At 49.2% G+C, this 243,793-nt stretch overlaps 3 protein-coding genes across 5 annotated transcripts; 2 read left to right on the top strand and 1 right to left on the bottom strand.

Annotated features, from left to right (window-relative positions):
- Positions 1–1,077: 1,077 nt before the first annotated feature.
- LHPP (phospholysine phosphohistidine inorganic pyrophosphate phosphatase) lies at positions 1,078–144,841 on the bottom strand. 3 transcript variants are annotated; one of them, XM_077126342.1, is made up of 7 exons: positions 144,703–144,841; positions 113,703–113,890; positions 109,835–109,988; positions 103,108–103,171; positions 102,189–102,281; positions 85,411–85,502; positions 1,078–1,754 (listed from the first exon to the last, which is right to left on the bottom strand). In XM_077126342.1, the coding sequence occupies exons 1-7, from the start codon at positions 144,825–144,827 to the stop codon at positions 1,658–1,660; spliced, it is 813 nt and encodes a 270-aa protein (XP_076982457.1). In that variant the 5' UTR covers positions 144,828–144,841; the 3' UTR covers positions 1,078–1,657. The 3 variants fall into 3 exon arrangements, with proteins under 3 accessions (XP_076982457.1, XP_076982458.1, XP_076982459.1); XM_077126343.1 differs by lacking the exon at positions 1,078–1,754 and adding an exon at positions 19,291–20,141; XM_077126344.1 differs by lacking the exons at positions 1,078–1,754; positions 85,411–85,502 and adding an exon at positions 92,171–92,359.
- A 24,828-nt stretch (positions 144,842–169,669) lies between these two features.
- NKX1-2 (NK1 homeobox 2) lies at positions 169,670–172,188 on the top strand. The gene is made up of 2 exons (XM_077124436.1): positions 169,670–169,880; positions 171,455–172,188. Exons 1-2 carry the CDS (start codon positions 169,670–169,672, stop codon positions 172,186–172,188), a joined length of 945 nt encoding a protein of 314 aa, XP_076980551.1.
- A 14,545-nt stretch (positions 172,189–186,733) lies between these two features.
- Positions 186,734–208,810, top strand: OAT (ornithine aminotransferase). The gene is made up of 11 exons (XM_077126339.1): positions 186,734–186,832; positions 192,717–192,806; positions 195,064–195,291; positions 199,191–199,415; positions 199,511–199,606; positions 202,549–202,676; positions 203,213–203,335; positions 204,133–204,261; positions 205,050–205,163; positions 206,673–206,817; positions 208,003–208,810. Exons 3-11 carry the CDS (start codon positions 195,093–195,095, stop codon positions 208,161–208,163), a joined length of 1,320 nt encoding a protein of 439 aa, XP_076982454.1. The 5' UTR covers positions 186,734–186,832; positions 192,717–192,806; positions 195,064–195,092; the 3' UTR covers positions 208,164–208,810.
- Positions 208,811–243,793: the final 34,983 nt, after the last annotated feature.

Raw genomic sequence — 243,793 nt, 5'->3', positions numbered from 1 at the left:
AACAAAATACAATAAAACAAGAAAATGTTTAAAGATGTTTCCCTTTCTTCCTTCCTTCCTTCCTTCTATCCTTCCTTCCTTCTCTCTGTCTTTAAAAATAAATAAATAAATAAATAAATAATAGGGGGAACAAAGGTTAAAATCTATTGAGTAGATGGAAATACTGTGGTCAATAAGAGGGAGGGGTAAGGGGTATGGTGAGTGTGAGCTTTTTCTTTTCATCTGTTTTTTGGAGTGATAAAATGTTCTACAAAATGATCATGGTGATGAATATACACTATGTGATGATACTGTGAGCCATGCACGGAATGTTTGCATGTTAAGAATGTTCAAGTTTGTACGTTGTTTTGGTTTGATAACAAAAAATAAATTAAAGAAAAAAATGAATGACAGGCTAAACAGGAACCCGCAAAGTCAACTGCACAGGGCGTGTAAGGCCACCGAGGCACTCGGCAGTGAGCCACTCCACAAGCCGGACTTAGGGGATGCCACCAAGGAATGAGCGGCCGGTATGTTTCCAGCTGCTGGGCTGGACATGCACCTCAGGCCGACGACAGCAGCCGGGGTGGGCGGTGGCCTCCGAATCCTAAGTGTCACGGGGGCTGCCTGTCCCTGGGACCCAGGTCTCAGAGTCCAGGGCCAATTCCTAGAAATCCGATGGTGGAGGGCCCAGGACCTCCTTTATGAAGTCATGTCCCAGGATTGACCAGTGGCTTCTGAATTACTTGGGGAGAAAGGGGACAATCCCATTAGCACTCAGTGGGCTGACAGTGAAACCAGAAATGTGGGTTGTGAGTGAGGGGCTCACAGGGGCTGCAGGGACGGCTGTGGCTCCCGCGGTCTGAACCCACTGCTGAACTCCCATCTACACGGCCACCACCGGGCCACAGGGCCACTCCCTGCCCTCCCTGGGCTTCAGTTTCCCCATCTGTTAAACATGGGCTAGAGCCAGAGAGGCGTCTCAGGGTCCCTCTGATAAGGGGTTCAAGCACATGGCAGGATGGGACGGGGTGCCTGAGCCCCTGCTCACCACGGCTCCCACCCAGCCCCTCCTGGGAGTAAGGCCGAGGCGACCACTGTGCATAGGCAGAGTTTATTGTAGCTCTAGCTTCCTCCTGGTCCATAGGGCCTGCCATGCACATAAGGCGTGCGGTGCTGGGGGCTACTTCAGCTGGGCATTCAATGGGCAGTGGGCATGGGGGTGCTGGGTGGTGGACATGGGGCCTGGCCTGGCTCTGCTCTGTGCTCATAAGGACTGGGTTTTCTGCAGCCTCAGCTGACTTGGATAATGGGGCGGTGGGCATATGTCCCCGAATCCTGCTGGGTGGCATTTGTAGCATCGAAAGGACCTAGTGGAAACTCTCATTGAGAATGAATGAATCTGGGGGTTCAGAACATTCTCAGAGGATGTTGCTTCTCTGGAAGAGCCTGGGTTATCCCACCTCCCCCAGATTTTGCAGTGGCCAGGCAGGGGGCAGACCATGGGGGTAGGGGGCCTATGCCCATCCAGGACACTTGAGGGCCATGGCTGGTGAGGAGGCAGGGAGGCAGCCGGTGGGCTGTCTGGGCAGGGCCTTGGGTGGGCTGGGCCCCGGGAAAGGGGTGGGGGAGGGAAGGCGGGGGAGGGAAGGCAGGGGCGGGGCCTCCCACAGCGCCGTCACTGGTCCGCGTGCAGCAGCAGCAGGTCCACGGCCTCTGCGAGGTTGTCCACGTACCCATCAGCCTTCACTTCAGGATGCTGCTCGTCACTGGGTCTGGGGAGGGCGGCAGGCTCGTTAGACATGGCCCGTGTCGACCCCTCTGACATGTTCTAGTGGCTGCGGCGATGCCCCCTCCCAGCACCAGCACAGGCCTGGCCTTGCCCTCGCGTCACCTCCAGGTCGGAGGTCAGAGCCACCCAGTCAGCAGCCCAGCCTGTGGCCACTGGCCCCCTCCCTCCTGGCTGCTGTCTCCACCTGGACACCTCCCGTCCCACCTGGGATGGGAGCCTTAGCCTGCGGGAGGGGCTGGGAGGGCCACCTCACCCGGGGCACCCAAGGGGCACACCCTCCCCACCTGGCACTTGGTGGGTGTCCCAGTGCAATGGTGCCAGGGCATGAGAGACGGGACTCCTTCCTGCCCCAAAACTCGGCGGTCCTGTCCTTTGCTCCCACATCCAGGGGGAAGAGCCCTGGTGTTCTCCAAGGCCATTTCCTCCCTGGGCTCCTTGCAAAGTCCCCTCCTGGCTGGAACTTGGGGACATGGACTCTACCCAAAGCCTTCTGTCATTCACTTACCACACATTTCCTGAGGTCTGCCCGGAGCTGCGAGCAAGGCAGTGAGAGCACGGGTGGGCGCAGAAGCTGCGGCGGGGCTTCAGGGGGAATAGCCCCAAAGCAACACGGCACCAGTGTCCTCCAGTGGAGAACGGAAGGCCGACGGCGGCACATTCACGCGTCAGGGGACGGGCAGCGACATTCCCAGAGGGCCCCGCTGCTTCTCGTGCAGCATGTGGGCCTCGCCAGCAGCATGAGGGGTGAGGAGCCCCCTCGAGGGGACGCACCGGGGCACCCCATGCGGACGGAGCTTGAGAACGGCAGAGGCGGGGGGCAGCGATGCGGCCAGGGGGTGGCCACAGGCCAGGCAGTGACCTAGACCTGGGGCTGGGCCCGGGGGAGGCACGGGGGCGGGCACGGGGTACGACGCCACCGTGTTCACAGAAGGTCATGCCCTTGATGGCACAGGTGCCGCAGCTCACACTGTTCGGTGACAGCTGCCAGCCCGGAGCTCTGCAAACTGTGGACCCAGGACCCGCCTGCCTGCAGCTTGTCTCCTCCAGCCTGGAGCCAGGGCTCTGCACATGGGAGCTCCCTGGGAAACGGTCTCTGCAGACGTGATCCAGTGAAGCTGGGGGTGTATTGGGTTAGGGTGGGGGCCCTACATCCAACAATTGGGGTTCTTAAAAGAACCCTGCCGACACCTGATTCAGCCTTCTGGCCTCCGGACATTTCTATTGTTTTAAACCACCCAGTGTGCGGTGCTTTGATAGGGCAGCCCTAGATCTAAGACAGAAGGCTCTCCGGGGACAGAGGGGTGGCCCGGGGGGACACGGGCCACAGGTGGAGGGGTACCTGCCCTGGTGCTGAGCTGCCTCGCCCTCCCCCCTTGCACCTTCCCACCGGTCCCCCAACTTCGCTCTCCCCAACAGTGAAGCCATGCAGCCACCCGGAGCTCAACACAAATTCTCCCAACAACCCCCACCTCGTCCTGGGGCAGCTCTCCCCAGGACTCACCCCCCACCCGGACACCTACACCCAGGCCCTGTCCAGGTTTACTGTGAGCCAAACGCGAGCGACCCCAAGGAGCAAAAGGATTGCCCACCGTAAAAGAAGGTGCTTGGTACTGAGAGTCGAGCAGCCCCACCCCCTCCGCTTATGCTCCCTACAGAACGGCGCCCAGGGCTAATTATGTTTAATTGCAAATCATTTACATTCAAGAACCCATTAAGAGAAAGGGCTGCATTAGCAGCCGGCCAGCGTGTGCCGACAGACAGCCGGAAGTCGTGGACTTTCATGTCTTAATCATGCGAAGCTGCCGTGAGCTGCAGCTGGGGGGGGGGGGGAGTGGGGGACAGCAGCCTTCCGGGGCCTGCCTGCCCAGGAGCCCCCCCAAAAGCTGAGCTTGGCCCAGCTGACGGGGTGGGGAGATGGGGGGTGGGCAGCGACCTGGGGCCCCGAAGATGCCAAGCTGTGCCAACGAAACCAATCATATGAGCGATGTGGGCCTTTCAGCAGAGAGGGAGGTGAGCTGAGGGGCCACCTGCCCAGGCAGCGCAGAGGAGGCTGACTGGGGGTGAGAGGAGAGATGGGGAGGGGGAAGTGGGGGGAGAGACCAAGGGAAATAGAGACATGGGGTGGGGGGTGGGGGTGCGGTGGGGGAAATCAAGTCGCACTCAGGGCAAGGGAGAGGCAGATGGACGAGGGGGCGGCAAGTGGCAGCACCTGCCTCCGTGGTCCCCAGCCCCGGCCTGCCCTGCAGCAAAGCGGGGCACCTCCCTACCCCACCCACCCACCCCACACCCTGTGGACTCAGCTGGGGCTGGGGGCAGGGCTGGGACTCCCCATGGGGGGCAGTGCACCTCCCCTTGGCCTGGGCAGGTGGGGGCCCGGGGCAGGTCTCTCCACCCTTCAGAGCCTCCGTTTCCTCATCGGCGGTGGAGACAGGACCTGGCACTCAGGGACCCCTGGGAATTCATTGGGGTGTGGCCGAAAATGCTCCTGGTGCCACACCTGCCCCTGGGGAGCCTCAAGCCATTGCTGACCTCGGCCTCTCCCCCGGCCTGACCTTCGCCCTCTGACCTCCCAGGGTCGCAGCCCACTTCCACATTCACGGCGACCAGTACTGGGAAGGGAAGAAAATGGTGAGGGCTCTGAGGGCATTTTGGAGGGATCTGCAGGGCTCAGGGAAGCTTCCAGAAATAGGGACTCTAGGGTGGGAGCCACAGCCGACCTGGGCTGCTCTCCATCTGTCTGCCTCCCGAGGGCAGCACTGAAACCAGGGGCCTGGCAGGGCCCTCAAGTGGCGTAGCATCTCCCTGCAGGGTCTCGTCTCAAAGATGGAGGCGGAGCCAGATATCGCCACCTGTTCTGCAAAGGGCACTGGGGACACTATCCCTGGGAGGGCTTGAGGACCCACATGGGGCACCCCTTACCGCCTGCACAGTGGCCTGCAGGGTAGACATGGAGGAGCAAGTGAGGTGCAGAGCTGCGGCAGGAGCAGGAGGGGCTTCCACCTACCCCCACCTGCTGGGCCCCTTCCAGAGGGTATAGGGGTCTCCTGCCTAAGCCTGTTCCCTTCCCTTGGCTGCTCCTTACTCCAGCCCAGTTTCCACCTCTCTCTTCTGCAGTCTGAGCAATTTCCTAAAGTGCTCACCTACTCTCCCCTTTCCCCTGCGGAAACTGCTGTGGCTCCCAATTGCCCACGACTGGGCTCTGTTCCTCAGCAAAGCAGACAAATCTGCCTGACCGGGCCCCACCCAGTTCCCAGCCCACCATTCTCAAACCTTCCCTGCTCTTCCCCACCTCTGTGCCTCTGTTCATGTTCTGCCCTGGAATGCTCGCCAAATCTGCAAACTCCTACACATCCTTCAAGACCCCACTCATTGTTTCCATCTCTGGCTCTGCTCCTTCCCATAGGATGAGTTGCTTTCTCTTCTAGACCTAGAACTTGTACCACCTCCCCTGTGCCATGGTGGGAGGGTTCCCCTGCCCATGCCTTTGCTCTAGGCCTCCTGGAGGGCGGGACCAGGTCTCTTGCCCTAAGTGTCTGCCACACGGGCCTGGACGAGAGCGGGCACCCCAGAAGTGTCCACTGAGTAAATGAACAAAGGGCCCACCCTGGCATTCGTTTTCCTTCCTGTCATGCTCAGCAAGCTAAGGAGAGAAGGCCAAGTGGGGGCAGAGGGCAAGGCTCTTCTGTGCACTGCAGCCTGGAAACTTTACTGGGGCCAGAGAGAACATCACCTTGCCAGTCCCTCCTCCTGGTGTGCAGAGGCCCAAGCCTCGTCTCTGGGGAGGAATGGTCAAGGGGCCAGCACCACCTGGGCCATCCCAGAAGGTAGCCTGCCCATCCCTCCCTCCCCCAGCCTCAATCTACCCCAGAGGGCAGCAGCTGCCCCTGCGACCCTGGGCGCGATAGCTGTGGAAGGCTGACCGCACCCGGGTGGCCACTTGGGATCAGGGCCCTGGGCACTGGGAGGTGACACCAGGGGCAGGTGAATGCCAACTCCCGCCCGTGCTGAAGAAAATGACAGAGGGAGGCGATTCATGGGCCCGGATGTGGGGAAAGGGCAGCTTTCCATCTGCACCCAGAAGCCAAGGCCCCTGGGGCCTGAGCAGTCATTTCTAAAGAAGAGGGGCCAGAGCGTGGACTCCTGCAAATGCCAGCAATACCTGGGAATGGGTGCTGCACCCACCCACGTGTCCGCAGGTCACTGAAGGCCGACAGCCTGCCCGCCGCTGGCCGTGGCTCTGGTCCCTGGCCTGTGTCCACCAGGCTTCCCGCGGTCCCCGCGCTGGCCCCATGGACGCCCGAGCCAGGCGGACGCGCTGACCTGAGCCCGGCCGTGGCAGGTGCTGCATGCGTCAGGGCCCGGCAGGAGGCCGGAGCTGGGTCCAGCCCTCACCTGGGGGGCCCTGGGTGCTGGGTGGGGAGGGTACGCCCAGACTGGGGCAGACACCCCCAGGTAGTCCTGGCTGGTGAGGGGCCAGGAACCGCCGCTGACGAAGAAGTCCAGGGGCGGAGCTCGGGCCTGGGTCCAGCCAAGAGTCCCTGAGGCGGGGGGGTAGCCGGGCGGCGCACGAGGGGACGCTGGCCTGGTCCCTGCCAGCAGGGCGATCACCACGGAAGGCCTTCCCCACCCGCCCGGGGGTTCCCGGGCTCCAGCCCAGAGCCTTGGGCCCCTTCACTCCCGCCGCCTGGGCCCTCAGCGGAAGGCCTGCTGCCCGCCAGCCTGGAACCGCGGAGCCGGGCCTGGGGCCCTGCTGCCCAGGTTCCTTCCGACCCTGACAGGCGGGCAGGACCCATGGGGAGGGGGATGCTGACCTGCTCCTGTGTCCTCCTCAGGTCCGGGGGCCACATCCTGGGTGCCTGCACCATGAGCCCTGAGCCTGGGGTCCAGGGCCCCTGTCCACCCCTGCCCCGGCTCACACTTGCAGGGCCCTCTTGGCCATCTGCGAGCCAGTCCCTTGGGGAAATAAATCCATCAAGACCCAGGCCCTAAGGGGTTCTCTTCCCAGGCCCCGAGACCCCGGCTTGCTGGCCATGGAAATGGAGCCAGGACACACCTGCAGCCAGCACCTCCCTGGGTCCCAGAGCCTGGCAGTGGCGGTGGCTGTGGATGAAAGAGCAGCAGCTGGGGGGCTCTCGAGCAGAGCTTGCAGGAGAGGTGGGGCCTGCCCCAAAGCTCCCTTTCCTGGCAGCTCAGCTGAGGGCAGGAGCGGGCTAGGTCAGGTGCCCAGGCCTCATGCATCCATATGTCCATCTGTTCATCCCTAACTTGTGGGGGACAGATAACACCCCAGGATCTAGAACCCCACCCCCAGCTGTCCAGCCTCCGGAAAAGGAGACACTGGGCTGTACTAGTCCTAGGGACTCTGATCCCTGATGGGTAAACCGAAGCAGGGGAGGGGACTTCGCTAAGGTCTCACACACTCCCAGGAGACACAGGGTCTGCCTGCAGCCCCAGACCCAGAGCTCCCCACGACGAGCAGCCAAGGTCCCAGGATGCAGGGTGAGCTCGTCCGGCTCGGGGCCTGGGTGAGCCATAGCCCCTGCACCCTGTCTCCAGGCAGCAGGGACAACAGCGAGCCGGCCACCACCCCGGCTCTGTGCCCAGGCACAGGCACTCGGCACAGCAGCCCCGAGGGCTGGGTGCCTTGATGCTACCGCCTTCCAGAGATGGAAACAGACCCAGGACGGGGACTGTTCACAGCCTGTCAGCTGGAACTGGGCTTTAACCCCGAACTTCCACACTAATCTAAATCCAGCTTGTTTAGCGACTCCTTTCTCGGCCCAGGGACTCCCTTCTGCATCTGGGAGGATGGCAGCGGGTTCTAAGGGGTGGGGCCCTCACCCCAGTCACCCCAGGACAGAGACGGGCCATGAGGAGTGTGTGCAGCGCCGACCGTGAGAAGAGAGCCCAGTGCTCCCCCCGGGGCTGCATTTGCTCCTCCATACGCACAGCTGACCCTCTGGGCGCAGCCTCACCTGAAGTCCTTCTTATCTGTGCCCTTGTGGTCGCTGGGCACCAGGGGTCCCAGCCTGAGCCGGGGCGCATTCCTGCCAGGAAGTGGGGCAGTGCGGGTTTGGGCGGAGCTGGGATTCCCGGGCTGGAGGCAGCAGGGGAGGGACTCCACAGGGGACCCTGGCACCAACCGGCCACAGAGAGGAAACGTGGCCTGTTTACACCTCGTCCAAGCTGTGGCACCTTGTAACCCAGCTCCCACCCTGCAGCGCCGGCTGCTTCTCGTGCAGTTCTCACTGCCCCCGAGAGGTGCGGACTCGCTCAAAGTGGGCTGGCGGACTCGTGGCTGCCCCCCTGCATGTTGGCAGTCTCCAGAGAGTCTCATGCTGACAAAGGGGTCCCTGGACCCCCTGGAGGGTGGGGTAACTGCTGGGCCCCTGCAGTCTGGGCAGTCTGGGCCCAATTCACAAACATAGTAAGGTTGTGGTACAAACCAGCAGCCCCTGGACATGTCAGTGTTTTCCTAAAACGGAAGCTGGATATCTAGGATATCTAGCATCCTTTGAAATTCTGGCAGATCCAGGACCAGGGACTGGCAATCCACAGGTAACAGCGGGCTTATGAGGTATGGTGGCTGCCATTTGAATAGGGCAAGAGGCTTCCTGTTTGCCACACTCCCCACCGTTCTCTACTGTATCTCTGTTGTTACAACTGGCCCATTTCACTCCACTGCATTACCAACTGCCTCTTTAGGTATCTGAATTTGCTGCCCTGTCCTAGAGCTTTGACTCTCTGGGGCTCATTCCCCAAGCAACAGGTTGCCTCCTCCAGGAAGTCTTCCCTGAAGTCCATCTCCCTCTCCAACCAGACCCAGTCCTCACCTTGGGTAGGAGGAGTTCTGTGCCCCATGGCACCTGTGCTGACCTCATCAGACCTCAGGTCACTCGAGTGCACCTGCCTGGTTACCCGTCCAATGTCCTCTCCAGATGGTGAACCCTCTCCTGAAGGAAGGGATATCCCCTTGGTGGCCTCAAGTACCCAGTCTAGGGCCTTGGAACTTGGAAAAAGAAACCGCCAGCCATTGGCCTGAACAGGCAAGCAGGTAGACTCCAGCCTTCTGGCCCTTTAGGGCCGTGCCCATGGCATCTGGGTCCCTGTGAGCCCGGCCGCCTGTGGGCAGGAGTCATCCCGAGCCGAGTCATGCCGTGACGGGCAGCAGGGCCCTGCTTGCTCCAGGCAGGCGGCCAGGGCTCAGGGCCGTGGCGGGGAACCTGGCCTTGCTCTTGCTCCTGCCTCGAGCCCCGGCTCCAGCACACGGGACCACACACACTCAGAACTTCTCAACCTCCTCAGGAGGGACCCCCTGCCCGATTCCCCCAACCTCAGCCTGGGCTCCAGCGACAGACAATCTGTTTCCAGAGAACCATCTGCCAGGATAAAAGTGCCTCTTCCCCCAGATCCAGACCACTGGAAGTATGTAACGGCCCACGCCCACCCCACACCCAAGAACCTGGTGGGGCCAGCCCACCCAGAACCCCCGCGGATTGGGATGGCCTTAATGGAGCTAGAAAGATTCCCCTCCCAGGGTTATGGGGAACAGTGTGCCCCATTTGCCCTCCCCCCAGCCACTGGTGCCCTCTAATCTATTTCTATGAATGAATGAGTGAATGAATGAATGAATGGATGAATACCCTTGCCCTGAAAGGCCTCTGGGACATATGCCCGGGGAATCCCCAGGGTCCCCCAGTTAGGACCCTCTAGAATGGGGGCCTTGCAGTGTTGCAGGATAAGCACCCCCCAAATGGGAATCCATCCCGGGGGCACAGCACTCTCCTTGAAGACCAGGGGCAGCTTGCCGTGTGGCCTGGCACCCCAGGGCACCCCCTCACTGGCCCGAGCCTCCAACCCCATCCCCTAATGCAAGCCCTGCCTGTGCAGTCAGCCATCACTCCCCAGACCCACACACGTCCACACCACAGGGCAGTTTCTCTTCTTCCCTGAAAGTATCTCGTGCCTGGCCTCGAGGGTCAGGCCTCCCCAATTACAATCCATGTGGGACTTCAGTCTCCCAAACTGGGCCAGGGAGCAGAGAGGTGGGCTGGGGGTGGCTCCCCTGCTATACTGACCCACAGGCTCTGGCCAGCTGAGCAGCACAGAGGGCACCCAGTTTTGGGGTGACACCCAGGAATTTGGATTGGGATGGCCTTAAGTGCTTGGGTAAAAACTTAACCACTCTGAGGAGGGCTAGGGGTACAAATGAAATCAGAAAGAAAGATAGATGATAAAGACTGAGATAGTATAATCTAGGAATGCCTAGAGTATATAATGATAGTGACTAAATGTACAAATTTAAAAATGTTTTTGCATGAGGAAGAACAAAGGATTGTCAATACTGCAGGGTGTTGAAAATAGACGGTAATTACTATTTTAAAACTTTAACTTATGTATGAGACTAAAGCAAAAAATGTTATTTGGTACAAAATTTATATTTTGACTAATGCATTTCCTAATATAACTTATGTGGACAGCTTATTTGAACACCATAGTACATGGAACCTTGAGTAGGGCATGAGATTTTGTAGGTTTGTCTAGAGTGATGCCCCAATAAACTCCAGAGTGATTTGAACAGTGAATAAAAAGTATTAGCAAAGTCCCCTTGGCAGAATGGTGAGAAAGGGGGAAAATTCAACTTCCCCAAGTGGAGAATTCTTGATATTCTCACAAGCAGTGGGGACAACCAAAGCAACAGGCTGAGCCCCCAATTTTGGGGTTTGGGGGTTGCTCATATGAAACTTAACCCTGCAAAGGATAGGCTGAGCCTACTTAAAATTAGGCCTAAGAGTCACCCCCAAGAGAACCTCTTTTGTTGCTCAGATGTGGCCTCTCTCTCTCAGCCACCATGACAAGCAAACTCATTGCCCTCCCCCACTCTACATGGGACATAACTCCCAGGGGTGTGGACCTTCCTGGCAATGTGGGACAGAAATCCTAGAATGGGCTGGGACTCAGCACCAAGGGATTGAGAAAACCTTCTCAACCAAAAGGGGGAAGAGAGAAATGAGACCAAATAAAGTGTCAATGGCTGAGAGATTCCAAACAGAGTGGAGAGGTTATCCTGGAGGTTATTCTTAGGGATTATATAGATATCACCTTTTCAATTAAGGTGGAATGGAGAGGCTGGAGGGAGCTGCCTGAAAATGTAGAGCTGTGTTCCTGTAGTCATGTTTCTTGAATATGATTATACAATGATAGAGCTTTTGCAATGTGACTGCGTGATCGTGAAAACCTTGTGTCTGATGCTCCTTTTATCTACCTTATCAACAGATAAGTAAAACCTATGGATTAAAATAAATAATAGGGGGGACAAATGTTAAAATAAATTTAGTAGATTGAAATGCTAGTGATCAATGAAAAGGAGGGGTAAGAGGTATGGTATGTATGAATTTTTTCCTGTTTTCTTTTTATTTCTTGTTCTGAATTGATGCAAATGTTCTAAGAAATGATCATGATGACGAATATGCAACTATGTGATGATATTGTGAGTTATTGATTGTATATCAATAATGGAATGATCACATGGTCAGAATGTTTGTGTTTGTATGTTGGTATGTTTAATAAATATAATTTTTTAAAAAAAGTGAGAAGACAACCAGCTCAATGGGAGAAAATATTTGAAAACCACATATTTGATTAGGGTTTAATATCTAGATTATATAAATAAATACTATAATAACTCAAGAATAAAAAGACAAATAGCTCAATTTAAAAATGGGCAGAAACTTGAATAGAAGTTTCTCTAAAGAGGACATACAACTGGCTAAAAAGCACATGAAAAGATGCTCAACATTGCCAGCTACTAGGGAAATCCAAATGAAAACTATACCCACTAGAATGGCTACTATTAAGAAAAAAAAAAAAACAGAAAATTGCAAGTGTTGTAGAGGACTCATCCATTGCTGGTAAGAATATAAAATGGTGCAGCCACGGTGGAAGACAGCTTGGTGGTTTCTCAAAAAGTTACGTATAGAATTACCATATGATCCGGCAATCCCACTACTAGGCACATACCCAGCAGAACTGAAAGCAGGGTTTTAAGTAGATATTTGCATACCAAGGTTCATAATGACATTATTCACAATTGTCAAAAGGCAGTAGCAACTCAGGACTTCATCAGCTGTTAAATGGCTGGAGAAAATATGGTACACACATCCAATGGAAAAGTGTTCACCATTATGAAGGAGTGAAGTTCTGATTCATGCGACAACATGGATTAATCTTGAAGGTATCATGATGAGTGAAATAAGCCAAACACAAAATGACAAATGTTGTATGATCTCACTGATATAAACTAATTACAATAATAAAACTCATAGAGTTAGAAGCTGGAATACAGGTTACCAGGGGCAGGGTTGGGGGTAGGGAATGGGGAGTTAACACTCAAATTGCACAGAATTTCTATTTGGGTTGATAGTAAAGTTTTGAAAATGGATGGTGGTGTTGGTAGCACAACACTGTAAATACAATTAACAACATGAATTATACATGTGAATGTGGTAAAAAGGGGACATTTTAAGTCATATATGAATTACTGGAATAAAAATTTAAAAAGAAAAAAAAAAACAAAACTTTACCATTCTGGCCTCTATTTTCTCATCTGTAGAATGAAGCTAGAAAGATTCCCCTCCCAGGGCTATGGAAAAGTTTCAGTGAGATGATACAGCTGCCGAGGGTGTGGCCCACAGCAGATGCCTAATCAGCAGTGGACAGATGGACATACAGACACTCCATTAGAGTGCATGGACAGACAGGGCAGCTATTCAATCTGCTTAGACCCATAAATGTGGCAGGCACCTGACCAGGGCAGGACAGACGGATGCTGTGGGCCCAACTGGCGCCCGATTAGGGTGAGTGGACACACACGGCGGGTACGCGATCGGGGCGGACGGATGGACATGGTGAGTGTCTGACTGCGGGTAGACAAATGGACATCTCTTGGGAGTGCTCCTGGCAGGGGGGGAGGGTCAGAGTCCACCCGGGGGTCCCTGCAGGAACCCGGTGGCTGCACACTCCTCGACTCTGCCTGGGACAGCCACATCCCTCCACAGCAGTCACCTGCCCAGCTGTGCCAGGGGACAGACAAATGATCCACCCAGGCTTTTCCCGAGCCAGAGAAGGTGCAGCTGCCGTGGACACTGACCGAGCCTGCCCTTGGCGCTCACCTCCCAGGCCGGTGGCCCTCTGTCAGTGACGCTATTTATAACTGCACCATCATTGCCGGGGACCTGCCTGGCTGCTTTCCACGTGTCAGCGCATCTGATTTTCACTGTGACCTAACGAGGTAGGTGCCACCAAACCCCATATTGTAGTGGACAAAACAGAGGCTCCGAGGGGCCGGTGGCTGGTCCAGGAGGTCTGCTGGTCTCCCCAGCCTGGGCCCGGAAGCCACTGTCACACTGTCCCAGCTCCTACGGGGGGCCAGGCCGGATGTGCAGGGGGGGCTGGGTGCGCAGGGGCGGGGAGGGGAGCTTGCCCCAAAGGCTCGCCTTTGCAGGGTGACAGGCCTGCAGGGAGGGAGCTGGCCTTCAGGCCGAGGCGCCTCTGACAGCTGTTCATAATATTTTGATAAAAACAAGTTGAACACCTGGCCTGTGTTTAGATTAAAAACAGCGGGCCCAGGCTATGGCAATTTGTCTTCAACGGCCGATTCCCCCGAGAGGTCTGAGAATGTCCCTAGGGTGGGGTGCCCACTTCCAGGCCTCCCCAGGAAATGCACCCCCCAAGCCGTCTCCGCGGCCAGCCCACACAGGCTGCACACACCAGCTCTCAGTTCTCCCTGCCGTGGCCCCGGAGAGAAGGAGAGTGTGGCTATGAGGGGCTGCCCCTCCCCGAGTCCCCCACGCTCAGGGTGCCCCTCGCCGCTCCTGAGGGAGCTGGAGCCTCTCTGTCCCATTTACTTGAAGGCTTTTGGTCACCCCCATTGTCACAGGCAGGTCCTGGGCAGGCCAAGGGGGTTGACTGCAGCCAGGGTGTCTCACTGGCACTTCCTTTCGCGTCCTAGGAGATGGCATCACTACTGCCACCACAATAGGCGTAGAAACCGAAGCTCAGGATGGGCAAGAAATATCCCCAAGGCCACCCAGCTCAAAGGGGCAGAGTCGGGCTCCCACCCGGAACCTCTGCCCCATCTGCTTGTTTGGAAGCTGGGGCCTCTGCACCGCCGGGCCCCAGAGGACCCCCAGTGCCAGCTGGAGCCATGAGCCAGGCTGCTGTTCCTGGTGCTGCTTAGGGTGCAATCCCTGGAGCTTTCATTCCACGGAACGTGTGGCCTGGGCTTAGGAACTCCGTGGCCTTCCCAGGGAGTCTCACGGGACTTGTGGTTCGGAGGTGTGCACCTGGTTGTGCGCCTTCCACTCCCAGAGGGTTGAAACAGGGGCTCCACAAGCAGGGGTCCAGAGGGCCGCTGGGCACGTGAGACGGTGCTCAGCCGTCGTTGGCGTCCTCAAAAGTGATATGCAAATTAAGAGCACAGCGTGACACCCTACGCCCGCCAGGGAGGCCGGGGGAGCCTGACAACGGCGTGTGCGGCGAGGACGTGGCGCGCGGGAAGGTCCGGCCACTGGCGGTGGGAACAGAATGTGCGGGTCTCCCGGGACAATGCTGGGCAGATACGGCCCCCGGGCCCAGCAGGATTGCTCCTGGGCTTACGCCCAAGAAAAGTGGGGCCACGTCCCCCAAAACACAGGGCCGAGAACATTCCTCTCAGCTCAACTGGAAACAGCCCAAGCGTCCACTGACAGTAGAACGAAACCAGTAAATCCTCGCCTCGTCACGGGATGAGAAACCGCACGACAGTGGGAAAGAACAGGTGCTTGACACGCACCGCACGGATGACAAGAGCACTCGCCCTTGTTCAGAGACGTCCCTTCATAAAATCAGATTTTGGCGTATCCATTCATAAAATCAGGGGCTGCACCAGCCGACCCCCCTCGCCCCCCCCCCCCCATCTGTGGGTGAACATCCCACCTCTGAGGCCGTCGGGAGGCCGAGGCCGAGGCGGGCTTGGCCCAGCAGGGGGAGGTGGGCACGCTGCAGGCTGCGTGGGGCAGGCACGCTGGCCAAGGGCCTTGGAGCCGAGTGGAATTTCAGAGCCTGGGTTTCATGAACCCCATTCAGGGTTTTACTGTCCGGTTGCAATCCTGCCTATGACAGGTCTCTGAGGGTGCCTCCAAGGGGGGTGCGGAACAGTCGCCCCCTCTCCGTGGCAGGCGGCCGTGCGCCCTCCTCACGCACCCAGCTGGCCCCGGGCAGCCCGAGGACCCTCTCCTGTGGACCCCGGCCTGAGCTGGAGAAGTCACTCCTAAGGCAGGTGTGCTGGCAAAGGAGAAGAGACAGACCCAGCCCCACTAGATGCGATGGTGACGGGAACGCTACGTCCGGAGCACCCCGAGGGAACGGCCTGGCACCAGCCCTGTCCGGACACTTCCAGCGCGAATGGGTAGCGGAAGGAGCCCCAGCCCCGCTGACGACCCGGCGCCGTCTGGGAGACCAGGAGGGACGTCCCCTGGCAGCACGTCCTCTAGTCACACTCAGTGTTGGCTGCCCCGCGCCTAAAGGGAGGCACCGATGCCATCCCAGCCACCAGGCAGGGGCCACCGAGGACCCCGGGGCAGAGGGCACAGCCGAGGCCGCTACGCTCACACACATGGGCTCTGGACTTGTGCTGCCTGCGTTCAAATCCCGCCTGAGCAAGCGACTACCCCTTTGCAAGGCTCAGTGCTGTGGGGACCAGATGAAATAATGTCTAAAGTCCCCAGATGGTGGCTGGCTCACGGTCAAGGCTGGTTCGATGCCAACCAGTGGCACCCAGATGAGACGTGGGGGTCTGAGAGGCGAGGGGCCTGGGCAGTGTGTAAAGGCTCAAACCACCCCAAGTGGCACCAGGAAACCTTGCAAGGAAGGGCTGAGGCACTCATTTGGAACCGACACGCTGGTGGTCCCTGCACCGGGGGGCTGGCTGGCAGCAGCCTTCCCGCCTGCCCTCGCACGGCAGCGATTCTGGGGCCCCAGCCGGCCTTTTGGTTTATCATCAGACCCTCTGCGGGGCGCAGACATGCTCCCCACCGCTGTCCTCCCTATGGTGTAGCTGACCACATTCCTGTGGAGGGGAAGTTGGCTGGAGATGGTGAGGTCCATAAAAAGAACCACATTCTTTAACCCCATTCCTGGAAATCTTTCCTGAAGGCTCAAGTCTCAAGAGCCCTCATGCAGATTGAATAAATGTTCGCTGAATAGAAGGAAATAAGCTCCAGGTCATTGCAGAGACATTCACAACAGCATAATTCGTGATGGAAACAGATGGCCTACATGCCCAGCAGTCAGGGAAGTGTTAAATCTACGATGGCACATCCACTCCATAAAACATTATGCAACTGTGAACACTGATCAGAGCGAAAGGGTTTAGGAAATAATATTGGGGGAAAAGTAGAAGATGAAAGTTCTATGTGCACATGACCAGAGCTGCAGAGTAGGTAGGAAACTAGAGGAAATAAAATAGCCACCCAAGAGTGGCGACTTTTTTTCTTTTAAGTTCCCCTAGAAGCTGCAGGAATGCCATCTTCATGATGTAAATGAAAAGAAAATAATTATAAAAGCACAGTTTCTATTTAGCCTTGCCACTGTGCCACAGGTAGTGTCAACAAGGCCTAAGAGTGAAGGCCAGCCCTGCCAGTTGCAAACAAGGAGCACAGTGGCCCCTCCTGGGCCTAGTGGCTCACCAGTCATTGGGATGACAGTCCAGGCCAGCCCTGGCCCTCCGGCCAAATACCAGGCTGGGCAGGGCAAATGCCACCAGCTCTGCAGACCGTATCGGTTAATTACAGAGTGAGGATCCACCCACATCAGCCGTAGGACCCCCCAAAGTCAAGCACACACCACCCCAAAATTGCCAGGGCCAGTCTCTCTCTGCCCAGCCCTCCCCTGTGGGCAGCTGGCCAATGGGTACTAACTGCTGGCTCCTGCCCCTTCCCCACTGCAGGACGCATACAACCAGAAGGAAAGATAAAGGAGCCCAAACCCCAGAGCTGGAGGACTTTTACTGGTTCACGTGCAAGACCTCATTTATCAGATGAGAAAACTGAGGCCCAGGGAAGGGCGGACACTTTCCCAAGGCCGGCCAGTGGGGCGGCAGCTGTTTGGGGTTAGGGGGCTTGCTGAGGGCTGGGCCTGGGCTGGGCAAACGGGCTGCCTGCCTGTATCCCCAGGCTCCTTGTCCCAGGACGCTCCCTCTTCAGCCTGCCCTGCGACACGGGGGCTGGGGGTGGGCAGTCCTCACCAGTTTCCCCACTCAGATGGGGAAGCGGAGGCAGAGAAGCAGAGGGTCCAGGGAGAAGTAGTGAGGCAGGCTGCCCCGCCCCTCACCCTGACCCAGCACCTCCCACCTGGGCTCCCTTCTCAGGAACTGCCATTGGGCAACACCTCGTAAATCACAGATGTGCCCCATGAGGGGTTCATTCATCCCGGTGCCCCACACTGGGCCGACTATGGGCGCAGGGACCCCCTGCCAGCTGCCCTGGCTCCTGGAGGGCTGCTTGGCTGGGACCATTCCTGGATAGCCTCTTTCTTCCACTTTCACCTCCAGGGCAGCAGGACGCGGTGCTCCCCAGGCCTACCCAACACTACTTCGATTTTCCTTGGACCTGTGGTCTGCAGCCACCCAAACAAGCCTGCCCTGTGGCCTCCGGGGGCCATGCAGGCAGCAGGAAGCCCTGACTGCAGGCCCAGTAGGCTGGTGTCTGTCTGTCCGCTGGCCTGGCGTGTGTCCGCTGACCTCGCCACCACCTGGGCAGGGGCTTGCCCGGCTCAGGTGCACTTGCTCACCGATCCTCCAGGGGGTGCCAGAGAGCTGCCCCACTCACCTCTTTTTGCAGATGGGGAAACTGAGGACCCCCGACTGAGGACCCTCGTTGTGGGGATGAGGAGAGGTGCCTTGTCTCCTTGTCTCTCCTCATCCCCAATAAGCCTTGGGTCCACCCTGCTCCGCTGCCCTTCACGTGGGCCACACGCACTTATTTGATGCCTCCTGGGGGCCCTGCAGCCCTCCTCACGCAGACAACTTGAGGGACATCCTGCAGTAAGGAAGAGGCGCCTGCTATGCACTGGCTTCTGCCAGGTCCAGCCTCAGTTTCCAGCCTTGTAAAATGCGGGCCCAGGGCCAGCTGGGCCTCGAGTTGCACGTGGATTCTAGATGGAGGCTCCCGGCCTGCCCTGCTGGGGGTCGGGGCTTTCCTGGGAGCAAAGGGGCGGCTGGGGGTGGGGGTGTCTCAGGCTGCCCTCAAGCCCCACCCCTGCCTTGTGACATGGGGCCCCCAGCTCTCCTCCTCTTCAGAGACCCCACCCTGGGCTGTGGGGGTCTTGGTGGTCCCAGGCAGTGGTGGCTGAACTCACGTCCTTCCAAGACCAGACGACTGTCCCTGCAGAGGGCAGGACTTTGTTTCTCTCCAGAACCTCGCTGGCCCCCATCCCTGCCGCCTCTTATTGGCTGGACTTACGGATGCCTGCTGTCAGTAGGCCTGGGGCGTCCGGGCCCTCTGGGCCCATCTCCCCCTTTATGAACAGGCTCAGCCCCCAAAACGCAGTGACCCCAAGCCCTCCGCCCTCTCCTTAGGCTAACGCTCTGTCCACTGCCGGCTGGTCTGGGGCCCCCGCTGTGCTCCTTGTCCACTCATGGTTCTGGCGGAAAAGGTCACAAAAGCGTGGCGGCCTCAGGCCTCAGCCTGGGCGAGGGCCTTCTCTACAGGGTGGGGTCCCGTTTCGGGTGGCGGAGCCGGGCGGCAGCGCCCATGGTGTCTGCAGAGCCCAGGCCACGTGGCCCTGCCCTTTCCCGGCTGGCACAGCATTCAGGTCTCGCCTTGTTTCCCAGGAAGGGAAGCGCGTGCAGAAATGGCATCGCCACCCGCGGGTGGCCGAGCGGGAAGCGCTGAGGCAGGCCTCGAGCTCACGTCCCCTTCCTCGTCCTCCGCAGCCCCCCCTCACCACATGGGCCTGGGGAGCCCTGGGCGGTGGGCCGGGTGCCACCCTGCTCCTGAGCACAGTGGGGAAGGAGGCACTGAGTGGCTGCCTCTGGCAGGCCTGGGGCCACCCCCTCCGCCAATGCCCAGCTCAGACCTCGACTCGGAGCCCCGGGTTTGGGGGGTCCTCTCGGCCCGCGTGGCCCCTGTGAGCATGAAGAGGGCTCCCAGCTGTGCTCCTTTGTCCCCTCGGCCTGAGTCCAGAGCCTGCCGGCAACCCCGCCCCCCCTTCCTGGGCCCCCGGTTTCTCCTTCTGCTTTGGTTTCATGCTTTTGTGTATAAACAAACAGATGTAAATCAACCAACTAGAACACCAAGGCACAAAGAGGACTGTGGATAGGGACATGCAGGGAAAGCCCCTGCAGAAGGTTCCAGCACGTCCCCTCAGGCCACGCAGGCACCCTGACGCTCCCTGGCAGCTGGCGGCGGCCCCCCCCCAACCACCTTCCACAGACCTCAGCCCACGCGCGTCCTGGGCCCCATGCCAGAAATCCTTTTATTCTATATTCTCCCACTTCTACTTCATGTGCATTTGGAAGGAGAGATTGAGAGAGAGAAAATGCTATTTGAATGAATGAATGAACTGTTGACACTGTTCTCTGGAAAGAAAGATGGATGAAAAATCTGCAATGCCAGTCAGTCGCACATAGATTTTTCCGAGGGGGTGGGAGAGAACTTTCCTGAAAGGACTTGGCTTTGAAACATTAAGTCAAACAACTGGAATTGGCAGGGGGACAGCTCTGGAGCAGGGCGAGCCTGAAGGACTGCCGGCCCAGTGCACCGTTCCAGGGCGGGGAATAATGAGCTCATTCAGAGCTCCTGCATGCGGGGGTCCTCTAATCCAGAGGGGTGGTGCCACTGAGACCCTCGGGCCTGAACTGAGACCCAGATCCCAACTCAGCAGAGGTGGCCAACGCTGCAAAACGAGGCCTGGGAACCAAGTGAACAGTGTGTCGGGAGACGGGCAGAAGGACTCGCTCCTTCCTCACTAACAAAGCAAGGAAGTGTCAGAGAAAGGAAACCGCCAGGCCAAGCCTCGATTGGCAATTAAAGCTGCAGAGAGGCTCTGTCCACCCCTCTGAGGCCGATGCACATTCGCACTTAGATCAGGGGTCCAGCGTCTCTGTGCCCTTGGCAAGGGGGTTGGGCCGGGCCCAGCGTGCCCCACCACAGCTTCTCTGCTTGCTCTCCTGTCGTGGGCTCGAGACTGCGAGCTGCGTCGAAGCCACTTTGCATGGCTGAGCCCCCATCACCCGATTCAAGCCAGGTTCCAATTTTCGTTGACTGGACGTTCTGGAGTCGAGTCTTGGATGACGGGCACAGATTGATGCAGTCTTTGACAGCTTCTGTGCCTGGAGCAGATAAAAAGTTAGCATCTGCAATGCATCGCTCTGAGCCACCAAAGGGCCTTGCAGCTCAGAGGTGCTTTATAGAGGAGAAGGTGCCAGCCCCACCCAACCCAGCTAATGCCAGGAACACCTGGGCCTTCCCGCGGACAGATGGGCCCAAAGGCGGTGTGTGCGGCTCGCGCCAGGGGAACGTGGGTCGGTGGGGACCCGGACACGGCCCGAGGGGAAGCTCTGGTCCTTGAAGGTGACCGCCCCGCCTTCTCTCAATGGGTTCCCCGCAGGAGGCACCACGGCACCCTGCAGTGCCCAAGCTGACTGCACCCTGGGGCGGGGCCTGGTTTATGGACACTTGCATGGTTATAAATAACCAGGCTTCCCTGGCAGCACAGCTGGGCAAGAGGCGTCTGATCCGCCATAACCTTTGGCTCTTCCTCCCTCGGCTCCAGGTCCCACGCGGGCACTGTCCCTGTCCCTCCCCAGGCCCGCGTGGCCTCTGTGCCCCCACGCTGCTGTCATGGCAGGGCCTGATGAGCTAGAGCCAGCCAATATGGATCTTTTCTGTGTGTGTGCAGACTTTTATAAAAACTTGTAGTTTTGTTTTTTTTTTAAATTAAAAAGTAGAGATGGCTGCCCCAGAGAGCAGTACTAAAGGCCGGCAGGGGCCCCTGGAGGCAGCTAGGACCCAGGTGACAGGGCTGTGCCTGTGGCCACCCCTGGCCAGGACTGTGCCTGTTCGATGGCCCACGTGCCTGTTCGATGGGCCTTGTTTTCTCCCCGTTGGCTCTCTGCACACTGAGCACCTGAGTGTGGACTCCCTGGGGGGCGGCGGGAGCGGGGGGTGGGGACGAGACGCACCCTCAAGCTCACGGGTCCACGGGAGGGTGGCGCTGCCGCCGTGGGACTGCATCCTGCATCACACTCAGTCCCTGCTCGGGCGGCTGGGGTCCCTGCGACTTCAGGGGCTTGGTGTCCTCCCTGGCCCCTGGGAGGAACGCGATGACTCAGCAAATAGTTCTAAGCTATTTTTTTTTTAAGTCCAGGGTGTGTCCAGCCACACTTGAGAATAAACAGCCAGAGTGGAAGGCGAGGGCAGCAGAGACGGGGGGGACAGGGGACAGAGGTGACAGAACAGGGGCAGGCAGAGCAGAACACAAACCATAACAAAAATTATTGATGAATCGGATTATCTGCCAACATGAAATTTTAACTCGATAACTCACCACAAACCAGGTGAAGAGATGAATCACAGAAAGGGAGTAGGTATTTGTAATTCGTGCAGCTGATAAAGTCGTTTCAAGAATGCATAAAGAATGATTACAAATCAGTAAGAAAATGACAAGCAATGTACAAAGGATGTGAAGAGAGAATCCACCAAAAGGATCCTTGCATAGTCACCAAACATTCAAAATAGTGTCCAAATCTCACCAACAACAGAGGAAATGTGGATTATATTAAAACAAAATGTAGTTCAGTGGTAGAATTCTCACCTGCCATGCGGGAGACCCAAGTTTGATTCCTAGTCCATGCACTTCCCAAAAAATAACAAAAAGCAAAACAAACAAAAAAACCCCAGCAAAACAAACAAAAATTCAACAAATGGTGCTGCAATAATGGGATACTTACATGGAAAAATAATGAAATGTAACCCCACAATACAGCATACACACACACAAAAAAATGCCATTACCCAACCCTCAGATTAGAAGTTTTAAAAATCTCACAATACCAAGAACTGGCAAAGATGTGGACAAATGGGATTCTCTTCCTCTGCTGGTGGGGCTAGAAATGCACCACGTCCAGCCCCCGCCCCCAGCCAGGGGAAATCAGGAAGGCCAAAGTTCCAGGTTTGCTCTGAGTCTCACTGGCCTTCCCTGGTGATAGGAGCCACCCGAAGCCTCTGCTAAATGAAAGAATAAATTCCAGGGCCCAAAACTCAGACCTGTGTGGAGAGACCTGGTAATAGGTATATTTAATAAGCCCTACTAGGTAAAGCTTATTATCTGGCAAGTTTGGGGGAAAGTGTCCTAAGTAAAACCACACATTTTCACAAGGAGACACACCCAACACCATCACTGCAGCATGAAAAAATTTGGAAAGAACTTTAAATGTCCATCAGCAGGAGACTGGAATGCAAATGGTGGGGCCGACATAGGTTGAAATACTCCAGCATAATGTCGGCCTCCCTTCTGGCCAAGTCTGAGAGGCTGGCAACCCACAAATTTCCAAAGAAATAGGCTCAGTATATGCTTTTCCTTTGTTGGCGCCATGTTGCACAAAGACAGTTGCGGGAACCTGGAAGAGGTTTGGGGCTGTGATTTAAATACCTTTCCAAGGAGTTGCCTAGTTTAATAAAAAAGCATGAATGGCTGGAGCTGGCCAGTTCTGATGGTGGGGGGTAGGGTGGGGGCTGCCCAGAGCAGAAGAGCCTTCTGCAAAGAACACTCCATACTGTTCTATGAGCTGCTCCCCCAAAGAAGGCTTCTGTGCTCACACTTATTTGGAGAGTTACAACGCGTATTAACTTCTGCCTGGGAAGTCCTGCCTTCAAGACATTTCAGCGCAGACCCAGTTCCAGCTACTGCGGGTGTGGAGGCGGGAGGGACCCAGGCCTCCAGGACACACATGCTTCACCTCTGGAACCTTCAGCACATGCCTAATGCCGCCCAGCATTTCCCGAACTTACCTGCCCATGGTACCTTCCCATGGTACCCCCTTCCTGAGAACCCCCCTGGCCCTCAATCACGGCCTCTAAGCACTCTGACCCTGGGTGGTGCCAAAGAGAGACCAGCACTCAATGACACAAAGAGTTATTTTTACCGAAGATCAAACCCAAGGTGTGTGACCCACTTGTGAATGCCCAGTGGGTGCTGGGCTGCGCAGGGCAGTGGGGCTTGGAGGAGAGGGAAGCAGAGACCCTGCCCTCCACTAGCGTTAGATGTGGGTGAGAAGTGTGAGTACCCTGTGGACAGTGGCCAGGTCCATGCCCCTGCTGGGTCCGTGCCACCAGGGCACCCGGCCTGCAGCAGTTTCACTGTGTTGGGGGGACACAAGAGGACCTCCAGACCTCCCACCTCTGCCCAGGTGGGCTCCCCAGTCCCGGTGCCCATCCAGGCTGAGCCTGGTTTCCCCAGTGGGGACATTGTCTGTGTCCTGCCTCCCACTGGTCCATGAGGTCCTGGAGGACAGGAGCTCTGTCATGGCTACTTCTGCACCCCTGTGCCTATCCCAGTGCCACCCAAAAGAACCCCTGCAGAATAAATGGATGGAAGAAAGGAGAAATGCATGGGGTCCCAGAAACATTTGGGCTCTGGAGTGGGACTCCCAGGTCCATGCCTGCTGCACCCTTGCTGTCTGAAGCCCATGCCATGCCTGCACCCCAAGGGTTCACGGGCATGTAGGGACCAGCAGGGCCACTTCCGAAGGTGGTCCTGGGGCGTGTGTGGTGGAATGGGGGCAGCCCGCAGCCCTAAGCCCTACATGAAAACAGCAGCCCCCGCTGGGAGTTACTCTTCTTTGTTCTATTCTCCACCTCCACAGCCCTGGGAAATGGGGGAAGGGAGGCTCTGCAAAAACCTGCTGGGGATGATGGCATCTAGGCGGGGCTTGGAAGGGCAGTGGAGCTAGGACACATGACCCTGGGAGGAAGACCACACAGGCATGTATGTGCCCTGGTGTGTGTGCTCCAGGTGTGTGCATGCCCCAGTGTTTGTGTGCTCCAAGGCATGTGTGTGCTCCAGTTGTGGCAATGCTCCAGGCACATGTGTGCCTCAGGTGTATGTGCCCCAGGTATCCATGCCCCCGGGTATGTGTGTGCCCCAGGCATGTGTGTGGTGGGCCATGTCTCATGCCTCAGAGACAGGCCTCAGGGCTGGTGGCCATTAGGTCAGGCCTCCAGGCCCCTGTGCCAGGGCGCTGCACTGAGACACTGGGGATCGGGTCTGCCCGGCTTCTGGGGAGAGTGGCTGAGACAGAGGCCAAGGGGTTGATCCGCCAACTCTTGAAGGCATCAATTTCCTGCCACAGGCTTTCACTAGGTGCCCACTATGTGCCGGTACTGGGGACACAGTGACCAAGATGGCGTGGCTCCTGCCTCAGGGCTGCACAGGTGTGTCTGGGAGACCCGCCTCAAACGGATGGCCACGAAGTGAAGTCATCAGTCGTTGGTCCTGGGCACAGAGCAGGGCCACTGCCCCAAGGAGAGGATGGTGTGTGTGTGTGTGCAGTGTGCATGTGAGAGTGTGAACATGTGTGTGTGGGAGTACGTGTGTAAGTGCCTGTGGGCATGCACGTGTATGCCTGTGTGTACACGTGCGTGAGACCATGCACATGTGTGCATGCCTGAGTGTATATGGAAGTGGGAATGCGTGTGGGGGCACAGGTGTGTGCGAGCACACACGTGTGGAGGGAAGAGCGGGTTGCCGTCTCAGCCCTGCTCAGGGCTGGTGCTCCCCCAGGGGACCCTGAAAACTGGAGCTGGGTCTCTGGACAGCGTCAGGAGTGACAGTTTATGAACCTAATTAACTTTTTCTTTGGATCAATAAAATCTCAGCGTGAGCGCATTCCAGGGGCAGGTTCCGCTTTAATGGGAAGGTTAGACAGGGGACAAGGCCACATGGGTGGGCTGCAGTGGGGAGGCCCCCATGCCAGGGGGTGGTGGGTGGGCTTGGGGCGGGTCCTGTCTCTGACTGGCTGGAGCCTGGGTGCCACCTAGGTCCCAGGACGCAGAACGGAGGTCAGGAGGCTGTGCCCAGGACCGGGGTCAGGCGGGGCAGCCACGGCCTGGCAGGACATGCACCTGCCTCGCTCCGGCTTCTCCTTCTCTAAAGTGGGACGACAATGACGCCTTCTTCCCAGGTCTCAGGGATAGGAGGATGAACCGCATCAGCACAACGCTTGGCACAGGGATGGTCGCTGGGCAGTTATGGTTCTTACTGAAACTCAAAGCCCCGTCCCTGTTTTCTTGCTTTTCTGCAGCTGCTGGGTGGGCAGGACATGGTCCCTGGGAGCTCAGGGTGACAAGTCCCCAGGCGCACCACGGGGACTGTCCACCGAGGAAGGAGGCGGCGGGTGGCGGGGTGGCAGGGCAAGGCATGCGGCTGAGGGCGGAAAGAGCCTGATGGGTGCACAAGCTGTGGGGGCCAGGAGCCCCTCCACCGTGTCCCCCCACCCTAGCATGCCCCCGCCTTTCCACGCGGCCTCACCTCTCACACCAGCGCTTCATGTTGGGCGGAGTTCTTAAGGGTTTTCTTTAAATATATTTCTGGGGACACTGTGTTTTTACTCTTGTCCTGCAGTTATTTTACACGCGCGTGCCCTGTGGGCAGTAGAGGCTCCGCATGAAGTCACCCCTGGCAGGTCATAATCCTGGCTGCCCAGAGGGCAAGGCGGTTAAGCACACAACCCTGGGCCTTCGGACAGCACCGGCGATGGATCAGGCGGACCCGCGGCTCCTTAGGCTGCCCCTTGGCTCCACGGAGTGCTGCCGGCCACCCCGCTGGGTGACACCCAGGGCCGTACCTCCCCGCGGGCCAGGGGGCCTCCTGCAGCTGCCCTCACCCCAAGCGCCTCAGCCGGGCACCCCTGCCTGGACCCAGAGCCCCTCGCCTGCCATCCAGAGCCTGCTGGGCTGGGCACACCGGGTACACCAGGCACACCGGGCACACACCAGGCACACACTGGGCACACTGGGCACACACTGGGCATACCGCATATACCAGGCACACCATGCATACCAGATATACCAGGCACACCGGACACATACCAGGCACACTGGGCACACCAGACACACACCGGGCACATTGGGCACACAACTGGCACAACATACACCAGGCACACTGGGCACACCGGGCACACCCTTGGCAACAGAGCCGGCACGCGCTCTCTGGAGGAGTCTCGCGCACTCACCCTCGCACGTGATGGCTTGGGGGGTGGGGGTGTGGAGGAGGGAGCCCCTGGCCCTCCCAGGGCCCAAGCCTGGGTGTGAGAGCAGAGCAGACGGTGCCATGAAGTTGGAGGGGGTGGGCGATGTGGGGGCGGTGCTGGGGAAGCTGGGGCAGTGGTGGGTGGGCACAGGAGGGGGCGAGAGGTGAGGGGGGCGCGGGAACGGGCAGCTGGGGCCAGCCCCTCCTCCACCATTCACCCACCAAACGCCCAATGCGATTTCACCCTGACCCTGGCTGGAGGTAGCAGAGAACAAGCAGAGGGGACCCCTGCCTCAGGAAGCAGGCACCGTGGGGAGAGCAGTGAGGGATGGGCAGAGCGAACGGTCACAGGATGTGCGTTCTAGGAGGAAGGGAAGGCAGGGCCCAGCGGAGAGAGCACTGGGGACGGCAGGTGGAAGGAGGGGCACCGGGCAGAGCCAAGGGAGGGGCTAACCCTCAGTCCCCAGGGGGAGGGGCAGCAAGAGCAAAGGTCCTGGGGCAGCACCTTGAGGCCAGGGAGGCTGAGGTGGGCGGAGGGAGGGGAGCATGGCGGGGAGGAGCAGAGGGGGCAGAGGTCATGTGGGGCTTAGAAGAAGGTGTGACGGGCAGCTTGGTGCCAAGCGTGGCGAGGTTTTGAAAGTCTTGGGCAAAGGGGTGTTGTGATGCCACTGAAATTTTGAAAGGACTGCTCTGGCGGCTCTGTTGAGAACGGACTGGCATGGGGCGAGGGGGCATCAGGGAGATCCCTGGAGCTGCAGCGGCAGAGCAGGTGGCAGCAGAGAGCAGCGTCGGAGCTGGGGTGGACCTGGAGGGGGAGCTGATGGGATCCAACGATGGAATATGGGGCGCGTGTGGGTGATGGGGGGCGGGGGAAGGTAGAGAGTGAGTGAGGGAGTGTCGGGGCAGCCCCCAAGACCTTCCTGTGACCTGAGCAGAGGGTGGACGGACAGTGGTGCGGGCAGGGGCGGCGGCGCCTGGGGTGAGGGCAGGTCTGCAGGGTGGGGGGGTGGGGGGCAGGAATCAAGGGCACTTTTATTTTTTTCCGTTTCGGGATCATTTTAAATGAGGAAAGAGTACAGCGTTCTAATAGACACTTACCAGCTTCCCCTAGTGATCAAAACTCCAAACTTCACAACCATGGTACAATACTCCGACTGGAAATCAGAACCTCCCTCGTCCCCAGGCCCCTTCCACACTGCATCCGGCACCCTTCCCTGCTCCCTCGGTCTGAGGCCTCGGGCGCCCCTGGGCGCTGGGGAGGGGCCTCAGGGCTCAGGGCCGAGTGGATGGGCAGGGGCCCTCCCCATAGGACTGGGGTGCGCTTGGGGCGAGACACGAGGTGCTCACCCTTCTCGGCGCGCCTCTCGGGGTGCGGGCCCTGGACCTGGTTGAGGTTATGGGACGGCTCTGCTGGTCACGGGGGTGGGGGGACAATTTGAGGCTGGACAACAACCCCGTTTCCGCTCGAACTTCTGAAGGGAGCGAGCAGCTGGCTGAGCAGCTGGCTAAGCCCGGGGTGTGCGTGGGGCCACCAGGGCAGACATGAGCCCTGGAGGCCAGGAAGGGAGGCACCCAACCCCGAGGCTGACCCAGACGGAGGACGCCCCGGAAGCGTTCAGTTCTGGGGTGAGAGCACAGGGTCCCCACCTCAGCACCTTGGTGCAGATCCATCCCTCCGCCCACCACTTCCTCCCGCAGGCCGGCACCGGACTCAAACGCTGTTCCTTGGACCACAGGGGGAGGGGTCTGTACCCTGCCCCCCACCCCCACCCATCGGTCTTTGGTAGTGGGCGTGGTCCAGGGGTAGAACCTGGCCTTCCGCGGAGCCCGCCCCCCCTCCGCCCAAAGAGGGCCCCAGGATTGCAGGACCAAGGATAAGCCCCCCGTGTGTGAGGGCAGCACCGGGGCTGGGGTGGACGGGTCCACACACACGTGCCAGCCCCACTGCTGGCGAGCCTCAGCCCACGGCGCGGCCACAGGTCGGATGTCAGAGACGACTACCTTCTGGGTGGCAAGAAAGGTTTTGGCAGGTGGGTCTCATCTGCTTGTCCTGAGGGCTCCACGCGTATGCACACACACACAGGCACACACGCACACACATGCACACTTTATCCGGCAGGAGATGGCGCTCACAGGTTGTCAGGAGGAACAGTAGGGGTCTCACGCCCCTGTGCCAGGTGTGACCATGGACACAGCTCTGCGCTGCCTGGTGTCCCCGTGGTGAGGCGCGAGCCCTGTCGGCAAAGCAGAGGCAGGACAGCAGCTTTGGGGCGTTCCCTGGGGAGTGCCCTGTGTGCCTGGGGGACGAGGCTGGTTGCCGGTACCCAGGCCTCCAACTTGGACGTGGGCTTCTTCAAGACTTAGAGTCTGGGGTGCAGGAAACCACAGTTGGGGAGTGGGGTGAGGAAGCCGCCAGGCTCCCTCCTGCCTCCGGGTGAGCCCCCCTGCTGGGCTGGCACAGGGGATCCAGAGCCCCATGATTCCACGAGCTCCCCCCTCGCCCAGCTCAGCAGTGGCCGGGGCTGGTGGCCACACGACCTTCGTCCACTCCACAGGAGGAGACAACTGCCCCGGCTTTCTGGGAAGCGGGGGCGGGGGCAGGGGGTCTCAGAATTGAAGCTATGAATTCCCTTTCACTCAACAAGTCTGTTTCAGGAAGTTTATTGGAAAGCAATAATCAAACAAATAGACAAAAATTTCTGTTTGTGCTGAGATCCCATAAAACCCCAGACAAGAATTCTGCCACTGAACCACCGTCGCACTGCCCAATATAAAAGTTTTACACCCCGAAGAGCTCAGGATGGCAAATATCAAACAGTACCAGGTCATCTCTGAGGAGTGTGATTATGAGCAGAAGTCCACTTTCTAGTCGACACATTCTTCATTTTTCGAAAAAGATTTTCTGGAGATTTTTCTGCATCGTTTTCTACACTCTGTCCTAGCAACCAGCACCTCCTGTCGGGCCACCCTGCGTCCACCCTGGCCTCCTGTGATCGCCTTGGCCAGGGGGGCCTTTAAAAGCCAGACGACAAATGGCGCTGCCCCTCGCCTGGGACCTCGCGAGGCCCCGGCCCCTCTCCCCACCCGGTGCCCAGCTCCCTTCTGCCCCCGCACCCCCGGCCCCCACCCCCGCCTCCTCTGGGCTGTCCCCCAACGCCCGGCATGTGTCGACACGAGGGTCTTTGCAGGGCTGCACCCCCACAAGGAAGTCGGCCCCCGTGTCCTCCAAGCCTCTGATGAAGCTGCACCACCTCGGCGAGGCCCCCAGAAGCCCCCGAGTCCCACTCACAGAGCCCCCTCCCTCAGCGGATGCCACGCGCCTTCCCACCCGCAGCACGGTCGCTGCTTTCCTGTCCTTGCGGTCTCCCTCGGCTCCTTCAAGTCCCAGCCCCCCACCTCTGAAGCTGTGTTGGAAACTGGGTCACTGCAGGCGGAGTCGGCGCACACGAGGCCATCCTGCAGCAGGGTGTGCCCCGGATCCGGCACGCTGGTGACCTTCTAAGAGGGGGAGAGGGACCCAGATAGACGGACCGACACAGAAAAGACGGCCGGGCAACCTCGGGGGCAGGGACGGAGCTACGCCACAAGCCAAGGAACACCAGGTCCGGCCAGAAGCCAGCAGAGAGGTCGGGAAGGGATCATTTCCCCACATGTTCGGGGGGCAGCGCGGCCCTGCCCAGTCGTTGTTCTCAGAAGTCCCTCCAGAATGGTGAGAGAATAACCCTCTGTGCTTTACGCCTCCCGGTTCACGATGCTTTGTTACGGCAGCCCTAGAAGCTAAGGCACTGATACTAGTTTCTTCCTTGTCAGCTGTAAAGCAGAGATAAAAGCGGTCAAACAACACTCCAGGCTGGAGGTCAGAACGTGGCTGCCTCTAAAGGAAGGGTGTTCTAGTTTGCTAACTGCCGGAACGCAACATACCAGACACAGAATGGCTTTTAAAAAGGGGAATTTAATAAGATGCTAGTTTACAGTTTTAAGTCCGAGAAAATGTCCCAATTAAAACACGTCACTAGACTACATGGGACATGAAATCCAGGGGGAAAGTCCCTGGCAATGTGAGAGAGGACTCCCAGGGATGAATCCACACCTGGCACTGTGGGATCAACAATTCCATCCTGACCAAAAGGGGGAAAAGAAGTGTAATAAAGTATCAGTGGCTGAGAGAGTTCAAATAGAGTCGAGAGGCTACTCTGGAGGTTGCTCTTATGCAAGCTTCAGTTAGACATCGCTACCTATCATAACCTCCAACCCCCAACCAGGACCATTCCAGCCAATCCTAAAGAACACTTAGGGCAATATATAAGATTTCAAAAGGGTTCCGTGCACTAGAGTAACTTTCCAGAAACCTACAACCTCCAGATGGCTCCCTGGTCCAGATAAGTCCTGAAACCTAGCCCAGCCTCTCCAGAACATCAGATAGTTCCATCTCCCTACCCCATATTAGTGACAAACCCCTTCAATATTAAAAATTCAGAATTGCTATAGCCCAAACAACACTAAAGAGAGGTATGGAAAGATCAAAGGTGATGGTGGAATTATACATAGAAAATAGACTTAACAAATGAATATGAATGCTGAATCTTTAAAATGGTATCTCTTTTAGTCTCCAGTATTTTAGAGCAGCTAGAAGTAAGAACCTAAAATTGTGAAAGTGTAACCCATGTCAAAGTCTGAAATATGTTCTACAACTAATTATGGTGCTGTGCTTGGAAATTTATAGCTTTTTTTGTATATATGTTATTTTTCACAAAAAAAGAAGGAAAAAAAGTTGATTGTGACGAGAAAAAAATATTTAAGCCCTCTAGCCTCCTATATTCTGGAGCAACTAGAAGGAAAAATCTGAGAGGATCGTATAGTAGCCCATGACAAACTATGGGATCTGTCCTGTAACCACTCGTTGAAGAGTGCTTTGAAAACTATTGCTTTTTTATTTCTTTGCTTTGTATATATGTTATACTATACAATAAAAAACGTTAGAAAACAACAACAAAAAACTAACACTGTGTGTGAGGAGGTATAGGGGAACTTTACTTTCTACATGATGTTTCTGTAAATCTACAACTGCTCTAATAAAAAATTTAAAAATTAAAAACAAACAAAAGCCCCCGGGGCTGTTTTCAGGCTCCAGCGTGGTGGGCGGGGCTGAAGGGCGTGGGGGCAGCGGGGCATACTGACCCGGGCAAGTGGTCTTGGGGCTCCAACACCCACGGCAGGGGCCTCAACTGCAGCGACACGCATGCTGCTTGTGGCGAGTGGTGAAGCAGGGCTTGGAAGATCCCGAGGACGGTGGGCAGAGCCCCCCGGTGGGGTCAGCAGCCTCTGTCTCCCAGCATAGTGCCCCCCCAGGAGTCAAGCAATTGAGGAGGGACCCCAGGGCCCAATAATGGCTTCCAGGCCCCGGACACGGGCAGGCCCCGGGCACTTGTGGGGTATATGATGCCATGTCCCTCTGCGTGACCTGGGGGTGCATTTGCCAGCCCGGCCAGGCTGGGGTGTCACCAGGTTCAGCCACACCCGTCCCTGGGTCTCTCCTGCTGAGATGCCCACAGAGGGCACAGCAGCTGCTTACCACGACATGGCAGGGCCAATGCCCGCCAGACCCACTTCCCCTGGGCCCTCTGCGAGCTGCAGGGGAATCTCTCCAGCTCTGGCTCTTCCATGTCGTCAGGCTTCTGAGCCTGCTTTTCTGCTCACACACAGCAAGGAGCCTGAGGCAGAGGCATCCTGCAGCCAGCTCCCAGCAGGGACCCGGGCCGGAGTGAGCTGGCAGCCACACTGTCACAGCGATCTTTGCCAACTTCCTCAGCTGCCTCCCGGCGACCTTGAGCAAGGGCAGACCTCGGCACGTCTCCGGCTGCACATGGGGACAATAGGCGGGCATGTCTTCCCTGCCCAGCAGAACCGGATGTGCCAAGAACTGGTTTCAGAAAAGGACCTTGGAATCCCCGGAGGATGGTGACCACACAGGAAGTGAGGCAGGGGCCATGCCACCTCCTGGTCAGCCCCCTGAGAACTGTCCCCTTCCTAATGCAGTCCCCAAAGGACACTGGGTCAGATATGTACCCTAGGCTGGACGGTCACCAACTTAAAAATAGTACCCTAAGACTACATGCAAAATCCAGAAATCCAGTTTGACTGGTTCTCCTCCGCTATTTAGATAGAAACCTGCTTCAGTAGAGGAATGTCAAGAAGTGAATTCTAGGGCTGCTGATGCGCACAGGGAGCCCTGCGATTGGACTCCTGAGCAACAACCAGTGACGGACGGCAAGGAAGACTGGTTCTTATTTCTGCAAGTTGTTAAAAGTGAGCAAGCAAGCAAATCAAATCCTCTATCTCAACCCAAAAGTATTTCCAAGGGGAAGATGTGCCCTCTCAGGCTTGTTTCTCAGCCTGCTGCAAGCAGCTGCAGGTGGGGTGGCTGGACAAGGGAAGCCCCTCCATCTCAGGTGGGATTCACTTGTTGCCAGTCTTCACATTTGGAAATGTCAGAGCACAGATGCATTGCAAATGCACGAAGCTCAACACAGATCACGGGCTGGGTGAGGAAATGGGCTGGGTAGTGACATGGGCCCGTGATAGCCACTGCTCCTCCTGCCTGGGCACTGAATTACAGTTGATTGTTGCACAGGTGTGTCTGGCCCCTACCAGCCATCTGCCCTGGAATGTGTGTGTCAGGGAACTGGATGCAAAGCTACCCTCAGCAAAGTGGTCAAAAGCTGATTTCAGCCGCCCTGGCAACTCAAACCCTGGAACACAGAGCCACTGTCAAATGACTTGCCAGGAACTTGGTGGACCCTATAAGTTCCCAAAGCACAGGCGTTTTACTTTGCTCCTATGGGTTCTTTTTCAAATACTGTGTTGGTTTCCCAGCTGCTAAAACTAGTACCATACAATGGGTTGTGTTAAAGAACAGAAATTTGTTGGCTTAGTGTTTTGAAGTTCGTAGAAGTCCAAAATCAAGGCATCAGCAAGGAGATGCTTTCTCTGCAAAGGCTGTGGCATTCTGGGGCTGGCTGCCGGAGATCCTTCGTCCTTGGCTTTTCTGTCACATGGCAGTACACACGGCAATGTCTTCTCCTTTCTCCTCCAGGCTCCACTGACTTTGGCTTCTCTCCATGACTCTCTCTCTCCCTCTCTATCTGACTTTTACTCTGCTTATTAAGGACTCCAGTATTCTGGATTAAAGCTCAACCTGATTCAGTGGGCTACCCCTTGGCTGAAGTAACATCTTCAAGACATCCTATTTACAGTGGGTCCATACCCACCAAAATATGGACCAAGACAAAGAACATGTCCAAACTGGGGTACACAATTCAGTCCTCCATAGTCCACCCGCTATAGCCCTAAAGACATGTTCTTCCCACATGGAAAATACATTCATTCTAGCACAACACCCCTAAAGACTTAAGTCATTTTAGAACAATGCTAACTAAAGTCTCATCAAAATTAGGCACGGGCATGGCCCATCCTGGGGCAAAATTTCTCTGCCTGCTGGACATATCAAGCCTAGAGAACAAGCTATATGCTTCAAAAATATCTTGGTGAGACAGGCATAGGATAAACATTCCATTCCAGGAGGGAAGAACTGGAAGGAGAACAGGGGTCATGGGTTCCACGTAATTCTGAAACCCAGCAGGGCAAACTCCATTAGATTTCAAGGGCTGAGAGTCACTGTGAACTAAGCTTTGTTCTCTGGGCCTGCTGAAGTGCAGCCTGACCCCTTTCAAGTGCCTGCACAGCTGCCAGGTGCTCCACGAATGCTAGGGCACAGGCCCACCTTCTCTGAGCACAGGGATGGTGGCCAGGCCTTCCATGAAAGCTGGGGCACAGGCCCCTCCCTAACTGAGCATTGGCCCCACCATCTCTGCACCAGGGCACAGGTCTCACCATCTCTGCATTCTGGGGTGGCAGCACTCTCCCTGAATATTGGGGCCCAAGGCCCACCCCTCTAAGCGCTGGAGTAGATGGTCTGCCCCCTGCACAGGGGTGGACCGACCCTTTCCACATATGGGTAGGTCCACTCTCTTGGCGATCTTTTCAGTCTAGACCTTTACTTCTGTGGTTCTGCTCTTGAAGTCATTCTTCCTTCAATTTGCCCCTTCTCTGTCCCTTTCAGTCCAGGCTGGCAGTGGTTCTGCTCATAAAAACTTTGCAGAAAACTTGTCTGTTCTGTGTACAGTCCACGAGATTCCAAACTATCACACAAAAGAACTTTCCACAGATCTGTCCTAGATAATTGCATTTTCACTGAAATGGCTCATTGGATCCCTGTTCAGCTGTGCCCTCTTTAGCAAAGAGTTGTTCCATTAAACCCTCACATGGAGCCCTGTCCTCACGTCCTGAAAGCTCAAGGAGATCCCTGATAGAGCCACTGCTGGCCCTTGTCTCAGAGCACACTATCTTGATATTCTGAGAACTTTCAAAACCACCAATTTCAGTTTCTTCTGTGCTTAAGAGTTTAATTCTCAGCTTATCCCTTTCCTCTCTCATTTTACCATAAGCTCTTAGGAGAAACCAGATTGCACCTTCTCAGCTAATTATCCAAGTTCATCACTGTCAAGTTCTGCCTTCTATCCCACATTAGAGTACAATTTTGCCAGGTCCCCTGCCACTATGTAACAAGGGTGTCCTTTCCTCCAGTTTCCAGTAACACGTCCATCATTTTCTTCCAAGACCTCATTGGAAGTACCTTTAATGTCCATATTCCTACCGCCCATCCCTTCAGAGCAATCTAGGCCTTTTCTATTTAGCACCTCACATTCCCCTAGCCTCTACCCATCTTCCAAAACTTCTTCCACATTTTTAGGTACTTGTTACAGCAAACATTGTCTTAGTTTCCCAGCTGCTAAAATGAGTACTGTACAATGGGTTGTCTTAAACATTGGGAATTCATTGGCTCACAGTTTTGAGGCTAGGTGAAGTGCAAAATGAGGTGCTGGCAAGGGAATGCTTTCTCCCAGCAGACTGTGGCATTCTGGAGCTGGGTGCTGGAGATTCCCGGTCTTTGGTTTTCCATGGCAGTGCACATGGTGGAGTCTCCTCCTTTCTCCCCCAGGTTCTGTTGACATCTGGCTTCTTCCTGTGGCTTCATCTCTCTCTGGCTGGCTCTGCTGATAAAGGACTCCAGAATTCCAGATTAAAGCTCAAACTGAGGCCAGCCTTAATGGAGAGAACACCTTCCAAGGCTCCTAATTACAACGGCTCCACACCACCAGGATGTGAACCAAGACCAAGAATATATCCACACTGGGGTACACAATTCAACTCGCCTCAAAAATATAAGTTTTTCCATGATAAGATAATATAATCATATGACACATTTGGAATTTAGAGATAAGAAGAAAACACTACCCACAATTCCACAGCACAGTGCGCTGTCCCACCCCAGTGCCAGCACCCTGTGCTGCATCTGCCATCACCGGGGAAGCAGGGGCTTGTGTCCCTGCCACCCACCCAGAGTAGGGGTTCAGCAAACATCACAGGAAGAGCGGAAGGAGAAGAAAGCACCTGTGTTCAGACAGACAGACCAATGACAGGTCCATTTCAACCCGTAATGGAACCTCAGTGGGCATCTGGGCGTGTTGCCATCTAGTCTCTTTCACCCACAAAACGGGTTCACACCAGGGCTGTAAGCACACCTGGGCGTTAAAGCTTATCACCAGCTCTGTCCTTTCAGATCATATCATAAGTATTTAGCTGATGGCTACATGCAAAGGTTTCCCCCCTCCTCTGCCCTCATTGCACTGTTTCTTTCACCAACTTTTTATTGTGAGATAATTGTTGATTCACATGCAGTTGTAAGAAATCTACAAAGTGTACCTTTTACCCAAGTTCCGGAAACGATAGCGCAACATCACAATGAAGGTATCAAAATTGATGCAGTCAAAATACAGACCATGCCCATCCCGTGAGTGACTCTTCACAGCCACACCCACTTCCCTCTCGACCCTCTCCTTCCTTATCCTCTGGCAGCCATTAAGCTGTTCTCCAATTTCTATAATTTTGTCATTTCAAAAACTTTCTACAAAGGAAATCATACCATATGTAATCTTCTGGAATTGGCTTTTTTTCACTCAGCAGAATTTCTGGAGACCCATTCAAATCATTGCATATATCAAGAGTTTGTTTCTTAAGATGCTCAACTTTCCTGGCTATTAGGGAAATGCAAACCAAAACCACAATGAGATATCATCTCACACCCACCAGAATGGCCATTATCAATAACACAGAAAACAACAAGTGCTGGAGAGGATGTGGAGAAAGAGGCACACTTATCCACTGTTGGTGGGAATTTCAAATGGTACAACTGCTGTGGAAGGTAGTTTGGTGGTTCCTCAGGAAGCTAAGTATAGAATTGCCACATGACCCAGCAATACCATTGCTAGGTATCTACTCAGAGAACACGAGAGCAAGGACACAAACAGACATTTGCACACCAATGTTTATAGCAGCATTATTTACAATTGCCAAGAGATGTAAACAGCCAAAATGTCCATCGACAAGAGAAGAGTGGCTAAACAAGCTGTGATATATACGTACAATAGAATATTATGCAGCTGTAAGACAGAATAAAGTTATGAAGCACGTAACAACATGGATGTACCTTAAGGACATTATGTTGAGTGAGATTACCTAGAAACAAAAGGACAAATACTGTATGGTTTCACGGATATGAACTAACATTAATGAGTGAACTTGGAGAATTTCAGTTAAGAACAGAGGTCCTCAGGAGATAGAAATAGGGTAGATATTGGGTAATTGGAACCGAAAGGATTCAGATTATGCAATGGGACTGATTGTAAAAATTCAGAAATGGATAGCACAATACTGCTTAACTGTAATACAATAATGTTAGAACACTGAATGAAGCTGAATGTGAAAATGATAGAGGGAGGAGGCCCGGGGGCACAAACGAAATCAGAAGGAAAGATGGACGGAAGACTGAGAAGGTATAATCTAGGAATGCCTAACTGTATAATGATAGTGACTAAACGTACAAATTGAAAAATATTTTTGCATGCAGAAGAACAAAGGAATGTCAATACTGTAGGGTGTTGGAAATAGATGGTAATCAATATTTTAAAACTTTAACTTATGTGTGAGACTAAACCAAAAATGTTTATTTGGAACAAAATTTATATTTTGACCAGTGCATTTCCTAATATAAACTATGTGGACACCATAAGTACATGGAACCTTGAGTAGGGTATGAGATTTTGTAGGTTTTCCAGAGTGATTTGAACAGTGAATAAAAAAAGTATTTGCAAAGTCCTCTTGGGGGAATGGTAAAAAAAAAGGGGGAAAATTCAACTTCCCCAAGTGGAGAATTCTTGATATTCTCACAAGCAGTGGGGACAACCACAGCAATAGGCTGAGCCTCCAATCTTGGGGTTTGTTCATAAGAAACTTAACCCTGCAAAGGATAGGCTAAGCCTACTTAAAATTAGGCCTAAGAGTCACCCCCAAGAGAACCTCTTTTGTTGCTCAGATGTGGCCTTTCTCTAGCCAACATGACAAGCAAACTCACTACCCTCCCCCTCTCTACCAGGGATATGACTCCTAGGGGTGTGGATCTTCCTGGCAACGTGGGACAGAAATCCTAGAATGAGCTGGAATTCGGCATCAAGGGATTGAGAAAACCTTCTCGAACCAAAAGGGGGAAGAGAGAAATGAGACCAAATAAAGTGTCAATGGCTGAGAGATTCGAGAGGTTATCCTGGAGGTTATCCTTACTCATTAAATAGCTATCACCTTTTTAGTTAAGGTGTAATGGAGAGGCCGGAGGGAACTGCCTGAAACTGTACAGCTGTGTTCCAGTAGCCATGTTTCTTGAAGATGATTGTATAATGATATTGCTTTCACAGTGTGACTGTGTAATTGTGAAAACCTTGTGTCTGATGCTCCTTTAATCTACCTTATTGACAGATGAGTAGAATATATGGATTAAAAATAAATAATAGGGGGAACAAATCTTAAAATAAATTTAGTAGATTGAAATGCTACTGATCAATGAAAGGGAGGGGTAAGGAATATGGTATGTATGAATTTTTTTCTGTTTTCTTTTTATTTCTTTTTCTGAATCGATGCAAATGTTTCAAGAAATGATCATGATGATGAATATGCAACTTTGTGATGATATTGTGAATTACTGATTATATATGTAGAATGGAATGATCATATGGTAAGAATGTTTGTGCTTGTATGTTGTTATAGATAAAATAAATTTTAAAAATAATTAAAAAATAAAAGAGTTTGTTTCTTTTCATGGCTGGCTTGTATTCCAGCATATGGAAACACGGTGTGTTGAGCCATTTACCTGCTGAAGGACATTTGGGTTGTTTCCAGTTTGGGTTATTAAGAATAAAGCTGCTGCCTCTTTTGTTGCTCAGGTGTGGCCTCTCTCTCCAGCCAACACAACAAGCAAACTCACCACCCTCCCCCTGTCTACATGGGACATGACTCCCAGGGGTGTGGACCTTCCTGGCAATGTGGGACAGAAATACTAGAATGAGCTGAGACTCAGCATCAAGGGATTGAGAAAAACCCTAGAATGAGCTGAGACTTAGCAGCAAGGGATTGAGAAAACCTTCTGGACCAAAAGGGGGAAGAGTGAAATGAGACAAAGTGGCAACGGCTGAGAGATTCCAAAGGGAGTCCAGAGATTATCCTGGAGGTTATTCTTACGCATTGAGTAGATATCACCTTGTTATTCAAGATGTAATGGAGAGGCTGGAGGGAACTGCCTGAAAATGTAGAGCTGTGTTCCAGTAGCCATGTTTCTTGATGATGACTGAATAATGATACAGCTTTCACAATGTGACTGTGTGATTGTGAAAACCTTGTGTCTGATGCTCCTTTTATCTACCTTGTCAACAAATGAGTAGAACATATGGAATAAAAATAAATAATAGGGGAACAAATGCTAAAATAAATTTAGTTTGAAATGCTACTGATCAATGAAAGTGAGGGGTAGGTAAATTTTTTTTTTCTTTTCTGTTTTTATTTCTTTTTTCTATTGTCTTTTTATTTCTTTTTCTGAATTGATGCAAATGTTCTAAGAAATGATGAATATGCAACTAAGTGGTGATATTGTGAATTACTGATTATATATGTTGATGTTTTATTTGGTTTGTTAAATTTTTTTTAATCAATAAATAAATTAAAAAAAGAAAGTCATGAGTAATCAGGAAAAAAAAAAAGAATAAAGCTGCTATGGACATTCATGGGCAGGTTTTGTGTGAATTGCCCATAGCGCAATTGCTGAGTTGCATATTTAATTTTCTAAGAAATTGTCAAACTGTTTTCCAGAGTGGCTGCACCATTTTACATTTCCACCAGCAAAGCCTAAGTGAGTAGGATTCTCAGAATCCTTATTAGCACTTTGTGTTGCAACTATTTTTATTTTAGCCATTCTGATAGGTAGGTAGTGATAACTTGTTTTGGTTTTAATTTGCATTTCCTTGATGACTAATGTTGAACATCATTTCATGTGCTTATTTGCTGCCTGTATAACCTCTTTAGCAAAACATTCATTTACTTTGCCTGTTTTCTAATTGGATTGCTGGTTGTTTTTTCTGTTGAGTTTAAGGGTTCTTTAATGTTTTAGATACTAATTTTTGCCGGACATGCAGATTGCACATGTTTTCTCCCAATCTGTAACTTGTCTTTTCATCCTCTTAACAGGCTCTTTCACAAAGCAAAAGGTTTACATTTTGAAGAGAACCAATTTATCAATTTTTCCTTTTATGAGTCATGCTTTTGTTGTCAAGGCTAAGAACTCTTTTTCTAGCCCTAATCCCTCCATATTTCTCTGATGTATTTTTCTAAAAATTTTATAGTTTTATGATTTACATTTAAGTCCATGGTCCATTTTAAGTTAATTTATGTATAAGGTACGAGTTTTAGGTCGAGGTTTTATATATATGCCTGTGGATGGACAATTTGTCCAAAATAATTTGTTGCAAAAGGCTATCTCTCCTCCATTGCATTGCTTTGCACCTGTATTGAAAACCAGCTTGGTAGTTCTCTATTCTGCTCCATCCTATCACTACTACACTGTCTTAGTTATGCTAACTGTATCATAAATCTTGAAATCAGGTAGACTGCTACCTCCCCCTTTATTCTTCTTTTTCAGTTATTTTAGCTATTCTAGTTATTTTTAATTTCCATACAAATTTAAGAATAAGTCTATCAATATATACATAAAATTTTGCTGGGATTTTGATAGGAATCAAATTACACCTGTTTATTAACTTATGGAGAACTGATATCTTTACTATGTAGAGTCTTCCAGTCCATGAACATGGTATAGTTCTCTCCATTTACTTATATCTTCTTTGCTTTCTTTCGTTAGCGATTTGTAGTTTCCAACATACAATTCCTGTATAGGTTTTCTTAGATTTCCACCAAAGTATTTCATATCTTTGGAGTGATTATGAATGGTGCCGTATTTTAAATTTTGGTATACACAGGTTCATTGCTAGTATCTTTATAGATATTATAAAGATCTACATTACACTGATCTTTATATGTTGATGTATTCTGAGACCTTGTGGAACTCATTTATTAGTTCTAGGAGGGCTTTTTGTGGTTTCCTTGGGATTTTTTATATAGACAATCATGTCATTTGCAAATAGGGACAGTTTTCTTTCTTTGTAAGCTTTTAATTTCCTTTTCTTGCCTTATTGCACTGGCTAGTACTTTCAGTACCATACAGAATAAGAGTAGTGAGAGGGAACATCTTTGCTTTATTCTCAATCTTAGGGGGAAAGCATGCCAGTCTTTTGTCATTAATACAATGCTAGAAGTAGGTTTTTTTGTAGATGTTATTTATGAAGTTGAAAAGACTCCCGTTTAGTCCTAGTTTTCTGAGTTTTTATTATGACTGGGTGTTGAATTTTGTCCAATGCTTTTCCTGTAACAAATGATATGATCATGAGATTTTTCTTATTTAGTTTGTTAATATGGTGGAATACATTGAATGATTTTCAAATATTGAACCAGCCTCTCATCTCTAGAATAAACTCAAATTGGTCATGGTTATAATTGTTTTTATATACTGCTGAATTCTATTTTCTAATATTCTGTTAAGGAGTTTTACATTTATATTCATGAGGCATATTGGTGTGTAGCTTTGTTTTTTTGGTATTTTATTTGTCTGGTTTTAGTATTAGGGTAATACTAACTTCATGAAACAAGTTGGGAAATGTTCCCTCCTATTCTATTTTCTGGAAGAAATTGTGTAGACTTGCTATTAATCAATATGGTATTGATAAAACCATCTGGGCCTGTTCTTTTTTTCAGGAATTTTAAAAGTATAAATTTAAGTTCCTTAATAGTTATAGGGCTATTCAAATGATCTATTTTACACTGTGTGAATTGTAGTCATACGGGCTTTTTGAGGAATTGGTTCATTTCATCCTAATTGTCAATGTGCACAAAACTGCTTATAATATTACCTTAGCATCTTTTTGATGTCTACAGAATCTCTGGTGATGTTTCCTGTTTTATTCCTGATGTTAATCATTGGTGTCTTCTTCCTTTTTCTCTTTGTTAGTTTTTTGAGAGGTTTTTCATTTTTGGTGAAATTTTCTAAGAATCAGCTTTTAAGTAAAAAAAAAAAAACTTCTCTCCAAGATTATCAATTAATTATATACCCCTATCCTTTACTGTGGACACCCCTTTGCAACATGAGGAAGTCAGAACAGGCATTGCCGAAAGATCCCTATAGATTAGAAGAGGGATTAATGGAGAAGGAAGAGGTATAACCAAGAAAACGGGATTTAACAGATGATTACAGCTGATAAATCACGATATTGATGCTCCTTCTGGCCTTCGGTGTTTTGGAGTAGCTAGAAGGAGGGATCTGAGATGGGGGAAAGTTAGCCCATGACAAACTCTGGGCTCTGCTCTGTAACTACTTGTTAAAGCATGCTTTGAAAATGATTGCTTTTTCCTTTCTCTGCTTTGTATGTATGTTTTATTTTACAATAAAAATGCTTTAAAAAATAATAGGCTTTATCTTTTAGAACAGTTTTAGTTTTACAGAAAAATGGAACAGATGGTACTGAGTTCCATATTACCCCCACCCACCACTCCCTGCCCACAACTTCCCCTAATATTAACATCTTGCATTAGTATGGTACATTTTCTACAATTAATGAACCAAAACTGATGCATGATTATTAACAAAAGTCTATACCTTATCCTGATTTCCCTAGTTTTCACTGATGTCCTTTCTCTGATCCAGGATCCCATCCTGAAAACACTTAGTCATCACACTCCTTAGACTTCTCCAGTTTCTCAGCCTGTCTTTGTTCTTGATGACCTTGACAGTTTGGAGGAAGACTGGTCAGGTGTTTTGTAGGATGCCCCTCTGATGGAATTTAGTTGGATAGTTTTCTCATGATTAGACTGGGGTTGTGCCTTAAGGGGAGGAAGACCACAGAGGTCAAGTGCCCTTCTCATCACACCTTACCATGGGCAGACACTACCAACGTGATTTATAACTGTTGATGCTGACCTTGATCATCTGGCTTAAGTACTGTCAGGTTTCCCCATTCTAAAGTCATTCTCTTTTCTCCCTTTCTGTACTGTGCTCTTTGGAAGGAAGTCACTGCATAGAGCCCACACTTACGTCATGGGGAGCTCTATTCTCCTTTCTTTAGGGTAGATTATCTACGTAACTTATTTGGAATTCTTTTGCATCCATTTATGTCTTCTTCCCCACTTTATTAATTTATTCAATCATTCATTTATACCAGTATGGGTATTTTTTTTTATATACTTTGGGTTATAATACAATACTTCTTTCTTTATTTTATTGCTCAAATGATTCCAGCTTTGGTTACTGGGAACTCTTTCAGTTCGCTCCTGCCATTGGAGGAATTTTTTTAAGCATTTTTTTACTTTCTGGCACTAGGAGTGACCTGCATATTTCCTGTCCCTGTCTTGGAATCATCTGTTTCTCCAAGAAGCTCTGAAAGAACTAGATTTTTGTTCCATTGATTTTCTCTATTAAATTTCTGTTTTCAATTTCATTGACTTTTGCCCTTATCTTTACTCTTTTCTTTCTTATGTTTGCTTTGGGTTTGTTTTGTTCCTCTTTTTTTCTGGGTTCTTGAGGTGGGAACTTCAATTGTGGATTTGGGACATCTCCTCTTTTTAAAAAATGTAACCATTTAGTGCTATAAATTTCCCTCTTACTACTGTTTTAGCTGCATCTCATAATTTCTGATATGTTGTATTTTCATTTCAATTCAGTTCAGTGTGCTTCTTTTCTTTTACTTGAGACTTCCCCTTTTTGACTCATGGATTATTTACAAGTGTGCCGTTTAGTTTCCAAATGTTTGGAGAATTTCCATTATATATTTCTGTTATTGCTTTCTAGTTGGATTCCATAGTAGTCAGAGAACATACATTATATGATTTCAAGTCTTTTAAATTTGTCGAGGTGTGTTTTATGGTTTAATCTATGGCCTATCTTGGTATATTTTCTGTGAGCATTTGAAAGAATATATATTCTACTGCTGTTAGTGGCACTTTCTATAAATGTGGATTAGATTCTGTTGGTTGATGTTGTCGTGTTCTTCTATATCCTAACTGATTCTCTGTCTCACTGCAGAAAGGGGGGGGTGTTGAAGTGTCCAAATATAGTTGTAGATTTGTCAATTTCTCCTTTCAGTTCTATTGGTTTTTGCTTCACATATTTTGCATCTCTGTTGTGTGGTGCATAGACACTTAGGATTGCTATGTCTTCTTGGTGGAATGACCATTTTATTTTTATGCGATATTCTTCTCTGTCCCTGGTTATTTTCTTTGTGCTGAAGTTTGCTTTATCAGACATTAATATTGAATTCCTACTTTCTTTTGATTAACATTTGCATGATATATCTTTTCTGTCCTACTTTCAACCTATCTGTATGTTCTAGTTGCAAGCTGCCGGAATGCAACACACCAGAGATGGATTGGCTTTTAATAAAAGGGGATTTATTTCATTAGTTCTTCAGAGGAAAGGCAGCTAACTTTCAACTGAGGTTCTTTCTTATGTGGGAAGGCACAGGGTGATCTCTGCTGGCCTTCTCTCCAGGCCCCTGGGTTCCAACAACTTTCCCCGATGTGATTTCTTTCTGCATCTCCAAAGGCCTGGGCTGAGCGAGTGCTGAGATGAGGTATGCTGAGCTGCTTGGGCTGCGCTACGTTGAGTCTCTCATTTAAGCACCGGCCAATTAAATCGAACATCATTCATTACAGCAGGCACGCCTCTTAGCTGGCTGCAGATGTAATGAGCAACAGATGAGGTTCCCGTACCATTGGCTCATGTCCACAGAACTAGGTACCTTCGCCTGGCCAAGTTAACAACTGAATCTAACCACCACACCATATCATTGTATTTGAAGTGATTTTCTTTATTTAACATACTTATGTTAGGACTTAAATTTGCCATTTCACTTTTTCTTTCCTGTCTCTTATATTTTTCTCATCTCTAGTCTCCCTGTTTTCTTTTCCTGACTTTCTGTGAGTTTCTTGAACTTTCTTTAGAACTCTTTTTAATTTATCTATAGTGTTCTTTTTTATTAATTAACAGAAAAAAAGAAATTAACCCAACATTTAGAAATCATACCATTCTACATATGCAATCAGTAATTCTTAACATCATCACATAGATGCATGATCATCGTTTCTTAGTACATTTGCATCGGTTTAGAAGAACTAGCAACACAACAGAAAAAGATATAGAATGTTAATATAGAGAAAAGAAATAAAAGTAATAATAATAGTAAAAAAAAACAAACAAACAAAACAAACAAAAAAAACTATAGCTCAGATGCAGCTTCATTCAGTGTTTTAACATGATTACTTTACAATTAGGTATTATTGTGCTGTCCATTTTTGAGTTTTTGTATCTAGTCCTGTTGCACAGTCTGTATCCCTTCAGCTTCAATTACCCATTATCTTACCCTGTTTCTAACTCCTGCTGGACTCTGTTACCAATGACATATTCCAAGTTTATTCTTGAATGTCGGTTCACATCAGTGGGACCATACAGTATTTGTCCTTTAGTTTTTGGCTGGACTCACTCAGCATAATATTCTCTAGGTCCATCCATGTTATTACATGCTTCATAAGTTTATCTTGTCTTAAAGCTGCATAATATTCCATCGTATGTATATACCACAGTTTGTTTAGCCATTCTTCTGTTGATGGACATTTTGGCTGTTTCCATCTCTTTGCAATTGTAAATAACGCTGCTATAAACATTGGTGTGCAAATGTCCGTTTGTGTCTTTGCGCTTAAGTCCTTTGAGTAGATACCTAGCAATGGTATTGCTGGGTCGTATGGCAATTCTATATTCAGCTTTTTGAGGAACCGCCAAATTGCCTTCCACAGTGGTTGCACCATTTGACATTCCCACCAACAGTGGATAAGTGTGCCTCTTTCTCCGCATCCTCTCCAGCACTTGTCATTTTCTGTTTTGTTGATAATGGCCATTCTGGTGGGTGTGAGATGATATCTCATTGTGGTTTTGATTTGCATTTCTCTAATGGCCAGGGACATTGAGCATCTCTTCATGTACCTTTTGGCCATTTGTATTTCCTCTTCTGGTAGGTGTCTGTTCAAGTCTTTTTCCCATCTATAGTGTTTTGAGTGTATTGTTTTGTATGGATAATTCAGTGGGTGTTGTAGGCATTACCTCGTGTATGTGTGTGTGTGCGTATAACTTATTAAAGTCTATTCTTGTCATCATTTTATCAGTTATCTTTAGGTCCCTTTGCACTCCTCATTTATAATATAATAATTTTAAATATGTCTTCTACATAACTTTAGAACCACATTAGACAGTGTTATAATTTTTACAAAACTCAAAAAGAGAAGGAAAATGTTTTGTCATATTTTTACTCTTTTCCAGGGAGCAGCCAAGCATGAGATACCCTCCCCCACCCCCCACCATGACCAGGCCAGCACCCTTTCCCTGGTCAGCCCCATCCTCACCTGCAGGCTTGTGATAGCTGCACGACATGGTCTAAAGCATGGGCATGAAACACCGTCAGAAGGGGCATGTTGTCTTGGCTAATTTTGTCCTTTATTGTCTGGGAGGAAAACCAGGCCAACAAGGAGGATATTTGTAGATTTCCTTCTGCTACAGCTTTAGCTAAGACTCAACAATCTGGTCTTTTCCTTTCCTTGTAGCTGATATGTAAAACACAGATGAGTCTATTTCAAAACTAACAAGTACAAAATTGTACATAAAACACAATCCCAATCATATTTTAAAAATGATTAAAAAAAAAGAGGGCCTGAAGGAAATAGGCCAAAATGATAATCACTATTGCTGATGGATTATGAAGCAAGTTTTCTAGCTGCTGCTTCCGTATTTTTATAGTTTCCGAATTATCCATGTGAACCTACTAAGTTTATAAAACTAAAAATGAAATTTTAAAAAGACAATTTGAACTAGTAACTGTATTAAGCTGTTACTGGCTGCATGTCGCATCTGGACCTGAGCTTATTCCTTAAGACCAAACGCTGTGGTCAAGACAGGCCATGTGGCCATCAAGGACACAGACTTGGGAAGTGGGAATTCCCTGGCCTCTCCCTGACCGTGTGTCTGCACAGCCTCAAGGCTTAGCTGCATTGGTGGCATCGTAGGAGCAATACCATTGCAGGGCATTGCTTTGCAGCTCTGAAGAAGCAGTGACCCTCAAGGAACCCCTTTCCAGGGGCTTCTGAGTTAGTGATAAGCGGCTTGCAACAGTTGTCCCCAGACAGGGCCACCAAAGGATCATAAGTGGGGCCAAAACAGCACTTTCAAGAATCAATCCATGGGCCGCAGCTTACCCCAGACTTGCTGGTTCCAGGACTGAGACCAAAGAACCCACTCATTATCCTGCAGGAATTAAGTCCACAGCTGGGGTGGCTTCCATCCCAGGGCAGAAGAGGGCCACAGGTGGCATCATCTACAGCAGTTACACCTTCACCCCACCACCCAGATCCCCTTTGGGCCTTTAGTGAGTGGCCTCCATTTCAAGCAAGGGGCTCCAGTTCTGGCTTCCCTGGTAGGGCACAGACCCCAGGAGAGCCAGCCAGCCTGGGCTGGGAGCCCGAGACCCACAGCCAAGCAAGTGCAGGAAAGTGGATGCCACACCCAAGCCGGCTGGTCTACATCACAGACAGGTGCTCTCAGAGCCCACCCAGAACTCCTCCAGTGGGCAGGGAGTGCTGCCAAAGAGCCCAAAGGGCAGTAAAAGAGTAACACTTCCAAAATGAAGAGCAAATCCAGAAACATCCTAAGTTACTCTTTTCCAGGAAGGAGCCAAGATAAGACGCCCCCTCTACCACCAGGCCGGCATTCCCCTGTTGGCTCCATCCTCATCTGCAAGCTTGTTACACACTGCACGATGTGCTCTATAAGTGCGGACCCCCAATGCCACCAGAAGGTTCACTCTTAGTCTTAGCTAATTTTGCCCTTCAGATGGCACCACCTTGCCAGAAGCCACATCTCTTTGACCCCTGGGGGTTCCTGGCAGCAGTGCTCTCTGCCGCTTCCTTTTTGCGCGTCTCCTTTTCTTTGCCCTCCGGAAACGATCATCAACTTCCTCTCTTGGAGATGGAGACCACGGTGGGACCCTGTGCTCAGTAACTTCTGTAGAGAAGCCACTGCTGGCTGTCAGGAGAGTCGAGCCAGGCCTGCCCAGTGGGGCTGTCCAGCCCCGGAAGCCAGCTCGTCTTTATTTATAACTTCTCTTACTTCCAGCGTTAAGGCCCCACAACTCCAACCGAAAAGGTCGAGAGAAAAATTAAAGCCTTGACATTTTTTCCCAAACATCCTCCCAAACAGTACTTGGCAAGGGGCCTTGGTTTTGCTGAGAGCATGAGAAGGCCTGCGGCCACAGATCCCATCTACTTTGTTTGGTGAGACAGCTGTGCTTGGCTCCACTCGGCACTTGGGATTATAAAGGAAAACAGACCGTGTAAACAGGGACCGAGAGCTCCACCGACCTGAAAGTGGGACTTGGGCCGTTTTGTCAAATGCTGGATGGGCATCGGGTGCAGAGGTGGGGGAGGCGTGGCTGGCCGGCTGGCCAGGAGCCAGCCCGGGGCCTCTGCCCCAATCACTCCATCTTTTCTTGGCTGCCTTTCCAGAAGGTTCTGTTTCTTAACCAGATAGACACAAGCCAAGCACATCCACCCATGGGAGAGACGAGCAGAGTGGCTTGAGCACAGCTCCCAGAGTCAAACCGCCAAGGATGACCCACCCGCCTCTCACATGGGGGCCTTCATTCAGCAAGTGGCTTCTGCTTCCTACCAGCATCGTCCTGCCTGGAAATGGGGTGGCGATGACCCGCAGACCTCGCTGAGCAATTGCTTGCCAACACATGGCCAGCACAAAGCATGGTGCCCACTCAGAGCCCCGTGAGAATGGAATCAGTGGGGACATGCTTTGGGGATGAGAAGGCCCAGCAGCCGTGGAGGGTATCTGTGCAGGGAGGACAGAGGAAGCCTTCCAGCTGTTTCCCAATGCAGAGCTCAGATTCCAGAAGTGTCACCAGGATCCCTTCCCCCAAGAAGGCCCTTGAGAACAGATCCCAGGAGCGGATGGGCCTGTTTTCTGGGCCCCGTGCCCAGCAGCTGCGATTGGGCCTCTAGGCAGCTGATGCAGCCACCAGTTGTAGGGTGAAAATTCAGGCCACCAAGCTGCTCCCATCTCATGGCCTCGGGACCCCTGGAGTGTCATCGAGGGCTGTCAGGCTGCCTGCCTCTCCCTGAAGCACCAGGCAGATGGGACAAGTAAGACAGGGTCCTGGGTGGGTCAGAGAAGAAGCAGGTACGAGACAAAAGGTTCCATGCGACCAGCCAGGGCTTAGGAAGTGCTGGGAAGGGGGTGGAGGCCACGCCCCTGGCCGCGGGCCTATCACTGGGGCCTCAGTGCTTCCCTTCCCTTCTGCCTCCCCTTTCCCTTACCTGCCCTAAAGCAACTGATCAGAGGATCTCGCTCACCACCTGCCTAGCCAAGGGGCTCCACCACTCATCCCAAGACCACCATGCGGGACCCTCTGTACCCCGATCACCCACACTCTGCTCCTATGCAGCTGCCCTGCCTCCAGGGAGCTCTGCTCCCCCCCGCACCCTCACCTACCACCACTGTGGGGTCTGAATGACACTGAATGCGACAACAGCCAACCCAGAGAGGGAGCCCACCAGCAGTGCAACGGCAGCCCCCAGTCTCATCCCAAGACCTGCTCCCCTAATTCTTCTCCAGGGAACAGATGTTTCAAATGGATGGTGATTTACAGCAATTATTTATCTGCATGTTCTTGTCTCTCTAATAAAGCAAAGAAAGAAAGCTATTTTTTGACTTGCATTACTAAAGCAACAGACAGAGCTAAAATGCAAGACTCTCAAAGCACAGCCAGGGGGCCATGGAACATTCTTCAGGGGTCATGGCTTGTCCCGGCCATGAGGGCACAATCTATTCATTCAACAGGCACTTGCAGAGCACCTTCCGAGCAGCAGCTCTGCAGGGCCCAGATCTGTGGGCCATCCTCTCATGCCTTCAGCTCAAAGACCAGGTCTGGAGCGCTTTCAAGGCCAGGCCCTGGGCTGGCCCTGGGGATGGAAAGAAGCACAAGCCATGGTCTCAGCGTTTGGGCACTCCCCAACCAGTGTGGAAAGGGACCTGTCAAGAGAGCAGTAGTGCAGGCATGAGTGGGATACCTGGAAGGGCACATGAGGGAGCCTAACTTTCCCCAGTGGCACCAAGGAAGGCTTCCTGGAGGAGGCTCTACTCAAAGGAAGAGTCAGAATACAAAATGGGAGGTGGGGGAAGCATTCCAGGCAGAGGCTACTTGCTTTTAGGGTTTTGGGGAAGAGACAGGACAATGAGAACAGAATTTTGGTGGGGGCAATTCTAGAAGTATCTCGAAAGTCAGGCACAAGAGTTCAGACTTTGATCTTTGGAAACAGTTCAGCAGATACAGGATGGTGTCTGCAAAGGTGCTTAGAACCTGCTCTGAGACCCTCACTGCAGCCTCAACTTATGACGAAACCAAGGCTGCTGGGGTGGACCAAGCTCCGCACAGCTCCTTACCCCTGTCTTGGAGCCTTTGAGCCTTCCTCCTTCAGTCTGATGGGGCCCCATTGGCTTAGGAGGCCTGGGACCAGGCGGCCAGGTCACCCCTGCACCCTACTGCACACACCGAGAGCACAGACGTGAAGCAGTGGGTGGGCTCCACATTTGAGCAGAGACTTCAAAGACCCTTAACACAGGCTCAGTTAAGACATAGCTGGGGTCGTGGCCTCTGCCATTCCCCAGACAGGCTTTCTCAAGCAAGTCATTTTACTGCCTGTGCCTCAGTTTCCTCATTCCTTCCCTCAGCTGCAGAATGGCTCTGGCTTTCCCTCTCCCTGCCACAGATCCTGGGGCACACAGGACCCAGCTGCTTCTAATCAGGGATTCAATCAGGGCTCGGGGGCCCAGGAAGGGAGGCGGGTCCCAGCTGGTGGGGAATCGAGTTATTCCAACATTTCATCCTGTGCTTCCTTTTTATTGCCTGGCTTTTCCCATCAGCGAAAGCTGCACGTGACCCTGCATCAGTGACCATTCAAATGCAACTCCCTGCACACTGACTGCTACTTTTGAACTGTGATAACTGAGACTTTCCTTACAAAGTAACTAACCACATTCGGCCTCCACCCAGCCTAAAGTGGCTTCCTTTTTATTGGGTGTCCTGAGCTCCTGGGAGTGAGACTCCCCGGCAAAGGACATTAACTGAATCCTACATCCAAGCTGAGTGTTAGGGTGCCTGGCGCCCACCGACCCTCATTTAAAGGGCACGAGGACCTGCAAGGAGGTCCCACGTTATCCTCGCCAGCAGACGGAAAGCCACGTTTGCACAGCCGAGGACTCTCCAGGGTCACGCTGCTGGGAGTGCGGCCGCGCGTGGGGACTGGAACCGCGCCATGCTCCAATGACCTCTCCCCGGGCAGCCCCACAGCCCAGCAGTGGGACGAAAACCGCTACTCGGCCAGGCTCCGTATACACCCAGATCCCCGGCCTCAGATGCCAACGTCCTCAGCTCTGGTGTCTGAATGGGTTAGAGAACAAAAAAGAAGCATCTTCTCCGGAGAATAAATAAGTCCCAGACTCTGCTGAAATGATGAAGTGCAGATTTGTCACTAAAAGAAAAGCTGTTTTTTTAAAAAAAATACATTAAAGAATAAGAAAGGACTCAAATATGAAAAAACAACAGCCAATGAACAGGAAAAAGAAACCTTTTAGTCTCATTAGTAATCAAAGAAGATAATTTTTTTTTACCTATCAATGGGGTCAATTTTAACAACGGAAATACGCGCAGCCTTTGTTGTTGAGGGGGTAAAGAAACAGCACCACCTATACTGCACTGGGAGGGGAGCTCCCTTTGGAGGGAGGATTTTGCAAAAGCATAAAACCTGAGAATCTTGCAGATCCCTTGACCTAGCGATTCCACGTGCAAGAATCTACCTCAATGCAAAAAATTACGAGGAGGTGCGAGACTAGACAGCCCTGTTTACAATAATGAACTGGGAATAAAGAACTGGGTTCCGTGGCGGCCATCCAATGGGCTAGATTGCAGTGTGCACACTGAAGGGCCAGGAAGTTCATGCGGGAAAGTTCTAGAACAGAGCGAGCACCCATCCTCATTCTTTTTTTTTTTTTGGTATGCTGTACGGCAGGGGTCACATCTCATTCTTTTTCTATGTGAGTATCCCGATATGACAGCACCATTTGTGGAATTTTTGCTTGTTTGCTTGCTTGTTTTTTGGGGAAGTTCATAGGCTGGGCTGGCCTCATTTTTTTAGCAGAGCAGAAACTGCAAATGTGCAAATCCATGCATAGGTGTGAAGGTGGGCCCCCAGATGTGTCAGCGGTGGGACGGTAGGTGGCCTCTTTTCTTCCCTTCTGTCTGTTTCTCGTAACTTTTCAGTCCGTGGCCATAAGTGCAGATTTGGGAGCCAGACTGCCTCAACTTCAATCCTGCGTCTGCCCCCAAGAGGCTGTGTGGAGCTGGGGGTCCAATGGGAATGGGCGTGCCAGAGCGCAGCCCACACCGGGTTCCACGGCCAGGGTTGGCAGGGTCCCACCATGTCCAGCTGTGAGGGAGGGGGCGGGGCGTGCTGTGGCATCCACACCTGGGACTCGGCACGAGGGTTCAGTGAGGTGGCCTGTGCAGAGACGGGTCCAGAACTGGGGCTCCTGGCCAGTGGTTTTGTTATCAATCCAAAAAAAAATGCAAATCATCACATTGCATTCAAAAAATAATAATGATGAGGCTAATGGCCATGATAGAGTGATTTTCCTGCCTTTAAACAACTAGGAAAATGGACGAAGTGTATGAAATGATGAAATTGAGGACCTGGACGACAGGAAATGCAGGACACAGTCCCGGGGAAAAGGGAAACCGGGCGGCTTCTTTGTGCAGGGAGAGGGGACCCAGAGCTGCCCCGAGCTCTCGAGTCTGCAGTACAGAGGGACAGAGGACGTGGCCCCGTGGGGGTCGGCCCAGCTGGGGGACATGCCGTCCCCAGGCAAGGCGCTGACATAGGACCCCAGCAGGCTGCCCTGTAAGGCTTCCCTGCAGGACCCGTCCATCCTCACACAGTCCTTGCATCTGGGCAGGGGTCTCCGGGGCCAGGCGGCCTCATGTCCCGCAGGAGGGTGACCTCCCGCAGTCTTCGGGGCCTCCTCCCTCGAGTGGGTTCCAGTCCAGAGCCCAGCCTGGGACCCATCCACCTTGCTCCTAGGACCCCACTGCCACCTTCCTGTTCACCAAATCTGGCCATGCCCACCCCTCGCGCCCCAGGCCCAGCCAGGAATAGAGGGGGCTCCCTTGGGAGGCTGAGGGCACAGCGGTTGTTGGGTGGCTGAGTCCAAATGCCGGCCCAGCCACCCCCTAGCATGAGGCACCTAGAACAGCCTCTCGAGCCTCAGTTTCCTCACCTGCTGCAAGGGGCTGTCGGAGTTGAATGTTTAGCATCGGTATACTCTGGGTGCTCCATAAATGATATTATTGTCATTTTCTCCCCTGACATGTACTGTTCCACCTGGCTCCCCCTGAGAAATCCCTGGGAGGTGGAGGGATTAAAGAACCTTCTTCTATCTGGAAATCCCTGCAAATTTGCAGTTCTTGGAAAGAGATAAAGGTGTGAAGAATGATGGGGAGGGAGAGAGAGGTGCTGGGACCTGGCCAGGTACCCCAGGCTCAGGAATCAGTGCTGCGGCTGGAGGCTGGGGACAGGAGAAACCAGCCCCAGTAACAGCACCATCCACAACTGACAATCCTCTGCCCCCACGAGCTCTGCCCCCACTTTTCCTTTCCTCCACCTGCCCACCTGCTGCAGATCCCACCTGCCCCTGGCAGGAGCTCTGGTTTCTCTAGGATTCCCAGGAATGAGAACGATGATGAGAACAGCAGTACACGGCTGATAGTGTACCAGGCAGGGGATGCTGGCACTTGATCCCCATTCTAGAAAGAGTCTTACAGAGGTGAACTAATTTGCCTTGGGTAGGGTCAGATCAGTGATGAGCAGAAGGGGCAGAATCTGAACCCAGGCAGCCCAGGCTAATAACCACCTGCCTCACCCCTCCCAAAGCATGGCTGAGTCCTGTTCCACCTACTCGGAATCCCTCACAAGGATCCGCGTGGTGCTGGTGCTGTTTAAAGGACACCTGGTTTCCAGAGGGGACTCCTGCAAGGACAGCAGGAGGTTCCTGTCCCCATCCCTCCCAGGGCATTTAAAGGACAGATCCCAGGTGGATTAGCCTGCAGTGATCCCATCACAGATGCTGCCTGCTGGGGCTGCCGCTTACACCCTCCTCAGCGGGACAGGCGGGTGGGGTGGGGTGAGGTGGGGTGGGGGGGCTGTGCGAGGACCGTGCAGCTCCCAAGGATGACAATACTACCTGGACCGGTGCCACTGACATACGGGAGAACAGCAGTTCTGGCCCTATTGTGCAGCCAATCAGTCTTCTCCTGGCATTGGGGAGGGGGGTTGGGAGAGGAGAGAGGCCTGGAACATTCTGTATTAAAGAGAGCTCCTCTCTCCATGTACAGAATAGATGGCTGTGTGGAGGCCACAGCTGACCACAGGGCCTCTGGATTTCCTAGGCTGGCCCCCCTCTGCTCCTGCCCAGACGCGGCCACCGGGAACCGGGGTGCCTCCGCAGCCCCTTCACGTCCTCTCCCCTTGTCACCTGAACCTCTTCCCCTACACTCACCAGGCCCAAAGGCTCCCTGGTTAGATGACCCCAGAGGGCCCACAGGGACAGAGCCACCAGCTGGCCAGCCAGGCCTCCTCCCTGGGGCAGTGGGGAGGGCACAGGTGTAACCTAGCTACAGGTGCAGGGGGCGGGGCAGGAGGCAAGCGTCCCCAGGCTAGGGGAGAAAGCACCTGATGTCCCTGAAGAACCCCAGCTTGGTTCTGGCCTCTAGTTCAATGTGGAAATTTCTTGCTCTTTTTCTCCAACACATCCTTTGTCAGGCAGGTTCTACTGCGCCAGACAATAAGCCGAGCCCTAGGGACAGCCGAGTCACAGGCTCTGGCTTTGCGTGACTTCTACCGTTCCTGAACTCAGTGCCCATCTTGGAGTGACAGTGACCCTGCCTCGTGAGGGAGGCGCGTGTGTGCCTGGGGCTGAGGAGGTCCCAGATCTGCAGAATACAGGAACCCGAGCAGCCCAGGAGCTGACAGCTGCCTGTCGCTGAGCCGGGCACTCATTATCAGCTCGGAAGGCCAGCTTAAAGGATACTCCAGTAATTGCAAGGTTTTTGTAAATGTTAATTACGGTTGCCTTAATTAGCTCTGAACCCACTGATCTATGGATTATATTAGGTTTATAAGTGTAATGACCTCAACAGGCATATGGATTACAGTTGTGCTCCAGGTAAACCCCAAACGTAGAGCATATAAATTAGCAAGAGGGTCCTGATAATTCCTAATTCTTCAGGGTCCGGCGATTGAAATGCCCGCACTTCCAGGGCCTTCAAACAGGGGCTTGTCCTCGGCACTCAGAGGGGCGTGCGGGGTTTGGAGGGAGGGGTCCGCACAGCCTCTGCCCTCCCCAACCCGCCTGGCCCTATTCAGAAGGGGCAGCAGCGGCTGCAGGATCAAAAGCTCTGCCCAGCCAGGAGCTCCTGGCAATGGCAGCCCCGAGGCCCCTTCTCTTCCCTCAAGGACATCAGCACACTCAGCAGCCCCTTAATTATGACTCTGCCCTACAAGGCAGAGATTATTTTTCCCTCCTAATCTCCGGAGAGGGCTGCGGGTCCAGGAGGGAGGGATAGAGGGCAGGAGGGAGGGCAAAGAGGGTGGGCTAGGGGCAGTGGGCAGGAGGGAGGGTGCGGAGGGTGGGGGAGGGGCAGAGGGCAGGAGAGAGGGTGCAGAGGGTGGGGGAGGGGCAGAGGGCAGGATGGAGGGCACAGAGGATGGGGGAGGGGCAGCAGGCAGGAGAGAGGGTGCAGAGGGTGGGGGAGGTGCAGAGGGCAGCAGGGAGGGCAAAGAGGGTTGGGGAGGGGCAGAGGGCGGGGGAGGGGCAGAGGGCAGGAGGGAGGGTACAGAGGTGGGGGAGGCACAGAGGGCAGGAGGGAGGGTACAGAGGGCGGGTGAGGGGCAGAGGGCAGGAGGGAGGTGTAGAGGGTGGGGGAGGGGTAGAGGGCAGTGAGGAACCCGCGGACCCTTCTTCTGACCAGCAGGGGTTGGAGAGCCGGGATTCCCCAAGGGGGACAAGTGAGGAAACAGAGAGAAGGGTAAGGAGGGGCCAGAAGCACCAGGGAAGGATGTCAGGAAGCACCCGTATGTGTGTGTGTGTATGGGGGGGGCGCTTCTCCTAGAAGTGTCAGGTGTGCCTTCCAGGGGGTCAGACACTGAGACACTGGGACACTGATGGGGACGATGAAGATGGCAGCAGGAAACATTCTGGGAGACACAGGATGACCTGGGAAGTGGCAACTCCCCATACCATATTTTACAGGGGTGGGGAGGTGCCAGAGACGGGGGGTCACTTACCCAAGAGCACTAGGTTACCAAGGGGTGCTCCAGGGGCTTGCTCCATGCTGTGGGGCTCAGAGCCCGGGCTCCAGACCCCCATCTCAACCACCCCCTCTGAGAGTCTCAGCCCCGGGGGCCGGCAGTGCCCCCAGCTGCCCTGCCCTTCCTCTCCCCGCTGCACTGCTGCCTGGCTGTCCTCCACCTGAGCAGCCATGGCGGGAGGGGGCACCTGGGGGCACGCACGTGTGCCAGGCAGGAGGAGAAGGGGCGGCCCTCGGCACCACAAACTGGCGTGGCTGTGCCTCACCTTGGGGGCTGTTGAACCAGAACAGTGAACACACACACACATATGCACAGCCCTCCTCCCATCACACACGTCCTTAGAAAAAGCAAAGCAGGTGCATAACCTGGCACATGAGTGGGGGTGGGGTGGGCAGGCAAGGTATGTTGGGGTCACTCCTGAATGCCAGAAGAAGGGGTGTGCCTTGTGTTTGTGGGGGGGGAGTGGGCAGATATTGAGCCTCAAGCAATGGAAAGGGCTCAACAACCAATGACTGGGTCACCAGGAGGAGGGGCATGGGACCCACTGAGCCACCAGCAGGCTGTGCCTCCTTGGCTAGGAATGAGCTTCTGCTGTGAGTTGAACTGTATCCCCAAAAGCTAAGCTCAGGTCCCAGGCCCTGGTACTGATGATTGTGACCTGGTCTGGGAACAGAGTCTTTGCAGAGACATTAGCAAGGCTATAGTGGATTAGGGTGGGTCCTGAACTCAGAGACTGGTGTTCCTACAAGGACAGAAAGCAGGCAGAGGCCTTAAGAAAGCAGATGGAGGGTGGAGCAATGCGGTCACAAGCTAAGGGATGCCTGGAGCCCCCAGGAGCTGGAAGAGGCCAGGAAGGAGCCTCCCAAAGGCCCTGGGAGGGATGTGGCCCTTGATTCCAGACTCCCGGCCGCCAGAACTAGGAGACAACACATTTATGCGGTGTTAGGTACCCCAGTGTGTGGTACTTTGTTATGGTCCCTGCAGGAAACTAATCCAGGCCCCATCACCAGAGACACCCAAGTCCAGCTTGCAGAGGAGAGGGGTCCCCAAAGGGCCTCTTGGATCAAACACGTGCTGGAAGGTACACCCTCCAGGACCCCCAGACCCTGCAGACCAAGGCCAGGACAACAGGGAGTCCCAGGCCCCGCAGGCCGAGGTCAGGACAGACGGGCCCCACGCCCCGCAGGCCGAGGTCAGGACAGACGGGCCCCACGCCCCGCAGGCCGAGGTCAGGACAGACGGGCCCCACGCCCCGCAGGCCGAGGTCAGGACAGCCGGGCACACACGCCTCCTCATGGCCACCACTGACAGGCACCAGGTCATCTGACTGACTGCTCGTGCAGCCAACACAAGGGTCGTCATCCCCACTTACAGACAAGGAAGGAAAGGCTCGGTGTCTGCCACCTACCCCTAAGAGTCCAGCTGGACCGTTACGGAGCCGGAATTCAAACCCAGGTCTGATTGCAGGGGCCCGTCCAGGGCTGCCTGGCCCTAGCAGAGCCCTCCACGACAGAAGGCCTGGATCCCGCGAGTCACACAGACTGGCCAGCGTGCGAGTCCCATATGCTGTGCTCAAATTAGTGGGAGTACAAAACGGATTCTTCTGGGATGTGTTAAGGTTTTAAAATAAGACTGGAGCTAAAAACAAAACATTAAAAAAAAAATGGGGCAAGCTTTTTTTCTGGAATGAGGGCTTAGAAATTACCGTCCCTTAAACTTCTGAGTTGAGTAGATAAGATTCATTCACCAAAGGGCTTTTAAACTCACGATGCATTGACAGATTGCTGGAAACAAACGTCTTTGGTGGGAAAACCATTTAGATAAGATTTTCATATTAGACTCCTTAGTTTCCATTCAGGTCAAAACACAATAATTACCATTGCTTTGCAAATGTTAAAAGAAGTCGTGCATTTAAAAATGGCATATATTTATTCCACAATGGACATTTCTGCTGAGACGGCTCTCCCCCTGCAGTATTTCATTCCAGGTCAGCGAGGCTTCAAGGCCACCAAGACCACGATTCCACCCTGGCCTGTGAGGTGGCGGAGCAGAAAGGGCCAGCCTCCGCATCCAGGACCCGGGCTTCAACCGAGGCTCGGCCGGACAAGCCCCTTGGTGGGCAGGTCTCCTGATGTTCATGGACCTCGGCCCCCATGCACCACTCAAGCTCCAGATGCAAGTACTAAATGCCCGCCCTGTACTTCCATTGCTCTGCAGATGCATATGTTTGAGATTAATAAAAAGACACATACTTCAAGGGGGTGCAGGGGTACTTCAGTGGTAGAATTCTCTCCTGCCATGTGGGAGACCTGGGTTCAATTCCTGATCCATGCAGTTCCCAAACAAACAAATAAACAAAAAGCAAACAAAAATAAATTTAACAAATAGTGCTGCAATAACGGGATACTCACATGGAAAAAGGATGAAATGTGACCCTGCTACATAGCATACACACACAAAAAAAGATACATACTTCAATCCAACCATGCCTCTCCAGCTCCACAGCTATATCCTAGTCCAGGAAACAACGTTTTTTGCTAAGACGTGAGCTGGCCTCCGGGCTGGTCCTTGGCTTGTCCCTTGTTCCCTAACGCAGTGGGGCTCAAGCCCTCCGATGGCCCCAGCCCTCACAGAGTTGAAGGCACATTCCCAACCCCACATCGTCCAGACCCATGCACTTCCCACCAGTCAGTGCTCTCCCCGACACTGGCCCTCTCTGCCCCTTGAGCACACTGTACCTGTTCTCCTTCTCTCTGCTTCTGAGTGATGGCTCCTCCCATCATTCAGGTCCCCACACAAATGTCATCTCCTCCAAGAGGCCCTCCCCAGCAGCCTAACTAAAACAGCCGCTCCCCACTCTCCCTGCTTTTCCAGGCCAGTCTCAGCCGCATGCTACACCACATGGGCTGCAAAATCTCACAGGACTTCTAGTACTGGTGAGGGCAGAGGTGGGAACTCAGCACTGTCCCATCCTGTGCTACAATCACCTGAGGCTCTCCAATCTATGTTGACAGCTGAATGGCAAATGTCGACCAGTTGTTGGTTTAAAAGCAGGAAAGTGCACCCCAGGTGGGACAAGGCCTCACTGGGGCCCATGATGCCTGCTGCCGGGGAGCCCTTTGGACGCCAGGGTGTGAGCACCCCTCCTCCCTGCCCAGGAGTTCTTTCCTCTGAGAGGAGACTGCGAACCCAGAACCCCACCAGGAGCCAGGACTGCTGTGCACAGGGGATTCCACACTGCCACGCCAGGAGCCAGCTCAGGGCCGTGGGGGCGCAAGGAGGGGCTTCTCACCCACCAAGGGCTCCAGGGAGACCCAGGAGGGCAAATTCATCCTAGGGCCTGGAGGGCAGAGGCTAGCCCCCCTCTGCATGCTCAAACCTCCTGGGGCACAGAGGAGAGGGTGAGCCATGGACTTTTCAGAAAAAGACAGCTCCATGAATAGAATCTAAATTACATAAGAAATTGGAAAGTTTTAAAACAAGAAGATAAGCTTAAGAAAGCACACACACGCACACACACACACACACACACATATACATATATACACATTTGTTCGTAGCGGACAATTGTGTGAATATGTCCGCAGGGGCCTGGCGGTGCGCACGGGGCCTCCTCGGCGAGGACACGTGCGGCCGTCATGGGGCGCAGCTGTTCACAAGCAGGAGTTGGGGTGCTCTCTATGGGCTTGGCGGGGCGGCCAGGATGCACAGTGAAGTGAGAGAAGCAAGCTGTGAAGAAAACAGCGTGATCCGTTTTTAAGAACAAACAAGACACCCTCACCTTATGTGCGTGTGTATGCGTGTGTGTGCGTGTGTGTGTGCACGTGCAGAACGGGAGGCACAGCTGATTGTTAACACAGACTATTCTGGGATGGGGGAGGGATGGGGGAGGGATGGGGGAGGGATGGGGGAGGAGGGAGAGTCAGCAGAGAAAACACAGAAAGCCTGCAGTGAAACAGCACACGCTATGCGCGGTGTGACGTGAGGTGGAAATGGACAACGAACGCAAAAGTCTAACTTGAATATATCTAAAAACTGAACAGGCCCCTAGCTCACGCCCACCAAATTCGGACAGTGAGTTGATTAGAAGATGGGATGGTGGCCATTTTTTTCTCGGATCTCTGCTGTTTTTTTTCCAACTATGGGTTTGACATTAAAGGAATATAAAACAACTTTCCACGAAGACTTGTTTTTCGACTCTTGCTGCTCTCCTGAGGGGGCACGTGCCCCTGCCCACGGGGGGCTCACCCTGGGCGAGAGAGAGACAAACGAGGACCCAGGAGCCCCAGAACGCACATTACTAGGGAGATGTCATGGTGTTGTGGGACACAGGAGGACACGGCTAGGGGGGTTTCAGCAGCCCAGCGGGGCTCCCAGGAAGGAAACAGAATTTTAAGCAGGGGGAATGGTCCTGAGCCGAGGCAGGGGGCCAGTCACGGAGAAAACCCAGCAGCCATGTAGTCTACCTGGGGGGAGGACATTTGGGGACAGTGATGGTAAAGATGTGGCCGGGAGGGGGCAGTGCCAGGGGACACGAAGGCCCGAGCTCCCCAGCATGAACGTGGGAACAAGAGACCCCCAAGGCCCTCTGGCTGGGGACGCGCCGTCGGAGCTGCATTTGAGGTCCTCTGACTCTCGGGCAAGAGGGATTGGGGGGTGCAGCCAGGAGCTGCTGAGCTTGGGGCGTGGGGGAGTTGGGCATAGGGAGGGGGTGGTGGAGGGGAGGCTGAGCTGGATGCAGGACGGAGGACAAACACAGCTGGGGTGGGACAAAGGGGACGAGGCACTCAGCGCAACTAGGGAGCCCCGCGCGGCAAGGGTGGAGAAGCGGGATCCTGGAGGAGACACAGGAGACCGGGAAGGCCCGGGGTGTGGAGTGGGCACGGCCGTCTTCCCAGTGGCACCCCCAGGGCCCCAACCGCGCGAAGGTCCGCCCAGGCTGGAAATGCCAGCATCCCGTCTGCCTCTCAGCGCCCGGGACAAAAACGTGCTGGGATAGAACTCAGGCAGAGAGCACGGGTCCGAACCAGCCCCACCACCGGGAAACGGGCCCCACCTCTCAGAGCAGCCGGCTCCTTGGCTACAAAATGGGGAGAGCGTGACCCCCTGGGGCTGCTCCTCGCAGGGCAGGGCCCGCAGCCCGAGTCGCCCGTCCCAGGCTAAGGGCCCAGGACAAGGAAGCGGATCCTGGAGCTCATCGTGGTCATGAGCAAAGCCCCAAGGCCAGGGGCGGGACAGCCTCGACGTGCGAGCTGTGAGACCTTGGACCTGTCACTCCACGCTCTGGGTGCTTCATCTGTGGAATGGGGGTGAAGCCATCATCGCACTCTCAGGGGGGTTCTGAGCTCTCAATGAGGTGATACCCAGAGAAGCGCCCAGAGGGGCACCTGCCCAGGGACGGTTCACTCCGCACCAGCTGCTGTCACCATCACCATCACCATCACCACCACCATCACCATCACCACCACCATCACCATCGCCATCGCCATCGCCATCACCGTCGCCGTCGCCGTCACCACCGCCACCGCCACCGCCATCACCATCACCATCACCATCACCATCACCATCGCCATCACCGTCACCATCACCGTCACTGTAAAGGCCCAGGGCATGGGGACAGGCTGCCCGGGAACTCCAAGTTCACCGTTTCTGGGGGACAGAGGGCAAGAGGGGACTGGAGGAAGCTGGGGTTTGGTGAGCAGAGACCAGCCACGAGAAGTCTCCCAGACAGTGGAGCAAAGGATGAATGCTTCTAGGGAGGGGCACGGCATGGCAGATTTGGACATCTGGAAGGCTAGCCTGCCTGCTGGTTTGAAGGCTGCAGTGGGGTCATGCAGGCAGAAAGGCTGTCTTCCTGGCTACCAGAACCCCAATTTTGTTTGAGGCAGTAATGGACCCATTCCTGGGCAGAAAATCATCCCTGGCTGGCTAAGGTAGTTCCCTCCCCAGACGCCTGGGCATATGAGGCAATTCCACAGCTGTCACTGGAAGTCTGCTAGGGTGGGGGGAGGGCGCTTCTGGGAGAGTTCTGCGTCCATTTTAAAGGGGCCCTCGTGGGATGAAGGCTCACTGGCTCTGTTTTGAAGGTGACTGTGACACTGGGTCCATGGCAGCCATCTTGTGACCATGAGGTGACAAACAGGAGAATGAAGCAACTATCTGCTAAGCAGAGAGGGATTTAGCGTAAAGCCAATGGAGCTTCAGTTTCAGTGCCCTCAATGGCAGGGGCATGTTCCAACGCCCCATATTTATTTCACATAAATATCCCTTTTTAAATTAGAGTAAAATTCACATAACATCAAATTCACTACTTTTAACATTTTAAGGTGCTAAAATGGCTTTTAGAACATCAGTACACGTACAATGCGGATTTACTACATCTAGAACATTCACAGCGTTCAGGGGCTTTTAGCACATTAGCACATTAAATGCATTCGCAGTGTGGTGCAGCCATCACAACCATTTAATGTCAGGACATTTTCATCACCCAAAAAGAAACCTTGTGCCCTTTAAGCAGTCATTCCACCCCTCCACCTCTCAGCCACTCGAAATCACTGATCCACCTTCTGTCTCTACAGATTTGCCTATTCTGGACATTTCACATACATGAAATTGTACAATATGTCACTTTGTGTGTCTGGCATCTTTCATGTAGCATCGCACTTTCGAGTTTCAATCACATTGTAGTGTATATTAATCCTTCATTCCTTTTTATGGCCGGATAATATTCCATTGCGTGTGCATACCATATTCTGTTTATCCATTCATCATTTGATGAATGTTTGGGGTTGTTCCCCCTTTTCTGACTCTTAGGAATAAAGCTGAACATTTGCATATAAGTTTTTTTTCCTCAAAATTTTAAAACCTACTTTTGTATTCATTAAACCTAGAGTCGTATTCCTTTTCTTAAAATGCTCCCTCCGCATCCAAACTGTCTAAACTCCAGACTTGAGAAAACCTGGATTTACCCTGATACTGAGGCTGGTATATCAAAAGGCCTTTGGTGGCTAGCGGGTCCTACCCAGCACAGAGGATCTCTGAACAACTCCTTAGCATAAAATAAAGGCCCCGATGTCGAAGCCGCTGCTAGCTGAGCATTCAGGCTGCAGCCAAACGCAGCCCGAAGGGGGCAGGACTTTGTTTCGGGAATCCAGACCCGAGGCAGTGAGAAGGGAATGAAGCAGCTCGCTTCCACGTCTTGAGAGGGGAGATGCTATGATCTGCCAGCTGCAGGGTACAGGGATTTAGGACGGCCCCAGGTTTCTCTTGGTAAGCTACAAGTACATGAAATCATTCACTTATTCCTTAGTGAAAATATTAGCTAACATTTACCAGTGTGTCCCAGGACCTGGCCCGGAGCAGCCTGCAGTAAATACGGAGGCAGCTGACTCCATCAGACCCATCACCCCGCCTGTCAGCTGCCATGCCAGGTCCCGATGGGGATGGCGGTCCAGCGGTGGGCTCCCCTCAACAGACACGCTGCAGGCCACTCTGCGGAACCACCCCCGCCCCCAGCAGACCCCGTGCCCCTCCTCCTGCCTCCTGCCTCCCACCTCCCAGAGTCTCGCACAGCGGGTGGGGACTTTCCAACAGCCTGGTGGAGGGAGTGGGGAAGAGAGCTGTTCAGCAACCCCCATTCCAACACCCTGAAAGAGGGACATTGTCAGTACCACATCACCAGCTGTGACTGTCATCATCTGTAACTGGACTTAAGGGATTCCTAAGACAGTGGGGGCAGAGAGAACCCCTGTTAGTGACTGTGGCAAACTCCCCTTCAGCCCTCAAAACCCCGCTCTGGTGCCCCCCTTCCACCCTTTGGGCCAGTTCTGCATCCTGTGGGTGCGTGCCCTATGCCAACGAGCCACGGGAGGAGAAGCTTTCTGTCTGTACGTCTACTCTTCCCACCCAGGGCTGAGGGTCTGCAAAGCCAGGGCTTAGTGTCCTTCACACTGGGCCCTCGGGAGCGTTTGCAGAGTGACCCGATAACCTCGCCTTTCAGAGGGGCATTCTGCCCGCCTCGGACACCACGAGGCCACTGTGCTGCCAGGCCAGCTGCCCAGCAGAAGCCTGGTCACAGTCAGGTGGCGGCAAAGATGAGCGTGCAGAGAACAGGCAGCTGGTCTCTGCCGTTAGAGGTCCTCAGGGAAAGGGGCGGCCGGGGAGGCCCAGGGGACTTCTGGGAGCTGCTTCTTGACCTGGAGCTGCTTACACGCTGGCTGTTCTGTAATAAAGATGTGCCACGCTGTCACGTAAGTGCTGTACACTCTGCTGTGCGTGTGCTATGTTTCCATAATCAGTTAGAAGTAAAAGGAAGCTGAGCACAGGACAGGGAGGGTATTGGCGGGGTCCTCTGGCCTGTACCCCACCCAGGGGCTACCGCAGCCTGGGCCATGGAAGCAACTCCCCACTCCCTGGTCCTCAGGACTGACACCGCATGTCACTCCTCCTGGGCACTCTGAGGTTACATTAGGGCTGTGCCTGCCACAGGGGGCCAGGGGAGGGTGAGGAGAGGCACGCGCTCACGCTCGCCCCACATCCAGGCCCTGGGGAATCACCTGCCTCCCCCCACCCAGAGAAGGATGCAAGGCAGAGCCCTCTCGCCTGGGCTCTGAGTGTCCCCATCACTGCCCACCCACCAGAGCATCCTTCCTGCAGAGCCCCCGGGCCCTTGCTGCACCCCCAGTCTGGGCCCGTAGGTTCCCCCAGAGCCATGGGGTGTGTATGTTGGGGAGCCCAGTACCTCCAACCCCATGTGGTTCCTGAGAGCCAGCGAAGCCCATCCATTCCCAGACGGGAAGATGCAGCCTTAGTCCCTATCGTTGGCGGGAGATGAGGGAGGGGTGCCGGCTCAGCCTTCTCTCTCTAACTAGTGCCTGCAGAGAGGGTGCCTCTTGCTCCTGGGCAGGCGCCACCCTGGGGTGGCCTTGTGGGGGGCATCCCCTATGTTGGGGGGTACTCTGGGAGGGGCCAGCAGTGTCCCGTGACTGGACGCTGGTCAGATGTGGTGAGTGATTCTTTTGGGATGATCTTAACTCCAAAAACCGTGCTTTGTAAATCACTGCATTTACTCTGCCCTTTTTGTTTATAGGCAGAACAAATTCCAACAGTGGATCCCTCTAGAAAGTGGGATTCTGGGTTTTCTTCTTGTTTCTTTCCCGTATTTTCCACACAGGGTGTCTATTTCTCGCATGATTAGAAAAAAATACATTGATTAAAAAAAAAATACTTGGGAATATTTTTATTTGGTTTTGTTTTTGTTTTTCATTTAAAACTTCTGTGCATCCTTGAGTTAATAAATTATTGAGACATCATCATGATTAATGTTTTTTTCCTGTATCATCCTCTTTAGGCCCCACTCTAATACCTTGAAAGGGGTTGAATGAATTCAGATTGAGCCAAAACAGCAAGTTATTTTGTAAAGACAATGACACTCGGAATCTATTTTTCACTTTTCTTCTGGCAACATGTCAGGAAGTCGGGTGCATTTTTGTCAATACTCATTAAAAGAACGTAATTATTTCTGTTTATGACTTTAGTAGAAATGAACCGTTTTCATCAAAGTCCTGTATATTAAGTTATCGATTTCTACTTTATCATAGCGTATTCTTGGTTTACTATCCACAGAGCAATTAATAGAATATTCAAAATAATGTGTAGTTTGGAAATAGTCTTCTGTATAAAAGCTATATGCAATGTTCACGGGGAAAAAAAAACTTTGTAACGGGAGTTAATTTTTTAACATTATCCAGATGTTTTAGGTTGCGTGCTTGAAAGCTCTCTAATGTATTCTATGATCACAATTGTTAGTAAATGGGAGCTGAACTGTATCAAGCAGAAAAATGATTTTCTAAAAGGGCATCCTCTAGATGATGTTACATCTTCTAAATAACGTGGGCGAAATTACTATTTTCTTTGTCCTCTCTCCTCCTGGGTATCTTTTTGTCTCCATTTTACTGCTTTTTACATAGTGGTTGTTGAAAGTGGATTAAACTTTCTAAGTTAAACCTTGTTTTAAATGGGATTGGTTCTGTTTGGAGAAATCACCTGGCAAATCTTAGAAAAAATACATGAATTTTTTAAAGAGAGAGAAAAACATTGTGGGCTCTGTTGAAACGTAAAATCTGGAATTTAATGGAGATCTTAGGGGTAAAACATATTTTCTCTGTGTCCCGGATGTGACCGCGACAGCCTGGTTCCCTCGCGGTGGCCCTGCAATCTAGATGTTCCGTCTCTCGAGACAGGCCAGGAGCTCAGGGAGGACACCACTCCGGGGCCCTGAGACCCTGGCCCTCGCTGGCTCCTGTCCCCACCTTGTGCTCCCGGGCACCTCTGAGCCCCCAGGGAGAGGTGTCCTGGCTGCCATGGCCCCTGGCCCGGCTTTGTCCCCACCAGAATCACAAACATGGGAAGGGGTGCAGAGCTCCTGAGCCCAGGATCTGGAAACCCTCGCAGGAGGCCATGTGGCGGGGCCTCGGGGCCGCGGGGCTGTGGGGATGGGCCCTGGCTGCCCTCAGTGGGAGTCTGAGCTCCCACCCTCTGGCCACGTGTCCTGCCCCCTGATGGGGAGTGAACTGCCCACCCAGGTGGGAGCTTTCAAACACGACTGGGTTCCCCGACCCTGGGGAGTGTGGAACTGTGCCCCTAGGGCTGGAGGAGACGCTCACCCCGTCCACATGAGGGGCGCCTGCCAAGGCCTGCCTGTGGGCCCCCACGCCGAGGCGGGCATGGGTGACGGAGGGGACCACACAGGCTTGGCCCCCAGGACATGGTGATGTGATGGGAAGACAGACGTTCAACGCAGAGCTACTGTCGTCTAGTTGCGGCAAGAGCAGGGGACAGGCAGATGCGGCAGGAGAGCTCCCGAGACGGTGCAGGTAAACGAGGCCGGGCCGGCCCTGAGTCAGGGAGAGCGGGCAGGCTACCACCCAGACACTATCGGTGAGGATGCCTGGGCAGGTGGGCTGCACAGAGACCCCCTGGGGACAGGGTCTGGGCAGGAACCAGGAAGCTGCCAGGATAGGCGGCATTCAGGGCAGCAGATGCGTGGAGGGAGACATGGAGGGGGATGCCGGGAGAGATGGGGAGGGGGATGCCGGGAGAGATGGGCAGGGGAGCCCCAGGGAGGCAGAGGGCCTGAGTGTACCCTCCCTTGGGTCCCTGGCCTGAGGAGGCAGGAGAACCGCAGCCCGAGGCCAGAGCAGGACAGGGCTGATGTGGAGGGACAGCTGCTCTCCAAGCCCAACAGACCTTGGGGGTGGGAGCCCCAGGAGAGCCCAGCACCTCCACCCCTCCTGCCCCAGTGAGCCCTGCTCAAGGCTCCAGAGCGCATGAGGGGTGTGGGGAGGCATCACGTCTGAGCACACGGCGGGACACGGACTGCCGGGGCTCCAATCCCACTTGCCAGCTGGGTGACCTCAGGTGGGTCACCCAGCCTCCCCGTGCCTCAGTTTCCCCACCTGTAAGATGGGAGCACTATTAGTGCCTACGTCTTTGGGCCATTGTGAACATATTTATAAGCACACAAGAGCTTGGTAAAAACTTAGCAATAAATAAGTGGATGAGTCGACATCACCCAGGGGCCGGACTCCCCAGAACGCCCTCCCTGGGGTCCCGGTCTTTGGTTCTGTGGAAGCCACGGTGCCCACCTCAGCCGTGGAAAGCACCTGCACGTGGGCAGTGGCATGAGCACTGCCCGGCCCTGGAATGCCTCGGGCGCCATCAGATGTAACTGTGGCAGACAAAGTGCCAGGAGAAGGTCACGTGTGCAGACAAGCTACAGTGTGGCCTCTGGGAATGCAGCCACCTGGGATTTTCAGGGTGCAGCAAGGCGAGCCCCTGGGGCTTCCGGCTCCAGGAGTCTGGGCCTCCTCACTTGTCCTCCTCGCCATCCTCCTGGACTCCCCGTGTCTCTTCCGGGCAGGGACTGAGGCAGGACAAGCTGCCCCACCCGTGAGAAGGCAATGGCCTGTGTCTGGCCTGGCGTCTCTGGGGCAGTGCCGCCTTTAGTCCAGGAACGTGGGGTGCAGGGACCTGTCTGGGCTCACCCGCTGCCCCGTTGCAACCCACCCTGGCCTCGCAATGCAAAGTGCTGCCGATTGTACGCGCAGCCTGCCCGGCCCACCGCCTGTTCTGGAAGCCCTCAGTCAGGTCCCCCGAGCCTCAGTAGCCCCCTGAGGTACCCCAGCAACTCGCTGGCCCCATCGGTGACCCGAGGCAGGTCTGTGGGCAGGCACAAGCTCAGAGTCTCCATTCACTTTTCGAGCTGCTCTGGGGACACTAATGGCCCTGGTGGACTCCCAGGGAGAGGACCCCCACCTCCTGTGGCTGGAGGCTTGTCGGGGAGCACTGGGCTTCAGAAATTCCATCGCACGGGTCCATTCTGAGCCAAGGGTAATGTTGCTGCAAGCTGGACACCCTGTCCTGGCTCTTTGCACAGTAAAGCCTTCCCCAAAGCGGACCCTGGAAAACATTCAACTTCAATCTAAACCTCCCTTTGCAGTTCTGTGGGCTGGCGGGGCAGGCTCGACTCAGGGCAGGACACCCGGAGCACGCCAGGTCCTCTCTGCCATCGTGTCTCCCAGTAAACTCCTCCTTCCCGGGTCTCACCTGGCGAACCCCGCCTGCTGACGGGGCACGCATGGCAGGGTCTCACTTGGAGGGAATGCCTTCCTCCATTAAAAAATATTAAAATAATTTAACAGATTTCCATAGGCCTTACTTTTTTTTTTTCTGATTTAAGAAAAGAATAAGGACATTTTCTTTGACCCTAAACATTACTTTCCCACAGCCCCTGGCGTATGGGCAGGAATGGGCATGGAGGTACCAATCCCATTTTAAAGATGGGGAAACTGAGGCCTGCAGAGGCTTGAGCAGGGCGTGATCTCAGGCTGCGTAGCTCGGAGCTGGGCTCTTGCTCATGCTGTCCCATCACCCCCAACCTTACCAAGTCACTCTGGGGAATTCAGGAGGCAGACAAGCCCCAGGGGACACTCGGGGGCCCCTCAGGACTTCCAAAGGTCACCCCACACTTCTTCAGATCATCCAATTCCCCAGAAGGGGCCCCAAATAACCACGCCACACTTGAAGTCCATCTGCCCAAGCTGAGGCTACCTTATTCCCTGATCCCAAGAGGCCTTGATAAAAATAGTTCAATCCCTACCACATTTTGAGAAAGTGCCTTGAAATGTCATGGGAGGCAACGCAAACTTCTCAGGAAGTGCTTCCTTCCTGATGTTACATCTCTGCTGCATCAGCGAGCTGACAGTAAGATCCTGGACTGCTTTGCAAAGCCCAGGCCCTAGGTGTCACCCTACTACCAAACAGCTATGGGACCTAGGCATCAGAACACTTTCCTGAAAAATGAGAGAGAGAAAGAAGGGCCCAGAAAATTCCTAAGGGTTCTTCAGGCTGTGTGAATAACTGGCAACATAACCTCATCATCACTGGACTTTTCTAGATTCACGTGACCAAAATACTTGGCAAATTCTGGCAGGCAGCTATGCCGTTCAGGGGTCCCACCTGATTGCAGAGTCTTTCTTTGGCCCGGAAAGGGAGGCCTGTCCTCTTTCCTAGAGTTGGTTGAAGAGTGCGGGCCAGATGCCCTGCCACGTCGGGCCTCTCCTTTGCACCCACATAATATCCCAACAGGGTGAGAAGCGAAGGATCCAGCAGACAGAAAAGGGGAAGGCAGTGGTAGAGGCAGGAACTGGTCAGCTGTAAGAAAGCAGAAGACTTGCTGACCCTAAGAAAAGTGCCGGCTGGCAAGACTGCACAGCGAAGTCCTCAGAGTGCCCCTGCGTGGTGGGAGATGGGGAGGCCATGGTCGGTGCCACCTGGGAAGGGCAGCCGGGATGGCAGAACCTCCAACCAGGGCTCGGTCAGAGCACAGGGGTCCCGGGCACTGCCAAGTGCTAAAGAGGACTTCTCGTCCTCACACACACCTCTGCCCACCCGCAAAGCCCATGCACACTCACGGCTTTGTTTACACGATGCCATCGAGTCACTCACACCAGGCTGGAAGCTCCACACTACTGGGGAATGTCAGCTCTGCTCCCACCCAAGGAAATGGGGAGCCTGGCTCCTTGCTCTGGGGCCTCAGTTTTCCCAGTGCAGTGGGTGAAATAAGGCCTGATGGATATGCCCTGGGCCTGCCTGGCCAGTGTCTCTAACGGGCACTGCCTCTAGGCAGCCTCTCTTGGTGGAGCTGTGAAGGGCTTCTGGAAGCTCTGGGATCAGGCCTCTGCTGGGCCTAGGAGGGCACAGGGATGCAGAGGTGGCTCCGCTGGTGCCAATGGCTCCAACAGGGCCCAGCCTGCCTTCCTTGCCTGATTGCATAACCTGCTCCCGGGCTGGGCACGCCCTGCTGCCCACTCCCTGCGGCCCGTTTCACGCAGTCGCCTGAGCCTCCAGCCAGGGCTCCCTCCCAGCACCCAAGAGCCTGCTGTGAGGGCAGGGCTCTGATGCCCGAAATATCTTCCCGTGCCCCCACCATACTCCAGGACAGCTGCATTCCCAGGACCTCTCCCAGCAGGCAGCAGACAGGGAGGGCAGGTGGGGAAACTGAGTTTGGTGAAGTGAGCTGAGGCTGCGAGAGGAGCTCCGTCTGAGCTCATGGGTCCCACAGGCCGAGGTTATCGGATGCCTCTGGCGCTCAGGTTCCTCACTTAACAGAGACGACCCTATTTCCTTACGGGCTTGTGCCTGGCACCCTGTAACTTCTAGGTTATTCTAAAAAGATGGCAAGCACTCTTCTTATTAGAGAAGCAGAGAGCTACCTTCCCCGTGGCTCCCACCATCCCAGGGTCTGGCGTACCAGCAACCTTGCTGGGCCCGTCCGGATCCCACTGGGCTGGAGCTGTGGGGCAGGACTTGTTTTCAAACAGTTCAGGTTCCCAAACGTCTTCTGCCAAACGGGGCCTGATTCTGCTGCAGCCTCCAGAGGCGCCGTCAGAGCGGCACTGGAGCTCTCCCTCCCCGCAGCCTCACAGAACCCTGGGGAGCTTTTTACATTGGGCCTGGGCCGTGCAGCAGAGACCTGGGGGGCCCTGGGCAGGCGTTCTCGGGCCTGCAGAGGGAGGGGCTGGGGACACAGGGCAGCCAGTGCGCTCACAAGCTTCCATCCGGGTTGGCCGCGGAGGGCCTGGATAGAATTTATTTTAAACTGTTTTGTGTGGAAACACTGAGGCTTCCTCTTTGCTGGCTGGTGCCAGGCAGGTTAACCCCTTCCTCTCCCTCCAGGCAACTCCTGCAGGAACAAAACCAAGAATTCCTTCCACTGGCTCCCCACCCCCACTCCTACCAGTGCCCAGAAATGCAGCTCTGTGATCCAGGCCTCTAGGCGGAACACTTGGGAACAAGCCCAAAAAACAGGCCAGAGCCCATTCACTAAAGGTGGGATGAGGCAGAGTGAGGGTAGAAGGCCTGAGGCAGGGGACCCGGTGCCTGCCCCACCCCCAGTGCATAGGCCTCCTGCCTCAGTTTCCTCATCTGCAAAATAGGGTGAAGGAGGAGGGGTCAGTGCTTCTCAAACTTGAAAAACTATTTTTAAAGCAGTAGAACCTTATGACCCCTGCCCAGTGGAGCTATTCTGGGAACCCCAATGCAGATGAGAAATTTCTCTGGCTGAAATTGCTCAGTCCCCCTGTTTCCTCTGAGCAGGAGGACTGGAGTGTCTCAGCCCTGGGCTCTGACTCCTCCTGGCCCCTGGCTTCTGCCCCAGCACTACTCTGCAGCCTGAACACCCTGAAGCCAGCTTAATTTTAAAAAGCCACTGGCCTGACTTTAAACTACAGAAACAAAAGGGACAGAGCAAAACGCTGGCCCATGACAGTGGTTAAGAGTGCAGATAATGGAGCCCAACTCCCAACCGCCAGGTACTGTCTCTGACACTTATCTGCTGTGTGACCTCAGGCAAATTACTTGACTTCTCTGATAAAGGACAATATATTAATCATCTGATAGGGTAGTTGTGAGGGCTAAACCGGTTAGTGGAATAGACCCTGGCAGAGTAGGTGTTGTGTCCACTCCCTGTCACAGTAGGGTTTTTCCAAACCTCAGGAGGGAAGAGCCAGCACATTTGCAGGGGGAGGATACCTTGGCACAGAGAGCAAGCCCCTGGTCACACAGCTGAGCCGGGTACACACTGGGCAGCAGGGTCCCAGAGGCTGTACTACCTGGCCGTGAGGACTGGACAGAATATGTTTCTACACGGAATCTTCCAGATGGAGTCCATGGCACAGAAAAAAATACCCGGATGCCACGAAAATCTTTATTTTGAACAAGTTGCAGGAGGGACCTCGTTGCTCCTTCATATGGTCAGAACAGTGAGGTTCGTCCGGCCCATCCAAGTCAAAGCCACAGCCACCAGCAACGCCAGTCTGCAGAGCTCTGCCACCCCCGCCACCAGGTCAGAAACCATCTCTCCGGGCGGCCAGCAGCGGGCAGGGGAGAGGTGCCCACGCGCGGGCTCCCGGCAGCTCGCCAGGCCTCGGCCCCTGCGTGCAGGCACTGTCACCCATTCTGCCTCCGGGAGGTGCGGTGCCGGGGGCCCGGCAGCCTCTGCGGGGTGATTCCGCCCCTGCCCGACCCCTAAGCCCAGGCCCTGCCCCTGCCCCTGTCCCTCCAGCAGCCGGGCCTGGCCTCTGCCGAGCCGGTGCTGCCCCCTTCCTGCGGCCGGCGCTCCTCACAGCCGCCTCTGCTCTGAAGGATTCAAGCAACTTTAAAGGGAAAATACACTTCCACGCCGCAGGGGACGAAGAAGGTCCAGGCAGGCTCCACCCGGGAAAGGGCTCAGGAGAGCCGGTGGCTGCAGCCTCCAGGCAGCGGCGGGCCGAGTCGGCGGCAGGGGGCGGGTCTGCTCCCGAATCAGACGCACCACGGCTCCCTGGCTCCTACTGGGGCGTCAGCCTCATCAGCAAAGCCCCAGCTCTGGCTGGCCCAGGCCCCTCTACCTCCTCAGCCCCAGGCCCTGCTCTTTAGGGAGCAGCTCAACACCCCACCCCTCATGGCCTGCAACTGCCCGTGCCTGCCGACCTGCTGACCTAGGGACCCCGACTCAGGGCCGGGGGCAGCCCGCCCTCTCCTCCCCATGCAGCAGGCCCTGACATTTCCAACTGCACACCGTTTAAATAAAAAGTAAAAAATTTCTCCACGCAGCATCCCAGGGAGGCTGGTGACCATGGCGGATACTCAGTCTGAGTAGCAGTGGCAGCCACAAGGCTGGGAGCAGTGAGAAAAATCACAAGTGATTACACTCGGGTGAGTTTTTCCCTCTTCTCCATGCAAACCTAAAAGCTTCTGAGCCACTGCCACAGTGTCTCCTGACCAAGGTAGCAGGTCTTGGCCGGGCTGTGGTCTCTGGCTGTGACTTCTCAAGGAGGTTCCTGCCCATCCCATGAGCCCTGCATGCTGGAGGGTGCTGGCACCCAGGCCCTTGCTGCACTGTGCACATGGGCTGTTCATGGAACCAGTCTTTCCTGTTGGTGTGTATATATTGAGCGCCTACTGTATTGGAGATGCTGGGGATTCCCCCAACGGGAATAAGGATAAATGCTCAGCGAGTCCCCAGTTGGTAAGACAGGGGGCCAGGGTTTGGACTCAGGCTTCCTCTCTGTCTCTGGAGCCTATGCTCTTCCCCAGAGGCTGGGCGCATGCCCAGCTGCCCCCAGCAAATGGCCCCTTTCTCTAGCTCTTCGGCTAAGCTCACACGGGGGCAGTGGGCGGCCGGCTGGGACCTCCCAAATGCACAGGGGGAAGGCCCTGCCTGCGTGTGAGGCTTGGCTGAGAACCACAAACACGAAAGTGGCCTGGGTTGCTGAAAGGTCTCCCTCGAGGAGAGAGACTTAATAAACGCAGGCATCGGCCGGGTGCAGGGCGCTGCAGGAGAACAAGGCTGGCGAAGACCCATACTTGGATTCTAGATACTTCTTCCCACTCAAAGGAGCAGGCTTCTTGGGGAATGGCTGATCCCAGGGCCGAGGCAAGGACAGAACAAGAAGAGCCGGAAACATCTTTTTGTGCCAGAAAGCAAGGAAGGGCTCAAAGGATGGTGGGGACGGGACAAAAGGACACAAAAGCCAGCCTGGAGGGGCTGCCGCTGGCCATGTCGGGGACAATATGAGCACCCAAATAAATAATGAGGCGAAAACATTGTAACACATTCATAAAACAGCAAGCCACGAGTCCGCACAGGCGCACCTAAATAACTGGGGAAAAGAAAAAGTTCTTCCTTCTGGTGGATGGCAAAAGCAAATGTAGGAGGAATGACAGGCTTATCTGGCGGCCACTGTGGAGATGATTAATTCGGACAAGAAACGTCAATGGGTGCTAAAAATTGGTGGATGAAAGTAGGGTGGGGAACAGGATTTCAAATGGTCTCAACGGACCTCCCCACAAGCACCAGCCACCACGGGGGACCCACCTGCACGTAAATCTGTGGGCAGCACATAAGTCTCAGCCGTGCCCCCGGGGCTGGCCCGGAGTCCCTGTGGGGAGCATGGTGACCCTCCCGGGGTCTGGCCCAAAACGCACGATGTGGATCATGTCGTAAGGAAACAGCGGGGCGCCTCCAACACTGGGCCGCATCCTTCGAAGCTGTCAGTGCTGGGAAAGCCAAGGGGTCGAGGGGTCGGGGGCCGCGGGAGGCCGGAGACCGGGCCACACAGGGCCACGTGCAGCTGCGTAACAGCCCTTCCTCATGATAAAGGGTGTGACTGGACAACTGGCGAAACCTGAACGGGGCCTCTGGCTGGCATGAGGGTATATGGAAAATTCTTGGAGAATAACAAGGAGGCTGTGGGAACTCCAGGGAGGGCCAGAGAAATCCTCCCGGAGGCGGGGCATGGTGTGGGTTTAACAGGCCTTGGCAGGCCACAGGACAACCGCGTGGCCTCGGGAAATTCGCTCTGCCACTTGCAAGTCCCACATGGAGCCAGCTGGTTGCCTGAGGGCCTCGCAGTTGGGAGGGCTCTGGGATTCCCATCATCAGGGAAGGCCCTGATGACCCAGGGGGACACCATGAGCTGGGGAAGGGGCCAGAGGCACAGGCAGAGGGAACAGCCTGCCTGGAGGCTTGAGGCCAGGGGTGGAGTCTGGGGGGCTGGAGGGTTGTCCTCCCCAAGTGTAGACCTGACCTCTCCTGCACTCCCAGGGGAGGCTGGGGGCCTGTACCCCTCCCCAGGACAAGAGTGTGTGCAGAGTCCCAGGCTTCTCTTCCTGGAGAAGACGCCAGCTGGGAAAGGCAGAAAAGCATTTGCAAGGCTGATACGGGCCTATGCTACCTGCTTTCGCCCCTAGGATCCCTCCCCACCTGCCAAGAGATTGTCCTGGACAGGCAGTGACCTTAGGCCTCCACAGTATCCTCTGCACCCATGGGTGGGGGTGGGCAGAGGCAGGCTGAAAGCCGTGGAGACAAGCCTGGTTCTCAGAGGCAGAACCCTACACCAGTGTGCCCCATCTGGGCGTGTGCATGTGTGTTTGTGCATGCATGATCAGACCCAACTGTGGGGCCTGGAGATGTATGTGAGTGAGGAGTACGTGGATATGAGTGTACATGAGTGTGCAAGAGTGTACTGTAGAGGACTAGATGTGAAAGTGCAAGAGACCTAGGTGTGAGTGTGCAGGGTACCTGGCTTAAGTGTACATGAGTGTGAATGAGTGTGAATAAGGGGACCTAGGTATGCATGTGCAGGGCTGGGTGTGAGTGTGTCATGGGGGGCCTGGGTGTGAGTGTGTGTGAATGTGGGGCCTGGGTATGTGTGCAGGGCTGTGTGTGTGTCATGGGGGTATGAGTGTGTCAGTGTGTGTATGTGGGACCTGGGTCTGCATGTGCAGGGTTGATGTGCCATGGGGGCCTGGGTGTGAGCACATGCATGTGTAAATGTGGGACCTGGGTGTGCATGTGCAGGGCTGTGAGTGTGCCATGGGGCCTAGGTGTGAGCGTGTGAGTGTGTGAATGTGGGGCCTGGGTGTGTGTGTGCAGGGCTGTGTGTGAGTGTATGCCGTGGGGGCCTGGGTGTGAGCACCCCCGCCAACCTGGCAGCCAGGCGCCCTCTAGTGGCCCCAGCAGAAAGCAAGGATGAGGGAAAAGGGAAAATGAAAGTTGGTCCTAAAAGGCATGAGAGGACTAGAGAGAGAGGACTGGAGACAAAGGACAGCGAGTGGAGCTGGAAGCGCGAGGTGCCCAGGAAGTGCACTCCCTGGGGATTCCAGCTTGGCTGGTCCCGGCAACTTCCTTGGAGAGTCCCGTGGCTGACACTGACCCCCAGCCCAGCCCTGTCCTGCGCAGCAGGCCTTCCTGGACCTTCGGGGGAAGCCAGCTGGGACGGGGCCTCCTGAGACCACACCCCAGGGTGGCCTGGGCCCCTGCAGCCCAGCGAATCTCGAGGCCGCGTTCCCGAGACCAGCAGGAACTCGGAGACCAGCAGAGCTCGGCCCAGCTCAAGCCTCGTGTTGCCAGGACGTCCCTCTGCACCCAGTGCTCTGAGCCTGCAAGTTCAAAAACAGCCCTCGGCCTCCATTCCATGCCAGGGCGGCTGGGACCCAGCTCTCAGGTGAAAGCCCTCCACAGGCCCAAATGTGGGTGTGTGTGCAAGCAAGTGTGCAGGGCCTAGGGGTGACTGTGTGCATGTGCAAGTAGACGTGTGGGGCCTAGGTGTAAGTGTATGTGTGTAAGTTGGCGTGTAGAGCCTGGATGTATGTATGTGAGCCAGTATACGGGGCTTGGGTGTGAGTGTGTGTGCACGACACAGTATGTGGGGCCTGGGTGTGTGTGTGTGAGCTGGTGTATGGGGCCTGGGTGTGAATGTATGTGCGATCCAGTATGTGAGGCTTGGGTGTGAGTGTGTGTGCCTCTGAGCCAGTATATAAGGCTTGAGTATGCGTGTGTGTGTATGTGACCCAGTGTGTGGGGACTGGGTGAGTTAAGTCAGTGTGTGGGGCCTGGTGTGTGGGGTCTGGATGTGAGTGTGTGTGTCTGTGAGGCTTGAGTGTGCGTGTGTGTGCGTGACCCAGTGAGTGGGGACTGGGTGAGTATGTAAGCCAGTGTGGGGGTCCTGGTGTGCATGTGCAAGCTGATGCATGGGGCCTGGGTGTATGGGGCCTGGTGTGTGTGCAAGCTGGTATGTGGGGCCTGGGTGTATGGGGCCTGGTGTGTGTGCAAGCTGGTGTGTGGGGCCTGGGTGTATGGGGCCTGGTGTGCATGTGCAAGCTGATGCATTGGGCCTGGGTATATGGGGCCTGGTGTGTGTGCAAGCTGGTGTGTGGGGCCTGGTGTGAGTGTACAAGCCAGTTTGTGGGGCCTGGTTTGTGTGTGCGAGCTGGTGTGTGAGGCCTGGGTGTGAATGTGTGTGGCTGGGGGCTGGTGCATGGGGCCTGGGTCTGAGTGCGTGTGAGCCGGTGTGGGAGGACTGCGTGCGTGTGTGTGTTTGTGGTTGGGAGCCGGTGTGCGGGGCCTGGACATGAGTGTGTGCGTGACCCAGTGTGTGGGGCCTGAGTGTGAGTGTGTGGGGATCAGTGGGTGTGCCCTGTGTGGGCTAGGGCAGGTGACAGCGGTGCATCCGGTGGCCCTGGAGAGCCACCTGACCTCACAGCCACAGAAACCACAGCCCGCTGTGACCCAGCCTGGTGAACCCCATCAGAGGGCGCAGCCCGCCCCTCCGGACCTCCTTCAGCTTAGTAACAGGGGGCGGAGGAGGCCGGGAACCCGGGGCCCAGTGTCCTTGCTGGAGTCGGCCGCGCGGCTGGGTCAGAGTTTCCGTCACGAGGAGGCCTATTTTCAGTGATTTACATTCCTGGGTTGGGAGGGGCCCTGGCCGGGTGCCGTGGGTCAGGTCTGAGCTGTAATTAGGCTCAGGGCGTTCAGCGAGCTGGGGTTCTGCTTTTAAGCTACCTAATGAACATGTGTCTGCAGGTGGGTTTTCTTTTCTAAGAATCCTCCCAATTCACAAACCTGTTTATGAGAAGTGTTACGCTGTCATAAAATATTTAGAGGATACCCCAAGGATGCTCGCTCAGGTGTCCTTCCTTCCAGCCTTTTCCCTTTTCACGGACCTACACACCTACATCCACCTGCCTTTTTTAACAGCTGGGCTCCAGCTTTGTGACCTTAGGGAGGCAGTCACAGAAGCGGGGGGCCCCAGAGGCATGGATGCCAGCAGAATCCGGCTGTAACAGCATTCCCGACTTCTCTGGCCTCAGTTTCCACATTTGCAAATAGGGAGAGGGGGAGATTGATAAGGAAACGTCTTTGGGCTCCATCGCCCCATCTATGGGGGGGAGAGGCAGGGTGGCCATGGGGATCCGAGCCCCCAGCAGACACTCATTAACGTCATCGGGCTCCGAGGGTGAGGGCGAGCCTTTCTTTAGCCTCCAACTCTGCCTGACATAGTCCCTCCTCATTCCCCCTCATTCCATCCCTACTGGGGGGCAAACCCCCCTTGCCACGTGGCCTGCTCTATTTCAGGACAACTTTGACACATCTTCGTGAGCATCGTTCCTCCAAGGTTAAATGAGGTCCCTTCCGCTGCTTTCCAGAACACAGAGAAAGCGAGTGAGAAGAAGGCTGCCATGGAGGTCTCTCCCTGCCCCTTGGAAAGGGGGGCCACGGGAATGTCAGAAAGAAGACTGTCCAGGGGGCTGACCGACCTGGACAACTCAGAGACTGTTTAGATCAAACTCAAGGCAGCCACAGTGCTCTATGACTCGCTGTTAGGAAACGCCAATGTAGAGGTGCCACTAAACTAAACAGGTCAAGCTGGCTTCAGGCAGAGCTAGATCCGGGTACTGGAACGCTCTCTCCCCCACCTCCAGGCTCTGCTTTCCCGCATGCTGCCTTCTCCCCCACCCAGATTTTCCCCCGGGGTGACGCAGCCTGCTGCTGGGAGTTCCCGGTTTATATTTCACTGGACACTTTCCCAGAGGTTCCAGTGACTCAAGGGGCCAACTCCCAGGCCCAGCTCCGATCCCATGCCCATCACTGTGGCCAGGATCCCTCTGCGCTCCAGACCGGCCAGGCCTGAGTCCCATGCCAAGGCCTGTGGCCCGACGGTGGATGGGGCGGAGGAGGGGTGATCCCACAGGCATGTAGGGAGCAGAGGGTGTGGAGACTGGCCGGCAGGAACAAAAGGTGTCTGCCACCCTGCTATGTCACAGCTGAGGAAACAGAACCTTCCGGACACACCCAGTCCTGCACCCCATGTCCCAATTCTCTCTTCAGAATCAGCCAAGGATGCCCCTTCTGGGGAACCCAGCCCCACCTTCAGTGCCTGCTCCCCCACCCCCAGGGGCCCCTGACCCGCAGGGGCCAAGGTGGCGACCCCCAGCCCTTCTCCCCATCAACCCCTAAGGAGCTTTTTGGGGCACACTTTTCCTGACACCCCTCCCTTGCCCCGTGAGGTCTGAATGCCACAGACATAGCAGACATCTGCTTATGAAACTGTGGCCCTTTGGAGGGTCAGAAGCCACTGAAACAATTACAGTTCTGGCCCTCTTGGGGAATGCCTGGCCTGATGTTGAGAGGGAGAGGGCCCTGGCCCACGGGTGGGGTGCAGGGGAGGCGCTGGCTCGGCTGCCCACTGAACACACAGGCAGGGCCACTGAGTGAGGACGGCCTGGCCCCTCTCTCTGGCAGCTGACAGTTTGGTGGGGAAGGCAGTAGGGGCTCGAGGCCCAGGGACTCTCGATGGATTTGTTCCCTGGGGAGCTCCCCAGGAAGAGGCAGGAAGCAAGCCGGGCCTGGGAGGGTGATCGTCTGAGCCGCCTGGTGGCAAGAGACGCGCACAAAGGCAGGCAGGCGTGAAGGGCCACCCGCTCAGGGACGGTCGGCTGCAGGGACGGCCGTGCTGAGGCTGGGGAGCTGGGGGAAAGGGGGCCGGCAAGGGCAGTCCAGAGAGGGCCTGACCATCCCGCTCTGGAATGCTCTGCTCCAGGTCTCTGCTTGCCTGAGAACTAGACGGGGCAGCCCCAGGGCAGGGCCCCGCCACACCGCTCCCCGCCCTCGTCCAGAGCAGGGCCTGGCTCGAAGCAGGCACGGGGACGCAATGGGGCGGAGAGGAAGCACCCTGGGAAGGCGGGTCAGGGAGCCCAGAGCAAGGGGGAGGGGAGAGCCTGGTCAGCCTGGTCCAGGATGGACAGACCGAAAGGGAACTGCCAGGAAGGGGGTCGCCAGGGAGGCCGCAGCCATTGGGGGCTGTGCCCCTGGGGACCGAGCCTCCCCCTCCCCTGTGCGTCCCCAACGCGGCTGAGCTAATCCCTACTTGACACGGGAAAACTGAGGCCCAGGGAGGGTGCTGTGTCCAAGTTAGTGGCCAGCCAGAGGCAGAACGACTGGGACTCGCCCCTGGTCAGCGGCCACACAGCTCCCACTATCCCCTGCACTGGGGGGACAGGGCCCAGGCTTTCCCGACCTGGGCACCTACCAGGCAGGGCCACTGGCCACACGCTCTCTGGTAAGACTGTGTGAGGAGGCCGGACAGGGAGCTGGTCCATGGCGCCCCCACCCCAGGGGCATGTCAGGGCATGTGGGTAGCCACGGGTCCCATCTAGGACACAGGAAACTCAGCGCAGATGAAACCAGATGCCACATGACCATCAGAAATGAGGTCACACTGAGGGGTGCCTTGGGGGCCTGGTGAGGCCCTCAGCCGTCCCTGTCCCCACCCCTTCTTGGTTTCTCAGAGGAAGAGACAGAAATCAGAGATCCTATCAGTGGCTCACAAACGCATCCTCCCTGGTGTGCCAGAAGACAGCGAGTGCAGTGAACCCCGAACCAGCGCCTCAGCAAGGGAGGGTGTGCGTGAGACCCCAGGTCTCAGACGGAGTCACCAGAGGGGCAGGCTCTGACCGGCCTAAGCACCCCAGGCACATGGCAGGGTAAGAGAACATTCCTGCAAGCGACGATTCAGGCCACAGTTCTGGCTGCAGACTCAGGGCGGTGTCCCCTTACTCCTCTGGCACGCTGGGGGTGCGGGCGCTGCCCGGGCCTGCCTGGCCCTGACCCCCCCCATCCCCACGCAGGAGGCTCGGGGTCAGGCTGATCCAGCCACAGAGGCAGCATGGACCTACCTCCTGGGGCTGCCACCTGTTGCTTCCCCGCCCAGGCCGTGCTGCACTCACACTCATCTCGGGCAGGGCTGCCTGTGTGGGGACAAGGAAGCCCCACCGAGCTCAGTGGGCCCCTGGCCACTCGAAATGCGTAAGGGGGCTTGAGGCTGGGAAAGTCGGGCGGAGCCAGGCTTGAATCTAGACTCCAACACCGGCTGGCTGTGTGGTCGAGGGACAGTCTCTCCACCTCTCTGTGCTTCCGTTTCCACTCTGGTAAGCAGGGATGAGAGGAGAGGCTGTTCCGGGCTGCACTGAGGTTCACCTAACGTTTGGGTGAGCACTTCACAGGCCCTGCCACGGGGCTCTCTGTAAGGTCAGGTTCCACCCGCTGGCTGGCTCCTGGCACCCGGCACCCTCTGCGGGCGTCCTGAGGATGAGGAGAGCACACATGAGCGGTGGGCCCAAAGCACACACCTGTGATGTGTGTGGAGTGACTTCTGGAATGTCCCAGCCCGGCCCACAGAAAAGGAATGAGACCCTGCAGACCCTTTCCCAAACCTCTTCCCACCACTCCCAAGCCTTCCAGAATGCCTGGGTCACCCGCAGGTGCCCGAAGGCCAATTCCTAGGGCTGGAGGCTGTCAGGGGGGTCCTGCCTCCTGGGCTGATCCCGAGGCCTGGGCACCTCAGATGTCTGGGACAGGAAGGTGGGAGAACGCCCCGCAGGCCTCTGCCTGCCAGCCGGGTGGGGTGCGGCCCGTAGGCTGGGCTCTCAGGCGGCAAAGACGGAAGGACGCGAGGACGGGAGGACGGGAGAACAGGCTGCAGCGGTCTCTGCCGCCCCCTGCTGGGCAGGGCGTGGTATGCGGCCGGCGCTTGACGTGCGCAGGGCGGGGCCTCCGGGCAAACCCCGAGTCCGAGTCCGGAGCCGCCTGCTGGGAGCTGCCCCCTCTTCTCCGTGGCCATTTGGGGAGACGAGCAGGAAGGGGAAAGGGGAGGACAGGGAGAGGGCCCCTGCCCACAGGCCCCACGCGCCTCGGCTCTTCCACTTCTGACCTGGGGAATGCAGTCACAGGGGGGCCGTGAGGGTGGGTGGGGGGCCGAGGGGATCACAGGAGGGCGTGTGCCTGAAGGGGGCTCCCTGCAGCGGGGACGTCAGCGGGCCTGAAGTCAACCCCGCCACCAGCTCCCTCTCCTCTGACGTGGGGAACCTGTGGGGACCCCCAGCCCCGACTCGCATTCTGCCTGGCTTCCCACCACAGAGAGGCCGTGGCCACTGGGGGAGCTGCCCGAACCCCAGGCCCATCTCCCACCCCCCTCCCAGGTGACCAAGGCCAAGGTCCAAGGCCATGGAGGCCCTTCAGGACCCAATGCTCACCATGGGGCCACTCGGAGCGAGGTGGGGAGAGGCCCAGCCCAGCGCTGTGGGGAGTACACGCCTCGTCTGTGTCCAGGGCGGGCACCCAGGGTCAGTGCTAGCTGGACCAGCCCCTGCCCTTGCAGGGCTCCCAGCTGGTGTAGGACGGCCGCGCTGACCATCTAACGGTGCAGGAGCAGCCCTGGGCATTTCCACAGGGGGCACAGTTCACCTGGTAAGAGGCGGCTCCTGCCCCAGAGCCAGCCAGCCAGCTATGAAAGCCACCGAGGCCTCCAAGGATTTTCAGCCCCCCACACAGTGAGGTCCCAGCAAGCCCACATCGGGGGTCCCTGGGTCCAAGAGCCAGGGGAAGGGGGCCACGCGGGGCCAAGGGCCAGCCCCCCTCCCACCAGAGCAGAAGTTACAACAAGAGCTGCACACGTGAACCATGTGTGCAAATAAAGATTTTCACAGCCACATTAACAAAAATAAACGGCTGGGATTCATATCAATGACATATTTTATTTACCCCTACAGAATCCAAATATCAACGTTTCAACATGCAATCAGTTTTAAAAAGTACCAATGAGATCTTTTCTCCCACTAAGACTTTGAAATCTGTGTGCATTTTACTGACAGCGCATCCCAATCTGGACCAACTGCATTTCATGGGCTCAGAAGCCACCTAGGGCTCATGGCTACCTCGCTGGACAGTGCCGCTCCCGAGAATCGCTGACTTCAACACGCGTACTCTCCTTTACATATGCAGACTCTGCATCCCCTTCTCTGTGTGGATGGCCCCCCACTTGGGTGACACGATCTCACCTTATCTGAGGGCCACACTGCATGCTGACAGAGGCAGATTCACATCCTCACAGAAAAACCAAAAGGTCTGAAATTGTACACACCTTGAAAGAAAAGACAGGCTAAGCCCCAGGCCCGTCCATCTGGGCCAGGTGACCCTGCCCCTGGAAGCCAGACAGAAGTCTCCCATGGCATCCACGCACACAGGCCAGGTGCTGACCACACGTGTGCACGGAGCAGCTCATTGGGTGTTAAACATTATGACGAGGAACTCGAGGGACAGTCATGGAACAATGCCATAGAACACTGTTTGAGCAAAAAACAGGCTACAAAAAAATATAATCCCATTTTTATAAAAAAAGAGAAAACCCAGACCTCAGTGTTGTTTGGCTGCACAAGACAAGGCAGTCAGGAGGGGCCGGCCAGCTGCCGAGGGGCTTTAATCTCTTGGTAGAAGGGTCATGGGGGGGGGGGTCCATATCACACTTGGGCCATAGCCGCCCACACGTCCACCTGTCCACGGTGGACTTCCTGTTGGTGTGAGCTCCTCCATGGAGCCAGCGACCCAGAGGTGATTCGTCACTTACAGGCGCACCTGTTGGAAGAACCCACCCATTTTCTTCTCCCTCAAGAAACCCAAAGAAGCCCCATGTGCGAAACTTCAGAGTCCCTGGTTGGCCCCTCTGACTAGGCCAGGTTCCTGAGTTTTCAGAGGAGGGGCTCTCACGTGCTCCTCCAGGCGCTCCCCGAGCACGTGCCAGGTGCTGGCCGACGGCTGGGCGTCCCCTGGGCGTGGACAGCATTGGGTGCATAGCAATGGGCGCTAAGTATCAACCAAGGGTGCCAAAGCCTGCTGCTTGGCACGAGCCCCTTATGCAGGAAGAGGAGTTACATGCAACTTTGAGGGGAAGGCAGGACCCCGGCTGGCCTCCCGGGAGAAACTCTCCAAGGCTTGAGAGTGGAGAGTCCCTCACCTCCTCAGGCCAGACCTAACTGAGTGGAGCCAGGAAACCCTCCTTTTAGGTCCTGGGGAAGTAAAAAGGTCCATATTTCCATTGTGCCTAGGGGCTCCCAGAGTCAGGAGGCGGCTGGCAGGCACTGGCAGGGACACCAGAGCTTTGAGACCTCTTCACTCACCTTGTAATCAGTCATGAGCACTGATTACAGTCAGTAATCAGTAAACCACAGGTCCCAGGGATCCCTTACATAAGACAGGGACCTCAAATTGACAGGCTCCGAAACCTCTTCTCTGCACCTATCAGAGAAGGTTCAGATGCAACTGACCCCCACCCTGGCAAACCCAAATGCCACTGGGTATGCACATTTTAACCAAGTCCCGCCAGCATCCACAAAATTACACTTTCCATGGATAGCCACAATCAAAACCACCTAGAAGAAGGAAAGACAGCACTCTGATGTCTAAGACACCCTCAACGGCCAAGTGCCCAGGATCTGGGCATTTAAACACAGGGTGGTCACCAAAAGGCACCTCCTTATGCCCAGCAGTAACCGACACTCCACAGGTCGGTGCCCATGGGGGACCTGCTTGAGACCAGCCTGACTTTCGAACTAGCAAATAAAACACAATCTTCTTCTGGAGACGACGGTTCGGCTCCAAAATATCCCCACCCAAGGATGCATTGTCTCCAGGTTCTGTCTCTCGTGCAGCCTGCGAGGCCCTGGAATGGAGAAGGTGGAGCAAAGGAAGAGCATGACCAGACGGGGCTCGGCCAGCTCAGCCCAGGGTCTGACCACACAGGAGATGAGGCACAGCCCGCGTTCAGCCTCGCACCTTGCCGGGCGGCTGCCCCAAACACAAGGCTTTGCATTTTATCTCGGAACTACGCACCTTCCCAAATCCTGGTGTGCAACTCTCACCCTGTAGCCAAAGCTGCTCCACCTCGCCACTCTCTGCCCCAGCAGGTCAGCCAGACCCATCCTTAGAAGACAGTAGCACAAAAGACAACAAACGCCCACATATTGTTCTGTTTGGGGCTGGGGGGCGGGGCAGAACCCACCTTTATTTTGAAAAAAATAAAACAGAAACATGGCCACCTGGCTGGCCAATGCGCTCAGACACTGACCTGAACTTTCCTGTCCGCACCTGCAGGCCCCTCATGCCACACCGCTGAGCACCGCCGACGTCACCCACAATGTCATCTCCGATCATGAGGGCCTGTCGTGGAAGTGAAATACACTCAGAGTGATGTCGGGAAGATTTTATTCCCGCGCTCCTTCATCTTTTTTGACGTAATAAACTGCTGGATTTGATGTTTAAAACCACCATCATACAAATTAAACAAGATAATATTGTCATCGTATTGATTAAAAGTCAACCCACCTTGAATATATCTCCTGCTGCCCCCCTGGGCCGCGACTCTGAACGGTATATATTTGTGCAATTTGAAATCAATCAGCAGACGTCAAAGTGATTTGTGCACAAGGACGGTGGCGATGCAGAAGCTGCCTTGCCTCTACGTGAATACAGGCTGAATTTTACCTGATGGTAAATATTCCATACTTGAGTTGTTTTCCCAACACTTGGTGCTGTGAAAACTAAGTAAAACTCTGGCAAATCTTGTAGCCCTGTTTAAAAGGTTTTGCTTTCAATGTTCAATGTTAGAAGGAAAGAAAGAAAGCAAAACAATATACAAACACACACAAAGATGAAATGTATGCAATCTGGGTATCATTTCAAAAAGCTTGCCATCCAGTATATACTCTCCTGCCTGTCACAGCCAGAAAACCAGACAAAATATATAAAATAACAGATTTCAAGACACTGGACAACAAGTAATGAAGGACCCATGAAGAAACAAGCTCTACCATTGCCCCAGTTTTCTGCCTTCAGAGAATTCCCAGACTGTGAGTGCAGGGAAGGGGTCCCTGCAGACTCTCTGGATTGAGGAGATGGAACTGAGAGTCTGGGAGACCACAGCTATACATAGGACAGAGTATCAGAGAGGAGGGGACATGCAGAGGGCCCCCTCAAGAGCTCAGGAAACTCAGGAGAGAAAACTAACCAAGGCTGAGAAAAGAGCGGGTGGCACTCACACGGGGCTAGGACAGTGTCTGTTCCCACGTCAGACCAGGGACGCTCACAGTTCCTGGGGCAGTGGGTGCAGTTCTCAGAAGAGTCCAGCCTCCATAGAAGGAATAATTCTCTCTAGACTTAACCCTGCACTGGTGCTGCTTCCCAAATCATGAAAGAAAACTCTGGAAAGGTCAAATCATTTCCAAGTGACTTAACTGGGTCCCAGAACAAAGCTCAAAAATATTTACAGGAACACAAAAACATTCAGCACCAAAGAAGACAAAATGTATGGCCTTCAATAAAAAATAATCAGGCACACAAAGAAAATACCATACTCAATGAGAAAAGTCAATGAAACTGACCCAAAATTGACAGGTTAGAATTAGCAGCCAAGGACATTGAATAAGTTCTTAGAACTATATCCCAAATGTTACAAAAGTTAAATAGAAACATGGAAGATAAAAGAAAAAGACCCAAGTCAAGATTCTAGAGATGAAAATGACAACGCTTGCGGGACTCTGTGCTGAAAACTGGCTGAGATGAAAAATACAGCAGATGAGATTAATGGTAGATTAGACATTGCAGAATAAAAGATGAATGAACTTGAACACAAAGCAAAAGAAACTATTAAAAATGAAATAAGGAAAAACTTTTTTAAAATTGAATAGATTAAATTGAACAGTGAGCTATGGCACAACCTCAAGGGGGCTAGTACATGTGAAATTTGAGTTCCTGGAAGAGAGGCAAGTGATAAGGACAGAGAAGCAATATTTGAAGAAATAACAGCTGAAAAATTTCCAAACTTGACAAAAACTGTAAATGCACGATTCAGAAGCCCCATGAACACCAACCACAGGAAACGTGAAGAAGACGACAGCAAAGCACATCATGATCAAATGGATCAAAACCAGTGAAAGAGTGAAAGCTCTTAACAGTCAGAGGGAAAAGAACATGTTATAGCCACAACAAAGAGAAGACATCAGATTTTCACTGAAAATAATGCAAGAGAGAAGACAGTGGAACATCGTCTCTAGGTACTGAAAGGAAACCAATCTAGAATCCCACACCCAGCAAAAATATCTTTTAAAAACGAAAGTGAGGGCGGGCCGCGGTGGCTCAGCGGGCAAAGTGCTTGCCTGCTATGCCGGAGGACCTCGGTTCGATTCCCGGCCCCAGCCCATGTAACAAAAACAAAAAGAAACAAAATACAATAAAACAAGAAAATGTTTAAAAATGTTTCCCTTTCTTCCTTCCTTCCTTCCTTCTATCCTTCCTTCCTTCTCTCTGTCTTTCCTTTAAAAAAAAAAAAAAAACAAAAAAAACAAAAAAAAAAAACAAAAGTGAGATAAAAACCTTGTTGGACAAACAAAAGCTGTAAGAATTCATCACCAGCGAAAATGTATTATAAGAAATGTCCTTCAGGCAAAAGGAAAATGACACCACATTTCTTTGGGTAGATCCGTAGGGTATAGGGACCTACCCACAGGAAAGACCACCACTATAAACGGTAAGCAATGGGCCTCTGTCAGCCTCTGCTCTCTTCTTCAGCTGAAAACTCCTGCCAGTCCTCCAAGGCTCAGCTCAGGTACCCCCCACCTTTTCTCAACCCGCCAGGCCGGGACCTGTGCCTCCCCCAAAGCTCTCGGGGATCAGCCCTTGCACTGCACGTGTGAGGATGCATTCTGGAGTCAGCCTGCTCGTCTTATTCTGTGTGAGCTCCTGGAGGGAAGGGACTCTGCTGAAAACTGGCACTTCGTTGATGACCAACAAATGATTAGTAAGTGATCAGTGTTCTGAACAAAGGCACAGCAGTGATGAGATGACGGAGGGGCTGTGTCTGCAGGCCACAGACACAAGATGTCTGTGTTGTTTGGAGGGCCACACAACAAGATGTGTGACTGTTCACCCAGGAGGAGGGGGGAAGGGGTGGAGACAGCACAGTCCATCACAGGGTTTCCCAAACTTCAGCCATCTGTGGGGCCCCTTTTGCCATGTCAACCTGTATATTATTATTTACTAAGTATTATTTGTTTAGATTGATTCCCACTGTTTACATAAATAGACATATTTTTTAAAGAAAAAAGGCAGTCTCTCCTCATCCCTGACCACAAAAATCTGATGAAAAGCTCCAAAATATTTTCAGTCCCCCCAAAATTCTGCAGATGGAAGAGAAGTCTAACACCCTAGATATCAAATGATACGGATCTGTTCGCAGGACGCATTGGGAATTTCCTCGGTTTGGAGACCAGACAGATCTGAGAACTTGGATGCCCGTGATGAGGTGGCTATCCTGATGTTACAGGGACAGGGGCTTTGAAATTGGCAGTTGTTCACAATCATCCCCTCTGGAATTAAAACGTGAGGTATGAAGTATATGAGTCCCAAATCAAGAAAAGCCAAAATGATGACCATGATGCGTTCACAAGCCAGGGGAGCCTTATCAGTTACGGTCCCATCAATTTCGACTCTGCCCTTGAGGACAGGGGTCCAGAGGGGATCTGCTCTTGGTCTCAGTGGGAGCAGTGGAATGGGGAGCTGGGCCTGTCTGTCCAGCAGAACAGGTGGACAGAACTCAAGTCTCTGACTGAACCACAGTGACTGGGCTTGAGCTCCAGCTCTGCTGTTTGCTGTGCAATCTTGGGCAAGTCATTAGCTCTGAGCCTTCACTTCCATCTGTTAAATGGGTGTAACTGGTGTGGAGGTATTTTAATGACATCACAGAGGCGGACTGTCTTGCAGCACAGCACATGGACATAAATTATCTATACTTGTTTAAAAAAAAAAACAGGAATAATTAGCAGTTTTGTTGAGAGAATTCCTAACCTAATCCTGTTGGAGAAGGTCACGGGCTTTACAACAAGGACTGTGGCCTTGAGTCACTGGACAGTTTGTATCAAGCATCCGTGGGCCAGGCAGTGGGGACAGAGGGTGAGCCAAAGAGGCATGGGCCCATCCTTGTGGGGCTGACCGTTGAATGGAGAAGATGAGCTTTTTTTTTTACACGGACAGGCATTGGAAATGGAACCTGGGTCTACTGGCACAGAGGAGACAAACTTTTATACAGAAAATTCTGCAAACACTAATCGGGACCTGTGATATGGAACAGGGGAGGGAAGTGCAGGAGGCCAGGAGGCCTGGCCTGGTGCAGTGGGGAGAGGAGTGGCAAGGGAAGGCTTTCTGGAGGAGGTGAGGTTTGAGCTGCAATGTGAAGGTGAAGGGGTCAACCAGGTCTGGTGGGTAAGGGAAGGGGTGGGGGCGTTCCCAGCAGAGGACATAATACGTGTGTCACAATATCTGCCCACCACTCACCAGGACCAGTCAGGCGATGAATTCCAGAAGGCATAGGCTGATAAGCCTGAAGCATTCAGCTTTGGAAACATTTCCCACAGGGGCCTTCCGATAGTGGGAAGAATCACGAGGAGCTTATAGAAAAGGACAAAACCAGAGCTGGTACAGCCCCAAGGGCCAGGGAGGTAGCTTCAGCTAAACAGGAGGCTGTTCTAACAATCATCACACTCCAGGTAAGCTGGGCTGCCTGTGAGGAGACAGGCCCCGTCGCCTCACCATGTTGGAGCAGAGACCTAAGGAGCTGCCGCCAGAGAAGCTATGCGGGGTTGCGGGGCGGGGGATGTTGGCACCTGAAGCTCGGAAGAGGTGATGCAAGAGGCCATAAATCCTACAAGTAGCCACGTATCCACTGCAAGATGCAGGGGGCACCAGAACTACAAGTGCATTTCTTTCTGAACTTTCAGACTTTCACTCACTTTTTTCCGCCTTGCTTCCTCCTAAATATATGCTTCCCAGTGTGTAATGCACACTGGCAATATGCTATTTGCTTTAGGGGAGAACAAGGATATACTTTTTTAATGTAACAGTTTTGCATTTATTTTTGTTTTTTGTTTTGTTTTATTTTTGCATAGGCAGGCACCAGAAATCGAACCCGGGTCTCTAACATGGCAGGCGAGAACTCTGCCTGCTGAGCCACCATGGCCCACCCTGCATTCATTTTTAGAGTTGTCTGTTTATGGTCAGTGAATGACTCTGGTTTTCCACTTACAGTGGGAATCAAAAGTTCCTTTTAAAGTGCACTTACTTAAGTAAAAAAAAAAAATCAGTTTAAAGAAGCATTAATTAAGTAATAGTGCCCATGGAAAGTTCACAGAAATGGTTATAAAATTGGGAATTTTTTTCTTCTAGAATGACTGGTATTGGGGAAACACTACCAAATCCAAATGAGTTTAATATATTTTTAAAATTTATTTATTAATTAAAAAATTTAACAAATGAACTAAAACATCAACATATATAATCAGTAATTCACAATATCATCACTTAGTTGCATATTCATCATTTCTTAGAACATTTGCATCAATTTAGAAAAAGAAATAAAAAGACAACAGAAAAAGAAATAAAACAAAAACAGAAAAAAAAAAGATTATTACATACCATACCCCTTACCCCTTGCTTTCATTAGCATTTCATACTAAATTTATTTTAACATTTGTTCCCCCTATTATTTATTTTTATTCCATATGTTCTATTCATCTGTTGACAAGGTAGATAAAAGGAGTATCAGACACAAGGTTTTCACAATCACACAGTCACATTGTGAAAGCTGTATTATACAATCATCAAGAAACATGGCTGACAAAAACTAAAGGACAAATACTGTATGGTCCCACTGATGTGAACGGACATTCGAGAATAAACTTGAAATATGTCATTGGTAACAGAGTTCAGCAGGAGTTAGAAACAGGGTAAGACAATGGGTAATTGAAGCTGAAGGGATACAGACTGTGCAACAGGACTAGATACAAAAACTCAAAAATGGACAGCACAATAATACCTAATTGTAAAGTAATCATGTTAAAACACTGAATGAAGCTGCATCTGAGCTATAGGTTTTTGTTTTGTTTTGTTTTGTTTTGTTTTGATTTTACTATTATTACTTTTATTTTTTTCTCTATATTAACATTCTATATCTTTTTCGGTTATGTTGCTAGTTCTTCTAAACCAATGCAAATGTACTAAGAAATGATGATCATGCATCTATGTGATGATGTTAAGAATTAATGATTGCATGTGTAGAATGGTATGATCTCTAAATGTTGGGTTAATTTCTTTTTTTCCGTTAATTAAAAAAAAAAAAAAAAAGAGAAGGGATAATTGGAGATGAAGGGATACAGACTGTACAACGGGACTGGATATAAAAACTCAGAAATGGACAGCACAATACTACCCAATTGTAATGCAATTATGTTAAAACACTGAATGAAGCTGCATGTGAGGTATAGGTTTTTTGTTTTTGTTTTTTTTTGTTTTTTTTTCTTTCTATTATTGTTTTAATTCTTATTCTGTTGTCTTTTTATTTCTTTTTCTAAATCGATGCAAATGTACTAAGAAATGATGAATATGCAACTATGTGATGTTATTAAGAATTACTGATTGTACATGTAGATTGGAATGATTTCTAATTGTTTTGTTAATTCTTTTTTTAATTAATAAAAAAAAAAAAGAAAAAAAAAAAAGAAACATGGCTGACTGGAACACAGCTCCACATTTTCAGGCAGTTCCCGAGTTTAATATTTTGTCTATCAAAACTGTAATGCAGCTGTTTGGAAAGTGTTAAATCACAAAAGAAAATACAGTTAGTGTTAACGTGTACTTCCTGCAGTGGCAACAGCACCAGCTGGCTGCACCGACAGGTGAGTCTCAAGGTACATGCAAAGCCAGCATTACCTGGGCCACTCACCTGGCTCACCTGGGAGGGGCAGGGAGAGGAGCAGTGAGGTGGCAGCCCCAGGTGTTAGACTCCACTTAGCTCTACCCAAGGGCTGGATCTAAAGCCATCAGGGCAGCTTCCAGACATTTAGAGGATTCCTTACTTAGAATCCTGCCTGCACCTGCCAGAGGCTCCAGGGACCATCTTGCTAGAAGATTCCCCAGAAATGTAATGGGTCTTCCAATTGTTACATGTCATGCCTGGCATCCCCTGCGCTCTGGGGAAAAAAAAATTTTATACACACACATACACACACAGCAGCAGCAGCAGCAAAATTATTCCCCCTCAGAATAGAGACTCCTGGAACTTCCTCAGCTAGGGTATTTGTTATGTGGCCCAAGAAGCTGTGTGTGAGGGTAGAAACAGGCATGGGTGAGATGCTGGAGAGAAGGGGTGCAAGGGAGTCAGGGATGCTGGGGGAGCTGGGGATACCAGGGGAGCTGGGGATACTGGGGGAGCCAGGGATACTGGGGATGCTGGGGGAGCCGGACGCTGGGGGAGGCAGGGTACTGGGTATGCTGGGGAGCCGGATGCTGGGGGAGGTGGGACACTGGGGATGCTGGGGACACTCAGTGACGGCAAGGCGTGCAGCTGCCCGGAGCAGCGATGCCTGTCTGGGCCAGCTTGTGGGCTCCGCATACCAAAATGTGCTTGGGACCCTGGGGATTTCACAGATTCACTATCGGTGAAGGGCAATAATCACGCAAGGAGGAGCAATTATTGCCAAATCATTTAGGATTTAAAAAATCATTGGCAAGAAGATAGAGGTCAAGAGGTGCACTGTCAAGGGAAATAAAAAAACTCTACCTGTCAGGCCCGGGTCTCACTCGCTTTCCGACTACACTGTGGGGAAGAGGGGAGTCAGAGATGCGAAACTAAAAGGTGGGACTTCTGCAGAGCCCAGGGCCCAGAGAGCCAGAGGGGGACTCCGCAGTCACTGGGCAGGTTTTGCTGCAGATTCATTCATTCTTCTTAAATATATGACTGCCTGTCACGGTCTCCTCTTTGTCACCCTGGTTGCTGGGAAAAGACCCTATTCTAGCAGGTGGTGATGTTCTGGAGAACAAACTTCCAGCGCAAAGGGCTGCCCAAGAGACCCCACATTTCTGCACAGTGTTTTAGCTCCCTGGGACCTTGCCAGGAGAAGTGCAGCTTCCTAGTGCAGAGAAGGCAGGCTGGGGGGTGGGGTGGGGTGGGTCTGTCTTCACATTTCAGTCTTGAGAACCACCCACCCACCCACCCACACATGTGCAAAAAGGCCTAGGGAGGGCATGAGTACCAGAGGGCCCTAGAACTTCAGCCTCCTGCCCAAAGGAAACCTAGTCTCCCTCTGAAACCTGGAGCTATCTCAGCAGCAAAGTAACTGCCCCTACAGTCAACACAATCCTAGGCTCGGTGCCAAGACAGCAAGACCTAAAGACCAGGACTTTGCAGAAAGTGAGCTATGCTGGCCTGGGTAAGGCTGTGGGGAAACGAGCACTCTTACATGCAGCTGGGGGGAAGGTGAATGGACACAAGCTTTCTGAAATACAACTAAGCAACGTGTATCACAGCTGACAACTACACCACCAGGATTTCAAGTACTAGGATTTCTAAGCAATGATCAGGCAAGTAAAAAATGATTCATACACATGGGTGTTCATAAGCATTATGACTGAGGGGGGAAATGGAAGCAACGTCATGTCCAACAACAGGGGATGCCTACAAACATCAAGGCAGTCCTTACGGTGGAATACCATGCAGCCACGAAAATTACTTTGTAAAGGATATTTGAGCACCAAGGAAACTGTGGCCATAGACTATTAAGAGAAAAAAGAAAAGGTTTCAAATAGCCAATCCTGATTTTGTGTTAAAAATGTAGATAGATACAGAAAAAGCACTGGAAAAGTTAAGAATGAGATTGTGTTATTTTAGGCTGCTGGGATTTCTTATTCTCTTCCTGTACTTTTCCGAATTTTTCTTGTCTCCTTTAATGAACATGAATTACTTCCCAATCAGATAGAAATACTTAAGTTTGTCCAAAAGAGGATCAAGGGTAGAACATGTCACTAAGTTATGAGGCTTTCAAGACAACTTTGGAGCTGAAATTTCCTGAACCCCCCATTAGCCCCCAGCCCGCTAGTGCCGTGCAATGCTTGTATCTCAGGCCAGGGCTTCTTCAGAGCCGAGTCCCGGCGGCAGAAGCACCGCAGTGGAGCCGCAGGGCTCGTCCTCGCTCCCCAGGGCGCGACACTCACGCTCTGCCCGGAGGGTCGGCCTGTTCCCCAGCCCCAAACCGCCGCCCAGAGACCATGTGTCCATCTGGGGGAGGTGGGGCCAGGCGGGGGGAGGGCTGGCACAGAGGAACTGAGCGGCCCCCCAGCAACGCCCCCCACAGATGTTCACTGCCCCCCCACAGGCCTTCCCCCAGGGGTACAGACTGTCCACCCTGAGGGCCAGGCAGCTAAATGCGAGGGCCTGGCCCCCCTGTGGCCAAACCTGCCATCTCACCCCCAGTTTCAACAGGACACCGAGGGGCCTGGGCATCTTCTGCTTCTCTCACCACCCAAGGGGATTCTGTCTAACTTTATTTTCTATAGTTTGTATCATGCCAGATACATATTATTATACTTTCCAATATACAGAATGGTGTTACACCACTAAATGTACCTTTTCAAACTACATTTCTGGAATCTAAGAAATTCTGATATGCCCTTGGCTCATCCTTGGGCACCGAGGGAACAGCAAAAAGGGGCCTCAAGGGGATTTGGAAGATGAGGTTTGGATCCCAGCTTCATCCCTCATCAGAATATTTTGGGGGGCATTGCTGGACTTTTCTGTGACTCTCCCTTTGACCCTGTGACTCTCAATCAGGGCGAATTTGCCTTTGCCCCCCTGCCCCAGGACACTGGCAATGTCTGGGGACATTTGGGGTTTTAACAACTGGGGAAGGGGTGTCCCTGGCATTTAGTGGGTGGAACCCAGGGATGCTGCATGCACCCAACCATGCACAGGACAGCCCCCGCAGCACGGGACTATCCAGCCCCAAGTCTCAGCAGCGCTGGAGGAGAGACCCTAATTCAACCTTAAGATGAGAAAGCAAGTACCTTTGACAGGGGCTTTGCGTCGGAATTTTATGTGATAACATATGTGAAAGAACCTGGTTATGCCCAATCCCTAGAACGTCCTGTGAACACCAGGTCCATCCTCTGCAAGGCTCAGGCTCTTCACCTGTGAGACAGGACTCAGCCCCAGGCTCTCTGTGGAGGCACGTGGACTCCTGCCTACCCAAGCCCCCTGGTTAGAACGGTCCTGATTCTACTAAGCATGCATAATCTGCAATCAACAGAACTTCCTATGATTATGGAAACCTGCCAAAACCTTCATATCATTTGGGATTTAGGATAAAGTCAGGAAACCACCCACTGGTTCCAGAAGCCTTACAACCATGAGAATTAGGTATTTCTAGAAGCAACCTTTAAAGTATGCTATTACTTGCGTTATTACCGAATCCTGGGAAAGGCCTGGCTACCTCTAAGAAGCTTGCATTTCTAATCTATTAGAGTAACACCAGCAATCTGTTATTTCTAGGCTATTGAGGAAAGGTTAAAATGAAAATTGGATTTGGGGAATTATATCCATTCCAGTGCTGGATGAAAATTCCTTGGCAGCAAGAGGCAAGTCAGGGTCTTGGGAAGAAGCAGTTATCAAGGGAAATGACTGGTGATAACTTTATTGATTAAAGTCACTGGAAAAATTTAAGGTTCACCTCAGCCTGGCACTTCGGCAGCAAGACAGCTCTTCAAAGGCATTTTTCATTTAAAATAAAGAAGCAGGAACAGAGAATTATTACCTTGTGTGTAAGACACAGTTCACCTGAAATGGCCTTATACTGAAATACTGCTTTAAAATACTGCATCCCGAGGCTCAAATAACACTAATGGACACTTAAGAGAAGGCGTGGAGGGTGGGGGGTTGGGGGGGACACGCAGTCGGTGCTCAATTCTCTGTCAGGGGGACAGACAAAAAGACATTTGAGAGTGAGGGGTGGATTCTCTCATACGGTAGAATGTTAAGAAAGTGTGTGTTTTGAGCTAAAGGGAATGAGAATAATATTGATATTCTTGAGAACCAAGAATTCAAATATGGAAAAAAAAGAAATACAAATACAAGTTTAAGTAGATTAAGTAAAAACCCAGAGGTAGAGGTATTTCCAAAATGTTAAGTAAAAACAATTAGAAATGATGACCAACCCAACAGCATGAGAACTGCAAGTATCCTGATTATGGTTTCTAAATGCTATTTCCACAAAAGATTAGCAAGGCTCTTTGGAAGGATGGCTGTTCCCAGGAACATCTTGTCTTAACAGTCAGCAAAAAAAACCTGTCACATACCACTAGGGTCATGACAAAAGGACTCAATAGCCAACCAGAGTCAAAATATTTTGGTCAAAATAATCTGAGTGTCAGTAAGACAATATCTGTGATGGACTGAAACCCATCCAATATGTTTAAATCCATTGACTTACAATGATTTATGCATTTTTAATCTCATTTGTCACCTTGTGAGGAGGCTAGAGAATCAACTTAAGATTTTGCAAATAAATTAAGGGAAAGAAACAAGCATTTATCCAGAGTTTCCTAGATGAACGCTACCTCAGGGTAACAAATAGTGGACAAAGAGAAGTTATTCCGCGTCAAAGTTTTTTTAGAGAATAAATGAGGCAGGAATGAGAGTGTTCAAGTATCACCATTTTGTGACCCTTAGTGAATTACCGGAGTTAGGCAACGAGTATTAATAGCTGTTGGAACCACAGTAGGCGAGAGCTGGGCGTGTTGTGCCTCCCAATGGACAAGTCTGCTACAAAGGAGCTTGGTCAAAACAATCAGACCTGGAGCTGATCAAGTGCCAGATGTAACAACCAATACACGGGAAGGAGAGAACACAGAGGGACAATAGAAAGAGTACCTCTGAGGTGCAACTGGCAAAATCCAGACTATGGGAAACGCTACAGGACAAACAACCCAATTTCTTCTTCAAAAGGTTGCAGGGAAAAACAAAAGGGCTATGGAGGGGAATTAGAAACACAGAGGGGTCACAGCGACCAATCAGAATGGAAAGACCTTATTTGGATCCTGTTTCAAACAAACAGTAAACAGCATAAGCATTTGTAAGATAACGAGGGAAATGTGAACAATGATTAGCTATTTGATATTAAGGAATCATTGTTAACTTTATTTAGATGTGATAACGGCACTGACTGTTGTAGAAAAGAATCCTATCTTTTAGCGATACATAGCGATACTTACAGATAAAGTGATGTGATTTCTGAGATTTGAAGCAAAATAACCTACGGGAGAGGAGTGAGTGGAGGTATAGATTAAACAAGGGGCAATTAAACTTGAAGGGGGTTAGATGGCAAGCACGAAGCTTCTGGGGTCTGTCCACACACACAAGCTTTGAACAACCACTGGGGTCTGTCCACACACACAAGCTTTGAACACAACTGGCAGAAACAGTTTTCTCAAAGCACCAGAAAACAGTGAAAGGACTGCAGTAAAAGGGCAAGTGCAGAATCAAGAAAAAGTCTTTGTAAAGGCAGTAGGATCTTGTGTTTCCTTGGCTGGACCCATCCCACTCCTCATCTCCCAAAGTAGATCCCTGGTTCTGGTTCCAGAGGGAGCCATCTCTGTACATACCAGGAGCATGTACGTCTGGCCCCATCTGTCTGGTGGTGACCTGAGGGACCTGCTGTCCCAGCACTTGCCCTGAGTGTAGAAGGCAGCACACAGGGCCTCCTACAGACCCCTGTGGGAGAGCAAGTCAAGGGCCTGCCTAGGGCAAGGGATTGCGGGTCATGGACAGTGCAGTGCCTGGGACCAGGAGAAAACTGCTTCCTGGGGAAGAGAGGGCATCACATCCACATAAACAGGGGATTTCTAGAGTCAAAAACACAAGCCCAAGACAAGACACATCTGCAGAAAGGACCAGGGAAGCCCCTATGCTTTGGTCTGGAGCTATTCTGTACATTCACTGATGGATAAGCTCTGAAGGACGCACTCACAATGCTCAATCACCAAGACTGGGAGAGATATTTTCTTTCCTTCCTTCTTTTTTTATTTGTTATTCTTAGCATTCAAGGAAAACTGTCATAACATTAGGTGGATACATATTTAAAGAACAGATGCCTCAGAGTCTAAATTCCAGCAATAACAATTAAAATATCAAAATGTCCAGGTTTCAACAAAAGATAAAAATCATGAAAAGAAACTAGAAGTAATGACCCAGGCAAAGAAGAATACTAAAGCATTAGAAACCACCAGTGAAGAGGCTCAGACCTGGTACACTCCAGACAAAGATTTTTTTAAAAAATGGTCCTAAATATGCACAAAAGAGCTAAAGGAAAACATGGACAAAGAACTTTAGAAAATCAGAAAAACAACAAATAAACATAAAGTAAATATCAACAAAGAGATGGAAATTTTGAAAGGAACCAAAGTTCTTGGTAACAGAAATTAAAAATTCCCTGGAGGGCTTCAACAACAGATTGAATCTGGTAGAAGAAAGAATCAGTGAACTTGAAGATAAGATAACTGAAAGCATCTAGTCTGAGGAAGAGAAAGAGGAAAGAATGAAGAGAAGTAAACAGAGCCTGAGGAGCCAGGGAGACACCATCAGCATGCCAATACATGCATTGGGGGAGTCCCAGAGGAGAAGAAAGAAAGGGGCAGAGAGATATTCAATGAAATAATGGCTGAAAACATCCAAAATTTAATGAAAGACATGAGTATACACATTCAAGATGTTCAACGAACTCCAAAGAGGATAAACCCAAGTAGACACACAGTGTTCCATGCTATAATCAAATTGTTGAATGCCAAAGATAAAGAGAGAATTCTGAGAGCCACAAGAAAGAAGCAATGCACCACACAAAAGGTAGTCTCAATAAAACATAAGTGCCAAGTTCTCACTGGAAACCAAGGAGATAAGAAGGCAGTGGAAGGCATTATAAAGTGGTGAAAGCAAAGAATTGCCAAGGAAAAATTCTCTATCTGGCACAACTGTCTCTCAGAAATGAGGAAGGGATTAAGACATTCCTGGGTAAACAAAAGCTGAGGGATTTCATCACCACTAAATCAGTCGTACAAGAAATGCAAAAGGGAGCTCTGCAGGGTGAAAGGAAAGGGCACAGACAGTTCACTGAAGCCACATGAAGAAATAAGGATCTCTGGTAACGATAATGACATGGGTAACTATAAATACCAGTCTGACTGTATTTTTGGTTCTAAACCCTACTTTTCACTTCCTACTGGATCTAAAAGGCGAATGCAAAAAATGTAATGCTAAATCAGTGATTTGGGATTCACAATGCATAAATATGTAATGTGTAGGCAAGTATTACACAAAGGAGGGGAGACGGAGAGGTACAGGGACATAGTTTGTGTATACTATTAGAGTTAACTTGGTAACAAAGCAAACAAAATTCTTACAAATTTAAAATGTTAACTTTAAGCTCCATGGTAACCACAAAGAAAATAGCAGAGAATGTGCACACTCACAGAGAAAGAAAGTGGAGTACAGGTTTCCAGGGGTGGGGGTAGGGGCAGAAGGAAGTGAATACAAAGTGAGAGCAGGGTTTCTGCTCGGGCTGACGGGAGAGTTCTAGTTAGGGGTGGTGGTGAGGGCACTGCAGCACTGAGAACGTGATTAATCCCACTGAACCGTGTGCTGGGGAGGGGTTAGGATGGGAAGATTTATCTCGTGTGTATGTTTCCATAGCTAAAAAAGAAAGAAAGAAAGACAGAAAGAAAGAAAGACAGACAGACAGAAAGAAAGAAAGAAAGAAAGGAAGAAAGGAAGAAAGGAAGAAAGGAAGAAAGGAAGAAAGAAAGAAAAAGAAAGAAAGAAAGAAAGAAAGAAAGAAAGAAAGAAAGAAAGAAAGAAAGAAAGAAAGGAAGAAAGAAAGAAAGAAAGAAAGAAAGAAAGGAAGAAAGAAAGAAAGGAAGGAAGGAAGAAAGGAAGGAAGGAAGAAAGAAAGGAAGGAAGAAAGAAAGGAAGAAAGAAAAAGAAAGAAAGAAAGAAAGAAAGAAAGAAAGAAAGAAAGAAAGAAAGAAAGAAAGAAAGAAAGAAAGAAAGAAAGAAAGAAAGAAAGAAAGAAAGAAAGAAAGAAAGAAAGAAAGAAAGAAAGAAAGAAAAGAAAGAAAGAAAGAAAGAAAAACTAAAGAGATAAAGACAACTAAATGCAACACATGAAATTGGATGGGATCTAAGAGTGGAGGAAAAAAGTCTTAAAGGACATCCTTGGGACATAAGAAAAAGTTGGAATATAGAATGTAAGCTTTATATCAATGTTGAATTTCTTGAACTTGCTAATTGCACTTACGGTGATTACATAAGTGAATGACCTTGTTTGTAAGAAATGTATATGGAAGTGTTATGTGTTCAAGGAGTGTGATGTGTGCAGTCTGCTCTCAAATGTTCAGAAAATGGATGGATGGATGGATGGATGGACGGACGGACAGATGGATGGAATGATATGGCAAAGGTGGCTAAATGTTAAAATTGGTGGCTCTAGGAGGGTGAAGGTATGTTGGAATTCTCTGTATGAGGTTTATATTATTTTTGCAACTGCCCTGTAGGTTTGAAATTATTTCAAAATTAAAAATTAAAAAAAAAAAACAAACTTGAAGGGGATCCTAATGGCCAAATATGGGACAATTTGAGCAACAAAATAATGATAATAATGGATTACTCATAGAATAAGATGAATATCTATGAGTCCATGTTGGGTTGAATAAATGAATAAACAGAGTAACAGAGAAAGCTCTTTCTTACAGCAAATTCCAGTCAATAAGCACAAAAGGAACGATGGAAACAGAAAATCGCCATACGGCAAACCCTACAGTAATCATTGTTTCAGGCAAGAATTACCAGTGGATGCTAAAACTAGGAGAGGAAAGAGTGATGGGAAAGAGAGCCCTGACATAGTAGGAATGTGCTGTCCACAGACACTTATTAATCACGAAGGGACAAACAGTGTCACAGCTTTAGAGTGGAGAGACCTGTAGACGCCTTCTCGAGGGATCAGTTTTGACATCATGGATCACTGTATCATTCTCTCTACTACTGTGCATGCTTGAAATTTTTCATAAGATAAAAGAAATTCTGTTCTATAAAATGAGGTAGTTAAAATGCAGGTTGTTTATTCATGCAGTTTTCATTCATTCACAGAACAAACCTTTCCTTCTCCAGCAGCCTAACCTGTCACTGCTTGGCATTTTCTGGGGACTCCCCAGGACCCTGCAGCTTCTGATATGCTCTGTGACATCAAAGTTTCCATGGAGTACTGCGGGGCGCATGGCCAGACCAGAACTCACCTGGTGAAACACTGGCCCAAGGACAGGGCAGCCGTGGTGATCCTGGGGTCCCAGCCCTGCTGCGGGATGCTGAAACACGAGGGGTTTCCCTGGTGCCCTTGTCCAGCCAGACAGCAGGCGAGCCAGGACATGAAGTGGACAGGGTCCACCTTCCTTCCACCACGCCCTCAGAAATCCGCCTGCCAAAGGGGACTGACCCCACACTCACAAGGTCGGGGCAGTTTTTGTGTAGACTCGAAAATCAGAACCCAGTTTGTTTTTCTTTTTAAGATGTGTATATTTGAAATGTTCTGTCCCTAGAACAGTCAGAATGTAGAGGTGGCAAGATAAGAGATGCTATGATTGTTTATATATTGTCCTAACCTTGCTTTCTTTGTCTTTCCAATGGAATAGCTTTAATGCACTCACAGGACTGGTCAATTTTTGTGTTTACAGAGAAGGAGGAGAAAACAGTCACGTAGAAAAAGTCAGACATTTTGAACATTAGCAGATTGAAAACACCCCATGGACCTCCTCTGCTGTCTTTTCCCCCATTTCCAGCCAAATTAGTTGTGGAAGGGGGTCGTTGGCCGCCTGGGGGAGGGCTGCCTGAGCCCCAGAATGCCCGGCCACAGGGCCCCCCCGCGCTGGCCCCAACATGGGCTGCCTGCTCGCGCCCCCTTCCCGGCTCACAGCACACCGCTGTCATACCTGGTGGGCTTCCACGCCCATCTCACGCAGCACAGACTTGAAAAACTCGGGAGAAGGCTTCCCCACCACCTCGGCTTCGACACCACAGGCATACTGGGGAAAGAGAAGGACAGGCCTGGGTCTGGGGGGCTCAAGTGAAGGCCTCGCGCTGGAGAGGGGAGGAAGATTGGCCCACGTGGGCTCACAGGACGGGGCTGGCCAGGACCGTGCGGCCTGAGAATCACCGGTCCCAGGTAGGGGCGTCGTGACTCCGCAGCTGGCAGCCTGGGTGGCTTGGGGGCGCCCTCCACCGGCACCCCGCCGGGGACCCAAATGCCGCGGCTGTGCGTTTTCCACACCTGACGACAACTTTGTTCTCTCGCCTCTCTGCCCTCCTTCTCCCCGGTCCACCCTCCGGCTCCGTCAAGGGGCTCCTTCTGTCCGTCTGTCCTTCCCTCCCTCCGAGTGCAGGCAGTCAGGAGCCCTGCGGCAGTGTGCAAGGAGACGTGGGCTTGGCCTGGAGCAGGAGCCCCAGGTGGGGGCAGCTGATGGACATGGGTGGTGGATGAGAATGGACTCTGGGGAGCCCCACCCAGGGACGTGGCGCGCTCAGGACACTGCAGGTGACTGGGCTCAGGAATGAGGCTGGCGTGGACAACGTGGAGCCGGGAGCCAGGCGTTGGGAGGAGCGTGGCAGAGAGCACGCTGGGCCAGCCAGCAGGGCGGATGGCAGTAGGTGAGGGTGGGGCCCACGTGGGGGGAGGCAAAGCAGGGCAGAGTGGGTGGCGAGGCAGCTGTGGAGCCAAGTTCCCAAGAGGAGGGTGAGGTCAGCTTGAAGGGCCAATTCTAGACCCTTGGCCACCCTCTTCCCCAGACACCCTGGGACCATGGCAGGTGGCCCTTAGAAATGAACGGGGCCCAGGGCAGCCCCGCCAGTTACCTCGAGCGCCTTCATGTAGGCTCCGACGTCCAGCATCAGGCCAGAGGTCTCCTTGTAGTAGCGCCTGGAAGACAGGAAGAAGGGACGAGGGTAGCAGGGGCCGCGGGGCCTCGGGGCCTCGGGACTGCCCAGAGAAACGGCATGTGCTGGTTCTGGTGGCTCAGGAGAGGTGAGTCAGGGGCGAGGGGCCGGAGCACAGAGGGTGGCCCAGGGGGGTCAGCAGGCAGAGCCGGGAGCGCCAGCCACCACCCCAGGGACGCGGGGACAGAGGGCCAGCAGATCGCGCAGTCAGAACAGCCCCCTGCTGCCGGCCTCGTAGGGAGCCTACCACAGGGATTAACAGGGGACCCCAGGGCAGATGGCTGCAGTTGCTCATACACAGAAAGACAAGTGCCCTGTGTTCTAGGGAAGGACAGCAGGCCCACACAACATGTGGTTAACCCTGATTGCTAATAATTAACCCCTAATTGCCGCCCAATGAAGGAACCTCCGCTGGCCCCACAGCACGCGGCTGGACGGCCGAACAGCAAGGCGCCAGGGCCCGCGGGCACCAGCTGCTTTTGTGGGGAGAGGACAGTGTGTCCCCCGTTTCACTGGAGCCAGAGCCGAGCTCGGCTGGCAGGAGCATGCCTTTCTCAGGGTGGCTTCGTGGCTCTGTGAGAGCTGGGCTGGCCCAGTGCTGCTGTGGCCAGCACCCCCCGCCGAGGCTGCGCACCCCCGCGCCCCACCCCCCATCCCCCGCCGAGGCTGCGCACCCCCGCGCCCCGACCCCCAGCCGAGGGTGCGCACCCCCGCTACCCGACCCCGCGACCCCACCCCCACCCCCGCCGAGGCTGCGCACCCCCGCGCCCCACCCCCACCCCCGCCGAGGCTGCGCACCCCCGCGCCCCACCCCCACCCCCGCCGAGGCTGCGCACCCCCCGCGCCCCGACCCCCCGCCGAGGCTGCGCACCCCCGCGCCCCGACCCCCCGCCGAGGCTGCGCACCCCCGCGCCCCGCCCACCCCCGCCGAGGCTGCGCACCCCCGCGCCCCGACCCCCCGCCGAGGCTGCGCACCCCCGCGACCCGACCCCCCGCCGAGGCTGCGCACCCCCGCTACCCGACCCCGCGACCCGACCCCCACCCCCCGCCAAGGCTGCGCACCCCTGCGACCCGACCCCGCGCCCCGGATGGTGCCTGCTTAGCACAGCCACTGAAGGGAGAAGGGGTTTGTCGGTGCCACTCTCAACACAGGGTTAACTCAAACCCAAGAATAAAAAGAGGGGAAATGATGCTTGGAATTATTAAAATATTCAGAGCTCCATCACATCAGTAGCCCTTCCTTCCTCGCACTCTTTGAAACTTGCAGGTCCTTTAAAACACGTGGCTACAGAGAAGCAGAGGGCAGGAGGGTACAGCATGCTGACTTCCAGGTCCAAATCCTCTCTCCACTTCTTTCTAATTGTGGGACTTTGGGTTTCTTCAACCTCTCTGTCCTCAATTTCCTAATCTGCAAAATAACAAAAGCCTCTGCCTCACGATTGTTGGGAAGCTTGAACGAAATGATATGTGCAATGTGTTTAATACAACGCCCAGCAAGCAGAAGGAGCTGCTCAAAAAAGTTCAGGAAAATTATTATAAAAAACCGTTCACCCAGGCTGAGATACGGTCATAAGGTGAGCGCTGGGGAAGAACAAGGAACGCGGTTTCTTTGCAGCGTGAGCAGGTGGGTAGGGGTCTGTGCCTATTTGAAATGTAAGAACAGAGCTCCTGGGGAGCTGCCCCAGGGCTGCACTCCTCATCCATCCCTCCACCCCCCAGGACCCCACCTGGCCCTCTCCAGACCACCTGATGTCTTTGGGTGCCACAAGCTGCCTGCCCCCATCGCTGCTGGCATTGTCTACAGTCCTGTCTCGGAAGTTTCTGGGTTGCAGGGCTGGCACCAAAGCCTTGGCCTTGCCAAGAGTGACCACCTGCTACTCCCCCACCTCATGGCTCTGGGTCTGGGGTCCGCTGGTGAGAGCTGTGGGCAACCCCTGCCACGACAGGCCTCCCCCTGCCTCTGCATGAACAGGACCCCTCTATCAGGGTCCCAGCGCCCGTCTCAAAGGGCCCCAGAACAGCTGGGACACGGCCCCTGCCAGCCAGGTCCCCGCTGGTCAGAAGTGCCACACTGCTCACAGAGTGGGAACTGGAAACGTCCCCTTTAAAAATGAACCAGCTTGGGGATCCTTAATTTCACTGATCTTAAATGCAGAACCCAGAACACAGATTTTGCATTTATATCTCTCATCTATAAGTTTCCTTTTATTTTTCTCATATTTACAAAAATAAGCTGCTTCGGTCTGATGATTTGGGCAGCTAAGAACAAACAGGGTTTTAAGGAAGCGGTGGATGAGGTGGGGTGGGGAGGTGCCGGTTGGTCCCTCGCAGACCCCAGGCATACTTTCAGACCCAGCCTGCCCCCAGGCTCACGGGGCAGTCTAGTAGGGTAGCAGGTAAGTCCAGGGACACATTCAAAACAGTGAGGCAAGGCGGTGTGTGAGCGTGTGTGTGTGTGTGTGTGTGTGTGTGTGTGTGTGTGTGTGTGTGTGTGTGTGTGATTAGGAGAACCCATGCTCTGGGGCACTCTGGTTGGGGGGCGGGGGGCAGGGGACCTGCTGGAGACTCCAAGAAGCTGTGATCCTAAAGCTGTCAGCTGCTTCCTCTGGTTTGCAAGTATCCAAAGCCTAAGTGAGGACCCCTGCCAGCCAGATACTCGACTCAATTCTTACTTTTAAAGCAAACCCTTGCCTACTATTGAATTTGTTGCAGTATTACCAGGCAGGAGAGGCGTCCAGAGGAAGGAATAGGGATGAGCAAGAGTGAGGGGGTCATCCAGCTAAGAGGGAAGGGAGTGAGGGTGCCCGGGCCCCGGGGCAGCTCTGACTCGGCTAGCAATGCGGGCTGAAGGCCAGGTGAGCAGGTGCTGCTCCAGGCCGACCTCACAGGGCTCAGTCCTGCCCCAGTTCCACAATGGCCCCTGGACCCCAGGACCCCCGCCCCAAAGGCAGCCCCCAGACCCCCAGGGCCCCCGTTCCGCAGGTGGCCCTTAGACCCCCGGACCGCCGACCCACAGGTGGCCCCTAGACCTGAGAGGCAGCTGCTGCATCAGGCAAGAAGGAGCGCAGCGGGCGGCCAAGGAGAGGCACCGAGCCCAGGCTGGGGGCTTCGAGGGCCCAGAGAAGGCCTCCCCAAGAAAGGGACGTACTGAAGTGCTCAGGCAGAGGGTAGAGGTGAGGAGAGGGTGCACCCAGCATAGGAAATGCTTACCAGAAGCAAACACGAATAAAAAGAAAAAACAAACACAGCCGTGGCAACACGCACAGTGCATCTGGAGCTGAGGATTCCGGTGGCTTCGGAGCCCAGAGCCCCCCCCAGCCCCCCGCAGCAATGGGACAGGAGTACTGTGCCAGGCCCCCCACCCTGCAATGGGAAAACCTTCCCGGGAGACCCTCAGGGCGCAGCTTCTCTCCTCTCACAGCCCCCCTGCCTCCCCTCTCCAGCAAAGAAACTGGGCTTTCTTGGGTTAAAATGAAGTCCTGGCTGGTGAAAAAAAATCTGAACGTGCAACTTCAAAAGATACACAGGCAAAATCCTGGTTTTGTTGCTCTAGTCTTTAGATTCTAAAAGGAAAACTGATTTCCACAAATCAAAAAGTATTTTTCTTTTTGAACTAAATCTGGGCTCATATTTATAGTGCCCAGAATTTGTCTAGATTTTGTATTCATTTGGAAAAACAAAAAAGCATCCTGAGGCCAACTGTCAGCTGGAAACATTTTTAGATATAAACTAAATACAAGTATACAGGTTAATTTTTTTATATATGTATATATCAAGGTCCAGGTTATTCCCAAAACACAAGACATTTGCTAAATTTATCTTTTGTTACTGGAAAAATAAAGCTGACAGGGGTCCTGGTTGGAACCTGAGTGTTCCAGCCACAAAGAGGAAACAGTGGATGCTGCAAAGAAGGGAGGCGGCCTGGGAGGAGCAGTCAGATGCGATTTTATGCTTTCTTCTTCTGCTCTTTCCGATTATTCAGCACAGCCTCCCTTCAAAATGACCACTTGACCTTTCCCAGAAGAACCATTAACCTTCCATTGTCTGTAGCGTAAACAGCTTAATTTTCTGAGGGCGGCATGACAGAAGAAATTACAAAGCCAATTCCCACTCTCGGACCCAAACAGATGCCAAATGTAAATCACTCCATTTCCAGGAAGAGGTCATTCCGCCCTCGTGCCGCCACCGCAGCTCCTGCCCACCCCCCCCACCGCAGCAGCACCTTCCCTGTCGGGGATGGCCTTGCTCATCGCAGCCCCCTGGGCCCAGGGGCAGCAGCTCCTGGCATGTTCTCCTTGTGGCCATCTCAAGAAGCTGAGGCCCTAACGCTGTCAGTTCCTTCCTCTGGTTTTTAAGCATCCAAAGCAAAGAGTTGGAACCCCTGTCAGCTAGATATCCTGCTAGATTCTTATTTTTAAACAAACCCTTGTCCACTACTAACTTTGCTGCAGCAGTGCAGAGCTGAACGCAACTCGTTGCACTGTTTTTTTAAACAATATACTGATCTCTACTATCATTGTTAATCTGGAATAATAATGTCTAATAATTACGAGGCCACAGCTTTCTTTTTTTGAAAGAAAAAAGTTTAAACGCAACTGCGTAATGACCGAGATTCTTAGTTAGGCTGATTCTGCAGTGGGGGCTGGCTAACGCAGATGTCAATTCAGAATGTAAATGAGCGAAGCAGACCAGGCCCTGTGGTCTGCTTCACAGCAGTGGCCTAAGTTTAGAAAGGGACATCGTCCATTTGTATGATAAGTACAATAGAACATTTTTAGTTCCTAAAGGAAATATATGTTTCCTTTTCCTTCTTGAAACACCGTTCATCCATCTGTTTCTGACGGACACATAGCCACAGCACGAGATTATTAGCAACTGAAGGAAGCCTACAGTAGGGGCAATAGGGAGTGGCGGGGTCTGCAGTGAACTGAGCAAATGGAAGCTTCCGTGCATGCAGGGATGTGGGACTGGTACTGTCAGATATTCTGATTATCCAAAGGAATCTAGAAAGCTGGATATTTTAGGTACAATCTCCTAATTTGTAAACACAGGTTCAAAAAGAATTTAAGATCCTGTGTGGGCCAGACATCTGCTCTAGAATATAGTCCACAGGGGACAAGCACAGGTGCCAGGGTCAGCTGGGCCAGCCAGGGGACCACAGCTTCCTTTGCTTCTCTGTGCCTCAAGACCCCTTCTTGTGATACTGGTCACAGCTCAGATGGCTGCAGCCAGGATTCAACAGCACAGAGAACACATAAAGTGCTTAGTCATACTCAGTAACCCTTGGCTATTCAAACAACTGGACCTTTTCAGCAGGCGGAGGCAGTGAGTGCCCAGTCTCCAAATCATCTAAGCCAGAAACCACCTCCTTGGAGCAGGCCCAACCACTATGCAAAGAACGAGGGTAGAAACTCCAAAACATCCTTGCAACTCTGAGAGCCTGTGATTCTAAAGTTCTCGCGCTGCTTCTGTTGATGAGAGGATAAATCTGCACAGCTTTTTGATGAGAGGATAAATCTGCACAGCTTTCTTGAAAGCGAGTTGACAACCTGTATCAAGAACCTCAAAAATGCCCACTTGGTGATCGTCTCCAAGGACACCACCCGAAAAGCACCAAGATGCTCATTAAAGCCTTACTATGGCAGAAAATCAAAAAGAACCCAAATATCTCCCAGCGGGGGGCTGGTTAGAAAAATTATAGGCTGTCCACGTGATGGATAACCATGCCCCAGACATGACTAAACGTTGCATGGAAAATCGTTCACAATATATTGGTTGATCAACAATAAAAACTTGGGTTACAAAACTAGGTCGCGTATGATGCCAGAGCTGTGAATGCACGTGGCGCTCTCTCCTGGCACAGGAAACCATGGGCAAGGATGTATGCCGAAATGGCAACAGCCATTTTTGTGTGTGCAGTGGGGCTGAAAATAAGTTTTGTTTTCTTCTTTCGGGCTCATCTGTACTTTCTAAATTTTCTTCAATTAACATATCCTGTCTTGGTGGTAAAAAACAAGATTTTAAGAAAAGTGACCAGTGCTGTTTCTTTAAAGAAAGAGGGTGGACGTGTGCTAAAGGCTCAGACAAAGCCATCGGTCACACAACCACCAACTTCACAGAGACGCGCTCTGCAGCCAGAGGTGCCCCACACGCCTTCAAGATGACATCTCACTGCTCAGTGGTCCCCTCGGATAATTCTTCATCCCCTTGTGCCACAGATAGCTTTTGGGGGAAAAGAGAATGCTCATAGGCTAAAAAATGCCTTCTCAATCTGTGCAAATGCAGTTTCCCCTTCTTTGGGCTAAACTTCAAACAGTCAACACGGAGCCTCTGGGATCTCCGAGGGGTCTCCGTCTGCAATGCCCACCGCAGCCCCCACCCCTGGCCTCTCCTAGGTGAGGGCCCATGAGGAAGCTTGATTAACAAGCATCTAAAGACAGAGTACTCTAATTACCTAAAAAAAAAAAAATTAAAGGAAATAAAGAAAAAAAAGAAAAGAAAGAGACGGAGAGAGGGAGGGGAAAAAGACACCTATGCCCATCTCATGTCCACTTTCCGGCATCCCTTGCCACCTGATTATTGAAGTCAGAGAAGTGAAGCACTGTCCAAAGCAGCCAGAAACAACATCTCCTTGGAGCCTACTTACCCTTTGCCCAGTGATATGAGTACGGGGTTTTCCAGCTCCATGAGCACCTGGAAAGCTTTATTCAGGTTTTGGTAGGAAAAGCTTTCTCCTGCATCTGCAATTACCACACAGTTGGGGTTGGACGTGTCGATCTCATCAAATTCTGGGCGGATTCCTGGAAAGTGAAAGAGCGTGCAATCAAGTCTGGGGGAGACCTAGCCTCCCCCTGTGTCCCACCAGTGAAGCCTTCTGTCTGTCACGTCTGTCCTGCCCTCCCAGCTCTCAGCCCCTTCCTCTTCTGACCCTCACAGCTACCATGAGAAGTGGACAAGGCAGGGATATTGCTCCCATCTCAGGGATGAAGGAATTCCCGCATCTGCAGTCAGAGGGTCTGCAAGGAGAGAGACGGCCTATCCTGGGAACCTCCAGTCCAAAGCTGGCCTTGCACCCAGGAGCTCCCTTAGTACAGTAACATGGCCAGGAAATCCATGGCTTTGCAACTAAGAAGGGATATTTGGCTGGAGGACACATGGTCCCAGCTGGAGAAAGAAACTAGGCTGTGTGCAACCTTAGAGGGTTGGTATTGAAGCTCTGAAGTGTAAGAAGCATTGTCATACTGAAAAGTATGGTCTGATTCCCAAACCCACCAGCCCAGGCTCACCAGTCCCTTAGGAAAATCTCTTCCTCTTTTTTATTATCTGCCACTACTCTTTAAAATTAAAATAGGGCAAGCTGCAAGGACAGAATCATTAGCTCCTAGGAAGAAATGTGCTTGCACCTTTCCAGGTATAACACATTGACCTTTCTGGATTAAAAAAAAGTGAAGTAACTGCAGTGAAATACTTCACACCCACTAGAATGGCTGGAATTAAAAAGACGGATAATACCAAGTACTGGGGAGGATGTGGAGGTGGGAGTACAAAATGATACAGAAACTCTGGGGAAAGGTCAGGCAGTTTCTTATAAACTGAACCTCCCCTACGACCCAGCAATTCCACTCCTAGGAATTTATCCAAAAGAACTAACTGGTCAGGAATGTTCACAGCAGATGTATTCATGACAACCCAAAACCGAAACAACCCAGGTGTCCATCTACAGGGGAGCAACTCGGCAAACTGTGGTGCATCCATGTGATGGAACTCTGCCTGGCAACACAAAGGAAAAAACTACTGCCAGTGCTACAACATGGACGAGTCTCAAAGACATCCTGCTGGGTAGAAGAATCCTCACAGGAAATGCTCTATAGTTTAGGAGCCTATTTATGTGAAATTTGGGAACATGTAAACTGACATAATGTAAAAAGTCAAAATAGTGGTTGCCTCTAGGGTGGTAGGAGAGGGGCTGACTGGGGAGGGCACAAGGGATTCTGGGCTGACAATGATGTTCTATATCAGGAGAGGGTTTGGGGGTACCAGGGGCACGCACTTGTCAAAACTGAGCAAAAGTACTCTTGAGATGTTTACACTTCATTGCACGTTAATTCTACATCAAAAGAAAAAACTGTAAACAAAATAGTGATCTCCAGGTAATGCTATGCTGAAGTGTTTGGGGGAAGAGTTCCTATTGCAATTTACTCTGAAATGTATTGAAATGCAAGATGCATGGAGAGATGGATAGATATATACAAAGAAAATAAAGTAAAAGGTCACTGGTTCAATCGAGGTGATGTGTAAAAATATTCCAAGTAAAATTTTTTCAACATTGTGTGCATGAAAATTTTCCTAATAAAAACTTGGGGGATCCATCATTTATAAAACTTAGACAAAATGTGAAGTCTGAAAACACAGGTATATTTATTAAAAATACAGACATGTTCTCACAAGCAGTGTGGACAACCAAAGCTATAAGGCTGAGCCCCCAGTCTTGGGGTTTGTTCATATGAAACTTAACCCCACAAAGGATAGGTCAAGCTTACTCAAAATTAGGCCTAAGAGTCACCTCCAAGAGAACCTCTTTTGTTGCTCAGATGTGGCCTCTCTCTCCAGCCAACACAACAAGCAAACTCACCACCCTCCCCCTGTCTACGTGGGACATGACTCCCAGGGGCAGACCTTCCTGGTAACATGGGACAGAAATCCTAGAATAAGCTGGGACTCAGCATCAAGGGATTGAGAAAAACCCTAGAATGAGTTGAGACTCAGCATCAAGGGATTGAGAAAACCTTCTAGATCAAAAGGGGGAAGAGTGAAATAAGAAAGTGTCAATGGCTGAGAGATTCCAGAGTTGAGAGGTTATCCTGGAGGTTATTCTTACGCATTAAGTAGATATCACCTTGTCATTTAAGATGTAATGGAGAGGCTGGAGGGAACTGCCTGAAAATGTAGAGCTGTGTTCCAGTAGCCATGCTTCTTGAAGATGATTGTATAATGATAAAGCTTTCACGATGTGACTGTATGATTGTGAAAACCTTGTGTCTGATGCTCCTTTTATCTACCTTGTCAACAGACGAGTAGAACATACGGAATAAAAAAAATAATAAGGGGAACAAATGTTAAAATAAATCTAGTTTGAAATGCTAGTGGTAAATGAAAGGGAGGGGTAAGGGGTATGGTATGTATAATTTTTTTTTCTGTTTTAGTTTCATTTGTTTTTCTGAATAGATGCAAATGTTCCAAGAAATGATCATGATGATGAATATGCAACTATGTGATGATATTGTGCATTACTGAATATATATGTAGAATGGAATGATCAAAAGAGGAATGTTTACATTTGCAATGTGTTTTTTGGTATTTCAAAAAATAAAATTAAATTAAAATTAAAAAAAAAAAAACCCAAAACACGGATTCCTGCTGAGGAAGGGCGACTATCTTCCCCAAAGCCACCTCAAACCTTAGAATCTGCTATTGTGATTCGTGGATTCACAATTCATGCCACCTTCAAGGCAAATGCTGAATTTTTTCTCCTCCCTGCTAGGCCCACCCCCACCCCACCGCCATGTCTGCAAACGTCATGTCTGCAAACGTCATGTCTGCGAACGTCGCCTCAGCTCTCCTCCCTGGGGATTTCCTTTCTGAATCTTTCTCTTTCTTTTAGGACCGTGTTCTAAGGACACTGGCAGGAAGGCTGGGAGACTGAGGAAGTATTTTGTGAAACACGATTTCTAAAGGCTGGGCTTGTCACCCAGAATTGGTGCCAGGACCCTGAGTTCCCCCTCGGGCCTCCCAAGGAGCCCCTTCCCCTCTGACGCTGCAGTGGGGGCTGACAGAGCCTGCCAGCTTCTGCTGGTGGCTTGTAAAATTAAAAATTTCAAGTGCACAGGACAGAAGGAAGAAGGCTCAGTAAGGTGGCAGAGAAAATGTCCCAAATTCTGAAGCATTTCTAAGGTTTGCTCTTTTTAAATATTCAGAAGGCAACAGATATTGCTGTTCAATCTGTTTTATTCCAGAAAAACTCTCCACAGAGGGTCAAAAGGGGCTCTTTCCTTGCATTCAGACTAAAATCAAGGGTGCGAACTTTGTTCTTACAGTCATTTACAAGCTGCACCAGACAGCTGGGTGGTTTTTCACAAGCATACTTCAAAGCTAAGAGTATCAGATGTTAGAAAGCTTCGCCCTCCACCTATCTCCTCTCTACCCTTCCTTTCTGTCATGCTCACTCTCTCTTGCTCTTTAAGTTTCTCACCAGAGCAGGAATTTCCCGCCTTGACAATTCCCTGCTCCCCTGGCTCCATCCTCGATGAAGGAGAGGCAGGTCAGGCTCTTCATTGTTAACACACCTACTGGTGGCAGGTCAGGTCCACACAGGTACCAGCCACCTGGCCGAACACCCCAAGTCTTCCCGCCTCACAGGGACATGAATGTCCCTGGCTAGGACACTGAGAGTGGAGGTCCTCCACCCCAGAAAAGGGGCCCCTGCACTTCCACACCATCCCCAGGCTGGCACCCACCATCGTGGATGAGCAGATGTGGTCGCAGGCCGCGTTCCCTCAGGATCTGACAGGCGGCCGACACGGGGGCAGTCACCTCGTCCACGGAGATATCGAAGCCAAACTGCTGCAGCAGCCTCACCAGATCCCCCCGGGACTTCTGAGACTCGTTGGTGCAGAATCTCACCTTCAGCCGGGACTGCTTCAGCCTGTGGGGGGAAGGACAGGGCTGAGGGCCTCATGGGCAGGGAAGGCAAGGTGTGTGCCTCCTGGGAAGGGTGCTGGCGACGACACCTGGTAAAGTGTCCGGAAAGGGCCTGAGGTGGCTGAGGTGGGCCTTGACCCACCTGCAGGTATGTTCAGGCTGGGATCTGAGCTGCGGCAGACCCTTTCTCAGGGGCTTCACGGCTTGTATGCTCACTGTCTTCACACACCTGAGACTCCCTGAGGTTCCCTTCCCAACCTTCTTTGCCCCTGCCTCTCCCTCTATCCAAACCCACCGCCTCTCCCTCCACCTGAACCCACGAGAGCCAATTCCACCCAGCCTCCAAGGCCCACTCAATACATTCCCTGCACGACACGGCCCCATTTTTCCAGGCTACACATTCACCTCTGAACATCCATAGCAATTTCTCTGTACCTCTCCACAATAACTACCATTTACAGTTTGTATTTGAGCTGCTTATGTCTATGCCTTATTAACTCTGGACCCACAACTCCTAAGAGGTGCAGGAGCAGAGAGGACCAAATGGGAATGTCCTTCCATCAGGTGCACAGACTCCCGCCAAGACCCAGACGTAATGGAACGGGAAGCTAAGATGCCATGGCAAGTGGGTGGCCCTGACATTTCCTTCCACCTGAACTCACAGGAGACCTGCCATATCCTGGCTGTCCTTGGGCAAGTTCTCAGAGCACAAGGCCAAAGAGCAGATGCCTAAAGAGGACCCAGAGCAAGTATCACTCAGCCCAGCCACAGTCGCCAGGCTCCGGGAGCCCGGCCCGGGACTGGGGCACAGAAATGGACCTGTGACCCGCCTGGAGTCACAGAGCCCACAGTCGGGCGGATGGATGGCAGCAGGCCAGCAGCCAACGAGGAAACACACCGAGGGACGGAGACTTGGGTTCAAGAACAGACAGGAGCTGTGAAGGACGTGAACAGAGGCCACCAGGGTAGAACAGGTGTGGGGAGGGAAGGTCAAGGATGGTGATTCTGGAGATGAGACCTGCAGGGACGGAAGGCGCCACTGGGCAATGAAGCAAAGAGAGGGCACCAAGCCATGTGCAGGCATGGAGGGGAGTCTGGGTGCTCACAAGCAGGGGGGCCAGGGGCCAGTCATGCAGGCCCAGTTGGCATGCACAAAGCAGGCCCTGGGCCTCACTCCATAGTCCCAAATCACACAGCCCCGCACCCCCAAAACCCCAGCTCCATCAACAGAGCACCTGTACTAGGCATCTGCACAGAGCCGTGGTGTGGAATGAACACCAAGCTGCAAGCTGGGAGGGGCCCTGCTAAAAGTAGCTGATTATGCCATTTGCCACTTGCAGTGCTCAGGAAAGCAGGTCTCTACAGAGGCCCACAGCGGTGGTCTCCAAAGGTGCAGGGGGATGTCTTCACTCTGGAACCAAACTTTCAAATGTATAATATTTATAAGTAATACACTTGTACAGTGTTAAATGCATACAATTTATAGCTTATCAAGAAACATACATATATAGGACATGGGTATTCAAACTTTGGTTTTACTGATGTAAACAACCCATTCAAAAGAGTCCAGGGAGAACCCCTCCATTAGAGCTGATGACTCAGCACTGTAGGCTTGAAATGAACCCATGAAATGAAATAAGGGAGACCCAACTAAAAATTCAATTCAACCTTCAGCAGGAAAGACATTTTTATCCCATTTTATGGGTGAGGAAATATAGTCTCAAAAAAAGCCCAGTTCCTTCTGCTCTGTTCCAGACTGGAACTTGAGCGCACTTGGCTAATTCCTACTTTACTCACACCTGGATCCTGGAGCTCACAGAGTCAGGAACAGGGAATGTGGGTACCCAGATCCTCCTACAAGGTGGAGAGAGAGGGCTGGGGCCACTGAGAGGAAGGCTACCTCCCAGTGTGGGGTCTTAGAGAGGGCAGCCTAGAGGAGGTGGCTCTAATCTGAGTCTTAAAGGAAGGACAAGAGTTGACTACACGGGAGATGGTGAGGGTAGGGCAGCCAGTGGGCTGCAGCTTACTTTCTCAGGACCCACAAGTCTGAGAGGGTGGGCTTCAGCAGGTGGAAAGAATGGCGAGCAGCCTGGTGCTGCTGGGGCCCGGGTGTACAGAGGACCGAATGGAAAATGAGCTGTTGGCCGAGCATGGAGGATCCCGGAGAGAATGGGGTGACGCAGGCTCTCCACCCATCTCTGGGATGCAGGGCATCTCTGAATATGGTTGGCATGGCCAGAGAGCCATGGGGCTATGGTGAGCGATGGTCACAACTAAGAAGAGGCGGTGGGGCTCGGTCCAGATGTCCCTCCCTGACTGTCCTGGCTGATACTGCCCCCACCCTGTCTCTAACTATCACAACTTGTTTTTCTTTCCTTAGCGCTATCTTCAGTCAGCTGACGAATGTTTGTTACTATCTCCCCAACCCACGGACTCCCTGAGGCCAGAACTGGGGTCTCTTGGGGTCACCACTGCATGCCCAGTGCTTCACCCATGCTTGGTGCACAGCAGGCCCCAAGAAGCAACAGATGAACAAATGACAGGCAGAATATCTAAATGACGCTTGGTGAGGGGAAATGGACTCTTCCTTTTTGGCTCACCGACCACTCCCCCAGGGAGTGTCCCCAAGTCTGCAGCTCCCTCATAAGCCCTAATGGAAACAGAGACTGTCTCCCATGGTGAGACCTTACAGTGAGCCTCCAGACCCTCCCAGCGCTTGGCGACAGATGCAATTCGGGAAGAAATCTGTGCACCTGCTGACAGTGGCGGGAACGCAGGCCGGGGGGCTGATGACGTCTTCTTCAAGAGCCCAGGTGACCCGTTCCTTTCTTATTATTTGTCTTTCCTAATCAGGGGCTTATGAATGATCAATTACATTTAGTGGTTAATTGCCCTTCATAAAGATAGCTTTTTTATTTTTAAATTAGGCAGTTAATATATTGTAACTAATAGTGTCCCTTTGTACATCATGGACAGATCTTCACCGACCGGTGTCCGGAATGTGTGATTCACACCCAAGTTAATGGAGCAGTTGAGTGAAGAAATGCACGGGGCCCCAGGGGACTAATTACTGCTAATGAATGATGCTATGACCTTCTCAGAACAGTGAGCAATCATGTGACGGGGAGATGACAGAGCCTCACATCTGTTATTCCAAACCTAACTTCAGATGTGGATGAAAAAGTGAACAAACAACAGAATTCACCTTGGGTTACTGAAGCTGCTGGTCTCCCCTGTAATAACCAACACGAATCCACCCACAATACATACTCATAAAATCACCCTAGTTTTGATGATGGACTTTGTCCCTGAAAAAATGTGGTACAAAATGGTCAGGGAAGGCCCTCTGATTTTAGGTCCCGTCCATCTCTGCCATGTGACTGCACCCCCTTTGGTGCCCCATACCGAAGCTTTCAGGCCTCCAGAGAAGAGTTCCAGGTTGTCCTTCATTTTATTTTAATTTCTGAAGATTAATCTTATTAATAAAACATCATACTGAGCCTTGACTCTGGACCAAGTACTGTACAGCTCTCAGCACCGAGGTGCTGACTTCACCTCACTCCCTCATGGCTGGCTGTCCATCACACCCTCCCCAGTGCCAAGCACCTGGTGTGCAAGTGGCGCTCGCTCGCTAAGCATGTGCAACTGAGTACACACCAGGGGCAAGAGCCTTTATCCCATTCCACAGAAAGAAACTGGGGGCTCCCAGAGGGACACAGCCCAGGCCATACAGCTGGTCAGAAACAAAGCCTCCCGGCCTCACCCCTCAGTGAGACGGCATGTGCAGCCCTCACCCAGCAAGCAAAAGCTGCCGGTCCTTTCCCCTGGGCCCCAAAGGGACAAACTGGGCCCAGGCAGAGCCCCAGCAGCCCCGGGAACCCAGGTGCAGGTCTGCTCCAGGGCATCTGCTGGCAGGTCCTTGTGCTGGTTTGAAAATATTAGGTACCCCAGAAAAGCCATGTTTGAATCCTGATTCAATCTTGTGGAGGCAGCCATTTAGTCCTGATTCAATACTGTAGGTTGGAATCTTTTGATTAGACCATGTGGGTATTAACTTTGGATCAGATGGACATGGGACTCCACCCATTCCAGGTAGGTCTTGATTACCTAACTGGAATCCTTTAAAAGAGGGAACATTTTAGAGAAATGACAGAACCTAGAGAAATGACAGAAGCCTCAGAGCCAACAGAAACTTCACAGCAGAGGGGACGCAGATGTGGACACGAGAACAGAGACATGGATGTGTGGAGATGCTTGGAGCCCAGCGGAGGTCGCCATGAGATGTTAAGCAAGCCGGAACCTGGAGAGGCAGCTGCCAACCACGTGGCTACCCAGCTGACAAAGGTGTTCCTAATCCATGGACTTCCCTTGAATTAAGATAATCTCTTGTGGTGCCTGAATTGGGTATTAGAACTGTGAACTTGTAACTTATTAAATTCCCCTTTTTAAAAGCTGTTCCAATTCTGGTATATGGCATTCTGGCAGCTTGCAAACTAACACAGTTTTGGAAGCCCCAAAGGTGTGCGTTGGAGCAGGGGGCAGGGTGCCTGTGAGTGCACTCAGGGACCAAGGTGGGAGATAATGGTCCCAGCCCGGAGGCGGGCCCTGACTGGCCGAGGAGCCCATGTCCCCAGAGCCCGTGTCCTCGGAGCCCATGTCCTCCGCGTTTCTTGACACGGCCGGTGATTAGATGTCATAGATTGGGCCTGGGGAAGCCTCTGACACAAGCACCCTAGATGTCAGGCAAGCCAGAGCTCCGCCTAGGGGAGCAAAGAATTCCCCAAGGAGCAAGTCCGAGGGTTTGGCATTGCATCCGGGTGGTCCCAGTTCCAGGAGGGGCTGTGCTCATCCCCCACCTTCAGGCTCCACCCGAGAACCCTGAGAAAGGGGTCCTCTGAGCCCTTGGTACCTCCCCTGGAGCCCCCCAGGGCTGGGTGCAGGGTGGGATGCATCAGAGCTTTGAACTGACCTTTACCTCATCCCAGCAGGCCAGGACGAGCCTCTGAGTGACAAGTTGCCCGGTGCAATTACCGTGCATCAGAGGAGCCCGTCCCTTACAAATCACCTCGGACTTTACACAGCTGCTGGCTGTCGGCATCTGCCAGGCTCACTCACCCGGAAATAATGAAAACCCACTCATTACTGTTCCAGAGCAGGGAAAGTGTTAGGACAATTATGGGGCATCCTAAGTGACCTTGCCGAGGGCACAGAAGCCAGGAGAGCCGGGAGAGCCTGCCAGGTGAAGGGCTGCAGGGGGCCCTCCGGATCCCAGCTCCCTCCTCCTCCAACCCTCCCCCTGCCCCAGCCCAGCCCTCTGGAATTGCCACCTTTATCGCCCAGGGCCCCCTCCTCACCAGAAGCCTTTGCCTTGGCCCCCCCTCCCCTCGAGTCATCCTCACAGCTCTGCTCCACTCCGGCAGAGCCCACCCCACCCCTGGCTGGGCTTTCTCAGCAATTAGTGCCACCCTCTGCATTGATCACCTCCCCTCTGCCTCCTCCCCAGGTCCTGGGCTCCTGGAGGGCTTGGCTGCATTCTGCATCCCTGCCCTGCATTCCTACCTGGGCCTGGTGCCCCTCCAACAGTGCCGAAAGGGCACCTGAGCCCAGGGAGCATCTGGGAGCACGTCACTCCCCACACGGGTCAACCACGTCCCCGGCAGACAGAGCTTTGGTGAACGTGAGCGGGGCACCAGGGTTTCTCCTGGGATATGGGGCTTGTGCTCATGGGTGACACCCAGACCAGGTCACAAAGGCAAGAGAGGGGCTCTCTGGGTGCTCAGTTGGGCTGCAGGGGACCCTGGGGCAGTACCACAAAGGGCTCAGAGCAGAACTGCACAGGTCCACGGCACTGTCTGCTCCACAAACTCAGACTGCAGCAGGGGCAGCTCAGAGCAAGCGGTTCCCAGGGGTTTAAGCATGGCAGGAAGTAACTGTCCCTTTCCTATGCCAGTTTCATCTGATGCTCTCTCAAATTCCCCCCAAATATGCGTACCATGGTACCCAGCACTGTGGAGGCTTTACTATTAGAAGCACCTAACCAATCCAAATTCCAGATCTGAAGGGCCACCTGATGATAAACAAAATTATGCACCACTGAGTCTCAGTACCGAGTACGCATCCAGGTCAGACTACTTGGTGATGAATAAAATCACCCATACCACTAAGTACTATGTACTGAGGACTAAGTACTGAGTATTCTCCAGGCCCACTTGGTGATGAACGAAAAATGTCCTGTATCACCAAGTACTCAGTACTAAGGACTCATCTAGGCCCACTTGATTAACAAAATCATCCTGTACCACCACCAAATACTCAGTACCAAATACTTATCCTGACCAGTTAACTTAGTGATGATGAATGAAAGATCTCTGTACCACTGAGTACTCCGTAATGAGTACTAATATTGCATACTCACTCAGGCCCAACTGATGATTAAAAAATTGCCCTGAACTGCTGAGTATCGTATACTGAATACTAAGTACGGAGTACTCATCCAGGACCACTTGGTGATTAATGAAACCTCATGTACCACTGAATACTCAGTACCAAGTACTCATCCAGACCCATATGATGGTGAATACAACTGTTCTATGCCACTGAGTACTTGGGTACTGCTCCCACAGCTGCAGTAAGACCCTGGTGCCTAGCTAGTGCTTTCAAATTCTGGAAGAAACCCCAAGCTCCCACTGATCCTGCCATGAGGCTGCATGGTTTCTCCAACATACCAGTGTCTATCTCTAATCCTTCCTGGAGAAAGGTTTCTGGAGGATTGTAGAGGAGAAAACCTAGAGAAGCCAGGTCAGCTCAGACAGACAGGTGGGGGGACGCTTGTGCCCAAGGCCCCACCAGCATCACAGAGGCTAGAGCGAGCTGCTCCTTCACGCAGGCTGTACTCTTTTGCTGAGGGGACCTGGAGACAAAGTGGGGTCGAGCAGGTGCTCAGAGTCTGCTATACGATGGCTGTCCCTGCTCTGCCACTAGGGGCTGCAGGGCCTCACGCAAGCCATTTCTTCTCTCTGCAGCTCAGTTTCCTCATCTGTAAAATGGGAATAATAGCGGCACCTCCCTGACATGAGGAGGATCAAACGCCACCTGGAATGTGCTTGAGCCCAGCCTGGCACATGGTGCCTGCTCGCAGATGACAGCTGATGAGATCTGTCAGGGGTCATAGGTCAGGCTCACACTCAGACCTGCCCTGCCCTAACCTCTCAGAGCAGGGCCCTCCGCCTCACCTTGCACGTGTGAGAACCCCGACCGCCCTGTTTCCAAGCAGTAGTAGCAACAGAGAGGCTCACAGTGGCTGCTGGGAGACCTGCCTGGCTCCCAGGATCCCCCGTCAGCCTTGATCCCATCATCTGGGGGTCTGCTCTTCCCACCTCCCCGGACCCCCCTCCCAGCCCTGCTCCTACCATCTGGACGTCAGCTCTGCCCATCTTGAGCCTCTAAGGAGCAGGGGATTTGGAAGGGGGGTATTTGGGGAGGGCCTGGCAGCCCAGGCAGACAGTGACTCCAAACCCTAGCCCTCGCCCACCCAGGAGGAAAGCCCTTCAGGAAGGTGGGGAGAGAGGTGGCCCAGCCTCAAGCTGAATGGGTGAGAAGCGGAGAGCTGCAGGCTGCCTGAGCCAGACCCTGAAGGGACAGATGCAATCAGCACCAGAAGGGTCCCGCGTGCCCCCAGCCCACCCGGAAGGCTGCCGCATTCTGTTACTTGCACATCCACAGTCTTCAAAGAGCTGTGCAGGCCCCATGGGCTCACCTGGGCGGAACTATGGTCTCCCCACAGGGCCAGGGCTGTCTCTATTCCAGGTGCCAGGAGCCCTCTCGCAGATGAGGCTGAAGAAATTCCCATCAGGAGGTAAGGGGGGGTGGGAGCTGGGGAGGGGGGGTCCCACCACCCAGCTTCCTGCCCCCCTAGCCTCTCCCCCCTGCTCTTGGAAGCCCCTGGGGCCCCCAGGCTTCAAGCATTACCTGCCCAGGGTGGGGGCTCCCTACTGCTGCCTGCCTTAGCTTCCTGGGGCGGCCATAACCAAGTGCACAAACCAGGAAGCTTACAGTACTGGAAATGTGCTGCCCATGGCGCGGGGCTGGGCATCTGCACCATGTGTCGGCAGGGCCTGCAGCAGGGAGGTCTTCCTCGCCTCTCCTCAGCAACTGCTGGCATCTCCACTGTCCGTCGGTGCTTACATAAAAACTCCCCAGCTGCCTCGGCAGGGGAAGGGACATCAGCAACGTCTCAGGCTGCGGGGAAACGCAACGCGGGCCTTGGCAGCTGGCCCTGGCGCCTTGAGCGGCCCTGAGATGTCTGTGCAATGGAGGTTCCACAGCTGAGCAAGCTGCTCCTCGGTTCTGGAATCTTTGGTTGCCTCCATTTGAGAAAAGTGATGAGGACTGAAAATGTTCCTTTGGAGACCGAAGGCCAAACAGGCGCCCCAGGAGTGGAGCAGCGCTGTTTTAAATTGAAGCGCTCAGTGGACAAATGCCATCATCCGCGTCCACCAAGGCAGGCCCACACTGCTCCGGGGTGGACCCAGCCCAGCTCCCTGCGAGCCCGATCCACACCAGCCCAGGTCAGATAGTCGCCCCGTGGCTAGAGAAAGGACCTGGCCTCCCGGCTGGGCTCCTCCACACCGTGCGTGATGGTAACCTGGGGTGGCCTCTTACGTGGGGCAACGCCCTCCAGGACTAGGTGAAGGGACTGGGCACAGGCTGGTGCTAAGGTCACCACCAGACCTTGGGCAGCGAAAGGCACAAGTGACGCCCTCTGCCAGTGGCTCTGGCTGGACCTGTGGCCCCTCCCTCCTTCCTCCTGCTGCCCACCAGGGAGACTTCCAGCCAGGCTGAAGGCCGGCTGCTTGCCTGCCCGCAGGGCCTCTTGGCTGTCCCGCTGACCTGCTGCTGGCCAGCATGTCCCTGGGTCATCAGGGTCCAAAGTTTGGACGGAGGAAAGGGAGCAGGCCATGGAGGGCCGTGACGCACTTAGCCAGACCCTGGCTGGGCCTCTTGGACCAGACCAGCTGGCAGTGACCTCAGGGCCTTTCCTGGGCCTGTGACCACCTCACCGCCCAAAACAGTATTGATCCGGAGTGTTCCCGAGTGTACTCTCTCTAGCCGGCCTGCGCCACTGGGCTCAGACTCAAGCAAGGGACATGCTGAACCCAGAGTGATCGCCTGAAATGTTGACTAATAAAAACCACGCAACTATTTGTTAAAATGTACTTGGAAATTTATTGCTTTTTTGTATATATGTTATTTTTCACAATAAAAAAGTAAAAAATAAACAAGCAGACAAAAAAACTGCAGAATCACAAGAATCTAGAAGGAAGAGGAGACCTTAGAGATCAGTCATTTCAGAGAGAAGACTGAGGCCCAGAGGGAAATGAGGTGTCTAAGGCCATGGGGGGTCATGGGGTGCCCTGGGGCTGCTGAGGACACGATCAGGAATTCTGGGGTGTGGGGAAACTGGGCTCAGAAAGCAATCACGCTCACAACACCTCTGCCATCTCCTCACAGTGCACCCCGGGGCAAGTCACCCGGCACTCTCCAACCTCAGTTTCCCCAACTGTAAGACAGGGCACTAACAGTAGCTACCTCATGGAGCTGCCATGAGGACTGCTTAATATAACACATGGGAAGCACCTGGCCTGACAGTGGTGGCAATGCCAGCCTCACCTGGTAACTCTGGAGGCATTGGGACCCTCAAGGGGACATTCAGACGGGATCCTGGTGGGAAACCAGACCCCCAAGAATCCAGGACAGGGGACTGAATGGCACCCCCTAAAAGGTATCCTTTAATTTTGCCCTGATGAAAAGATAAACCGAGGTGGGAAATATCCCCTCCTAGGGCAGAACCAGGTGATTTTTGTTTTGAATGTACACCAAGTTCCACAACTAAAAGGCTCTTCTTAGATGCAAAGTAATCACCTCCTCAATTTATCCCATCCTTCAAGCAACAGAATGCTCCTTCAGCTGCAAGATAAGGAATAAGAACATTGGTTTAAGAGAAAGAACCTCACTAACTTCTCACACCTTGGGACGCAGGCGTTATCTATTACAGGTGGGACATCAGGGCATGCAGGGGCTAAGGGATTTCCTCGAGGCCACACAGCCACCCAAGGGCAGAGCTGGGGCTCAAAACCAGGCTCGAGGGGCAGGTAAGAGGCAGCCCCAGCCCTGGCCCTGGGTGTCTTTCAAGTCCAGTCCCTTCTGAGTCGCCCTGGTTTCCTCTTCTACAAACTGGACAACCCTCTTGCCTACCCCCAGTATCCCGGGAGATGCCCCCATGGGCTTCGCCAATGTGACTTCCCAGTACATCCACTCTTGGGGCGCTGCGAGGGGGGCACAACTCTGTGTGGGCTTCCAGAAGGACCTGTGCCACTCCCGTCCCCGCCCAGCTGAGACTCCCACCCAGTGGGGGCACCTGCCTGGGCAAGCCATGTGCCCCACCCCGATTTCCACGGGTGACCCCAGGCCAATAAGGCCATGGTCAGGAACCGAGACCCAGCGTTACAAGAAGGAAATCCCCTCTTACTCCTGAAACTTAACATACAGATATAAGGAAGAGAGAGCCCGTCCCGCCCCCATTTCTGAAGCCACTGCAGGTCACCTCCTGACAGTAACTGAATCACAAGTGACAGGACATTCTCCACAATCGCCCCACGTCCAAGGTCCAGGGTGAGTTAGGAAAGTTCCTGCAGGCTTAAACAAACCCAAACTGGAGAGCCCCTCTCTGGCAGGTACTTCGCCAGATGTGCATGGGGGAATGGGGGGGGTGGAGTGAGGGGAGGCAGGTGAAGCTGCTGGCCGGCTCCCCAGACCCACGGTAGCTATTTCCGTCATCACTCGTCCTCCTGGGACCCAGATTCCTGATGGTGTCAGGGTGGCTGAGCCCTGAGGGGACAGGCAACCAAGCCTGCAGCCCCGGGCCTCCAGCAAGGCCTCCCGGCCCGCTCCCTGGCTGCTGCAGGACCGGCTTTGGAGGGAGCCTGCGTCTCACCAGGATCCGGCAGACATGGTGCCCGCTGGGGCGGAGAAGGAGGGCTGTGGTCCGGCCGGCAGGACACGGAGACACAGGGCGAGGCCGTGGGGGCAGTCCAGGGCAGGAATTGCTTTATGAGGCAGCCTGGGCCCAGCCGGGTCGCTGCCTTCCTTCCGCCTGTCCCCAAAAGGCCAGGGGCGGGGCCACAGCAGATGTGTTTTAGCGTTTTAGTGGCCCCAGGACAGGCCTGGGCCGCCTTTCACATGCAGATGCCGCTGGGCCATTGGGCAGGGCACCCCCCCCCCCCCCCCCCGCAGCCCCCGCTGTGCCTGGCCCCAGCTCCTGAATGGCTCCCCTCGGGAGGCCCAATCCATCCATGAATGGACTCCAATAAAGGGTCTGTTGGGGGGACCCTGCCCCAGTCCAGATGGCCCCATGGCCACACCAGCCCATAAATCCCGGAGTGACGAGGGGGCCCCCCGCAGGCCAGCACCGTCTCCAGCAGCTGCCCCAGGGGTGGCAGGACCTGCCACCACCTGTGCTCACTGCCCTGTGGCCCCAGAGCCAAGAACAGGGAGTGTGGGGCATCCGGGGCACTCAGCACCCAGCTGCTGAGGGAGGGAGGCAACGAATGAATGAAGGCATCTCTAACGAGGCAGGGGGGAAAGTGGGGCTTTGGAGGCAGGCAGACCTGGGTGTCAGCCCAGCTCAGCAGTTCCCAGACTTCCACTGAGCCTGGCCCCCTCACTGCAACAGGACGTCAGGATTTAAGGGATGATTATGATCGCTGACTCATATAAATATTCCTTTTTGCTTTCTGGTGTACTGGAGTAGGCAGAGGGAAATACCTGAAATCTGTGACCTGTAGTCCAGCTGCCTTGATGTCTGATAACTACTGTATAGTTTCATCTTGTGCCCTTGTGATGGTAAAAACCTGACACTCACTTGTACCCATTTCAGAAAGTTTTTCAACTTTGGAGTCTCGTGATCACCAAAGACAGCCCCTAATGTTTACTAATGAAGGGTCTTGGGTCAGCCCAGAACGAACCCACCCCAGGTCCAAAGTCATCTTGATGATGGAAGCTGGATCGAACCAAACTGGGCCCGCCTGATAGGCCCAGCGGCTTAGACTTTAATCTACAAGTCACCTATATCTCATTATAATACTAAAAATCACGGCCATTGTCTTACATACATTCTGTGACTAAGCATGTAATCAATCTGCGCATGCTTAGTAATTAGATCACCTCTAATTACATCATCTGGGGCCACTGGGCTCATTATCCTAAAACCTGCCCATCTTTTGATACTATAAGACAACCAGAATTACTGCAGTTCAGGGGAGACAGATCTGGGGGCTGACAGGCCATCCGATCTCCTGCTTCGCACCTAGCAATAAACTCCTTCTGCTTGGGAACCCTGGTATTTCAGGAATTGGTCACTGAGCGCATCGAGCAGAGAACTCACCGCCTTTGTCTGGTAACACACCTTTAGAAGGGAACAATCCCCCCACCTTAGAAACTGGCTGTGAGGATGACTTGGGCAAACCAGCACTTTCCTGGGTCACAACAGCCCCCGAGGAATGTTTCCCATTTTCCCTGTGGTTGACATCACTCTAAAAAGCAGAGCTTATACTCCCCAGGAGTTCTGTCCCCAAAGGGGTGGGAACCTTTCAGAAAATCTCAGGACACCTGTCACCAAAGAAAATCTAGGGAGAAAAGTGGTGGCTATCGAGCCGTGTCCCCACCCCTAGCCCGGAGATGCTGCTCAGGCACCCACCGTGTGGGGAGTGCCCCTGGAGATCTATGCTCCCCAGGGCTCTGTCCCCCCCAGCACAGCTCCAGGCACTTCCCCTGAGCTCCCATGTGACGATGAAGGGAGTGGGAATTCCAAGAACTCAGAGCTGTGTAATCTGTGCAGGCCACCATGAGGCACCTGGCGTGAGGCCACCGTCACCCCAAGGGCAATGCAGCCTTCCCGGGCCTGCTGCCGGCCCCACCAAGGCCTTCGGCTCTCGGGTCAGGCCTGGCTGCGGGGCTTGGTCCTGACACAGGAGAGAGGAAAGGAACCGGCCCAAGCGCAGCCTCTACCAGTCCCTGTGGGGCCCCAGTTGTCGAGGAGCACTGGCTACAAGCGGGGGCTCATTCAGTGAAACCCCACTGGGAAGTCTGGGGAACTGGGGAAGAAGTGGGAAATGGGGCACCGTCACTTGCAAAGGCCCTGGTGGACTTTGTCCTATGACGTGGGGAGCACAGGGGCCTCAGGGTGACCAGGCCAGGAGCTGTACCGGCTCCCAAGCAGCCCAATGACACAGCACCCAGGATAATGGGTGCAGTGTCCCCTCACCCAAAATGATCCCACATGCTATCAAGAAGGGAGATTCCTTGGGGAAAGCAATAGACCTCTCTCAGCGACACAACTGGCTGGGGTATGTTTTATGATAGTTATTATATCAATGCTAGATTTATACGGTGTGGCTGAATCTGCTAGACTAATAGCAAATCAAATCCACACTGTCCTTGGAGACCATTTACAAGATGCCAGTGCAGAAACCAGAGCGGTTAACACACAGACAACAGTCCCCCTTTAGTGCTATACCCTGGACCCTCCGCATGTTTACTGGACAGTTCAGTGTCAGGCTGGGAGCATCTACTCAGGAGAAGGCGTTATACAGAAGCTCTTGACCTTGACCAAAGGATTCCAAGGACAGGTCTGGCACAGCCGCTGGGAGTATGGCTCCTGGATTCAGGGAGACCTGAATTCAAATCATACCCAGGCCATCTGCCCTTTGAGGCCCTGGCAAGCCCTCATCCTCCCTGAACCACTGTTGCTTCAGCTAATAAACAGGGATGATGGCAGTACCCATTTCCTCAGACAGCGGGTGGGGTGAGCATGTAACTGAGAGAGTAAGGGGCAAGGAGGAAACACTGAGCAAATGCTCAGTACATTCAATGCACTCTCGGGAGGTGTGCTGGTTTGAAATGATGCATGTGCCCCAGAAAGGTATGTTTTAATACTAACCCATTTTTTAAAGGGAGTCGTTTCTTCTAATCCCTATTCAGTACTGTATGTTTGAAACTGTAATTAGATCATCCCAGTGGTGATATGATTTAATCAAGAGTGGCTGTAAAGCTGGATAAGGTAGAGGCGTGTCTCCATCCATTTGGGTGAGTCTTGATTAGTTTATGGGAATCCTATAAAAGAGGAAACATTTTGGAGAAAGTGAGAGATTCAGAGATAGCAGAGAATGCTGCAGTACCAAGAAGCAGAGAGTCCACAAGCCAGGGCCTTGGAGAGCTTCATGAAACAGGAAGCCAGGAGAGAAAGTTAGCAGATGATGCCATATTCACCATGTGCCCTTCCTGCTGAGAGACAAGCCCTGACTATGTTCACCATGTGCCTTCTCACTTGAGAGAAACCCTGAACTTCATTGGCCTTCATAAACCAAGGCATCTTTTCCTGGATGCCTTAGATTGGACATTTCTATAGACTTGTTTTAATTAGACATTTTCTTGGCCTTAGAACTGTAAACTAGCAACTCATTAAATTCCCCTTTTTAAAAGCCGTTCCATTTCTGGTATATTGCATTCCTCAGCTAGCAAATAGAGCAGGAGGCCTGCTATCTTGGCTGCTGCCAGTGGATCCAGAGCCGGCACAGCCCTGAAAGGCCTAAGGAAACGTCCAAGTTGGGAAATGAAGGCTCAGAGGTAGCACCTGCCTTTTCCAAGGCCATGGCTGAGACCTACTCTATGCTCCTTAGCAGAAAGTGGATGGGGAGATCTCTAGGACCTGTCCATAACCTGACCAACTTAACTTTTCAGGTTTTTTAAGGACTGACAGTCCCATATGTGGTTGAGGGCATGGAGCACCTGGAACTCTCATATGTTGCTGGCTGGGGTGTAAACTGGTACAACCAGTTTTGAGAACGACTTGGCAGTATCTACTAAAGCTGAATGCACTCCTACCTGACAACCCAGCAGTTCCATCCTAGGTATGTACCCAACAGAAACACATCCATGTGCTTCCCAAAGGTACATACTAGGATGTGTATGGCTGCTCCGTGCCTAGTAACCAAAACCTGACAGCTATACCCATTCTTTCTCCTGGATGGATACCAGGCAGTCTCCATCCAGGGGAATGGCTACATTGTGATATTCATCCAATGGAATAGTACACAACGAGAATGAACAATCTACAGCTACATGCCACAAATACAGATAAATCTATCAGTGTTGTGTGATAGAAACAAGACTCAAGGGGGAACATCTGAGTGTACAAAAGCAGGCAAAAGTAATCTAGTGTACTAAGAAGTGAGTCCTTCCTCAAATGCTTCCCCCCCAGCTATTCAAGGCAGACACCAGCAGGCATCTTTTATTCCATCTTCTCCCTGGCCCCTCAAATATCCAGTACATCAGCAAATGGTTCTGGCCCCACTTTTGAAACCTCTGCGTTTCCAACTTCTAGTCCAAGGCTCCTCATTTTGCCCTGATCCAAAGCAATTCTCTCCTAACCAGTTGCCCCGTTTCCTTCCTTGCTCCTTGCCCCCTGCCCCTGCCAGTCCCTTCTGCATGTCACAGCCAGAGAGAAGTGCATGAAATATTAGTTTAATATTTTGAATGGCAAACACATGCACATGGTTAAAAAATTTTTTTCTTAATCTTTTTATACAAAGTTACACAGTCTCCTCCCACCCCTCCCGTCAGCCACCCACTTCTCCCCTCGTTTGTCCCCAGCTCTATAAATAGGTGGTTCCTCCTGAATTGTATGTGTCCTTCCAGTTTCTTTTTTATTGTACTTCCCATTCTTTTTACTTTGCTCTACTTTTCTCTAAAACACGTCACAATCTGACATAATACCTACTTGCTTGTTTGTTGCTGTGGTTTTATAAAATGTTGCCTCCCTTGAGAAGGTAAGTGTCTTGGTTTGCCTAGCTGCTATGACAAATAATACCCAATGAGTTAGCTTAAACAACCAGTAATTAATTGGCTCAGGGTTTGGAGGCTAGGTCCAAAATCAAGACCTCAGCAAGGCAAGTGTATCCAAATATAAACCATGGACTACAGTTAATAATACAATTACAATAATATTCTTTCATCAATTGTAACAAATGCAAGACATAATGCCAGGTGTTGATAAAGAGGGAGTGGTATGTATGGGATCTCTGCATTTGCATGATTCATCTGTAAACCTACAACTCCTCTGTCATGGTCAGGTTCATGTCTCAATTTGGCCAGGTGCTCAGTTGTCTGGTCAGGCAAGCGCTGGCCTGTCTGTTGCTATGAGGACATTTCATAGACTTAAATTATGATTATGCTGGCTGTATCCACAGTTGATTGCATTTGTAATCAGCTAAGGGGCGTGTCTTCTGCAATGAGCTATGCTTAATCTAATCACTGGAAGGCTTTTAAAGAGGATTCAGAAGAGACAGTCACTCTTTTGCTTCAGCAGAATAGGGTAAGGAACCTGCTGTCCACAACTTTCACCCAGAATGGCACTGACATCAAAGCTCTGGATGGTAATACTTCTTCATCCAATTTTTAAAATTAATTAATTACTTCAAAAAACATTTTTCAAAACAGTCCCTCCCCCTCCCTCTAGTTTCTTTATTCAAACATGAGCAGGATCAATAAATACTTGCATTCCTTCCTTTTCCTCCACAAAAGACAGCACACTCGCTATCTTCACTAATAACATGTCTGTTAGGGATTGACTTTTGTGTCCCACAAAAATATGTTCTTAATCTTAATCTATTTCTATGGGTATGAACTCACTGTGGATAGGACCTCTTGATGATGCTATTTTAGTTAAGGTGTGGTTAACTGAGTCAGGCTGAGCTCTACTCCAGATGACTAGAGCACTTCGTAAGCAGAGTGAAGTCTATGGGAGGGCTAAAGGCCAGAAGTCAAGACTTCTGGGAAGATGGCCAACTAGAGCAGCTTGTGATTAGCCCTGCTCCACAGAAAAGCTAGAGAAGAGACAGGAGGGCGACTGAGGCAGCAATTCGGGAGTGCAGCTGACCTGGGAGAGCCTGCTGTACCACACGTGGCAGCCCTGGTTGTAGAGGCCAAGGAACTGAGAGGCAGAAAGCTGGAGCCTGGTGTGGTGGCGTGAAGCAGCAGAGCCCACGGGACTGCACAGATGGGAACACGGAACAAGGGAGTAAGGCAGGCCGCATTCCTTGAGGACGTTACCCTCACAGGTGCAGCCCTGTGACCAGTGACTCACCCCACACCTCACACACCTGAACCCCCTCATCCATTCCCATTCCCCGCACTCAAGGTGCCCCCACCCCACCAGCCCCCAGCGCATGTACTTGTCCCCCACCCCCACCCCCAGTGCAGCCCAACCCACTTCCCCTACACTCGTCCCCGAGCACTACCTCCTCCTCCCTGTTCCTGTAGGCTGTTATCAGCACATTAAGGTTGCAGACACTAATCTCCATACCTAGGCTACCCCAACCCCGCCAACCCCCCATCCCCCGCCCATAGTGTCACACAGCCTCACCCCGCCTTCTCTGAGCTCACAGCATCCCTTTACGGCACTCCCAGGCCCACACATGCACATTGGCCCTCAATCACATCATTCAGCTCTGGGAACTGTACGTTTCAGCAGTCCTAGAACTGTGCATGCACACAGCCCTCAGCCTCACTTCTGAGCTCTGAAAAAGTATTGACCTGCACAGCTGGGTCACATCTGCCCCCAATCCATGAAGGTGTAACGCTGACCTGCTGCCACAGCTCTACACATGTGCACAATGGGCCCCATGCCATAGACCAGTGCACACCAGGGTTATGTCCTCCAGACTGGTGCACCCACACAGCTACATCTTCCCTGGCTGCTGGGTGCCCATGTTCACAAGCATCAGTGTAACATCCCCAACCTGTGCCCATACCTGCCCTGAAACAAATCACTGTACTGAGTGCCCCACCCCGTGCGCTGCTCCCTGCTGTACAACCATCCCACAAACACAAGGCCTTAGACTACTGAAAGAAATCAACTCCCAAAGTAAATCAATCAAGATATCTATGTATGACAAAGACAGCAGAAGATCACTAAGCATATCACAATTCAGACAGATATTGACCTGCCAAACGACCAAATTAAAATGCGTGAAGAGACACAGACATTGTAACAACTAATCAGATATGTTCATACAACTCTACTTACTAAAATAAGCAGGATACCAAATGACATAAAGGAGATCAGGAAGACAACTGAAAAGCACAAAGAGGAATTTGAAAAAATAAATAGAAAAATAGCAGAAATCACAGAGATTAAAGACTCTGTTGACCAAATAAAAAACATACTAGAGGCACACAACACCAGATCTGAAGAGATAGAAGAAAGAATAAGTGACATAGAGGACAGGATAATTGACTTCGAAGACTCAAAACCATCAAATGGCAAAAAAAGATGGAAAAAATTGAATGGGAACTCAGGGAATTGATAGACAAAACAAAGTGCACAAATATAACAATCATTGGTGTCCTGGAAGGAAAAGAGAGGAGTAGAGGGTTAGGAAGAGTAGTTGAGGATATAATGCGGAAAAACTTCCCAACCTTCATAAAAGACATAAATATACAAGTCAAAGAAACCCAAAGAACTTCAAACAGAATAAATCCAAATAGGCCTTTCCCAAAGCGCATACCAATCAGTCTATCAAATGTTGAAGAGAAGCAGAAAATCCTGAAGGCTGCAAGAGGAAAACAATCGACTACATACAAGGGAAATCAAATAAGACTGAGTTCAGACTACTCAACTAGCACCCTGGAAGCAAGAAGGCAGTGGTATGATATATTCAAGATCCTGAAAGAGTAAGACTTCCACCCAAGAATTCTGTAAAAACTGTCCTTTAAAACTGAGGGAGAGATTAAAGCTTTTACAGACAAAGAAGTCCTGAAAGAAACTGTGAACAAGAGACCGGCCCTACAAGAAATACTAAAAGGAGTTCTGCCAGCTGAAAAAAAAACACAGGAGAGGGAGGTCTGGAGGAGGGCACAGAATTGAAGAGTACCACTAAGGATAATTTAAAGAATACAAAGAGAAAGAGGGAAATGAATATATAGATCTGACAAATAAAATAAAAAAGATAAGATGGCATCAAGAAATGCCTTTTCAGTAATAACTTTGAATGTTAATGGACTAAATTTATCAATTAAAAGAAACAGATTGGCAGAATGGATTAAGAAACATATCTCAGCTATACATTGTTTACAAGAGGCTCATCTTAGACACAAAGATACAAATAGATGGAAAGTGAAAGGATGGAAAAAGATCTCCCATGCAAGTTGTAACCAAAAGAAAGCAGGAGTAGCTATACTAATATTGGACAAAGTAGACTTTAAATGTAAAGGCATCATAAGAGACAAAGAAGGACACTATATAATAATTAAAGGGTCAATTCACCAAGAAGATACAACAATCAAACATGTTTATGCTCCCAATCAAGAAGCTCCAAAGTACATGAGACAGACATTGGCAAAACTGAAGGGAGTGATAGATGTTTCAACAATAATAGTAGGAGATTTCAATATACCACTCTCCTCTATAGTTAGAACAACCAGACAGAAGATCAACAAGGAAATAGAGAAGTTAAATAACTTTGTAAGTAGACCTAACAGACATTTATAGGTCATTGCACCCCAAAGCACAAGGTTATACATTCTTCTCTAGTGCTCATGGAACATTCTCCAGGATAGATCATATACTGGGGCACAAATCAGTTCTTTATAAATTTAAAAATATTGAAATTATTCAAAGCACTTTCTCTGATCACAATGGGATGAAGCTGGATCTTAATAACCACCAAAGAATGAGAACATTCACAAATACATTGTCATGGTCAGGTTCATGTGTCAACTTTGCCAAGTGGTGGTACCTGTTTGTCTGGCTGGGCAAGTATTGGCCTGTCTGTTGTAATGAGGACATCTCATAGAATTAAATCATGATCACGTCAGCTGCATCCACAGCTGATTCTATTGGTAATCAGCCAAGGGGAATGTTTTCTGCAATGAGTGATGCTCAGTCTAATCCCTGGAAGCTTTTTAAGGAGGATTCAGAAGAGACAGGATGTCTTCCTGCTTTGGCTGGTGAGCCTCTTCTGTGGAGTTCATTCAGACCCTCCAGCAGAATTATCGGCTTCACAGTCTGCTCTGCGGATTTTGGACTCTGTGTTCCCACGGTCATGTGAGACACTTATATAAATTTTATATTTGTGAGTGTTCCCTGTTGATTCTGTTTCTCTAGAGAACCCTAACTAATACATATATGGAGATTAAATAACACACTCTTAAACAACCAGTGGGTCAAAGAAGAAATAGTTGGAGAAATCAGCAGCTATCTGGAGATGAATGAAAATGAGAATACAACGCATCAGAACTTCTGGGATGCGGCAAAGGCTGTGCTGAGAGGGAAATTTACTGCCTTAAATGCCTATATTAAAAAAACAAGGAAGATCAAAAATAGAGGACTTAACAGGAAACCTGGAGGAATTTGAGAAAGAACAGCAAACTAATCCCAAAGCAAACAGAAGAAGAGAAATAATAAAGATTAAGACAGAGATAAATGAATGGGAAAACAGAAGAACAATGGAAAGAGTCAATAAAATCAAAAGCTGGTTCTTTGAGAAAATCAGTAAGATTATGGGCCACTAGCAAGACCGACAAAGAAAAAAAAAAGAGAAGATGCAAAGAAACAAAATCAGAAATGAGAAGGAATGCATTACATAGACCCTGAAGAATAAACAAAATCATAAGAGGATACTATGAACAATTATACGCCAACAAACTAGACAACTTAGATGGCATGGACAAATTCCTGGAGACATGCAAACAAGCTACACTGACCCAGGAAGAAACAGAAGATCTCAACATACCAATAACAAGTAAAGAGATTCAATCAGTCATCAAAAATCTTCCTACAAAGAAAAGCCCAGGGCCAGATGGCTTCATGGGGGAATTTTATCAAATATCCCAGAAAGAATTAACACCAATCTTGCTCAAACTTTTCCAAAAAAATTGAGAAAAAAGGAACTCTACCTAACTCATTTTATGACGCTAATGTCATTTTAATACCAAAACCAGGTAAAGATGCTATAAGAAAGGAAAACTACTGGCCAATCTCTTAATGAACATAGATGCAAAAATTCTCAATAAAATATTAGCAAATTGAATCCAACAACACATTAAAAGAATTATACACTATGACCAAGTGAGGTTTGTGCCAGGAATACGAGGATGGTTCAACATAAGAAAATCAATTAATGTAATACAGCACATTAACAAATCAAAAGGGAAAAATCACATGATCATTTTGATTGATGCTGAAAAAGCATTTGACAAAATTTAGCATCCTTTTCTGATAAAAACACTCCAACAGATAGGAATCAAAGGTAACTACCTCAATATGATAAAGGGAATATATGAAAAACTGATAGCCAGCATTGTACTCAATGGAGAGAGACTGAAAGCCTTCCCCCTAAGATCAGGTACAAGACAAGGATGCCCACTGTCACCATCATTATTCAACACTGTGCTAGAAGTTCTAGCTAGAGCAATAAGGCAGGACAAAAAGAAATGAGACATCCAGATTGGAAACGAAGAAGTAAAACTCTCATTATTTGCAGATGATATGATACTATACTTGGAAGATCCTGATAAATCTACAGCAAAGTTACTTGAGCTAATAAACAAATTCAGCAAGGTGGCAGGATATAAAATTAACGTGCAAAAATCAGTAACATTTCTATATTCAAGCAATGAACTAGCTGAGGTACCACATCATCTTATGTTGGTGGGACCTGCAGGCAGACAAGCACCACATACTGGGCAGAATAAGAAAAACAGAGTCCAGAGACTTCACAGGAAAGTCTTTCAACCTGCTGGGTCTCACCCTCAGGGAAAACCAATGCAGGTGACTCTTTCCTCCTGATAGGAGGCCAGTTCAGTCTGGGAAAATCCGGCTGCAGTTTATAATACCTAAGTAGACCCTCCAAAGTGTGGGAGGGAAAAGGCACCATACAAGCAGGGCAAGAAACAAGAAAAGAAGAACTGAAAAATTCTCTGTTAAACAAAACTTAAGCAAAAGGTCCAGAAAAAGCTGAATTGAATGTCCAAGAACAGACAGACAACAAATTCATCCAGCAAGAAAACCCTAGATAAAAGAAGTGAAAGCAATCTCCAGAATAAACTAATTAAGGTACTTAAATGCCTAGACGCCAGCAAAAAATAACAAATCACACTAGGAAAATTGAAGATACGGCCCAGTCAAAGAAACAAACCAACAATTCAAATGAGATACAGGAGCTGAAACATTTAATTCAGAATATACGAACAGACATGGAAAGCCGCATCAAAAACCAAATCAGTGAATTGAGGGAGGATATAAAGAAGGCAAGGAATGAACAAAAAGAAGAAACTGAAAGTCTGAAAAACAAATCACAGAACTTATGGAAATCAAAGGCATGGTAGAAGAGATGAAAAACCAATGGAAACCTACAATGGTAGATTTTGAGAGACAGAACATAGGATTTCTGAACTGGAGGATGGAACATCTGAAATCTGGCAAGAAAAAGAAAACATAGGAAAAAAAATGGAAAAATATGAGCAGGGACTCAGGGAACTGAAAGACAATATGAAGAGCACGAATATATGTGTTGCGGGTGTCCCAGAAGGAGAAGAGAAGGGAAAAGGAGGAGAAAAACTAACAGAGGAAATTATTACTGAAAATTTCCCAACTCTTATTAAAGACTTAAAATTACAGATCCAAGAAGTGCAGCGTATCCCAAAGAGAATAGATCCAAATAGACGTACTTCATGACACTTACTAATTACAATGTCAGAGGTCAAAGAGAAAGAGAGAATCTTGAAAGAGCAAGACAAAAGCAATCCATCACATACAAGGGGAGCCCAATAAGACTATGTGTAGATTTCTCAGCAGAAACCATGGAGGCGAGAAGACAGTGGGATGATATATTTAAATTATTAAAAGAGAAAAACTGCCAACCAAGAATTCTATATCCAGCAAAACTGTCCTTCAAAAATGAGGGAGAAATTAAAACATTTTCAGACAAAAAATCACTGAGAGAATTTGTGGCTAAGAGACCAGCTCTGCAAGAAATACTAAAGGGAGCACTAGAGACAGATAGGAAAAGACAGAAGAGAGAGGTGTGGAGAAGAGTGTAGAAAGGAAGACTATGAGTAAAGGTAAAAAAGAAGGAAAATTAGATATGACAGATAAAATCCCAAAGGCAAAATGGTAGAAGAAAGTACTACTCGTGCAGTAATAACACTAAATGTTAATGGATTAAACTTCCTAATCAAAAGACATAGACTGGCAGAATGGATTAAAAAACAAGACCCATCTATATGCCGTCTCTACTCAAAGGATATGAAGGCAAGGACAGAAATGGACATTTGCACACCAGTGTTTATACCAGCACTATTTACAATTACCAAGAGATGGAAACAGCCAAAATGTCCATCAATGGATGGGTGGCTAAACAAATTGTGGCATACACATACGATGGAATATTATGCAGCTGTAAGACAGAATAAAGTTATGAAATATGTACCAACATGGATGGACCTTAAGGACATTATGCTGAGTGTGATTAGCCAAAAACTAAAGGACAAATACTGTATGGTCTCACTAATATGAACTGACATTAGTGAATAAACTTGGAATATTTCGTTGGTAACAGAGACCATCAAGACATAGAAATAGGGTAAGATATTGCATAATTGGAGCTGAAGGTATACAGATTGTGCAACAGGGCTGAATATAAAAACTCAGAAATGGACAGCACAACACTACCTAACTGTAATACAATTATGTTAAAACACTGAATGAAGCTGAATGTGAGAATGATAGAGGGAGGAGGGCTGGGGGCATAAATGAAATCACAAAGAAAGATAGCCAGTAAAGATTGAGATGCTATAATCTAGGAAGGCCTAGAGTGTATAATGATAATGACTAAATGACAAATTTAAAAATGCTTTTGCATGAGGAAGAACAAAGGAATGTCATTACTGCAGGGTGCTGAAAATAGATGGTAATATTTTAAAATTTCAACTATGTGTAAGACTAAATAAAAAAATGTCTACTTGGTACAAAATTTATACTTTGACTAGTACATCTCCTAATATAACTTATGTAGATAGTTGGTTGAACAACATAAGTACATGGAACCTTGGGTAGGACATTAGATTTTATTGGTTTGCCCAGAGTGATGCCCCGATGAATCCCAGAGTGATTTGACCAGTGAGTGGAAAAGTATTTGCAAAGTCCCCTTCGGGGAATGGTGAGAATGGGGGAAAATTCAACCTCCCCAAGTTGAATTCTTGATATTCTCACAAGCAGTGCAGACAACCAAAGCTATAGGCTGAGCCCCCAGTCTTGGGGGTTGTTCACATGAAACTTAACTCCACAAAGGATAGGTCAAGCCCACTTAAAATTAGGCCTAAGAGTCACCCCCAAGAGACCCTCTTTTGTTGCTCAGATGTGGCCTCTGTGTCCAGGCAATACAACAAGCAAACTCACCACTCTCCCCCTGTCTATGTGGGACATGACTCCCAGGGGTGTGGACCTAACGTGGGACAGAGATCCTGGAATGAGCTGAGACCCAGCATCAAAGGATTGAGAAAACCTTCTCGACCAAAAGGGGAAAGAGTGAAATGAGACAAAGTATCAATGGCTATGAGATTCCAAACAGAGTCCAGAGGTTATCCTGGAGGTTATTCTTACACATTAAGTAGATATCACCTTGTTATCCAAGATGTAATGGAGAGGCTGGAGGGAACTGCCTGAAAAAGTACAGCTGTGTTCCAGTAGCCATGTTTCTTGGGGATGATTGAATAATGATATAGCTTTCACAATGTGACTGTGTGATTGTGAAAACCTTGTGTCTGATGCTCCTTTTATCTACCTTGTCGACAATTAGAATATATGGAATAAAAATAAATAATAGGGGGAACAGATGTTAAAATAAATTCAGTTTGAAATGCTAGTGATCAATGAAAGGGAGGGTAAGGGGTATGGTATGTAAAATTTTTTTTTCTTTTTCTGTTGTCTTTTTCTTTTTCTGAATTGATGCAAATATTCTAAGAAATGATCATGATGATGAATATGCAACTATGTGATGATATTGTGAATTACTGATTATATATGTAGAACGGAATGAGCATATATTATGGATGTTTGCATTTCTTTCTTGTAATTTTTTTTAATTAATAAAAAATTATTAAAAAAAAGGTGAAGAGGTAGCCGAGTCAATGGGAGAAAATATTTGAAAATTACATATCAGACAAAGGTTTGATTTCCTGTATATACAAAGAAATCATACAACTCAACAAAAGAACAAACAATCCAATTATAAATTGGGCTAAAGATATGAATAGACATTTTTCTTAAGAGCAAATATACAGATGGCTCAAAAGCACATGAAGACTTGCTCATTTTCACTGGCTATAAAGGAAATGCAGATCAAGACTACAATAAGATACCACCTCACACCTATAAGAGTGGCTGCTATTAAACAATCAGGAAACTATAAATGTTGGAGAGGATGTGTAGAAACTGGGACACTTATGCACTGCTGGTGGGAATGTACAATGGTGCAGCCACAATAGAAGACCGTTTGGGGTTCCTTAGGAAACTAAATATCGACCCAGCAATAGCACTACTTGGTATATACCCAGAAGAGCTGAAAGTAATGACACAAACAGACATTTGCACACGGATGTTCACAACAGCATTATTCACAATCGCCAAAAGATGGAACAAACCAAATGCCCATCAACAGAGGAGTGGATCAACAAAATGTGGTATATACATATGATGGAATATTATGCAGCAGTAAGACAAAATGACATGCTGAAGTATATGACAAGATGGATGAGCCTTGAGGACATAATGCTGAGCGAAATTAGTCAGACACAAAAGGACAGAAACTGTATGATTCCACTTTTATGACCAGCAGAAAGGTATAATCAGAGACTTATAATACAGAATACCGGGAACTTAAAGATATGTAGTAGCTAGAGATGGGTGAACCATTAGCAAATGAGGTTGAACTTCAATGTAAGGGAATAGATAGGAGCAAAGGTGATTCTCTAGTGGATGTAGAAGTAATATTACCATATTGAAAATGAACAAATTGAAAGGGGTTGTAGAGACTCTATGTGTCCCACTGACTCACACTAGAAATATGAATGAGTTCTTACAGGAATTACTTCAATGATTCTTGTATAAAGAGTATTTAATCCAGGGTACGGGGGAAAACTGCTATTGCATGCTATAAGCTATGTTCAAAAGGAAACCATCAGCACTACCACAGCAACAGCAGAGGTAAATAATCGGGGGAGGGACAAGAGTTAAGAGGAGGTTTAGATCTTCTAATTTGGTGAGGATGCGTTTATTGGTTTTCTGTCTCTTGGGAACAATGAAATTATCTAAAGTTGAGAATGTTGATGGACTGTGGACTTTGGGCCCTCTACATGATGCCTGATGAATGCAGGTGGCTGAAGGATGCATTGACAGAGAAGTAGACTGGTGAATGATGGTGTATACTTATGAATGAAGGCTGTGCTGCTACAAAAAGGAACAATGTCGTGAGGTATGCAATGATGTTAAGGAGCATGTGGGACATTTGGTGAGACAAAATAAGCCAGAAACAAAAAAACAACAATGGTATGGTCACCTTTAGAAAATGCTTATAAGAAAACAGGGGTCTAGATTGTTAGAGTAGACAGATTAAGTCTAGAGTGGTGATTATTATTTCTGGATTTTGAGAAGCTGTTTTATATATATAACCTGATATTTAGAGATAAGAATGAAGCCGAATAGGTTGGGGTTAACGTAATTCAGAAGATAGGGGTAAGGAAGATAGTGTCTATATTTTAGAACCACACATACTCTTTGAGACCAATGGAAGAAAGGTTTATTTGATCTGGAATTGAAATTTTCTACAGTGCATAATCTAATAAGATCTATCTGTATAGCTCATTTGAACAACTGAAACACAGGGAGTACAGAATGAGAAAGAAGTCCTTTGATCCAGTATAGATCATTGTAATGCCTGGAAACATCCTAGAGTATATTAACCAGAGAGTCAAAAAGTATTGGCAAAGTCCCCTGAGGGAGGGGAGAAAGACTATGGAACTATTAAACTTTACCATCAGGGAATCCCCAGATACTCTGTCAAATTTTAGAGACACCCAAATCACAGGCCATGCCCTCGATCATGAGGCTTACTCTTGTGAAGTTTATGTAGGTAGCATATAAGCTTAGACTACCTATAGGCATGCCTAAGAGTTACTTCTAGAGGACCTCTGTTGTTGCTCAGATGTGGCCTCAGTCTCTCTATTCCCAACTCTGCAAGTAAAATCATTGCCCTCCCGCCTACATGGGACATGACACCCAGGGGTGAAAGTCTCCCTGGTGATGTGGGAGAGGACTTCCAGATTCAGACCTGGCACCACAGGATCAACAATTACATCCTAACCAAATAGGGGAAAAGAAGTGTAATTAATAAAGTATCAGTGGCAGAGAGAGTTCAAATAGAGTAAAGAGGCCACTCTGGAGATCGCTCTTACGCAAGCTTCAGGTAGACCTTGCCTCCTATCATAACCTGCCAACCCCCAACCAGGACCATTCCAGCCAATTCTAAAGAACACCAGGGGCAATTCATAAGATTCCACAGGGTTCCAGGTACTAGAGTAACTAGCTAGAAACCTACAACCTCCAGATGGGTCCCTGGTCCAGGTAAGTCCTGAAACCTAGCCCAGCCTCTCCAGAACATCAGATAGTTTGATCTCCCTACACCACATTAATGACAGACCCTTCCAATATCAAAAATTTAGAATTGCCACATCCCAAACAACCCCAATGAGTAGTATGGAAAGATCAAAAGTGATGATGAAATTATACATAGAAGATAGGACATAACAAATGAATATGAATGTTGAATCATTAAATTGGTATCTCGTTTAGTCTCCAGTATTTTAGAGCAGCTAGAAGTAAAAACCCAAAATTGTGAAATTGTAACCCATGTCAAAGTCTGAAATATGTTCTACAACTAATTGTGGTGCTGTGCTTGGAAATTTATAGCTTTTTTGGATGTATGTTATTGGTCACAAAAAAAGAAGGAAAAAGTAGTCGACTGTGTTGATAAAAAAGTATTTAAGCCCTCTAGCCTCCTACATTCTGGAGCAGTTAGAAGGAAAAATATGAGAGGATCATATGGTAGGTAGCCCATGACAAACCCTGGGATCTAGCCTGTAACCACTTTTTTGAAGAGTGCTTTGAAAACTATTGCTTTTTTATTTCTTTGCTTGTATATACATTATATTGTACAATAAAAAAATTTTTTTTAAAAGTAAATGGATCACACCAATCCAAGGTATTAATAATAGGGAAGTATATGGGAATGTTGTATCTTATTCACATTTAGTAAAACCCCAAATTATCCAATAAAAATAACTGATTAAACAAACAAACAAACAAACAAAAAAGCCAGAAGTCAACAGAACCCAGAGGAGAAAGGAGAAGAGGCTGCCATATGCATTGCCATTTGAGGCAAATGCCAAGGATGAAGAATCGCTGGCAGCCAGCCCCAAATGCCACAGACTTTAGGGAGAAAGCATCTCTTTGCTGACACTGCAGTTTTGGACTTTCCCCAGCCTCAAAACTCTGAGCCAATAAATTCCCATTGTTTAGGCCAACCCTCTGTACGATGTTTGTTTTAGCAGTTGAGAAACTAAGACAATGTTTTAGCTTCCGCATCACTGCCAAGAGGGCTTGTTCATTTCTTTGTACACTGCATGGTATTCCACTAGGCCATGGTATTTCACTAGACAAACGGACCAGACTAACCCCCCACTGGTGGATATTTGGGTTGTTTCCAGTCTTTTGTCATTTCATACACCACGAACGACCTCCTATTTTCAGCATCTCTCCTGTATGAGGTGTAGTTCTAGGGTAAAGCTAATGCCACATTTATTTTCCACACGAGAGGGCCTGTTTTCCCAAACTCTTGCTAAGAGAAAGCATTACCAAACTTCTGGATGTACGCCAATGTGAAAGATGAAAATGGCATCAAGGTGTAGTTTCAATTTGCATTTCTCTTATTTTTGTAAGGCTGAGTATCTTTCATAAGCTTAAAGTAATCTGGTCTTTCTTTCTTGCGAATTAATTGTTTATATCTTTTGTCCATTTCTCTACTGGGCTACTGATATTTTTGTTGTTGTTGATTTCTAGATTTTGAAACATATTCGTAAACAATTCCCCCATTCCAAGATTTCAAATGACATTTCCCAGGTTTTCATTTGGTGCTTAAATAGTTTCACTTTTTACACTTACATTTCTTTATATCATAAATTGTATCCAATGACATTTCTGTCTAAAATCTTCAGTGACTTCCTATTGCACTCAGGATAAAATGCAACTCCTGTCTAGATCCCCAAATCCCTGACTAGCATAGCCACTCTCGCCCCATATTACCCCTGGGGTCCTAGGAGCTTCTTCAGCTCTTTGAATGCACCAAGCCCTTTTGCCTCAGTGCCTTTGTGTGGGCTGTCCCGTTTTCCCAAAAAGCACTTCCTCTACCTCTGGGATGGCTCCTTCTTAGCCCTGTGATCCAGTGCAAAATGCCTTCTCCTCAGAGCTGTTCCTGACCCCCTTTCTAGCAAAGGCCACTTCTGTACCATCAAGTTCTCTCTCAGCACCCTATCTTCTTCACGTCACTTATCCCAACATGTCACATGGCTCACTCCTTCCTGCCCTGGTTAACTGCCCATCCCCCATCTCTGAGCCTCATAAAGGCTTGTCTCTCTGGCCTCCTACCACCATGGCGATTCCCCAAACCTGCCCACTTCACCCAAAAACCAAGCCCAGAGCCCTCTGTTCCACCCAACAGACGTCACCCACATAATGCTCCTGCCTGTGTCAGAGTGAGCCTACAGCTGCCACTGGGTGCCTAGGCGGGGAGTACCCTGTGTCGGGTCCTTCTTCACAGGCCTTCTCCTGGAGGCCACTCCTCACCTTTCCAAGTTCCCAGGCTCCCAACCCCCCCACCCCCCCACCCCCCGCTTTACTGAGCTGGATAGTCTGGGTCCTTGTTATAGCTCAGCAGCTCTGCTACAGATGGGTAGAGTGGGGTCACTGAGCAGGAACAAGAGGCCCATTTAACTGCCATCTACATGTAGGTAAACTCAAGCCCAGGAAGGTCCTGCCAACAAGCCAGGGTCCTCCAGCTGGTGACCCCTGGAAGACAGATTCTGTGCCATGAGGCCTTCCCTAGTTGCTGAGCAACATCAAGACTGCGGCGGCTGGCAATGCCAATAAGGATAACAAAACCTGGGGCCCGTGGTGCTGGCAGGCATCCCCCAGCACAGGGCCAGGCCGGGGCACTCCCCTCCTTTCACTGGCCAACTGCGGCCAATAGAAATATCCTGTGAGCTACATATGTCACCTTAAATTTTCTAGTAGCCATATTAACAAAAGTAAGAAGAAACAGGGGAATCTAGTTTTAATGTAGTTTATTTAATGTAAATATTCAAATACTATCATTTCAACATGTAATCAATAGAAAATAGTATTTAATGAGCTATTTGTCATTCTTCTTTGGGACCTGTATTTTATCCTTACATCACGTATTGATTCGGACACGCCACATCGCACGTGCTGGGTAGGACCCACAACGAGGGGCTGCCTTTGGGACAGCGCAGCTGCAGCCCCACCCCGGCCGCGACCCCCACCCCCACCCCCCGGGCTGCAGCGCTCCCAGCTCGCCTTCCGGCCGGGGTCCCGCCTAACCCGGCGGTCGCCCCCCGAGGCCCACTCACCTGGCCACCGCCTCCACCGAGCCGGCGATAGGCACGCCGCCGTCCGCGCCGCTGTCGTACAGCACGCCCGAGATGTCGAGCAGCACCCCGCGCACGCCCGCCAGCCGCTCGCCCCACGCGGCCATCGCGCCCGCAGCCCGCCTCGGACGCGCCGGGACAGGCGTCGGGAAAGCGCGGCGGCGCTCGGCGCGCGGGGGCGCCTGGGAAATGGAGTCCCCCCGGCCCGGGCTCCCGCGCCCCCGGCAAAGTGTTGTAAAAGCACAGCCTTCCCCCGGAAGGCAGCCGACAGAGGCGGGAAAAGCAGAACGCACTGACCTGGGAAACAACCTTCAAAATCAAAGCAAGGCAAATTGAGGTAACCGGGAGGCAATTACCTGTAAAAGGAACAAAAACTGAAGAGAGCCCGCGGTGCAAGCGCTGGGGACCTCATCGTGTGGCGAGAGTGTGACAGCCCCAAAGCGGTGGAAGTACTCGAACCCTTTGACCGGACAGTCGCGCGCCTGGGAAGCGCTGCTAAGGAAACTCCTTCATAGACAATGCCTGCAGTATAAGCGGTAATGCCGAAAAAAGAGCTGGAAGAAAAGTCAATGTTCAAGAAAGTATAGCATGGCTACTGAATGAAATAGGATGCCATCAAGAGTGAAGACTAAGTAAGAACCTGGGAAATGCTCATTCTCTAAGCCTATGAAAATGTAGAATGCAAAATTGTCTTGGCCAACAGCCCTGCAAAGATGGGGAGCAATAGGGACAGAGCTGGGAAGAAAATGAAGCTCTTACAGCGTGTTAGACCAGTGAGATTTTGGATAAATTTTTAAATTCCATTTAATAATATATTATTTTTGCAATGAATAGAAAAGGGGTGGAGCTTTTTAAACTGTCACTCTCAACCTTTCAAGTATTTAAATTGAGATTTGAGAAAAATGTGACTTCTGGTCTAACTTAGCTTTACGGTCTCAAAAGAAGAGGACCATGTTGTGTGGATCACTTCTTTTCAGGCTCTTGAGTCACCAGTAAGATAAGAATATATCAGAATGTTAGAACTTAAAACCCAGTTATAAGAGTGTGCGACTGTGGCTCAGTGGCAGAATTCTTACCTGCCATGCCACAGACCCGAGTTCAATTCCTGGTGCCTGCCAATGTGAAAAAAAAAAAGTACACACAAAATAATGAACCCAGTTATAATGAATTTTGTATCTCGTGGATAAGATTACTAAGGGAGTAGTTTACTCTGTTGATTATATAAGAGGAATATAGAATGTAGTTCTTGCTCTTGGGGTTTTACAATCTGGTCTGCGGAGAAAAGAGTGTTGTACCTTACATATTGGTCATGCTTCTTTCTTCCAGACAAGAAAAAACACTCCTGCTCTTCAGATTGTTCACACGGGGCTTTCAGGAACTTACAGATTTCCAAGGTGGGCAGAGGAAGCAAGCTTGGGTTCTGTGCAGCTAGGAGAAATGCCAGATGCACTATTCCCTTGGAACCACTGTCTCCACTACTTGGCTCCTAAGATGGCAGGGACCTCGTAGTACAGCCGTCAACACAGCTGCCCAGAAGAACCAAGCATGCCCACCACTGTACCCTCAGAAGATTCCTCCACATGTGCCCACCACTCCACTTTCACCTTGTCTCGCTTTATCAAACCTCGTCCAGACTGTGAGGGAGACTGGGAAATGTCGTTTTTAGCTTTCCAGACTCTGTGGCATAAGAGCTGAGTAAGACAGTCTGTAGAATCAGCCCCAAACATGAGCCACACTTGGATAGTGAGCCTTTCCTCTGTGAAGTGGGCTCCAGGGATGCCAGAAAGTCTAAGATGTGATCTTTGTCTTTGAGGAGCCAAAACAGGGCAGAGAACAGAGTATGCACCTTCTAGATTGGAGACGGTGCACACTCTAGATTGGAAGGTGCCAATGAGTGACAGAGACATAAATGCTGTAGGAGCACAGCTAAGAGGACGGGTATAGGCTGTGGTTTTTGAGTAGAGGTGCAGCCTGTGATGGCCTTTGAAAGATGGCTGTGTGTTGGTTTTATGCCAAAGAGGAGGAGGAGAAAGGGCACTTCTGCTGGCAGTGGTGAGCCTGCACATAGTTCTCCCTCTTCCACTAGCTCCATGTGTGACCTTGGGCAAGTCACTTCCCATCTCTAGGGCTGTGGTAGACAGATTCATGGCCCCCAAAGATGTCTACACCCTAATCCCCGGAACCTGTGACTATGTTACCTTAAATGGCAAAAAAGGACTCTGCAGATATGATTGTGTTTGGCTCTTGAGATGGGCAGATTATCCTGGCTTATCCAGGTGGGCCCCTTACAGTCACAGTGTCCTTAAAAGAAAAGAGGGAGGCAGGAGAGGCAGAGAACAAGATAGGATGACAGAAGAGAAGCCAGAGAGAGAGATTTGAAGATGCTACTCTGCTGGCCATGAAGATGGAGAAAAGAACCCCTGGCCAAGGAATGTGGGCAACCTCTAAATCTGGAAAAGGCAAGGAAAGGGATTCTCTTGTAGAGCCTCCCTACAAGAAGGAATTTGCAGCCCTACTGATACCTTGATTTTAGGACTTCTGACATGTCTTATTTTAAGCTACAAATGTGTGGTAATCTGTTTCAGCAGCAATTAATACAGAGACTCAGCCCTCTCACCTGAAAAGTGAGTTGTTGGTCCAAGGTGGCAAGGCTCTATGAGTGAGCCACTGATGGGCTGGGACCTGAGCCAAAAATCCAAGACTTTCTTTGGATCTTATGAGTGAAGGGCAGGATATCAATTAGAGTTGCATTTGGCGGCATGAAACGGTGGTCATGCAAGCAAAAAGGGGTCACTTTCTCTCCTCTATGGAAAGCCAAGAGGAAGGTATCCTGGGCAGGTACAGCAGCCCTGGGACCATCCAGACCAAGTTACTTCTGGTTTTCTGCGCCATCTGTTCACCCTCATGCTTGTAAGATGCAAGCTGCACCCCCATGACACCACATCTGCTTTCAGACAGGAAAATGGGGAAGGAAAAGGGCAAAAGGCACGTGACAACTGAGTTTTGCCCCTTACACAGGGAAAACCAGTTTTTCTAGAATCCTTATTTATATCTCTGGGCCAGAGTGAGTCATGTGGCCAACACTAGCTGTGAAGGAGACTTAAAAATGGAGGCTTTTAGCTGGGCAGGTGCCACTCTGAACAAAATCTGGGTTCTTTGTTAAAAAAAAAAAAAAAAAGATGGGGGGAGAACGAGGAGGTAAAGTCAGGCAATGCCATAGACTTCCATTTTTAAGTGTGACCAATGTCTACTTCCTAATAACCCTCTAACTTATGGAGGTCAGTTAAAACATGGAAACTGTCATATCAAGTGAGTGCATCTTCAGAGCTTCTGGAGGACTCCAGATCATCTAGGAATCTACTAGGAAATGTTGGGGCTCAGAGCTGCTGATTGGCAGACCCAGTAGTTGGGGTTTCAGAACCATCTGGTAGGAGCCCTTGAGTATCAGTGTGTACCCAGTGTTGCCTTGAGTTTGTCTTCTTTGCTGTTATTCTTGCTTTTTAATGATGAATTCCTAAAAGTTAGTTTTAGTTTCTTTTTTTTTTTTTTTTTCAGGCAAAGTTTTATTTCAGGGAGAAATAGAGCCACCTGGGCAGTGTTTCCATAGAGAGTGGGGAAAGCCAAATCAATAGGCTGAGCCCTCAATCATGGGGTTTTGCCCCTATGAAACTTATCCCTGCAAAGGATAGGCTAAGCCTACTTAAAATTAGAAGAGTCACCCCCAGAGAACCTCTTTTGTTGCTCACATGTGGCCTATCTCTCTCTCAACCAACATGGCAAGAAAAGTCACTGCCCTCTGCCTCTCTTTGTTGGACATGACTCCCAGGGATGTAAACCTCCCTGGCAATGTGGGACAGAAATCCTGGAATGAGCTGGGACTCAGAATCAAGGGACTGAGAAAACCTTTTCAACCGAAAGGGGGAAGAGAGAAATGAGACAAAATAAAGTGTCAGTGGCTGAGAGATTTCATAGTCAAGAGGTTAACCTGGAGGTTATTCTTACGCATTACAGAGATATCCTCTTTTTAGTTTATGGTATAATTAGAGTGGCTAGAGGGAAGTACCTGAAACTTTTGGAGATGTATTCCAATAGCCATTTTCTTGAAGGTGATTGTATGATGATATAGCTTTTGCAGTGTGACTGTGTGATTGTGAATACCTTGTGTTTGATCCTCCTTTTATCTACGGTATGGATAGATGAGTAAAAAATAGGGATAAAAATAAATAATAGGGGGAACAAAGGTTAAAATAAATTGGGTAGATTGAAATACTAGTGGTCAGTGCAAGGGAAGGGCAAGGGGTACAGCATGTATGAATTTTTTTTTTCTTTCTTTTGCTGAACAGTTGCAAATGTTCAAAAAAATGATCATGATGATGAATACACAACTATGTGATGATATTGTGAGCCATTGATTGCACACCAAGTATGGAATGTTCATATGTTAAGAATGTTCATGTTTGTATGTTGTTATGTTTTAAGAAATAATAATAATAATAAATTTTTTAAAAAAGAATATGTTTGTTGTTTACAATAAAAATATCTTAAAAAAGAGAGTGAGAGAAACAGCTGCCCTAGGGTGGCAGGGGGATAGGGTTTTTATGGTTTGCGGGTAGGAGTTGGGGAAAGGAGTTAGGTGGGTTTTCATTGATGGGTTTTTGGGAGTTGACAGCCTCCCATTGGTGAAGTTTAAAATTTTACTGTCGGAGGGTGGAGGTTGAGTAAGGGGAAGTTATCTCAAGAGGGCAACTGCTGGAGAGTGAAGGAGATGTGTGCTGGCATGGATTGAGGTGGGAGAGGCGTTCTTAAACATGCTAAGGGCAGGTCACATCATGGCGCAAGGGGTCCTGTCCTCCAGGCGAACATTCCAGTCTTTTTGGCAATGGGGGAATGGGGCGATGGTCCATTTTCTATAATTGCTTCTGGATGAAATGGGACACAGTCATCCTAAGGGGAAAAATTTGGGGGGTGACTGGAAGTGCAGTGGGACAGGAGAAAAAGTTGTTTCTATTCCTTCTCATACTGGGAGACATCATTCACATATTCTTGAGTTATTGACTAAACAACTTGGTGTACAAACTGGGAGAGGCGCTGTAGAGAAAAGGGCCAAAGAGAAGAACTAAAAACAATATTAGTGATGGTGTTACAGGGGATACAGGAAATGATTTTAGCGGTGAAGTGAAATAGGAGAGAAATGAACATAGCCATGATTCGTTCCCATAATTAGCATCCCAGGCTTTTAAAAAGATTTCTATGTTTTTTGTTCTTTTTTACTTTTAAGATTTTCTTCTACCAGCCCAGTTTTATTAATGTAGAAACACAGGTAGTTTCTTTTTAAGCTGTTTGATTAATATTACAGCGTACAGCCTGCTTATTTTCATGAACATGCTTTGGGCCTGTTATGTTTCCAAAAACAAAACTACAAACCATGTCTCAATTTCAGCTTAAATATGAATCCATCCAATATTCTATTGCTATTGTAAGTGTATGTATAATGCTCCCAGATTTGCTTGCATTAGCCAGATCCTGTTGGGTTGCCAGTAACAGAAACCCAGTTGCAAATGGCTTCAGTTTTAAAGGTATTTATTGGCTCGCATAACCACATAGTCCTGCAGTTGGTACCTGTGAGCATGGCTGGTTTTAAGGTTCAGCTGATGTCATCTGAGCTCTCTGTCTCTTCATTCCCTGCCTCTGCTCTCCTCTGTGAGTTGATTTGTTTTCTCTCGCTGTACCTGGGCTTTGTCCCAGCCACTGGGAGAAAGACCTGCAGCAGTACTGGGCTAAAAGAGCCTCAAGTGGGCCACATTGTGAAGTGCTTCTTCTTCACTTATAGTTCTAGGAAGAAGAACTATAAATCAGGTCAGTGCCTGCCCTGTGTTCAGAGGGCCGTGGCACTATAAGGACTCAGCCTGACCCATGTGCCCCTTCCAGGGCACATGTACATGGTCCCACGATGACCACATGGAAGTGGGGAAGAGAAGCCCTCCAGCAAAAAACAGGGCACTGTAACCAAAAGAAGAGGGAAGAGACAGTTTGCAGGCAAAAGTAGCACATGCCCATTAGCCACAGGATCCTACGTTCTTATCATCGAAGTTTTCCTTCCCAAATAGGGCCGTGCGGGCCAAGGGCCTTCTGTCCCTTAGGAATGGGCCATAGTCAGAAAAAAAAAAGAGAGAGAGAGAAAGCCATTAGTCTAGAAGTGCTTTTCAAATTTTGTGTTCTTTAGACTCACCTGGCGCGCTTCTAGAAACCCAGGTTAGGATTTAGGCAGTCTGGAATGGGCCTGAGAATTTGCATTTCTGAGTCTCCCAGGTGATGGGCTGCTGGTCAGGTTTTGAGGAGCTCTGATCCGGTCCAGGGCCTCCTCGACTTTGAAGTGCACGGGGATTACCTGGGGGCCAGTGCAGAGTCTGATTCAGTAGATTTAGGGTGATCCTTTGAGAGTCTGCATTTCTAGGAAGCTCCGAACTGGGCACGATCTTCTGGTCTACAGACCACACTTTGAGTCACAAGGGTCTAGATTCTAGATTCTAGAATGAGCCCGATGCCCCTGGCACCTCTAGTATTCTATGATCCTTTGATTTCCCCTACCCCTCTAGGCTATAAATGATGCTATTCATTTACTTCTTCCCTTTTTTCCTACCACTGCTTGGTGTGGTCTTCTAGCCGGCAGTGAGGTTTCCTAGCCGGGCAGTGAGGTGTCAGTCTTAGGCTGTCTGCTCAGTTTCTTTTGAGCTACCTAGGCAGAGGTTTGATGGGAGAAGACCCTGCAAGTCTTCTTTCCCGAATCTCCATTTCTTTGGCTTATTGGGCCATGGAGACTCTTGTCGCCTATTTGTACAGAGAGTGGGGAGTTAGAAGCTTTAAATAAATATGTGGAATTTTTCAAGATCTGGCATTGGCACACTCATGTGACATCCTTGTTACTGAAGAAACCATTTGCAAAGGTGTGGGCAGAAGAAAGGGAAAGCAACAAGGAACAGGGAAGGACTCTTGAGGCTATTAGCAGAAGAACTTTTACCACTCCTAGGCCTGAGAAGTTCTTACTGTAACCCAACATCTGTGGCTATAGGGGAGCTGGGGCCTTCAGTGCAGAAATACAGCCATGGATAACCTGCGGTCAGCAGAAAGGGAATGATAATTCTCTCTCCTCCTGTTCTTTTGTCTCCTGTGGTGCTTCTCTTTGGCTGAACTTGGAAGGTAGAGGGCAGGGAGCCCATGGATGCAAGTTAGCCTCAGTGGTACAGAGCAAGGTAGAGAAAGATGGAGAACATCTGGAGAAGCAAATAGAATGTCCAGTGTAGCAGTCTCTTTAAACCATTAGGCTTTCCATGGGGACTGTTTTGGTTTGGTAAAGCTTTGGAATGCAACATACCAGAAATTGACCAACTTTTAAAAAGAATTTATGTTAGGCCTAAGAATCACCCCCAGAGAACCTCTTTTGTTGTTCACATGTGGCCTATCTCTCTCTCAACCAACATGGCAAGAAAACTCACTGCCCTTCCCCTCTCTACGTGGGACATGACTCCCAGGGGTGTAAACCTCCCTAGCAACGTGGGACAGAAATCCTAGAATAAGCTGGGATTCAGCATCGAGGGATTGAGAAAAACTTCTCAACTGAAAGGGGAAAGAGAGAAATGAGACAAAGTAAAGTGCCAGTGGCTAAGAGATTCCAAACAGAGTCAAGAGGTTATCCTGGAGGTTATTCTTACTCATCATACAGATATCCCTTTTTTAGTTTAAGGTGTATTAGAGAGGCTACAGGGAAGTACCTGAAACTGTAGAGCTGTGTTCCAGTAGCCATGTTCCTTGAAGACGAATGTGTAATGATATAGCTTTCATGTTCTAGTTTGCTAGCTGCTGGAATGCAATATACCAGAAACGAATGACTTTTAAAAAGGGAAGTTTAATAAGTTGCTAGTTTACAGTTCTAAGGCTGAGAAAATGTCCCAATTACAACAAGTCTATAGAAATGTCCAATCTAAGGCATCCAGGGAAAGATACCTTGGTTCAAGAAGGCCAATGAAGTTCAGGGTTTCTCTCTCAAGTGGAAAGATACATGGTGAACACTGTCAGGGTTCCTCTCTCATCTGGAAGAGCACATGGTGAACACGGCATCATCTGCTAGCTTCTTCTGGCTTCCTGTTTCATGAAGCTCCCCAGGAGACATTTTCCTTCTTCATCATCAAAGGTCGCTGGCTGGTGGACTCTGCTTCTTGTGGCTATGTTGTTCTGCTCTGCTCTCTCTGAATCTTCTTCATTCTCCAAAATGTTTCCTCTTTTATAGGACTCCAGAAACTTATCAAGACCCACCCAAATGGGTGGAGACATGTCATCACCTAATCCAGCTTAACAACCACTCTTGACTAAATCATATCTCCAGGGAGATGATCTGATTATAGTTTCAAACATACAGTCTTCAATAGGGATTATTCTGCCTTTATGAAATGGGATTTAGATTAAAACCGGGCTTTTCTAGAGGACATACATCCATTCAAACCAGCATAGGTGGATCACATCTCCATGGAATAAAATAAAAAATAATAAATAAATAAATAATAAATAATAAATAAAATTAAAAATAATAAATAAAAAATAAAATAAGATAAATAATAAATAAATAAGAATAAAAAATATCCCACCCAACAATATTGAATTAAGGATTAAAGAACACGGTTTTACTGGGGGTACGCAGCATTTCAAACAGGCACAATGATCATCTAATTAAGTGCATACATTCCAGTGATCTATTGTTGCATTACAAACCACTGCAAAACTTAGTTGCTTCAATTAGAGAAATGCAAATCAAAACCACAATGAGATGTCATCTCACACCCACCAGAATGGCCATTATCAACAAAACAGAAAATGACAAGTACTGGAGAGGATGTGGAGAAAGAGGCACACTTATTCACTGTTGGTGGGAATGTCAAATGGTGCAACCACTGTGGAAGGCAGTTTGGCGGTTCCTCAAAAAGCTGCATATAGAATTGTCATATGACCCAGCAATACCATTGCTAGATACCTATTCAGAGGACATAAGGGCAAAGACACAAACGGACATTTGCACACCAATGTTTATAGCAGCATTATTCACATTTGTAAAGAGATGGAAACAGCCAAAATGTCCGTCAACAGACTAGTGGCTAAACAAACTGCGGTATATACATATGATGGAATATTATGCAGTTTTAAGACAGAATAAACTTATGAAGTATGTAATAACATGGATGGACCTTGAGAACATTATGCTGAGTGAGATTAGCCAAAAACTAAAGGACAAATACTGTATGGTCTCACTGATATGAACTGACATTACTGAATAAACTTGGAATATTTCATTGGTAACAGAGACCATCAGGAGATAGAAATAGGGTAAGATATTGGGTAATTGGAGCTGAAGGGATACAGACTGTGCAACAGGACTGGATACAAAAACTCAGAAATGGACAGCACAATACTACCTAACTGTAATACAATTATGTTAAAACACTGAATGAAGCTGCATGTGTGAATGATAGAGGGAGGGGGGCTGGGGACATAAATGAAATCAGAAAGAAAGATAGATGTTAAAGATTGAGATGGTATAATCTAGGAATGCCTAAAGTGTATAATAATAGTGAAATGTACAAATTTTAAAAATGTTTTTGCATGAGGAAGAACAAAGGAATGTCATTATTGCAGGATGCTGAAAATAGATGGTAATTAATATTTTAAAATGTCACCTTATGTGTGAGACTAAAGCAAAACATGTTTATTTGTTACAAAATTTTTATTTTGACTAGTGCATTTCCTAATATAACTTATGTAGATAGTTTGATTGAAAGCCATAAGTACTTGGAATCTCAGGTAGGACATGAGATTTTGTTGGTTTGTCCAGAGTGATGTCCCGATGAATCCCAGAGTGATTCGATCAGTGAGTGGAAAAGTATTTGGAAAGCCCCCTTCAGGGAATCGTGAGAATGGGGAGAAATGCAACTTCCCCAAGTTGAATTCTTGATATTCTCACAAGCAGTGTGGACAACCAAAGCTATAGGCTGAGCCCCCAGTCTTGGGGTTTGTTCATATGAAACTTAACCCCACAAAGGATAGGTCAAGTCTACTTAAAATTTAGGCCTAAGAGTCACCCCCAAGAGAGCCTCTTTTGTTGCTCAGATGTGGCCTCTCTCTCCAGCCAACACGACGAGCAGTCTCACCGCCCTCCCCCTCTCTGCGTGGGACATGACTCCCAGGGGTGTGGACCTTCCTGGCAACGTGGGACAGAGATCCTGGAATGAGCTGAGACTCAGCATCAAGGGATTGAGAAAAACCCTAGAATGAGTTGAGAATTAACATCAAGGGATTGACAGAACCTTCTCAACCAAAAGGGGGAAGAGTGAAATGAGACTAAGTGTCAATGGCTGAGAGATTCCATACAGAGTCGAGAGGTTATCCTGGAGGTTATTCTTATGCATTAAGTAGATATCACCTTGTTCAAAATGTAGTGGAGAGGCTGGAGGGAACTGCCTGAAAATGTAAAGCTATGTTCCAGTAGCCATGTTTCTTGATGATGATTGAACAATGATAAAGCTTTCACAATGTGACTGTGATTGTGAGGACCTTGTGTCTGATGCTCCTTTTATCTACTGTATCAACAGATGAGAAAAACATATGGAATAAAAATGAATAATAGGGGGAACAAATGTTAAAATAAATTTAGTTTGAAATGCTGGTGATAAATGAAGGCGAGGGGTAAGGGATATGGTATGTATAATCTTTTTTTCTGTTATCGTTTTATTTCTTTTTCTAAATCAATGCAAATGTTCTAAGAAATGATGAATATGCAACTATGTGATGATATTAAGAATTACTGGGGCGGGCCACGGTGGCTTAGCAGGCAAGGATGCTTGCCTGCCATGCCAGAGGACCACAGTTCAATTCCTGGTGCCTGCCCACGTAAACAAAAAAAGAATTACTGATTATATATGTAGAATGGAATCATATGTTAATGTTTTTGTTTGTTGTTAATTTTTTTAATTAATAAATAAGAAAACAAAAAACAAAACTTAGTTGCTTCAAACAACCACTGTGTCATTATATCTTGTGATTCCGTTGACTCGGCTCAGCTAGGTGTTTCTTCGGCTGTAGCTGGTGTTGGCTGGGCCTGCAGTCATCTGGGTGTCAACTGGGCTGGAATGGCCGAAGACGCTTGCTCACACAGCCTTCTGTAACCAAGACAATGTGGAAGGCACAAAGCGTCACGCTGGCCACGAGGGATCTGTCTTGCAGGGCTGAACTGGGCGCAGCGTGGGAGTGGACTATGGGAGGACGTGAATACCCAGTAGTGTGGCTTATCAGAGATGGTCACTTTTGGAGACTATCTACCACTACCTGTCTCTACCAGAGTGTCAGAACATGCCATGCTGCGTTCAAGTCATGGTTCTCCTTCCTCTGTATTGCCCCTCAAAAGTGTCAGGCTGTTCCACAGTTATATGACATTTCCCCTAAGTGAGGCAGATCCAGTATGAAAGCCTATCTTTATCTAAACATTGCTTGTTCCTATTTCTATTTTCAGCTTGTTCAGCCTCGTAAGGCATGGAGTTTCCAAACCATGTGAATCATCCCATGGAGCTTTGGGTTTATGCTGTTGGCCTACTGTTTACTCCGCCCTCCACTCATTCATCTCATCCACCTGTTACACGCCGGGGGCTAGTGGACTCAAGGATGAAGGCTCTATGGTCCCTGACTTTAAGACAATCCTTGGAGCAGGCCCTCTGTATTCCACACGGTGCAATAAAGCCTATAGCAGGCAGGGTTCTTTGACTCTGGCTAATTTAATTCCAAAAGAGGGGGAGGTGGATGTGGGAAAGAAGGTGGGAAGGATAAAAGGCAGTTTATTGAATCAAAGGAAATGCTGAAAACCAGACCTCAGAAAGGATAGGAACCATCAGCTCCAGGGGTGGGAAGCACGGTTTCTTTAGGGTTCCACTGCCGAACAAAGCAACTCCAGCCCAGTGTCACTGTTTCAGGTTCCCAGCGAAGAGAGGATGTAGTGGCCTACAGGAGTCCACTCCCACCCCTTGGTAGGAGAGGCCGCGGCCCTCAGTTGACAGTCCTGCCACTACTGCAGATAAGTGGGCAGGGGAGGGGGCTGCCGAGCAAACTCAGAGCATTGATACGAGGGAAGGGGGAATGGGCGCTGATCAGACAAAACCGAGGAGCAACAGGGGAAGGTATGTCCAAATCAGCCTGAGGCAGTCAGGGAAGGCTCCCCAGAAGAAAGGGCTGTGGAACACAGAGGCTGGACAGTGAAAAAACATTTCCCAGGTTCCTTCTAGGGTGGCTCCCGTTGAAGTACAGAGGGATTTTTGTCAGGACACAGGGAGGCTCACAGGAAGGGAACAAGGAGCCTCAGGAAGGAGTAACTGAGGCAATGACTGGTGCCCACTCACGGTCTGTCTGTCTCTGGGCTTCTCCTCTTGCTCTGCATTTCTGTTCTACCTTCTTTCCTGACTCCCACCGAGTCGCTGCTTCTTCATAATTTTTGTGCTCATGTGGCCCCTCCACGGCAGCCCTCACGGCTCCCACTTTCCTTGCCTGCTTAGCACAGGCACCCACCACCAGCAGGACCTACCCCCTCGGTCCTAATCCAAACTCCTCTGACCAGCTCAGACTCACCTGGTCCTTAGGCAGCCCATCTGTGTTCCTGCCACGTGGTCACTGCGCATGGCCAAGGGCCTGGGAATGAGGCCAAGTCTCTGGCCAGGCAGTCTGCACGAGGCAGGGGTCCATACACGTCACATGCCTATCAGGGGACCAGGCTGCACAGGTGGTCATCGTCTGACCTTGAAGAACCTCATCCACCACCCAAGGGCATGGAGTCTCCATTCTGCGAACCACAGGAAGCCATGGAAATGCCGAGAGCATGATCATGTGGTCACACTCAGCACACAGCTGGACCACAAAGTCCTGATTCATTGACGTGTTCTGGCTTTTCTAGCTTTTTGTTTTTAAATGCAATTTTATTGAGATATAGTGTCACACCAAATAGTCCATCCAAAGTGTACAATCAGTGGCTTGCCGTATTATCACATAGTTGTGCATTCACCACAATCAATTTCAGAACATTTTCATTACTCCAAAAAACAAAATGAAAAGGGAAAACCCAAAACATCCCATATCCCTTATCCGCCCCCCCCATTACTGACCACTCATATTCGTGTGGCACATTTGTTACTTTTTTTTTTTTTTTTTTTTTTTTTAAAGAGAGAGGGAGGAAGGGAAGGAAAGACAGAGAGAAGGAAGGAAGGGAGGAAGAAAGGGAAACATCTTTAAACATTTTCTTGTTTTATTGTATTTTGTTTGTTTGTTTGTTTTTTACATGGGCTGGGGCCGGGAATCGAACCGAGGTCCTCCGGCATGGCAGGCAAGCACTTTGCCCGCTGAGCCACCGCGGCCCACCCCACATTTGTTACTTTTGATGAAAGAATATAAGATACTACTTGTCATGGTCAGGTTCGTGTGTCAACTTGGCCAAGTGGTAGTAACTGTTTGTCTGGTTGGGCAAGTGCTGGCTTGTCTGTTGCAATGAGGACATTTCATAGAATTAAATCATGATCATGTCACCTGATCCACAGCTGATTCCATTTGTAATCAGCCAAAGGGGAGTGTCTTCTTCAATGAGTGATGCTTAATCTAATCACTGGAAGCCTCTTAAGGAAGATTCAGAAGAGACAGGTTCCATTCCTGCTTTGGCTGGCGAGCCTCTCCCATGGAGTTCGTCCAGACCCTCCATCGGAATTGTTGGCTTCACAGCCTGCTCTGCGGATTTTGGACTCTGTGTTCCCGTGGTCACGTGAGACACTTTTATAAATTTTATATTTGTGAGTGTTCCCTGTTGATTCTGTTTCTCTAGAGAACCCTAACTAACACATATCCTATTAATCACATGCAGGTCGACAAATTGATCAACCCACTTTTATTTCAAAATACGACCATTCTCTAATGGATCTGTGCAATTGTTAATTCTACTTTCCCTGCATGAAATATACCTTTTGTCTCATTCTTCTACACATCTCTACCTGTTACAGTTTCCTTTAGCTCATCTTTAAAATAAAGGGGTGGGAATAGTTGATATAAAAAAGCCCTTTCATTTGTGAAATTCTATGGTTCTTTGAAAAACGTTTCCATTTATTTTGTAAACCCCTTTTTTTTTTGTAACCTGTTTTAAATGCTACCAGTGTCATCAAGCCTTCATTCTCTGTTTTATATGGATGTGAAGGGTTTAAGAACCCAAATTTTTTAATCCGACCAGCTATATTCAGACATAGCACTGCCTCATATTAGCTGTGTAACTTTGGTCAACAGCCCTCATCCTCAGTGATCTCATCTGAAAAAGGGAATAATAGAATTCACCCTGTTAGAATAACCATGATAAAGAAATAAGACCTTGCAATTCAAGCTGAGTGATACATTTTAAAAATCCTAGTCATTATTGAGTTCCTATTCTCAACATATGTAGTGCTTTATATTTTAATTAATCATACCATGCATAAAATTTAATATATTTAAATAACAAATTATTAAGAATATGATCCTCTCTATATACTATGAAAAAATGCACGAATAGTAAATGTAAAAATTCTTTAATGAATCAAAGAGTACAGATTTAAGATATATTACTAGTTAGGTAAAAATTGAATTCCCCATCAGTAGAATCCCTGACATTCCAATGCAATTGCCTTGATTCAAATCGCCCAACAGTGGTGTAATTTCATACCTGGGATCTTAAACATTTTGTTTATATACTTGCTTAATTATCTGTACTAAAAAAATAGTGTAGCACATTTTGACTACAACAAAAAATCTTAAGTTGATTGTCTTCAATCTTTATAAATTTTATTATTTAATATATTTTTAATCCTTAAATCATCAACCCATGTGACGCAAACTTCTTACACAAAGTGTTTGTGCACCGTATGACTTTCCAGAGCCTTATTCTCTAGGTTTCACCCCACTTCTGTTACCAAAATCTGTTCTAGTTTGCTAGCTGCCGGAATGCAATATACCAGAAATGAACTGGCTTTTAAAAAACGGAATTTAATAAGTTGTTAGTTGACAGTTTTAAAGGTGAGAAAATGTTCCAGTTAGAATAAGTCAATAGAAATGTCCAATCAAAGGTATCCAGGAAAAGATAACTTGGTTCAAGGAGGCCAATGAAGTTCAGGGTTTCTCTCTCAAGTGAGAAGGCACATGGCAAACACAGCCAGGGCTTCTCTCAGCTGGAAGGGCACATGATGAACATAGGGTTTCTCTCTTGGCTGAAGGGCACATGGTGAGCATGGCGTCATCTGCTAGGTTTCTCTCTTGGCTTCCTGTTTCATGAAGCTCCCTCAGAGGCCTTTTCCTTCTTCATCTCCAAAGCGTTGGCTAATGGACTCTCCGCTTCTCGTGGCTATGTCATTCTTCTCTGCTCTCTCTGAATATCTCTCATTCTCCAAAATACTTCCTCTTTATAGGACTCCAGAAACTTCTCCAGACCCACCTAAATGGGTGGGGACATGTCGTCATGGAATCCAGTTTAACAACTACTCTTGATCAAATCACATCTCCAGGGAGATGATCTGATTACAGTTTCAAACATACAGTATTGAATAGGGATTATTCTACCTTTAAGAAATGGGATTTTGATTAAAACATGGCTTTTCTAGGGGACATACATCCTTTCAAATCAGCACACTCCTGTTGGGCGGTCCTGCCTGACGTTGCGTGGGCCGCAGGTTTGGTGGCAGGGCGCCCCAGCCCAGCGCCAAGGCTGCAAGTGGTTCCCATCATCCGGGCGTCCATAGCAACTAGAGAGGCAGCTGGGCCTGGGGTGCCACAGAGAAAACTGAGATCGCTAGCCTGGGTGGGACTTCAATTCCAGTAACTTCATCGGTGGCCTCATCTGCAGAACGGCCACGGAGGAGGGAGGGAAAGCATCGCAGAAAGTGGCCCCGGACTAGAGCAGCAGACATGGGAAACGTCACCTGTGACCTGCTGTCCGGGAGCGCCGGGCCACGCCCCAGGTAAGGAGCACAGACGACCCCAATGCCCATGGCACCGTGGGGCCCAGACCCAACCTCTTGAATGTGTTGTCCATCAACCTGGCAGTTGGGTCCTCAACAAATCGTGGAAAGAGGCAAAACTCCAATTGGCCTGGGAAGGACCCTATCAAGTTCTGCTGACAACTGAGCCGGCCGGGTGGCAGGGAAAGGCTGGACTCATGACACCTGAGTGAAAGGACCAGGACCTGAGCCGGACAATAAGTCCCCAACAACGCAGCCCAATTCCTGGGAAATAACTCCAACTTCACACCCTTCAAAACTCATGTTAAAGAGACAGTAGTTGGGAGGGTAGAAGGGGTTTTTGGATTTGGGGTTTGGCTTCTGTATTTTAATCTAACATAATTAATAGTGACCCTGGTCAAAGGAGAGTCTTACCCAAGGAAGACAGATGAGGGATCTGAGACCCAATTTAAAAAAGAGAATAATTATACTAGTCATAACATTCCAAATTCGGGATGCAACAAGCCCCATCAAAGTGGTAGTGAATGTAACCAAGGGTTTAGAATCCCAAACTGTACAGTTTGATGCTTGCCAAGTAATAGACTGGGGAGATTTAACAAGTCAATGGCAATTGAGCAGGGAAAACAAGTACCTGTGTCCAGAACCAATATGAGGTATTACAGTCGAGCCTCTCCTTGTCCCTTCTGGGATGCTGTATGATGGACTACCCAGTTTCAAGGTGCATTGTGAACATGGGATTAATTTCACAGACCTAGAGGCCATTAAAGGATAAAATAATCTTTTATAAGGGAAACTCCCCACCAGATTGCAAAAATCTCCAGTGTAACCTGGTGGTAATAACCATCAAAAAAGCAGACAAACACCCAGCAGGGGCGGCAGCAGAGATGCAGTGGTAGTTGATAGAATATATGGGATGGGGGAAACCTCACTGGAAAAGACCTTCTAGGGAGGTTCAGGATTCAAGTCCTCCCCCCGACACCAACAACGCCCTCTCCAGTTAACTCTTCAATAGCGCCAAAGGAGACCCAGCTGGAGGTTCGTTCCCCAATACAGACTGATCCCAAAGTTGCCAGGGTGGTCAAAGCAGAAAATGTGAAGCAAACCATAGAAATAGAGACAGGATACGGAGATACAAATGCCTGGGTGGAATGGATTAAATATTCAGTGCAGAGTCTCCACAAAAGCAACTGTTATACTTGCACAACAAGCCGACCCTTTATCGTGTCCTTTCTGATAAGTATGGGGAAACATGAAAAGGAGTTCAAGGGCATGGCACTCCTTTTTCAGATACTTCTCCTGGTGAGAACTGTAGTACATTGCCTTCTCTTTTCCTTCCAGTCAGGGGCGGAAAAGTCAAGGCTTCCCACCTCCGTCCTGGAAACCACTCTGCCTGTCTCTCTAGACGGAGAAGGGCTCCAGGACCCTGGGACCATGGCCTCGTGTACCCAAGCGTGGGATGTGACTGAGGATAGTACTGGCAATTTCTCCAGAGCCATACCCCGAGCAGACCTTTGGTGGTATTGTAGAAAGGGCATCCTCTGACGAGTACTACCTGAGAAGTGGAAGGGACCTGTGCTCTGGTCCAGTTGGCAATCCCATTCATCCTGGGGGCATTTGAAAAGAAGGAAGAAGTTCTAACCCAAGGAAAAAGAAAGAAAAGAAGCTTAATTGGTTCCTTCAACAACCGAATTTATTTAGACAGTATGGGTGTGCCATGGGGAATCCCAGATGAGTTTAAGGCTAGGAATCATGTAGCTGCAGGATTTGAGTCATCCTTATTCCGGTGGGTCACCATCAACAAAAATGTGGATTGGATTAATCACAAACATTATAATCAGCAAAGATTTCAGTTACACCAAGGATGCAGTTCAGGGAATAGCAGAACATTGGATACTACTAGTTGAATGACATGGGAGAATAGGATGGCCCTGGATATGACACAAGCTGATAAGGCAGGCATTTGTGTTATGGTCGGGGGTAGCTGCTGCACATTTATCCCCAATAATACAGACCCAGATGGAACTATCACCAAAGCTTTACAAAGCCTAATGTAAATTATCGGAAGAATTGGCAGAAAATTCAGGCATTGATAAATCCCTTCACGGGATGGTTAGAAAGCTGGTTTGTGAAATGGAAAGGATGGCCCTGTCCATGCTAATTTCATTAATCATCGTAGCTGGGTACTCACAGTACTTGGTGTCGTATTGGCCCATGTGCCCAAGGGTTGGTTCAGAGACCCATTGAGGCTGCCTAAATCAAGCAAATGCCTGTTCAGTACAGGCAGAGCAATTTATGCCCCCATAACGAGAAAGATCCCTAGGATGAAGAGTGGGAAAAGGCTCTTCTCAAGCTTGGAGAAAACCTAAAATGTGAAAGCCAGAAGAGTCCAAAAAGAAAGAGGGGGAATTTGTAAGAATAAAATTAAATTTAGCTTTCACACAAGATGGTGCAGGATGAGAGAAACGGAACTCACTAAACAAAGGGTTGCAAGACAGCTCAGACCAGTCTTGCAGGCAAGGGAAGGAGAGGGCCTCTGATGTAAGCCTAGAATTGGCGCCAGATCCTTAAATAGGTAAAAACAAGTTTAAATAAGTAATGACCAGGATCACCAGAATGTAAAGTATAATCACAAGCAGGAACCTTCAGCGGGAAATCTGAATTAGTTAGACTCTCTGGATCTGCTGTGACCTCTGGAGTATACAATCAGTGGAGAAACAGGGGAAAGACCTGCGTGCTAAGCTTAGCGTATAAAATCTGTGGCACTCCACTGCTGGCGCACTAGCCACCACATTTTGGTTGTGCGCCCGTTCTTGCAAGATCGTAAATCAATTCTTTACATCTCAAAAAAAAAAAAAAGACATTACTCTTGACTCTAGTCCACAGTTTGCAACAGGTACCTTTTTTTCCTCATACCCCTCTATTAACTCCTTGTTAATAATGTTGCACATTTGTTCTAGTTCATGAAAGAACTTTTTAATAGTTGTACTTTCAATCATAGTCATTGCCTACCACAGGATTCACTGTAGTATACATTCCCATGTTAAAACATGGAAGCTAGCAGGAAAAGCCTCTAGCTTTTCCTTCTGGTGACATATCTGACTCTAAACTTTCCCTTTACACACAATATAGTGCTGTTAATTGTACTCGTAATGACATGCTACCATCACCTCTATCCATTCCCAAATGTTTAAGTTCAACCCGGTTAAAACTTCTGAACATATTAAAAAATTGCTCCCCATTCTTTAGCCGTATTCTATTTCCTGGTAACCTACAGCCTAGATTTTAAGTCTACACGTTTACATATTATAATTAGTGAGAGTATATACATATATCATAATACATATTAGTGAGATCACAGAATAGTTGTCCTTTGGTATCTGACTTGTTTCATTCAATGTAATGTCCTCAAGTTTCATCCACGTTGTGACATACTTCCGGATTTCATTCTTTCTTACTACAGGATGATATTCCATCATATGTGTGTACCATACTTTGTTTGTCCAATCCTCTGTTGATGGACACTTGTGTTGTTTCCGTATTTGGCAATTGTGAATAATGCCGCTCTGAGCATTGGCATGCAAGTGTCTGTTTGCACACAGAAATGTTTTTGATGTCCCACTTTAAACATTTTGAATTGGTCACCAACACTTCAACTTCAGATTTTCAGCTTCTTTTGCAGGGTTGCTGTGAGATGAAATGGGGCACTCCAGCGTGCACAGTCCTTGCCCACGAGGCTTCGCTCATTTAGGCCACAGCTTGGCCCTTAGAGGGTCGGAGTTTGCATGTCTAAGCCAGGCAAAGAGACTGGTGTGGCAGCAAGGCTGGAGGCAGGAAGTCCAGGGAAGAAAAGACGCAGGCATGAAATGTGGGTACAGAGAGGACTCTAACGTCTACATTATAGGAATCACCTAAAAATGACAAATCACCCTGGTCTCCATTCCATGGGGAGGTCTGTAGGCCAAGAACCAGCAAACCTCTGCCCCACTCCATTGCCTTTCCTCCACCAGTGCTTCTCTTTACTCCAGCATTAAAGTGATGCACTGTGCTCATTTTCACAAAGAGCACACACTGCATCTGTGACGCTGCTCTTTCTCTCTTCAAATGTCCTCAGCTTCTCACTTAATAGTTTGTTCCCATTGTTTTTCTCCCAGCGACATTTCTCTATTTTTCCAGATGCCCAGAGTGATTTCGCTTGCCTGGCAATTGCCATCGCAGGCTCTTCCTGGGAATATCTTAAGAACTTTAGACAACGCTGAATGTAAGAGCTTCCAAAACTGAATTTAGAACCCGCAGCATACATTCAGGCGGTGCTGGCGTTTTGGTTATTTTCTCAGAGGTCTTCTTATAAATCCCAGCTCTGTGTGTCGCTTTGAAGGAAAATTCACTCAATAAATAGCTGCAGTTGGATTTTATCCTGGGGCCAGAAGTTGGTTTTCCTGATGAGAACCTTACTGGGTTCTGGGATCTGAAATCTTACTACCTGGGTTCAAATCTCAGCTCCATTACATTCTGGCTCTGAGGTCTTGGGCAAGTTACTAAACCTCTCTAAGCTTTGTTTTCTCAACTGCAAATTGGGGAATTTAACAGTGCGTGCTTCATGGGGTTGTGGGGTAGGTTAAAGGAAATAATGTATGCAGAGAGCTCAGCCCAGTGCCTGGCCCAGAGCAAGTGCCCAAGAAAGAGCAGCTATTAATAAGATGGCTTATTGTAATGTTAATACTAATATGTAATTGTATTTTATAAATTACATAACTTATAATTAATATAATATAAAATTACATTAATATATTAATCCTAATTATTATTGTCAGGGCCAGTTAACACGCATTCTACTTACCAATGTAACTCCTATTGTTTTAGCACCTTTGATGCTTCCTCTGCATTTCTAAAACAAAGAAGTTGATTGCTTTTTTTTCTTTTTGGCATGGGCAGGCTCTGGGAATTGAACCCAGGTCTCTAGCTCTCAGGCGAGAACAGAAGTTGATTGTTTTAACCTGTTGATTTCCAAGAAGAAATACTGATTTCTTAAAACAAAATATGTTGCATAAACATTTTCTTTTGGTTGCAGTTGAGGACAACTGTTGAAAGTTACACCCTGAACTAATTTTTGACACAGTCTCCAAGGTGGGTTTTTCAAAAGAAATCCTTGTCTCTGCTGGGCAGTCAGAGTTCAAAGCCCTGATAAGGAATGGGAAATGCTAGCCTTTAATTGTAAATGAACTCTCCAGCAACAGGGGACAGAAAGTCAAGTAAACAAACAACTGATTCTGCTATCAGTCGTTTACTTTTAAAATCTGGTGCACCACCCCCTGCCCTTTTAGAGGCCGGTGTGCACTGAAGAAGTACATCTTGGGACAAGCTGGCAGAGGGCACGAGGAAAGGAGCCGTCCACCCTGCTGCCGACCTCTGTGTCTTCCCCTCCCTCACCAGGTTGGGCCTTATGAAGCTGTCTCCTTGCCATGGATGCCCTGCTGGCTCAAACCCCAGGGCTTTACCCAGAGAATGTGAGTCGTATTTTATTTCAGGAACATCAGATTTTATCAAAGGTGCTTTAACAGGGCTCAAAACAGTGCTCCCTCTCTGCCTGCACCGCAAATTCTTTCTATTGTTCATTACTATCCCCGGGCCCAGGGTGCAGGAAGCAGATTCTCAAGGCGGTGCTGGAATTATCGGCCACTTTGTTTGTGGAATAGCTCCGGCAGCTTGGCACCATCGATTTGCATCAGTGCCTCCGGAATAGCCTTTGCCTTCTCCTTAAAGATACTATCTAAACTGTGAAATTCATTAAATAGCCTCAGAAATGGATCAGGTTATTTAACACAACATCCCTAATGGTGCAATATCTCAGCTGTCGGAGCTGATAGTGAACATTGTCTTGGATAGTGTTATCAGCCCAGGACACCCGCTATGAATATTGATCCCGAGCTTGTTACAGCCATCAGTTGCCATCAGGACAGGTCAGGGTTGGAACCCACCTAGCATCAAAGCAATTTAAAGACAGCACTCGGGCGGAATTTTAATGCTTACACTGAAAACAACAAATCAACTCCATGCATCAAGGGAAGGTGGCTTGCTGACGATGTATATATTTATTATATTGGATACTTCAGGCATAAATACATGTAGTGAGGATGCTAATGAAGCTCGAACATTAGGGATCAAATTCATCGCAAGGCCCTCTGTATCTCCTGGCTTTTTCCAAAGCAGGTGCCCAGAAAAACAATTCTCCAAAGGCCTCCCTCCCACCACCACCACACCAGATTTTAAAATTTAGCCTGCTCTTTGGGTGGGGATTCTCTTTAAGTTGGGCGAATAAGGGGGAGCATTTTCCATCCCCTCGAAGTCGATTGGGACCTGGAAGACATCGTGGTGCTTCTTGTGTGTGGTCCATTGCAGAAGCCAAGTACTGAGCATGAGGCTTCCCATCACCTCGTGCCGCGCTTAGCACACTGATCACACAGACAGGGAAAAAGAAAGGGCAAACAAAGAAAAAATAATTAAAAGACACCTTTGAGGAACAAGGAGTTCGTACACATCCGCGGCTTTAAAGAATATGGCCTTTCCGTGCTTTTGGCTTTTTCTCCCTTTTGCGGCTCCTTCCTATAATTAACACTCGTGGACCTCAAAGAAGATGATTCATTTAACTGAAACAAAATATTTTGAGACAGTAAGACAAGCCACCCAGACGTGGGCAGCTCTTGGCTGCCTGGGGCCATCCCCATCCCTCTGGCTTGGGTCTGGAGGGACCTCCCGAGGGCTGGCCCACCACTCCATGGAAATGGCCTCACAATTTCTTACAGAAGAATGGGTTAAAAAACAAAAAAGGAACCATGGAAAACCACCTATCTTCATTAAACAGATCTATTCTTAGCTGCCCTGAAACGTGTTTTGCAAAAATACAAATGTGGATGGAAAAGGAAAAAAGGGGTCTGAGATGATTAGTGGGAGGGGTGAGAAAAGACAAAAGGAGTTGAAAAAAAAAAGATCAGGTGAGGACTGGGTGAAAAAGAGTTGTGAAAACAGAAAACAGTGCCCTATCTTCTTTCCCAGTCTGTGCTGTGATTCCCAATCCAGGTTCCTGGGTGCTGCCATGTAAGTCCAGGGCAGTTTCTCTTGGTTTTCACATGGCGTGCATTCCCTTTGGTGGGAGGCAGGTGGTCCGTCCCGTGAGCTCTGGGCAGGGCACTTCCTTTCCTCAGCTTTAAAAGCACAATCGATCTTCGCTTTAGGACTGGAGCTGGTTTGAATTTCAGCAAGACTTAAAAGTCTGCCTGAATAGGGCGGCCGCCTTTGGGCGGGGCCCGGAGGTTTGAATGAGAAAAACTACAAGGAGCTGGCCTCTGAGGCTGCCTCCTCAATAACAGATGGGATTAGCAGCCCCCCCACACTTTAAAGAGAAGCTTTCTCCTCCTCTTCCTATGCCTTACCTGCTCAGACAATATTAATGACTAAATCATTGTTCAGAAACCCCATGGGGCAGGGAAGAAAGGAACAGCCGAGTTAGAGGTGGTTCTGGGCGGAGACTCTGGGAGAAGCCTCAGAATCCGCCACTGACATAGATGTCTGGGCCCCCCCGCATGCTCCCCAGGGAAAAAGAAAGGAAAGGATGGGTGGGGCCTGTGGGAGCTTCCCCAACCCACTGAGGCTTGCCCTCTCAGGGGACTTGAAGGGACAGATGGAGCCATTTCAATCCTAGCTGTTCTCTGGCCTTAAATTCAAACCAGACAAGGATCTTTTAACCTTTTTCTTCATGGGGCTGGGAGGGGATGGGGGGTAGGTGGGTGGGAGGGCGTGCAAAGATGCAGCCTGATTCCCAAAGACCCAATTTCTGTTGCAAATGATTGAATCTGTGACTTCAAAGAAGAGCCTGAAATGGCACCTGAGGGTCGCTCATAGGTCACAGTCAGGACAGCTGCCCTCACCTGTCACACCTGGGCCTTGAGTCTGCAACCCTTGCCACGGTTCCCAAAGCAGCCTGCCTGAGCCTTGGCACCTCTCCAGAGCCCCTGATGCTCTTTTGATCACATAGGCCCATGGTGGAAGGGAAGGAGTGCAGATGCCGCACAAGAGTTCCGCGCTGCCACCTTTCCTCCATTTCCCAGACCTGGGTTCCTGAGTCCACCTCTGTCGCCAACTCACTGTGATCCTGGGCCACTCACTTCTTCTCTTTGAATCTCAACGTCCTCGTCTTTAAAATGGGATAGTCTGTGCTGGGACGCCCATCTTGTAAGGATGCTCAGAGAATCAAATGAGATTGTGCAAGGCCAAGGGCTTTATAAACTATAAACTGCGCACATGAAGATTTTTCAATCTGAGCAGACAGGGTCTGGGACCATCTGGGCCCTGAAATGCACGGAGCAGGAGATGCACGGAACATAGCCTAGAAGTTACCAGTCCTGGCCTCAACTGCACCAATCAAAGCCTGGTGCGCCCAGCAGAGGGCTGAAAACCAAGTCAGAGGTGTGTGTGCGCGTGCGTGCATGTGTGTGTGCGTTGGGGAGATCCACAGGATGGAAGCTTTTTACCGCCCCCACCACTCTCGCGCACACCCGGAATCCCAGCGTGTTGGGTGCAGGAGCGCCGAGCCCGCGGTGCTGTCTGGGCGGGCGCGCACAGGACTCCTGGAGAGGCCCCCAGAGCGGCGCCCCGCAGTCCCGGGGCTTTTGCGAGCGCGTCCTGCACGTGGCGGGGGTCTCCCACGCTCAAGTGCCAATCGGCTCGCAGCCCCCCACGGCTCTCTCCCCGCCCCGCCTCCCCCTCCACCATCCCCCACCCCCGGCTTCACTTGGCCGTAGCAACACTCCTTCCCGCTGGAGAGCTGCGGCCAAGCCATAGCCGGAAGGCGAGCCCGAGCGCGGCCATTTCGGACCTCGCGCCGCCCGGCCTCCGGCCCGCGGGCGGCGGGCATGCTGGCATGGCAGGACAGCGGGGCCAAGGCGGCTCCCTCCCACCACAAGATCTCCTTCTCGGTTATGGACATCCTGGATCCGCAGAAATTCACCCGCGCTGCGCTCCCGGCGATGCGCGCAGCTCCCTGGGAAGCCAAGAAAAGTTTGGAGGCCGATGCGGGGAAGGACGCCAACCCGGGAGACCGGGCCCGGCAGCGGGAGACCCCTGGTAAGGAGGCGAGGCGACTCCCGGCACGCCGCGGCCCCAGTCCAGATGATGCGGGGTGGGGGTGGGGACTTGGGAGCCAGAAACCTGGCGAGTGGCCCTTCGCGGCGTCTTTCCCGGAGTGAAAAGGCGCACCGGGCGAGGCGCGACGTACAGCCCCAGCCACGGAATTGGATTGAGGCGGAGAAGAGAATCCTAGCATTCCCAGGCTGGGATATGCCACCGAACCCCGGTCCCCCCACACCCGCCAAGCGGGTGAGAGTCACCACCGTGACTTCCTGGTGGTAGAAACGAACATTTAGCCCGAGCCCTCCTGCCCACGCTCATTCATTCATCCGGCATTTAAGGCGCGCGTCGCCGGCCACGAATGAATGAAAAAACTTGGGAGGTGGACGTCATCATTAGCATCGCCCCCATTTTATGGATGAGGGAGCTGAGGCTGTCCTGTGCCCGGGGTAGCGAGGTCAGGATTAGGCATCTGGAGCCCACTATCAGTCACCAGGACACACTCAGACACACTCCGCCGCCGCGTGCGCTCACTCTCCCAGAGACCCAGACGTTAACTGGGGCTGGGGGTGGGTGGGATGCATTTGGTCCTTTCTCTCAAAACCTTTTTATACTTGCTTCTAACGCTGGCGGACACCTGGTGAGGCATACAAGAAAGTTTGTGGCTAGAAGGAAGAATGAAAGACATCAGGACTTTGCCGGGTAGAGGAGTGGGCAAGAGGTTCCCGGTAGAGAGGCTTGGCCAGGGGCGCAGGCCCCCGGCGAGGCTGGGGCCCGCGCAGCACCCCCGTTTTCGCCTCCCGAAGTTTGGCGGTGATTGTCTGGGGCTCGGGGCGCCTCTGGCGGCCGCGCTTGGACCCGGGCAGCGGTTCTGATAATTGTTCGGATCGCTCCTCCGAGGGGCTGCGCTCCCCCCACCCCCTAACCCCGTGATCGATATTCTATTACTGGCGCCTGCATATCTCCTGCCCGCAGCTTGCAGGTACCGACTTCAAACCCCCTTTCCCTGTCTGATCCTAATATTGTTCGATTAAAACTTACCTTTAATAGATGACATCTATCGATCCGGTCCCGCACAAATCTGAAACTCTATTAACACGGCAGGAGAGAGAAAATGGGAAAAGGGGAATTTAACTTTAAAAGAAGGGTGGGGGTGGGAGAACGTAATAACTTCTTTTTTAATTGCTACGAGTCCCAGACCAAAATGGGCTTCTAGGCACTGGGGAGACACACCCCCTAAACGCACTTGACGTTTGTGTCTTCATGTACAATGATCTAACTTATATGGGTTGCCCCCCTAGGTCATAATACTTTCTTTATGGGGTTCATTCATTCATTCAACATCTCCTCTTGAACGCCTAATAGGTGGCATACGTGTAAGGGCAAGGGGGCACCGGACCCCTAGACCCCAACTTTGGGGAGATGTTTTGGAGGTTGCTGGGACAGAGTGGGGAGGGACGCGACACGGAGAGAGCTGCAAAGCTCTGGTTGCGGGAAAGACGAGTGGAGGTTGGGGATCCGAACCCGGCGGGTAGTTACCGGCTTCAGGGCACCGCCCCCCTCTCCCCTAGATGCTGAGGGCGGAGGCCCGGGCGCAGCGTCCCCCCTGGAGGGCTCGGAGGCCGAGGACGCGGAGGAGGACGAAGACGCTGAGGACGTGGGCAGGCGCGGCCGGCTGGAGCGGGCAGCGCGCCTGCAGGCCGGCCCCGCGCGCTCCCCCGAGGCCCGGGCCGCGGCGCTGGCTGCAGGGGAGTGCGGCAGTGGCGGCGGCGGCCCCACGGGCTCCCCGGGGTCGCCGGACTCCCCACGGCCCCGGCGCCGGCGCGCGGAGCCCAGCTGCACCAAGCCGCGGCGCGCACGCACCGCCTTCACCTACGAGCAGCTGGTGGCCTTGGAGAACAAGTTCAGGGCCACGCGCTACTTGTCGGTGTGCGAGCGCCTGAACCTTGCGCTGTCGCTCAGCCTCACCGAGACGCAGGTCAAAATCTGGTTCCAGAACCGCAGGACCAAGTGGAAGAAGCAGAACCCGGGCGCCGACGGCGCGGCGCAGGCAGGGGGCGGTGCGCCCCAATCCGGGGCGCCCGGGTCGGCGGCGGGAGGCGGCGGCGGCGCCGGGGCCAGCCCGGGACCGCCGGGCGCCGGCGCGCTGCCTTTCCAGACTTTTCCCTCCTACTCCGCGGCCAACGTCCTCTTCCCAGCCGCTGCCTCTTTCCCGCTGACGGCCGCCGCGGCCGCCGCCGGAACCCCCTTCGCGCCCTTCCTCGGACCCTCCTATCTGACCCCTTTCTACACCCCGCACCTATGAACACAGAGTATGAATACAGAGGCCCTCTGGGCCCCCACCTCGTGTCGAGATGAAGGAGTGATCGGCAACGTTGCGTGGTCCTTCCTGTCCACCTAGGCGCACGGACCGCCCCCTCCCGGTGCGCGGGTGTTTGCGGCGCCTCGCTTCCCGCTACCTGCAGGCACCGCCAGGGGGCCTGGAGAAGCCGCCCGTGGACTCCCAGCCGCGCTCCTTCACGCCGCGTGGACCTCTTGAATATGTGCAGTCCACAAAAGGGACTTTAGAGTGTCGGGAGTCGAAGGATGTCCTCAAATCTTCCTGTTTCTCGACTGGCTCTTTACTTTCGGTCGAGCTGAATTCAGTTCAAGGGTCAAGATGTTTGGCGCGGGGCAGGGGTGGGGGGTGGAGAGAGCCAAAGCCTCCCGTCCGCCTGTTGCTCATTCCGAGGGTTGAATCTACAAAGATTTCCGCTTACCCCGAGGGTAAGGAGCTTTCTCTTTTTATGATTGATTGTTGGCCCAAACTCAGCAATTCCTCGACTGCCCAAATACTGACCAGAGCTTGGGGAGACCTGAAAGCACACACTGCAGTTGTGAAATGGCCTATTTTTTAAAAGCATATAAACTCAATATTTTTAGATGTTCGTTGAAGATTCTGACTTGAAAGCAATTTTGTTCCAAATAGACCCTTCACTGTCTGTTCCTAATTTTTCTGAATCCACCAGAGTTTTATGTAGGAATTGTAACTGCTTCATAGCTAGATTGATCTGCTAAAGTAGATACCCTTCCACACTGCAAGTTTTGAGAACAGTATTCACAAGCCACAGCGTTGTATTAAAAAAAAGAAGAAGAAGATAATGAAGAGGACCAGTGGCTCAACAAAGGACATGAAGGCTATGCATCAGATTGTTTTGTTTTGCAGTATTTTATACTTTAAAACTTTAGTTCTGGCTAATCTTATCTGTCCTAGTGATTCCTGGGCTCCCAGGCTCCAGCAGCAGTACTGCAGCTGTAAATTGGGCTATTTTGACAAGGCATAAAACTCAACATTTTTAGATCTCCATTTAAGGTTCCGACTTGAAAGCAATTCTTGTTCCAAACAGATTCTCCACGGTGGTATGGTTGTAAGTGGGCAGTAAAAGAAATGGTTCTTGGGTGTAAAGAGCTGCTGTGGAAGCAAAACTCCAAATTGAATTCAACTCCAGGTACTTAATATATGGACATACATTTTTAACTGCTACTTTTATGCTTTTATTATCTCCTTAAAAAACACTTGTCAGATTTGTTTAGAATAATCTTCTTTAGTTTTCTATATTTGTCTTAGTAATATGGTGTTGAAACCCAGAAGTCTTCAACTGTCAGGTATGTTTCTAGATCTCACCTTTATTTGAGTACATGAGGCCAGCTGATATCTATATGGATACTATAGTTCTTGCTGTTTCTTGGTAACCAATACCATTGATCATTAAATTTAATGATCAGGGGCAGGCCATGGTGGCTCAGCGGGTAAAGTTCTCGCCTGCCATGCCGGAGACCTGGGTTCAATTCCCGGTGCCTGCCCATGCAAAAAATTAAAAAAAAAAATTAATGATTAATGGCTTTTTACAAAGTAAAAGCATGCTATTTGGAACTATGAATACATTACAGCATTAAAATTCTTGAAATATCTGATTTTATTATTATCAAAAATGATAGAAAATACCCTCCCTTTCCCCCAAATTAAATGAAAACTTCATATTGACATGACTCATAAGATTTAAGAGTGTTATTTAATTATGCATTCTTTACAAATTAGACTCTTTGTATTCTATTCTAAAGAAGAAGAGTGTCCCCCAAAGGACTCATTTTAACTTTCTGAAGATGGTGGTGCCAGATGAGATTACAAATGCTGTCACTGTAGTAGAGGACATTATTTTATTCACTTTATATGTCGTTAAACACCTCTTCAATCGCTATTTGTTGTTTTCTCAAAAGCAAAATTCCATGTATGTGGACAGGCAATTGAAGTGCAGTTTCGAGTGCACAGAGGCTAAATCTGTAGCAAAGAATTTCTGTAATATATGGGAAACATTTCATCCCAGTTTCCTCTGGTGAGTACCAGAATCACGGAAGACTCCAGTTGAATAGAAGGCCTAGGGAAAGGAGGCAGGAGGTTTATCTGCCTGTGGACTAGCTTGGAGTGCTAGGATTCCTGATCCTTTTTCCCACAAACTGTCAGAGAATGATGTTAGAAGTGTGTGACTTTGGACTCCTGCTGCTTTAAAAGGCATGTTGGCTTTCCAACCAAATCCTTAGATTTGATTTATTGATGTGTTTGTCTAATAAATTCTTTTTGTAATGATTTCTCGTTTAATTATTCTCTGTTCTCTTTGAGCAAAGCTTTTTAATAATTCTATAACTTTCAGAGGATGTATACATGTATTCCCACGCACCCCCAGCTAGCATTCACAAATGGAGCCTATTTCTACCCTAATATCACTTTCTTAAGTCATCCTATTCTCTCATGCTAGATTCCAGACCCATGCTAAAGGTCGCATTTGTAGGCAGTACCTGCAAACACACATTTTTAGGGCTGTTTTAATAGCAAAAGCAAAGCATTGTCACAGAATTTTAATTAGTAACTACAAATTAAACCCACCTACCAGATTTCTAGGACATTAGCTTCCTAGCCTAACTTTACAAGTTCTCCTCTCCTCCCCTCAAAGAGCTAACTTTTCAGACTTCAGTCTGCTGTATCAATGATGATTTTTTGTTTGTTTGTTTTTTTGTTTTTTTTACATGGGCAGGCACCGGGAATCGAACCCGGGTCCTTGGGCACGGCAGGCAAGCATTCTTGCCTGCTGAGCCCCCGTGGCCTGCCCTCGATGATTTTTGATGACAAAAATGACATCCCTTGAAACCATGTGGGCTGGGAGCCTTATTTAAGGGAGGGAGTAGAGAGCATTTCTTTCATTGAGAGAATCCCAGTCCATGTTATGGACACAGATTAATTTGGTCCATCTTTTAGAAAGAGCTCTTAAGCACTGACAACCGGCTTTCAAAATTAAGAACAGGCTAACATAAGACATTTTTTCAATATGTTAGATAGGTTTAAAAACGTAATTCCATCTTATGGTCAGTCAAAGGGAAGCATTCTGTTTGCAGTGGGAAGAAAACAGATTCAGGGAAAGGAAGTAGACAGGGAATGAAAAAGAGAGCTCCCCACAGAGGGAGGAAATTGCAGCAGGATGTGGTTGGGACTGAAGAGTCACAAAGACACACTGTGGGGTCCCCATTAGGGTTGGTTCAAGAAGGCCACTGCACAGCTCACCCTTGCTGGCTCCCGTGGCTGTGGTTTTTCAAGGACTGCATGTGAGGTGGGTGGCACAGTTCCCCTGTGACCCCCCGGCCTCAGACTGGTCAGGTTCAAAGCCATTTTGACCCTTCAGTGGGTATGTGACCTTGGCAAGTTGTCTTTGTGCCTCAGTTTCCTCACCATAATGGCTACCCCAGAGGGGTAGAGAGAGAACCACCCGAGAATTTACTTGGACAGCACCTAGTTTAGTACCTGGCACAATCACGGGAGTTATTATTCAGGTTGAAGTTGGAAAAGACATTAAAGATGCTGTACCTAACCCAACCACCTCATTTTTTAAACATTTTATGTTTACAAAGACAACATACAGAAAACTGAACATATTACAAGTGAGACACACCTACATAACCTGCACCCAGCTCAGGATCCAGCACCCCAGAACTCCCTCTTGGCCCCTCCCAGTAATTGCTCTCCCCAAGGGGATCCACTGTCCTGACTTCTGATAGCATATGTGCATTCTGGCCGTTTTTTGTTTTTGTTTTGTTCTAATTATAAAAATGGAACCATTCAGCATGTATTCTTTTATGTCTGGTTCTTTTGCTCAACATTATTTTGAATTTCATCTGGGTCGTGTATAGTTGTAGATTTGTGTTCTTATTACTCATGGTATTTTATTTTGTATATATGCCACAATTTACTTAATCATGCTACTGTTGGTGGGCAATTGAATACTTCCCAGTTTAGGGCTATGACTAAACATTCTTACATATGTCTTTTGGTAAATATATCTTCATATTTCCATTGGTAATATACCTGGGAGTGTAATTACGATTACAGGGTATGTGTATGTTTAGCTGTAGTAGATACTACCAGACAGTGTGGTTTTAACAATTTACATTGCATCTGCGATGAAGGTGAGCTTCCAGTGTTCAACATCTTCCCACCGCTTGGGATGGACTACCTGCCTCAGTCCAATCTTTCTGGAAGGTGTAGTGGTATCACACTGTGGTTTAAATTCCCATGTCCTGATGAGTAAGGATGTTGGCCACTTCTTCAGAGGCCGGTAGGTCACTTGGAAATTGTTTTGGTAAAGTGCCTATTCAAGTCTTGTCCCTTCGTTTACAGGTAAAATAAACTGAGACTTAGCGGGGAAGTGACTTGCTCAGGGGCACCCATGTTACCTATGAAGAAATTGAGACTCGGTGAGACTCAGTGAAGTTAAATGACTTGCCCAGGGTCACACCGCAGAGCCTGAAGTCTGGGTCTTCTGATTCCACCAAGTATAGAAAACATTTCCTTAAAAATATTTTTAAATTAATTGAGAGTTAGCTGGGCATTTTGTAGTTGACAGCTGGAGTTTATGGTGGACTGAAAGGAAGGTCTACAAACGTTTGGTGGGCACCCTTTGTGTGCCAGGGACTATTTTGGGTGATGGGGTTTACTAAGGCAAACCGGGTCTCGGCCACAGTGAAGAAGGAAATCTAGTCTATTCTTTTCCTTTTCTTTGAGGTGGTGTATGGAGTCAAAAGATTTCTGGCTCTACCAGTGATAGCTCTGCAATCTTGGGCTAGTTTACTAACTTTTCTGAGCCTCTAAGGGGCACATCGTGTCTGTCAGTAAGTGTTATAGTCTCCCCACTAATTTATAAATGAGTGTATTTAGCTAGCAGGTGGTTTTGGAACTGGGCCCCAAAGTGGGGACTGCGTTCTGAATAAACCATACTCTTGGGCAGTTGCTAATACCACAGTGGTCCTCCCTCCATACCTCCTTCATACATCCCATCCACCCCCACCCAGGAGCATCTGAGGCAGGAGACGATAGGATGCAAACATTTTAAAAAGCCAGATGGGCAATCTTATTATTGCCTTCTCATAACCCACTTTCCTTCACCTTTGGCTAATCCACTTTAAAAAGGGGCTGAGGTTTTCCTTGCTTGTAAGTAACTTGTAAGGTAGCAGGGACTTGCTGGCTGATTTAGATAGCACTTTCAGCAGTCACACTCATGAGGCCTAAAATGATCACAAAACCTGCAGGAAACATTGAAAGGACTGTTAACAGGACAGCCTCATATTTATTCCTTTATGAAAGTCCCATTCCCGCACCAATGCATTTTCTAAAGTGTTCTGGTTTTGCATGTAGGGAGCTTTTTGTGCATCGCTGCAGCCCCCTAAGTCATTCTGCATTCCCAGAAATCCACAATATTTACTTCTTATAAATATCTCTTTAGGGAGAATAAAACTAACCAATTCTTCTTTGATCCTGACTACGAAAAGCCCCTCACTTCTCTCCAAGCAAGGTTTTAATGGATTTTTTTAAAGACATGAAAATTCAAGCAGATCTCTAATCTGAAATTACCTTGACCTCCCTCCAAGTCAATTTAGTAACTGAGCAAATAGTAGCAAGTAGCAATTTTCCTGGAGATATCATAGACCCCATCTCTTCTGGAATAAACTAAAAAGTCATCTTAATAAAATTACCTTACATGTGATTCACACCTTTAAATTTTTCAAATTACTTTTATGTCCTCTCCCCTTCCCTGATTTCTTTTGTACATTTAAAACAGTATGTGGTCCAAAGATTCCCTCCCCTCTTCCTTGCCCAAACATTTATTCGATGTAAACTATGGGTTCTGTCCTTGGCTCTGGGACTGAAATGGAAAGATCCTGGCTCAGCATCACAATAGGTACCAGGTGAATGGAAGCCCCGGGAGGCGTGCAGTTGTTGTCAGAGAGGAGGGGGAAATGCCATGGCTTCCTTATCAACCTTTTCTGTACCAAGACATGCTGTCGCTAGCACTGACATAACTAGGAATTCAGGCTGGAAATAAATATGCTAATTCCACCTATGCCACGCCTGTTCTCCACAGATCTGTTTCGTGCCTTACGAAGGTCTTGCCGGGAATGTATAATTCTCAGAGTGTGGAAAGCATTACTAACAAAGAAGTTAACATTACCAGGTTCAAAAGACCACAGTTAGTTGCTTTCCTGGGGTGAATCATAACTGTTTTCCCTTATAAAATGTTTAGCTTCCATCATGGTTTTCTAATATAAGATGAAGTAGAACTACCTTTAGTGGTTTAGAGAAATGGATAGCTTCCTGATCACAAAATTCCATGTTTTTATGGAAGTAGAAACCCATGCAATTGGATCTGCCAACTGATTTCTCTTTCAATTCTAGAAGAGAAAAATACTATGTTTGAATAATAACATTATGGCAGAATAGATGAGGATGTTTTGTCCTCTTAGAAACCTAAGTATTTAGTGACCACACCAGCAGAGGCTCCTGGGCCCAGGAGGTGTGTGCTTATTTTCAAGGCTGTAACGAAGTCCACCTAACGCCCCTTCATTGCTGTGGGTCAGGCAGCATGCTAAGCTCTGGACTTGCTGCGGTGGGCAAGATAGACCAGTCCCTGTTCTCAAGTCCTTCCATATTTTTATCTAGTCCAGTGGCCTTTCAGCGTTTTTTTAATCTACTACCTCAAAATCAAAACTATTGAGCCTGCATCCCTGGCATATGTATGTTTTAAAATTATATACATATGCTACAGCGTTAAAAATTATCTACCTTGCAAAGTAAAAATATATTTAAAAGGATAAGACTATAAAATTTAAGAATTTAACATTCTCTTTCTGCACATCAATATTTCATCTTGCACCCCCTCCCCACTTTTTGGAGCCCCAGTGTCCTAGTGGGCAAGCTGACTTCTGGCCTGTGCCAAACTGGTTCCTGTTGCTTTGCTTCCCAGACCCTTTTGCATGTAAGCTCTCACCACACTTTGCACCTACTGCAGTTTTTGTGTCCTTGTCTACTTGTTTCATCTGGTAGAGCCCCTCCCTCTCTCTCCCGCTCATCCATATGATTGGTGGGCCTTTTATTTCTCACAACAGAATTTGTAGGTATTCAGTTGGTGGCTGTTAAATGATTGAAAAATGTTTTCACTTTTTGGTTGGCCTAATTTCGTTTTATTCTGTGATGTTTAGGGATAATTCTCTTTTTTCACACCCTTTTCAGAAGTTTGTATAACAAACGTTACTGAATTTGAAATAATTTGAAAGGGTGTCTCAAGCTAGTAAAGAAGCTCTTCACACTTGGAAACACTGATGCTTAAAAGAATGTTATGGGTATTTTGCATAGCTATAAGAAGCGATTTTTAAAAAATTTCCAGTTATCACAGACTGATAAAATCAATAAAAATGAACTACTTAGGGAAATGATCATGCACTTGGATGTCACAGGAACATAAAATTGCTCTAAATTTTCCAACTATTCTCAATTTCTGCATTTATCTCATTCAGGGACCAGCACCAATACACAGACTACACGTCCTGCAGGCCCTGAAATGAGATGGCATTGAAATTGTAATGTAGGCAAGTCCTCTGACCCAGAAATCTCACATATAGGACTTTATCCTACAGATAAACCTGCACCAACTATCAGAAACGAGGTTACTATTGTGACATTGCTTATAATAGCAAAAGATTGGAAATAATCCATGTCTAGCAGCTATTAAAAAAAAAAGGAGGAGGATGATCTCTGCAAAGCAATCAAAGAAAAAAAAAAAAGAAGAGAAGAGTATTTTAACTTACATAATTTGAAGGTTCCCCAAGTCCCTTCAAGGTTAGTAACAATCTTTGGAAATCAGGAAGAGAATTGTCTCATGACAATCTGCCCAGGGGGACACTGGGCTAACTCCCTAGGTTTATCTCAAGATTCCTTTAGAAAATTAACATGTGGGAAGGTGTTTACTGACCAAAGGTCCAACTCAGAGTGAATGAAGTAAGTCCTCTATGTAATCTGACTCAAATGCTGGCTCAAATTTCCCAAATTCCAAGGAGTGGCTGCAAGAAGACTAAGGCACCCTGTGTTCAAGATCTGGGTGGGTCTTAGAGCAGCTAGAAGTAAAAACCTAAACTTGTAGAATTGTAACCCATGCCAAACTCTGAAATATGTTCTACAACTAATTGTGGTGCTGTGCTTTGAAATTTATTGCTTTTTTGTATATATGTTATTTTTCACAAAAAAGAAAAAAAAATTTAAGCCTTCTTGTCTCCTATATTATAGAGCAGCTAGAGGATTGTATGTTAGCTCATGACAAACTCTGGGATCTGTCCTATAACTACTTGTTGAAGAGTACTTCAAAAACTATCGCTTTTTTCTTTCTTTGCTTTGTATCTATGTTATATTATACAATAAAAAAAGTAAAAAAAAAAAAAAAAAGAAGACCTGGATGGGAATAGTTTTCCCAGCTATTTGTGTGACACTTCATTCCAAAGAGTAAAAGATGTTGCCCTTTCCAAATAAAATGTATCCAATCAGATCCCAGTGGTAAAATATTATGGCCTTTTAAATTGACACTTTATAACTTCTAAGTATAATATATGCTTTATTTAGCTTTCAACAAAAAGCTCTCTAGAAAATAGAAGAGTCAAGACTAGATGACGCTCTAAGGGTTTGGAAAAGAAACTTGACCCATCATTCTAAACAAAAATAAAACACTCCCTTTGTTGTACATATGAAGGGAACCTTTATTCATCATTTTACACAAAGATAAAAGTACCACCATAGTTACACCACTAGGTGTCTTAGAAGTGTTACATCTATCAAGGGAATCCTCAGGGCGGCCTTGTGAAGCAGTGTCCGTTTTACAACATGGGAAGAGCGACCCGTGGGGCCCTACGTCACTCAGCTGATGAGTGGTGGCGTTAGGATATGACTTCTGGATTGTCTGACTCCAAAGCCTGTGGGTGCTCTCACGCTTTCTCTCTTTTAAATTTTTTTATTCTAGTAACATATATAACTGGAAATTCCCCCAATTTCCCCTTTTAGCAATATTCGAACATAATTCAGAGTTGTTAACTGGGTTCATAATATTGCACCACTATCATCGCCATCCATTACCATACCTCTGCGTCCCAATAAAGCCTGCTCTCCAACCACTATGCTGCACCGACCCTCGGAGCTCTGGCATCTGCCACCTCCCACCGCACCAAACACTGGCTCGGCACAGAAGGATGCAGTGTCTGCCCTGCTCAGCTCTGAAGGCGGAATCTGTCATGTATTCAATAACTTTGATATCTCAGAGCTCCACACGGTGTTCTGTGAATTAGGAGGCATGCCACAGACCATAAAAAAACTGAATTAAAAATTGGGAGAGCAATATATTATCTGAGACGGTCAAATGCTTTAATCTATGTTTAAACTTATGCAGAGGTCAGATAACAAAGGCCAGTTTAATCAGTTGAATAAGTCAAAATTGAGGTGGCAGGAAAGAATACAATTGCTCATCCCTAATTTAGAAATTTAATTCATCTTAATCACTAAAATCCTTTTGGGGGAAACTCCAGGTCAAAAGAAAAGAGGAACATACACCATTGTGAAGGATGTGACAGCCAGAAATGCAGACCAACTTGGTGGCTCATACCACAACGGGCATTGCTGTCTGTGGCAAGGTTTTCCAAAATGATGAACAACTCGTGGTAAAGTTTGGAGCAAAACAAATATTAAACGTTTTCAGCAAAGATGAAATGATTTATAATGCCATACTGTGATATACTTAACAGCATTTAACATTGAAAGTTTTAAAGAATCTTCCTGTGGAAAACAGTTTGGTGGTTCCTCAAAAACTTAAACACAGACTTATCGTATAGCCCAGCAAATCCCCTCTTGGATGTGTATCCCAAAGAACCGAAAGCAGGGTCTCAGACAGATACTTGTACACTGATATCTGAAATCTGTAGCAGCATTATTCACAACAACCAAAATGTGGAAGCAAGCCAAGCCATCAACAGATGAATGGTTAAAGAAAAAGTGGTCTATCCATACAAAGAAATATCCTTCAGCTATTAAAAGGAAGATGTTCTAATACCTACTACAACACAGATAAACCTAGGGAACATTATGCTAAGCGAAATAAACCAGGAGCAAAAGGACAAGTATTGCATGATTCCACTAATATGACATATCCAGAATAAGCAAATTTATAGAAGGGAAGGTAGATCAGGGTTTGCCAGTGGCTCAGCGCGTGTGTGTATACACATGTATAAGTGTGTGTGAATGGGGAATTATTGATTAATGAGTTGTTTGGAGTGATGAAAAAATCTTAGTTATAGAAGGTAGTGATGGTAGCAAAACACTGTAAAAGTAATGAATGCAACTGAATTATACAATTAGAAATAGTTTAAAATGGCAAATTTTAGGTTATATATATTTCTCAATAAAAGAACCACAATCATTTAAAAATCTACATTTATTAACTCAGCAATATTGGAAGAAAAGTCTGAATTATTTTCAACTAATAAATCATGGGCCTTTTTTTTTTTTTAACTATAATCCAATTAAAAAGAGTCAGAGTTAAAGTTTTCAAAAGAAATGTAATAAAAGTTATCCATTTTTGGCAGCCAGAGTTAGCTTTCATGGAATCAATAAAAAATCATTGCAAAATAGTACTTACATAGATAAAGTTGTGAATATTTAACTAGTACTTGAGATTTATCTTATTTCTTAAATAATGAGCAAGATAAATATTTTACACATTAATGCTGGTAACACATTATTTGAATTTTTGTCAAAATTTGTTACTTGAATCTTTCTTGTTCTTAGTCTATATTTTTACTTCCAATTAAGTGTCTCAAAAATGGAACCTGAAGGGGTGGATGTCCTGGCTACTTAGCTGCTTCCGTCACCTCTTACACAACACTGGCTGGGCCCTTTACCTCTGGGAACCTTGGATTCTTTCGTGCTGGAGAAGATTTTTAAGGCTCTCATAGCTCTTTAAAGCCCATATGCATTTATGCCTCTAATTCATATGTTCAAAATACCCTACTTATTATTTTTCAATTTTAAAGATTAGCTTACCTTTAAAAGCTTCATGAGCTGCTGTTTCAAACAGCTCTGGGATCCGAGTTGGTCCAGGCCCCCTTCAGCCCTGTCTGATTTTCCTGTTCGTTTCCCCCACCCAGCCTTCTAGATACATGTCCCAGAGCCAGTGACCCAGCCTTTTTTTTTTTTTTTTTTTTTAACATGGGTAGGCACCCGGAATGGGAATCAACCCCGGGTCCTCTGGCATGGCAGGTGAGCATTCTTGCCTGCTGAGCCACCGGGCCTGCCCAGTGACCCAGCCTCTTGAAGCTTCTGAACCCAGATCACAGGTACCACGCTATGAATTGGTGGATCTCTAACCACCAATTCCCTCTAACAGGAAACTAGAAACTCATCAGGCCCTCTGGACCTTCCTTCTACAGGAATGAATTACGAAGTATTAAAGGACAAGTTTCAAGGCTTTAATCTGAAGGGCAGATAAAATTCTAGGGTGGGGAGGACTTGGGGCCATTGGGCTTCTGGAATTCTAGGAAGGTATCCCCCAAGATGGCCACCTGCACTGCCTCTAATTCCTGCTGAGGGGGATAGAGATGTGGGCCAGGGTAGAATAATAATTCCTACTGAAAGCCTCAGCGATGGCTATAAAAATCCTGCAGGACAGCCTCTACCTTCACGAATTTATAGCTTGATTGGGAAGATAAGAGCAAGCAAGCTACATAATAGGTTAAATAGTGACTCTGGCAGGATATAAAATGGGACCTAAGAGTGCTATGGACAGGCAGGGCTAACAGGGAGGAGGAGACCCCTGCAGGTTGGGGAGTCAGGGGACTTCTCCCACGGCAAGGGCGGGAACTGCAAATAAGTACCCCTATGTAGTCCCATCCTCAAATCAGAACCAATATTTTAACTGCAAAATTTCTGAGGCTCTGAACCTAGACTTTAAGTTCAGTTTAACCAACTTTTTACTTCTGCAGCTTAACTTGCTCCTACCTGGATTCTTCAGGTGGCCTTGTGGACGTTTACTCTCCTCCAAGTATAAACCCCTGCCCCAGCTCAGGGCAGTAGCAGCAAGGGGGACGAGTTACATGTGTTGCCCAGTCCTTTGCTGGGAAGACATTTTTTTGGGATGAATTATAACATGGAAAAAAAATCTCTCCCACTGTACAAAAAACATCACTTATTTCCGAGTGTGATTATCAAACTTTGTCCTTGGCTGTCAGCTTAGATTTTTTCTTTTTAATCATTTTGAGCCCAGGGATATGCAGACTCTCCTAATAATGAGTAATAACCAATTGGACAAGGGAGGAAATAATGAAAACCAAGAGGCCTGCATAATCCACAAATTGTTTTTCTGGTTACTAAATAATTCAGAGTTGCCTATATAAGAAAAGTAAGAGTTCTTCCCTTTCCTGTGTAGTTGTAGCTCTTTTAGATGCTCAAAGTTTCAAGGTTGAAGGAGCATTTCCTGAACTACCCACTTCTTACTAAAGAGACCCACATGTTGCTGCCTGATGTGAAATTCCTTGCAGTGCCAGGCACCCAGGGATCTCAACAAACATTTGTGGAATGAACAAATGAAATTAAGTTAGGTCTTGGTTATCTAAAATGAGGTTTAGCCTTTATAGTTTAAGGTTTTATGGTTTCTATTTAGTTGATTACTTGAATCTATGAATATTTTTCAGAGGCCCCAAAATCTTTGTAATGTACAATCTGTCCTTACAGGTTTCTAGACTATATAGATAAAATACGTACAGATAGAGCAGCTCCATTTCTTGGTTGAAAACAAGCAGCTTTCAAGTCCTGGACTCCCTCTCAAGGCCAGCTTAAGCTGAAAAACAACTGTTAATGGAGAAACCATAAAATATTATCATGCTGTCTGTACCTATTGCATTTTTCTGATATGAGAGAAGAGATAAATCCAGACATTCTCAGCAGTTTCTTGCATGTGAAAACATCTTTTCACTAAAGAGCACTTTATCTTTAAGTCTAAAGGCTTTGCAATATATTTTATTATGACACTTAGATCTAGGATGTCTTGATCCCTTCCTGAAACTCAGAAGCACCTTCTCCTACTTGCCAAGGCATAGCTGGGGATTCCTGGGCTTTGAAAGGATTCTAAGAGCTCTGCTTGGCCCCACTTGCCTGTCCAGGTTTATAGAGAATGACTGAGAAATGATTCCCCTTCCTCTTGGGCAGGACGACTTAACTTCCACGAAGTTAATTATATTGTATTTTACGCCATGGAGGGACATCAAAGAAATAAAAGGCAAAGTCCTCGCTCACTGAGCTCCAGAGAGGGCGTGGCCATAACAATCTGAGCGCATCTAGGTTGAAGGCAGGATTGAGCCAAGGTGGGCTGATTTTCTTTGGCATCTTGCTGTGGACAACTGCAGACATGGATTCTGGCACCCTGTGCGCACTATGTCCCTGCCCCTCACATATACTTTGACGTCAGTTTCTGCTCAGCGAAGACTTTGCTTAGCTGGATATGTGTGCTGTGTCTTCCACTAGATCCCTCCCCTGCCTCACCACTCTCCACACTTGCTCACTCGGTTCTGTGTTCCTGCAGGCTGCCCTGTAGCCTCAAAGGGCTCCCCAGGTCTCTCTTCCTAATGGGTCCTGCCCATGGAGAGGCCCCATGAGAGAGCCAGGTGGAAGATTCACCCCCCAGCTCTGTCCCCGTGGGATCGCTAACTTGGCCTCTGGTACCCACTGCCTCTTTAGGCCCCTTAGGTCTAGGGCTGGTGATGACCCTTCCTGGTGCACCAGTCCAGGTTATTTCTCTCTTTCTTGTGGTTTCCCGGCACTCCGCCCACACATAAAGAATCCCTTGACCAAATTCTCAAATTTCCAAATTGAAGCATGTGCCTGTTTCCCGCACGTGTCCTCTGAGAAGGGAGCCTGGAGCAGAGGACGCGGCCGGCCTCAGGTGCCCGGTAACCCCCGGCAAGTGGCTCCCCTCTTCCAGTTTCCCCACCCACAAAATAAAAGCTGTAGACGAAATGACCCCAAGTCCCTTCCGACTCTGACATGAGATTATCCCGGAAGATCCATTTTCAGCTTAACCACCGGCTGCGGCCTGAAGGTCTTGGCGTCACGTCATAGCAACAGCCGTCTCGGCGGGTGTGCAGCGTCTCTCCAGCGGCAGCGATGCTCTCGGACGCGGGTGCAGTAGCCCCACCGAGCGCCGCGGAGTCTGGGAGCGGGGCCTGGGGGGGGCGAGCTGCGGTTGAAGGCCCCGACCGCCGTTTCACCCCGTCGGACACGGAGGGAGGACGCAGGGAGCCCACCGGAGTCAGGGTAACCCCCTCAAGGGGGCGCAGGCGCAGCTCGTACCCGCGGTCCCCAGCAGACCGGCCGACGCGCGGCGGCGGGGCGGGGCGGCGGGCGGAGCCCACGCGATTGGCGCTCAGCCTCCGCCGCCAGCCAATGGGCGACGAGGGCGTCGAGGGGGCGGGCGGAAGCCGCGGCTTAAGCAGCCGTGACGCGCCCGCGACGCCGCTGCTGCTCGGTCGACGCCGCGAGCGTTAGGCCTGCGCTCGGGCCCCGTCAGGTATCCGCGTGGGCGCGGCGAGACCCGGCTCGGCCTGGGGGGTGGCGACGGTCGCCGGCGAGGCGGGGGGGTGCACGGCAGCGGCTCCGGCCGGGGTTCCCGGAAAGCTCGCTGAGGAGGTGCACTGGGCTCGGCGGCGGCCAGACTCCGCTTCCGTCCAGACCGCGGACGGCCGGGGATCCTCCGGGCCGGTGCAGCTCTGGGCGGGGCGCGGGGCCTTCCCTGGCGCGCGAGGGAGGGCGGAGGGAGAGGCTGTGGATGTGGCATCTTTGCTGCCAGGTCGGGCGGGGCCGGGCCTCTCGCCCGGGCTTGGCTTGGCCCTCCCCGGCCCGCCGCTCTCGAGACCCCCGCTCGGGGTCCCCAGCGCCCCGAGGTCTGGCGCCGAGGCCCGAAGCTTATAGCTCACCTCTGGGTTTTGGAAAAGGAGGCGTTTGGGGCACCCCTGGCACCCTCGATTTCTAGGTTGGCAAGGGCGCCGATGGAGACTTTTGAGGAGGGGTCCAGAACCCTCCCAGGCGCTTCCTAGCGATATCACCACATCTGCCCCCCCCCGCCCCCCAGGCTTTCTCTCTGGCTATTGTCCAAATAAAGACTGTCGGAAGTAGAGCTGCACCTTACAGTAACATGCATGCAGATTAGATGATATCAAGGGCTTGGGGCTAGTTTAGCGTCAAGACTTCATTTTTAGTTTCTTTGCAATGTTTAGTAAATTCCGGTGGAATTCAATAGAAGACCTGCTCTCGGTGGCCTATAGTCTTCTGCTTTTATCGCTATAACTTACCTTCTTGGTATTCAGGTGTACCTCCTTGGTATCTTGAGACGGGGGAAGGAAGGATTGTGTAGTGAGGTTGCTTTATAATCTCTAGTGTCTCAATTTTGAGCTTTTCCTAGGGAATTGTAAGAGTTTCTTGAGGTAAACTAGTTCTCAGTTTGGACCTTTAGAGAATCTAATTCCTGATTATGAAAAAGATGTAGAATCTTTTAATAAACCCTACAGCTAAATGAAATATTTCTTTATTATTTTAGGCAGTTTTTCGTTTAGTGTTTTAAGATTAATTTTGCATCCCCCCCCCCCAAAAATAGTATACCTTTAAATAGTAAAAACTTTAAAAAGGCATTTTTCCTCCAAAGAAGCTGTCTCATATATAATTTCCCCATCATCTGTCTTTATTGCAGTTACTTGGGTGCATGTTTTATGCTCCTTACTGAGTTTTTTTTTTTTTTTTTTTCTTTCTCCTTCAGCAATTCACTTACTGAACTGGGGCAGATGATATAACTGCAGATTGCTAGATAACTGGGAGAGAGGAGTTCTTTCTTTCCTTCAGGGAAACCAGTTATACCATGAATGGCTGTACATTTCCTAAATGGCCGTCTGTTGCTGGGCAGGCTGGGTCTGAAGCTGGAGATTGGAATCCATACATTCTAGGAGACTTATGCATTCCTTAGGCTTGTAGTCACCTGAGAACAGCTCTGTTGTCTGGATGTTCAGGAAAGCAGTTGGTGGGGAATTTGCTTGCAGATTAATATAGCTGGGGGAGGGTTTGGCTTGGCCACGAGGCACAGTGCCTTCTTCCTCTTTGGCTTTACTGTTAATAGGATGACTGGTGTGCTGCTCCATCTGAACACCGGCCACAGAGTTCATCGAAAACCTCAACCCCAGCACCTGTTCCTGTAGTTGATGCTTTACTGAGTTCTCCAGGATGGGCCAAATGTCATGTTTTAAAATAGTGATCAATGGGCTGAATTTTGGAGATGTGTGGAGCGTGCGTTGTAGGTTAGCCAATCCTTTTTCAGTAGTAATACTTAGGTTGTTTGCCAATGACGCACTTAAAGTGAATTTTAGCCAGAATTCTGGTTACGCAAGTGCTGGCAGAACTTTTCAAAAAAAGAACTGTATTGGTGAATGTTTACCTGAAGTCAAGTAAATATTTGACAAATATAGTAAAACCAAATTTACTTCTCAAGTTAAGTGCTTTAAGTGGCTTTTTGATGACTTTGAAGGGATTATTCTTTTAGTGTGATTTAAGGAAATAAGAGTATAGGCTAAATTGACTCTTCAAAATGCAGTCTTTAACAGAAACTCTCTTGTGGGTCTGCTCTAATGTGGGAGGGGTGGGGAGCAAGAGTTACCTGAAGAGGGACTGCAGTAGTTATGTGGATTACTTAAGCATTCATTGATAAAATTTTTGCTTGTCAATAGCAGTTTGTCCTCATTTCCAGGACCTGAGTAAGGGCCTCTGTTAAATGTGAAACTGCAGCACATTACTTTGACTCCGGAAGGCATTAAAATTGATGAAGTGAACTCCTGATTAAAACAGTTACTCCTAGGGAGATCTGAGCAGATGAGAGCCTCCTTTAGGGATAGCTGGGTTGATTAGCTTGGTTAAGGATAGATGGCTTATCATCTCGGGTGAAGGTCTTGCCCATTTTCTCTTGATACCATGCCTCTGTAGGAGTCCTGAATGTGTCTATTTAGGGACAACCTTGTTCGTTGAACAAAGAAAGACAGCCAAATGCTGGAACCTGGGCGAGATTCTTGCGAAGCAAAGTGAATTTTAAGACAGGGTCTCTGTCCTTTTAAGGATGTTTACTGTCTGGTGGTGGGGGGGAGACCGTGTGCTGAAGTGTTAGGACTTGCGTGAGAAGTCTGTGCAAGCTATCTGAAGTCTTCAGAAGGGTCTTATATGATAAATTTTTTATAGCTCAGGGTGAAAAAAGGCTAACATATATGGTATGCATGCCTAGGAAAAAAGTAACAAAAAATGGTTGTCTTTGAAGTGTGGAATTATGGGTAATTCTTGTCTATAAGATATATTTATTTTACTCGAAAGAAAAAATATATCCCTTTTTTTTCTTTTAGGAAAAAAATCCCAGTTAAAAAAATTACTGTACTGCAGGAATTGGCTAGTTCTGTTTTGAATTTAAGGGAGAAAAGGAATGTAATGTATTGTGACTGCTTTGTGCTAGGTTTGGTGCTTTAACATTAACTCAGTTAATCCTTAAGAAAAATGTCTTGAGTGACTTTAACCTCATTTTTCAAATGGGAAAATTGAAATTTAGAAAAATTGATCTTCACCCAAAAATGTTCAGAATTTGAATCGCAAGTCTTTTTGATTCTAAGCCTGTGGACTTTCTACTCTTACTACCCTGTTTTACCAGAGAAAGGAAATTATTGAGGTTAGCTATTTTTAAAGCCAATTTTAATTCTGTTTTAATGCTTCTTGGATAGTGCCAAGCACACTTAACTTGAGCACAGAAGGTCCTTTGATGAAAATGTGCTTACAGAATCCTGGTACACTGTGATCCACCAAACTAGGACTTTCTCAGTTGGATGAAATCCAGAGTTCTCCTTTAAAAACCTTAATGAGTATTAGTAACTTTGTATTAGATTTTAAAAATTATAGTAGTTGTAGGTTTACAGAAAAAGCATGCAAAAGTACGGAGTTCCATATTACATCCTCTCCCCTGCCCACATACAGGTTTTCCTGTTAATATTTTGCATTAGTGTGGTACCTTTGTTAGAATTGATGAAACATTACTCTTATGTTAACTGTAGTCCCACATTAAGGCTCACTCTTTGTATTGTGTAGGTCTCTTCTGGTAACATATAACAACCTAAAATTAATCATTTTAGCCACTTTGAAGTATACAATTCAGTGGTGTTAATAATTCGCAATGTTGTGCTACAGTCACCCCAGTTCATTACCAAAACTTTTCCTTCACCCCAGACAGAAACTGAAACAATTGAGCAATAACTACCCATTCTCCACCCCCACCCATGTCCCTAGTAACCAAGATTCTAATTTTTGATACTGAATTAGCATATTCTAATTATATCAGTGAGATTATACAGTATTTGTCTTTTTATTTGTAGCACTTTTCACTCAACATGATGTCTTTAAGGTTTATCCATGTTGTTGCATGTATCAGAACTTCATTCCTTTTTATGGCTAATATTCCATTGTATGTGTATACCACATTTTGTTTATCCATTCATCTGCTTATGGACAGTTGGGTTACTTGCACCTTTTGGCAATTGTGAATAACGCTACTGTGTACATTGGTGTGCAGATGTCTGTTAGAGGCCCTGCTTTTAATTATTTTGGTTATATACCTAGAAGTAGGATGGCTGGAAACTATGGTAGTTCTATACTTTTTGAGGAGCCACCAAACTGTCTTACCCAGCAGCTGTGCCACTTTACATTCTTACGAACAATGTGGGAGGTTCCTATTTCTCCACATCCTCACCAGCACTTGCTATTTTTTTTTTTTTAATAGCCATGCTTGTGTATGTGAGGTAGTATCTCAGGGTGGTTTTGATTTGCATTTCCCTAATGGCTAATGATGTTACTAATGCTTTGACGTTACTATTTTGTAAGTTATAGCTAGTTATTCTTAAATAAGACTGCCTGGACTTGGCAGATAAGTGGATTTTTTTCCCATCCTATTTGTTTTGGGAATTAGCTGAGCAAATTTATAACTTCCTAATGTTGAATTTAGATATTCTCAAAGAATCCATTCTTTTTTTTTTTTTAACATGGGCAGGCACCTGGAATCGAACCTGGGTCCTCTGGCGTGGCAGGCAAGCGTTCTTGCCTGCTGAGCCACCGTGGCCTGCCCAAAGAATCCATTCTTGTATCAACTTGTTAATTAACTTAAAAGATGGTAGAGTTAAAAAAATTTTAATATCTCAGATATTTTTGGTGTCTCTTTGCCCAGTTCTTGTGTAGCCACAGAGTTGCAGACTTTGATAGGAAAATCATATAGATTCATTTGTTTAGAAATTGACCCTCTGCCCTACAGAGACACTTTGGTGCCTATTATCATAATCAGGGCTTTACTGCCGAGGGTGGTGATGTCTACTTTTCTCTAAACCACAGTCTATTTTCTCAAAGCTTATCAAATCCTTTTTTTAAGTGTATTTCTTTCCTAACCTTTTTCTTCTTTGCCTAAATGCAACTACCTAGGCAATTTTGTTTTTAATACCATTTCCTACCTGATTATAAATGAAATTCATGATCATTATAAAAAATGTGGAAAGTGCAGAAAAGTAGAAAAATAACCATTGTGAATCTTTTTGTGCCCCTCCATGTAGTTTTTCCCTTGATGATGGTTTATTTTTTGCATAGTTAATCATTTTGCATATGACTATATTTTCTTCAAGTATTTTCTACAACATCTCTCCATGTTGTTAAAAACTTTCATTATTTAAATGGCTACACATTTTATTATGTGATTAGTTAAACCATTCTCATATTGTTGAACACTTTTATACATGAATGTTTCTCCATTCCTGAGTATTTCTTTATGATTGACTCTTAAGAGTGAAATTACTGGTCTGAGAATATAAACACTTCTTGGATTTTTATTATAATTATAATTCTTTTCAGAAAGTTATTTCACTGTAAAGTATCATTAAGTAGTACATGAGGACACATCACTGAGTTTCATTGCTAATTTGATAGGAAAAAAATAATGTCTGTTGATTTATTAGTTTTCTCTTTTTCCTTTTTTGCATAGGCAGGCACCAGGAATCCAACCTGGGTCTCTGGCATGGCAGGCAAGAATTCTGCCACTAAGCCACCTTTGCACTGCCGTGATTTATTAGTTTTTGAGTTGTGCTAACAGAGCATTACTTCTTACTGAGGAGAGCATAAAGAGCTTAAAAAATAAATTTGAAAATCAGTGTTTTAGGCTTAGCAGCAGTGTCTTGGGGGAAGTTTTGTCTAGTAGAACCAGACATGTTTGCTAACAGCAAATTCTAGCCTAATGACTCTTATAAAACTTTGTTGTTGATACTCCTTTGGATTAAAATCTAGTTAAAGTTATAGAGCTTTTCCTCTGAAAAATGCACTAATGTGTATACTTCTGCATTTTATTTCAGGATCTACTGGATTGTCCATTTGAAGAGTGTCCCTTAATCTCTTGTTAAAACTCTGTATTCTAGTCTGAACGTGGGAAGAAAGGATAGTTGGTAAGTCTTTGGCAAGCTGGAGTTCTGGATTTTGTTTAGCAGTTGTGAATTCCTAAACATACTGGGTTGACCAGATAGTGCTGAGTTGAAAGAGAAGTAAGCTAAGCTCCAAATACGATGTTTTGTTAACTTGGCAGCCCATAACGGATGTGCTGTGAGATTATACATGAGTTGACTTGTCATTGGAAGAATTCTGTTGAAATGTCAGTTAATTAGCTGCTGCTTTTTTTTTAAAAGAAATTAAAGATAGATATACTAATTTATATATAGATATTATGTATCTATAACTAAAGTTGTTTTGAGCAACTTTCGAATTTATCTTGAGAAAACATGCCTTTCCAGACATGATTGCTGAGCATGTTCTCCAATTTCCTTCTTATTCTTTGTTTCTTCAAAAAATTTTTTATTGTGATCAGATATACAACATAAACTTTCCTATTTTAATAGTTTTTAGTTATACAGTTCCTTGGTATTTAGTTACATTCACAGTGTTGAACAACTGTTACCACCATCCATTACAAAACTTTTCAGCACCCCAAACAGAAACTCTGTATCCATTCCATAGCTCAGTCTTTACTCGATGGCTTATCACAATCATGATTATGGTAAAATCAGATACAAAACAGTTTATCTCCTACACTAGCTAGTTAAAGGCCCAGTGATGCCTGGAAGAGAGAAGACTCGACTTGGAGATACAGAAACCTGTGGAAGTAAATGTGGGATTTACTCAGTATCATAGTTAGGTTCAGGTGTCAGCTAGGCCAGGTGGTGATGCCTCGTTGTTCTTTTCTGTGGACTTAAGCATCAGTATGTGGAATTCATCTAAGGCTTGTTACATTTGCAGTCAGCTAAGGGGACCCTTCCGCAATGAGTGACATTTAATTTAATTAGCTGGAGGCCTAAAAGAGAGAGGTCAGAAGAGAGCTTGGCAGTTTAAGATACCTCATCTCAGCACTTGGAGCTCAGACCCAGATGTTTGGAGATGCAGAAAGTAATCACCCTGGGGAAAGCAGTTTGAACCCAGAAGCTGGGAGGGAAGCCTAGCAGATGTCCACTGTGTGCCTTCCCATTTAACAAAGAAAGCCAGCTGCCTTTCCTCTGAAAAACTACAAATTTGTAACTAAATAAATCCCCTGTTAAAAAAAGCTGATCCATCTCTGGTGTATTGCATTCTAGCAGCTTTGCCAAACTAAAACACTCAATGATGTTTAGGTTTTATTATTAAAATTCATACAGATGGCATATTATAGTTTATTGTCTAGTTCTTAATTACTTTTCTTCTTCAAACCGTTGCTTTTATGATGCAAATTTTGGGCCAGATAAGTTTTACAGAAACACTGCCATCATACAGAATAGACTGCTTATTTGGGGAACTACCAGTTTTTATCTTTTCTATAATTTTTTCTGTTGGTCTGTGCAACTTATTGTAAAAGTTCTTTAAAGACTGTTATAAATTACAGGACATTTTTTTTAGTGTATTTGCCTTTCATTTAAATATTTGTGGTTAAATATCAGATTTTACCTTTTGTAACTTGTCTTTAGTTTTATGCTTCAAAGGTATTTCCTATCCTCAAGAAATCACCCTCTTCCCTGCCACACCTGTTCTTTTCCCTGCATGATGGTCTGTGTAGAAACCAAGTTCTTCCTTTATTTCGTCACTCCCTACAGGCCAGGACAAAGTTGATATGCAAAATATTTCTCCAGTCCCTACCTTATAGCTACCCTCAGGTCAGATCCCCTCCTCTGTCTTGGCCTCACTGCCTCTGTTCTCTCCCTGTCATCTTAATCTTTATCCCTTAGCCTGTAAGATCTAGTACCAGCTGTTTACCTGCTCTTCTATACAGCCTTGCCCATTTCCCCCACTGTAAGTTCCTTTGTTCTTAATGTACTCTTAGCATGTTAACTTAAAAAGAAAATTGTGTGTGTAAATTCTGTTCTAAAACTCAAGTGGTACAAAAGGGTATAAGTGAAAAGTAAAAGCCCCTGACTTCCCGCCCACCCTTTTCTTTTGCATTCTCTTACGTGGAACCCTTCGCACACATCTTGTCGTAGCACCTGTCAGGTTTTACTGTAAATTTTTATATATTTGTTCCCTTTGTTGCTTTCAAGCTTCTCAAAGGTAAGGGCCAAGATTTATTTATCTTTTATTTGCCTGATCCTTTGCCAGACATGTGATAGATGCTCAACAAATACTGGGTTAAAATACGTCAACTCTGGAAAGTTTTTACTCTCAATGTCTTCCCTTTTCTTTGGACAGGTCCATAGGAGTCCTGCACAAAGGACACAATGTTTTCCAAACTAGCACATTTGCAGATTGTTGCTATCTTACGTCGCGGAGTGCATTCTTCAGTGGCTTCTGCTACATCTATCGCAACTAAGAAAACAGTCCAAGGCCCTCCATCTTCTGATTACATTTTTGAACGGGAATCTAAATATGGCGCACACAACTATCACCCTTTACCTGTAGCCCTGGAGAGAGGAAAAGGTATCTGCAAGTTCAGCCTGGTTTTTTGTTTGTTTGATTATACTTGAAAGCATTTTTAAAAATTAATTGCTTTTGTATTTTTTCAGTCCATGTTTCTCCAGGTGCATTAAATTTTGATATTGCAGATAAAGTTAATTTAACATTTATTGATCATCTGGTGTTTGTTTTGGGAGATACAAGGATGAACTCCTTTAGTCTTTGCCATAATAGACCTCACCAGTAGGGAATATAAGATACATAATAAAGTACTATAATATTGCTATAATTTTTTCCTTAATTTTTATTTTGGCATAATTTTAGACCTAAAGAAATTGCAACAGAAGTACAAAGAATTTATCTTTTGTCTGTCACCCAGATTTCCCAAGGGTTAACATTTTTCCATATTTGGTTTATCATTTCTCTCTCTTATGTGCGCACGTGCGCGCACACACACACACACACTTTTTCTGAAGTATTTGAGAGTAAATTGCAGGCATTATGCCCCTTACTGGTAAATATTTAAGTGTGTGTGTGCTGGTTTAAAAGGATGCATGTCCCCTAGAAAAGCCATGTTCTAATCAAAATCCCATTTCATAAACATAGAATAATCCCTATTCAATACTGTATGTTTGAAACTGTAATCAGATCATATCCTTGGATGATGTGATTTAGTCAAGATTGGTTATTAAACTGGATTAGGTGACGACATGTCTCCACCCATTTGGCTGGGTCTTGACTGATTTATTGGATTCCTATAAAAGAGGAAGTGTTTTGGAGAATGAGAGATTCAGAGAGAGCAGAGCAGAATGACATAGCCATGAGAAACAGAGTCTACTAGCCAGCAACCTTTGGAGATAAAGAAGGAAAATGTCTCCCAGGGAGCTTCATGACGCAGGAAACCAGGGGAAGAAGCTAGCAGATGATGCCACGTTTGCCATGTGCCCTTCCAGATGAGAGAGGAACCCTGAAACTGTGTTCACCATGTGCCTTTCCAGATGAGAGAGAAACTGTGTTTGCCATGTGCCCTTCCACTTGAGAGAGAAACCCTGAACTTCTTCAGCCTTCTTGAACCAAGGTATCTTTCCCTGGATGCCTTTGATTGGACATTTCTATAGACTTGTTTTAATTGGGACATTTTCTTGCCCTTAGAACTGTAAACTAACAATTTATTAAATTCCACCTTTTAAAAGCCATTCCATTTCTAGCAAACTAGAACAGTGTGTTTCCTAAAAAATAAGGACTTTGTTACATAATCATAGTCAAGTAATAAAAATCAGAACATTAACATTGATAACAGCACTATTCTAATCTGCAGACTTTATCCAGATTTCCTTATTGTTTATTATAGGAAAGAAAATCTCGGTTTGTAGGTTACATTCAGTTATCATGTCTGTTTAGTCTTCTTTAATCTAGACCATTTCTTCAGTCTTTCTTTTTTGTTGTTGTTGTTAATACAGTCCATCCATATATCCACAGTGTAGAATTAGTGGCTCACAATATCATCACATAGTTGTGTATTCATCACCATGAGCACTTTTTAGAACATTTGCATCACTCCAGAAAAAGAAATAAAGAGAAAAAAATCATAGATCCTATACCCTTATCCCTCCTTCTCACTGTCCACTAATATTTCAATCTACCCAGTCTTTTACCCTTTATCCCCCCCCACTATTTATTTTTTATCCTTATTTTTTTATCATCTTTCCATAGCCTAGATAAAAGGAGCTTCAGATACAAGGTTTTCACAATCACAAAGTCACATTGTAAAAAAAAAAATTATATATATATATATATATATAGTTATACAGTTGTCTTCAAGAATCAAAGCTGCTAGAATACAGCTCAACAGTTTCAGGTGCTTCCCACCAGCTGCTCCAATACACCATAAACTAAAAAAGGATATCTATATAATGCATGAGAATGACCTTCAGGATAACTTTTCAACTCTGTTTGAATCTCTCAGCTGCTGAAACTCTATTTTGTCTCGTTTCTCTCTTCCTCCTTTTGGTCAAGAAGGCTTTCTCAGTCCCATGATGATGAGTCCTGGCTCATCCCGGTAGTCCTGCCCCATGTTGCTAGGGAGATTTTATAGCCCTGGAAATCATATCCCACACGGGTTGTGGGGAGGGCAACGAGTTCACCTGCTGAGTTGGCTTAGAGAGAGAGGCCGCATCCCTCAGTCTTTCTTAACTTGGCATTTTTGTAGAGTACAGGCCAATAATTTTGTAGAAAGAACCTCAATTTGGGGTTGGCCAGTGTTCCTTCAGGATTAGATTCAGGTTATATGTTTTGTGCAGGAAACCACAGAAATGCTATTATGTTCTCCTCAGTCAAGAAACACATGATGTCTGTTTATTCCATTAGTGATGATGTTGACCCGGAGCCCTTGCTATGTAGTGTCCGCCAGTCTTCTGCACTGCATAGTTACTGTGATTCCCTTTTTAATAATTATCCTGTACAGAAATATGTTAAGATTATGCAAATATACTGATACTTATCAAATTTGTACTCAGTTTTAGTCTCCATTGATTTTTGCTTGAATAAATTACTATAATATTTTGATTATTGCCAAATGGTGACTTAATCCAGATTTTGACACAACAGCCTTAACCAAATAAAATCTAAGTTTTTTGCTTAGCTTTGGTCCAGAAGGAGACAGTGACCAGTACTGTCATATGATATATCTCCTGTTGAACAAAAAAATCTAGATGTATATATTATATGCTTGGAAACAATTTGGTTTGCAGAATTCTTCATTTATAGTAGCAGAGGGTGAGTTCTGGAGCATGGCTGACTGGGTTCAAGTCCTAGTTCCACACTTGCTAGCTTGGGCCAATTCTGTGATCTAAGCCTCTATTTCCATATCTCTGTACAGGAGGTTGGTAACAGGTTCTCATGAGGGTGAGATAAAATAGGAAAGTACTTTTAATGCAGTATGTAAGTATGTGGTTAAAGTTAAGTATTCACAAACCTCCCAATGCATTTGTTCTAGTTTGCTAGCTGCTGGAAAGCATTATATCAGAAATTGAACAGCTTTAAAAAAGGGGAATTTAATAAGTTGCAAGTTTACAGTTCTTAAAGCCATAAAAATGTCCAAATGAAAGCAAGGCAGGCATCCAGGGAACCAAATACCTTGGTTCAAGAAGGCTGATGATGTTCAGGGTTTCTCTCAACTGGAAAGGCACATGGCAAACATGGCGATGTCTGCTAACTTCCTCTCTAGGCTTCTTGTTTCATAAAGCTCCCCCAGGGGTGTTTTCCTCTTTCATCTCCAAAGATCTCTGACTGCGTGGGCTCGCCTGGTTCTCCTGGCTGTAAAGTTTTTTCCAAAAGGCTTCCTCTTTTAAAGGATTCCATAAGCCTAATCACAACCCACGTGAAATGGGTGGAGTCACATCTCCCTGTCATCAGATGTTAATACCCACAATTGAGTGTGCCATACCCCTGTGGAGATAATCTAATCAGGTCTCCAACAGTACTGAATAGGGTTTAAAAGAATCCACAAGATGAATCAGGATTAAAACATGGCTTTCCTAAGGTACATAATCCTTTCAGACCAGCACAGCATTTTACTACTATAGTCAGCTTTTCCTGATTTTATCTGTTGTTTGACTTGTTGCCTTTAAATTCCAATTTTGACTTCTTAATGTTCAAATTAGGTAAAAATACTTGAGGGTTTACATTCTTTTTATATGATGTTATTCTTGTTAAACCTGTTTTTTAAAGATTGAATGATAAAACATAATTCCTTAAAATATATTATAAAGCAGAGTTTATTATTAAATAAGACTGACACATAATTATATATTAAATGAAGGTTCATATGTTTCATTCAGAAGACCTGCTAACAGTGTTAATTCTTTAGACTTTACACAATCTAGCAGTTTTCTAAAATTCCTTTCCTTCTTTGTGTACTTCAGGCGTTTACCTGTGGGATGTAGAGGGAAGAAAATATTTTGACTTCCTGAGTGCTTACAGTGCTGTCAACCAAGGGCATTGTCACCCAAAAATTGTGAATGCTATGAAAAGCCAGGTGGACAAATTGACCTTAACATCTAGGGCTTTCTATAACAATGTACTTGGTGAATACGAGGAGTATATCACTAAACTTTTCAACTACCACAAAGTTCTTCCTATGAATACAGGTAAAGTAATATTTTCCTTTTTTGGTTAAAACCCAAGAAAATAGTATTTTATTTTTCTGGTAACTTAAAATCTGAAATTGTTTCCCTTTTGATAGGAGTGGAAGCTGGAGAGACTGCCTGCAAACTTGCTCGTAAATGGGGCTACACTGTCAAGGGTATTCAAAAATACAAAGCAAAGATAGTTTTTGCAGGTATGTGAAAATAAACATAAGCTCCTGTCATTTAAACATACAATTTCATTTACAGTTTTAATTTACTGATATATTTCTATGTTTTTTTTCCACATCCTTGATTCTTTATTTGCTGACCATTTCATTAAAAATTAATGAGGGACTCGCTCATCTTAGGTTTATTTCTAACTTATTCATATATAGGATTTTTCTTTCCTAAATAACTCCCTATCACTCCTTCTATAAATTGAGTGATAATTTATCATCTGCCGATTTGTTTTTGTTTTTTCCATAACAGTTTTCATGTTAATTAGCTGGTCTTACTAGTGGGGTTTTGTTAGATTGTTGGGGTTGGCTTATGTTTGAGTGGGCCATGCCCTGGGTGTGAGATGAAATGTGAATCTTGATATTTACTCTATTGGTTGTACCATATTCTTCTTTGAAGCTCTAGAGAAGAGGAAGGCTGTAATTTCCCTTGTCTACTTCCGGAAATGATTGAGAAGAATTACTTGAATACTGGTTAGGGAGACTAACAGTTGAGATGTTGTAATGTGATTTTTGGAATCTTTATATTATTCAAATGAGATATTCTGAATCATTTTTGAAGCTTTGGTTTCAATTTTTAAAACATACAGTATGTATAGATTTGTCAGTATCCATGGTTAAAATTTATTCTTTTGATAATTGAAAACCTGAAATATTTTGCCTTGTGAATACATGCAATTAAATGATAAACTCCATCACATAATAGAACCCAGAGTTTAACTGATGGTCTAGCAGTTGTTGGTATTGGGGATGGCAGGTTAGTGTTTGCAAGAGGAAGAACTTTTGCATAGCTCTGTAACTTGATATTTTAAAATCTTACGGTTTGTTCTAGTTTGCTAGCTGCCGGAATGCAACACACCAGAGATGGATTGGCTTTTAATAAAAGGGGATTTATTTTGTTGGTTCTTCAGAGGAAAGGCAGCTAACTTTCCACTGAGGCTCTTTTCTTACTTGGAAGGCACAGGATGGTCTCTGCTGGTCTTCTCTCCAGGCCCCTGGGTTCCAACAACTTTCCCCGGGGTGATTTCTTTCTCCATCTCCAAGGGCCCGGGCTGAGCTGCAAGTGCTGAGATGAGGAATGCCAAGCTGCTAGACTGTGCTACATTGCGTTCTCTCATTTAAGCACAAGCCAATTAAGTTAAACGTCACTCATTGCAGCAGACACACCTCCTAGCCAACTGCGGATGTAATTAGCAACAGATGAGATTCACCTACCATTGGCTCATGTCCACAGTAACAGAACTAGGTGCTTTCACCTGGCCAAGTTGACAACTGAATCTAACTACCACACGGTTTAATTGTAGGATAGCATAATTATCTTTTGCAAACAAAATAGTATTCTGGTAATTTTCATTCTTATACATTGTATCCAGCCTCTTTAAGGTTACCAAAGGGTGCATAGATGTTTTCACCTGAGTATTGAAAGAAGCTGATGAGTCAGTGGGGTGGAAAGACAGGATTACTGTTCTCACCTAAATCCCTTATTACTTGAAGGGTAAGTGGTGAGGAATGAGCTCCCTGAAGCTGAATAGTGGGGAGAGAATAGGTTTTGACCTAATTAGGTACATTTTTTTTCCTCAAACAAGCCTGGACAAGATCAATGTGCTGTTATTAGTGACTGAGTAAAGTGGCAATTGCTCATAGGTGAAAGGCTTTGCAAGAGTAGTTTTAGAGGTGCTGTGAATCCAAATATAATAATTCAGCACTGGGTTAATTAAGTTGCTGCTGGCAGAGGTTGTGGTAAGGTGTACAAGCGTAATGTTTAGATTTGCTAAAGCTGGCAGAATGCAGTATACCAGAAATGGATTGGCTCTTATAAAGGGGATTTAAGTTACAAGTAATAATTCTAAGGCCATGAAAATGTCCAAATTAAGGCACCAAAAAAAGGATAACTTCTTAGTGGAAAGGCAGCATCCAGGGTTTTTCTGTCATATGGGCAGGCACATGGTGATGTCTCTTAGCCTTTTCCTCCTGGGTTTTGTTGTTTTCAGCTCCTGGTTCCACTGGCCTCCTCTCTGAGTTTATTCTGCTTCTCTCCAAGCATCTGCAAATGTCTGTGTGTAGGCATCTGTTCTCTGTGTCAGCTCTTTTAAGGATTTCAGTAAACTAATTAACACCCAACTTGAATGGGCAGGGCCACATCTCCATTTAATCAAAAGGTACCACCCACAGTTGGGGGGGCCGCAGCTCCATGGAAAAACCTAATCAAAAGGTCCCACCCAAAGAATAAGTCTGCCCCCACAAGATTGGGATTAAAAGAACATGGCTTTTCTGAAGTACATAATAGCTTCAAACCAGCAAGCATCAAGTTTACTAATGAAATAATTAATAGATAAAAATTCTTTTGAACAAAGGCAGATGTCTTATCATTTAGCATTATAAAGGATTGTAATCAAGGAAGGAAAAATTGAGAATATTTGGATTGTCTGAGGATATTGTCTCCAAATGAAATTTAAAATGCACCTATAAAATAGTTAGCTTATAAGATTTGGAGTTTTACGAGGAAAACTGTTAATTCTCTGTGAAGAATACCGTCTTTCTCTATCATTATCAGAAATGTACCATCTCTAGAAAATCATGTATTGAATAACTAAATCATTAAGGTTTACTATTGGATTGGGATTAGTGAAAGAAAAGACAAATGTCTCTATATATTACAGTCAAGAGACTCAGTGTAGAAGTACCTAAAACAGTAATTGCAGTGCCAGACTGGAGTCCTGTTGTGCCTTATAAACATGGTATTCAATATCAATTTCTGTTTTAACAAATGAAAGTTCCCTGGAGGTCCTCTAGAGCAAACTCTTGACTTTAAAAAAAAATTTTTTTTTAATCAAACTTCCTAAGGGGTTTTTGGGGAACATTGTTTAATAAATTTAAGGTTTTGTTTGAAATAATCGGCATTTGCTTCTCCTCTCTAGGCGGAAACTTCTGGGGTAGAACGTTGTCTGCTGTCTCTAGCTCTACAGACCCCACCAGTTATGATGGTTTTGGACCATTTATGCCAGGCTTTGAAATCATTCCCTATAACGATCTGCCTGCTCTTGAGGTAGGTCACTGATAGCTTGGTGCTTAGCACATACTAAACAGATACTACGTGTTGAATAGATGGATTAAAAATATGTAATGTGACTGTAATGAAATTTTATCTTAATTAGGCCAAGGTTTCAGGCTAGTTCTTGGTAATGGTCAATTAGTTTTCAACACAGAAAACTGGGTTCTGTGGTCTCATCTTTACAACCAACCACTTTATCCTTGATAACAATTAACTTGGATATTACTGCTTAATTACTTTACTTGATAAAACTGCAATTTTTAGCTAGTTTTTAAGTTATGAAGTGGAGGATATTTGTAAAATAAAAAGATTCACTAAAATGGCTTTAAATAGCTATTTACCTTAGATTTTTAGTTATAATGCATTTAACTACTTTATTCCCTTCATTTTCTAGTATGAAGGTTAGAGTAGCTTGCAGCTAAAGTATTTGGTGCTTCCGGGATTAAGAGGAAAATATGTGCAGTGTGTGATTTGAGATTTCCAAATGCGGCAGAAAGGAAGTTATTAAAACATGCGTGTTTCTTTTGTAGCGTGTTCTTCAGGATCCAAATGTTGCTGCATTTATGGTGGAACCTATTCAGGGTGAAGCAGGTGTTGTTGTTCCAGATCCGGGTTACCTAATCGGAGTGCGGGAACTCTGCACCAGGCACCAGGTGTCCTTGCTTCCCACCCCTGCTGCCTGCCTTGGGACCCCACAGGCTTCTGTCTAACTGCAGGCATCTCTTCGAAATCTGCTGTTAGGATAAATGTGAAGATTAACTCCCTTCTCCACTAGAGGGAGACATAATACTCAGAGCTTCAGAACTTTTGAGTGCATTGTGTCAGCACCCTGCACAGAAGCTGTCTTTTTACTAGTTAGGGAACATTGGCCCTCCCCGGGCCTGGGCAGAGCTGTGGACTTCTCGGCCCTAATTATGTTTTCTCCTCTCTTCTCTAAGAGCATTTCTCTCTTTTATGTATAGTCCCCAATCCTACCAAACTCTTTGCTGTCATCCCCCAGCTTCAGAATTTAACCTCTTTCCCCCTTCTCCCATCAAGGCTAATATTAGTGTATTTTGTTTACCATTGAGCAGTTTCTGTCATGTGGTAATTGTTTAATAAAAGTGGAATAAACAAATGAATTAATTTGTTCCCAAAGGGTAGTTATAACCAGCCCCCCTTCCCATAAACCCTCACCTTTTTGTATGTGTCTTTCCACTGTGTAGAGCCATCTGGAGGGATTGTGGCCTGACACAGTAAATAATTGGGGTACCTATAGGATTTCCAGAGGGTACTGTTGGAATTGTGTGGGTAATTAAAACCTTTTCACAGATCTGAGGGCATGTCAGAATTTCAGATTTGTGGTGGAGGTGGGGTGGAGGGTGGTTTGTGAAGGGGGGAGTGTGAAATAAAGACCACTGTTTTCCTTTTGGAAATGAAAATGATAATTAATGCTGTTATTTTCCAACAGGTTCTGTTTATTGCTGATGAAATACAGACAGGATTAGCCAGAACCGGTAGATGGCTGGCTGTTGATCATGAAAATGTTAGACCTGATGTGATCCTCCTTGGAAAGGCCCTTTCTGGTGGACTCTACCCAGTAAGTTTCATGTCCACCTCTTTTCCCTACTCCCATGAAATATACTCCTGGGATATTTTTACGTCAAGTGATAGTGACAGAAATGTCTTTCAGTTGGTTTGGTTTTACTCAGTGGTCTATAGATCACCTGGAATATCTGACATCTCAGGGCTCTGGTGATGACTCAGTTAATTTTGACTGAAGAATTGAATCTGTCCGTAATTTGCTATGACATTTGTTTTGGGTGGAAACATTTTATCCCCATATATTCCCATAGACTACCTGTGCTTTTATATGGTATTCAGAAACATGCATTACTAATTGAGTGTTTGAAACCAGGAATGAACGTAGTAGAGATTGAAAAATTAATTTTTTGTGTAGTTCTTTTCTTGGGCTTGCTATTCAGAGCCAATAATTGGTATTGGCTTCAAGGGTTTTAAAATCTAGACATTTTTGCTGAGTAGACAGGACTGCTTTGCTGAAGATAGTTCTCAGCATTGTTTTCTAACCATTTAAGCAAAGCAGCTCACCTTGAAATTGCAAAGGATTGTAAATAATTGCTGGAATCTTAATCTTTCAATTCCAGAATTCTGATGTTCCTGTGCCATTGATGTGTATTTATTGTCTTTGCAGTCTATTAGGGTGTTCCTCATATTTGTCACTGGCACTTAAGATGGCAGACTCTTGTTTATTGAAGCGTAATGTCAAATGTAATATATCTGCCTCATAAATATTTGTATTTCTGGTGTGCTAAAAATATAACTTAGTTGGAGAAATTACTACATGAGCACTGAATTTTCTGTTCGTAGGTATCAGCAGTGCTGTGCGATGACGAAATAATGCTCACCATTAACCCAGGGGAGCATGGTTCAACGTACGGTGGTAATCCCCTAGGCTGCCGAGTGGCCATTGCAGCCCTCGAGGTAAGACTGATGCCATTCAAGATCCATTCCTTTAAGTGGTGTTGAAATTTGAGCCGGTAGGTGTAATGAGGAGTTTAATTAGATTGCCAAATTTTAGAGTGTTCTCTATATTAGAGGGAAGTACAGAGCAAAGCTTTAAGGGATGTGACATTTTTTTTTCAGTTTGCTAAAGCTGCCGGATTGTAATATACCAGAAATGGCTTGGCTTTTACAAAGATAATTTATTAGGTTACAAATTTGTAATTCCAAGTCCATGAAAATGTCCAAATTAAGGCATCAAGAGAAAGATACCTGGACTTTGAAGAAAGGCCGATGGCATCCAGGGTTCTTCTGTCACATGGAAAGGCATATGCCTGGCATTGGTTAGTCCTTCACTTCCAGGTTGTGTTGCTTTTGGCTTCTGATTCCATTGGCTTTCTCTCTGAGCTTCTGTGGGTCCTTGCTTGCTCCTCCCGGGACACGTCTGAGCTCTCTGTGCCCTGTGGGCCCACTCTTCATGTCTCCAGGGTGTTCCTCTCTTTCTCTGGGTTCTGTATTGGCTCACCGCAAAATGTCTCTGGGTGTTCTTTTCTCTCTCTAAATATCTCTGGGCTCTCTTGCCTTTTACTGTCTTTTTGTTCTCTTCCAAAGTACTCCAGTGAAGAGCATTAAGACCCACCTTGAACTCGGTGGGTTACATTTCCATGTAAACAACCCAGTGAAAAGGTCCTGTCCATAAGAGGTCTGCATGCACAAGAATGGATTAGAAGAACATGACCTTTTCTGAATTATGTAACAGTTTCAATCCAGCACAGCATTCTTAAAAGTATTTTAAATCTTGGCCCAGTGGACTGGATTTCTTCCATGGATTTCTTGAGTTTGCAGTTGTCTAGGGCTTTGTATCCTTAGCCCTAAAAGAGATCTCGCATTATAATTCACCTACATAGAGATCTAGCTTTCTTGGCTTCTTGCTTAGAAGGATGAATTTTGAATGCTTTTAGCATTATTCATTAAGTTCCTACCAAGGACATAAAATTATTTGTAATCTGAGTATGGATATTTTAAGAGAGAAATTTAAGGACCTCTTTTTTTGCAGGTTAAAAATTAGTTCATGGGAGGGCCATGGTGGCTCAATGGCAGAGTTCTCACCTGCCATGCCAGAGACCCAGGTTCGATTCCCGGTGCTGCCCATGCAGGAAAAAAAAAAAAAGTTCATGTGTTTATTCAACTAGTAAGATAATATACTAGTTACATTAAACAAATGCAAATCCCTTTATTTTTATTTTGCCATGAAATCAGATCAATGATGGATTTAAGACTAAAGCAAGGCTCTGAGCTAGCCTATGTTTAATTACAAATAAAACTAATAAAGGAATTGAAGTTAAAATTGAAATTGAATTAGAATTGAAAAATAGAAAGTTAAGCTACTTCAGTCTTTAATCATGCCCCTGTTTTGCTTATAATTCATGTCTCTCTAAAGAACAACAAAAAGGCTATCTTGAAATTTTTGTAATTTCTTTTTAAAAATAGGTTTTGGAAGAAGAAAACCTTGCTGAAAATGCAGACAGAATGGGCACTATTTTGAGAAATGAACTTATGAAGCTGCCTTCTGATATTGTAACTGCTGTAAGAGGAAAAGGATTATTAAATGCTATTGTTATTAGAGAAACCAAAGGTAAGGAGTTATAAAATTTACTCAAGATCTTATTTTTATAGGAAGAGCTAAAATACATTTGATATTTTAATTGGTTCTTAGGTTACTCTGTTTGAAACTATTGACTGATCTTCTGTTGACAAGTGTTCTAGAGAGAATAAGATCTGATTTATAATTATAGTAATAGCATTAAATGTAAACCTCTTTCCTACACGAGGACCCCACATTTGACTAATTTGACCTGTTTTTGTTCCTTTAAGTCATTTGTTATCTTGCCTTAGATGACTTACACAGTACTTGAAGATTTCAGTTATTTTCTGTTAGTGTGTAGAGGGCACTTTCTTTTAAGTTTCCTTTTTGCTATGCTTTCCTCACTATTCCATACCTTTATAGATCAGTAGAGGTAGAAGAAGCAGTGGTAGTAATGCTATGACTAACAGTGCTGATGTTGACTGATTATATTAGCTGCCACGTGATTGCCTTATTCAGTAAATGTCAGTCAGTGTTTTTGGTCTTTTAGGACATCATTTGTAACCTTTAAGGTTCCTTGATGGTTCTCTCGAGATAACCCATTTAAAGTCAAGTGGTCCAACCTGGACTGTACTTCAAAATCACCTGGAGAGCTTTATAAAAATTAATCAAAGGCTGGCTTTACCCCAGATATTCTGGTTTAATAGGTTTGGGGTGGGCACAGGTATCAGCATTCTTCCCACTCGCCTCTTGATGATTCTGATGTGCAACCGGAGTGGAGAATTGCTGCTATTAAGAATCTAGTTTGTATGAGCTCAGGAAATAAATCCCTTTTAGGAATGCATTGGATTCACTGGGGTTTTAGTATTGCTCATTCTGTGTCGTTAATGATCTGTATCAAGCACATCTTTTTTTGCATTGTTTCCTCATGGTATCATTAATTCACCAGTCTTAACACATGCAGTTTGTTTGTTGTTTTCAATTATGACAAAACAAAAACCATGATGTGTCTAATCATGCCATTGCAACACTAGGTAGGTGTTTGCTGAAAAGTCAGAAGTAACGTCCTTTTTAAAATGAAGACCAAAAGCAGGCTTGCAATTCAAAGCTGCTTTTCTTTAGTAGGTACCAAGACCTCTATTTTGTTAGGGTGCTTCACTCTGTCCAACCACATTGCAAGGGGATGTTTAAAGATACCCTTGATCAGGATACATGTGTTTGACTGTTTCTCTTCAGATTATGATGCTTGGAAGGTATGTCTGCGACTTAGAGATAATGGACTTTTGGCCAAGCCAACCCATGGGGACATCATCAGGTTTGCACCACCACTTGTGATCAAAGAAGATGAAGTTCAGGAGTCTGTTGAAATCATTAACAAGACCATCCTGTCTTTCTGAGTGACTGATCAGGGGTACCTGTGAGCCAGCTGGAGCCAGGTGGTCTTCAGTGTCCTATTAAGCATCTGTCTTAAGGCAGGCACATTCCACTCCTGCATGTCTTCAAGGACTTTTTGTTTTTATATTTTTTTCAGTTCATATATAATAGAAGTTTATGAACTTGCAGTTTGCTGTGTAATATAATGCTAAGAGAACGGAGTGGTGATTGTATTTGTGGTTTGTGTTTGTGCATTTATGTGCATGTTTTCTAAGTGAAATGCCTCTATCTATATATAGACAGCCTTTTAATCAGCACCTTCAGTATAGTTTACATACATTTTTATAATTTCCTTGCTGGTATAATGTTTTATATTTGAAAATAATTATCTCTGGGGTTTAACATAGAAGATCTGCTTGACCATCTAAAGTCAAATGATTACAGCCATTGAATTTTAGGAAGGGTTAGTGATTAAGCACATGTAAAGATACTAAGGTTAAGTAAATTTAACTTCATATTGGCCAATACCAGGATCTGTTCTATGGATGTCATTATTTGGAATTACGAATTAATGTTTAACGGGATCAAATTATGTTTTGTTTGATTATAATTTGTAAAAATGTTTATTTCCAGTGTTTAAAATAAAGCATATTTATAAAATGTCTATTAACTTTGTGATCAGTAGTAGCATTATTGATGATCTAACATTTAAAAACTCTTTGAGCATATTCTTTATCCCGTGTGTTCTCTTAAGACTGTTTCAGCTTTCTTTGGTAATCTATAGAAAAATAGAACTTATAAAAGGAAAATAAACCTAGAAAATATGTCTCATAATCCTTCTCCCCTTTTAAAATAACTTTTTTCCCTGAGCATATATTAATATTCATCATTTTTTATGGGAGTATACTTATAACGGTGTCTTGTAGCTTTTGTTTCTCTCTTTTTATCTGAACCAGACAATCTTTGCTTTTCTATGTTGGTAATTATAAACGTATTTCATTCTCAAATAACTGATATTTCATCATACTGGTATCATTTGGTATCGTCTTATCAGTATCACTCTTTAAACAAAGCTTGTGTGTGTGACCACCTTACATTTATATCTTTGAACCTGTGTATTCTGTGGAGCAGATCCCTAGAGGAGGATTGTTGGGTCAAAAGGACTGGAATTTTTCCCAGTGCCTACCCATGTAAAAAAAAAAAAAGGACTGGAATTTAATGGTGCCAAATTGCTCACATTTCTCAAAAACCCCAGGTTGTGTGTGACCTTAGCAGTGTGGAAGTTGGGTCTTTGATACCTTGAGTAGTGCTTCCCACTTAATGAGTGAGAAGAAATTTAAATATATGAGTGGTTTCTGAAGGTCTGTTGATACCAAGGGAAATGCTTATTGGTCTGCACGGGTGGGGGTTGGGGGTTTCTAGTTAAAGTCTCTGCAGGGTCTGGGCAGGACTAAGTATGTGTAAGACAAGGTCAAACTGGGTGTGAGGCCTGTCAAAGACATTCAAGGCTCTACCAGTTTTCTACCCTTGGTGTGGACTGTGGAACAATAGATTGTCCTTGTGCTGGTCCTAGTGCCATTTGGCGTTATTATGCAGTCAGTGGTCCTCATGCTGTACAGTATCACCACTGGGATGTCGTAGAATATACCCTAGACTGGAGGCTCTCAGGTAGCACTCAGGCATCAGTGTTTTTTTCTCCAGGTGATTCCGGTGTGTGTCAAGGTTGAGATCAGGGGTCTCAGCTATCGTATTAAAATACTGGTTCTAACATGACGGGTGGGGGTGGGGAGGAAAGGTCATATTTGAACTTCCACATTTCCAACAATTAAAATTCCCAACGTGATGTATTCTCACCCATCAGAGCAACTTGAATCTCTAAAGACCAAGTGATTTAACAGAACAACAAGCGTCCTGCTACTATGCCAAGCATGGTTCCTTCCATAGAAGGGCCTGCCTGACCTGGTGCTACAAAGAAACACGTCTCAGCGTGAAGGTGATTTATTCCAGGTGCACTTCACGAGGAACGGGAGGAATCTTCCCCAAACTAGTTCAAAGTAGGGATGAGTTAGGGTTTTATATATAAAGGAAAGGGAGTACAAGTCAAAAACTAATGTCCGCATGATTCATTTTTGTCAGGTCAGCGATGACACTGGATCTTTGTGAGGATAGATGGGCAAATTTCTCAATCACTTCTTGTTCCAGCTTCAGTGATTAGATTCAGATATTAATGAATAAGCTGTTACATGCAGGATCTTCATGACTTGTCAAACTTCTGTCTTTTGAGGAGGATGTTCCTGGACTCTCCTACCTTATTTCTGTTAGCCGAACTGAGAAAGTCAGGTTAATGTCCTGGGAACTCAATACAGTGAGTAGATAGATGGCTGAGCTCAGTCAGGGTAAGCATATTTTGCAGCTAATTTGATGGCTTTAATAACCCTTTGAGAAAGGGCAGAGGAAGGAAATCAAGGCCTTGGAGACCGGTAAGAACATAGGGTGTGAGAAAAATGTCCTGGGTGATGAAGGTGTAGAGCCTTGAACCCAAAGGAAGGAGTTGGGGCTTTGTTTGGGAAGCCGTGGGAGCCCTGAAGGGAGGAGGGAAGCAGGGAGCGGCCTGGTCCTGCTGCCTTTGGAAAGGCCGTGCTGGGAGTAGGCTTCCAGCTGCCTTTTACAATCTGCATCACAATAATTAAGTGCAGGGCAGGTGAGAGCTGAGCGAGAAGATGGGGTGTGGGCTCAAGCCCCCTTCCTGTTCTGGCTTCCAGTTCCACTCACTGATGCTGGGTGTGGGCTCCGTGTGCAGTGCTGAGCAGGGCGACTAAGGCCCTGCTTGCTCCAGTTTACATTCTCACGGGGGTGACGTGAGGGGGCGAGCTGGTAAGGGAAATCCTGTTAGCGGGGAGGCAGGGGCCTAACTCCTGCATCTGGCTGGAAGCTTGGCCCACCACCTGCAAGGAAGTGGAGTGACAACGTCTCAGAGGTTGACAGCCTTAAAACAGATGGTGCAGGGTAAGCCCTGGAATGCTGCCTGGCAGGAGTTGAAGCTCAGTAAGTTGCTGACTCCCCATTTCCTCCCCTTATAGACACTTGGAGGAGTCCTGAAGAGAACTCCTGGTCTCTAGATAAGGGTGATGGCCAAGGAGGGAGGGAGGGTATAGAATTGATAGGCCTGATGGGGAGGGGAAAGGGGAGCACCCAGAGACCATGGGATGCCCAGATAACAGGCCGGGTTGGATATGCCCAGAGAAAGACTGTCATCCAAACATTCTTTTACTCTTAAAACTGTCAATCCTCCTTCCACCATGATAACTTGTTTTTTGAATTCTGATCTAACCTCACCATTCCACCCCTAGGCAGAACGTCTTGATTGACCCAGGGTAATACACGAGCAGAAGTGGCCATGCCTTTTAAGTTCCAGGAATTTAAAGTTCCCAAGCAGAGCACATCACCTGGAGATGGTACCTGGGGAAAGGAAAAGGGGTGTGTGGGTGGAGGGGGTGGGGTGGGGGTGGGAATCAACTGGGGTCGAGAAACTGCCTTTTCTAGGAGGAGGCCTTTAGATCTGTGCACAGCAATGCTGGCTGCATTTAGGATCACCCAGGGTGCTTAAACAAGTTACCATCGATGTCCAGGTCCCGCCTCAAATCAATTACATTGGAATCTCGGGGTGAGGCCAGGGCAACTGAATATTAAAAGTTCTGCAGGCCATTTTAATGAGCAGTCAGGCCTGACACCCTGCAGATTGGGTGTTCAGTGTGCCGAGGCCACCCACTGCATGGCCGAGTGCTTCCCACGCCGGGCACTGGCCTGCTCCGAAATCCTCGGGGTCCAAGACCGACACGGTCCCTGGTCCCTTGGGCCTTGTTAGTCGGTGCATGTGTTTTCAAAAAACGTTTACCGAGTACCAACTACAAGCTAGGCACTTGGCAAGCCCTGGAGAAGAGGCATTGTTTCAAAGAAACAACTCTTATCAAGCGGGCTCTGTGCATTTAGAAACCATTCTAAATGCATTAAGTTTCACCACTTAAACTTAAATGGGGGTATGATTATCCCCATTTTACAGATGCAAAAACTGAGGTTTAGGGAAGCAATGAAACTTGCCTTAGGTCATTGACATGCTAAGTGAGGGGATTTGGGCCTTGGGTGGGCAGGACAAGGCTTCTGGGGAGGAGGCAGGAAGCAGTCCTGGGTGCCTCAGGCTGGGATGGGTGTGGGAAGAGGATGGGAAGTAGGAAGAATGGGGGTGGGGGTGGGCATCTGCCTTTGTCTCAGGAGCAGAACTGAGAGGTTTCAGGTGTCTGTAAAACAATTTCAATTTGTTTCTAACTTGGGGGTTGGATTCTTAATACCAGCAGGAGCTGTGCAAATAAATAATACATAAGAAAGCAGCTTAGTCTATTTCGGGGAAAAAACTCCTTGAAATATATTTCAGGACTTATTGCATTGTTCTGTGAGGAGTTTTTATTAGCTCTGCAGCCTTTATTTTGATTAACTTGCAAATGAGATTTGTTTTCCTTTGCATCAGCCATGGTCTGAGCTACTGTGGCTTTTACACTCTGCATCAGAATAATTAAATGCAGGGCGATTGAGAGCTGCAGGGGGCTCATAGACCCCAGTTCAGTTGAACTATTCGCAGCCCCAGCATCTGGGTAAGGGCCTGGGGGACTTCAGATCTTGGGGACTTTCCCCCAGGCCAGCGGGGTGGTGAAGGGTGCTGGCCATGTGACCAGTCCTCAATCTCTCATTTCATCACAAACCATTTAAATTTACTGGCTCCTGAGTGCCAAGCCTTATACTTGTATTCCAGTTTACCTGGAAATAACTTTAAAATATGTACACAGGAAACTACAGAACACTGCTAAGGGAAAAAAAAAAGACAAACTAAAAAAACGGAAGGACATTTCTGTGTTCATGGATTGGAAAACTGAATATTGGTAAGATGCCAGTTCTACCCAAAATTGATATACAGATTCAATGCAGTGCCACTGAGAATTTCAACAGCCTAATTTGCAGAAATGAAAAAGGAAATTATCATATTTTTTTGAAGTATAAGGGGCCCTGAATAGCAAGGGACATCTTAAAAAAGAAGGATGAAGCTGGAGGACTCACACTTCCTAACTTTGAAGCATACTCTAATGTTATAGTCATCAAAACAGCATGCTACTGGCATAAAGTAGGTACACTGACCAATGGAATCAAACTGAGAGTTCAGAAATAGACCCTCACATATATGGCCCACTGACATTTGACAAGACTGCTAAGCCCATGTAACTGGGACAGAATAGTCTCTCCAACAAATGGTGTCGGAGGACTGGATCCATATCCAAAAGAATGAAAGAGGACCCCTATCTCACACCTTATTCAAAAATTAACTCCAAATGGATCGAAGGCTTAAATAGAAGAAGCAGGACCATAAAACTCCTAAAGAAAATGTAGGGAAAGACCTTCAAGATTTTACATTAGGCAGTAGTTTCTTAGACTTTCCACCCAAAGCACAAGTAGTGAAAGAAAAAAAGTAGATAAATGGGACTGCCTCAAAATTAAACACTTTTGTGCATCAAAGGACTTTGCCAAGAAAGTGAAAAGACAACCTAATCAATGGGAAAAAATATTTGGCACATATCCAATAAGGGTTTAATATTCAGAATATATAAATCTCACAACTCAAAAATAAAAAGAAAAATAACCCCATTAAAAAATGGGCAAGAGACTTGAATACACATTTCTCCAAAGAGGAAATACAAATGGTCAAAAAGCACATGAAAAGCTGTTCAACCTCCTAGTTATTAGGGAAATACAAATAAAAACCACAATGAGCTATCATTTCATACCTACCAGAATGGCCAATATTAAAGAAATAGAAAGCTACACGTGCTGGAGAGGACGTGGAGAAAGAGGAACACTCATTCCCTCCTGGTGGGGACGTAAAATGGTGTGGGGACGTAAAATGGTGCAGCCGTTGCGGAAGACAGTTTGGTGGTTTCTCAGGAAGCTAAGTATAGAACTGCCATATGATCCAGCTGTTGCACACATGCACACACACTTCCTGCACACACACCACACATCCCCACACACCACATGCACATACCACACACGCAGCCTTGGAGGTTGGCTGGGGTAGGGAGTCCACATGTGGCCAGGCCTTGGGAGGATGATCCTTGGCTTCAAATTCTGGAGGGCCGCTGCCAATCATTTCTCCTGAGAAGGAAAACCTGGGAGGCTCAGAGAGGGAAGTGACTTTTCTGGGCTTGCACAGCCAGCCAGAGGCAGAGCTGGATGGAAACCTTGTGACATCTGATCCCTCGTCCAAGACTACTGCTCCGGCCCTTTGCCGTGGGACCCAAGAGGGGGCAGGGCTGGCTGCTGCGCTGCTTAAGAGCTTCCGCTGGGCCCTTCCTTCCCAACAGCAGCATGTCCTTTGGTGATTCCTCTCCTGTGTGCCGTCTCTGAGATGAGGGGTGGAATTAGGACAGCATTTCTTAAAACATGGTCCTGGCTTAACTGGTCTTTGGAGTGGGGCCCAGCATTGACCATCTGAGCCTGAGCCCCAGGCAGCCAGGACCTAACCAGTGAACTCACAGAAAATTGCCACCACGCTTTGAGGCGCTCATCCGCTGCCTTGGGTTTTAAGATCCCCTTGTGACTTCGTTTCCCCCACCCCGTCTCCCGGAAGCAGGGCGCCCCGCGTCTGCGGAAATGAGCTTCGGATTCTGGGTGAAGGACCCGCCTGTGGAGACGCCCCTCACCTCCAAGACTGAGCACCCGCGGGGCACCCACCAACACAAGGCGCGGGGGTTGGGATTTTATCTAGGAGCCGCTCGCCGGCGCAGGGCCACGGGGCCGGGACGGCAGGGGGCACTGTCGGCAAAGCTTTGCTCTAGGCCGGGCGCTGGAGCCGCGGCGGTGCGCATGCGCGTGCGCTTCGGCTTGGGCGCTCAGGTGGGACCCGGGCCGGGGTCCGGGGGCTGCGGGCCGGGAGCAGGCACTGGAGCGGCTGGGGGCGCCCGGGCGGGCCGACGGATGCGCGCCGAGCCGGGCGGCCCCGGGGCGGCGGCGGCCTGCGGGGAGCCTCGGATGTCGCCCGAACGGCGTGCCCTTGGGTCGGAGTTGTTCATCCTGAAGGGGACTCCTTGCAGAAACCGATCGGCCGCCGCCCTCCCTGCAGAGACGGCCTCAGATCCGGCTTTTCTCTTTAGCCCGCGGTCCTGCGATTCTGGGTCGCTTCCACCCCTCCCAGCTCGGCCTAAGCCCGGCGCTGTACCTCTGCGGAGCTTTTTTTTGGCTCTCTGTGCAGAAGAGGGACTCGTGGGTGCACTCTCCCGCGGGCATAGGACGGATCACCCGCCAGCGCCGGGGTGGGGACTGCTAACTTGGCAGGCGGGCAGGGGGCCCTCTCCGGCCCCTGCGAACCCGAAGGAAAGCTGCGGAGGGAGAACCCTGGCCAAGGGATTTGCAGAGACTGTGGAGGGGTCCTTGGGCCTTTTTGGGCTCAGCTGTGTGGCTGTGTAATGGGGTCATGGAAACTCAGCTAGAGGATGGGGGAGGTTGGGGTGCCTGGGGAGCAACCTGACTGAGCTTGCCTTGGACCACGTGGCCCTTCTGACCAGGCCATTGGTCACTGAGATAGTGACAGTTCTGGCCTAGGCAGGCCTGGCAGGTCTCGGGCATGTGGGTGCCAAGGGCAAAGCCAACTTTGGAGCTTCAGACTTCCTGGATGGCAGGGGAGGGTGTTTCTGGAGAGGGGTGTCCCCTCCTCCCACCACCTCCTGGCCTGGCAGGAACAAGTGCTTCTGGGAGCAGACAGGAAGCTTGCCCCCAAGTCCCACAAGGCCATGCACCAGCTGCTGGGCCTCAGAAAGTCATGCAACCTCTCTGGTCTCAGTTTTCCCTTTTAGAAAATGGGCATGGCTGGAGGGCTGGGTGGAGGGGGCAGTTCCAGGCCTCTTGCTCCCTGCCCCCAATTGACACAAGCCCACACTGGCGCTGAAGATTCTCAGATTCTGGGGCCACTGGGATCAGACCAAGCCCTAGAAATATGAAGGTCTCCCCGCCCTCGCCGCACAGGGCCCCGTGGCCGCCCCAGGCCCATCACTCCTGCAAGGCTATGTTATGAGTGGGAGATTTTAGTGGTTTAATGGAGCTAGACCCAGAGTGGATGTCCTACTTTGGAGGGCTCACACCCTGAGCTTGGATGGCCTGGGGGCTAGTTTCTAAATCCAGCTTCACTTTCCCGAGGACTGGGTTCTAACCCCGGCTTCGCTTGCCCGAGGCCTAGGTTCTAATCCCGGTTTTGCTTGCCCGAGACCTGGGTTCTAAACCCAGCTTCACTTGCTCAAGGCCTGGGTTCTAGTCCCAGCTTCACTTGCCTGGTGCCTGTCTCTCTCCCCATGATTCTCAATCCTGTGAATGAATGGGGATAATAATTATTCCTCTTTTATCAAGGGCTGGATGCATTAATCCCCACAGCAGCTCTGCAAAGTTCATGGTTCCTAGAACCCAGGCCCAGGGAGTTCAGACAGCTCTTACCAGCCTAAACTTCCTGACCCTCCTCTCTGATGCCTACCCCCATCCCAACTGCGTGCGTCCTTCCTCCCTCCCCACCCAGTGGAGCCGGACACCCGCATAGTCCAGTCCGGACCATGGACTTAGGTGAAACCTCAAACCTATGCTCAGGACACCAGTGACCTCTCCCGAGCCGCCTCAAGTTCTTGAACCCAAGAGTGGCAGGAGCTGGCCAGGCCAGTGTGGTGTAGAGGTGGAGCCAGTTCCAGCGTGGCCCAGAGGCCAGACGTGGGGGAGAGCTGCATCCACCCTGCTTCTCTTGGGCCCTCACCTGTCCCTGCTGCCTGGGCTCAGCCCCAGCCGCCAGCCCCAAGGCGGAGTCCTGTCTGTCACAGGATGGTTGTCCTTTGTGAGTCCTCCCCTCCCCCTGCCCTGGGGGTTGCCCTCTATAGGCAGGGTCTCCGGGCCCTTTATGCTAAAATGAGCTGCCTTAGCCAGCACCTCTCCTCGGGCCGGGAGGGCATTTGCCTCCCCGTTTGGGGGATCTCTGCCAAGGTGGAGCATTGTGAAGGGTGCACCCCTTCTTCTCTAGGCAGCTTTACCTTCAGGTGGGGGAGGCTCTGCGTCCTTGGGGAGCAGGTGGGATGTCTGTGTGGCGAGTTGGGCCCACAGGACCTGCACCTGGGCCCTTCCATGAAACCAGGCGTCTGCCGTCCTGTCTGGCTGGCTCGGGCTGTTTGTGTGTCTCCTCCAGGGTGTGTTTGTATGGGTCGACATGACCCCTGCAAACAGCCAGCAGAGGCCTGTGGGGAGGGGGCCAGGCCCCGCCTGTGGTCAGTCACTTTTCCAGAGGAATGCACTGTCCCCCAGGAGTCCCCATGTGGCCCTGCTCGCAGATTTGAAGGTGGAAGCCAGGGGCAAAGTCAAAATTACACTGAGCGTAAACAGCCGAGGACCCAGGCTGGCCAGCCCCCAGGCAGCTACAAAGGGACACTGTGAGAGATGCCTTCGGAGCAGAAGGGACCCTTTCAGTTTGCTCAGAACAGGATTTGCCTGCTAATTAGACGGGTAGGACCCGAGCAGGGTGTAGGCTGGAGGAAGGGGTAAGACGGGGAGGGGACAGCTAGTGGCCCCATTGGGGGAGGGCCTGCTGGCTCTGACCAACTAGAACTGAAGGCCCAGACTTGGCTCCGTGGACCAGTTGCTCTAGAACCCTGCAGGGAGCTCATAAAAAAAAAAAAAAGAAGGCCATACGTCAGCTCTACCCCAGCCGTCCCAGACAACAAAACCCAGCACTGGGTTGGGGTTGTGCACACGCCGGAGCTGTGCTGGTCCTTCAGGCAGATTACAGCTTCCCAGCACTGCCCACCCATATCAGGGGCTGTTGTTTCATTTCAGAGGGAGGTAGGTGCTATCCCCATTCCACAGGTGAGGAAACAGAGGCTCCCCAGGGTTCACTGCTGGCACACTGGTGCTGCTTTCTGGGGCTGGGTGGGGCCTGGGCATGGGGTTTGAAAAGCTCTCTAGTGACTGGACTTTGCATCCCTGCAGGAGCTGTGGTTCAGGGAACCTCTTGCCAGCACTCCACATGGCCTTGCTGCATGTGGGACATGTTTCAGGGCCCCCCGTAGGGAAGTGGGGGGATTCCCCTAGGAGTGCTGATGGAGAGCGTAGAGTCAGCTGGGGTCCTGGGCTTCCTGGGAAAGGGTCCCGCTTCTGAGCAGGGAGCCTGAGCCCCTGGCTGCCCTACGGGGCCCTCACAGAGCCACTGCCTTGTCCCATATGGAAGTGGTGGTGGTCAAGAGTCATTTCTAGATTCTTCTGTAGATGCTGCTACTTCTGTAAAGCACCAACTTGTTTGCTTAAAAACGATCAGAATGAATCTTGAGCATCTGGTTGGCTTCCTCGAGGTTGCCTGACTGTGCCCACCTTCTGTGCCTGGCAAGGAGCCTCGTATCTAGGGGGCACTTGTTCAGCGCTTGCTAGAGTGAGGAAAATGGATCCGGAAGGGTGGATTGGGGGGTGGGGGTGGGGGATGGCTGCAGCTCTGGCTTCTTGGCACCAAGGTCCCAGGCAGCAATAGGCTGGCCCCAAGTGCGGGCCTGGGGCTCCCCACCTGAGATCACTGGGGAGTGCTTGGTCCTCATGGCCCCAAGGGCAGGGCTGCTAGGTCCCAGCTTTCGACAAGCCCCTCGCAGCCATGCTGCCCATCGAGGTCAGTTAGGAAAGTTTAGGAACATCCCTGCTGCAAGCTTTGTGTCCTCTCAGGTAGATGACCCTGCCCAGAAGCCACAGGTGCAGTGAGTTCCTTTGTGATTACTCTGTCACTGGCAAGAGGGAAGTGTCCCCTTTCCCCTTGCACCTCCTTCAAGGACTCAGAAGAATGTGCTTGGATGGGTAAAATATGGAGAAAGTTGCTTACCCAGCAGATTGTTCCCAAAGTAATTCACAATTTGTACTGAAAAAAATGGGTTGCTGTTTCTTAGGCTGTCCCTTGGGAACGGGTCCTCTGTGGCTTGGTAGGTTTTTTGTTCCAGCTCAAGGCAGGAGAGTGACCCTGGCTGGGAGTCTGTGAGGCTGGATGGAGCCCAGGAGGCCACCAGGCTGTCCGAGGGCTCTAGGGGCCTGGTCACGTGGTCAGTTCCCCACCTCTGCTCTGGTTTGGGGTGAAATGGGCATATAGAAGGGACAATGAAAGGATCTGGAAATAAGTAGGACAACCTCGATCCTTTAAAATCTCTCTGTTGAGACCATAGACTCAGTAGTTCAGAGAAGACCACAAAGAGCATGAGGCCAGCCCCCGGTGCACCAACAAGGGAGGCTTGTTGAGTGACGCCACAGGTTTGGAGCAGGAGCTAAACTTGAACCCAGGCCTTTAGACTCCCCACCCTCTTTCTGAAGTTGGACAGCCATGCGAAGGGACCGACTTTGTGTCTGCTCTCTTTTAGATCCAGACCATCATATGCAATATGGCAGATTATAAGAGGAAATAGAGGAAAGAACTGAATTAATTTTCTGTTGCTATGTAACCGAGCACTACAAACTTGGCAGCTTAAAATAACACCTGTTTATCATCTCCCAGTTTCTGTGGGATAGGAGTCTGCATTGAAAACTGCTCAGGGGGCTGCAGGCATGGTATCGGCTGGGCTGGGTTCCTTTCTAGAGACCAGGGTCCTCTTCCAAGTGACTGTCAGCAGAAGTCAATTCCTTATGCTTGTAGGACTGAGGCCCTGTGTCCTTGCTGGGAGGGGACTGCTCTCAGCTCATAAGCCGCCCACAGGTCCCTGCCATGGGGTCCCCTCCTGCTGTGGCAACTGACTTCTTCAAAGGCCAGCAGGAGAATCTCTCGCTACAGCCTGATGAGACAGAGTCTTAGATAATGTAAAGTAGTCAGGTGAGGGACATTCTTTACCTTTTTCTATTGGCTAGATTCAAGCCACAAGTCCCACCTGTGCTTGGGGAAGGGGGCTTCCCAAAGGGCATGGTTCATTGGGGGTCACTCTAAAGTCTCTGCCACAGAAATGGACGTTTACCCTGAGTAATCAGGAGAGAAAGAGATAAGAGAGAGAAATGCTGATTTTTCAGATGATGAGGTGCATCGACTTTCACTGCTCACTGCCACCTGGCCCCACATTTAAACTGTGCTTCCGACCGAGCCCGGGTGCAGGCCTGCGCTGTTTGGCTGATGCGGATGCTGATGGGGCCAGTCACTGTGGTGAGATAAGGAACCAGACTTGACCTTGTAGCCACCAGAGACCAAGAACAATGCGAAGGGGGCTCCCTCTCGGTCGTCCGCTACCCTGGAACGGCAGCCAGGGCTTCTGTGATCTGAATCTGGCCTCCTTGGCCCAGAAAGGCTTTACAGTTTCCTTGTATTTCCAGGGCTGCCCTCAAGACAGGCCCCACGCGGGCCTCTGGTCTATGGAGAGGAGGGGAAGGGAAGGAGGCCCTAGTGTGCTTTGAGGAAAAGGGGCTGGCGTTCAGGTTTCTGTGCTTGGCAGGATGTCCCAGGTGGGAGGGGGGCTGGGCACTGGGGGAGGCTGGGCACTGGGGCTGAGACGAGTCCACGGTCAGTGTCAAAAAGGAGCCAGGGGAGTGGGTTCCACTGCTGACCCAGGGGAGGGCACTGCTACCAGGGGCCTGGGTTCATGTTCAGCAGAGTCTTTGGAGAGCAGAGGGAGGCCCCAGGATGACTGACACTGGGTATCTGGTCAACCCAGTGAGTGGGGGCTTAAAGAAATAAACAAGAATGGGGCTGGGGCAGGAGGACTGGGAGGTTATTGTGCTATGGGTGTGGAGTTTCTCTTCCGGATCATAGAAAAGTTTTGGTAATGGATGGTTGTGGTGGCAGCTCAACATTGTGGATTTAATTAATAACACTGAGTGCTTCAAATGGGAAATTTTATGCTGCATCTATGTTACCACAATTAAAAAAACATAGACCAAACGACACAAAGAGTGAACCCTAATGTAAACTATGGACTAAAGCTAATAATAGCATTCTAGTAAATTGGCTCATCAAGTGTAATAAATAAATACCGCACTAAGGCAAAATGTTCATAATTAGGGAGAACAGCATTGCATGCAGTGGGGGTGGTTATATGGGAATTCTGTAGTTTCTGTGTAATTGTTCCATAAATGTACAATGCCTTTAAAAACTATTAAAAAAATTTATTAAAACAAAACAGAAAGATCCAAGATCAATCTGAGTGGAAATGCTTTACTGTTGAGTGGGGAGCCTAAACTAGGATCTGGGGGATGAGGTTTGGAGGGGGAGAAAAAGGGCAGGTCTTCCAAAGCCCTGGAACTGCGTGTGTCTGGTGTTAGGGTCTCAGGGTCTCCGAGTGACGGCTGGTGGTGCCTGGACCAGCGAAGAAGGGATGAGCTGCCTGGATGGGGCTTGCTGTGCAGAGGAGGTGCCCGAGGCAGAGTCTGGCACTCAGCTGGCTCTGCCCTGGAGTTGGCAGACTGGGTGGTCAGGTCAGGGTGTCCCAGGGGTCTGCTCAGCTAGATTTTATTTTATTTAGAAAAAATATCAAGGGCGGCGTGTCTTAAAGCCAAGTGTCATGGAGCAAACTTATGCGTGTGGCACACATACCTGTAATATTCTTGACTGGCAGCTGCTTTTAAGGTCCACAGAGTGGTTTCCTGAGTCTCAGGGGCACCTGTGAGGTCCGTGGGGGCCCAGGGTTTTCTTACATCGACTTTCCAGACAAGGCAGCCAAGGATCTGGCCAGTAAAGTGACAGCACCAAGTTCCCAGGACAGAGCTGGGCAGGGTCCGCACCACTCTGCCCCTCTGCAAACCCAGGTTTTCTCTATCTCTGAAATGTCCCAGCGTCTCTTGGGATCGTTTCTGGCATCTATGACCCAGGTCTGGGAGGGTCGGCACGTGGGGGTTCCTTCCCTCCTCCCCCTTTCTTTTATTGGTTTTCTATTGTTATTGTGGTAACATATACGCAATACAGAATTTCCCTCTTCAAGCACTTTCAAGTAGACAATTCACTGGTCTTAATTACCTTTGCAATGTTGTGCTGCCATCACCACCATCCATTACCAAAACTTTTGCATCACCTTAAAACCAAAACTCTGCACCTGTTCAGCAATAACTCCTCATTCCCTTTCCCCCTGCCTCCCAGGAACCTGTAATCTACTTTGTCTTCTCTATGAATTTGATTATTCTACTTATTTCATATAAATGAGATGATATGATATTTGTACTTTTGTGTCTGGCTTATTTCACTCGACATGGTATCTTTAAAGTCTGTCCATGCTGTCGTATGTATCAGGACTTCATTCCTTCTGATGGCTGAATAATACTCTGCGGTGTGTATGTACCACATTTTATTTATTCATTCATCCATTGATGGAAACTTGAGTTGCTTCCACCTTTTGGCTATTGTGAGTAATGCTGCTATGAATATCAGTGTACAGAAATCTGTTCAAGTCCCTGCCTTCAATTCTTTCAGGTGTACCCTTAGAATTGAGATTGCCGGGCCATAAAGAAATTCTGTGTTTAACATTTTGAGAATCCACTGACCCCCGTGCATATTCTCCACAGATTTCCCATGGACTTCTGGTGTAGAGCTGGGATTGAAAAGCCTTGGAGTCAAGGTCAAGTTTTGCTGATGGAACCCAGAAGTTTTGCCCAGGGCTGGCTCGAGAGCAGTGTCATCCCTTTCTGGAGTGATGACAGGCTTCAATCTAGGGACAGTTGTGACCCATCTGTTTTCCTGGGACTAAATCAGACCATGCAGTTATGATTCCTGTTCAGGACTGGTCCCCTGCCAGCATTCGGAGTTTAGAATCCATAATGCTACAAGCCTTGGTTGGGTCCCACGGAGAGCACCTGAGAGGTGGAGCTCGCTGCAGCTCTACTCATTTTACCTGTTTCACTCCAAGGAGCCTGTGGGGGCAGAAAGAGGAATAGCTGAGGGCGGGATGGGGGCAGAGGCTTCTGGGGGCTTCGAGGGACACAGAGAGGGCGACAGGTTCGGGAGGGCGGAGGGTGGGCCTGGCTCTGACGCTCCTGGCTGTGCGTCCTGGGGCAGCCAGCTGACCTCCTCGGGCCCTTGGCATGCTCCGAGCTCCATTTAGCTTGGGCTGCAAACCTAGGGATGCGGCGCGTCAACTAAACAGTGTCCTTGACAGGAAGGGCTTTGATTCCCTTCTCGGTTCTGACTGCCGCGTTATTGATGGCGGCTGCTGGCGAAAGCAGTTCTCCTGCTGTGCTGTGAGGGGTGCCTCTGGCCTCTAGTGGTTTATTGTCCTTACAACATTGATGTGCACGAGCAATGCACAATTAGTCAAGCTCAGTTTGCTCCCCCAAATAGGTATGTGATGGGGCAGCAGAGAGGAGAGTCAGAGCGGGAACGGTGCTTTCCTTGATTTCCCCATCACGCCCACCCCCTCCCCAGCTGGGCATATTGAAGCAATTTACAGACAACTGCCAAGAAAAGCTTGAGGGGGATTGATTTCAGAAATTGACCAGCAATTTCAGTTTTGACTGGAGTTTATAGGATGCTTACGTGCCAGGGAGAGGACGGGGTGGGGGGGGGTCAGACAGCAAAAGCTAAGAAAAGACAGATGGTACCTCAAGGTTGTGGGGGGGAGGGAGAGAGAAAAGTGAGAGGCTCAAGCCCGTAGGGCTGAAGGTGGAGCTGGGGCAGAGTGGGTGCCAGTGCAGCGGGCCAGGGGCATTGTGGCAGGTGCATGCACAGAGGCTCTGGGGTATTGGGACAGGTGTGGAGGTGGCATTTTAGTGGGGTCTTGTGGGCGGGGAGGTCATGCCTAGGGGCTTGGCGGGATGGGGGTGCCCAGCCTCACTGCAGGGGGGAGGGAGGCCTGTGGCAGCTTCCTGGGTCACCTGTCAGGACACAACAATGTCACAGAGATAAGCCGGGAGCCCAGTTCTTGTTCACCTGGTTTTCATGGTGACACCTTGCCTAAAGGGCAAAATCTCACTTGGTCCTACCGTGCTGAAGCCTCCTATAGCCTCAAGAAGAGGACATGAGCCTTTCCCTGTTTCTTGGGCAGTTGCTTGGTCTGGAAATTGAAGATGCGATGACCGTTGGTGTGCAAGTATCTGTCCGAGTCCCTCCTTTCAGTTCTTTTGGGTTTTACCAGGGATTGCCACGTCACAGGGTCATCCTATGTGTGGCTTTTTGAGGAGCTCCTGAACCACAGGCATATTCTTTTTGCTTTCTAATGTTTTTTTGAGGTGGGGCGGGGGTGGGGAGGGGCGGGTGCATGGGCTGGGAATTGCACCTGGGTCTCCTGCATGGCAGGGGAGCAGTCTACCATTAGTCACGCGTGCACCCCTGGGCAGGCCTTCCCGGGGGCTCTGATGCCGAGCCGGGCCCAGAGGCTCACAAAGGCCTTGACTTTGCATGTAGTGTAGGAGGTGGACGCTTTTTATTAATAGAAAATTGTTTCCTTTCCTGCATTCAAATAACAAATTGGAAAACATGCTCAGAGGACATCCAGTGGAGGCATCAATTCAGTAAGCTGCTCAGGTCCCCGCTGCTCCTTCTGGCCCTTAGGGTAGAGGGTGGGCCCCAAGGGACAGAAACCCCAGCCTGGGGCTCAGAGTCAAGCAGGGGGCAGCACCCTGGGTGGCCAGCAGCGCTCTCTCAGGCTTTGGATTCCGTGTTCAGTGGCCGGGCAGAGAACCTGGACGAAACCCACGGGCTCTCCTGGGCTGCTGGGCCGGACTGCAGACCCGCCGGGGGTGAGGTGGGGGCTAAGCTCACACAGCCCCTGGGGTCTGAGGGGCGGCAGGGCCTCTCTCCACCCTTGTCTCAGCATGCCCGGGCTGAATAAAGGAGGGCTGCCCGCAGTAGCCCGGCTCCCCTGCAGCCTCGTGGGGCAGGCCTGGGTCTGTGGCTCCTGCAGCTCCTGCCAGCACCAACCCCCCTTCGGCTTCTCCAACTCCTTAGCTCCGTGACAAAAGAGGCCAATTTCTCCTGCATGCTGCCCCCGTCATCAGAGCTGGAGACTTGGAGGCAGAAAGAGACCAACATGAGTCCCGGCTTATCCCCCACGAGTTGGTTCATCCCTGTTTTTCCTACTTTCCTCCACTTCAAGCCTGTCCGCGCTTCTAGCCTGCTGACTTCAGGCTGTGGCACCAGCCTGTTATAGGAACAGTGTCCTATAAACCATTTAACCGAGTTCTATAATAATCATACGTAGCAGGCTAATAACCCCCAAAGATATCTGGTCCTAATCCCGGAACCTGTAAATGTTGCCTAAAATAGGCAGAGGGACTTGGCAGATGTAAATTAAGGATTTTGAGATTATTCTGGATTATTCAGGTGGGTCCTAAATATGCAGTCACAGCCGTCCTCATACGAGAGAGGCAGAGGAAGATTCATGCACACAGGGGAGAAGGAGAGGATGTGAAGAACGCAGCCAAGGGAGAACTGAAGATGCTGGCCACAAGCCAAGGCATGCTGGTGGCTGCCAGAGGCCGGAAGAGCCCAGGAAGGAATGTTCCCCCAGAGCCTGTGGGGGGAGCCCTGTCCCTCCCCCACCTGGGTTTTGGCCTGGTGAGACTGATTTTGGAATCCTGACCTCTAGAACTGTGATGGAATAAGGCACCAGTTATGCTAATTTCCTACAGCACCCATAGGGAACAAATACTACAGATACATGTAACGTGTGTGCATGTGTATTTATATATCACACACACATACACACATCTGGCTCCTCTTCTCTGATCAAACCCAGACCAACTGATACACGTCATTCCCTTGGGCCACCCAGCGTCCTGGTATGTCCCTTCACTGTTGGGGCTTCCCCATCTCATGTGTCTTGGAGGAAGGCAGAGGCCCCTTCCCTTACAGAGGCTGAAAATGCCAGTGCCTTCCCAGTTCCCTCACTGCCAGGGAAATGGGCGTTTGATAAAGGTTCTGCTGATTCGGGACACGTGGGAGCCAGTGACCCAGAGGCTGGGGCTGTAAAGAGGCCATTCTGGGGAGATGAGGGGCAGTGAGATATCTGCTTCTTTTCTAGAGACTTCCAGGGTTGGGTTCAGGCAGCAATGGCCAGCCTCTTGCACTGGCGGGGTCAGCAGGAGCCATGAAGATGCCCATGGTGGATTTCTTCTGGGGCAATTCTGCCTAGGGATTTTGGACATTTTTCCTAGCTGCATAGCCCCTAAACCTGGTTGCCTGACCCTTGAAGACACCCTGTGAGCTGCCCCACATCCTCTAAGGCACCTCTGTTCTGCTTTGAGGAGCAGGATTGGCTTCAACTGCTTGCACGGGGCTTCCTGATCTCTGCTCAGCAGTCTACAGCACACAGCTCTCTCCATTTTTCACTTGCAGCCCCTCTGGCTCTGGGATTCTGGTGGGAGGCTTTGGGAGTGGGCCAGGGACTGATTTGCGACTGAGCTGCTCATCTCCCTCTTTCAGGGCTGAGCTGCTGGTTCTCTCCTCCTTCCAGTGAGTGCCACAAGAGAGTGGCTCTGACCATGGGTGCTGGGGGCAGCAGGCCTGGCTTAGCATCCTGGCCCCTTGGGGCTGTGTGCTCTTGGGTGAGTTACTCAGCCTCTCTGAACCTTGGCTTGTCTGCCCAGCAACAGTTCCTCCTTCTAGTGATGGAGTGTACCATTCATTCATGACACATTGAGGGATGGGCTTGGGTTTCCAGGGGCCTCATCAAAGTTTTTTCAGGGTTTTTCTGGGACTGCTGTGTGGGTTGAAGTGTGTCCTGGCTGCAGGTGGCAGCTTGGCTGTGACATACAGAGGGCTTGTCGGCGTGGTGGAGAGGGGCCAGCGGACCTGGGGCCCAGCCTCTGGATGCCGTGGGGGGAGGTGAGGCGTCGAAGCCCCGCCAGCTCTTGTACCCAGCTGGGCATGAAGGGAAATGTGCTGCGGACACTGTTGGTTAGTGAACAGCTCAGGTTCCTTCTTAGCTCAAGCTAGTTTGAACTAGGCTTTTTCATATTTCAGCGAAAGAGTCCCTGAGCAATGTAGGATGAAATGGGAAAACACAGGGTGAGTGCTGCGCCCGGAGCCCGGGGCAGGTGGGCCACTCTTCCTTTCCCAGACCCTTTCACTGGACAGTGTGATGAGACGCAGGAGCTCGGCGGCCAGCCCGCCTGCCCGCGCCACAGAGGCCCCAGGCCAGGCACAGTGCAGTCACCCTGGCTACGTGCAATTTTGAATTCCCCTTGACACTGCTGTGGACATTTTCCATGCCATTAATTTTCTGAGACAGCCTGATATTTAACTGCTAACAATCCAAAATGAGGCTTTCCCAGGGTTCTGTTGGCCAGCTGCCTGCTGCCTGACATTTAGGTTGTTTTCCACTTTTCACGCTATGAATTTGGCTCTGGAAAGTGGGTCCTGGGGGTCGGCTTGTTATTCCAGCATTCTGGGGGTGCCCAGCGGGAAGCCTAAGGAAAGTCTGTGGGGAAGTGGGGGCCTGTACCCCAGCTAGCATGGCAGAAGAGGGACCCTGAAAGGGAGAAGGTAGCAGGCTGCACCCCAGACCCCGGAGAGAAGGGGCCTCCCTGGGTGGGTGGGGGCAGAGGCCTGGCCTGAGGCCCGGGCGTCCCCTCGGCGGGCGGACAGTGCTGACGGGTGAGGCCCAGGGGCTGCCATCGGCTCCTGTCACCAGTGTCCGGCGTCCATGGCCCCGTTCGGCCCCACCTGGGGCCAGTGGGGACTCCTTGCAGCGAACGCCGAGCGCCTCGTTGTTGGAGCAGACGTGACGGTCATCTAGCACTGTTAGCACAATCCGCTTCCCATCATCCCTAGAGCTCATCTTACTGAAATAGGCCAGACTGTCATAGGCCACAGCTTTTCTGGCATATTCCTCCTGAATAGAAAGTTGACAGGCCATTTCCTGTATTGGACAGATCCCACGGGGGCTGCTTCCCGTGAGCCGATGGCTGGGGTGAGACCCCAGCCCAGGGACCATGGCTCTAGGCAGCATCTGGGCACCCGGTCTGCTCTGTTTATTTACAGATGGCTGGTCCCAATGGAGCAAGAGGTCAGGTTGTCCCCAAGAACCTGGGTTCCTTTGAGGAAGGAAGGGCTTCCTTTGGGGCCTGAGGTTCTGGGTTTTTTGAAGGATGTGGCTTCAGAAGTGGCCCTGTTGGTGAGGAGCTGAGATCTCTGGTTTGCACAGAAAGTTCTTCTGCGCCGTCCCCTCCTAGGAGCTGAGGGACCGGTGAGGTTGGAGGCTGGACCTTCTCTCCTCTTTTGACCTTGGCACCTGAGGCGTGGGGTGGTAGCCGGTGGCGTGACCCCGTGGGATTTTCCTTACCTGCACCTCTCCCATTTTAGTTGGCCAGTGCTGTCCTGGCAGATACCACCCAGCGGGCTGGCTTAGACAACCAGGATTTATTGACGCATGGTTTTAGAGACCAGAACTTCCAAATCAGGGTGTTGAACAGGCTGTGCTTTCTCTTGGAGTCTGTAGCGTTTCTGGTGTTGGCTTGTAACAATCTTTGGGGCTCCTTGACTTGCTTCTCTGCCTCCATCACACGGTGTGTCCTGGGTCTCCTCCTGCAGCCTCCCCAGCCTTCTGGCTTTTATAAAAGGCCTCCAGCAACACGGATGAAGGCCACCTGGCTCAGGTGGGTCATACCTAAACAGGATCTTTGCAGGTGGCTGGCATCTGCTGGTCCCTTGCTTCTGGACTCCATTGCTCTCAGCCTCTGTTCCTGTGGGGGCTCCTCACTTTGCTTCTCTGGGGCTGGCTTTCATCTCTTGGCTTCCCTTGTCTCTCTCCAGATTCTGGCTTCCTTAACATCTCATGTGATATCTGCTGGGCTCCAAGCGTCTCCAAACATCCAGGCATCTGTGTCAGCTCTGGGCTTTGTCAGCTCTGAGGCGTCTGTCATTTCTCTAGGCTTTGTCGTTTCTGAGGTTTCTCCAAAATGTTTCCTCTTTTAAAGGACTCCAGCAAACTAATCAAGATCCACCACCTAATCAATAGTCACACCCACAATTGGGTGTGCCTCATCTCCATGGAGATAATCTAATCAAAAGCTTCCAACCTACAGTATTGAATTAGGATTAAAAGAAACAGCTGCTTCCACAAGATTGGATCAGGATTAAAACATGGCTTTCCTGGGGTACATAATACTTTCAAACTGGCACGGGGGTCTTTGGGCAGGAGATGGGCTTATTGTTGAGGAACTGTCAGCTGATTCCTGCTAGGAGCTGGGTAGAAGTCAAATCCCATTTTAAACATCTCCATCTTCTGAACCCATTCAAATCCTCCTCCCAGTATCTGCCAGTGGGAGACAAGCCCCCTCCCTCCCGAGTATAAGGACTGGGGATCCCCTCTTCACCCCTGTCCCCCGTATCCAGGTGATATTACAGATTTGTGAACTTGGGTATAGACATCCTGTCCTTTATTTCACTTTGAAGAGCTGTTCCAGCCCCTGCCTCTGGGCACACTCCCTGGAGGGGTGGGAGGTGGGTGTCGCCCACAGACCCCTGACCTCTTCAGGGGCTGTTCACTGCAGCTATGTCCGTGCTTCCCCTCAGGCATAACCCCCCTCCTGGCTGCTTTGGAGGACTGCGGCCTTGACCCTGCATTGGGATCGTGTTGGGGCCTGCAGGGGCCAGGGGAAGGGGTTTCCTGAGAGGTGGCACCTCCCCTGCTGGCTGCAGGTCTGCCGTGGGGGCCCCTGGCTGCTGCCACCACCTGGTGCCCCAGCTGCCCCTGCTTTGGGGTGAAGATCTGGTGAGGGGGCAGCCTTATTATTTTGGGGGGGGCCCACCTTCTGGGGCCCTTACCTTTCTGCACAACCTCCTCCCCATTCTCCCACCCCAGTCCCCCCGCCCCTGCCCCAAGTGGGTGGAGACCCTCGCCTGGACTGGAGTCAGCCCTTCCTCTGGGAATTGACTGTTTTGAGGGCATGGAGGAGGGGGTGGGGGTGCACCCTCCCTGCCTACTTCTTCCTGAGCTGCTGGGGAGTTCCTGCGAGCAGGGGGCATCTCCCTGGGGGATGGTGAGCTCCTCGCGGGTGGGCACCAGTGCTGAGCAGGCATCTGGCACAGTGTGACCCTGGCCCGGAGGCTGCTCAGGTTCAATCTCCCCGTCTGTGAAATTGGCGCCCTACTCCTGCCTCCTGGGCTGCCTCTCATGACCTTCCAATTCAGCCCCTGCACCCCCTGAGGGGCTTCCCTGGCAGGGCTGAGACTGGCTGGGGGCTGGCAGGGGCGAGTCGGCTCAGTGCGGGCTTGTCTTACCCAGCCCTTCCCAGGGGCAGGAGGCAGCTGCCTCAGCCAGGCCCAGTGTCCTCCTTAGCCCTGGCTTGTCCGTGCAGGTTCCGTCTTTTCTGCTGGGTGGGCAGTTTGATTAGGCAGCGTCTCCTTGGCTCTGCCTCCCCCGACCCCTGTAAGTTTTTATTGGGCAGGCTTTATAAGTGTGGCAGCCTCCCCCTGCTCACAGAGTCGACTTGTTATATTTATGGCTCTTGGAAAACTCCCCGTCCGGAGGCTGGGTCCGGAGGCTCTGCCAGAGCCCAGAGCTCTCTGTCCCTCAGCAACAGTGTCCCTTTTCTCAGGGCTGGTGTTTCAGCCGGGCTTTGACTGGCCACAGCATCCATGGGCAGCCATGGGCGCTTGGTGACCCGCTGTCCCTGCCACCATGAGAGGTCCAGTTCTGTCACTCTTCCAGAAGAGACATGTTTCACTGGGGACAGCGAGAAGAGTCTGGTGCTGTTTAAAGTAATTATGTATTATCAGCTCCTTTCTTTTTAACCTTCCATAGGAAGGAAATGGAAGGATCTGGAACCTGTTTTCTACCCTCAAGTTGCAGAATTCAAAATCACTTTGCTGTGACCAAGGAGACCCTTTTATAACATTTGCAGAACTCAGAATTGTCTGGGATGGAATTGCTCCCTGTGAGTAGGGCATGAGAGCCAGTGTGTGTTTCTTCCTGCCACTGTGAAAAATTGCCACAATCTTAGTGGCTTCACACAGCAAAGATTTATTCTCTTACCCTTCTGGAGGTAGGAAGTCCAAAAAGAGTCTCACTGGGCTCACGCCAACGTGTTGCTGGGCTGGTTCCATCTGGAGGAACCTGGGGAGAATCTGCCCTTTGCCTTTTCCAGCTCCTACAGGCAGCCAGCATTCCTAGGCTCATGGCCCCGTCCTGTGACTTTGAAGCTGGCAGCACAGCATCTTCAACCCTCTCTCCATCCCTGACCTCCTGCTTCCACCACCACCGCTCCTGCTACTGACTGAGCCTCCTGCCTCCCCGGTGATGACACTGCCCCCGCCCCCGACACTCCCGGGTGGGTCCTCATCTTCAGAGCCTTAACGTCATCACAGCTGCAACATCTCTTTTGCCATATATGACAGGTTCTGGGGTTTGGTGGGGACTTCTTTGGGGGAAGTTGATTGCTCAGCAGGCCACAGTGCCTCCCCAGGCCTGGCGCTCCCACCCTGTTCCCCACCCTGCTAGGTGAGTGGGTGGGGCTGCGCCTCACAGCACAGAGGCACCCAGAACTGGGTCCTTTGCTCTGGGTTCTAAAGTGAAGACGGGAGCTGACCGGGCCCTGTCCATTCCAGGTCCATCCTGTCCCGCCCAGCTCATATGCACGCCCTGCCCACAGGCTCCCTGCATGGCGACTACGTGCATGAATGTTGGCCCCAAAGAAAACCCACGTTTTAGACCAGGCTCTGCCACTTTCCTGAGGTTATATAGTCTTAATAAGTTGCTTAACATCCCGAGTCTCAGGTTTCAATAAAATGGGGATAAAAATAGGCCCAACATAGGCTATTTGTAAGGATAAAATACAACTCTGTAAGCATCAGCCGTGGGGTAGGGTGTATTATTATTATTATTATGAGCTATAGGGCAGAACCCCAAGTCTGTGAGTCTCTGAGGAAGGACACTGAGTTGCAGAGGCACCCCTGCTCTCTGCCTGTGGTGCCCAGGCCTCTGTGCCTGCTCCATTTCCCCCTTGCTCCTCTGTCTGAGCCAAACCTTACTCATCATTCTGGGCCCAGCTCTGACATCACCACTTCCAGGAAGCCTTCTTTGACTGTGCTGTGCGGAGCCGACTGCTTCTGCCCTAGGTTCACACTGACGTGTCTCAGGGAGGTTTCCTGTGTGGGCAGGGCTGGGGCTGGGGTGGGAGGAAAGAGCCTGGGCAGCCTCTGCAGCTTGGGGTTGGAGCCCTGGGCCCACTGCTGTCCAGGCAGGGTGTGACGCCGGCACGCTGACCCTCCGCGGTGCTGCGGGTCTGAGGGAGCCTGGGCATGGGAAGCCCTGACTCGGGGGTCTTGTGTGCGTGATGCTCTCCATACATGGCAGGGACGCATGGTGACATGTGGACATCTCAGCCCCGTGAGGCAGAGGAGCTGAAACGCCACGCGTCCCTGCTGTCGGTGGAACCACGCCCCTTGAAGGCTCATCTCATGCGCGTTGGGCCCTGCTAATGGCCATTTTTGAGGAGGAAAATGGGGTGACAAATTAATGTAAGGAAGCTCTTCAAGTGCAGGGTGGACTGTGGGAGGCCTGGGGGTCCTTGGTGATGTTGGGGGACAGGCCCTGCCCTAGTGGTTTTGGTGTCTAGGTGGGGAAGTTTTCCCTCTGGCTGCGATGCTGTGTCCCCCTTCACCCCCTGCCGAGCCCAGAGCTCCTGGTTAACAGGGGGTGGGGGTGGGGCAGTAATCCCCGCAGGGGGCTGAATGGCCCCTCAGTCCTCCTGCCCCCACTGCCTTATCACATGGCCTTTGTCCTGACCTGCCTCTTTGCCCCGATTGTTTGGCTGCTGGCCCCAGGAGCCAAGTCCTGTCCCGAGGCTGTACCCGGCCCATAAATACCTTGTTAAAATCACTGGTGAACAAGAATACTTTATGTCGGTGGTGGCTGCACCTCAGCCAGTAAGTCTGCCCTGACAAAGGGCTGGGGGGCCGTGGCCCACCCCACAGGCTTCCAGGAATCCCCGGGCCAAGCCCTCTGCAACCCCCTAATTGGGGTTTCCGCGCTTCCTGCCAGGAGCTGCGGCCCCGGGGAGGCCTCCCCTGGGTCCTGCTGGGTTCAACCCTGGACCCCTGTCTCCATGACAAGCAGGACTCCCTGGGCTGAGGGTACTGGGGGGTAGGGCTACATACTGTCGATGTTTTCCACTTCTTTCCATGTGCGGGCTCCCCAGGCAGCCTTGAGCCTCTCGATTCCCAATCCTTAGCAGGAACACCCTTCCCACCGAGTTTTCTGTTTCATCATCTTTCTTGGTCTCATTCCGAGTTTGTAGCCCCTACTCCCAGGGAGGAGGGGGCTTTGATGATGACCCAGGGGAGGAGCCTGGGAGCTAGGTGGGCTAGGACTTTGGATGCTCCCTGTCCTGGGATAAATCATGTGGCCCCCAAATATATGTTCAGGTCCTCACCCTGGTACCTGTGCATGTGACCTTATTGGAAATAGGGTCTTTGCAGACGTAATCAAGTTAAGATGAGGTCATCCTGGATTGGGCAGGGGTGGTAGTGGTGGTGTCTAAATCCAATGCCTGGCGTCCTTGTAGGAAGAGGGAAGACCACCTGGGGAGAATGGCATGTGATAACCAAGGCAGACAGTGGAGACAGGAGTCCACGAGCCAAGGACACCAAAGATGTCCTGTAGCCACCAGAAGCTGGGAGAGACCAGAAGAGCCCAGAGGAAGCACAGCCTGTTGATGCCCCTATTTCAGACTTCTAACCTTCTGAATTGGGAGTCAATGAAGTTGTTCTTTTAAGCCACCAAGTTTGTGCTCTTTTGTTATAGCAATCCCAGGAAATGAGCAGAATCCCAGAGAGAAGGACAGGTGGGAGTGTCCACAGGGCTGGAGGAGAGAGGAAGCAACTGGGCAGGGATGGGGGAGGGGTGGGGGGGAGGCCGAGACTCTCGTCTCAGAGTTGGACCTAGACATGGAGGGGAGAAGTTGTAGGCACAGTGGAGAGTACAGACTCTGTCACTAAGGTTTGGGGCTAAGAGCCAGTCCTTTGCTTCCCAGCTGTGGGATTCAGGCCATGTCCCTGCCCTCTCTGAGCCTGTTTCCTTATTGTGAAATGGGAGAAATAATACAAATCATGCTCTGCCTGACTTACAGATTTCATGGGCAGATGCCCCATGTAGTCACCCAGAACCCCATGCTCAGAAGGGCCCCCCACATGGCTTATTGCTCTGCTGTCATCATCTTGAAAAATCTTAATAATCATAAGTAAAGGACCTGGCACTTTCATCCTGCACTGAGACCTGTGACAGTATGTAGTGTGTAGACAGTATGTAGCCAGTCCTTGCCCATGGGGATGCTTTGTGGACTGCAGGGTGCTCACCCAATGGAAGGCAAGGATGGCTGGAGCACAGCGAGCCATGAGGAGAGTGGTGGGGGGTGAGGGCTGTGTGTCCTGTGATGGTGTATGGGGGCGGTGCAGATGGCATAGGACCATAGGGGCACCATAAAGGCTTTGGCTTTTACACTGAGAGAAATAGGAAGCCACAGAAAGGCTTGTACAGGAGAGCAATTATCTGATCTAAATCGTAAGCAGATCAACTTGGCTGCTGTGCTGGAGTTGGACTACAAAGGTGGAAGCAGAAAGTCCAGTTAGGACATTGCTGAGAAATTCAGGCAAAAGATGTTGGTCACTCAGAGTAGGGTGGGAGCCGTGGTCGTGGGAGGTGATGGAATTCTGAATATGGTTTCAAGGTGGAGCCAACAGGGTGTGCTGGTGGACTAGATGACACCCAGAATTTTTGGCTTGAGCACCTGGAAGAATGGTTGAGGAAGTCTGTGGAGGGGGCCATGTCAAGGGGGGAAGATGAGGAGGTTGATTTTGGTACGCTGGGTCTGAGATGTACTGGTAGAGAGCCTCCAAAGACAGCCAGTGACGTTCCTCCCGTCTGGTACCCCGTGCTGCTCTGCTGTATTTTCCCCTCCCCTGGATCAGGGCTGGTCTTGTAGCTGCTTTGTCCAAAGAAGCTGGGGGAAGTGGTTCAGTGCTAGTTTCTTGCCAGCTTCCAAGATGCCTGGCAGCTTCTGCCTTTGCTGTCTTGGAACCTAGCTGCCACACTGTAAGAAAGTTCAAACAGACCACAGGAGGAGGAGAAGCTCATGAAGGAAAGCCCTGTGAGGGGCTCCAGCTGATATCATATGGGGCAGAAGAGCCACCCAGATGAGCCCTGCCCAAATTCCAGATCAGTAGAGTAAAGAGAAAGAATGAATCATTCTATTAGGTCATTAAGTTTTGGGGTAGTTTATTACACAACAAGAGATACCTGATACAGAGGTCTATTGGCCATCCAAGCAGAAATGTGTTGCCTAGACAGCTGGACACGTGAGTCCAATGTTCAAGGGAGAGAGCCAGGCTGAAAATGTAGATTTGGGAGCTTTGGACACAGAGTTGATATCAAAGCCTTGAGACTGAATGGGATCAAGGTTGAGTGGAGAAAGGAGAGCAGCTGACCCAGGACTGAGAAACAGTGAAGCTGAGGAAGAGCTGGCAAAGGAGAAAGGCAGGAGTGTAAGGGCTGGGCTCCCCTGGCACCCACGTGCCAGCCTCTCCATGACAAGCTGAAGAACATGGGGTCCCCATCTCCACTCCTCCTTCTTTGCTTGGTGATGGCCTCTCTAAGAAGATTTCCACTTCTCCCTGTCACATTCAGCTGAGCGCACCAATGGTGGTTCTGGTCCCCTGCCATCCTGTCCTTTCTGGGTTGGGGTCCAGCGAGCAGCCTCACTCGGCCTCCCCCATCTCAGCCAGGGCTTGCTGGGGGTCCTGCACCCCGAGTCTCAGGCAGAGTCTTTGGTCTTCTGCTGACCACGCTGGGTGGGGGGAGGCTGCCCCTGCCATGTCCCTCCAAGAAGCTGGCCTGCCCAGCTGTGTCCCAGCTGGGAGGAACTGGACTTCTCCTTCCTCAGCAGTGACAGGAGTTGTTCTCAAACCTCCAAGGCAGGCAGAGAACAGGTTTCCCAGTGATGAAACATTCCCTTCTGCAGCCAGACTTCATGGCCCTGAGCTGGTCTTGGGGACAAACTAGGGCTCGAGCCAGACCGGGTGGAACCAGATCCCTACAGAAAAGTCAGGGGAATTAATTTCACTGATCTTATTCTCATAGAAATCCTGGAAATCTAATTTACTCATTTCTTTTTTTTCCTTTCTTATTCCACAGAAAGTTCGAGGCAGTTTCCATCAAGGACGCATGCTATAAATAGCGATAGAGACTCAGGACCAGACACCTACACAGGATGTAATATAATTCTAGTGTTGAGCTTACACACTTCTTCTGAGCTTCCTGGCAGTTGAAGTGAAAAGAGAAACATGTTTGAATCAGAATTCTTGCTTATCATCAGAAAGGAGGGAAATACCATTTCTTCAGAGGAAAGGAATTGCAAACTGGAGAAGGAGCTATCCCGAGGGCCTTCCTAGGGGGTTTCTCTCCAGGGTGCGAGAGGACCCAGCCTCAGGTGAGTCCTGCCGATGCTATATCATCAGGATTGTGTGAGTGTTGGAAGCCTTTCAAGGCAGGGACATGGTGCTGTTTGTGTCTGCAGCCCAGGTTCTCGATGCAGCCTCAGGCATATAGCAGGTGCCCAAGAAGTGCTTATGGGGTACCTGGCCCTCCCAAGGAGTCTCAGAGCCTTCCTGGCCTGCCCAGCTCTGTCACTAGACATCACCCCTTAGGGACATCTGGGAGAAAATATTCCAGAAATGACTGGAGTTCTTTTTCATGGCAGGAACCCAAGGGTTCCATCTTAGGGCCCTCTTTTCTTCCATCATGCTGTCCTGGGAAGTGGCTCTGAAGGCTGGTTGTGTGGGTGAGAGGCTGAAGCCCATGAGTCCCTTAGGGAATTAAACCGTACCTGATGCTGTGGTTCCTGTGGTTCCTGGCAGGGTTCCAGATGGATTGGACATCCCAGGAAGGGGCCGTAGTGGGCAGGGCTGGAGCTGGGGCCAGGCAGGCTGACCATTAGGAGAGGCAGGGCTGGGCTGATGTGGGGGCAGGAGACAGACAAGATGGGTTTGAACCCCAGGTTTCAGGATCTCTAACTGGCTGAGTCTAGACAAGTCCTTGAGCTTCTCTGAGTACCTATAGGATGAAGTTACAAGGTGTGCTTTTTACTGAAGTTAGAGAATATAGTATTCAGCACAACATGTGGCACTTAGTAAGTGATAGCTGTTGTGATGATGATGACTATGGTAACAGTGAGTATGGTGATGATGGTGATAGTGACAATGATGATGATGATGGTGATGACAATGGTGGTGATGATGGTGGTGATGGCAATGGTGGTGATGATGGTGATGATGGTGGTGATGATGATGATGGTAGTGATGACAATGGTGGTGATATGGTGGTGATGGCAATGGTGGTGATATGGTGGTGATGACAATGGTGGTGATGATGGTGATGATGGTGGTGATGATGGTGATGATGACAATGGTGGTGATGATGGTGGTGATGGCAAAGGTGGTGGTGATGTGGTGATGACAATGGTGGTGATGATGGTGGTGATGGTGGTGATGATGATGGTAGTGATGACAATGGTGGTGATATGGTGGTGATGACAATGGTGGTGATGATGGTGGTGATGGCAATGGTGGTGATGATGGTGATGATGGTGGTGATGATGATGGTAGTGATGACAATGGTGGTGATATGGTGGTGATGACAATGGTGGTGATGATGGTGGTGATGACAATGGTGGTGATGATGGTGGTGATGGTGGTGATGATGATGGTAGTGATGACAATGGTGGTGATATGGTGGTGATGACAATGGTGGTGATGATGGTGGTGATGGCAATGGTGGTGATATGGTGGTGATATGGTGGTGATGACAATGGTGGTGGTGATGGTGATCATGATGATTGTGGTGACAATGATGATGAAGAGAGGAGGAAGGGAGAGAAAGAAGAAGAAGGAGGGGAGGGGGAAGAAGAAGAGGAGAAGAGAGGAGGGAGAAGGGGGAGGGAGAATAAGGCTGTCTGGTTTGGCTGCCCATGTCGGTGCTGTAGGAAGGAGAACCTATGCGTCCATGGCCTGGTCTTGTTCATCCAGCCTGGGCCCTCAGGATGAAAGCTGGGTCCTTGTCTGCCCTCAAGCCCTCCCTATGATGACAGTCTCAGATGGGTTCGTGTCTCTCTGGAATTCCAGGCTTCCCCTTGGGTTGGTGGGGTCTCCTTCAGAAGTACCTTCTTGAGTACATCTCTGGCAGAAGATAAAGGGTTGGGTGGTCTGGGCCAGACCTCAGAAGCTTCAGAGCCAGCCAGAAAATACAGATGGGGTCAAGTGAAATAGGAGCTGCTGGGAATTGGGGAGAGCTGGGCTTTGGACAGGCCAATCTGAGGGTGCTGTGTTGGAGGATGGTGGAGGAAAGAACGGGAGGGGACTGCTGGGAAGGTCCTGGAGGACCTAGTGGTCCAGACTTCTTCTCTTCCTCGGCAGGATTCCACTGCCCCTCTGGTGTGGGTGGGAACACACACCTTGAGCATGTGTGCTATTCTAATATGCATCTGAGCGTGGTACTTGATTTTCGCTCTTTGTCCTCCCTCCTCACTCCCATACCCCTTCCTGTAAGAATAGCCACTTCAGAGCATTTATACCCTTCCAATCCATGGTTCATTTATTTAAATAAAAGTAACACTTTGGAAAATATATAGTGCTACTTTGTGTATGTTTTAAAATCGACAAAAATCTCATTTTCCTTCTTTCTTTTCCCCCCAATCTTATGTTTCAAGATAGGTCCTCATGGCTATGTGTAAACCTAATTCAGTACAAATGGCTGCTGTGTGGAATTTCATTTATGTGAATATACTTTAAAATAAAACCATTTGTCCATTTCTTAGAAATGGGCTTTCGGTCTCCCCCTTACTGGGCTAAGCTGCCTTGTGCGCCTCCCTGTGGGCTGGGCGATAACGTCTTTGGGGCCCCCATCTGGGAATCGCTTTGCTGGCACCAGGCGATGCAGAGTCCATTCAACCGCATACTGCGAGGGCCCCCCTGGAATCTACCCCCCACCGCGGAACAGGGACCCCCGGTCTGCAGGCTCACAGCTGCTCGGGGTAGTACTTGACCGCCTGTTCTCTGCTAATTGGAGAGCTGGGAGAGGCATCTTGTTGGAATTGATGTCTCTGGTTATTAGTGAGGTAGAGAGTCTCTTCACTTACTAATCAGACAATAGCATTTCCCCTGCTCTTAATTCTGTATTCATAATCTTTATTCATTTTCTTCAGGGGTTTAGTAGCTTTTAATTCCTGATTTTTTTTTGAGATAATTTTTTAAATTTATTTTTTATTATCAAACCAAAACAATATACAACATGAACATTCTTAACATACGAACATTCCATGCATAGTGTACTCAGTGGCTCACAATATCATCACATAGTTGTATATTCATTGCCATGAGAATTTTTTAGAATTTTGCATCATTCCAGAAAAAGAAAAAAAAAAAAAGAAAAAACTCATGCATACCATACCCCTTATCCCTCCCTCTCATTGACCACTAGTAATTTCCAACTGCTCAACAGATTTTAAACTTTGTTCCCCTATTTTTTCCATACTCCTTACCACTCCCTTTCATTGTTCACTAGTATTTCAAATCTCAGTTTATTTTAACATTTGTTCCCCTTATTATTTATTTATTTTTAATCCATATTTTTACTCATCTGTCAATATCGTAGATAAAAGAAGCATCAGACACGAGGTTTTCACAATCACCTATAAAAGAGGGAAGCTTGGCCAAGAGCCCTGGCGTGTCACGGGGCCTCTGAATCCTGACGATGAAGCCACCTCCCCCTCCTTCTACCATTAATCCAGTCTGGGGTTGGAGAGGGCCTGCAGAGCCCTGAGTCTGTGTGTGTGGCTGCCCTGGCAGGTGTGGGTGGGCCCAGGGCAGTTCAAGGACACGCTGCGGGGAGAGGGGCAGAGGGAAGTGGGGCTCACACACGGCGGGTGGCAGGACCCTTCACATGTGGACAGGAGGCTGGACAAATGTAAAGCTTACAAGGAAAACTCACTCAGGAAAGGCTTATTAAATGTTAGTAATAATATAATTAGTAGCAGCGTCAGCTAAAACCTTCTAATGAGACTAGTTGTGGGTCCAGTACTTTCAGGTATTAACTCATTGAATCTTCACAACAGTGCATACAGTAGGTGCTGCAGGTATCCTCAGATACAGAGACCGAGGACCAGAGGGATCAAGAATGGTGTCCAAGTGGTCAATAAGTGGCAGAGGTGGGAGCAAGTCCGGGGGACCAGAGATAGTCTGCCCCAAGTCCACGCTCTTAACCACCACGTCGCCTTGTCTCTCCAAAGGAGTCGACACCTTTGGCAGAGTTGAGGGGCTCCCTACCCTGCCCTGTTTGAGCCCACGCCCCCAGTCTTCCCTTTCTCACCCTGTTGGCAGAGATGGTCACCTCGTTTCCAGATTAGGTAGAGCTGCCTCCCCTTGCAAGTCAGCTGTCAGTTTGTTTTCCATTTATTGGCCTTGAGAGAAGTGGGAGTGAGGTTTCTGGCCCCAGATACACAGCCTGTCATTTAAAAATAAAGTGGGTATCAAGAAGCCCAACTCAAACTGGCTTAAGCAAAATATGGACTTTTGTTGGTGCCTATTTCAACTCTTTAGTCATGGTTTAATCCAGGGCTCAAATGATGTTACCAGGATGTAGCCTCTTTCTGTCCATTTCTTGGCTCTACTTTTTGGGGGTTGGCTTATTTTCAGGCAGACTCTCTTCTCATGGGCACAGAATGGCTGCCAAATCTCCAGTGACTATAGCCCTTCTCATTTATATCCAGTGGGAGAGTTGAGTCTCCTCTCGTCGCTCCTATGGAAGAAGGGGCCTCACTGACTCTGATTGGCTTGGATACCCATTCCTGGACCAACCACCAAGGCTGGAAAAATAGAACATGCAGGATGGAGAATAGAGCAGGACGGTAAATCTTCTAAAGAAAAGTACTGGGCCTTTTGGTGAAGAAAGGGACAGTTTATCCTTCCTGTGGCTGAAATCAGGCTCAGGGTGCTGTTGATGGTTGCCTCTGCTGTTTGGTTCTTGGAGCCCAGCCTCAGGAGAAAACCGGAGAGGTGTCCTCCCGGAGCATTCATGGCCTGGCTAATTAACGTCCAGGCTGGGCCAGGATGTGGAACTGTTGTCAGCACTCCTCGAGCTTATGCTTGTGTTTCTAAGCGCAGACGTCTTAGGAGCTTTGACTTTGGTTGGTTGGTTTGCGTCTAGTCCTGGCTTTTGGTCCTCCTTAAGCTGCAGAACTGCTATGAACCAGGCCTGTAGGTGGAAATCCGGCACATAAAAGAGATGGGATCAAGATCACTGAGAGACAAGTGAGAGTTCTGCTCTTGAAGGGGCCAGGCCACAGGGCCCTCTTTCTTCAACCTGGTCTTGCTTCAGGTCGGCTTGTTGCCTGAAGACAGTGCCCCCTTCTTGGCCTTTTGCTTCGACGTATTGAGGAGACTGTGGTTGGCTTTCAAGGTAAGGGGCTGGGGAAGAAGATTCCTCCTGATGACTAAGGGGGTCTGTGCTGGGCCTCTTCCATTCCCCTCCCCATGGGCCCTCCCTGTCTGCCTTCCTGTCTGACCTGCAGGGACTGCCTCAGTGGGCCCCCCGGTCCCTGGCTCCCAGTTAGGCTTGGCCAGTGGGAGGCCCTGCAGGAGATGGTGGAAGGGAAGGGAAGGAGGTTGGGTGTTTCCCTGCTGGGATCTCTCCCTTCTGGGGTCTCCTGGGGTCTCAGCTGCTACTTGGTAGCCTTTCACAAAGCCTCTCTGTGCCCAAGAACCACTTCCTCCCCTTGCCTCTTCTGTAGCCTGGGCACTGCACTGACCTTGGTTTTTCTACCCTTCGTCCTTTGTAAATAATCGCTTTATTAAACTCTCCCCAATCACCGACCTTGCTGTGTCAGCGGCCTCCCTCCAGGGCTCTGCTGGTGCCGTGCCCCGGGTCCCTGCTCTGGGGCCCTGAGGTGGGGCAGGGCCTTGGAGCGGGGGGACTGGTGCCCTTCAGGAGGTTGGACCTTGGTCACCAGGCCCAGCCCTGGCAAAGAAGCCCTGCCCTGTGTGGCATGGGGGCCCCCACAAAGGAGCCTACTGCATTGTCTTGGAACTTGCTGTGCTGACCAGCGGGCACCAGTGGCCTGAGGCTTCCCAGCTGTGCTGCTCGGCGTAGCTGCCCGGGGCCTTGGCGGGACCTTTGGCGGGACCTTTGGCGGACGGGATAGCGTTGCCTGATAAAATGCAGGATACCCGGATCAATGTGAATGTCAGGTAAAGAGAGTGTTTTAGTATCATTTTGTCCCAAATATTGCATGGCATATACTTATACTACAATATTGCTTGTTGTTTATCTGACGGTCACACTTAACTGGGCATCGTGTATTTTTATTTGCTAGATCTGGCAACTGTAGCTGAAGAGGGAGCCCCAAAAATGACTGGGTCAATTTGCCATCAGTTAGTGGGTGGGAGAGCAGGTCAGATTTAATTTGTTTTTGGAAAATCCCCACCAGACCCACATAGAGCAGAGCTGCTCTGGCTAAAACAGGGTTGGGGGAAAGCCCATGCTTTCCTGTACCCCCATCCCCACCTCCTAGGGGTCCTTGAGAAATCTCGGGGGAAGGACTCCCTGGGACAGGGGCCCCGTTAAGAAGGGCCGTTGTTTACTCTGCTGACATTTCGTCAGAGTCAAACACGTCCTGTTTGCTTCCCATGCAAGGGAGTCATGTGGCCCAATCGTCCTATGAAATATTGCATCTTATGGCTAGTAGAACATTGCCCATCACTGAAGTAACATGTTTTGACTGAAAACTGGAAAATGCTGAGAAATGTAAAGAAGAAATTACAAACCATTCATTGCCCCAGTGTTGGGAGAGTCCACTACTGGCATTTGTGCATCTCCTTATGGTCATTTATATTATTGCTTCCATATATTTATGTACATATGTATTGTATTTTGAAAAAAAGTTAGAATCCTATCTCCATACTGTTTTATAATTTGCTTTTCACTTAATAATAGATTAATATTTTCCCATATCATTAAATATTCTTTCAACTATTAAGTTTATGGCTATAGCATTTTCCATCTTACTAATGGGCCATACTGGGTCAATTATTTTAATTTTCCTGGTTGAAATGGCAGGTTTTAGTTAAATCAGTTAATGAATTCATTCACTCGTGTGTTTACTGAACCTTCGCAGTGGGCAGAATGGATTGTCCTCCTTTGTTCAGCCGACGTGATCAGGCACATTGACTGACCACATCTGTCCAGAGGTGGAACCTGTGGTGATGGCTCAAACCATGTCTTGGCCTTTAGAACTCTACCCCAAATAGTCCTCACCAACATGAGAGATGAACCTCGCTCCTTTTCTCTGTGCTTTTAGAAAATCATAAAAACTTCACCGTAAAAAAATTAATAAAAAGCAACATGATGATTCATCCACTAGCAGAGTTTACACTTCCTGCTTTTATCCCACAGCTGCCTCCCCTGAGAAAATAAAATATGCTTCTCATTAGTGGAGCTTTATAAGATAAAGCTGTGCTCTGGGCTGTTTGCGCTAAAGGGGAAGAAAGAGATGAGGTGGTTTGATGTGTGGGAGTGAGCCAGGCTCTCGGGGTTCTGGGGGCCCCAGCTCCAGAGGGGCTGTGCAGGAAGGTGCCACAGGAGGGGCCCAGGGCCCGTGAGCATGTGACATGGGCCTG

This window comes from Tamandua tetradactyla, chromosome 13 (genome assembly GCF_023851605.1).
Source record: "Tamandua tetradactyla isolate mTamTet1 chromosome 13, mTamTet1.pri, whole genome shotgun sequence".
Lineage (NCBI taxonomy): Eukaryota > Metazoa > Chordata > Mammalia > Pilosa > Myrmecophagidae > Tamandua > Tamandua tetradactyla.
This window is presented reverse-complemented; position numbering and strand designations above follow the sequence as displayed.

Bases quoted from the DNA above. Each gene is read 5' to 3' on its own strand.
- NKX1-2 (XM_077124436.1), top strand. From the start codon at position 169,670: ATGCTGGCATGGCAGGACAGCGGGGCCAAGGCGGCTCCCTCCCACCAC. The intron at 169,881-171,454 runs GTAAGGAGGCGA...CCTCTCCCCTAG, and splicing joins CCGGCAGCGGGAGACCCCTG to ATGCTGAGGGCGGAGGCCCG.
- LHPP (XM_077126342.1), bottom strand. From the start codon at position 144,827: ATGGCCGCGTGGGGCGAGCGGCTGGCGGGCGTGCGCGGGGTGCTGCTC. The intron at 109,989-113,702 runs GTGGGTGCCAGC...TTCACTTTCCAG, and splicing joins ACATCTGCTCATCCACGATG to GAATCCGCCCAGAATTTGAT. The intron at 85,503-102,188 runs GTATGACAGCGG...CTTCCACGACAG, and splicing joins TGGGCGTGGAAGCCCACCAG to GCCCTCATGATCGGAGATGA.
- OAT (XM_077126339.1), top strand. From the start codon at position 195,093: ATGTTTTCCAAACTAGCACATTTGCAGATTGTTGCTATCTTACGTCGC. The intron at 199,416-199,510 runs GTAAAGTAATAT...CCCTTTTGATAG, and splicing joins AGTTCTTCCTATGAATACAG to GAGTGGAAGCTGGAGAGACT. The intron at 204,262-205,049 runs GTAAGTTTCATG...TTCTGTTCGTAG, and splicing joins TTTCTGGTGGACTCTACCCA to GTATCAGCAGTGCTGTGCGA.